Genomic DNA, 230883 nt, shown 5'->3' with positions numbered 1-230883 from the left:
TCAGGCTCTACAAGATCATTTTCTGCTTTGAATTTTTCTCCCATTGTTCTCCACAGTTCTCCCTTTCCTAGCCCCTTCTTAGTCAGCTTCAGAGAAGACTAATTTTATCAGATATTTATGAACATTCAGGCCCAAAGTTCGCAGACAGAGCTGTCTTTGGAGGTTGTAGGAAATTCTGTGGTATCACCTTTAAACTTTTGTGCATTTTCACTGCGGCGCTGCGCATGCAGACACATGATGTACATATTTATCTAACCCATTCTTATAATTTAGCTAGTGGTTTGTGCCATTATTATACCATGGGACTGCCTCCTGACAAACTTTTTCTATCTACACATTCCAGTCGGATGCCTTGACTCGAGCCTTCTGCTAGAGACTGAGGGAGACAGTTGGCGTAGGAGGTCTTTGCAGCGCTTGTAAAGTGGTCTCCATTATTTTGTTGAGTGAGAAGAAAATTCTCTGTCAGGACAGCAGGCTACCTACTGTGTGGGAAACCTTTCTTACGAGCTTTGTGTGATGGCTGGAGTTTGTGCTCCCCATTTGTTTCTTTGGCCCTAGCAAGGCTATGTTTTGTATATATATACATAACTACAGTTGAATATATAACGCCTTACAGCATTTCAGCATATTTTATAGGACAAAAGGAAACAGGCGTATTACTAGAATGAGACAATCCATACATTTTTCACGTAAACGTCAGAACTTCTCTCAGGCCTTTTTTGATGGGACATATCCTCGGGTGTCTTTTCAGATGTTAATGTTTCTAATGACACGGTTCCTCGGCCTGAAGTCACTATCTCAGTCGCAACTTTTAAGCATCCGTTATATGTACACACCACACAACTATTAGGACACTTTGAAGGACTTGACACTAACACTGTTATTGACAGCTGAATTCATTCAAATAACAGTAAAAAGCAATGGACTGGCTGGTCCTGGTGAAAAATAAAGACCTCGCTGAACAGGGTTAAGGAACATTGTTACTTCTTTGCAGATTTTTTTTTCATGCACCTTAAAGTAATAAAGTAATCAAAATTTCTCTTTAAGAAGATAGAGGGGAGGCTTTCTGATTTTTTTTTTCACCCTGTCTTGGCCCATCAACAACATGCTGATTAAACATTCCAGAGGAGATTTTTTTAAAATTAAACTTTATTTTAAAGTTGGATTTGATTTTGAAGATTTTTATGTGGGTCTTTGTTTGAATACAGCGTGAAGTTACCTAAATGCCACAGATTTTTACTATTATTTCAGATTTACTACTGTGCATCCGCTTGCTACTCTTAGTCATTATCACCTGAATTAAGTATTTTTGTTGTAATGTGTTTGGTTTCACCCTACTTCCTATGATGAATTGATCAGAAGGATATTGTGTGTTTAATGTCTCAAAGTGGTCTCTTGTATGCCTTGTAAAAGTGATGGTGGGGTAAATGCTGTAAAATTAGTATTTTGACAAGGTGATCGTTGAACATATAGTTGTTGTAATTGGTTTTGCACTGTTACATTGATATGCACTAACAGAAAAAAAAACATACCTCATTTTCTACGGAACACAAATTGTGCAAGAGTGCTATTGTTCTTTTGGGTACCTTAAAAAAAGTAAATAATGGCCAAAATAATAATTCTTAGTAGCAGTTGCTCTTAAGCCAGCTAAATAATACGAATTTGTAAAAGTATGAAAGGGCTGATTAAATGTTTTGGCTTAAAATGAAAGGATACATCTGTTACAAGGAGCCACTCTGTTTCCAGAAATGGCGGGATGTTGTGCAAAATGTAAAAATAGACAAAACATACAACTTTGCAGAGAGATATGGAAGCTTGTTTCAGCCACTGAAAAAGGAGCCATTCGTAGTTCATAATAATCTCACAATGTTGACTTACTTTTTCAGAAGTTTGAGTTTGTAACCCCAAATTGAGAAAATAACTTGAAATTTTGACTTGGCTTAGCTAAAATTGTTTGGGATTTTTTCAGTGGCAGCAACAAGCTTCCATAGAGAAACCCTGTTTTGAACTTAAATAGAAAAACAGGCAACATATCAAATATTAAAACTGGCGTTTTTTTGTTTTGTTTTTTTTACTTTTTCTTACATATGCACATTTTGAATATGATGCCAGGAACACATTTCAAATAAATCTAAAGTCGCATTTTCTTTTCACAATGCCATGTTTTCCCCCTTTTTGAGAGATTTTGATTGTGTAAGCATTCAAATTTAGTAGCCAGACTCTCTAAAAACAGAGCCATGCTGTTGTCACATCCCTTTCTTCCGTGTGAAACACGTTGGTCCAAAATCTGTAGATATTGTTCAGCATTAATGGGACCTTTGCAGATTAACAAATTGCTCGTGTTGCTCATGGGCCTCCGTATAATCACAGGTGCTGCTTTTTAAACAATCTGAACAGCCCCTGTCCTTTTTACTCTGGAGGACGTGGTGCCAGTGGTTTCCAGAAAGACCATTCAAACCCACGCACAGTTGTCTGCTTCGGCTCAGTCCACTATAAAATAGACCGTGGTGTTTATGGATCTTGCTGTACATGAGGTTTTTAACTTTGTGGATGCAGCATCACTGCTTGCAGAACTGTTTCAGACTCCACGCAGTGATTCCCACCATGATTATCCCTGTTTTTAAGGCAGTGCAGCCCCAGAGCCTAATGATCCTCACAGTCATTCAGTTCAGGTTTTTCCAGCCTTGTCATTTGTATTGAGAGATTTTGTCCAGATTCTCTGACTCTTGTATTGATGATGAAAATGATGAAATCACTAAATTCTGTGCAGTTATCAATAAGAGCATTTAGATGCCTATGTCCATTTTATTTATTTTTTCTTATTTGTTTGTTTGTTTTGGGGTTTTTTTTTATTGTGTTGCTGGCTTCAAATTCAAAATGAGCATTAAAAAGTTGCTTAGTTATAACATATGGCGCTTTTGTAGTATTTATAATTAAATGTATGGTTTAAATTAATTTAAAGTCTTCTTGTGGTTTAATTTATATTTTTCACAGCATCCAGATGTTTTTGGAAATCGGGCCATAGCACCTTCAATAGAACTTGCTGCAATTTGATATATTCGTAGTTAGCGGTACATCTACACCAGACTCAAGTATACCAATACAAAGGCTGGAGTTATCAGCTCGGCGCTGATATTCAATTCCACTGGTATCCAATTCCATCAGCAAAAAAATGGTGTAGGTTAACCCCTAACTATTTTTTTTCCCATCAAATCCATCATTTCATTACACAATGTTCTCAAAGAAAGGCAACAGGTCAAAAGTACATACAAATGTGAAAATGCTTCATCAGGCTTGAGTGTTTTCATTAATGTAGCAGAGGGAAATGTTCATTGTTGTTGTGTGACAGATAGATCCAGAGTGCTGAGCAATCTAAGGGAGATCTTTTCTTTATTGCAATATCAAAACTCCCAGATTTTACCCTGTGATGCATGTACAGTGTGGGCTGAAAAATAAAGAGGAGTAAAAGTTCATCATCGATTACCCCAAGAAATTTTTTTTCCACTGTCCGGCCTGTTTTGTTTATATTTCGCATAAAAGAAGCAAACAAAAAGGAAAGCGTTTGTGAATATGGGAGGTTACTCATTTGTGTTGATTTCAATGTTCATGTATTTACATAAATGACCAAATAATGTATGTAGCCTTTCACATTACAGTCACATATTGTATATGGTGATATATATATAAATATATATATATAACAAAATGCCTTATAGACGAGGGACATTCAACCTGATTAGAAGTTACCAGGAAAATAAAAAACTAAGATAAGTTGTTGGTTTGTTGTCATTGCTTTGAAGTCTTAATGTCTTTTGAGAAAAGTGGAAGTTGCACCATTTCATAGCCTGTATGTGTGAAAACTGGAACTGTGAGTTGGATCATTCCACGTAAAATTAATCCATTCTGGAAAAAAGTTCCAACCTGACCACCTGAGAATCAGTTAATACAGTTTCATTATCGTATGTATTGAAGCCGTGCAAAACTTCACCTTCACACTATAAAAAATATTTTGTAAGATTGACTTGGTTACTTTTTTTTCCAGGTGGGAGGAACTGGTTATATCTGTTTGCCTTACATATGAACAAGATGTATGAAGCATAAAAGTCCAAGGACACTGTACCAGTTGGTTAGACACTGCAGTGGAATATACACTCACCAACCACATCATTAGGTACACCTGTTCAACTGTTTTCTTTTTGAAAACACCTAATTAGCCAATCGTATGGCAGCAACTCATTAGAATTAATCATTGAGACATGGTCAAAATGACCTGCTGCAGTTCTACACACAACCATCGAAAATGCCCTTTTGTGTCAGAGGTAAGACAAGAAAAGGCCAGACTGCTCTGAGCTGACAGGAAGGCAAAGGAAATAACCACTAATTAAAACCAAGTTGCAGAAGGGCACCTCTGAACAGATGACCCCTCAAACCTTCTATCCGGTCTTCCTTCTCTCATCCCAACCGGTCGCAGCAGATGGCCCCGCCCCTCCCTGAGCCTGGTTCTGTCAGAGGTTTCTTCCTGTTAAATGGGAGTTTTTCCTTCCCACTGTTGCCAAAGTGCTTGCTCATAGGGGGTCATATGATTGTTGGGTTTCTTCTCTGTATGTATTACTGTAGGGTCTACCTTACAATATAAAGCACCTTGAGGCAACTGTTGTTGTGAAATAAAATTGAACTGAAATTGAATAAATGACTAAACTAAGTTTAGTTTACTGAGTAAGTCTAAGGTTCTTATGAAAGTTCTCTAAAACATATTTTTGTAAGCAATATATGGATTTTAGTAAAGTGTTTTATGTGTTGCTTTATAAACCAGTCAACTCTCAAGATATCCACCACTTCATAATCACTGTTCTTAAAAAAAAGTATGGGGGGGGGGGGGAACATTTACACACACACACACACACAGAAACTTGTATTTCATTTTAAACTTCCAACTGGCAAAGCACGTACACGCACTAGCTGAGAAATCTTCACTCCCACCGCATCAACAGTTTCACGCTGAGGCCCACAAGCAAACTGATCCTGGCATGACCGAAGACTCAGCACAAAGACATTTGGCTTCTCACTCCCCCCACCCCCCCTCCTGGTAGTTGAATCAGCTTCAACCAGTTACAACAGATGTGTAATTTAAATTTAAATCCAACTACATGCATGGCAGTCCGAGGTGTGCAGTATTGGTCCAGCTCTGAAAGAATTACGAAGCTTAACGAGCTTTTAAACAAAATTAAAAAAAAAAAAAAAAAAAAGCACTGAAATGACCGAACAAGACGAGACAGAGGCAAGATGTTGGTTTAGTCACAGTTGACACGAAGCTTACAGTCTACATACAGTATGATGTCCCCTTCAAAGGGCAGGTTTTACCCATCTTGTGCACTTTTTCAAATTCAAACTTTCTACACTGATACTTCCTGCTAGCATGAGAGAGTTCAATGATGGACACAGGATGTCTCTACAATACAAGTTTCACAAAAAGGGAAAAAAAAAAAAAAAAAAGCTGAAAAGCAAATGTTCAAATTTCACTGAAATAACAATGAGCAAACAACAACCATGTGTGCCCTTAAAAGCCTCGCTTACCTCCACTGAATGCCCTGCAGTTTGACCTGAAAGTCAAATTTGAGTTTAGACACACAGACCTGTCTGTGATTCAATTTGTGGCCTATGAGAGGTATTTAGCTACAATGCGGGCTCTTTTACAGTTTTATAATCATTTCTTTTACAAAAACAGGACATCCACAGCAAAAATGACTTTTCAAAAAAGATATTTCTTTTCGTCATCTGTGAAACTTCCAAATGAGTCAATTATCCCTTCATGTCGGGTTCTATAATACGCTAAAGACATATTACACAGGAAAATTGAGTGTGACGCTAGGCTACTGAAAATGTACAGAGAACACTCAATAAGAGAAGTCTTAACATCACTTGAAAACTTGTTACAAAGACTGTGCTGTACAATAAGGTTTCTAAATATTATTAAAACATGTGCACAGGGTTGTGTAATGGTAACAGCAAAACTGTCAGGAAAAAAACCCTACACTGGAGGTACACTTGTCTATACAAAATAAAATAGTGTCATCAACCTTTTGTGCACAAACGTGCCGCCAAAAGAAAAAAGAAAAAGAAAAAACAAAAAGTTGATATTCTAAAAATAAAGTTCAGAAAAGTCTTCAGATCTTCAGGAGCTTTCATGTTGCAGATTTGTGGCTGTGGTTAGAACTGCCGCGGCGTTCCTTTGAAGGTTTTGAATCCGCCCACAGTGCCACCACTGGGGATGGAGTTGTTGGTGATCTGTACAATTCGGCTCATTCCAGACGAAGAGTGACTGCAGAAAGACAAAAAGGTCATGTCTGAGAAGGATGGAAGGGCGGCACGCTACTCTGCTTTCTCAACACGTCTCCATTATGCAGCATACCTGGAAGGCGGCATCATGGCGCTCCGAGAGTCCCCCATCCTGCGATTATCGGAAAAGCCTCCACCCTGGGAGCTTGAGCCACCGTGCCACTCCTTCCTCATTCCCTGCTCCCTGCCGTGACGTTCCACTACGACCTGGCGACCCGAGCTGAAAGGCTGCAGAGGCAAAGGAAATGCTGAATGTGTTTGGGTCTCTCACACAGAGGAAAGCCAACTCAAAATGTAAAGGTTTTCCATCGTACAGGAGGATCAGGGAAAGACATCACTCCTTTTTCAGAAGATAAACTCACCTGATCACTCATCACCATGGGTCTTCTTTCATCTCGATCATTAAAGCTCCTTTCACGGTTGATGGAGTGGCCTCCTCTGAGAGCAGGACCTGGACCGACACCTGGGCCATCCCTGCCCGATCGCTCTGCACGCATGCGCATAGGCCCGCTGCTCAGCCCAGCAAGAGATTTCAAAGAGAGATTAGCTTTCCAAAACCATCAAGCAACTAATAATGCTTAATCTTCAAACAGGAGTTTTCCTTTACCGCATATCTCCCTTATTGGAGTTTATCCCGCCGTCATTCTTCCATCCATGCCCTCCATCCCTCGGTGCGCGATTGTGCGACATGCCCGGCATTGCGCCTCTTGCTCCCATAGGGCGATCGTGCATGGGAGCGGGGCGTCTGTCGTCTCTGTCCCGGCGGTCGGTGTCCCGAAGTTCAGCGCGTGGAGGTGGTGGCGGCTCAGCTCTGCGGACCGTTTCAAAGTTTTTGTGGTAGCGATCAAAGCCGGAGCCTTCTCTGTGAGGAGCAGGCCGACTCTTCTTCACCTCAGGCTCGCCGTCAAACCGGTTTCGTCTTGGAACACAAAGAGGACCAAAATGTAATTCACCGAAAGTGCAATAAAAGCTTTCTTTGGAGTCCATAAATGATTCCAACGAATGGCATCAACATTGTGATTAGTAAACTAATGTAGTTTAAACGTGTACCTGTCATACGTGTTGGGTGGTTGGCTGGCGGTCTCGGGGAAGCGGCCTCTCTCTCGGGGAGTGAAGTTTGTAAAGCGGTTCTGCTGCCTGTTGTAGTTTGAGCCTTGATTCAAACGGGCGTCAGGCTGTATCTTCTTGTTGCCGTTCCAATAGGAGTCGTCTCGTCGACTGAAACATCGAATACAGACACTGAGTCACGAGTGCGGGACGCCACTTGTCACTCTGCAATATAGATAACACTAGCTACCACTATAAACACAACATTACGTCACAGACTTTACATATTATGTAAATGACACTCGATAACAGCGCTCCCTCTCCTAATGAAAACCAAAAACTCTCAGATTATGGTTGTGCTGCGCACACACAGACCCAATGATGATCTTTTCTGTACCGAAGTCAAACTGAACAAAATGTTACTTTTGAGAAAACAGAAGAAAAAGCTGTTAAGCTCTTCGTCAGCTGCTCAGTTTCCATTTTAAAATAAATGTAACTCATGGGTAATGATTATCCACACTCGTCTTCACATTAAAACAGCTGAGACAAAACTACATGTACCCGTGTTCCACTTCACGGCCTCTCTTCAGGTTGTTTCTCTTTTCTTGCTCAAAGCGAAGCTGCTCCTGCTGCCTCCGCAGTTCCTCGCGCTCACGAGCCATGCGCTCCGCTTCCTTCCTCCTTTCCTGAAAAAAATAAATACAAATTTAAACAATTAAAAATATGGCTGCGGTTACAACATTACGTTAGATTTGATTTAGATTTAAAGACGTGATAAAGCCGCTCCCATCTTCCTCAGCTCACTCTTGCCTCAACAGGTTAGCCCCCTCTATCCCTTAAGTGCTAATGAAAAAGAAGCTAATTATGCTGTTGCTGGGCAGTTTTTTTGTTGAAGCAGCAGCAAACTTTCTCACAGCTATTGGAGTTTCCCATGCATTTGCCACCACATCTCATCTATTACAAGCTTCATATTACCAAAATGTTGACAGCAGCTTTCGAGTGCCAGCTGCTAATATCAGTCAGTGCATGCAAGGGTTAGTAGACGGCTACATCTGTGACCACCATTTCTAGCCACGCTAAATGACAGCTATAACATAAAAAGTTAGTCTGATACACGTTTCACGCTGTACCTGCTCTATACGAATTCTCTCCCTCTCAAGCCTCTCCCTTTCCAAGCGCTCCCGTTCCAGTTTTTGCCTCTCCATCTCCAGTCTCTGGCGCTCCCGGAGAAGGTTCTCCCGCTCTTCACGCTCCCGCAACAGGCGGATACGCTCACGCTCCCGACGTTCATGTTCTGCAATTTCACGGCGCCTGAAGACAAACAAGACATCCCTCGCCTTGAAACTCAAACATACAGCAGCCTCAGCATTTTATAAATCTACCAAGTGTAATAACTTGTGTGCGTACTTGCGCAACTCCACGGCTCTGCGGACACGCTCCATACGAGCCATCCTTTCACGCATCCTCTGCTCCTTCTGCTCCTTGATTTTCTCAAAAGGTAAGATGTCCCGCTCCTCCCCCTTTTTCATAAAAGGTCGCATTTTATCTTTCATCATCTCCAGCTAGTAGGGAAACAGAAATTCAAGCTTGAAAAAAAATAAGAACTAAAGCACATTAATCACAAACAAACAAAAAGTATAGAGAGAACTTCATACCTCCTCGGGAGGAATCAAACTTCTTGGCCGTCTTTGAAAGTTCATGTTAACAAAAGGCTGAAAAAGTATCAAACAGAGCACATTTGTATTCATCTGAAGACAAATACACATTTAAAATGTGGTTACAATTAAGCAGAAATAATTCTTACTTTGTCAAAATACTTTCCCCTTCTGAAAGGTCTCATTTTGCCAAAACTAGACTCTCCCTTGTTGTGATCTACCACCATCATCTTGCTTGGGCTCTTTGCCCCTGTTAAAAAAACAAAAAGCAAATTATGACCACAAAGCAGCTACGTTACACTCTCCAAATCAGAGATGAGAAGAGGGCTAAAACCTACGGCCATGCTTTCTGTCATCCTTCTTTGCACCTTCGTGTCCTGAACCAGATGAAACGGAGCTGGATTTTCCGCTTCTGGCATCTTGCTTCTTGGATACGTCTTTGTCCTTTTCAGAGAGTTTATCAACTTTCTTGTCTTCTTTTTTGTAGGACGCCTGTGGCCTAAATGAGAAAAGGACAGAAAGTTAAATAGGCTTTCATACAATTACCATTAGCACTTTTTTCCGCTTCCTCCTGTCACTTACTTGTTAGTCGCCTTCATCCCGGTGGAATTGCGCTTTTCATTTGCCTTCTCCTCTGCTTCTTTCTTTGAGGGCTCCTTTTTGAATGGATCATTTTTGGCCTAAAGAAAAAAAACAAAAAAAACAAGATTAATAAAAAACAAAAAGAGTGATACAGGACCAACGTTTTATTCTATGAAGAAATGAGACATAATGCATTCAACCAACCCTTTCAACATATATCTGCTGTCCATGAAGCTCTGTGCAGTCCAGGTGGGAGATGCAGCGTGCCACCTCTGTGCTGGACGACATCGTCACCAAGCCGTAACATTTCGAACCAGGACTGCGAGCGTTCGTAACCACCTTGGCACTTAAAACCTGTTGGAAATTTTTGTTTTCTCTATAAAATTCCAAGAATATTTTTTATGCTCAAAATAAGTAACGACAACTAAGTAACCACACACACAAAAAAGACGTTATCTACCTTGCCATATTTGCCAAAAAGGTTTTTCAGATCAGCTGCTTTGGTGTTTGAAGAAAGGCCGCTCACCCAAATGTTACGAGACGAGCTGGCAGTGTTGTTGCCGCTCACAGCTCCTAATAAACATGTTTTCCAAACAGCAGTAGTATCAGAAAAACCAAAACACCACTGAATTTTTTTTTTCCCTCTCTAAAAACATCCTTACCCTTTTCATCTTTTGCAGCTTTTCCATCTCTGTCTCTTGAAGAGCTAAAAAGCAAAAGGTTGAAACAACAAACAGGAAATGAATGACGGTAAATAACACCATGACGTAAGCTGACAGGCACACGGCTAGTGGAATAAAATAACTCGTAGTTCTGTTGAGGGGGAGAAAAAAAAAATCCTTTAGGCAAGACGTGGATCTGAACCAATGTCTCAAAGGCTTCATTGATTTTTCCAGTGGTGAGATGGGGTCAAGTTGTCAGCCAATTTATTCTCTGGACAAATGAAATCTTCGGAGGTTTGTTCAACTTCAGCGAATCATTTGGCCACAAAGGGGAAAAAACCGTCATCACAGAGACTAATGCTCTTTTACACTGCCTTGTGTAGAAACTGGAAAAGGCTTAAAAATTGCTGGAAAGGCCAAAGTAACAAAATAAGAGTCGTTCTCTCAGCTTGTGGGTAACTTCACATTTTAACCGACTTCAGAGAAATAAATCAATGCCGTAAATGGCAGGATTAGGTACATCAGTGAACATCTCCCTCATGGCAAAAAATTTTTTAAAAAATAAAAAAATATTTCTTGAGGCTACCCACAATGTTGCGTTCTTAGTGAGCTGGACTTGGTAGTAGTATCAAAGAACTGACATAGAAAGACAAACCTCTTTGCTTGACCTGATGCCCCAGTAGTGCAGGGGCCTTTCTTCCCAGAATCCTTCTCTTTATCACCCGTTTCAGCTTTCTTCGTGGCGTCTCGGCCGTCTTTCTTCATGGGCTCGCCACGGGATCCATCGTCCTTCTTACCATCTTTGTGGCCCTCCGACTCTTTCGCTTTCATGTCATCGTCTGGGCTCATCTCAGCAGAGGCCTCTGGCTCATCATTGCCCTTCTCTGCCTCTGGATCTGGAAGTTTCACATGTTTACCTGTTTCCAGGAGGTCGTCACCATCAACATCCAGAGTGATGGCATCTTCGTTTGGGATTGAGACGGATAGGTGATCCTCCTCGGCTTCTTTAGAGGAATTCATGGCTTCAGCATCCATCTCAGCCACTTCAGGCTCGACCTCTGGATCCTCATCCGCGTCTGGTTCAGCATCGGGATCGGCCTCGGGCTCAGCGTCCACCTCTGGCTCAGGCTCTGAATCAGCCTCAGCCGCCACAGCGTCTGTCTCGGGTTCAGCCTCAGAGTGAGCGAGGCTGTCCTCACAGGGTGGAGGCTTAGAATTTTCACGAATACCATCATCTGTATCAGTTACATCTGAGGGATTTAACAAGGATAAACATGGCAAAAACACAACTTTTAACATTTGACATGTCGCATGTTACTTGACCTATAAAGTAGAATAGAAAGCACATTTAGTGTTAATGGTCATCGAGGGCGTAGACACCACAGGAAGACACAAAACACACAATCTCCTTGGACATGTGGGAATATTTCCGTGCTTCTCATTTCTTGACACATGAAGTACTTCAGTATGAATTCAATTCCCGATACGTCCTACGACAAGTCATGGTCGCTCTTCAGAAAGTTCACATGTGGAGGAATGGCATCAGTTCATCTTTTGGGTTTTCTCCATTTAGGCAAAATACATTCCCGGTGGGTCAGTTCTTGAAAAGTCGTCTGAGTTTTAGGATATCTTCTTTATCATCCAGCATTTCTTGTATAATAAATGTCTTATCTTAGCAGGTTTTATATGGGGGGGATGTAAAAGTTAAAAAGTTATCATCAAATCCAACCCGCTGTAACGTGTCCATTCAGTCACACCCATGCAGTTAGAAAGAGTCCATCCCTTTGTGTACGACAGTCTATCCTTGCTGAACATGTTGTGGCATCTTCACTGCACACATCATGGGTGGGCTGCAGCCACCTGGGTACAAATGTATGAGGTTTCTTGCTGTTTCTTGACAAATGGCTTCTGTACGTGTACAACATGCTCACATGAATGTCGCAGTCCTTGAGTCAACCCATGTACCGACTTCATTCGCAGAGCGTTTCACCTGCCAAGACCTAACACGAGGTGCCCATTTCCTGTGGCGAATGGAGTGAACCATTCAGATCTACCCAACACACATTTTACAGGTCCTGTCCAATCATGCTGTCAATCACAGTGACAACAAGAAAGTGCAGTGATCCTCAAATCTTACAAGCTAGTGCTGCCTCCAATTCTCATTCATTCAGTGAATATATTCAATCTTCATTTCCTTAGGCGATGTAGGGAGACGAATGCCACTAAAAACAGAAATTCACTGAAGCAAACAACTGATTTCTTTTAAATATTTTGAGCAATCCAAGAAAACCGGGTACCCAGGCATCCTGTATCCAACGATTGACATGCGATGCAAAACAACAACAAAAAAACCTTGACTCGATCTTGAGAAATGTCTCAATTAATCATGTATTTGTTCCTCCTTTTATGTGTTGCAACCTAGATAGATGCAGTAGCTACCGGAAGCATGAAATACCACATGATATATGCATTGTACCTGGAGTTAGCTGTTGAAAAAAAGAAAAAAAGGGGGTGGGGAGGGATCCAAATGTTAGCATTGGGGATTGGTGTGCTATCATACATACCCTTTTCTGACTCATACTCTTCAGCCTCCTAGAAAACAAAAACACTCAGGTGAGTTGAGAAGGCTGTCAGTGTCAAGTACAACAACAAAAAGGGTTTGTGTCAATGTCTCAAACATCAACAGATGTGTTTATCACAGTCACCTTGGAAAAACTGTCATCTTCCACGGTGTTGTCCAAATCCGAATCCACTTTCTTTCCTAAAAGATTAAATTAAAACTCAACATGAAAACATTTAGAAAACATGAACTTGTTGAGGCCCCAGTCACACCGGTCGGTGACCATCTGGCAACCTCCAGGCATAAGTACAAATGTTAGCTGTTGAAAATGAAAAAAAGGGGCTGGGGAGGGATCCAAATGTTGTTTGAATGTGGCTACTGGCAGTCACTGTGAATTGACTGGTAAAGCCCCACTGAAGTAGGCCAAGAGGCTGGTCAGTCAATCTGCTAGAGACCAAAACAATCGCAGGGAGGTATTTGGTGCAGCACCGTCTTTGTGAATCTGACTGGGTAACAGCCAGCACCCACTCAACAAATGCACTTTCCTCTGACAGAGGATGCCAGGGTCTCGCTGACCACACCTGGGGCAACCTGACTCTTATAAGAAAGAAAGATTACCTTTAGCTTTTCCGCCTTTGCGAGTTGGTGTTTCAGCTGAGAGCTGGAGCTGAATGTTTTCTGGGTCGCCACCTTCATCCTCAATAGCCTTAAAGAACAATCAAGTTAGGATTACTAATTAATCAGTATGCAAATTAAATAATTAAACAGCTCCCTGATAACGACTGTGTTTAGACTGTTCCTTCCCATTCCATGCAAGGCCACCTGGGTTGGCTGGAAGACTGTTTACTTAGCCTGGTGGGGCGAAGGACACTGTCTCAACTGAACTCTGGACACACACACACACACATACACTGATATACACACACTCATCCCCCCTCCCTTTCCAAACGCCTTCGATGCTTGTGCCCTACCGGGGGAGATGGCAGTCGACTGGACCAGCGCAGACATGCTGCAGGACCGGATGCGCTGTCTACACCGGCTTTCTCTTACCCTTTACCCGCCCCTGTTGTCTTGTGTTTCTATGGTGTATTGATAGTCATGTGCTTTTTGTGCTGAGGTGTTTTTTCTGTTATCTAACTGTTCTCCCACTAGGAGCTCAGTCTGACCTCAGTCCTCCTCTTACCTCATGTTATGTATTTTCGTTGTTTTTTTCCTATCAGCCTACCTTCTGGCATGTCTCCCCAATATGATGTTTGTGTAAAGTTGGTCAGAAGGTTCCTTTGTAAGTGCGCATGCGCCATTAGCGTGCTGCCTGCTGTAACCCTAATTTCCTTCGGGATTAATAAAGTATTCTGATTCTGATTCTGAGACCGACTTTTAAATGTGAACATCAGACAGTATTGACGTTTAGCTAAAAATCTATTAAACAGGCTCCTCCGTCTGTTTAAAGCAACCACATGTTCGACTATATTAACTAAAACAAAACAAAAACAAACAAAAAACACTTTTATCCGTACCCTGGATGTGTCAGTAGTACTCATCGTGAAAACTCAATCGAAAACAAGCAAAACCAAAAACACAGAGCAGCCACTGCGCTCTTATTTAGATCCGGACTTACAATGAGCGCATGCGTATTTTAACAATAAAATCCACGCTTCCAGCACCTGGGATCAATCACGCGCAATCTGCTGCATCTGTTTGCGCTGAGATTAAGTGGTCCTCAAATGCGGCATCGAACCAGAGAGCCCTCGTCCGTCTGATGTTTCGAGGCGAAGGGGGAATAAACAGGCCTTTTGTTTGGGCACCCCCGCTAATTTAAGGCGAGCGCTAACATTTTTACATACTTCAACACAACCTCCCTTGGCTCCTGGTCCGAGCTACAAACACGAAATATTTCCCGACAGATATCTAGCTTTAATGCCTCCAAAACTCGGTCACTCTAGCAATTAAACTACGAGTGTTGTTCGCTAGAATCGATGGGAAATCTGTGACTACACGGGCTAGCATTAGCGTTAGCATCTGTGCACCGTGCAGCCAGGCTCGGTCATCGTTTCTGCACACATCAGCTCCGTCTGACTCACCTGTCTAAGTCGCGCGACAAGAACACTCTTCACACCAAAGGTGTCCAAATTTCTTCGCTTGAGCTCAGATTTAAGATCAACAACTCTTAATTCCGATATCTTCTTGCACTCGGTTGAAATGGCACCCGACGCCATTTTACCTCAAGATTACAGAATGGTTGCGCGCGCAGACACTTTCCCCCTGCGTCTTCTTCGTTGGTTTTCAGTAGTTATTGATTAAATGCTTCACCGTCATCTATTGTTAAGGCAAATACTTAATATTTTGGATAGTGATGTGCGATACCACTGATTTCCTTTCCGATCCGATACCAAGTAAAATTCAGGGTGGTATCTGCGATACTAATCCGATACCGATACTCTGTACAAAAACTTAATGTTTCATTGCATTTCATAATACAATATATAATTTTATTATGTAATTGTAATAATAACATAACCATATTGCTTCATAATGATTAGAGGACATCAGACAACTTGTTTTTATTGCTTAATAATGCAGAATAATCATATAGAAATAAAAAAAAAAACTGAAGTTGTGCGCTATTTGAGCATGTTGCCTGCCTGCAGCACTAAAGGACTCTGCGAGAGACGTCTGTGTCCCTGTCCTCCTCTTCAGTTCGCCTCAACATAAGCTCATCATATTCTGTGATGTGATTTACTCCGAGGTGTTTGACGAGGTCAGTGGTGTTGCCACAACACCTCACTGTCTTGCCACATATATCACAAACCGCGTCTGGGCTGTTTGTGGAGGTAAAACGCGTCCACATATGACTCTGTTTGCGCTCAGCCATTGTTGTGAGTGTGCAGGCCAGGGGCTATGAAAGGCGTAAGAGGAAGTAGTTCCTTCCAAATTAGACGATCCGAATGGTATAGTTTCTTTTCACTGCGTTCATTTTAATGGAAAAACTACAAATTTACCCCAGAGTACTAAAATATCGATATTATAATATGAGAATCGATTCTAGAACATAAATTGCTGGTATCGGAAGAATCGATATTTCAGTCTCGATCCGCACACCACTAATACTTGAGGGTGCATGGGAGTTTGCCCAACCAGTCTACATGTGTTTTGTGGACTTGGAGAAGGCATTTTTTTTTATTTCTATATGATTATTCTGCATTATTAAGCAATAAAAACAAGTTGTCTGATGTCCTCTAATCATTATGAAGCAATATGGTTATGTTATTATTACAATTATATAATAAAATTATATATTGTATTATGAAATGCAATGAAACATTAAGTTTTTGTACAGAGTATCGGTATCGGATTAGTATCGCCGATACCACCCTGAATTTTACTTGGTATCGGATCGGAAAGGAAATCAGTGGTATCGCACATCACTATCAAGTATCCTTGAGAGGATAAAGAGCTGGTCTTTCTATACTCGGTCACTGACTCTGTCATAAGATAAGAACTTTATTTATCCCGAGGGAAAGTATTTTGTCATACACATGCTCAATGCAGCAAGAGAGACAGAGGAATAAGATATATAATATATACAATAAGAACAATAAGAATAATAGTAGTAATATGTAGTAGGTAGGATAGTGCAAAATATATCAAATAACTCCAACGAAGTAACAATGTAAGTATATCCTGAAAAATAAATAACTTAACTATCAGTGCAGGTGACTCTAAAAAGTGACATAGTATTATGCAATTAAATAAAAGAGAGTAGCAGCATATGATGGGGAGATGAAACAAACATTCAATAAAATACTGTTGGGTGATACTGCACGGTCTGAATGGGAACAGAATAACATTGGTATTAATCCTCAGGAAAATCACCTACAGAGCGAGGAAGAGTTGTACAGTCTTATTGCCACTGGTATGAAGGATTTCCTGTGGCGGTCAGTTCTGCATTTCGGGGCGATTAGATTAGTCTTTTGCTGCATGTGCTCCAATGGTTCACCGTGGAGGCATGCGTGGGGTGGCAGGGGTTGTCCATAATACAAAGAAGCTTCTTTAGCATTCTCCTCTCAGACACCTCCTCCAGGTTCTCCAGTCTGACACCCAGGACAGAACCAGCCTTTTAAATCAGCTTGTTCAGCCTGTTGGCATCAGCTGTCTTCACCCCACTGCCCCAGCACACAGCTGCAAAGAACACAGCGCTTTCTACCACAGAGTGATAGAACATGGTCAGCATTTTCCTACCAACATTGAAGAACCTGAACCACCTCAGTAGGAAAAGCCAACTCTGCCCTTTTTTGAAGACAGCAGTTGTCGTGGTCCTGAGTCTGTGGACCCAGTGGTGGACTTTTAGGTTTTGATTATTATCTTGTGTTTTAGGTTCATTCTTGTTGGGAATTTCTTGTTCTCAGGTTTTGTTTCTGTTTTGTATTTCAAGCTCCTTTTGTTGTGTCTCTGTGCCTGCCCTGGTCCCACATCTTTGTGTTCCCTCCTTGTCGCCATGTCTTGTGTTAAGCTCATGTCTGTGCATACCTGTTGTATTTCCTGTTTTATTCTGAAGGTCTCCGTCTCATGTGAGTGTTCTAAGCTTTACGCCTGTGTCTCGTCAGCCCTGATTTCTCCCAGGTGTGTTCCCTTCCTGTCTCCCATCCTATGATTTCTCCTGTGTGTATTTAAGCCCTGTGTGTTCTCCTGCCTGTTGCTGATTTGTCTGTGATGTCTTCCCTGAGTCTCTGCCGTGGTCCTGCCTATGTTCCTTTGCATGTCACTCTGTGAGTTTTGGTTTCAATTTCATGTATTTAGGTTTTCCCAGTTTAGTTATTTCTTAGTTCCTCGCCATCTCCACCTTAAATAAACTCACTCCTCATACCAACCTCTGCCTGCACTTGGGTCCTCACTTTATCTACACACAGCCTGCCTCGCCAGCCGTGACAGCATTGGTGTTATTGCTCCAGTCCAGTTTACAGTCCATGTATACTCCCAGGTACTGGTAGTCCTGAACGATCTCCACATCAGCCCCTCTGATGGTGACAAGGGTAGGAGGAGGAGCATGCTTCTTGAAGTCCATGATCAGTTCCTTTGTCTTTGTGATGTTAAGCTCTAGATGGTTTAACTCATACCACTCAACAAAGCTGTCCACCACACTCCTGCACTCCTCCTGTCCATCCCTGATACAGCCCACAATGGCAGAGTCATCAGAGAATTTCTGCAGATGACATCACTAAGACTTGTACCTGAAGTCAGATGTGTAGAGGGTGAAGAGGAAGGGTGATAAGATAGTCCCCTGCGGCACCCCCGTGCTGCTCAGGATGTTATCAGAGCGGCAGCTCTTCAGCCGAACATGCTGTGGTCGACTTGTTAAATAGTCAGTGATCCAAGCTACCAGTGGGGCGTCCACCTGCATTTCCGTGAGCTTATTCCCCAGCAGTGATGGTCTGATCCTGTTAAAAGCACTAGAGAAGTCAAAGAACATGACCCTCACAGTGCTTCCAAAAATGTCCACCCCAGAATAAGCCTGGTCTAGCAGGTAGATGATGGCATCCTCCACGCCGATACGGGCTTGACAAGCAAACTGCAGGGGATCCAGCCAAGCAGACGCAGGTGTCTCAGGATGAATCTCTCTAGCATCTTCATGACATGTGAAGTCATTTTCCCTTTCCAGTTCACAATCACTCTTACCCCAGGTCAAGAATATGTATAAGAAAATTGGCCTAATTTAATATTATTTATAAACATACCTGTCCGATGATTAATTGCAAAGGTACATGGAGTCAGGACCTCAGAGCAGAAGCATACGGCATAATGTGTTGTACATTATTATATGCATTTTTCATCTATTGTATTTACAAACATCAAGGAGTCACAAACAAAGAAAGTCCACACCATGGCACATGTTTAAACAAGGAGTGTTAATTGATCAAAATTATTTATTAAACAAATAGACATGGCAATTTTTTCAGCCCCCCAAAAATACATGTTCAAAGCAACACAACGGCAGCCCAATATGAGACAGAATTGTGAACTCGACTCTGTAGAGTGGGCAATAATAATGAAGCAGTTGATTTTATTTTGTAGATTCTAGCTGCTCCTCATATGTTTGGCCACCAGATGTCACCAGAGAGGACTGTGTTGAAAAGCTTTGAGTAATGAACCGTTTTTTCAACACAAGCTTCAATGCTTCAGAAAGCTTTATCTGGCCATCACTAACAGAAAGTGAGCCTTTATTGACGGCGGAACAAAATAACCAACAGGTGGAACATGGAAAATGAGCCAAAACCTAAACTGAGAAAACAAAAAAACCCCCAAAAACATGTACCTGAAACTAGAACCACCTGGAAACGCAAGGAGACGGAGAGCAGAGATTACACATGGGATGACAAGCAGATAAAGGACAACACACCAGGTAACCGGGGCGGTGCCGGGGAGGCAAGGTGAGAACACAGCTGGTGGCGTTTGGACTGAGGACGGTCTGTTTCCCCCTTTTTAGTGACGAGAGAAGTTGGTTTTTGGAAAAGCTGAGACCGGCGCTGACCAGACTGCGGGTTGTTGCACAAAAAGAACCATAAATAAATGTGACATCTCTGAGCATAAAACAGTTCTACACCCTCCAAATACGGTCACTTCTGGTCTGACAATGTCGGGGCTTGTAATGGCCTGATGGACAGTACAGGATCTCCTCTCAGATGCAGCCAGGTGCTGGGGGTGCAGTCAAAACAGTAGTTGTGTTCTACTGGATTTAGGTCATGCGAGCGTTGGGGCCAGCCAGTGATATTATGATGATGATGATGATTATTATTCCTTCATCCTCCAGGAACTCTCTACATACTCTCACCACATGAGGCCGGGCACTAGGCTGAATCCAGGAGCCACTGCACCATCATAGTGTCTGATAATGTGATGTCATCCTGATACCTAGTCAGGGTGTACTTACCTAGCTTGTTGATGTTCCTTCACGGATATGCCTCCCTCAGACCGTCACTGACCAACCACCAAACCGGTCGTGATGAACGATGTTACAGGCAACATAGCGTTCTCCACGACTTCTCCAGTACCTTTCAGATCGGTCACATGTGCTCAGGATGAACTTGCTTTCATCTGTGAAATGAACAGAGCATCAGAAGTGGACCTGTGTAACAGGGTCATAAATCACATCTTGTTATAATTACACAAAATGTGTTCTAAACCCCCAAAACTGTTCCTTTTATACCTGACTTTTAGGACCTCCAAGCCTGTAGTTATGTTTATTATCAGTTAGAGCCCCTCCTCATTGTTCTTCTTCTTTGGTGCTACCCTATAAATACAGTGTACCCCTTTTGCCTCTCTTCTACAATTCCCCTGTGGGAGAGGTGGGTGTCATTTCTTTCCAACACTGTAAAACACACATATAATTCATATTTAGCCACCCTGATGTTTCTGATTGCAATTTTAGTTCAATTATTGTCATCATTATGCCTGTTTTTTGTTAGATGCTATAAATGTGTAGTATGTGTGTGCCATATGTGTGTTCTAGGGAACGTGAACACTAGCATGAATAGATAATTCTTGCTAGCTTGGAAGTTGTGGTGGGTTGAGCTAACCCTCTTCCCCACTGTTTGTATTTGGTCATAGGAGCTGGAGTGGGCAAGCTATTTGGAGGTCTTTCTTTCTTTTACCTTTTATCGTCAGGTATGTCCGATTTCGTGTTGTTGTTTTTTTAATCTTATGTCAAATATGTTACGTGTAAATTCATACTTTATGTTTAATGTAAAAAATAAATGCCAGCCCTTTTCTACAATCCCCTGTGGGAGAGGAGCTGGAATGGGCAAGCTATTTATTTGGAGGTCTTTCTTTCTTTTACCTTTTATCGTCAGACACAACGCAGAACCACACCGGTTACACCTGCCAATACTCGTATTCTATGGTAAATGCCAATCTGACTCTACAGTGCCAGGCAGTGAGCACAGGGCCCACTAGAGGACATCGGGGCCTCCAGCAACTCTCATGAAGTCTGTTTCTGTTTGTTTGATCAGACACATTCATACCAGTGGGCCCTTCAAGTGGATTTTGTAGTTCTGGCAGCACTCATTCTCTTCCTACATTCACAAAGGAGAAGATACCGGTTCTGCTGATGTGTTAAGGACCTTCTACAGCCCTGTTCAGCTCTCCTAGAGAAACTTTCTGTCTCCTGAAATATCCTCCATGCTCTTTACACTCTGCTGGGAGACACAGCAAAGCTTCTGGCAATAGCACTTATTGCTCTGCAGTACTGGAGGAGTTGGACTAACTGTACAGCCTCTGTAGGGTCTGACAGACGGATTTCCTGAAAGACCAAATTCCAGATATCGTCTGTTGCAGGCCATTATGTACAAACGTCATTCTGGCAGTATGTCAGCAGTTGTCAGCAAATCCCCTCTTGCGTCTGCTTGGAAAGCTTCTCATTTTGGCAGAGACTGCCATCAGAGTGAAAGTGTGGAATCAATGAACACTACCATTGGAAGCTGGAGCTAGAAAAGGACACTGGTTTTTCAGCAGGACTTGTAGAAACCACAGTAAGAGCACTGGACATGAATTCACGCATTGTGGATCTGTCATCAGTGCTGTGGCTTTGAAGTTGAGCAAAACTGATGGTAGAAGTTTCTTCTGAATTCTTCAATTCAGGATTCTGAGTGCAACCAATTTGAACTAGCTACCCAGAATACATTTCAGCGTAAGCTGTGGCTGCCTGTAAGTGAAATGATTAGTTTTTAAAAATACATATATAAAACCCAAACCATATAAACTGCATATAAACATATATACCATACCCACTTGTCTAGGAGGAGATTATATAATGAGGTACAGCTAAATGATTTGTAATCAGTGTATTGCATCTTTATTTACATTTGAACTGTCTGACTTTGTGAATACAGAATTGCATGCCTTCATATGTGACAAGAAAAGCAGATTATTGTCAAGAATCAGAATATGATTAAACTGTCAACCTAAATAAATATAAAGAGGTAGAATTAAATATCAAAATCCAGACAACAAACCAGTTTAAACTGGTTGTTGTTATGACTTCACTGCATGAAATCGTATTTTGCATCTGTGGGAACAAGAGCTGGCTATTTATTTACACAGTTCTTGCTGTGCAAAAGTTTTGCGAGATCCCGAGTTTGTTTTGCGAGATCTCACAAAACTTTTGCGAGATCCCGAGTTAGTTTTGCGAGATCTCGCAAAAGTCCCTCTTAATTTTTTTTCTCCCATGTCCCCTGCGGGGCTCCGTACATTAGGCCGACTAATGTGCCGCATGTGAACAAAACTTCCAATCATTTCATATTCACACATACCGGTGGTAGCCCAATTACAGAAAAGCTGCGACAGAACCAGGAGCCCACATGTCTGCAGATTCAGTCACAGGTATACCCAACATGACCTCAGGGGCCCTGTAACCAAGGGCCTGGATTATGGCGCCACATGGAATGTTTGTAGGACTAGTGGCAAACCAAAATGAATAAGTTTAACTTTAAACGGCTGTCGAGACTGATTTACAAGCATGATGTTATCAGGTTTGATGTCCGCATACATTATACCTATGCTCTTCAGAGCGGTAAGAGCTACAAACATCTGCTTTAAAATGACCCGAATCTCATAGAGAGCGAGTGGATGGCGGTACCTGTGACTAAAAAAAAAATCAAACTAATGTCTAGCATTTCCATTGAAATAAAGGCGCACTATTTGTACTCGAAGATTTCATAGTACTTTACCAAATTGCACCGATCCTTGTCCAGAGCACTCATCTTTTTTTTTTTTTTTTTTACAACCGCGGCCTCTTTCCAAGCCATCCTTTTGCATTCCCTTTTAGCAACCTTGACTGCAGGGGCGATTTTAGCCCATTTTTGGGGGTGCTTCAGCAAAATGAATCAAAGCACCCCCAAAGATTTCTTGCTGTTTTTGACAATATTTGCTGTTTGTGTGACACACTACTAAAATATAAAAAGCATACATAGGTTGAGACGTAACATTTTAACAATAACAGTATAGATACCCCCCCCCCCCCCCTCTCAAAATGGTTTGTTCCAGCTCTCCCCTGCTCTGGCTCTAGCGCCGTTGCTGCCAGAGCGATGGTGGCTGAGACGCAGCGGAGCGGAGGTATAAGTGCCTGGCTTAAAACAGGACATGTTAGCTGCATTTAACCCTAAGTTACTCTTTATATAGTTAGGTAGGAGTCACACCATGTTTCTTTTTGGCTGAAAAACATTACACCCAGGTAACCTGCAGTGTTGAAAACGTGTTTTCCAATGATGTTTGCTACCCTACGTACTCTGTAGTAAATTCAGCGACATTTGACCGTCCTGTTGCTCCCATTGAAATGTATAGATAGCAAGGAGACATTGAACAGATGTTGATTTTCCATCTGAACCATCAGAATCGTCAGGATTGAAATGTTAACACAAAACCAATGTTGAAACAACATTGAAATACTGATGAAACCTGACACTGACATTGAAATAACATTGATTCACTGTTGTTCTGTCATCGTTGATTGTTGATCTATTTATAGTTGACAAGGTGACAACAATCACGTTGAAAAACCAATGATTTATGGTTGAGCGGGAAATTGAAGCTGCCACCACTTGGACTATTCCATAGCACCCCTCTCAGTGGTACATCCCTCCAGGTAACCATTGTCTTGTACAGTAGAGCGGGACATTCGATTTACTCTCAGCGGAATTGACCGGAGAAGGCATCAGTTCATGCACTGCACTGGCCTGCACCACGATTAGTATAAGGTAAGAATGAATGAATTTTCTTCTATTCGTTATTTCCACGGTCGCATTTGAATAACAGTAAAAAAAAACTGGTTAATGTACAGTTTCGGACAAAATGTGGGAGCCCGAAATCGTGTCTATTACAATCCGGCAACAAGTAAATTGCACTGCGAACAAAGTCTATCAACAAAGAAAACATTTTCGTTTCATACTTTTCTGTTATATTCCCTTACAAAACTAGCGTTAACGCTTCGAGAGTTCCTTTGTTCTTGCCGTCGCCTCGGCGCTTGACCCAGACTTTCACTCTGTAGTTGCTTTTTAGCATAGTACTACAAAAAAATTGTAAATCTGTGATATATGATTGATAAACGTAAAGGTAACTGTATAAATGTGTTCAATGACTTTGTTACTTTTAATGATTGGTGAGCACCCGCTTCGATTCGCACTCAATTCAGACTTTATGTTGCACGCTCACCTAACTTTACGTTGCACGCTCACCTAACTTTACGTTGCACGCTCACCTAACTTTACGTTGCACGCTCACCTAACTTTACGTTGCACGCTCACCTACCTTGCGTTTGCACCTTTTGTCCACACGTAAACTGTGTTTTCATTAACTGAAAACTGAGGCTATGTCCACACGTACACGGGTATTTTTGAAAACTGAGATTTTCCGTTTTCGTTTTAAAAAATAATCCCGTCCACACGTAAAGGCAGAAATGAAGGAAAACGCTGCTAGGAACATGCCAAAGCCATTCACACATAATTCACGCACTGGTGATGGCAAGCTACATATACAAATATCAAATATATGTGAGTTAGAACAACTTATACTTGAATGCAGAATGTTACACCGTCACTTATGGATATATTAATTTTTTGCCTCTCACTGCTTAAGCCATTAATTTTTCTAGAATTGTTTTTTTTTTTTTTTAAACAGATGCGACCTCACAAAAGATATTAACTATGCTGTCAGACCTGACGAGAGCTGTGAACGAACTGCGTGATGAGGTCAGAGCCATCCGCAATACCGGCTGCAATGATTCGGTAGATGCTGGGGTACTGCCTCTGGATTTGCCCTTGCACAACATGGAGGACCTAAACAATGCAGAGGCAGCTCTTCAATCAATAGAGGCAAATAAGGCAATGGTAAGTATATAAAGTTTATGTACACTTTGTAACTATAAAGTGTAATAGCTGTGATTTAAATACATAACAACGGCCTGTTGATTAAACACACAAGCACTTGCATACACATTTAAGACATGAGACACGCTAATTCCATCTATTGAAATGTGTCTATAGGTGAGACGCCTTGCCTTGATTGGAGGGACCACACTGGAGGTGCGAGTCCGCCGTGTAATGGCTTATGCCATTACAAACGAGCTGGCCTCGTTACTAAACTGGGCAGGGAAAAAAACCAAGGACCAGACAAAGCAAAAAAGGGCATTTAAAGATACAGCGCTCTGCAAATGCATATTTGGTAAGTTTTACCGTTTTTTTGCTATATTACTTTGTCTTTCTTAATAACAAGACTTTCATGTCCGGTTAATCTGGAGATGGAGTCTTTGGTCTTTGGCTTGTTTAGTCCTCGGGTTGTAGTTTGTACAGCCCAAGGACCCCATGTTTATTTTGTTTTAAAGGATACACGGCACACTATGCTAAGACTTATCACTTTTTCCGCTCATAGCTCTTTGGGAATCAAATGCAGCAGTTTGCAGATTTACGCCTGGTGACTTTCATGTTTATCAGCCTAGGAGTTTACATACTTTCTCCCCGCTGAAGACAGTTACAGTGGGGCAAAAAAGTATTTATCATGTGCTATAACATGAGCTTATTCATGTGCTCTAATTCACTTTTTTTGTTTGTGTGTGTGTGTGTGTGTATTTTTGTCCTAGATGGTCTGACGCAGCAGTTAGGGGCAAACTCTATGTCCGAGTTTGTCTTTGCACAAGCAGTGCAGAAATGGCTCCGGTACGCCCCAGATCGTTTGGGTGGTGCAGGACGCACATCATGCATCCCCATCCCGAAGTAAAAAATTACAAATTTATGTTAAACATAAATGTAAATAGAAAACTGTGTTTTAATAAAGTATTTAGCAAACAAAACATATGCCTATTGACCTTTTTTTGTTTATTTTTTTTCTCTGTTACATCACATGCAATGCTTTCTTATTTTAGGATAATAATATTGACATGATACATCGTGAGACTTTTGTTTTTTATAAAGGGTGTCCAATTTGAGGAATAAGTACAATTATGTGTTTAGGTGGTTTAAGTATTGATGGAAACATGCAGTAGTTTAGTATTGGTTAAAATACCTATAAAGAGAGGTAGATTTCCAGTCATGATTTAACTGTTGTTTTAATAAAAAGCCACTGTGCGACAGAGGTGGAAAATCAACACCATAGCTCAACAGTGTTTCAATATCAGAATCTGACATTGTTTCAATGTCAACAGTATTAGAAAATACAACGTTGAATCAATGTCAGGTTTCAACATTGATTCAACATCAAAACCTGACGTTGTTTCAACATTAAAAACGGGTGCAAGAGTGACGTTAGGTCAACGTCACACTTCAATGTTGATTCAATGACACAGCCTGATATTGACTCAACAGTGTTTCAATGTTTCCTTGCTATCTGGGCAGCTATTTAAAATCTAAAACTTAAAATTGTCGTAGCCTACTGTTGTTACCACTGTCCTGTTTGAAATGGAATGAGAGAATCTGGTTATTTTGTCATTTGTGCCGATATTAAACCCAGGAGCCACATTCAGGTAAAAGTGTAATAACAAATGATCCGTCAATAAAGGATAATGTTGGATCAGTGTTTCAATATTTATATCTTTTATTAGATTTACATGTGGTTTGGTTATTTACCTTGTGGTGAAAACACACTGAGAGAGGACTTTTTTATTAGTGATCTTAATAATATATTTTTTTTCATATTAATGTAATTTTTCATCTAATTGAATACAATCTATTTGTGTATGATTGTCAGTCCAAAGAGGGAGAGAGGAAAGAGGGGAACGTGAAGAGAAAGTACAAGTTCAGGAAGAAGCAGGTAAGGAAACAGACAGGGAATAGTGACAGGCAAAACAGAAACTGTTTAACCGCTTGAGAGAGTTGACCAGCAAAAGTGATTTGCCAACTTCAAGGTGAGGCGACATAGGTTAAAATAAAAGAAAAAAATCTGCAGAGCCATAGTAGTATTGTCAATAAAGATCTTTTCATACATTGTACCATAGGCAAAGTTGCCTCAATTTTTATAATTTTTTAATCAATATTTTGTACATTTGTGCATTCAAGGACTCTATTTTTGGAGTGTATTTTCATATATCTGTATTGTATTATAATACACATTAAAAGTTAATCTCTGTCCAAAAAATGCACTTAGTTTACTTTTTACTCACTATGAGCATCATTCATTATTCTTCATTCTTCTTCTTCTTCTTTCTTGATGAATTTAAGAATCTTATGAATTATTATGGAAAGTTTGCAGACTTGCACAGAGATGGTAAAATTATGATGACTGATAACGGAGATGAAGACAACAGATGATGAGGACAGGGAGGAACAGGGGTTTAAATACACCAAGGAGACAGTCAGAGGGAACTTGGAACAACTGGAGACATTTAGGGATGCAGGGACTGACAGAGACAGGGAAGAAGACTCATCATGATGAGTAAAGTTTATCTTGCCTGGCTGGGCAGCTCTCTGAGTGCTCAGCACCCCCAAAGCTCTGATCCTAGAATTGCCCCTGCTTGACTGCTACCGTTTCAAATGTGTCCAATTTTACGCATTGCACCACTCGCCCAAAACTTCCTCCTCCTCCGAGCCTTTTTACTATGTATTTACATGTTTTACTAATGCTAAACGTTTTAGCAATAAACGTGGTAAAAAAATAAACAAACAAAGAACAAACAAACAAACATTAAAATCCCGATACAACAGCGACGTCCTCAGCTGCCTGTGATCTTTTTTCTTTTTAAAGTTTTACATCTGCAGGACTTGAAGTTATCTGTCACGGCTACACTGGCAGACTGTGGGAATGTGGGGAAAATAGAACCCAAAACGCAGGACTCTGTGCGATCAGTGCAGTGCATTTATTTACAGTGATGTAAATATTACACAATGAATCCCCGTGTGCGCCCGGTGTTCCCACTGTGCCGTGTCCGTGCTCTGTTTGTCCGTGCCTGCTGCCTTCTCATTTCCGTACTCCTACCGGGAAATAACAGAGGCAGCCGTTAGTACAAATAACTTCACTGTGGCAAGCTCCCACTCACAAACCGACTAGCTGGAGAACTGCAGGAAGTCTCACGCAACAATCCAGCGTCGAGGAGCTCTCAGCCACACTGCTATGTCCTTTGATGTTAAAGAGTGTCTATAAGTTCATGTTAAGCCAAAGGGTAAAACATGTTTGAAACGCTACGAGTTGTAAGATGGAACAGATTTCACAGTCGTCTGTGGCAACTAACAGTAATGTGGAGATTGGTGAGAATGCTGTCGTCCAAAGTAATACGTGTAAATACTCCCACCGCTGCTTCCTGGAGGGGTTTTGAGATTAAGGAATTGTACCACACTTGGTGTTTTCTGTAATTTAATTTGATTACTCTTAAATCTTTGTTTTACATTTCATTTGTTGATATCTAGTGTGGATGCGATTAAGCATTGTTCTTCTACTTTTAATCTTCCGTAAGTTCAATACTGTTCATGTTCAACTTAGAAAAACCATTCAACCACCATTAGATTCCTCTTCTTTTGGACACGCGTGCTTGTATTTTTTTCCCTCATTTTTAACTTTTAGGGCAGCGCGATGGTTAGCACTGTTGCTGCACAGCAAGAAGGTCCTGAGTTCAATTCCACCATCAGGCCTGTATGGAGTTCGCATGATGTTCTCCCTGTTTGCGTGGGTTCCTTCCGGGTACTCCAGCTTCCTCCCATGACTGTCTATTTGTAAAAATAGACAGCCAATGGTGAAAAGAAAGCACACTAATCAAAATATATGACATGTTAAACCAAGTACACCCCTCAATGATTTGATAACTGGTAGAAACACAATCAGCAATTTTCTTTTTGACTTCATCAGTCTCTTATATCATTGTGGAGGGATTGGGGCCCACTCTTCTTTTTGACATTTCTTCACTTTTCTGAGGTTTGCTGACACTTGTTCTTAAGGTCAGCTGTCTTAAATTTGCAGCACAGCATATCAGTCAGGTTCAGGTCTGGACTTTGATTGGTCATTGCGGCACATTGATTTTCTTTTTCTCCCATGCTGCTGTATATTTTCTGCTGTGCTTGGGATCACTGACATGTTGCATGACCTGATTTAGGCCAAGTTTTAGCTGCTGGACAGATGGCCTCACATTTGATTCTAGAAAACTCCGAAATGCAGAGCAGTTCATGTTTGAATTGATGGCTGCAGGTTGTCCAGGTCCTGTGGCTGCAAAACAAAACAAACCTTCACCCTATTGTGCTTGACAGCTGATATGAGGTGTTTCTGCTTATATGAGGTGTGTGACTTTCTCCAAATGTGGTGCCCTGTATTATGGCCATACAGCTCCACTTTGATCTCATTTGTCCAAAGGACATTGTTTCAGACGTCTCAAGGTTTGTCCAAATGCAACTTTTCAAACCTAACCCTTGCTGTCATGTCTTTTTAGAGAGAAGAAGCTTTCTCCTGGCAACACTTCCAAGCAAGCAGTCTTTAAAAAAAAAAATTGTTCTGTTATGAACTTTAATCATAACATCCTAAAAGAGTCTGACTTGTAACACTTGTTTATTTTAGCAGTTTTTCTGAGCATTGCATGGTCTGATCTTGGGGTGAGTTTACTCACAGGTCCTCTCCTGGGAAACCTCAGAGCTGTCTTTAATGTTATCCACCTGTGCATAATCGTTCTAACTGTAGAATGATGAATTTCAAATTGTTTTGAAATAGTCCTTTAACAACTGCTTCTCTACGATCTGATGAATTTTACTCCCAAGCATTGTGTTAACATAAGACACAGATCAGCAAAATGCCAAAATTTCTACTTTTATTGAGGCGCTCACACTTGCTGATGATCAGTTACACGAGTGCATTTGATTAGCAGAAACTGGCTGCTTTGTACTGTCTTAATTCCTATGAAAGCAGTGAGTATGGACTTAGTATTTTTCACACACACTGCTTCTACATGTTGGCTGAATTTTTCTTATATAAATAAAGGCACAATGTAATACGTCGTGTTTTTAAGGGAACTGAGGTTGTATTTGTCTATTTTTAGACTTGCAAAGCGGCAGATTAATTTTATTAAGTCCTGATAAAAAAAAAATACCGTAGAATCAAAGTGACTTCATTTTCATATTACTATGTCAGGATCTAGCTTGTTCCTGTTTTTCTTTTTATTTTACATCATTGGATGCATGTGGCGATATTAGTTTAGTTTAGTTTTTGTTTTTTGTAAAAGAATAGTACTTAATATTTAAAAAAATCTCGCATCTATGCTCATAAAAAATGTATGTCTACTAGTAGACACTAGTGGGCGTGCTAGTACTTGAAATAGAGGCTCGAATAACGCTACATAATCTTAAATTAACTCCGGCAATAGGATTAAACACCTATAACTACACCGGTGTTCTACTCTTTTCTTGTTGGCAGAAAAAAACAGAAAGAGAGACTCTCCCGTCTGGGTTGTAACGACCATTTTATATTGTTGTTATTATTATTTTTTAAGGCACACTTTTCAAGAGTAAAGAACCTGTCGTAAAGTGTCGTAAAAGTAGATGGCGGGGGTTCAGCGCCCCCATGCGGCATTACAGGCAATGACTGCATTGTAGAAGCGGCCAGCCAAGAGACGACCTGCTGGGTAAACAACAGTGGATGCCTCGGAAGGCAGGAATGGGAACTTCGTCGAGGGCAAACAGTGAGATTTTTTTATCTTGTCACATAGAGAAATAACACGGAGGTCGTATTGTCTCGTCCGAGTCGTCTGGGTTTCCATTTCGAGCCAAAATGGCTGATAATAATCGAGTATTTACTGAGTGAAGTGGAGCTAGCATTAGCTTAGCTCGTAGCCATCCGGGGCCCACTGCCTTCGATTTTGCTTCTCGGCACGGCTCGGGACTGTGTTGCCAGTTTCACAATCCCGGCCGCTACAGTCCTCCGGGTCGCGATTTCTGCGTGCTAGGCCTGCCTAGTTGCAGTTCGGGTAACACGTAGAAAACTACCTGTTTTCACTACTTGTCACTATTTCCTGCAGGATTCAACCCCGCATGTTGCAAAAAGGACGGTGACACATTTTGAAAAAAGGATTTGGACACAGGTACGTGTTGTCTTTGTTGTCTTCTGTCTGGGATATTTATCAGGCAACGGCTTGCTGTCCACTCTGGTTTCTCTCGATTCGTTATCGTAATATTGGTAGCTGATATTGTGGTGCGAGTGCTTTCCTAATAAAGCGACATTATCCAGCCTCAGTCACTTCGGCACCGTTTATGGGACATACAGAGAGAGAGAGACAGACAGACAGGCAAGCAGGCAGGCAGGCAGGCAGACAGCAGCTGGGCTTATTGTAATTGTTAAGCGTTGTAGAAAGTATGCTTAGCCCCCAGCTTCAGGCTCGATACTGCCAGCCTAAATAAATCTATGTATCTGTGTTTTTGCTTGCCTAATCAGTTGTTAGTGGTCAGAAAGCACTGTGGGTATCGTTAGAGCTCAGCAGTACTGAATCAGTCGTACATCTTGAATTGGTTTGCTGTTGCCATTTCTGATTGCACCCACCCCCATGTATTTTCTAGTATAGATAGGCACCAGTTAACGTGGTAGAACTACCCCTTTTCTTCGTGATCTTATCGCCTGCATTAGAAATCAGCAGTATTATGGTGCAGCTTTGAGCCTTTGGGATTTTTTTCCCCTTCAGGGCTGTCCTCTGAGGCCCCTGAATTCATGCTTGTCATTGCGCAGCTTTTACAGTGAGATCTGAAGCACTCTCACTTATGTGTTATATATATATATATATATATAAAAGCATATAAGACCATTGTTGCATGTGCTTTTTACAGTTATGCTAAATACTTAAGCAAATCACTCTCTGCTCGCATAAAACCCAGCATCCCCTTTGACAGAAGTTGCATCTTCAGGTCAAGTGACAGCCAGGGTGCTGTTGTGCAATATGCTGCTAATGGACGTCACTTGTGCATTTGGCTTTTCTCTGTCTCAGGAAATGCTCTATAACCTACAGGAGTTGCACAAATGTACATACCAAAGCAGTGCAGTGCATTTTACTCAGACAGTTCCAGGAGCATGTTGAACTGTGTAGTGTTTTTTTTTTTTTTTTTTTAAAATCCCTATTTTGTATCTTAAAAAGAAATGCTTATTTTTGCTATCAACTGACTTTGTGTCTGTCCTAAATGCATGCAGTGTTCTTCATGTTTGGTATTTTAGCTTTTAGCTCCATTTTTTCTAAAAGCAGATTGAAGCAGGAAATTGAAATCCAATTCATATTGTTGTGAATTGTGTGTTCCCAGCACACAATGTGGACAGGGACTAGCAAAGCACTGATTTCATATTTTTGTGTTGTGTTACATCACTTGTACTTCCAGATGGCTGCATTGACAGAGTTGGTACAATATGTTCCCAAATTATATTCTGAAATAGTAGCATCATGAATTTGTTTTCTGATTGCATCGGGTCAACAAGTACGACCAGCTTGTTGCTACATGCATACAGTGCAGACTATTTGACTTTGGGTTTACTGATGGTATAAAGCGCCCTAAATCAGAAAAAAGTTAGCCAGAAAAATACTGATCTGCTTTTTAAGAGATGATCAAATAGTTTGTTCGTGCTTGAAAATACCTTATACAGAACTAGACTGATTGTGTTAATGCCAATATTTGGGAAGTTTAAATTTCTCTATCAATATATTTGCAACTGTTGAGGTACATATAGTGTATTATAGCTTTACTGAAAAATGAACATGATAGGATTGCCGATTATTAACCCTTCAGTACCTAACCTATTGCAAAGTCACTGCTTGGCTCCATTCTGGTGCTACTCTACTGCATTTGCTGCAGTAATCTTTGAGCCTTAGCTGTTCTGATGGAACAACTATGTGATGTTGCTATTACCCCCAAACATATTTCTCTGCATTATAATCAGTAAAACGAAAGATTCTGATGCCAAAACATGAATGCTCATAAGGTATATTAAATAAGCCAGTATCCACTTATACATGGATATATAGGTCAGGCTAGGATCCCATGTTCTACAGTATGTAAACAGAATGTTTTCTGCCCTTTTTAATAGCAATTTTAAAGCCTTTTCTATTACAGATTTCTAATGTGTACCTTTGCAGTCCATATGTTTCCAAACACAAATCCAGGATTGCCAATAATGCCAAGCTATGCAATATATTTATTATGTAATATATTGCAAGAAAGTATTCTGCTTTACATCTACTGAATTCTGGATTTGATTTGATATTTATGATTGAATTAAAAGCAGTTTCCAGTTTCACTGATCACTAAATGGCATCGTGATTTTCTTGACAGTTTGGAAACAGAGCCCTATCGGTTTTTATACTCCATGTTGGTGCAAAGAGCACTGTTGACTGCTGTGTGCTTTTAGAATGTACACGTGGAGTCACGGAAATTGCTTTTTTTTGTTGTATGTGCAAAAATGGTTTAAATTTCACAAATGACTGGGTTTGTCGTTGTTCTGGGAGACTTCAAAACCACTGTGAAAAAATTTCCCGCGGCACCAGAGTGAAAAAGGCTCCTTCTCTTCACAGATACACGTTGGTGCACCCAAATATAACTCATATAGTCTCAGAGTCATGAAATAAACGCGAGAATTTGTCTCCCTTTCAGATTTTTTTTTTTTTTTTTGTCATGCTTTTCTTGGTATCCACAACAATGCAAACATATCAGGGCTGTTGACTCATCATTACTTTGAGTCAGCCTATGGGTATTTATTTACTGTCTTTAATCAGCAGCTTGGGGTCATTCTGTGTTAATTTGTATGAGAAAACAAAATGACCTGTTCAGTGAATAGATTGTCTTGTATTTAGACGGTGAGGTATTGTTTTAGATTACTGTTTCTTCATGTTGTTGATTGGCCAGTGAAATGTCAAAAATGTTTACCTTGAACAATTCAGTGCAGAATGAAAATAGAAGTATAATTGTCTTACAGTCTATTTAAAAAATGCTGCATTTGGTTAAGGATATTAAGAATGAAGACTTGTTCGTGCATTCATGCACTTCTCGGAGTCAGGAAGTCTAGCTCCGGCCTAGCTGTGTTCACCTGCTCTTGAGTTGGAATAAGGAAACACAGTTTAGTCCTGAAAGACGACATGATAAATCATTGCTAGGAGTGATTAAATAACTTGTTGACAGCTGTCTGCAGGTTTTATCCAGCTTATTATTAAAGTATTCAAATAAAAATATTCTCAGACTTTGTTTAGTTTTGTTTTTTAGTTTCAACATGAATGAGTGTTTACTTGAATTAAGAAATGATTATTTTTCTCCTTTTAAACACCATCAGTACAGAACAATCATCTACTATTTCTCTTTTATGCATCTTAGATTAAATGTATGTTTCTTACCTGTTTTTGCATCTAGTGTTTTTTGTTTGTCTGTTTGTTTGTTGTCGTTTTGTTTTTGTTGTAGGATAGGCTGCAGAGGCCATAACAGAGTCCATCAGTAGTTGATGCTTTTGGTTTTCCCTCTCCGTGTATTTTCTTCTGGATGTGTAAACAAACATTTACATTTACTTCAGTTTAAATGATGTCTGTAAGGCAGATTGTAGTCATGTTTGAAGAACACTGAAAAGCACATGATTGAATTGTCTTATTTAGTTAAGTTGGTCAATTGAAGCTGCCTGACTACTGAGGACTTTAAGTGTGTTTACTGTGTAACATAGACTATTAATACCTCATCCATCAGACCTACATTGAGCTGACAGTACTCATTCACATTTTGCTTATTTTATTTTCTGTTTCTTTGTTGACTGACCTGTGTTATTTAACTCTTACATTTTCCCCCTTTTCTAGGTTTGGTGACATGCAGTGGTGAGAAGCTTTGGAATTAATGCAAGTTCACTTGGTTTTTGCTCCTTGAGGTCAGACCTGCCACCATGAAGAGTGAGGTGCCGTCTGAGGCCGCCAACAGACAGGAGCATATGAAGGAGCAACTGGTGAATCCCGAACCCATGGAGGCATCCAAGAGCTTCCCTAACAACATGGAGGTGATTGGAAAAGCTGGCAGCGATTTTGAAACTCTTTGTGAGTCGAGGCATCGGCCCCTGAGAGACACAGGGACACATAGAGACTCAGAACGGAGCTTTCCCGGACGTAGAAAACGAAAAGGCCAACAGGCAGGCCCATCAGACTGCTCGCTCAAGGATGGCCACATCAGTGAGAGTTCACTGGCACCTCAGCGTCCCAGAGTAGAACTTTTACAGCAACCCAGCGAGGATGAGCATAATCACGAGTCCTCTTTTAGTGACTGTGCTTCGTCCCCTTCATCCAGCCTGCGATTCGGGGACTCAGACACTCTTAGCTCGGAGGACGAGGGGGAAGCAGGAGCAACAGGAGGCCAACATAAGGCCCCTGCCCTGACAGGAGGCGGAGCCACTGGAGTCGGCTTGCGCCCTGCTATGGGCCGAACTCGGGGCAGCCGCACTCATAACTGGGTGCGGTCTGATGCTGAGCCCGTGCTGCTGAAGCGGGCGTGCCTGAGCAGCCGACGGCCTCTACATAGGAAACGCTTTGTGAAAACGGCTCCTGGAGGAGGTCAGCGGACTCAGAAGCAAAAGGAGAGACTACTACAACAGAGAAAGAATCGTGAAATGTTTGCACGCAAGAAGTATGCTCTACACCACAGCACCAGTAGTTCCAGTGAGGAGCTCAGCGGCGACTTGTCCTCTGAATCTTCTACTGAAGCAGAGGATGAGATGTATGTAGATGTCAGCAGCACTAGCAGCCAGACCAACAGTGCTGCTGTGGCCTCAGGTAATCACTAACCCTTACTTTGTTATACATTTATCTCTGTGTTACATTACTTTGTAGGATTAGTTTTTAGTGCTTAATGAATTGACAAGTAAGGGAATAATTTATTTTCTCAGTAACCAGTCTGTAAAAGAAAGAGTAGATTGTTTGGACATGACATGGGGTAAGATGGGTTTTATATGTACCAGCAGGCAAAATTATACACCACAGCCTGGGCATTTATTTTTCCATTATGTAATGGGTTGTTTTCAGCTCTTTGAAGAAAAAATCACCACACTTGTAACATTATGATGGAAATTATTTCTCCTAAACATCACGGTCACCATGATCTCTAATGCTGCACAACCATCCAGCATGAATTAACATATTTTAATTGAAGTACGTTGATGCAATGTTAAATTAACATGCACTGAAAAGCGGAACAGAAAAAACAGAAATGGCTCGTGAGGTCAACATGTGTCGTACAGCTTTCACTGACTGCTTTTATTCACAATAAAGGTTGTTAGTGTGGTAGATTAAAAACAAAAAAATATATATATATCCAAATTACTGTAATATTCATACAGTAATGTGCAAAAGTATTGAGTCACTCCTTATTTGTTTATATTTTTCTTCCAAAGAGCCAGGATTCAATCAGTAATTATCCAGACTTTTAAACGGTCTCTTTGGACATTAACTGCTATTTTTTTTAATTCCCTTTCAATCAGGTCCTTGTACTTGATCATTTTCAGAGGAATACTTTCTTTTTTAGTCAAGAGATGGACGAGCACTGTCCACAAATAACAGTGCTATAGTTTTTGTACATGACATAGCTGTTTTCTACTTTGACTGTTCATTTAAAGGAACTATATTATTATTATTATTATTATATTATATTATTAAATAACAGACATCTTAGCAAAGGACCAATTTAAAATTGCATTTTTAGCAGCAGCCGGTCACAAAAGCAGATGATTTAGTTCCATTTGTTTAATCGAATCTATGACAAAAAGCTAAAAATAACAGTCTGGTAGGCATAAACATAAGTTTTTTGGCCAACAAGGTGATTGACAGAGAGTTATTAGCCAAAAACGTAGCTTCAATGGTGTGCAGAGTGTCGTTAAAAATTGGAGGAAACTAGGCAAAAGAAGAACTGACAGGCTTAAAATACTATCAAAGGAAGACGGAGAGTATCTGAAAGTCATGTCTCTAATAGGAAAGCATCTGATTGACAACAATTTAAATTTTCACCATGACAACGATCCTAAACACACTGCCAATTCAATAAAAGCATATTACATATAGTGGAACAATATGAGTCATTATCAAAGCACTGTGGGATCATCTTGATAGAGAACAGAACAAAAAATTTGAATGTCTTTCGAGAAGCCTAGAGAACTATTCCTTAATACTACTTAACAAAATTACAAGAAAACCTGGCTAACACAGTTCAGACTGTGTTTAAAAATGAAGGAGGTTGTACCAAACATTGACTTTCAAGATGTTAGAACTGTATAGTTCACCTATTACACCAATTGCACCAATTTCCCTTTTCCTGAGAAGACTGACTCAAGAGTAGCAGAGTACGGAATTTTTATAGACTTCCTGTTCCCTCACAGCACAATCAGGATCTAATTCTCTGGTGTAGAAGTTTAATGATGAAAAGTATCTCATTTGTTTCTGTAGTTGGAGCCGCTAGCTCTTTAGGTGTGCTGTTACAATTTTGGACTCCAGGTTTGGTTGGGTAGGGTCTCCTACTCCATAATTACTGCGGAATCACAGATGAACAATAGCATCGCTATTAGGGCGGGGTGACGTAGAAGTTTTAAGGTGCAACCATTAGAGCAGTCCTACCCATATATCGCACAGTGTGAAAAGAATCTCAGTAGTGCACAGGTGAGAGAAACACACATTTCCAGGATGAAGAGATTTTTGTATGTTTAATACAATTAATTAATCATAACTAACATAAATGGACAGATATCAGCTGAACAGCTAAAATGCTTTTGTGATGTTTTGGCTTTTTTTCCCTAACAGTTTAACCTTCGACCTATAGACCTGTGTCTGCTCTTTAATGTAACATTTGCACACTGTGTTTTTCACCAATTTAAACACTCGGGGTGAGAAAAAAAAAGGTTATGGCGACAAGACAGATGACTGTCTATCAAAATGCAGTCAGATTAGATCAGATTACGGTGTAATTTAAACATTAAATCATAAGTCATAAAGATCCTCTTTACTTTCATTTAATAATAATGATGGGTCAGTGTAGCTGTTATACACACACATTTACATGTTCAGAAGCATGCATGTGTCCGAACACATCTATCTTGCAAGGTTACATGCAGTGATTGACATGAAGCCATAGCGAGGTAGATTCAATTGTGAATATTATAATAATTATACCACTGAAATAATACAACAGTGTGTACTGCAATCTGAAAGCACAAATGGGAAAACCAGAGTGAAACTAACCACAGAGGTTCAAGTAGAAGCTACTGAAGTGCTGAGCTCCAAACACAGAACTACTTTACCGAGACCTTGCAGTAACGTCCAGCACAGTGTCAGGACACAGCCAAAGCCAGATTTATGGTCCCATATTTTCGTCCATTTTTGTAGCCTAGGTTTGGTGACATGCAGTGGTGAGCCAAAGTTGAGAAAGTCCTTAGTTGTTTTTAACACTATGTTTCACTGTATTACAAAGAACTTCTTTAAATAGTTTGACTTCTTTCAGGCTAAGCTGAAAACTAAACAAGAGTAGTCAGCATTCCAGATAATTTTTAAACTTCCCCCAGCGGGCAGTAGACCACCATAACGTATAGATGTGGGTCTGAAAAGCTCTGTGTACACCTATACATGACCCGCACAGTACCATGAGGGTCCTTAAGAGAAAGAGGCCTTCATCTGGCCTCCTATAAAGACGGACCACAGCTGCTTGGCTAGCCCCTGCTGTGAGCCTGTTGGAAAATCATGGCTTGGCACAGCATGGCTAAATGAGACTAACATGAGCAAAATGAAAACCCTATTAATTTCTGTTTTCTGAAGCTGGATCAGAGTCTACAGGTTTTCCTTTTACAGAAGGAGATTTTATTCTGGCTTACTAGCATGTCCCGTTAATATGAAAGGAAACTAAAAAAATTAAATGAACTTTATTATAGTTTTTGACTTGCATTACAGCATTTCATAAATGTGATGAATGTTGAAACATACATTAGAATTTGATGGCTGAATAATCAGAGCCCTACCTCAGAGAAATGCCAACTGCTGCCCTCTGTACCTGTTCAGGTTTATGAAGCCACTAAATTCAAACTATAACTTTGTGATTTGTTTCTCAGTGACTGTAAGAATGAAATCCTTTGAAAAGCTCCACCTCCGCCTTCGTTCATTGTTTCTTTCATGTAGCTGTTTAGCCCGAGCGATATTTCTGCTGCTGTGGCCCTAAGGGAGAATGGAAAGTTAGTTGTTGTGCCTTTGTGGTGGGAGACAGGTGGGAGAAAACTCAAACACTGTAGAGCAGCAGCCTTTGCATAGAAACAGTGAGTCTCTGAGGAAAAACAAGGCATTTGTTTACAGCAGGGAAAAGCAAGGAGGCAAGTGATGAAACCTTTCTTGTCCAGGGTTTGACGTAGGTGTGTGATGTAGAGAGGAAAGAGTTAAATCATACACGATGTATTAAAATGGGAAAACAATATCACAGCCAAATTTAATTTCAATTCAGTTTCAATGCAGTTTACACCTTAATTGAATTTCTTTAACAAAATCAAATAAAAATTCTGGTAAATTACTGGTTTAAACACAGATCAGACTCTTGGCCAAACTAAATTGCCTCAAGCATATTATGTGTCCTTACAGTGTTGTGTTTTTTTTTAAAAGGTATAGTAATACGAGGTGTTGTTTATCTTATTAAACATTGCACATATTGGCTACAGTTCCCAACCAACTTGTTGTTTTTGTGACTACATAAAGGCTTCACCTGAGTGCCAGGCAGCTAGACTTGCAGAAGGTGCTAAGCAGCAGTTCTCATGAGAGAGTAGGAATAGAAATCACACTGGGGAATTAGACTTCAGTAACATGGCAAGTCACTTGGTGATATGCACAAAGACACGGTTTAACTAAGCAAACAAAGTGCACAAATATACTCTAGCACTAAGTAAATTAAGCAAGCATTAATTTAAGTTATTTTAAAATCTCTTAACCAGCTTCCACAAGCTCTGTTCTACAAATCTTTCTGAATTTCATTCCTTAGAGATCATAAGGTGTTACAGTTTAAATGTGCTATACGCTGTAAGCCTGCCTTGGTATTTATGTGGAAGGCCAACCATGTTGGAGAGAACTTGTAAGTTTGACTGAAACACCCAATGCATGAGTCAGCAACTCTGACTTGCACTGAGATATTGTGATAATAATTAGAAACAGGCATGGGACTGTAAGCAGAAATAATCATGTCTCTGACTTATACTGTGTATTGTCGTCATCATTAGTGGAGACAAATTTATAGTTTCAAGTCTGGAGCTAACCCTAAAATAAATTCATGTTTGGGGACACTGCTGTCATTACCCTACCATGGCACCGGCACTGCCTCCATTTGCAGTGCTGAGAGGAATGATGCAGTTCTCTCCAACTAGTTTGCCATGACTAACCTGTTTGAGCAGTGCCTATGATGCACTGGGCTCCTTGAGTATAATGTGGGTGGCATTAATACATGCACCCACACAGGACCCCTTGAGTGTTATTAATTGACCACATACATTAGATATAAATCGTAAAATTAAATAAATACACATTTGTGGGTTTGCATAATGCTTATTGTATTTTTTAAAATGGATTACTTTACAAATAATGTAATAATATCTTCTGGTTTCCTTCTTTTGATGTGTCAGTGCAACCATTAACGCTTTGCAGACGCACCTTAGTGTTAAGGTCCCATGGTGTTAAGTGCAAGTAGAGATAGAGTGGGATCTGTTGCATTGATTACATTTCTCTTGTGCCCAGAGCTGCTGAACTGAGCAATTTCAGCACAAAGGTTTATTGGTTGGGTTATTTGTATGCTTTAAGCTAGTTATTTATATTTAACTTGATTCTGGTAAGCAGAAAACTGAGATTAATAAAAATTCGGACTATGACATGTTTATGCTGTTTGTTTTATTGTAGTTAGATGATATTTGCATTTATCAGATAGTATCTGGTCAGTTTATTAGAACTGGGGGGGAAATTGATACAATGGTATTGTCATATGGTGGTATTGTATCAATGCAGGGACACATGATATCTATATTTTCTTAAATACATTAAATTACTCTGGGGATACTATGAAAAAGAGGGCTCATCTCGTACATCCTGGGATAACATTAGGTGAGCAAACATACATTTTATTGACTCAACTGAAAAAACATCCAACATTGGACACACTTTGCTGTGAACTAGGAGTCAGCTTCATCAAGCTAGCTAAGGGCTCAGTCACATGAGTAAAAGTAGGACAGCAACATCCTTGCATCTACAAGAAAATCTGCCTGGTGATTGCATTGAATCTTTTAACATTCTGTGACCGATTGCAGCTTTTGATGTCTAAATGGTTGCACAGAGCTTGAGCGTGTTGATCGCAAGGTACAGATTGCATGATAGGAGGCAACCTTTCTGCAAGCAGTTGAACTCTGACCTGGACTGACTGCAATCACCATCAGAGAAAGTTGAAGGCTTGCACATAACTGTGATCTAATAATCAATATGTTAAAAATGTAAATAATAATGCATCATGAGTGAAATATTGTGATAATATTGTATTGTAGGGAGTCTGGAGTACTACACTAACTTTTGGTAATGGATTTATTCAGGTGCTCTGGACGAGGATGTCGTGGTGATTGAGGCGTCTCCAGCTCCCGCTCCTGCTGTCCCTGCAAGTGAGGAGATCAATGTGACCTCAACGGACAGTGAGGTAGAGATCGTCACAGTTGGAGATGGGTTCAGGTAGGCACCCCAGCTTTTTGAGTAATTAGTGAGAGTAAAATAAGATCTGAAATTAATTTGACCCTGATTCTATTTTGAATTCTTAAGGGTTTTAGGTGGATGCAGACTAAGCGTCTGAACTGTTAGTACAGTTTGCTTTTTTATCAGCAAACAAAAACTCAAGCCCAGTATTGTGAAAGTTGGGTTAGGACTTTTCTTAACTTGCAAAAATAGACTTTTACGCATGTGCTGTTAATGCTGTTTTTGTATACCAGTGCTATGCATTACGCTTTCACAACAATGCAAAGTGTCCACTTGGGTCAGTGTGGCAGATTAATGCGAGACTTTCTGCAGATACTAAAGTTTCTGGCAAAGCTACATCCTTAGCGTACCTTTTAGCAGACTAGGTAATAACTCCTCAACTTTGACACGAGCTACTGACATGACTACCTATGGGAGTGAATGATTCTGTTGATTGACATATGAGGGAATGGTAAATGCATTAGATGGGAGGCACCAATGCTAAGAGACTGGTTGGCAACTATCTGGCAATCCACAGGTTGCTGGAAAAAAATATGCATACCATGTGAATGCCTGCTGGTTAGTGGCAGATGCTAAAGCTTCATTCATGCAGTCCTAGAGATCTGCCAGTGACGCCCAGTAACCACTGGTCACCAGAGAAAATTGTTTCTTCTGTGACAATTGGCAAGAAGTCACTAGTGAAAACTGAAACTAGAAACTGATCACAAAGAGGTACACAGTGCTGCACTGAAAACCACCTTACTGTTGCTTTGGTCATTAGCAGGTTGCTGCACTCGACTGTAGTTTGCATGGAAGAAACAATCTTGTCTACAAACACCTGCAAACCCCTTCCAAGTGTTCGTGAAACTATGAGAAGTGCAACACAAACTGAAAAGAGACCATTTGTAGAAACTGCGCATTTTGAAACATGTTGTTTGTCACAATATGGTAAATCTTTTTTTTTTCTATTTTGCTTTGCATTTTTATCCAGTTTTAGCTCAGTGGGTCAATTTTAACTCATCAAGAGAAGAGCATCTTCCATTCAAACTAAGGGTGACCATTGCAGTCTGCTATTAACCAAATAAGATCTTTGGTGCAGTAGGGTCCTCTTTGCAACTGTTTTCACATAGTGACAGCCGGCAACTCACTTGCCATCCAGTTAGGAAATGCACATTTTTCTCTAGCATCTGGGGTGGGGTTACCAGGAGGGTAACAACTTATCTAGTTCTGTGTGATGTAGCCTAACCACTGTGAAATCTTTACCAGACATCAGCTGCAGAGCAAAGGGGAATTGCTTTGTATCAGGACATGGCTTTCCTCTTAAATTTACTGGAATAGCTAAGACACTGTTAGCTCCAGCTTCAGCACTTTGCTCGCTTAGACCTTTTATTTTAAGGGTTGATCTGTGATAATGTGCAGTAAGGATAGTTTAAAATGCCTTATAAGACTTAAACCAAGCGCTAGACAGCTGGTTTTGTTAGTGTGGGTGTAGCCATTTTGACAGAACTAGAAAAAGGAGTAAGTGCAGGTTGGTCATTGCTTGCTTAAAGAGAAGTTGTAGGATGGGGGTGTGTAGTGCTTTAGTTGATTTGTTTTGCTCATGGATTCCATAGCTCTGCTTACATTGAACAGAGAAACCAGTCCTAGTAGAGCTGCATGCCTACATGTTTATAGCTGTAAACCCACATCACCCTGAAGCCACCTACGCTGTGCCTCTGCCATTTAAATCTTTCTAGATATGTCAAGCACAATGTGAGGTCAACCAGATGCGTGACTAAAGGTTTATAGTTAAATATAGTTAACTTGTTACACCACGAATGATTTAAGTGGCAGGGACAAAAAAAAGTCACTTTGACATGCCGCTTTTTTATATGCTACTAAAATTGTAAAACTATATATAACCAATGTGAATAATGATCCCATATCACAGAATAATTCTAAAATTCATGTTTCATGTATACATGTATACATGTATACATCAGAACGTATTCCAGACTTGTTTTTTTAACATCACTAGAGGTTTATTATGTAAGCTTAAAACTACCATGGAGTAGATGTAGTGCTATATTGTGGCAAAGAATAACAACAATAACTAGCTGCTTCCACACTGAGTCCCTTATCCCGAGGATGGAGTCCAACTTTACCAACCTCTGGTGCGTACGGAGAAAGTTGTAGTCCTAGTTTTGCTCTGCAGCCTCTTGGGCTCAGCATTGCAGCACATGAACCAGTTCTGTACCTTTTTGTTGTTTAGAGTGGTTCTCCACAGCAGAACGACGGCATGCACAAGGCTGGTTGGACTGTGCACAACTGCGTAATAGACTTTCTGGAGAGACAGCTAAATGATATCAAGGACCGCCACAGCAGTGCCAGCTAACAGAATTACTCACTAATAAAGAAACTGCTAAAATGACATGCAGAATATACTTATCCTACTTTTGATATACCTGGGCATCTCACACAAGTAAAGTCCGTATTTAGGGAAACACTGTATACATTGCATAGCCTGATTGGTATCATGGCTGCCATATCACTGTATATAATGCTCAAGTCTTTTTGATATGGATGCTAGTTAGAGACAGACATTTGAGAGCAGTGTGTTTAGAGAAGTTGTATTCCACTACACCCACCTCCATTTTCCTCACCCAATGAATCTTTTCTCTCTCTTCTCATATAACTTCTTGTCTCCTCATGCAGGCGATTATGCAGCTCAGTTCACAAACCTCTCCCTCTGTGTTAACCTCCATCTGTCTCCTTTGGCTTTCTGTCTTTAACCATATTTTTCCTGTTCCTACCTTTCACATTAGTCTATCAGTAATATATGAAAAATAGTTCCTGGAAGTGAGTATACCCAGCCTGCAATGTCATGGCCTGTCTGCCTGTTTTCCTCACTTTCAAAGATGTCCTGTCTCATTAGAGAATGTAGAGATGAGCTCTGCTGTAAGGGGGATGGGCAGCAGCAGAGCAGAAGGGCGGAGAATCAAAGGCCAGGAGAATGAGCAGTGAAATCTTTGTTCACACTGCCAGTGGTCTAATTTATATGTTCACATGCAGTTTATATTAGTACAGGCACGATATTCAGAAGTATGAAAACCCACATACATATTGTATCGTGACTTTTTCTTGGTATTTTGGGTGATTGGCTGCTTCTGATGTGATTTATTTAATTGTGTGTGATGCATTTGCATGAAAACAACTTCTGTAGGCAGAAGAGTGGGTTTCCTAAGTCTCACTACACATAGATATACTTTTTATTCTGAAAATGGAGAGAAACAGTCTTAGAGCAGCCAAAACCAGTCAAAAAGACTGGAATGCAGTGTAAAAGCTGAAGATAACATAATAAATAGCCTGATAAGTAAAACCATACAGGGTTGGACAGCCTCTCTTCACTCCCAGCTTGTGCAAAATGTGGCACTCCAAATTCAGGTTTAAACCAACAGCAGCACTTTTGACATAAGTGGGGAAAAAACGCTAAAAAAATTAAGTAAAGTGTTTCCATTTTTAACCCACTGCCTCTCAGATTGGTCATTTGACTTGCTGTCAGTGTTCTCATCATGAATTTGAACGGCTGGCAGTTATTTATTCGTTCATGCAGTTGACTCGCCTGTAAAGCCGTGCGTCAGGAGAAAATTCCAGTGTTTTAGCAGTGCACTGTGGGCTGCGTTTGGCAGCTGGTTCACCCAGAGCACAGTGAGTTACAATAAACAAGGATTATGTAGCTGACATGGATCAATTTAAAAAAAAAAAAAAAAAGCCCTTGATGAGTCCCTGCCCTGATTCTGCTAATCAGCTCAGTATATGCATATTAGGGCAGTGAATATCACGAGACTCTCTGTGAGCGTTATGTGCGTGCTACATTTTTCTGCAGGATTCCTGAAAGTTTTCTACTCTGTGTTTAGAGTTGGAAGGCCTAAATTATGAATACACAGCCAATACTGCTGTCAGGGCAAAGCTTAATGCCTCACATTGTTTATTCTCTCTTACACAGTGCTGTTGGCCTTTTATGATCCCCTCCCAACCTTTAAACTCCCAACCTCCCAGCCTTAGCTGCCCATAGCATCAGTCCCAGCAGTTTACATTGCCGCAGTGCACAGAACCTCAGCTCCCTGGGGTTTGTGTCTCTCAACACTTTGGTTTGGCACAGCCTCGACATTGCCAAGCCACCCATTCCCACAGTGTTCATATTTACAATGTACTGTTTTGCTCTTTGCTGCCACACTCAAGGGGTCATAGTGGTAAACAGATATTTACAAAATAATCCCAGGGCTGCTTAATTAGGAGCCCATCCCTAGTGGCAAGCCCTGCTCCTTGGGATCAACCCTGAGCTGAGGATGCTGGCCAATTAGACCCCAGTACAACCACCATGTACACCCCTCCCCTCACCCCCACTCCCTCCACCCACAGATGCCACCCTCACTGCTGTGTGTTCAGTGGTGAGGAACAAGTGTTTGTTAGCAATGTGTGAAGTATGAAGTTTAATAAGCTTCCTCCTCTATTGTTGCATTGTGCAGTACGTCCCAGAGGAAGCTGATTTGGACGAGGACAGTATGAGCTAGTGGGAATCCCCCTCAGCACAAAGCGTTTGCTCTGTTACATTTAAGCAATGAAATCAAAGCCATCTCTTAATTAGTTTGTTTCTTAGTTAGCCAGTTCAAAACGTATTCATCTTTAAAGTATTAAAGTAAAACATGCAGGCACTAAAAGTGAAATGAGGAATAATAATGCTTTTTATTTACTAGTTAACTTTATACAGTGCAGTAAACACTTTTGCTTTTTAAATAACATTAGTTTTCATCAGTAACACTTCCATAGGTTTAAGGTATTTGGTAGTTTGGTTATTTCACCAGCTTTCAGGGCTTACCATGAGTGTTCATTGGACTCAAGTCTGTCTTAATATTTCTTCCGGTGATCCCAGAGTGGTAAATCCTATTATTATTTTTAAAATACAAAACAAAACCTCATTCGTGACAATGACTTAACAAGGTAAAAGGAAAAAAAGATTGCAGTATTTGCTCACTTCTTTCTTTGGTGTGAGTAAGTCCATTCTTCCTATTCTACTCAGTTGTTCTAGTTTCTATTTGGTTTTGTAATCTGCTCGGACAAGATCAGGGAAATACCCTTAGAAGTCACAAGTACGTCATTTGGCTAAAACAAAGAGAAAGATTTTGGGACGTTTACAGCAAAGGCCTCCAATTCATGTGATCTCTCTCTGTTTTCTCTGTGTTAAAAGGAAAACATGAGAAATAATTTAATTTCCCCAAAAGTTAGAAAATTAGTGTGTTCCAGTAGCCAAAACATACCAGATTAAAAAAGCTTCTAGGGTTAAAACTGATGTTCAAAATGGGACTCGGTTAAAACGCAAATGCAAAAAATGAAGAGCTGAATACCATAAAATCTAAATATGAGGATGCAGGTCTTTGCATTGTGTTCTGCATACATCCTGAGCTCAAACAGATGTTGTACAAAGTGTTCCGCAGTATGTCCAGGGTGACCATTATTCATTGCCACAGCGATTTGGATGAACTCTGCATGAGCCAATAGCAGATTCCAGTCAGTGTTTATTCAAACTGGATTCAAACAGCAATGATGAATTCCCTTGGCAACTAATATGGATGCATTCCAACAGTTAGCAGTTCAATATTCAGGCTGCAGAAAAGTTCCTTCATAGTAACGTGATGAGATTGCGCCACTTTTTCAGGAGGATACTCTGTATACAAAAGACTTCACACACTGATTTCTGGACTCTGCCTGTGTAAGCTTTTGGTTCTCACCATGCTTTATTTGGAGCCAGACTTGAACACATTAAGACTTAAGAGAGTGAGGTGCTAAGTTACGAGCTAATCATAGCTAGTATTGTTAGCAAGCTGTGTGCATAAACTCTGTGTTGGTATCACACAGACACATTTACCTGCTAGTTAGTGCCTGGTAAGCAGATTAAGGAAATACCAGATTTAACCAAAAACAGAGCCACTGACTCATTAAGATGGTTCTAACTCACTGTAAGCCATGCTACGTGTCAAATAATTCCATTTAAAAAATGCTTTTTCATAAAGTCACCAACACCACAAATGTGGCCCAGAGGTTCAGTTCAGTGATTTGAATTGGCCAGAGTGAAACATAGTAGACAACAAGTGGCCTCACCCCTAGATGCCATTTGCCACAAAGGGCAAATTTATCAATAGAGAGCAAATCTATTTTTGTACCAGACTGTAAACAAGTTTATTTAATGGCTGAAGCTCAGCGTTTTAACATCTGAGTCTCTGAGGATTGACTCATTTGTGAAGCCAGGCAGAAGTCAAGTTTTTGCCCCCAGTTTGCTCCTTAAAAAGGGTTAAAAAAAGGAAAAGGGTCAATCTAACAATGACTTAATCAGTAACATATTGATGTCTGATGTATATGTATCAATCAGTAGGAATCTCTGAGCTGGTCACATCAGAGTTACCGAGACTGTGCTGTTGCTTCCTTCCCTCTGCTGCTCTGTATTCCTGTTTTTAATCTCTCATTTAGCCACAGTGAAATTCCCTAGCTGCAGAGCTCCATGGCATCAAGCTTTACGGCACTCCCATTTAGTCTCTTGACTCTTGTCCCTTGAGGTCATGCCCTCCTCCCTCTGATCACCTAGATTTACAGTGCTGTGGAGGGAAATGTGGCTACTCCCTGGCCTCTCACTTGAGTCTCAGAGTCCATGGGGTAGAGCGACCGGAGCCTTGGAGAGAGAAAATTAAAAGAAAGATAAGAAAATGGGCTAAAGGTGGGGCAAGAGCAGCACAGCGTTTGACTTAATTCGAGGAAAACGAAAGGTGGTTGGAGACGATGGGAATATTTAGATGCAAGGCTGATTGCAGAACAAGTCTGCAGATTCTAAAAGTCAATTTTTTGTATTGTTTTTGTTTTTTGGGGTTTTTTTATTTAGCGACTAATTTACTAAGTAAATTATTAAAGTTTCAAACAAAACAATTAGTGCAGAACAAAAAAAGAATGCAAAACTACACAACCTAATGGATGATGTTAAATATTTTACAAAGACAGGAGACTAGTTTGTCAAGTGTGGCTTATCTTAGCAGCACCAGCTGTAATTCTTTCTCTGCAGGTCCACACACGTGTGCAGACTGTGGTTCTGTGTTGCTCTGGTGGTGATATGCCACTTTACGCCACCACAGGCTGCAGATCAAAGTATAACAGAACTGCGCTGGTTGCAGGGCTTGTCATTTGTTTTACTTTCCAGCATGCTCATTTACAGCTTACTGCCACAGAGTCATAGGGGCTGTTGCTAACTAGTGGTGGATGGTTGCTTAGCAGTTAAAAGGCATTGACCATTATTTATATTAGCAGAGTACTAACATTTAAACGTATCACTGACTAGTCACACACATCCCTAGCCTACCATGCACTGTTTTAGATGCTGCAGCAAAACAAGCCATTACACAAAGTCCTTCTGTCAGATCTGCTCACTTTTACTTCCTCATCCACTTTTGCAGCAGCAGCATCTGCTGGCCTGGAAATGAACTGGTCTGGCTCTTGTAAAGCAAATGCTTCAGTGAGCTGTGAGAATAGTCCCGGTGGTCCTGAACTCCAGCATGTTGTAACAGTCTCTTTTTCTTTCTCCCCTTTTTTCAATGTGTCTATTTTCTGCAGGTCACGCTCAGTGGGGGGTCTTGGCCGAATGTGGGGTAATAGTTGCTCCCAGAATCGCCTCCAGGAGCCACGTGGACGTCACAGGCTCTCCACTGTTATCCAACCGCTGCGGCAGAATGCTGGGGAGGTGGTGGACCTCACGGTTGATGAAGATGGTAACACAGAACTCGTTTCAACAAAGCCTGGTTAAAAGATTACTAAGCGATGTTTTAACTTGGGTCTTACTGACTCAGCTAATGTACTTTTCATGCAAGCTGTGCGAGAGTTGTAGTAACTTATTTGTCACAGTCTACAACTGTGAAAGATAAAACTAAGACTAAAATATATACAAGGAAAAAACATTTAAAATTAAACTTAAAAATACTCAAAAATACTGGATTTAATTGTCAAGTTGTTACAGAACTTTAATTTAAGCCACATGCACATCTCTGGAGTGTTTTAAATTTAGATATGAGATGTAAAGTAAGCAGACAAAGATCTAATGTTGAGTGGAACCAAAAGCAATATTTTACCAAAAAACGTACAATTAGTAACAGAATTGGCTAATTATTTATTAAATTGACTTAAATTTTAGTGTCATTCTAGTTCATACTCAGCTTTGTATGGTTCTGTGACAACATTAACCTAAACCAGTAAGGTTGCATTTCTTTTCAGTGTATTCGTATCTCGCACTTTATTTTCTGTTACATTGCTTTGTATTGGTATTTGTCTCTTAGCCTGGATGTCATTCTCTGTATCAGCCTGCGCCTGTGATGGGTAGCAAAATGGTGCCTCACGCAGTATTAGAGCATTTGCATTTCTTAGGAGAAAGAGGGGAAATTAATTTGTGAATATGAAAAGCAGATGGTATTTACACACTGGAATGCTAATAAGGTCTGCTCTTCTACTTGGCTGCTAAGCCTCTGCAGACACTATGGTATGGCAGACATTACCAGTGTGCACAAATACCACAGTGTCTCCTCCACACATAATCGTGCTTGGGAATCGATAAGAAATAAGCGATTCCGATTCCATAATCGATATCAGTTATTGATTCGATTCCTTATCGATTCTCATCAAGTTCTCTCTGGCTCTGCTTTGAGAGTGGCCAAGATTTCTAAGCAGCATATCAAAGACATTGCATTCCTAGAAATTAATAGCGTGCTGTGTGGTCAAATGTTGCACGCTGGAGGTGTTTCCCCTCTTTGTTGTGATCATTATTGGGCTCATTACTCAAAAAAGTAATTATTACCTATTACACAGAACACTTGTCTTAAACGTAATGCTGTACATTACTTAATGTCTTTATCCTTGGAGTAATTAATTATTACTACTATTCGTTAACATTACTTTCACATTTTTCTATAAAATGACCTGAAACAGACCGTCTGACAATTACCAGTTAACAATATAAACCTATAGGTTCCACACACCAACACGAATCCCTATCCTAATGAGGACACACATATGATATTTCTCTTATTATTTACACAAAGCCGACAGCACAAAATAAATCGCCACAGCAGCCCAACTCCTCATCTGCTTGTTACCTGTTAAAGTACACGGTCTGGCTGCTGGGCATTCACTCAGCTTTATCATCAGTCTGTGTTCTAGCTAACTTAGCATTAGCATACTGCCTGTGGAGTTGCTTGCAAAGAGCCAAAGTTCTGTTACAAGTCTAATTCATTTGTTTCTGTAATGGATGGATTTTGCACTTTGCGCTCTCATGCTTTTGTGTAATAAAAATAAAAGTAATGTCATAACCACACTGTAGACTGTGCCACTATCTTCGTCCTCCTGCAAACTGAAATCAGCTGATTGTAGCACAAGTGAAGTCGATAAAGGGGATTGATAGGCAAGCAGGCTAACACTTCCAAGGAACTGAACTTCCCGATTCCCACCCTACTTCTGATCAATAACTCAACTGACAAAAGTCAGCTGGTTTTTATTCTGGTGACATAATCTTTTCTGATTACCATTTGATTTTGTTTTTTTTTTTAATCCACAGATCTCTCAGTTGTGCCAACAACCTCTGGCGGGATTCAGCCTCAAACAGTCAGGTCGTCCTCATCATCATCATCATCCCATCAAGCCTCTACCTCAGAGCTCAATGATGCCCCAGGCCCTTCCACTAGCTGCCCAGGTTCAACACCTGAAAGTATGCACACACAGAGGCTAAGTGGCTCTGCTCGCACAGGTCCAGAGGGTAAGACAGGACACAGCATGTTGACATTGCTGCAGCAGGCAGTTTCTTTTCAACTGTTGTCTGGAGACATCTTGTGTTTAAAAAATCAATTCTTTTTAGTGGCCAATTTCTAATTAGTCTGTATTGTGTGGTCCTCTGTGATATTGTCTGCCCTGTAAAAGCATTTTTAAAAAGAAAAATAATTCTCATATATCTTTCTCTCATCAGATGACAACAGACCAGGTTTGTCAGGTACAACAGGAGAAAATGCAGGCGTGGCCATGCCTAGGCTCCCATCCTGTTGTCAGCAGCACTCACCATGCGGAGGCCCCTCCCCTGGTCACCTGCCCCTGAGCCACTCCCATCCAAGTTGCTTGCAGGCGTCGTCCCCTCAGCAGACCAGCAGCTCTCAGCACAGCCACAGCAACACTCAACACTTTCTCCATCATGCCCACCACCCAGCACCGCAGCCCCCAGGCACCATGCTTTTTCCGGAGCCGATATGCCCCGTGGTGCGACCCAGTGCTCTGCCCGCCCCCTGCGCCGGAGTCAGCAGCAGCAGCAACAGCAGTAGTAGCAGCAACGCAGCCCACTACCATGACCAAGTATGGCTGTTTGTACAATATTTATTGATTCATAGCTGTTAGCGAGGCAGTATAAGCATACGCTGATTCCACACAAACCAGGTTTTCGTGACCACTAAGGTTTATTTTCTTGCATGAAGAAATCCTGGCACCCCAGAGATATTTTAAGTGGAGCTAAGGGAAGATCAGAGCTAAGGAAAAAATAATTTATTAAGTTAAATATTTATCCAAATGTATATTGTCAGCAAAGAACTGCCCCAAATACTGAATCACCCTTATGTTGAAGAGCAATGATGTAGTCTGAGTAATGGGGAGTTACAGTAGTCAGGTTAGAGGCTTTTAGCTACCTTCATTGTTGCTTCATTCTTTGCCTCATTCCAGGCATTTATTGAGATTATCTGACAGGTGTTTGGAAACACAGAACAGCTGTACTCACTCTGTCATGAGGACTCGTTATATCCCTACAGTATCCATAACCTTCAGTAGAGTGCAGGGTGAATGAAGTGAGAGGATTTTTTGTTATTATTTTATTCCACGACAACTTCTGAGCCTGTTTTTGTCAAAGCTTCATGATGCATTTGGAATCAATCAGTGAATGTGATCATTAATGTTTTATTTACAGTGCTGCGAAAAACTACTTGCCCCCTTTCTGATTTGTTAGTCGTTTTGTTTCATTTTGCATATTTGTCTTGTGTCTGTTTTATGCTTCGGATCCTCAAACACATTTTAGTACTTCTCAAAAATAAGTCAATACAGAATTTTTGTTTATCATCATTTTATGTCCATAAAATGCTTTTCAGGTGTGACCCCGTGTAAAAAACGTATTGCCCCTCAACCCTAATAACTGGTTATGCCACCATTGGCAGCAAGAATTGCAATCAAGTATTTGTGATAACTGGAAGTGAGTGTTTCACATTGGTGTGAATTTTGGCCCGTTTGTTTTAATTCAGCCACGATGGAGAGTTTTCCAGCATGAACGGCCTGTTTAAGGTCACGCCAAAGCATCTCAAGAACATATGATTTACATTTACATCTCTCAGCCTGGAAAGGGTTACAGAGACATTTTTAAGGCTTTGCGACTCAAGTAAACTACAGTGAGGGTTCACTTGAGTCCATACGTGTAGAAAATTTGGAACAGTGGTGAACCTTCCCTGGAATCAACTAGAACTGCGGGCCTCACTTGTTTCAGTTAAGGTCAGAGTTCATGATTCAGCAATAAGAAGGAGAGTTGTTAAAAAATGGCATTTATGTGAGGATTCCAAGGCAAAACCACTGCTGACCAAAAACAACACACATAATAATGATCAGAAACACACCAGCAACTCCACCTCTGAATGGCTGAAGAAACAAAAACAAAATGAAGGTTTTGGAATGGCCCACTCAAAGAGTGGACGTAAATCTGATTCAGATGTTGTGGCGTGACCTTAAACAGACTGTTCATGCACGAAAACCCTCCAGTGTGGCCGAATTAAAACAATTCCAGCGGACCAAAGTTCCTTCACGGCGATCTGAAAGACTCTGTGCCAGTTGCTGCAAGCACTTTATGGCAATTGTTGCTGTTAAGAGTGGCACAACCAGTTATTAGATTTAGGGGGCAATTTCTTTTGCTACAAAATCACCATCTTATAAACTGCTTTTTGTATTTACTTGATTTGTCTTTGTCTTAAATGAAGTTTCATTGACATGTGTGACAAAAATGTGAAAAAAGAAGTCATTAAGGATTCAAACACTTCCTCACAGCACTGTAGTTAGAGACTGAGGGAGAAAAAACTAAGTAGAGGTTCCTGATGGGTTTTTTTTTTCACTCAGAAAGACGAGCTCAGTGTTCTGCAGATTTGGTCCCAATTCTTTCTGAAATGTCTGTCTTCCTTTCATAGCAAACTTTGCCAGTGGACCTGAGCAACAGCAGCGTTCGGAGCAGTGGAAACAGCGGGGCGAGTTTCCATGGCAGCACTTCAGCCTTTGACCCTTGCTGCCCAGGTTCCACCTCACGGCCCCCTGCTTATGTTTCCCAGCCCACCCCTGGGCCCAGTCAGCCAAGTGTGGTGGACTCATTCAACTCCCCTATGGTGGCTCAGCCCCAGCCGCAAACACAGCCCCAGCCCTGCAGACATTACATGCACCCAACTTGTGAGTACAACGCAGTATATTACATCAGACTTTTTAAACTTTTGAAAATGCATTTTGAATGTTTGCTGCCGCCTATGAAAACAGATTTGCAATGCAATAATACTAACCAATGCTCGCTCACAGACACTAGTGCTGGCTAACAGGTTAATGTGCTCAGTGCTGAGAAACTTAATTTGCTACTCAGAATTTTCCAGTATCTGGTTAGTCTGAAGCAATGCGATGAGGATTCTTGGTGGGGATGTCGTGAAAATTTAGAGTCACTGGTGCCTCTCCTTACCTTTCCCTTACTTGTCCACCCTCCCTGTTTCAGTGCAGTGTGGACAAATATTAACAAATTCAAATTCAAAACAGGAAACGGGCAAGGCCCCAAGAGGACCTATAATGGGTTTTTTCTTATTTTCTGTCATATATAATATTCTAAAATGTACTGTTAAAACAATCCTAATGCTATACCAGTCTTTTATAGTAAAGAGACAGAACCGTCAGTTCAGGGGTCGTTCTTATTCTCACCTATAGGTAGCTCTGGGTAGTGACTGAAAGAATGAGATATAAGATGTAAGCAGTGGAAATGATCTACTCCAAATTGTATGGATTTCTTTTTAGTGATAGGGTGAGGAGCTCAGATTAGAGCAGCTATTCCTCCACACAGAAAGGAGCCACTTGGTCCAGGTATTTGACCTTTCAAATGACGGAGGCCCGGGGGCAGACCAAGGAAATGCTAGAGAGATTTCATATCTCAGCTAACTTGGGAATGTCTTGGTCTCCACCCACACCACAAGAACTGGGGGAGGGCTGGGCTGAGGGAGGGCTGGGTGTCTCATCTTAGACTGCTGACCCTGCAATCTGGACCTGCTTGAGTGGCAGAAAGTGGATGGATAACTGGTGCTTGTATTAAACATAGCAAAAGTTTCGAATGGTGAGGTCAGCATGTGAACAAGTAAATCCCATGAGTCCAAGGCTCAGGCCTCACAATGTTTTAAATAGTTGACTTTAAAAAGGTTTTAGTCCCTTGGCTTGATAGGTCATAGACACGGGATGTCCTTTGCTGGTTGCGAGCGCAGTAGCTCCATAGCAACCTCGTATTCAAACTGATTTTGAGGGCGAGCCGATAAGAAAACTGTAGGGAGCTAAATATCTTGTTTTAGACAGATGAGAAGCTGAACCTTTCTGCCATACTGGGTATATATAATTTTATTTTAAAGTGATAATTTTCCATCAACTATTAGACTTGTGATTGGAGTAGGTTGGAAACGGAAGATATCTGCATTTATTTGTTCTTTTTTTTTTTTAAACACGAAGATCCTTGCATAATTTGACAGTCTTAACTTTTCCCCTTTATCTCTTGTCAAACCCAGATGGCCCTCTAACACGTTCACTGCATCATCAGTCCTCTTCCGCCTGTCCTCATTCCCATGGGAACCCCCAGCTTACACCTCAGACCCCAGCACAAGGTGAATTTCTCATTCCCCACACCTTTCATGCACCTCTGTCATCCCATCCGCCAGGCCACGCCGTGCCGCCCGCCCCTCCCCCGTCTCTGTCCACCCACCACCTCACTAATTCAAGTGCCCAGCTGGCCCAACATCTCCCTGCGGACCACCAGACCCTGCCGCACATGTATAGGATGGAGGTTCAGAGGCGCAGGATGATGCAGCACCCCACGTGAGTACCAGTGCAGGCTAAACTTACATAATTGATGGCTTTTCTTTGCTGAACATGTATTTTCCTGTCTTTCCAGACGAGCACACGAGCGTCCTCCTCCACACCCCCACAGAATGCACCCCAACTACGGCCATGGGCACCACATTCATGTGCCACAAACTATGTCTTCCCATCCTCGCCAGCCTGAGCAGAGAACAGCATGGTCAGTATCATCAGGAGTGTAATGTGTGTAATGTGTAAGTTTCATACTAGCTAATCCAGTGATTCCTAGATTTCATAACTACCAAAAAGAAAGCAAAGAAGAAACATGGAGACCCATCTCAGTGTCACAACTTATTTATTTTTTTTAGTCTTTCCTATCATGTCACAAACTGAAGTTATTTTTCTATGTTAAATAAACTGAATGCCCATGAAGTGAAGTACCCTTTAGAAACAGTATTATAGATATTTAATGTGACTGCACTTACATGATTATTTGGATTGATGTGGTTTGATGTAATAATGACTCACCGCCTTGTGTCAACAGGGAGCTCGGCATCGAAGCCGTAGCCCCGTTCCCTTCAGGGCACCTGCACTCCCACCTGCCACACTACCACCCTCCCCCAAGACTGCACCACTTCCCCATCCCCTTCATGGTGAGAAACCCTCAGCACACAGGCATCCATTAGCATACATGAAAATGAATCACTTTTATATGGAGTTTGGCTGCGATTAATGGAGTTTGCTCCTTATTTATAACATCAGTTATTTCAAGGATGGTTTAGTGAACCCATGAATAATTCATTAGCAATTAATAGTGGCTCATCAACCATTTCGAGTGCACACTCAACAAATCCAAAAAAATCCTCGATTCTCATCCTGCGCAAATATAGCCGACAGTTGTGATGTTATTATTATATTAAGGAATCTATCATCTGTGACCTTTATCATTACACATATGCAGTGCCTGCATTTTCAGAAGTTTTTAATTAATTACATTATTTTGTTGAAACTTGGCTTCCGTTTTAGAAATGGCAGCAGCACATGTTGGTTTTGTTTATTTTTAATAAAGCTAAGCTGACACAACACCCTTCATGGACCACATTACAGTGTGACTGACTGCATTCCTTGTATTTTAAGGCTAAACTTAATGAAACTTCCTCCCCTGCAGCACACTGGCATATCTGAAGTGACCTACCCGCACATTAGGTACATCTCATCTAGAATTACTGGCTTCGGAAGAAATTATGAGGTGAGTACTGTTTGTAAATGTATAAGCCTGAGGACAGTTGGGTCAAAACACGAGTACGAGTTACTGTTTCGTTCATCACGGTTGTCTGTTACTATAAATTTTAAAATGGCTTGACTCATCTCCGCATGACTCAGCATTATTGTGATCCTGTCATGGCGTCAGTGTTGGTTTGTTTTTATTGAAAATGCACGCTGGAATCGGATGAATGCTGCTGTCGCAGGAAAAAGAAGGGAGACGGTGTTTTAGTGGAAGTTTGTGCAAGGAAAGTTTTTAGCGTTTAATAAACAGTGCAGGGTTATTAAAGAGACAGATTAACCAAAATCAGATTCACTGAGGCCTGTTGCACATCTACATTTAGGTCCTTAAGTGTTGTAGTTTTGCCTCTTTACACCACCACAGTGGATTTTAAATCAAACGGCATCACAGTTTGTGATTGTCCCACATTTTCAGCATCTGAAAATTTGTTTTTTGATGAAATAACATAAATTTATATTCATTAGTTTTCAATTCCTGGATGAACTTGTGGACATCATCAAATGCCTTGTTGGTTAATTTGAGACAGTCTACCAGCCCTTTATTGCTGCCACCTTCAGTGTTTGTCAGGAGATAAGATGTACCACAATGTAAGGAGTGCTCTGACACGTTGATAAATATGTTTTTTTTTATCTGATTAGCTTGGTAGCATTTGTCTTAATCTGAGCAGAATGTGTTGCCCTGTACTTCACAATTCTGCTGCTTTTATCAGCAGTCACATCGTTGGTAACCCGGTTCCATTGGCAGCTATATTTGCCCGTGTCATAACATTGCCTCAGGTTTGACAGATGATGTAGTTTGATCGTTACCCATAGTACAAGTTAATTTTCGTTTGTTTCGTCTTGTCCATATATATTTATATATACACGTGTACACAAGGTTTTTTTCTCTCCCCAGAACTCTATAAGCAGTGTTTTCTGATCTGTTCTTCCTGTAACCAGTGGTTTGCACTTTGTTCCAAACCCTACATGTATTTATATTCATGAAAGCATCTGTTGATTATAGACGGTAATGCTATCTGTGATCTTTTGGGGTTGTTGAGGTGGTCAGAGAATTCATTCTATTTAAGACTGGACCACATTGGTGTAAGGAACTTTAGAAGTGACCAAACCAGCTGGTATAAAATTTGCTGTAATTCTTAAACTGTTCATCTAAAATGATCATAAAACCCCTCAGCTTAAAGGTTGAAGTCTACATATCAGTGGCATATTGATTGTTTGATTTTTAAAATCCAATCTTAGCAGCTAAATTACAAAAACCACTTCGTTGTGCAACAAATTATGGACCTCACTGCAGATTATTTTAGTCTGAGTTTTGCAGTGTTATCTAAAATGTTTCCCTCCTATTGAATATAAAAGGAACTCAATCCCAGTTGCCTTATTTGGCCTGAAACACCAAATAAGTACATTTGAAAAATTCACCAGTGGCGTCATGTCCACGCAATCATCACATGATTGCTCAGAAAATTCCACAAACGTTGGCATTTTTTCATATAGGAATTGTTTTCTTTCTGCTGAAGAAAACTGTACCCATCAACCACATCACCGCAAGAAAAAGGAGTGCATCTAACTTTGGCAGGTTCATACTTGTGACATCGGGGTAGGATGTAAAGATCAATAGCGTCTTCATAACTGTAGCTGTAACGCTCGTCTTCACAACGAGCTGTAACGTTAGCTCGGTACACGTCGTCTTTGGTGGTGAATGTGGTTTAATAGAAAGAAAATAGTTCCCGTTTTGAGCTTCTCACACTGCAACCCCAACTCACAGTCTCAAAATGGTGAATTGACCTCTGAGCTCGGTGTGGCCAAATGTTCATGAGCAACCTTTAACCTGAAAAAATTGCTCCCAGAACACGTGTCTGTCAGCCGTGACGTGAAAGCTTCTTCTCACAGAGCCGTCTGCCTCAGTGAGTTGAATTTATTTGCCAATTTTTGAATTTATTCAACAAGCCAACAAGCACAGTGAGTGGCTCAGTAGGTAACCACAGCTGTCCTGCTGACACTGCATAAACCATTGGCTTGATTTAGAAATATTAATCTGACTTTCGATGACTACTTGGAAACCCATTTAGTCAAAGGCTTTATCTGCTTAATTGATTAATCGAACAGCTGGTAAAGCCTCTCCATGAAGAAAAATGTCAGTTTGTACAGAAAATGTCAGCTTTTTCCCCCTCCAATCAGGACCTGCTGCATTTAGAGGAGAGACTGGGGACTGTGAACCGAGGAGCCTCTCAGGGAACCATAGAGAGGTGCACTTACCCACACAAGTACAAAAAGGTGAGGACCTGTCAGAGTGTGTGTGTTGTAATAAATATATAATGTGCTTACAGATTTTGAAGCTGCTGTCTATAGTTGTGAATGTATGCTGCAGTTGCCTCTGGGACAGAGTGCGCAGTGGTCTTTTGTGCTCATTTCAAACATCTGATGTTTTGCCAGCATTTAGAAAAACACTGTAGTGTCTTTTACCAGAGATTTGCAGCTGTGACGATATCTGTTGGGGCAAAGTTTCCGTAGAGGTTTCCAAATGTATCTAAATAAGCAATCTAACACCCTGCCACCCAATACAGAAGGTGTTGGAGAGAGACATTGACCAACAGTTAACCCCTGAAGCTTGGGCATCTATTGGGAAAAATATGCACGCAGACCCAGAATCGGTGAGAAATAATGAACAAATCAATTTGGAAACATGTCTCTGCTCACATGTACAGTAGATGTTAGTGTTAGTCTTGGGGGCCAGGGAATTCGGCTAATTACTTTGATTTGAATCATTTTGATTTGATTAAAAAACATTTTTCTGTTTCAGGACAAAATGACCATTCTCTCTGTCCCCAAATCTAATGTATTGTTGTAAACATAGTTACCTCTTTATCGGAAAAATATCACTTGTTTTTTTTTTTTTTAAATACAAACTTAATACATACTTCTAATCTTACTACAGTGTTTTAATTGAGTAGCTTGTGTTTGAATTCATAGGATTTTGTTTAACCATCTGTAATAGCAGTTGTTGATCGACACTGCTCATCAAAAACAAACGTTTCTCACAAACAGAGAAAGCTGCACGGTAAGCAAGACGAAGACGAGGGGGCAGATGAAGACACAGAGGAGAAATGCACCATCTGCCTGTCAATACTGGAGGAGGGGGAGGATGTCAGGTAAATGTCTCGCCTCCTGGGTGTTCGTCCCGCTCGCCGCGCTCGGTTTTGTGTGTTCAATTACGCTTTCAAGGGTGTGACGGAGACAGGTGGGATAGCAGGTGTAGTTTAGCCGTTTCACATTGTCTCATAGGATGTCAAAAAAAAAAAAAAAGACCCAGAGGCATTAAAGTAATCAGCAGAAAATCCCAAAGAGCCTTAAAATTACAAGCCTCATGGTGCTGCGTTTTGGCACTCACTCAAGTATTTCTTTTAAAGAGGATTTTCTGCCCCCTGTTGGTTTAAGAGAAACTGAAAAATTAAATGTTTTTCTGTTTTCTTTACCGTGCACTACAAATTGCGAATCCCTTAATTATTGTTACTCACTAACAACATTTAGTCTTTATTCTTACATTTAAACTGTGTTTTAAAATCAGTGTTTCCCTAATTGGAGAAAGCAGATGGCAGCTCTGTTTGTAAGGAATACAGATGAAAACTTAAATATATGAATTATACGATGGACTCAAGTGTTTAAAGGCACTTTTATCCGGTCAAATCAAAAACTTCCTCATTGACAGTGTCTGACATTGTAAAATATACTTAACTCTGTTTTTTGGAGCCTATCCCCAGCTGTCGTAGGTCGAGAGGCAGGGTGCGCCCTGGACAACTGTTACAGCTGTTAGCTCACTATTTCAGCCATTTCCTGACTTCTTTCAGCTGTTGTTGTATTTAAACCCATCTCTGCATTGAGGGTACCAGCATGCAGCAGTTTCATTCATTTGAGCTGTTTTTATGCAGCTTCTACAGAATACAACTTATTCACTTTTTGAGCCATTTTAATGTTAATTTAACCTTAATGACATTTTAATGTACCAATAACTCAGCTGTATGTTTGTATAGCTTATCCACTGGATTTTGTTGGGTTAGGGTAGCCCCGGCTGGGAGTCGGTGGTTTTGATACAGCTTGTATTTTACTCACAACAGTGGTTTAAGACTTAATGTGACAGAAAACAACAATTTCAGTCTTTGATTAACTAAAGATGTTGGGTTTTGAAAGCTTTGTTTTTGGGGCCTGTTGTTAGCTGTGGATTCGGTGCACTGGTGATCATTTAAAATAGCTGAACAGTAACATAGTGCTTAGCAAGTTTATTAATATCACCACTCAGTATAACATTTATGCCAAATAAACAGAACTGTAATTACCAAAATCATTATTTCTGTTTCTGTAATGGTTAATTCACTGATATTCACACCCTCTTTAATCAAAAAGATATTTTTAATAGGCTAAATTATAATTATTGTTGTTATCCATCAAGTTAAATTTTTACAAAATGAGAAAAAATGTTTTTAAAATGTGTTATTTACTTGCATCCTGAACAGAAAAAATATTTTAGTGGTTGAATGTTTATTTCTGACTTTCAGTTATTTGAGTATAAATGCATGAATTCAGAATAATATTAATATAGTTTATAGATTTAAACAGACAGATTTCCTGGCTTTTGCACGTGACCATAAACAAAGATTTTAGTAGACAAAGTAGTGCAATCGTTTCTGTTTTTGAAATAGGTTTCGCTGTTTTCATCGGATTTTTAAAAAAACCCCAAAACTATATTTTAATTAAGCTCATGATCAGGCAGTGCTGCTGTATCATGCATGTTAATATTCCATTCAATTTTATTTATACAGTGCCGAATCACAACAAGGCACTTTATATTTTAAGGTAGACCTTACAATAATACATACAGAGAAAAACCCAACAATCATATGGCCCCCTGTGAACAAGCACTTTGGCAACAGTGGGAAGGAAAAACTTCCTTTTAACAGGAAGAAACCTCCGGCAGAACCAGGCTCAGGGAGGGGCGACGGGTTGGGGAGAAGGAAGACAAGATAGGGAAAGGGAAAGCCTGCTTAATCTATTTCTTTGTCTCACGTCTCTCTCCTCTGTTTCCCCTCCAGACGCCTACCGTGTATGCACCTCTTCCATCAGCTGTGTGTGGATCAGTGGCTCCTCACCAATAAGAAGTGCCCCATCTGCAGAGTGGACATTGAGGCGCAGTTGTCTGCTGAGAGTTGATGCTGTTTTTTTTTTTTCCCCCTTTTTCTTTTCTAACAACCCTTTTGTTAAAAATTTATTTTGAGATCATATTAATTTCTCTTCAGTACTGCAGTCAACCAAAGATGGCATGAATTACCCCTGCAGCAGCTCTACTGCAAGGATATTAAAAAAAAAAAGACATCTGACAGAGAAAAAAATAAAAGCATTGAGCCTAGAGTGCCAGCTATCACATGTTACTACAACAGCTAGAATTCTCCATTAAGGGTTTAAGATTTTATTGTATTTATAAAGCTTTTATGTAGCTTTTTTGATCGTTTCCTCAAGTGTCATTTGCGTTCTGTTTCTCTGCATGTTTCCTCGCAATGCATTTCTTTGCACATATAACGTGGGCTCGAAACGGCCTAACAAGTTGCAGGTGAGGATAGCTGCTCTAGTAAAGATGCATTTCTGTAAACCCAATGCCTCGCTTTACTAGAATAGAATGTCAACCTCCAGTTAAGGAAAAAAAAAGAAAAACAACAAAAAACAAAACAAACATTGCAGGATTCATTTTACCAATCATTGTATCATTGATTAGTTTATGTTTAGAAGATGTGGATTGTTAGTGAGAGATGTTTTTTTTTTTTTTCCTTTCCTTTCTTTTCTTTTTTTTTTTAAGTAAATCAAGACATTCCTAACTAGGGAACTATGTTAACAGATCAGCTGCTGTATTAGTGCACACCCAGTATTTCTAGAGTGGAAATAAACTCAGATGTTCACCTCACTCCCAGAATATGCACACGCTTTGCTACGATTACACCACCCGCCCCTTCCCCCGTTTTCCAGCACCTTCATTTTGACTACAACACCGTTACCGCCACCATCCGATGTATTTTAGAGGACAAAGAAAAAAGAATGTCACCTCCCTCTCTTTGACTGTTCTTTCTAAACCGAACGATTGTCGGGATCTGCTGTGAATCTTTTCTTCATTCTGTTTGGGGTTCCTTCCTGCAGACGGGCCTGCGGACGCTAGGTTTATGTGAGGTGATCTCAGGTCGACGCACGACCCCGCAACCTGGGATCATTTTGTCAATTTGAAACTGGCAGTGGCGTTGATTTCCTGTGTGTATATGTGTGCGCGCGTGCGTGTGTGCTCAGAGGGAAATACACCGCTCAATCGGAGATGAATATTTACTGTTTATTCTCACACGTCGAACCATTTCACCCACCCTCCCTTTTTTGTCTCTCTGTAGTTGAGCAGCGGCGTCTGCTTTGGCCGCTGAGAAAAGAAAAGAAAAAAACACTAATGCTGTCGACTAACTCACTCGCATAGACTTGCACAAGAGAGAAAAGGGTAGGAGGACCGTAGTGAATATGACAGTGTGCTGAGGCCATGTATTTCCACTCTGACGAATAGTAAAAACGGAAAAATTACAATTTTGAATGGAGTGTTGAAATGCAGTACTTAAAGCAGGTAGCCATGCATTCATTGACTTAAAGGCACCAGGATCATATTCTGTGGGATTTCTATTAGTTTTAAAAAATGATATTAATAAACTTGGATAACTTAATTGTGTCGTTTCTTTGGCGTTTTTCTGATTCATCAGACATGCGAGTTTCTCACTGGCTTTCATAGTACATGCTTATCTGTCATTAAATTTGCATTGGCTTAAAGATCATGTAAAAGCTTAAATCTTTTATATTGGAGAAAAACCAACATAAAAGCACAAATTTACAGACCTGACTTCCCAAACTTCATCTTTGGGTTAAATAAATACACAAATGTACAAAAATCAGTCAGATATAGAAAATGATCACTATTACTACAGGCACATTTACTCTTTACTAATCTCATTATATATTAATCTGATGCGATAGATATAGATAGAATAGATGTGCAGTTTCCAAACTTTCCTAGTGCTTGACCTCCAGACGTTTTTGTGATATGTAATCTCAGAAAGCCTTAGATCGAGAACATGTAGATGATATCAAGTTTATTCTTTCTCGTTATTGTCATTATTTATTGTATTATTAAAAAGGACTTCTATTTTCAAATAATAAATTAATGTAAGATCATTTTAATCAATCATTTTTCTCTAATCAGTGCTGTTCTGGTTTTAATAAGTTGATATAAATAATTAGAAAGTCTGTTATGGACCAGGTGAGTGAGGTGATTCCATTTAGGAAATTGTTATTTTGTTAAAGCAAAAAGACAGAAGAAACTGAGCAAGTCTAGTCAGTTTTTCGAAATGGTCCATAGTTAAAATGAATGTGATTAAAAACTACTAGTGTCTAAAGAAGATAAACGCATTTATCACAACCGATAAAAGAAGACGTTTCTCAGATAACATAAATGTTAAAGGTCAACTATTCAAAATGTTGCAGTACCGATTGTAGCCACAAGGTGGAAATGAAACGCAGTCTTCCAGCAAAGCTGTGGCCCTGAGTGCAGCTGCACAGTGGAGGGTGTGACAGATCCTCCTCAATAAAAACAATGTAGAAGACATAAGTAGGAAATGTTCCTGCCAGCACAGATACATTTTTTTCTGTTTCAGCTGAGTAAAACTATTTCAAGGTAAAAGTCTCTTGTACCTGTAAAGCTGGGCTGAGAGACAATCTTTAGAAAACAGTCACAATTTAAACATAGATTTTGGTAAAAAATTACTGAACAGTTAAATCTGCAGCTTAGACATTTACTTTTAAAAAAGGCATACACATCACTACATTTACCCTCCAGGTCTTCATTAGGTACACCATTCAACTGCTCATTAATGCAAATATCTAATCACCAAACACACAGCAGCACCCAGTGCATTTAGGCATGTGGACAAGGCCAAGATGAGACCTGCTGACTTTCAAACTGAGCATCAGAATGAAAAATAAAAGTTATTTAAGTGACTTTGAATGTGGCGTGCATGTTGATGACAGACGGTCCAGGTCTGAGTACCAATTTCTAAAATTTACAGAAAATACCTTGTTGACACCAGAGAATGTCTCGATGACCAGACTGCTTTGTGCTGATAGAAAGGCATCATTAAGTGAAAACTAATCAAACTAATCCAAAGTATGAAGAAAAGTATCTATGAATGTAGAAACGTCTGACCTTAAGGAGTGGGTGTCACTCCTGTCAGCTAAGAACAGGAAACTCAGCCTTCAAATCGCACAGGTTCACCAAATATTTACAGAACTGAAGATTGGAAAAACATCTGCTGTGAGATTCTGATGGCAGGGTCAGAATTTGATGTAAACAACATGAAAGCCTCTTTGACAATAAAACAAACCAAAGCAGTTAAATATGCAGTATTACATGCTTTATTAAAGGACTGATCTACTGTTGTGTATTGCACAAGGATACTTTCCACCATCTGTTCAAACTATATTTCATGATGCAGAGGTTTTATGACAGAAGTCCCAGCAGTTGTCACTGACCAGAGTATAATGTGGTTATTTTATTTGGGAAAAAAAGGAATGTGTAAGTAATGAAAGCAGTGCAAAAAGATGTGCAGAAACAGTCGAGCACAAGTTAAATAGTTTGCAGCGCCACAGGGAAAAATGGCAACAAATTCACCTAAAAGCAAATCGGTGCACTTGACGAAACAAAAATCCGTTCACCGTGATCTGTGATAGTAACCACACCGAGCGGAACAGGAAATAAAGCAGATCTGTGAGCAACAAAGGCAGATGAAAACCAGCATGTTAAAATCCTTCAGAGAAAATACAAAACAAAAAAATATTTAATTTAAATTCTAACCAGCACCAGGCATCCTCCTACATATGAACACATATACAGAATCAGATCTAAAATGCCTGTTTTTAACATTTAATGTAAACAAATTAATTACCAAAGCGACTTATTGCTATCTTGGCAACTTGTCCTTCATCAACTTGACTTACTGGCTGTGGCATGAACGATGTCTGTGTCCAAGGTAGTACCGGTGCTAATAAAGTGCTAATAGACCGCAGACAGCATGCTCAGGTTACAGTATACATGGCCTCTACTGTTAGTCTAATATACTGGTGTGCTAGAAAAGCAAAGACATAGTGATTAACCACTTTACTACACTGCCCTTTGACTGGTTTGGGTATTGCTTTGGTATTTCTAATCATTAGAAATCACAGTGTGGCGATTTAATGAATATGTGTTCCTGGAAAGTAGTTACAGTTTTGCACCAAAAATAAATATTTCCTGGTAAAACAGCAGTCACTTCATTTTTGACACGGACACATCCACGTTTGCTTCGGCAATCAAACCTTCATCTAAAACAAGCTAAACAAAACAACGTGTTGAGAGTAAAAATCACAGCCTGGTCCCACAGATTTAGCAGATTTCATTCCAGCGCTTCAAAAATGTTTTGAGCTAAAAGTCCTCAGCAAGATATAAATGACAGTAAGGAGAACACAGAAGCTATAAATACAATAAATAGTTTTGTTCAGTACTCAGAGGGACTGTGAAGGGAAAAGAAATCAGACCCTGGGGTCAAACAGTCTTCTTTGTCTTTAGAGCCTCATTTCAAGCTCGATGATCTTTTAGTCTGCTGGTGTAACCGGGAGTTACATTCGTGTACTCTAAGGCAGTAAAGTGGAGGAAGTGTCTCATTGTGCTTCTCTCTCCAACTGTAAGCTTCTAAGCTCCGCCCCTTCCTCTGAGAAGGTCAGCTGGGATGAAGCGTTCTCTCCTCCGTGTGCTGTGAAACTTGCAGCTCCTAGATCTTGGTGACGTAGTTGTTGGGGAAAAGTCCCTGCTTCCCACGAAGGCGTCCTGTCCACCACCCGGACACATCTGGCCGACAAACACGACTAAATTAGCGTCTCATGAAAAATAGATGACAAATAAGCCCCTGAATGCCTTTTTCGCCCTGCGCTTACCCTCTTTGATGATGTCGATGACGTCGTCAGCGTTGAAGCTGAGCTCGTCTGTGTCCTGAGCATCGTAGGCGTACAAAGCTCTGCACTGGGGCACCTGGGGCTTGGGTTTGGGTGCAGGCTTGGGTCGTCCTCCTCCCGGCGGAGGCCTGCTGGCTGACGGTCTGTGGGCCCTGAGGTAACATCGAGAGAAACAAAGAGAGAAACGCGTTTGTGACTTTGTCTATGGTCGATCTCAGAATACGAGGGCATGCATAACCACCATCTCATTATACCATATACCAACCAGGAAACACCGATTTGAGGATTAAGATTTTTCATTTTCCAATCAACACTGTAATCAAACGGAAAGTGTTTTAAAGAGATAGCAGCAGTTCATAAATCAGACACAAGATGGCGATATGGTGCATGCCATCTCTATGCCTGCAACTGAACCTAAAATGTGTTTGTGAAGCCCTCAGGAGCACAGAGTGCTGATCCCAAGTCAGCAGCACCTTTTTTCTGCATACTGGCTGCATTCCATTACTTGCATATTGCTGTACCTGATTCTCTCGTCACCACGGCGCGAGTTAGTGTACGGGATGTATTTGGGAGCAAGTGAAAACCTCAAGGTTGATGTTAGAAGGATTTGAGCAAGTTTGAGAAGGACCAAATTGTGACTTGGTCAGAGCGCCTTCAAAACTGCAGCTCTTATGTGGAACAATGGCCGGCTCCTGTGGTCCGATCTAACAGACGAGCTACTGTAGCTCAAATTGGCCAGAAAGTTCAAGCTGGTTCTGATAGAAAGGAGTCAGAATAACCAGAACAGCCAGGTGCCCGTGCTGACTCCTGTCCACCAACAAAATGCCCAACAATGAACCGAACCATGGAGCAATATAGGAAGGTGGCCTGGTTTGATGAATCATGTTTTCTTTTACAACACGTGGATGGGCAGGTGTGTCCATTTTTACCTGGTAAAGACCAGGCATCAGGATGCACTATGGGAAGAAGGCAAGCTGGTGGAGGCAGCATGATGCTTTGGACAGTGTTCTGCTGGGAGACCGTGGGTCCTACCATCCATGTGGATGTTACTTTGACATGTAACACCTACATAAGTGTTGGTGCAGACCATGTACACTTTTTCATTGAAACTATTCCCTGATGGTTGTGGCCATCAGTGGGCTAGTGGAGTTCATGCCCTGGCAGGTCAGAGCTGTTTTGGTACCAACTCAATATTAGGTATAATTTTGCAGCTGATCGGTGTACACTGTAAATAAAAGAGGGATGCAGTCTCTATGGCGCCACCTGCTGGTCAGGCGGAGCAAATTCACCATCATCATCATCATTCAGGTGTTCTGACGTTCTGACCAAAGAGAGCTCGTACCCTGCTTTATCATAGTTTTTTTTTTTATCCTGTAGGGATAATCTATAACATGAGTTATATTGTAGATGTCTTATGTATCAACTTCAACAAAAAAACAAAAACAAATAATAAGTAAGGCCATAGATCAATGAGCTGTAGTGTTCACTGCAACCGGGCTTCTGTTTAAAACCAGAAAGGTCGCCCCCTGCTGGCCACGAAAAAGAACGCAGGTTTGAGGCACATCTCCAGTGGCTTCACTTTTTAGTGCCGTATGACACATCAGTCTTTTATACACTGAACTTTAAACAGGCAGTGAAGCAGCCTGTTTTATACATATGTAACTTATGCATTGACCCAATAAAATTATTTACTCCTGTGATATTAAAATTGAACCAATATTAAAATAAATCAATAAATCAATAAAAGCACAGAAGGATTCTTTCAACCTCCCAGAAATCTTGTTTACAAATGAAAAAAAAAATTTGAGAAAGAATTCCCACTTGATTGAAACAGAGCAGCAGCAGGAGCAGGAAATAAAAATAAAATAAAATCTTAGTTGCATACTACGACAGGAAGTCGAATTTTAATCATACAAGAGAATATGCATGAGCATTTCCTGCTGCTGCAAACTTTTGCACTCATGAAACACCAGTCAAAACACTGCAAACACTCCAACTCACATTCCTCCGTTTGAAGTGGGCGGTCTGCCTCCAGGACTACAAAAGAATAAATTATCCAAATTATGTCAAAATACAGAAACACAGCTATGTGTGAGAGTGTCTATAGTCATTTTAATACGACGTTTATAACTGTGTTCGTGACACGAGCCTGACTACTGTCTTATTTTATGAAACTGGGTTTGGACATTGGACATCTAAACACAGGAAAACTGTACGTTACACAACGCCAAATAATTACATGACTTCATACGTTTATTAACACAGAATCAATAGAAAAAAAAAGGACTTTTCCACCACATGAGTTTATCCGGGAAACAGGAACCTTTTGAGGAACTTAGGGTTTTAAACCAACAAAGAGCAAGAAAGAGTCAGAAGGAACCTTTAAATTCTTTGAGAAAAGTTCCTGGGACTAAAAGATCCACATAGTTTAAGGTGCAAGTGTAAATTCTCATCAAATGGGATTTCAAAGCTGAGCTAAAACAGTGCTGTGTCACATTAAGTTTAAGGACAACGAGCGACATTTGTTTTTAGCTGAAAATCAAAAAGATGAGTTGATAAACTGCTGATTTCTTTCAGCTGAGCTCTGTGAAACATCACGTTAGTCATACAATTAAGATTCAGCCAACAGGTGTCAGAGATAAAAGCTAGCTTTGCTTGACTGCTGACTTGCTGGTGACTCTTTCAACGTACAAATCAGCTGTGACATTTTTATTTCAAAGCTGGGAGACGACAACATTAACCAAGCAAAGTGTAGACGCTAAAGAACAGGTGTAACTTACAGCAGTATGAGGAGTTCAGGCACAATTTAAACTAATTAAAAGCTTGAAGCGGTGATGGGAAAGTCCTTGTTTTGTGTGGGTGAGTTAGTCTGTCTGTTCCTGCCTGGACTGTTTGGCTACAGTGTGTGCCGGTTTCTCACCCTGCTGCTCCTTGATCGGGGACTCTCAGACAGTCTAAGTTCGGCTGCTGGCGACTGCCGCCTCGCTCCTTCACCTGGTTGATGTTGCTGGGCAGGACCGGGTGCGCTGAGTTGTGGGACGATGGATGCCTCTTGCTGTGATGCTGTGAATTTCTCTGATTGGTGACATGGTTGGTGTTTTTTATGCCACCGTTCTGGTGTGAAACTGCAGAAAGAAAAGCTTTGTTGTCATGTGAGCTGTGAGAGAGATGATTCACTCGGGACAGGTGACCAGCGAGCTGCTCGGACGCTGTACCTGGAGGTCCCGGTGCAGCTCGTGATGGGGTGTGCTGGTGGCTTCTGGACATGTTTGAGCGACTCTGAGTGAAGCTCTTCCTGGTTGGGCCTAAAGGGGAGAGATATTCAGATATTAACTAACCAGCAGCTTTGTAATTTAGATAAACAAAACTAAAACACAGTTGGATCCATAATTTGTTGGATAAAAAGATCATTTTTGCAGTTTTGCCTCTGCTCACAACCACAGTGGATTTGGATCTAACAATAATTGGAGGGACAACTTCTTTCTCAGTAACACAAAAAGGCATGAAATGGCTCCACAAACAAACAACCTCTCAAAGAAGGAAACGCAGCATTTGGTGGATTACGGCTCACTGTGAGAGCAGGTAACCTTTCCACAGGTTCGTTCATACTCACGTGTATTCTTGGGAAGCCCGGGTCCGATGCTGACCTGCAGAGATTTGCTCGAAGGCTTCAGGACAGGCATGTCTCCCTGACCTTGGACAAATGTGACCTGCCTGGAGCCGCCGCCACTCAAGAAGCCCCAGTTCTCCTTCTTCAACTTCATCTCCAGTCTGAGAAACACGACAGACATTTTTATATCATCGGACTTTGTTTTTGTCTTGTTTGTCCTTTTGGCTTCTATGTTTACTATTGAAGTGTTTACTTACGTGTTACTGAACTTAAGCGGTAGCTTCCTCTGGGTTTTCTCCTCAAACCTTTGAGCAAGCAAGCTGATGAACTCGGTCTTAAAAATGCACTCCAGCAGGCTGTCGTACTCCTGCTCGTGCAGTATCAAGACGTCGTCCTGCATTGTGCTGAAAGGACGAACAAAGCAAGGGAAACTTTAAGTGTTATAACAGATCAAATCTCCCCGTTTTTCCGTTTTCTGTGAAACTTTGACAGAAGCCAAGATCACGAGTCAGAATCAGCTTTCACATTTGCATCAAGAGCCTCACAAAGCGGCTCACATCTGAGGAGGGACGACAGCTTGAGCCCGTAACCCGCACAAGGATACTTTGTTCCTCCCAGAGAAGTCGGGTTTTTCTCTGATGAGCTTTTTACAACTCCTGCTTTCGCTCATTGCACCACCTGGTCTGTATTACCCCGCTGACTCAAAAGCCACATGTTACTCCAGCAGCTCCACCTCTGAAACGAGCTATGCTGCGTTCCCATGAACGACAAAGCTACGATAAGTCTCTCAGCTCCTTTTTCCCCCGCACTTTCACAATAAACTGATCAACGTTCTTTCCCCACTATAGCATTTTTGAGTAATTTAGCAACGTTTTGGAGATGTGGACTAAACTGGTTTCAGTCAGACCTGAAAACACTAACATATACAAGCAGCTTAAATATACTCCACATGTTTTCCGCGTCCCTTGTGTGACATTTACAGCAACATGGGAACTTCTTTGATTACAAATCCAGACTGTGACTTTGAAGTGGATTCATGGCTTTCTGCAGTGCAGTGTCCACAGAATCAGATGTTGTCTTGTTTTGGAAACAGTCAAATATCTGCTGGTATGTACCTCTGCTCATAGAAACGTGTGATTCAGAACATCAGCTTTGAGATAACGGAGAGGAGTGCAGAGCAGGGGCTGAAGTTTGAAAATCAACAATATTAGCGTGCACTTTACTTCTGATTAAAGTAGCAGAAAAATACACTGGAAAAAAAAGCTTCACCACCTGGAGGGATTGATGCAGCGATTGATATGTTTCGGCTGGGAAAAGGTTACTTAATCCTAAAGTCTCATAAGCGTGAAAAAAGCTGTTTCATTGGAGTCAAATTGCTGGCCTGTAACGAGGAAAGAAAACTACTAAGGTGATTGGCGAAACTACGAAAACTGAGTCCTGGACGGGTAGTAGGGAACCATCATCTCTGATAAATGTGGTCGGGGGGGAAAAAAATCCTGAATAATCGAGATCGGAGAGAAATCACATAATTAAAAATATATAAAATCTACAGTAGAACTCACAGCTATGTTTAAAAGTGAAGGTTGGAGCATTTCCACAAATATAGCAAGAAGAGAACAGCTGTGTAGCCTTAATAAAAACACACTTATCAGTTTCAATTTGCCAGGGAGCATAAAGATTAGAGTCTGAAGCAATGGAAATGTGCTCTGATGAGACCGACTGTGATCCAGGAGTGATCGGCACGAGAAGAAAGGCGGATGAAGTGCAAGCGTGTGGGTGCAGGGTTATGATCTGGAATTACTTCAGCTGGTCAGGTCTAGGTTAGGCAACATCATGTGCTCAAAAAGACATGAGTTCAGCTGACTATCTGAATACACTCAATAACCAGAGTCCGGAGTTCTCGACCTCTTTGAGAACCTTTGGGATACGATGGAGACGACTTTACGCAGCAGTCGGACTCTCATCAGCATCATCAGTGCAAGATCTTCGAAAAAAAAGAATGCAACTATAGATGGAAATAATTGTTGCGACACTGAAACGATGCCACGGCGATCGCGCGCTGTGATCAAAGCTAAACGGGGTCGAATGAAGTGTGTGGCTTTTCTTGTGGCTGTGCAGTGTAAATTCTGAAATACACCAAAATAAAAATGCTGCTGTAGGTAGATTTTCTAGAGAGCAGGATGTGGTGTAGCAGCAGGACGTAGCAGTTAGAGTTGACTTATGTAAACAGAATAAGCTCCAAATTTGTTTTTATGGATGCCATTTGTGTGGCACATGTTATTAATTCTATTAATTATTAGACAGTATAATGACTTCTGTTCCTGCTTTGAGCTACAATAAACCTGCATTAAAGTTATGTGATGGAAAATAAAGTACCCCTTCATCCACTTTCTTCCACTTATCCACTCCTAGCTGCTATAGGGCGAAGTAGACCCCGGACAAGTCACCAGTCTGTCACACAGCTAACACACAGAGAGGCAGATAACTAGTCGCACCTATGGGCAATTTAGAATCACCAGTTAGCTTAATGCCACTAACTGCATGTCTTTGGACTGTAGGAAAAGGCAAAGTACCCACACAGACATGGGAAGAACATGCAAAGTCGACCCAGACAGTGGAAATGAATCCAGGATGGCACCAATATTCTCCTTAATGTGAGTAAAAATAAAAATACTAAAGAAATTAAGTTTGCTGCTATTTTAAATTGAAAGATAGACTGGAATATACAATTGTAAAGGCTTAAATTTGCCACTTAACCATGTGGAAATGTGTTAGGTAAGAAGCCGAATAAAATGATAACACATCCATTTTCTTAACCCCTTCACCAGTTCAGGGTTGCAGATCATGAACTCGTCTTTGGTCTCGTCATTAGCGGAGCCGTGCCCGTCGGGTGGCAGAAGAAAGCCTGCTGATTGAATTTACGAAAACATAAAAATAATATTGAACTTTCTGCCTGACTGATAATGAAAGACTGGACTAAAGGTCTCATCTTTGTGCCGTGTTGGCCTGAAGTTTGGAAATATCTGCTCTAGCATCATTCTCTCAGGAGAAAACCTTTCTCTCTGAGTTTTGTGGAGGAGTTAGAAGTTGTAAGCTCTCTGGACCTGGAAAAGGCAATACTATAATTTCTTTTGAATGATGTTACTCAGATGTGAAGGAAGCATTTTGCACCTCAGAGACACCGCTAAGATCTTGTCCACATCGATCTGCCTCTTCAGCACCTCTGTCACCTGCCCTTTCTCTGGCCCCTGTTTCACCTTCTCTCTTCCAATCAGATACACAGATTTTGGTGTCAGGATCAAATCTCTCTTAATTGCCTATTTGAAGAAGGAAAACACAATGTTACTATTTTGCCAGTTGTTGGAAAACCAGACTGAAAATTTAATTGAACCAACCTTGAAGCGACGGTCGTATTTTGTGACTTTGTCCGCAAAATCGATCTTTTCTCTCTTTCCAAGAAACTGCCGGAGCTCAGGCCGGTCATCCATACCGAGGTAGTCACCTACGAAGTTTCTGTTGAGGCTGTGTCGCCGCCTCTCTTTTCGGTTCAGCAGCAGATCGGAAGCTGAATGAAGCCAGACAAAGAGGATAAGAGCGGGAGCGCCAGGCAGGTAGATACTTCCGGCAGTAAGTCGCTCCCTCACTCACCTTCTTCCCTCATCTGAACATACTTCTTGCGGGCCACATATTTCCTCCAGGCTTTCTGGATGGTCCGGGCGTAGCCGTCAAACTTGCGCTCCCTCGTCTCTTCCAGCAGAAACAGCTGTAAAGACAAAGAGCGAGACTCAGGATGACACATGCCGAGTTCAGCTCACTGCACAAACCCAAACACAGACACACCTACATGAACTCAGTGGGAGGAATGCATACAGAACATACCTGAGTACAGTTAAATAGACAAACCGAGCTGTCGGCTCGTCATTTTTATTACAGTGCAGAAGTGAAGTGCTGGTGTCTGACAACAAGACCCGTGTCATGCCAAAAAGTGATTTCCAATGTTCCTGTGTGTTTTTCATGTGTGATATATTTGCTTATATTGGTAAATAGTCAACAGGATTTATGAAAGTCATATATATATATATATATATATATATATATATATATATATATATATATATATATATATATATATATATATATATATATATATATATATATATATATATATATATATATATATATATATATATATATATATATATATAAAATAAAGAAATCACCTGTTTTGCCAGCATCTTTATGACGATCCAGTCCTGTTTGTTTGTTGTTTAAAATATCTGTATAGAACTATTATGTTATGTTTCTTGCAATTTTTGCTGCCCTCTTGGTCAAATCTCTCCAGAAAAATACATTTTTAATGCCAACGACACATTTTACCCAGCTAAATAAAGGATATATAAAAGTCACTTTGCCAGAACAAACAGATTTCAGCTTTAACCTTATGACAGGACGTTTTCTGGCTCTAAATGGCTGGATATCATTCATGAGAGATATATTTGATGGATTATAGGCCAACAAGTCATTTGCACCTGTTTAAATAGCAGCAGTCATTTTTTGGCAGACGACAAACAGCCACAGCTTGTTTGGATTGTTGTAATGAAATTGTTTGGCAGTTGAATCAACAGAGTGATGCCCTGCAAAGCTGCAGAGCTGACGGTGAACATGTTTAAACTAAAAATATCTATAAACGTCCAGTGTGAACAGGATTCTGATCTTTGCTTCGAGATGGACTCAAAGACATTAACACTTACCCTTTAAAGTAGAAAAACTTAGAATTTAATTACAATAATCCTTAAAATTACAAGTGTTTGTGGTCCTCGCTAGCACTTATGAGCAGACTCATCTTGTCACCGGGATATGTCATTTCCCGATGGGCGTCGGGACACGCAATCACACTCTCTGCCCTCTCCCTGCCAGACTAAACATCCTGCCCGGTGCTGCAATAGGCTTGGCATCGACAGAGCCGGCCACAGGAACAAACCGCAAGCAAGACCGAAACACAACACAGCAGATCAAACTTCACCCAGAAAGGCTGCAAGCAGAAAAATACACTGAGTCACAGAAACAGTGACACCACAAAATCACAGAGGCTGTGAGAGTGATTGCACTTCCCGGCTGACAACACCAGGAGCAAACAGCAGGTGGTGTTTTGGTTAATATTAGTGGAAGCGAGAAGGAAATGGTGGCAAACTTCCTAATGTCTTTATTACACAAACATCTGGCTGACTTTTCAAATCGAAGCAGTGCTGAAACAAACAACTGTATTTACTATAAATAAATAAATAAATATATTTAGAGTATGGTTAATTAATTACACGTGTACTCACTTACTTTAATTTTTCATAATTTTTTTAATTTTTCATATTTATTTCCTATCTTATTCATAGCCTTTTCCTTTTTTGTTTTCTTTAGGTCACGAGCAGTTGTCCAAGCATTTCACTACATATCGTACTGTGTATGACTGTGTACGTGACAAATAAAATTTGAATTTGAATTTGAATTTTAGGCAGCACGGTGGCACAGTGGTTAGCACTGTTGCCGCACAGCAAGAAGGTCCTGAGTTCAATTCCACCATCAGGCCGGGGTCTTTCTGTGTGGAGTTTGCATGTTCTCCCCGTGTTTGCGTGGGTTCTCTCCGGGTACTCCGGCTTCCTCCCACCGTCCAAAGACATGCAGCTTGTGGGGATAGGTTAATTGGATAATCCAAATTGCCACTAGGTGTGAATGTGCGAGTGAATGTGAGTGTGAATGGTTGTCTGTCCCTGTGTGTTGGCCCTGCGACAGACTGGCGACCTGTCCAGGGTGTACCCCGCCTCTCGCCCTATGACAGCTGGGATAGGCTCCAGCGCCCCCCGCGACCCCGAAAAGGATAAGCGAATGGATGGATGGATGGATGAATTTGAATTTGTAAAGGCCCTATACAAATACTAGGGAATGGATTATAACAGTAGAAAGTACCAGATAAACAGTACCGAGCAAAAATCTTGAGCTACCTCTCATTTGTTGATATTTTGTTACTAAGTGGGCTTAAGTGACCCTTCCCCAGGCTTTCTAAAGGTCTTTTAGAGTTTTTCTTTGTACATTACCTGCTTTTTCACTCATTTTCATTCCAGTCTTTACCCTGACCATTTTCAAAGAAATATTTTTAACACTAAACACTGACCTTTGAGTCAGTCAAGGCTAAAAAAGCACAGAGGTTTGCGGATGAACCAGTGCTGTGTCTACAAATAACAGAGAACTTAGGAAAAAAAAACAATTTTAAGTTGTATCTTTAGGCACTTTGTTTCTATCAGCCTGTCACAAAAACACAATCTGCTCCCATTTCTTTAGTTGAATCTACAGTAAACCCAGCGATTAAAACAGTTTGACACAAAAAAAAAAAAGTATCTTTGGTTCCTAAAGAGCTGTTAGCTAAAAACCTGGCATATCTCAGCAGTCAGTGTTATAAAATCTGAGGAAACTGGACAAGCTGAGATTGAAAGAATTAGTGAAAAACATAAAAACAAAAACCCAAATCATTCTTATATAAAGGTGCAAATCATCATCAATATATGCAGAAGAGGTACAACAGTGAGTGTCTCTAAAACGCGATGGAGGCTCTTTCATGGTTCGGGGCTGCATTTCAGCCAGTGGTGTTGGAGATCTTGTCAAATTATAGAATTATTAATGCAGAAAGTATCATCAAATCCACCATGATGACAGATGATAGAAGAAAGAGAAGACAGAGAGAGGACATTACAAAAAGAAAGAAGTCACGGGTTATTCCAAAGCTGAAGGGGGCCTAATGGCAAAAAGCTTTTTACCCTTCAGCTCTACGCCTCGATTTTGAAACAGCCAGGAGGACAACACACGATGATCTCAGGCTGCAAAATGGCTCATATGGGCTCAACATACCTGCTATGTTACTTGTGCTAAACCACAATGTGCTTTAAACGCAATCAGAAAAACCTTAAAAGTCAATTTAAAAGGGTGAAGCTAGGAGTGGGGTGATGTGATGCCATCTGCCAAAAAAGCAGCAGGTATCTGAGATGGATCTTATTTGGAAGACTACACAACTTTTCTAATGTGTGGTTTGAAAATTAGCCCAAGTTTGTGGCCCAACATTTGTATGTAAGGGGTTTAGGACACTTTCAGTGGCTTTGATGATTAAACACTATTATGAAGCAGGAAACAGAAGAACAGCTGTGAGTGCTGTATAAAAAAGTTTTTTTAATAACTCTTTAGGTGAGCTGTCTGTCATAGTCACTCAGCTCTGCTTACAAAGGACCTCTGATGGACAGTAAGCCACGAGCAAATCCGTCATCACAGAGGGGCTGAAACTCCTCCAACATCTGGCCTGGCGTCAAACAAACGTTACTTATTACAGCCGACAGAAAAACGCTTCAGTCACGCAGCTCATTAGCTTGTGTCAGTGTCTTATCATGCACAGAGACTTGTTTTGAGAAGCCTGGCAGCTCATTTCAGCGGTCCGCCCCATGTGATATTTGCGCTTCATAAACACACCTCAGTGGCTCTCAGTGTGGTGGCGTGGGGGGATGGGGGCTCCTGGCAGTGAGCGGCTGCAGTAAATAAGTAAAGGCATTCAGGATCCGCTGTAAGGCCTGAATCGAGACTAAGATGTCTGTGTTTAAAGCTACTAAACATACATCTGTGGGCGTGCATGCTTACCCTTGTGTGACGTGTACAAATGTTAATGAGTGAAAGCGCAGGGCTGCACACAAGTGCTGCTTTCATAAGAATCGTGAGGGGGAATTAAAGAAGTTTGGGTGGAAAAAATAGGAGCCTTTACGATGTCACCCCAAACTCTGCAACCACAGCCTGCGCTCGTGTTTTCATTTCAGAGCGGCGGTGACTCAGTGCTGACGTGGTGCAAGGGTCGGGTTCAGTCTCCTCCCCTGTGACGAGGGTTAGAGCGTGATTTGGGGCTCTGATGTCCTTTTATGGTGTTCAGTGCAAAAACTGATGACTTGAGGCTTTTTGCAGCCTGCTGATGACGCTCTGACAAGAGATGTGAGCTGCTACAAACTATCTGTAGTTTTTACTTTGTGCTTTACACTCCTGGAAAGCTTCCTGAAAGAGACCCTGCATTATAAATGGACAAACGCACAAAGAGAAGATGCGACAGTCCGAAAGAGACGCAGCGGTGAAACGTACCGACTCGGGGGCTTTGATGAAGATCTTGGTGCGGCCGAGCTGGAACTGATCCTGGTCCATGTTGACAGACCGTAAGAGATGAAGGACGCCTTGTTTCTCGTCTCCCCGCCATGTTGGCCAGGATTCTTTGGTCAGGATGGCGTACCTGTCGAAGTTGAGTGGCGATAAGCAGCAGAAGTTGTGTGACTTCGGTTTGAAGCACAGGACACAAGCAGTAGAGAGAATGAAACGTATCTTTCATAGCCTAGTCAGACAGTGCACCTTGAACCACGGCGAAAAAGAAAAAGCTTGATACCTGTTGAGGAACTTCCTGAAGACCCTGCGGTAGGCGTAGCCAGCACGCCTCACTCTGATGTTTTCCTTCAGACCCAGATACTCCACCTGGTGCTTCACCCTAAAGACAGAAAAACCTCATTCAGTATCAGATAAACCACAAATTGATGAAACTTGTTCATTTTTCATACTTTTGTGTTTGTACACATCATTTAGTGATGTGTACAAACACTAATCAATAACAGCCGATTCCTTTTTCTCTAACCTCTAAGGAATCAACTATAAGTCTTTTCATATCACGTGAAGCTTCCACTCATACTAGAGGAAGGGACAATCGGAGGTTATTGTATGCAAATGAGTTGCTTTCCTAACTTTTTCCTCAAACAAAGTAGTCAAACTTCCTGTGAAAACAGCGGTTCCGGTGCTAATTAACGATCCACCCTCACAACAGGAAGGCGGTAGGCTCCGAACAATACACCATCAGACTGTATGTGAACATGTAGTACCCAAAACCTGAGCACAGGGACAAAAGTGTAGGAAACTGAAACAAAGGGATACAGAACGGGGAATGCCTGAAACATGTCTCACATGTCTTCAGAGGGACAAAAAGACCCCAAAAAGACAAAAGCGCAAAGAAATTTAGTGAAGATAGAAAAAGAAATTGGATAACGATCTCATGTGCTATAATACATACTTAAATAAGAGAAAAATGTAATAAAATTAGCCATAAATAACGTAACACAGCATTTTGGTGATGGTGCATATTGCAAACAGGGTAGTTTTCTATTAGATTTAAACATTTGATAGGACTGTGGATCAGTTTTAACAAACACAAAACCCAGACGTTTGTTTTTAATGTATCACTTTCTGTGCTTTATTTCTTTCATTGTGGTTATAAATGTCATTAATCTGTTTTTTTGTCCTTGATAATGTGTTCGTGCTCCATTTTTAATGGTCTTCGCTTTGTATTTTAGTCAGTTTTCTGTTATTTCATCTTATTTTTAAATCTATTTGTTAATTTTCTATTGTGTTTTCTACAAGACAGCTTGAGGTGGACCTATTATGCTTTTACTTTTTTCCCCTGATATAATAATACAGCACTATGGTTGTATCTGATATGAGCACAACTCAAATATGAGGTCAGACTGCTTTAAAGGCTCAGTTTTAGACAGTTTTTTCCACTCTTAACTCTGCAGGACTAAAAAAAAGGTTTTTTAGAGGAAATTTTAGAGGAAATGAGCATTTTAGATCAACTTCAAGTGTTTCATAGAAATATTAATAGCATATTTTGGTGTCCACAGGACATGCTGTCATGGGTCTGTTTAGCGAGATGAGGTTTTTCATACTTGTTCAGTCTTTTTCTAATTGTACTTTCATTTTCACCAACAAAATGGCAAAACTGCTTTTATAGAAGCGCTCACACTTGCTGATGATCAGTTAATCGAGTGCATTCGATTATCTTAGGGTATACTAAGGGTATACTTAGTTTTTTCCAACAAGCTATTTTTATTTGGGTTCATACATGTTCTTGTAAACATCACTTTTTCATGGTTATCATAAAACTTGCCACTGATTGGCTGCTCCTGCTCAGACCGCCCTCAGGATCGGTCGTGTACACTCGAGTGCTGCCCTCATGTTTTGGCTCTGTAAGCCGTCTAATGAATGTGTCTTAATCTTTAACTTTTCAGGACAACAAGGAGTGGGTGCTAGTGATTCAGTCACTCACCGACTTTCCTCCCAGTCTCTGGGCTTCTTGGTCTCATTTGGTTTGATGCAGCGGATGTAGTGCGGCGTGCATTTCATCAGTGTGCTCACCAGATCGTTGGCTTGTTTCTGAAGGATGGAATTAGAGCAAACATCAAAAAAAGGAAAGATAATGATGAGGCTGGCGCGTCTGTGACTAAATTACTGGCTCTTTGCTGACTGGGAATGCTGAAGGACATCCCACTGAACAGCAAACACGCACATTATCTCAGCAAAGGTCTTTTCCACAGTGACCCTGATAAACAGAAGGCACAGCTGCACTCACACACCTTTATTTTGCTGCCTGCAGTTGTGGGTCGACCCTTCTTGTCAGCATTGAGGTTTTCCGGAAATAGTGCTCTGATGAAGCTACTGTTGGAGGACAGAAAGTGAGAGATTAGGTCAAAAAAAGAAAAGAAAAAAGCTCTTATTATTCTCATATCAACAAAAACAAACAGCTTTAGGGCTAAAAATCACACCAAGGCTTCCAGACAGTGAAAAAAACAAAACAAACAAAAAACGTAGTTAATGATTAAAGAACCGAGGACCCTTGATGAAGGTCACTGATTTAAATTCCTGAACCATTTAGTAAGTTTGAGCTGGGGGTGGCTGGGAAAGCAAAAAAAAACAAAAACGTGAGTGTGTGTCCACACTGTGCTGTATTTGTACAAACAGCTTTCTCTGCAGCAAATCCCCACAAGGCCTCTTCTGTAGAGGCCGAGTGAATAGTTTTACTTGAGGAATTCCTTCAAAGAATAAAATAAATAATTTCTTTTGACTGATACTGGGTCTGGAAAAGGAGAAACAGAGAAGAACATTAAAATAAGACAGAGTATCAATCCCACTTCTTCCAGTATTTTTTTCTCCCGTCTTTCTGTAACTAAAGGGGGATTTTTCAGTGAAGTGCTGCTTGTTGACAGTGTGAAATGACTCATGAGGGAAAGGGCTGCTAAAGCTAGTTTTTCACTTCACGGTAGAGATTTAGGTAGTAGATACAGAGTGACATTGTTAAAGAAACTACCTTTGTTTTTAAATTCATATATTTGAAAGTGAATTCATACATTGCTTACATTCTCCCAAATATATATACATAAACACAGGATTTAGACACTGTAAACTTGTGCTGCTTCACCAGTATAACAAATAATTTGGATTTCAGGTGGAAACCCCAGAGCATGAGAAATGAAGCCAGCATGGAAGTGTAAAAACTGAGTCTCCATAAACTTCCATGTTAAAATGATGCAAACATTTTTGGTATTTATAGCTGCTTTACTCAATCTAAACAATTTTTTAAAATAAATTTTATGACTTGATGTGATGTTTGTACTAAAAGACTCTCCAAGAAGTACAGTTTGTGCCTCTAATTGTTGGTGAAATGAAATCGTAGCATTTTATTTTTAGAATTTGTTACTTAGCACTAATCTGTGTGTGTGCAGACTGTGGTCACAGCTGCTAACAGGGCTTCATAACATTCAGCACTTCACCTTGTAGTGTAAAATATAATTACTTCTGGCTCTAAAAACAACCATAGCAACACCTGAAATCCTACAATAGGTCGAAACTTCAAAACACGACTTGACAAGCTGATGAGTGACATCACAGTGACTACATCCATCTTTAATATACAGTATATGGTCCTGATCGAGGTTCAGCATTAACTTTAAATGCATCACAACACCAGGATGTGTACAAGGGGTAGTTGAAGCATGTAGCTCCACATGTTCGTATCCATATATCTATTTAATTAAAAATGTTATTTAATTTAAATGTATTTATTTGTATTTTATTTTATTTTATTTTTTAAAAACTGGATACTCTTCCTGACACAATCCCAGAGGAACTTGTCTCTCCTCCTGGGATCAAACCAGAGTTCCTTCACTCGTTAGGTGGTTACGTAAATGTCTGCGCTGTGAAGCCACCAGGATTTCTTGCTGCTGGTCAGAATGTGGCAGATATTTGTGAACTTTCCACATCTTCAGGTTCTTCTCAGCTTGAGACATGCGACCGTCAAGATTCAAACATTTCCAAAGTACCTTTTTACTTTGTTGAGCACCATTTAAACTATGCACACACACACACACACACACACACACACACACACACACACACACACACACACACACGGTGGAGTAACAATAAAGGAACAGTGTGCGTGTTTTAGCTTCGGGAAGTCATTGTCATTTATGGTCCCTTATGAAAATCATAAGATAATAATTTATATTTCCTCCTCACTCCTTTTTAAAGCCCTGCCTAGTTAATAATGTCGTTTATTTAACTTACTGCTGATGTCTTGTTTTTTTATTATGTTGTCAAGTTCCAATTTATTTAATGAGCTTTTTCAAAGGCTTGTTTAGATACTATGATGCAGGTAAAACTCGATCTTAAATTGACGCACACTTCTGGCTAACATTTGATTAGTGTATGATTTCAAAATGCTGTTTCATGTTGGTGTAAATCCCACACCCTTTCTGGTTTTCCCCCACATTGGGATTTGTTTGATTTTAAACTTCTGACTCCGTGCTTGGACACAGAAGAAAGGATCAACAGTACAAATAGATTCAAAGACTTCTAATACTGTCCAGCTGACAATACTGGTCAGTCCTTTCTTCTCCGTTTGGACCTGCTGCTTGGAGGAATGGGTGTGCTTCCTTCCGCCTCATTGTGTGACTGTGTACGACTCTTTATCTTTGCATGTCGTGTCAAATGCATCAACGCATCTTCTAGCATGTGTCCTAAAGGGATTTTGGTATAACCTCCTTTCGCGCCTTACAAGGAGACCTGCAGGGGTTGCGCAGACAACACAGGCTGTTTACACAGATGGCCACTTCGACACACACAAAAAAAGCCCAAGAAAGCATAACACAGGGGGAACAGACACAACCCCACAAACAACCTGCACTTGCAAGGGCAGATTGAGTAGACCCCGAAAACCGCATTATGGGACAGCAAGCAGATGCGATTGAGGGTAGAGGGCACGGCATAACCCCACCCTGCACACTTTTGCTACATCCCACCAGTTTCCAGATGCACTGCTACGTCTGAAGCTCTTATTCAGCTGGTTTCAATTATAAACATATGATCACAAAGACGACTCCCTTTAAGCGAGCGCCGTAGAAATGCTCGCCACATGTCGGTGCAATGTGCAAAAAGGATTTACTTACATTTCACTGCTCTGCATCAACTCGATGAGGTCGGTAAAGAGGACGTCTCGGTTCCTCTCACAGAAACCTTCCGCGTCGTAGGACACCTGGAGGAGAGACACACAGAAGGATTTCTCAGGAGTCATCTTTATCAAAAGAGGAGAAAACTGAACTCTATGAAACCTTGAGCAAAATGGAAGATGACCCCTGTGTGAAAATAAAAAAGTGTAACTCATATTGTGGCCTAAATAAATGCCCTGAAGTTTATGGGAGAGAAACAAAAACAAAACATGAAGGGTTTCAGGGTCCGAGCTTTACACGTTCCAGGATTAGCATCCTTATAAACCCAGCAGTGGTTTAAGTGTGTAAATTAAACTCCATTATTTCTCCTGTAATGTAGGCTGAGACGGGAGGAATGTTCTGAGCACAGGCATGGGAGCCTCTCGAGCCTTAATGGCACGGCTCATTAAGCTTACGGCATGTGTGCCAGGCTGAGGCCACCACACATCTGGAGAATGACACGAGGCGACCTCTACTCAGACCACCGAAAACCTAAAATAATCCACAAGAAGACTTCTAGTGAGCTGTAATGCTCGGCTCGATGAGCAGGTTTAATACGGGGAGGTAAATTCCTCCACAGACAGACAATGGAGAATGGCAGAGATGGTGCACAAAGCTACTTTAGAAGTGGAAACCTTCTGAGGACAAAATGACGACACAGATGGAGGAACCAGCTGCGTATAACTAGTATTTATGACAGATCATACAAGCACGGAGGAACAGCTCCAACTCCATTAAAAAAATGCCATTTTTTATGGTGTTGGACTTGTTGGTCTCCTACAGCCGAAGACTACATGCAGAAAATATTCTTTCAAAGTTGACGTCAGGGACGAAGACAAGTGCACAGAGATGCTTGACTGTATATATACACACACTATGTCGCGGTGTACATTACCGTTTTATGTCTGCAAAAAGCTGAATGGCTTCCCGCTCAAAATGTAGATGACTGCCGTTTGAAGCCAGTTGTCAGGGAAAGCAAACAAACAGATCAAAGTGAAACTGACCTTGCCAGCATAGTGGTGGATGATGAAGCCCTGATTCCAGCTGTTGAAGTGTTCATGGGTGTTGATCTGGACTCGGAGCTTCTGCAGCATCGTCTGGTCAGCCCCCTCGCCCACGGCATGCATGGTGGCGCAAACATCATCCAGGATGCTCATGATGCCAGGAGGATTCTGGGGATCACGGTAAACTTTAGGTTCTTGATCTGTTATAGCTTGAAGATCTTTTTTTACCTTTTTCTGTCTGATCTGCAGCACATGTATACACAACTGTGGTCTTATATGTAGATCTGAAAGGACTCTGCACCAATTTCAATCAAGTGGCACGAAAAATTTGAGCGGTGGAACATAGGAAACCACACAAAGCTTCGATTTCAAGGCTGAAACAAATTACTACGGCTTGGTATTTATCAAACACACAAAAGACATTTTACACATTTTAAAATGAAAACAGCAGAGCTCATTTAAAACAGCATGTCCTAAAGACTACTCTCACAGTGGTTGTTCCCATTTTTTTTTCATTATGCCCGAGGCTGATCATCGGCCTTCAGACCGGATCTCGGCAACAGCCTCTCAGACTCGGAGAGCAGTTTTAAAAGGACACGCGTAAATTTGTCAGCACATTAGCCAAAGAACTAAACTGTCAGCCACTGATGCAGATCCCCGGCTCCTCTCAGATGGAGCCTTGTGTTAAAACCCTTGTTGTGGATTTCATGGATTAGACTTCTCAGTAGGACATATAAATCAAATTAAGAGGCATGTCGGTGCGTTTGAGGGTATTAAGCTGCGAGTCATGGCAACAGAGCAGAAACTTGGCAGTAAGTTGGGCAACTCAGTTTACAATACTAGTAAACAAGATTAACAAATGATCACACCCTGGTTTATTGTGGTTTATATTTTTTTAGCCTCTAAAAAGATATCTGTTTGTGGAGGAGTCCATTGATGTCAATTATGTTTTTAGAGTGATCGATTTAATTTTTCTTCTCCTCTACTATACAGGTCCAATGTTTGATCTAATCTCCATACCATTTTACTTTACAAAGTAATCTGTTACTTTCTTGATGATAAAAGCCTAGAGGGTGGATATTTAAATCAACCTCCCCCCCCAAAATAAATTCACCATCACATAGGCAGCATTTTTTTTAAATAACTGAGGTCCTACGAAGATTTTCTGTCATGTTTGTGGTGAATGAAAATGAAAGGCTTTTTTTTCTATATTAAAGAGAAAGAAATGTGTATATTGTGTATGAGCAACAAACGTCCTATTCAGAGTTTATTCACTTTGCTCTCGATGAGATCGCACACAATCTTGTTGTTGAAGTATTCTATAGGAGTCCACTTGATGCCCTCCTGCACATACTCCTCCTGCAAGACATGGAAAAAAAGTTCAGCATTAGAGAATAAAGCATCTGTGGAAAAAAACAAAAATAGAGTGAGGGGGGGGGGAAGAAGAGAAGAGTGTGGAGGAACATTACCTGCTCCGCCTTTAGAGTCAGCTCGATGAATATCTGCTGGAGCTTCTCATTCACAAAGTTGATGCAGAACTGCTCGAACCCATTTTTCTGAAGAAGACAACAGGGTGAATAAAATCTGTATAGCCTAAATGAGCTGCATGTCCAGTGGGGTGCGGATATCCTCTAAGCTCAATGGGCTTTGTTTGGACGGGGAGTGATGTACTGACTGCCTGATGTTAAAGGAAGGGGAGCATTGTGCATTTCGCAGCACATACAATGGACCTTCAGCCTGAACTTTAGGCTACAGAGGTCTGCAGCTTCCTTTCTAAAAACCTGCAGTCACCAGAATGCAGCTGACCTTTTCTTATATTGTGCATACAAAAAACTCTTTAACCTGAAAAAACAGCCAAACCTGGATCAGATTAGATGTCGTTTAGCTATCAGAGATAGAGTCACGGTCACCATAGCAACGTCGATAAAAGGGCTAAAGAGCTGTTTGTAAACCACAAATGTCCAGTCTCATTAAACAAAGTAAACAATGACGTAATCAGATTAAAAAAGCATGCTGAAGACTGCTGCCTCAATTAGGAGATGGGACCTAATCCACATACTTTTTACATTAACCTCATCCTCATCCTTTGTGTTAAATCTGTTTAAATGCTCATTGCTAATAGCAGTTAATCTCATTTTCACATTGCTGCATTCCTGCAGCCATGTGTCAGCCTGAGACATGTCCAAAAAACACTTACTTGGAAAATTTCAAATCCATAAATGTCCAACACGCCAACATTTAACTCCTGATGATCCTTCACCATGGCTTTGTTGATGGACTGAAATTAAAAGATTAAAAGTTGTTATTACCAAAATATAACCGGCTTCAGCACTTTGCATTTACTCTCGCAAAGCACTGTATGCATGTAATCATACCTCGACCAGAAAGTCAAACACACGTGAATGCAGGGCTTTGGAGAGGGCGTCACGCGTGTAACACGCCTGCTCCACGTTCAGCGTCACGTCGATGGACTCCACCGCGCTTCCCCACTTGCTGTCCATCTTTCGACTCGTCAGTTTCTCCTTCAGACGGATGTGGTCAATCCCCAGTAGAAATGCAGGAAAGGCTAAAACTATTATAGGAAAGGAGGGAAAAGAAAGCAGTTGTGACTTTATGGGTGTTATTCTATACAAATATATATTTCATAAGGACTATGATGATTTGGCTATTTAAGAATTTATCATTGCAGAGCTGAAACTATTTTCCAGCTCCTAAAATAAGATGAGATTATATTTTGCTTTTGTCGTTTGTAATCTTTAATTAAATATCTCTTGAGTTATGGAGAATAGTTTGGGGGAAAGACTGGGATGTAGATCAAAGGGAAAGAGCAATTAGCATGTCTTTTTAACGATAGGTTTTCTGACATTTTATAGTTTTAATCCTTAATCAAGAAAACAAGCAGCTGATTAAATGAAAATGATCATAACCACTGTATTTGCTTGACAGTCTTTTGTTATAATATTCTGCTACTGCACTGCTATGATGAGCTGAGAAAAGCAGCATGTAAGGATTGGATCCTTCTCTGAAGTAACTACGAGACACTTCTGTGAAAACCAGCATGCAAATCAATACACAGCACTGGACTCTTCGAAAGGTGCAACCTTTGCATTAGCACAGAAAACACTGAAATCCAGGGTTCAAATAAATCTGCCTTTTTCATGAGCTTCGTACTGCAGCTGAGTGTAGCGTAAAATATAAAAATAGCTGCTACTGAACTCTTCAATAAAAAGTGTGGCACACACCACAGATCAAGCCCCGACCTGGCGCTGATATTGTCCCCTGAGAGCCCCTCCCTGCCTTATTACAGTGACTCACTTCCCCTAAAAGGAAATAGCTCTCAGGCCTGCAGACTCGCTGCGTCTGAGAATGCATCAGACCACTCTAGAAGCCCCCCCTTTTGAGACGTTAGGGTGTGACTGACCATACGCCCGATTAAACCGTGAGGAAAAGTCGTCCTTTGTGTTTGGTAATAAAGGTAATGGCTGCATATGACGGCTGGCGGTGTGGACACATTCTGTGAACTTTGGAAACAATGTAACTCTAATGTAACTCTGTGTTTTCCTGCAGATTTGTTAGTCAAAGCAGCAGTGCATAATGTAGATGTCAGTGCAGACGTTTTCAAAGCTTGCAGCTTCACTCCAGTAAGACATGAACAGTCCTGTGACAGCTCACTTCATTTCCTCAATATCAACTCTTGGATATTTGCATGTTAAATTTGAGCCGTGGGAGTTTTTTAGTCATTGTGGGAGACTGGCCACCTGTTCAGGGTGTACCCTGCCTCTCGCCCCATGGCAGCTGGGACAGACTTCTGTGACAATGAATTGAAGTGATGGATGGAGTTCTTCAGTCCAAAAAGGCATTACTAATTTTTGAACTGAATTAATGTCAACATATTAATGGTGAAAAGAGATGATACCCTCATGTCTTTAAAACTAGCACAGCTCAGAAAAAAAAAAAAGGACCAAATGCTGGGTGATTTGGCAGTGGCAGTGTCCGTCATCTATTTACAGTCTGCCTACTTTCATCTTTATACTTTTAGTTTTAGTAGTTAATATTGAAGTGGCGTGTGCAGTTTTATATTAGGAGCAGTAATACAACAGCACACTGCAGTTAAAGCACACAGGAAAGGAGCAGGAAAGGCTTAGATTATGAAATGCTGCTGTTACGTCTGCCCTGAACAAACCAGCGCTTTGTAGACTGGCAACTGCACTCTCCCCTGCATCATACAGACGCAGCATGAGGAGAAAAAGAAAAGAGGAAGGGAGAAGGGGGACAGACAAAAAAAAGCATTTTTCCAAGTAATTTTAGTCTCTGACGAAATACGTCCAGACCTTCAATAATAGCATTTTATATTCTGGTGATCTTGCATGGCCTGAAGTACTCCAGACAGCTGGCTGCAGCCCTGCATTAACACAATAAAACTTTAGGGAGTAAAAGTGGTGAAAAAGAAACACCCTCCAAAACCAGAGAAGGGCAGGTCAGGACAAGAACCCAGCGAAAAAACAAAGATTTACCACTACTCAGACTCAGGCCTTAGCGCTCTGTTTCCTTTTGGTGACAAAAATCTTTAGTGACTGGTGATCAGCTCATTGTGCAAGACCACTTACACTCTTCGCTCTCCACAGCAGCGTAGTTCCCCGATTCCTTGAAGCTGATATTTCCCAGGTGCAGGACTCCGGCTACAATCTGAAGCACCATGGAGCGGTCCTCTGGTGCAATGCCAATCACATCCATGGCTTTCTGGGGAAGTAAAAGGGGAAAAAAATAGCATGCTAAATCAGGACCACAGTGGGGGTTTACTCACTCCTGCGGTACCTAGCTCATGTTCTCTAATTACTCCTGTTGTGGTCTCGCTGGTAAACAAAAACAGAAGGAGATCATTGAAAAAAAAAAAGGAAAAAAGAAAACAAGAGAGGAGTGCTATTGAGAGACTGTGAGCCACATGAACACTGGTATGAGATTCACAGACAAACACAACACCACTGACTCCCAAGCAGACAGAAAGAGTCTGACCGTACCATTGTCTCCTGGAAGTCGCTCTTGTCGTTGATGTCGTCCACTTTGTAGGAGCCAGACTGATTGAGGTAACTGTAGTAATCCAGGCTTGTGATTCCCAGGCTATTCTTCTGCTCCGAGGTGGCTCCTTCTATCAACTGTTGAGCAGAAATTAAGTCTCTAACTGTGTGTACAAAATATATAACGCACAGTTTAAAGAAAGCTGTACTGGCTTCTGAAAACTAGACATGTCTATACATTGGAACGGATAACAGCCCAACTACAACAAAAAGGGCCAACCTTTGAGAAAAATTATAAAATATCTTGACAGGACACTAAAGCCTTAACACTGTTACATCTGTGTTTAGGTATGTAAGTATAGGTATGTATGTATATGTATATGTGTGTTTTTCCTTTTAAATTAAGTTTTCGAATTACCCTCACCATTATATACTGCAGATTTGGTCTCAGATCATGTTGTTGCTGTGAATTGCCTTGCTATTTTTGGCAATAAAAGTTCAAAAAAAGAAAAAAAAGAAAGCTGTACTATCGAAAAATGAGAACCTCTGGCCATGCACGACAAAAACAGACTGCTTTTCTAACCCAAACTGTCCTGAAATCACCTCGCAGGCCCTTTTCTCAGGTCACATGTGTTCCTTTCCATATTACAAAAAAGAAAAAAGGCCTCACCTGGTAGAATATATGGAAACTCCTTTCTCCAGGATTCCTCATGACAACACGTGACTTTTCCAGAAGGAAGTTGGAGATTTTCCCGCCGTCTGGTTCACCGCCGGAGCTGAACTGGATCTCAAAGTATTTCCCCTGATGGATCAAAGCATTTTTTTTTGTATTGCAGCCAACTGTAATAAAGCTTAAAAGGCAGCGTATACGGTCTGAAAATACTGGCACCTAGCTGTTCTAAGGCTACTAGCAGTGTGTGTGTGCGTGCGTGTGTGTGTCAGCTTAAATAGAAATATGATCCAGCTTTTTGTCTTACTCTCAACTCCAGACTAGCCTGTATGCAATGTCTCATTATTCAAAGAAAGCACTTCAAATGTAGTGACCTTACACAATTAGTGCCAAACTATTTTTGCTCTTTTAAATTTGAAGCTAAGAATATCTTTTATGGCATCTGCTCTTTATGAATTTAACTAACAGACTCGGTTGAAAAATTTCGGGGGAGTTGCACTTTCTATGTGAAGCTTATTTTTCATTGGTTAAGTTTCTTAGTGAGCCTCAGCGCTTCTGCGTGTGTGTCTTTCTGTGCAGTGCGTCGTCGCAGCACTTCTGGTTAACCGGGACACACACGAGGTTTGATGCCTCATGAAATAAAACAGAAAACAGAAGGCAAGCTGTTACTGTAAATCTCAAAGGTCTCGAAGGTATGCCACGAAAAAAAAGTTGAGGACTCAGCTTGTTCCACGGCAGCTGCGTCCCTGTCTGTGACTACGAGTGGGAATTTCACTTTAAATTTGATTACACTGTATGTTAAAGGGGGGGAGAGAAGCAGCCTTACAAATCTGCTGGAGTTGTTGTTCCTCAAAGTTTTGGCGTTGCCGAAGGCCTCTAGCAGCGGGTTGGACTGCAGGATGATGTCTTTGACGTGCTGCGAGGAGACAGATTCAGTGAGCTGATGCTACATCACAAACAGATGAGGCAGCAGGTAGAGAAACCACACACTTCACACCCCGACTCTCTGAAAGTTTCCACTAAGATAGCAGCATGGCGCACACATGCACATCTACAGACAGACACACAAAATCTGGAGGGCATTATCCTCGCTATGAGCCATGTGTGTGTCAGAAACACATGAGTTTTAAATCAGTACAGCAGACAGAGATATTCCCCACTTCCAGTATTGTTCACAGAGGCTGAGTGGTATTTCTTGGAAATTTTCTTTTATCAGTCCTGTACTAAAGAAAAACATCCTTCGCTGACACACATTCTTATATGAGTTTAGCCTTTTAACTACGCTGAAGTTCTTCTTGCACTGATGTTTTATTCCAGCATGATTCAGTTTATTTTGAAAAGTCTCAACAGGATCTTGAGCTTTATTGTGAAAGGTTTATGTGGAACATAAACAAGCGTTCACGCGATGGTGTTACCGTCGTTGTTGCTAACGACAACGCATAAAACGGGAGCTTGTCCGTCTGTAGTGTGGTTATATTAAATATAAGAGAAAGAGAGACCTTTAAGAAATTAATATAGCCACTACAGTGACCATCTAAACGATGAAAAAATATTGCTGTAAACAGTTTATTTTGCGACACCACGGAACAAACGATAGCTAAAATGAAACGATAGACGTTTTTATATCGTCATCCGATATATATCGTTATATCGAACAGCCCTAATTAGATATGTAGAAGCTTTGAGAAATGTATGTTGCTAAAACAGCTGAACTGACACAGTGATATTATCTTAAGGCATGAAGTACAGTTAACATTATCATAGTTATATAATAAAGCTGTCTTGGTTGATTTAGTGTAAGCAGTCTATCGTTGAATTTAAAGGTAGAAAAGCCAAATGGCTGCTCTCTGGGCCTAAGTGGTTAAGCCCGAAAATTATTTCTGATTGTTTTCTTGGTGGAAGCAGCTCTGAGTGGATTAATTATAAAACTCCCACTGCCATCACGGTGCAGGAATTTCCTCATCAAACTTCAGATCTTTATCGCGCTTAGAAACTGGACATCTGCTGTTTTTTTTGTTTTTCTTTTTTTATTTGAGGGGGGTTGGGGGGTGCCAGATGGCACGAGGGGGCTGGTGTATAAGAGTCTGCTGACGGGCTCACAATAGGACACAAAGGATGAGGATGACAAGACAAAGACTGGAGCAAAGCGTGAAAGACAATGCAGGAATGAGACAGCAACAGGTGGTTTGACTGCACACGTGTGCAGTTAGTATCACAAATCATTCTGGTTTAACTTAGTTATCGTTCACATGTGCACTTAAGCATTTCAAATATGCATTCCTCATTTACAAACTGCCGAGAAGGACAAAAGGCATCTCCTCTCACCTGCACTCTAGGTCCACCGCCTGACACTCTGGAGATGTAGCCCATGATATATTTGGCTGCCACAGTCTTCCCTGCTCCGCTTTCGCCGCTGAAAAGCAGATAAAGACTTCATCACATGCTTTCTCAAACACAAGCCAAATTCAGATACACCTGATAGCCTGCGGCACACGCTCACTGAGACATTGTTTTCTGTCTCACACAAGCACAGTTTTTATTCACTCAGTGACTAAAAAACACCCGCCCCAAAACTGTTTTTTGGTTTTGATTTTTGTTCACCTATTATGGGTTTTAAATGAATTTTCCTTGTTCCCGTTTGTTCTGGTGGCTTATCAGTCTAAAGCTTATGTCATACCCCACCTGCATGTGATCTGATATTTAACAATAAGCCTGCTTAGGAACAGCTCGGCCTGTGCATTAAATAGTTTCCTGTATACGTCCCAGTGCAGACTTTTGTCTCTTCTCTAAGAATAAACACATATTTTACATCCATATTTGAAAACAGAATCTGGTACATGGTTTGTTTACATGTGTTTGTTTTGGTTGGACACACTACAATAAACAGGATAATTTGGACTACTAAACATGGTAAACTTTGTCCAGACAGCCAGTATTTGGACAGTTACAACATTTTTATCCTTTAGAGTTTCTATTTTAGCGGCATCAACCTGGAATACAAGATTCCAGATTGCAAGTTCAGTCCTCAGCTTTCATTTGGAGTACATTTAAATCAATATAGAAAAAAAAATCACTATGTAGCAAATGTACCCAGATTTAAACACATAGTACCCAAAGCTGAGGGGTAAAAAGCAATTGGACACAGTACTTTTGTCCCAAATGTAAACCTACTTAAATTAAAGAGACTTGCAACGTATCTTACTCTATGTTAAAGTGAATAAAGAGTCTGAAAAAAAAAAGTGTAACTGTTTAAACACGTGTCATTTGAATTGCACAAACTCTTCATTCAGACAAAAATCCAGATCAAAACTGGTTGAGAATATGTTTGTGTGTGTGTGAGACACGTTTCGTGCAAATTTCCACCTCAGAAAGTAAAACTGAATCTCTTAAATAAGCAGTCACAGCTAGACAGCTACATTTACCGCCTTGCACGTGCAGGCGGATGAACGCTGCAGTAATAACGACATTTATCCCGTTTTGTTTACATAGCTTTCCTTCGTATCTTTTCCCTCAGCCTACTCTTGTCTTTTTCCTCTCCTTGCCTTTCACTGTGCCGGGGTCATACTTATTTTGACCTATGTGGTTTGGCAGTGGATGATGGCTGGGTCTGTTTTTTCTTTCTGTGCCTTAAAGTAGAGTCAGGATGGTACAGCCGCTGTGAGAAACACAGCTGCAGACTGTTTGAGACTGCCAAAGGAAGTCATGGGAGCTGCTCTATTACACAGTCTCAGTATAGCTGCACACATCCTACTATATACACCTCCCAGCCTGTACCAGATGCTAAAGTTTTGCCTGGACTTCCTCGCTGTGCAGTTTGGAATCAAGTAGGAAACTGATCGTTTAGTTATATGCATCTGAGAGCATAGTTTCTCCTCCTGCAATCGACCCTCTAAAGAGGTATTTCCAGCACAAGCTGCAGTGAGACTTTGAGGCCCATTTAAACCCCCAAAGGGGCAGGTCTCATTGTTGTGGCGTTTGAATGCTGAAGACATTTCTGACTTCTGCAGCGATTTATTACCCAAACAAGGACATGAGTTACACAATGCAGTGCAGAGGGAGGGAGCGTTAAGCATTATCTTTCATAAATTATTACTGACTTGAGCTATGTGAAGGATGTTCAGTCAACAGTCTAGTTTTGGCAGTTTTGAATCCAACAAGGTGTTCGCTGCATTCCCACAGAACTCGCTGAGACACATGTACAGTCTGTTTGACAAGATTTTCCTGTGATAATGTCAGTGCATTGTTTTTTTGTATGTTTTTACATTGTTTGTATACATCACCTCCTATGACTTTTGCCTGCATACTAAACATCTGTTTTAGTTACTGATACTAAGGAGTAGGAGGGCAGAGGGACCGTTGCTACTTTAAGACCCACGTTCTCTTCAAGTCATAGCTCACAGGACCCCTGTTTCAGTCGCTGACCTCTACTTTAAGATATTTGGTGAAATTAAGCAAATTTTTACAATTTTACATTTTAATTAGCGTGTCTTTATCTTTGTTGTATAGGCTACCCTAAAGTTTTTCCTATGACACCATGTTCTTTGTAAGAAAGTGCAGGAAATATACCGCTAGAATTTGACTACCTGAGACTTTGAGCGATCACACGAGGACATTCATTTTCATGCGTCTCCACATACAGCTGCAGAAATATCTAAAAGCCTAACATAAATGCATTTTCACAGTGCAGGCCACACCCAATGACTACGTGCATATTTTAAGCATTAAAATGATCCCGACAATCTCTCACCACACATTGTCCTTCTCAAACTGATCTAATTATAACAGCAACCTGCTCTGTTGACACCGATGAAAAGACACAATCATGCGTGGAAAGGATCCCACGCACAATCATTAAAAAAAGAAAGAGCAGATTCCTGGTAAAAAGCCAGCCGAGCAATGAATACGCCTGCTTTCTCTCAGACTGGGTTTAAGAAGCTGTTGTTCACTCGTCATGTGACTGAAATTTAAGATGGCTTCAAAGAACAAAATCAAGCAAAACTGCCTAGAAATTGTGAAATCGTGTATTTCTGAAATATCTGTATATCTGTATTTAGAGCACATGTAAAGGAACTGGTCCTCGATAAAAAACAAAAAGTATCATAAAAGAGAAATAAACACTTTGTTAAATCCAAATCGTCACATATTCAAATGCTGTTACAATATCAGAGAAATAAAAGAAATGCTCAGCCGCTCTTTTTCTGCATTAACCTCATTTCTGATTCTTAATATAATATTTTTTTAAAAACTGCTAACACAGGTGGGTGCTGACCACGCTGCACGGTTAGCAGTTCACAGCAGCCTTTGTTTGCTGAGACCTGGTTCATCATAAAACCACTTCCATGCTTTTGTTTGCTGATTTAGTCAATCACAAAATCCACCTCGGTGCCTTTATGTGGAAAACTGAACGAGCAACTGCTGGCTGTCCAAACAACAGCCGAAAGTGCTGAAGCAGGGCTCATTCATCATGAGGTAAGCACTATAGCAACCACGCTGCTCAGATGAGTGGGCCATAGCATAAAAACCCCCTAATGACACCACATTTTTCTCAGCTTTGTAGGTCAGAAACATTCATCGGGAAACTCAAACAGGCTGCGAAAGCATCTAAAACCCTCTAAATCTAGGGACCGTGCAGGTGTCCTCTTTTCTTTTTTTAAAAACAGGAAGCTTTTCAAAAATAGCTGCTATAGCGGCTGCTTTGTTTCCATCTCACATCCTGAGGATTTAGCAGCCAGATCAAGCTGTAAAATCATTGTTTTCCTATTTGAGGACTGGCACATTTTATTATTTTCTCTTTAATTTGTAATTCACTGAAGCTGAAAACAGTATGATGGAAAAACACCACACAAACACTGACTCAGCTCTACTGAATGATGTGGTCAGACCTGTTAGGTCTGTCCTCTCGCCCGTCTATTATCATGACCTGCAGAGCAGTTCAGTGTTGTGATCTCACAGATCACATTGCACAGATTATCGTCTCCAGCTTTTGTCTCATTTTGTCACATCCTGGACATTTGACACGCTAATATAAAGTGCTGAAGGTTACAAAAATATCAGTTGAAACCAATAAACTGGGCAACTATAGTATCTTAATAAGATATGGATAAGGTCATATTTTGGTTGATTTATGATCTTTTTAATTATTTTAGATTAAAGCAAATCTACTGTTTTTTTTAAAAGCACCGAGATCAGTCCCCAATGTACAGTACAGTTTATCAGGCTCTATTTTGAATGGATAATTTAAATAAAAATGCAGCTTTTCTGGTTCTGAAAATAATTTCCTTGTCACATGCCGTTAACTAATGATCACTATAGAAGGCAGAGAAAGAATGGCCGGAATTTCAAAGTCTTACCTAATGATGACACACTGGTTCTCACGGTCTATCATCATGTTTCTGTACATGTTATCTGCCAGAGCGTAGATGTGAGGAGGATTCTCATACTGAGCCTGAGAGAGGATAAAAGATTAAATTAGTGGTTAGACAAGTGAATATACATTTAAATACAACGAGGGTTTCTGTAGACAAAAACATGGATGCCATGGGCTCCCCAGTGTCACCCATTGTAGCCAACCTTTACATGGAGGAAGTGGAAAGTAAAGCTCTTGCCTCTTTCAAAGGGACAGCACCTAGCCTGGATGTGACAAACTTGACCCTGACAGAGGCAGTTATTTATGAAATAAACATTATGTTGGATTCAGTATTACTGGGTGATATATTCTTTCAATTTTAAAAATGGGAAGTGTAAATTCTGACAAAATGCACACAGTATCGTGTTGCTGTACATGTTCAGTAGATCAGTGGTTCTCCACCACAGCTACAAATACTCCAAATTAGCTCAACTATTCTAAAGAAACGTGCAGAAAATTTAAAGACAAATGATTTAAACAGACACATAAGCAATAAATAAATAAAAAAAAAATATAAAAAAATATACAAATAAATAAAATATGGAGACAGCTGAAATAGCCTGTATAAAATTATGCAGTCATGACTTGTTTAAGTAAAATTTTAGCTCGCAGTCAAACAGTCAAAACTCTTCCAACTGTATGCTAAAGATATGAACAGTAAAGAAGAGCTGCTAGCTGAGAATAATAATAAATGATGAAATTTTTGGCAAAAATATCAGAAAAAAAAAAAAGATGCAAAATCTACCTGGAACGTTAATAATAAATTACACGAATAGTGTAGTTAGCAGTTAAAGTGGAAGTTACTAACATGGCTCCATAATTGTTTTTAGTGCAATAAACAGCTGAACCTGTTAGCAAAATAATCGGGTCAAAATATCATGAAATGAATGGATCTAATCAAAAAAAAAAAAAAAAAAGAGTAGTAGCAAAAATTAGGACATAAATACTTTAATACTGAGCTGAAGGGATGTCAGATAAAAAAGTTTGGACACCACTGCTCAGGGGTAGGCTTACTCATTTTATATTTTATTATTTTGTTATATTTCATATTCATTTTATTAATATAAAAAGTATTAAACAGTTAATTCACCATTAACTCGTAGTATAGTAACATCTGCTGAGAACTACAGTGCCCTGACGGTTAAGGAAACCTAGTGAAATTTTAAACGAACTTTTATGCATAATAAAGTTATTATGTAATCAGAGACAGGCTGACCTATAAAATCCACAAAAACCATAAAAAAAATATTACTATAATACAATTACACACTGCTGTCATTTTTGTCTGTGATGCTAGAACAAAATAGCGACCTTTTGCCAAGACAGTTGCACTTGGTCCCTTTTGTGATTATTTCAAACAACTTGTGAACAAATATGAACTTTTCCCCGATAATTTGAGCTGGCTAACCGTGCAAATATAAACCCCGTGCACTTGTGTGCAAATGTGATCTGAATTTGGCATGTGTGATGCTTTCACAGTCTGTTAGAATTTTTAAAGCTTTTCAGTGTGCTCCTGGCTTGAGAATTCGAGTTCGCTGTCAATGGGCTGGCCAAGAGAGAGGAGGCAGACTCGAACAGGATGTTCTGTGATGGTGCTGCCAAGCTGCTCCAGCGGTTGAGTCAAGTTTGTGACAGCAGCATCTGCTCGCTGGAAAGTTTTCACAGCATCTAACCCAGTACATTTAAAACCTTTGTCTTTCAGACCGTTACCAGCCTAAACCAGCCTGACACTTCAATAACATCAGAGACCCAGAAAAAAAGCTTATTTCCTTAAGATGATGCTGGATCTACTTACTGCGCCTTGATACATCTCAATTTCTTTATCCCCAAAATATGGCATCTGCTTGAAGGGGTTGACAGATATGAGCACGGGACCGATGTACGTCTGGTGAGATCGTGAGTTAAAGAGATTAAAGAGTGGGAGCAAAACAGTGGTACCAAATTACAATTACCTCTCACAAAGAGAAAACTGTGTCGAAAAGAAAGCACTTAATCTCCAATTGCCATGACGTCAACAGAGATGGCAACAGTGCAGCAGTGTGGCGTATTTGGCGATCAGGCCTGAGCCTAAATAAGTATGCAGTGCTTACAAATGACAGAGAATAGACCGACCATGTAACACTGTGAGGTTTTATGCCTTGAAGCCAAAATGCAGCTCAAGGCAAATAAAGCAGCTATTGTGGGTGGCCCATAGTGACCCACAGCCTTGGCAGGGAGACCTCACAGTTACAGATATTTACTGAGCAAAATCAAAGGAGAGACTCAGAGCTGTCGAACCTGAAACTGCCTGCATTTGGTAAACTTGGTAATGCCGAGCGACAGTGAGGGTTTATGTTTATGTAATGAGCCATTAGGAGCGGCCTTTCAAGGCACTCATTCATTCATCTCGTTTCACGTCGTGAATACGCGCGCGTGTGTGTGGCCACAGCTGCACTTTAAACTTAAACCCAGCATTTGTGTGATGCAGTGTATGAAAATGATAGCTCTCAAGAAGATCATTTTAAATCCGTAACACAATCAAATTCAGCTGTTTAAAAGATAGCAGCTATGCTCTCACCACCACCACCCCCTCACAGTGAAAGGCCTGGTGAAAGAGCAGGAGTTAGAGATACAAAGACGCCCTTTCCTCCCCGCTCACCTTCCAACACTGACCTATTACTCATTGCTAATATGTCACAGCGAATGACCAGTCAGCTATTCTGGGTATAGCAGGAAAGAGAAGGGCTCCGCTATTCCTCACTGGGGTGTGAACTGTGAGCGTGAGCAAAGGATACAAAGATGTAGTCATCCATGTATCTCTTCTTGAGATTGTCCACGATGGCGTCCTCATTGATCTTGCTGAGCAGCACCATGTCATCCACGCCGCTGTGTTTGACATTGTGGCTCTGCCAGTGGTACCGGTAGTGCCCCCGGCTCCCCTGAAACAAAACACACACAATGTCCAACTGTTAGGTCACTGAAAAAGACAGAATGAGATCATGCATAGAGTCTGACGTCACGGATGCGCAGACACACTGCTACTTTTCAACACACTCGTCATAACCACACCACTCAGGCAATCAAACGAAAGTGGAACACGGTCATTATCACTCAAATAAAAAACACAGAAAAATAAATATTACACACATTTCCTGACCTGAGAAACATGTTTACATGAAAACAGTGCGAGGTCAGATTCCCAAGAGCGCTTGTTGCCAAAGATGCTCTAAACATTTATCCAGCATCCTAAAACTCTGGCTTCTCTCTACATCCCTGTTTTTCTTTTTAGTCGAGTGAGTCTCCGGAGAACTGAGGTCATTCATCATGTGCTATGAGTCAGTATTGTCTGGCTACTGTGGACGAGGGTCACAATGTGCTGTGAGGGGTGAGTCTCTTTCTCCTGGATGGAGAACCACTCAAAGACACGGACAGCATCCAGAACATTAGTCAACACACAAGTTAACTCTTGACTTCCTCTCTCTTTAGGGAGGAAATGTGGGGAGAGGAAGCAGAAGAGCAAGGCTTCAAACAATACTGCCAAGAGAAAGAAATCATTAGGGGCTTTTGGACCACGGGAGCTTTTTTGGTAATTTTAGAATGTGGCGGCAGAACCACGCCGATCATCTTTTTTAGCTTGTAGAATAGAAACTTTCTCCTAGAGCTGTGTGTGGTGTGGTGTAGATGCATAGCATGACACACTGATTGGTCAAATGCAGCTTTGGTGCTCATCACTAAAATAAAAAGCAGCTGTGTGAACATCAGCTCTTAAAGTTAGTCTTAAAGAAAGGAAGCAGCAGTGAAGTCCAGGCTTTACTGAGTCTACATGCGATGGAAGAAATCGAACACAATTTCGACTCATTGGAGCGAGATATTATTTAGGCTACTTGTCGCCAGTCGATTTCATCTTCCTGTTAGACATCTAGCACACAAAAAGTCATGGAAAATAAAGATGCTGGAGATGAGAGAAGATTAGAAAGTAATCAACTACAAAACTGGTGGGGAATGGTGCAAACAAAACCAGACTGCATGACTTCGTTTTGTCTTTGTCCCCTCACTTCAGTTCTGGTGAGTCAAATTCAGCAGTTAGTCTTTTATCTTTGTACTATTTTGCAGATATTTGCACAGTCTAAGTAATCCTTATCACGTTTGTCGATAACGGTGAACTCCATTCTAGCCATTAGCAGCCAAAATGCTAACGCTTAGTCCTCAAAATACAGAATTCAAAACGAGTGGTTTCAGCCTGTGGTTTCAGAGTCTTCAGATAGTGCACGCTAACAGACACTTACTAAAGGACACACATATTAATCCCAGTTCTTTTATTCTTTCGGTGATGATACTTTCTGTGTCAGAAGTGTATGGTTGATTTGTTGTCTTGAGTACATAATATGCCTCTATATTTTCCGTGGATAAGTGAGGTTCGATTAAAGGCAGTCTTATTGTGGCATATTGTTAAAAATAAGTGAAGCAACAACAACAAAACTATGAATACAATAACTGTTGCTCAACTGTGGTTTCCAAGGACAAAGATGAAGTTTAGCAAGGCCGTCAATTATTTTCTCAACTCTGTACCAGCATCAGGGCTGAACTTTAAACCTCAACTTCATTCTGGTTTCTTGGGTTTAGAGGTCGCGGAGTCCTGCTTATTCCAGTGTTACACAACACGTTAAAACTGTAAGCCTGGATTTCCACCGAATGCTATAATCTTTCCTGCACATAGAGACTCTAGTACACGCTAGATGTGAATAAAAGTCAAGCACTAAAGTTGCTTTTACAGCAGGAAAAGGGAAAGAAACAAAAACAGCAAAGGGAAAAAGCCACAACGTAACACTACAGTACAAAATTAACCGTGGAAAGTCATTGTGCTTTCACTTATTAACTCTAAATTACCATGTCCAAGGAAGAGGAGAGCCAGAAGCATTTAATATCCTCCACAGTCTCTTTACAGCAGCGAGATTAAAACCACTTTACAGACTCAGTCATAGCATGGGAGATGGTGAGGAATGTTTACGGCTTTTCAGCTTAATTCAGCGGGTATTTTCCATTAGGTGGGAAGCAGCAAATTGCTGTTTGATTACTTCTCGACATCATACGGATTAACAGGCCTCACAACTTTTAGGTGTGGCTGAGAGAGATGCCGACTTCTTTCATTGTCAGCAGTGTCAGGATGATGCCACTCTTTTGGTGAAGTGAATTTGCTTCTCTATCTGTAAATTACAAAACTGTACAAAAAGAAATATTTAAAATGTATATCTGGAAAAACCACCTAAAGGGAAAAATCTTCCATTTTCTGGATGAGCAGCCTTTTAAAAGGTGTTGTTTACACACACAAAAAATGTCAGAGGAAGGGTGTAGAATTGCAATATAAATAGGAGAACAGCAGTATTACTGTGTACAGTAAAATGACAGCATATAACAGTGAGGCTGATCCTTCTAAATGCATTGTGTTCATCTCGAGGTTCCTTTGTCCTTAATAGACCTCAGTAAAGACACAAAGTGTTATTCGTTATTGTTGATGGATGAACTCGGATGATCTTCTTATTTCAGGAAATTACCATCGCACACTCTGACATTCTTATTTAGGTTAGCACCTTTTGTCCATCAGGAATGCCAATGTTAAGAGACAGCGCTGGCTCAACTGCAAAGAGAAAATAAGTGAACATGATATCTTTTATTTCTCTCTGCTATGTGTGGAATGAAAGTCTGCCGACTCAAGAAGGGAGAGGTAATAAGCTGGAAACGTAGGAGGCAAGAGTCACATATTCTTGGGTCTTGTCTAATGAGGGAAGCATACTAAGTAAATATTCATACTCGCAGCAGCGACTGAGGGAGTAGCTGCACACGTACAGACATCAGGGAGACGCCTGAAAGAATCACACTCTTCTGCTGCTGAGCAGCTCCGGAGCAGCTGACTGTGCCGACTGTAACAGCGATGATTGGCTGGAGCGTGACTTTGAACCAAAAACGCTTATTTTATACTTTTAATTAAAGACACTTTTCCACTAATTTAAATCCAGACACTTAAAAGTTATGAAGCAGATGTTTCTCTACAGTTAGTGTAGTGTTGCACGCAGCCGCTAGTTTTATTAAATTGAGTCCCTGCACATGAACCAGACTGTAAACAAACAAACAAACAAAAAAAAAACCTTTTGCAGGTTGCTAAGTGCAGCACCTTAAATGAGGAGGCTGTTTAGCATTTACTGTATTTCAGACTGGAGCTCCCAGAGAAAACCTGGGAGCTCTTGGAGAACATGCGAACTCCACACAGTTGACTGGGTTTGAATCCAGGACTGTCTTGCTAATAGGCAAAGGTGTTAACCACTGAGCCACTCTGCTGCCATCCTGTTAATAAGGTGAAGAGCACAATAAATAAGAGAACAGTGTAACAGTAAATAACTGTGACTCAGGACCTAATTACATGAATTGTGGATACATGACCTTTTATTTGTTCCACAACAAAGCTGTCCATCTCAAAGCACTAATTACTCAACTAATTTAATTTAATATGAGGCCACAGCACCATTAATGTCTAATCAATTACCTTTTATGGTAAATAATATTGAGCATACTTTCTCAGGTTTTACAGGTTTTATGGTATGAAATCGCTTTGGCTCAGTTTACAGGAAATCTTACTACTGTTACCGTAGTCTGTGGTGATGGAGTAAGACATACACACACACACACAGGGGACATCTGGCATAATGTGGAGTCTATAGTGGCCATAACGACATCATCACCATGCAACCGGAGACTTCCCTCTGAGCACAGCTATACACAGAAGGAGCTCACACATGGCAAGATCTATATAAATGCAAATATATATAATATATAATATTGTGACAACAACTTCCCCTAAAAAATATTAATGGGCAGAAAAGACAGTGGATTCCTTTTCTCTCGTCAAATCTGAAAACAGAACCAGACCTTTTCCCAGAAGTTACTACAAAGGAATTTCAACACCGCTCCTGATCCATAAGCCCAGGCTTTCCCTCCATGCAAATACCATCACCATATATGGAAAGTGTGTGAGCAGCTCTGACTCGGGATACAGGAAATGGCTGGGTTTGATTCACTATCATAAGCGGCACTTTCCCTCTTATTTCTCCCTTCTATGCCATTTTCCTCCTTCTTCCACATCAGAGTCTGAAACAGTGAGTCCACCGTGTGTTAGGGCTAGGTTTCTCCTCTGCCCTCTGAGACAGATCTGGATAAAAGCCATGAGAATGAATTCCTCGCTTCTAAAATAAGAAGCAGCTAAAGCCATTGAACACTGAGCAGCAAAAGTCTGGAGAAATCACACAACTTTCATAGAAGCACATGGCTGAGGAATCCTCTGTGAAGCTGATCGCTAGCAGTACGAGTACAGAGAAAAGGTCTCGATACAGGACAACATCCTGTTTCGCATCATGAAAAACTGAAGGATATTTTAGCTAAAGCTGCTGTAATTAAATTTATCCTAAGAACAGCAGTACAAGACAAGCTAATACTGGTCACGTACTAAAGGAGACTGCAAGAAAGCATTTCAGTTGATATGACTTAAGACTTTTGGCCTGGATCAGACCGTCTGAAGCGAGACCCTACATCTGATAAGCCCTCAGATATCAGATTAGTTGTGCTGCCATTCCAAGTCGGAGCTTTGTTTAAATATATTGTTCCTAGCGCTGATTTCATGAAGTCTATTTTAAGAAATTACACACACGCAGCAATTAACTTACAACACCACATATTTGGGTCGATGACATAAAAACTAAATGGAGCCTGTGAGTTAGATCAGCCGGGCAACTCGAGCCGCACTGCATCACACACACGTAACACGACCCACTCTCCTCACGTCGCACAGCAAACACAACCTCCTAATTTGTTTATTTTTCTATTTAAGCAGCAAAATTTCCCATCTTTCCCTCTGACGTGTCGATGATTCGCTACCTGCAGTTTCAGCCCCCTCCACAACCACAGCCTCCACCTGTTAGTGCCTGGGAGATGTTTAGTCATTACTCCCCAGTTTAGATTTGGGGGTGTGATAAGATAAACTCTATCTGATGGTTACTTCAGGACTATCAGGACTGGTCAGTTGTGTAAATCAGACAAATGACATAAAACCAAGAACAAAGACCTAAATAATTACACAACGTAAACACACAAATTGACAATAATGCTGGACAAATCCAAACAGATTTAAAAGGTTGGCCCCTGCCAGTACATGAGCTTTAACCTCCAGCCTTCAGCTTCCCTAAATAAGTTAGTTTTTTTTTTTTTTCATTGCTTACTGAAATTACATAAAGTTACTAAAGCTGTCTGGAAAACAGGTCCTCGTTCTCATCTTTATCACCCTGGTTTCGCTCTTCCAAACAGAGCCATATGGTAGCCATTGCAGCAAAAGGCATGTCACTGTTTGCTGTTAACGATCTCAAGGAAGTCTGATCTCTCTGCAGGTGAGCTGTAAAGAATATTGCTTGCCCTGACCAAAAAGTAAACACAGGATATTTAGTCACTCTTTTCCTCTAGTACTACTTCAGCTAAGCTGCTACAATCACCGTCTCCTCAGTAACGCCAAAGCAAGTCAGGGAATCGCTCCAACACACATTTATGTTAGTGGGTTGATTTTGACCGATTTTCTTTTTTCCCCCTCTTGAACGCTTGTTGTGATCCAAAACATTTCAAACAGTGCTTAAGGGGTTACCACTCTCTAAGCTGAATTCCCACCTGGTCTCTGCTGCTTACGCTTGTACTTTGTGTGAGATTAGTCACTGCATGTAATTGGGCCAGATGCAGACGAAACCGCTGACTAAGATAGCTGGCCTTTCCATGGTGGAGGAAAAAGATAAACAATGATGAGAGATGGAGGAGGAGCTCAGCAGAAGAAGCAAAGAGAGTGGAGTCAGAGGAGCAGTGACCCAGTCTGAGCTTCTCAGCGAGGGGATGCTCATTCAGGTCTAAGTAAGCTCTGTACACACACATGCAAACACACAGAAGCAATGCTGAAAACTACAGTTAAAAGCTGGAGTCTGATTAAAGAGCTCATTCACAGTTTAACACACAGAGGAGGTCTTCCTCTAAACTAAAGCAGTTAAAGTTAAAACTGGTCTAAAAATTAGTTTTTTTGTTTGCACTGGGAAACACAGACAAGCCTTTTTTTAAACACAGTTTTCAGATAATAGATCAGATTTAAGTTGCACGTCAGGTTTTTGAGATGTTTTGATGTTTACACACTTTAAAAAAAAAAAAAAAAAAAAAAGAAGCTTTTTCCCACCAAAATATTTTCATACATTTATTCTGAAAACTAACCAGAAGACAGTGGTCAAAAATGTTTGAGCTCTTGCTGGCTTGTACCGCACATCCGTGTCTCTTTGCTTGGACCAGCAGTAGTCGCCCATCATGTATGGAAATTTTCCCTGATAACAGTTTTCCATCACTTGTATATCTCGATGAAATCTTTCTCCATGATCATCGCAAACACCGCCCAGACAAGACGGGAATGTAAAAAATGCATCTTCAGTGACATTCTGGCACGCATTAGCTGATATGCTTTCAGCATGTTATCCACAAGCTCAGCAATATTCTTTGCTCCGTGACTGCCAAGGACAACCTGCACGAATGCTTCCCGTGCTGCTGATTCAGACAGGCTTCAGTTTACTTTCAAGCTCACTGTCGAGCATCACTTCACAGATTTCAGGATCAACAAAAACACCTTCCTTCACATTTTTCATGACCATTATTACTTAAAAACAACAAACAAACAAAAGGGGACGTGCTAGATCCCAGTAGCGAAATGCTTGCTGACCAGTTTAACCTCCTAAAAATATATTTTTAGAACTATGAAGGTAAAATTCAATCTTGCATCACTGCAAAACCACATATTGTAGCACTGCAACAACATGCAGTCACATTTGGCTCGACACAAAAAAGGATGACGAAAGGAGGCAATCTGTCACAACACCTCCATACAGACCGAGAGGAAATATGACTTCTGATCATACTGAGAAATATATAGCCTCCAAACTCACATATTTAACACCAGCAGCAGACAGCGATCTTTAACTTTAACGTCTTTTTCCAGCCAGGTATTTCCAGTAAAATGTAAATCAGAAATGTACTAAAAATAGCACAACAAATACTAAATATAAATATTAGGATACTAAAAATAGAGTCGTGCAGAGTGTGTAGGAACAGCTTCTTGTGAATATAGGTGTATTGTACTGGGAATGACATGCTTTTCCATCTGACAGTCATGGATCACAGACTGGATTTGACTGTTCCTCACCTGGAAAGGAGGAAAAGAAAACACCAGTTTCCACTCTACACCTGCTGAAACCAGCTGCTCCACATATTAGCAGCTCCATATTTTTGTCTGTAGAAGATTGTTGAGCAGAGACTGTGGGTTCTCTTGACATCTTTCCACTTCACAACTTCAAGGATGACAGCGGTCACTTGGATGTAACTGGGACACCATCATAAATAATGCAAACAACAAGCCTGCCCGGAGTTTCCATGCTTAGACTTCTCACACTGTTGTTATGGATCTGAGCTTCTACAAAGGAATAATAAAAGGAATCTATTCTTCGGTGAGGATTTGGAAACATGAGCACCGACTGGCTGCGATGACGTTAATATGCTATGCCTGCAGGGCTGGGCTGAATGCTGCCCCTCCCATATAAAGACGGTATAATGATCATGAGTGAATGGATACTTTAAACATTAGTCTCCTAAACGGATGACAATAGCAATAAGGTTGCTAATAAAAACACAACATCAAAGACAATGTGGTTCAGGGTGGAAGTCTGCTGAAGAGGCATGTCACTACGTGCTGCGTTTTCCTTTTTAAAGCAGTTTCAGTTAAACATAAACAAACTATCTGCAGTGGAAACCAATTCATAGCCATGCCAGTGCCACAATAGGGCCTCAAATCAGTGAAATCCAAACTACAGTCAAGCTAAACTGAGCACACAAAAATACATGTTACAACCCATCCCAGCTTTCCGCGTTACCTTCTGCTCCAACTAATTATTCAAAGCTGTCTCCTCTTCTTAGAAGGTAAGAGTCAGTCTGGCATTGAGGGAAGAAACCTTAAAGTTGTTTGTTACGGTAATTTGCCAAAAATGGCTTTGTTTTTGATTACATAATAATAATAATAATAATAATAATAATAATAATAATAATAATAATAATAATAACAACGAATCCAGCGTTTCATAGTGCACTGTGAACAGAAAAATCCTTTAAGAAGCTACAGTTGCAACTGACATTATCAAACGACTGCCAGGAAAGAAGGAAATTAGTAAAGCCAAGGTCACTGAGATCAGTTCCAGATGAATCAGAGCAGTTGGACTTTAGAGGTACTGCTTCTGCTTTTTTGTGTCTATTAAAAATCTGAACTTGAAATAGACTTCAGCTGCTGGAAAACTTAAGTTGTAAAAAACAAACAAAAACAAAACTAAACCAACCAAACACAGCATTACCTTAATTAATTTACTGCAGCCCAAAACTGTACTTGATACAGTGTTGCAATAAAATGAGTAGCTGGACTATTTGAAGCAACTCTGCATTAGGAAAGAATAAGATTTAAAATTAATTAATTAATCATCCCTGTGCTTTCATGCTGAAATAAACACGATTTGTCTCCTACAGTTTCGGAAGTGTCATGCATGTAAATTATGAATGTGATTTTAATGATGCTGACTCCATAAAAGTGAACTCATGGAGAAGACAACTAATGACTCGTAGGTTTAACTCAGGCTTGTTTAGTTCAGAAAGTTACTGCGCTGCTTCCCAGTTTATGATTAACAGAACGCTGGACTGCAGTGGTTCGTAATACCTGCTGCGTTTGACTAAATTTTGCTGCTGACTGAAACAAGGTATAAGGAAGTCTGGACCCTAGTAAATTGCCTTTTCAAAATAAAACACTAAAAACTGCCATGACTGGGTTGTGTTTGGGGGGTTAGATTGATGCACGACTCATGAGAAATGACAGCTGATTGGTTTATGGTACGACAACAGAAAAGGATGTGCAGCAGGGCCAGAGGGACCGAGTAAATAACTTTTCCTCTTGTGCCATTTCAATTTGAGGCAAAGCTTTGCAAGCTACTTTGCAGCCCACCTTCAATCCAGTCCCACCGTTTCCTGCTGTATCCAACTTCCATGCTTCTTTCGATTATAACAGCCCTGACTGAACTAGTGTTTATAAATGATCAGTCAGTGGGTGATTCCACAGTGACTCAGGCCTGCCACAGGATATGTGCCAGAAAAGACAGCTAATTCAAACCAGCTAATTCTGACTTTGTTTCCAGTCAGTTTGTTTATGTCTATTATAGAAAAGCTGACAAGCCTTGTATTAAAAGCTTGTACTAAGTTCTTGTTCCTCCTTGATCACTGTCTACAGCTGTGTGATTTTTTCCCATATATCTTAATCCACAAATAGAGAACCTGCTCCATCTTACCCAGTGCACTTTTCCTATCAGCTGTTCAAAGATGAATGAAAGATTATGACAGCGGACGAGAGGTGGGGTCGCCAGTCGATTGCAGGGCTAAGACATACCCACACCTACCGATCAAGCATTTCTTTGGACTGATAGGAAACCAAAGGAAGGTTACAAGGTCCCCTTTTAATTAACTGTGTGGGTTTCTTTAACTTTTTTTTTCAAATCAATCGATTAATAAATGCAGAAATTTCAGGTTGTGTCTGGTTTCGACTCACGTCCGTATTCCTTGTTGTTATTAGCTTAACTATTAGCCAGCAGCAACAAAAGCAAACTCACTAACAATAACTAATGTGTCAGAGGGAGTATCAAGCTTCTTGAAAAACACAAAAACACATACATTTTCATTTTCTGTGCCAGCACAGTTTCATTGTGAGCAAATCGGGCTAAACAGTAACTAACAAGCCAAATTTCCTACAGCAGCATCAAGACAAATGAAGGGTGGAGTTAAAGGCGATTTGGTGGCTGAGTGCTGGCTGGCATGGGATGATGGGAGCTTAAGAGCACTTGCATGAGTCTGACCTTGTTCCTGGTTTGCGATGAGGTAAGCCATACATGCAAATAGGCAGGTATAATAGGACACTGCTTCGTTCAGGGTAAAAGAACAAGGAGAATAAACAAACATCTAGCACGAAGCATGCCTACAGGATAATGCTGACACAGTAAGAGCATTTATAAGGAAGTTAATTTATCCTTTACTCTATGAACAGATTACCTGCAAAATGGAAGAGAGGCTGGTTGTGTTACTGAGCTGGAAAGAAGGATCTAAGCCAGATAAACTACAGCTTTTCCATTGGACACCAAAGACAACTGATACATGAGAAAGCCATTGCTTCCATTTGAAACTCAAACTGAAATAAACAGCTAAGCTTAAAAGTTCAGAATTCATGACAAATGCCCTGTGAGGCTTATTGCACACAGCGCTGCAGCGAGCTAAATCCTTAGGCCTAACATTGTCAAAATGCTGATCGATGCAGGTGCAGTTTGTTAGTTAAGTTTGTTAATATGCTAACATCTGCTAAATAAAAAAAGTCTTTAGTTAGAGCTGAATATCATTGTTTATGAAATGTATGATCCATCAGACACATTTGACCTAAAAGTAATTGAGAGATTTTTAAAAAGTCATCAAATTATTCCTGATATTTCAGTCTGGTATAAAGTGATTGGCCAGCCCAATGACACTGACCGACAAGCTCCACTGACATGAGCTAATAAAAATGCAATGATAATATGTGATGACTCAATAAAAATATTTCAGCTGTTTAATTACAAGTCACACTGAAAAGAGTTACTATCAATCTCAGAGAAACTGTGCCACTGAACGCTCGCTCTGGGGCATGACCTTTGGCGATCAGCTGAAGCAGCTGAATCCTCTCTGCATCACTGAAAGCACTGTGGCTGAGGACTGAAGCCGAACTACAGCAGAGCAGGCAGAGATTTAAGTGTTTTAAAAACCAGGCCAGAGCCAAATTGTGCAGTTACTGGGGAATTTCGGATGAAGGGAACACAATAAATAAACACAGAGACAAAAAAAACACTGCTTAACTGTTCCCCACCTAACCACTTCCACTGAATCATGCTTCATAGTTACAAAAATACCCAATGTCCCATCACTATATCACTTACTATGAAGTCACGACTATTAAAATATGCTTCTTTTGTGAAAGGTCACTCATCAAACCTTTTCTGTGGAAATAATTCTCAGCCTCCACTCGTGTTGTGTGGACGTCTGAAGTCCCTCCTTTTTTCCCCTAAATCAAAACCAAAAGTCTCATCCTGCCTTTGTTGTGTGTCCTAAACATTTTTTATAGCATCCATACTGCAATAAAGAAATAAAGATTATTATAACAGCCAAGGTCCCAGTGATCCAGCCACATTCTGTGCAGGAAGTCCAGCAATTTCATGTTTGGGAAATCATCTTCATTTGACTCCAACTTTAGCTTTAGTAAAGATATTTTGTCCAAATGAGAAGATGTAATAAAATATCATATCATCACAGAATGTGTTCACGACCAACAAATCCAAAGAAAGGGATAAAAAATAGTCCATCTGATTGCAATCATTTATAATAATAAACAGTAGCAGTAATGGAAATGCTTAATTTCTTATCAAAAAAAGAGACTCTGCAGTTGCAGAGTGAAGTAAAACCAGATTTGACACTTGGGCAAAATAGAAGAAAGCTCAAAAACTTTTTGGTAGTTGACAACTTGTGTTTACAATGTGTTTGACACATTTATAAGCGATTTATAAGCTTCTCGTGTCCTCACTGATTTACAGCAAGTGCAACAGTAGAATGAGTCAGCACTCATGGGGTCCATCAGGCCAAACAGCAAAGTGGGGAAAACTTGGCTCCGTAACAAAGACGTATGGAACCGATTGAGGAGTGTGTGTGCACACTGCACTGCAGCGACAAGACTAACGAGTTCCCCAGGTCCACAGAACGGGTGTTCATCCTGTTTTCAGGGACAGGGCTTGAATTCCAGAGCAAGTCTCTAAAGCAGTGATGGGTTTGAAAATGGAGCACCAGCTCTGAGATGAAGTATGCACCTCCCTGCTGGAGAGACTAATGCAAACCAGCTGCTCTCATGCCGACTTGCTATTCAGCATCTGGCAGAGAAGGAACCACTGAGCGATGCTGGTGTCTGCTATTCTAGACAGATACAGTGACAGACTATTTTCTCTGCACGAACTGATACTCTTCTTAACCTCTTGTAAAAAGCTTTAGCAAGAGTGTGTGAGTGTCAACAATGTCTACAAAAGCTGAGTTAAATGCTGCAGGATTACATATGTTGTGCTGACTGGATATTATCTCAACCAAACCGACAGGTTTTAATGCATCACCTAGGAATCGAAGAATGCAAACAGCTTTCAGGTCTACCTGTTTTAAATGGACAAAGCATGTTTACAGTCTGAGGTACTGTACAGACACGTGGAAGAGGTTCCTAAGTTGAATGGTGGGTACGTTTTTCAGTTGCCTTTCAGGATATTTCTATATACAAGCCACAAAAAAAATATTGCAACCCCCCTTCATATAAACATTATGTCTCCAACATCAATGATGCAGCCATATCATTAAGTGGAAATGTGCTAAAAGTCTGTATCAGCTGTTTTATTAAGAGGACAGGGTTGAGGAAATGTTTCCAAATATGCAAAACATACAATATCTCCCATAACTTCTCTTTAGGTGTGTTTTCTGCCGACCTGGCATTTAGAAACCAGGAAAAACCTGCCTCTCTGTGATGCAGCGATACAAAGTAAGGTGCACACAGTACACACTCCACCTGACACATTGTCCTCCAAGGCTAACCGGTTTTCTAACAAAAGAGACTGAACCTAATTTATCAGTGCTTTCTGACTACTTTCACCACAGGCAGTAAAAACTATAAGTCTGCCTGAAACAGCCAAGGTTGCCGCTTCTTATCATAGGATATGTTACACTCGTCAGGGATCAAAGATTAATAAAGCACCGATTGTGGTTTAAAAGATTTTTCTGTTAAAAGCCTCCAGTGAAGCAATCTGTGAGCTATATTTATGGACATGTGAGTTATCAGTTCGAATTTCGTTAATATTACTTAAGAAAACTTTCAATTAATATTTAAAATAAACACGTTTAACACCCGAGACAACTTTTATAAGCAGACTAGAAAAAGGAACCGCCGCTCCGTGGCAAATATTTGGATTATGATGACTATATTAAACAAATAGTGCCCTACTATCTCAGCCAGTGTAAACACCGCTTACCATCCTCTGTCCTCACAACAGTCGCAGTCTTCGATGTCGTATTCCCTGCGATCCAGTGTCTGAGCGAACCTCGGGGAAGTTCACGCTGTTTAAAACAAGGTCTGACTTGTTTAACCTAAAACCAAGCGACCAAATCCAAAATATACACAAGTTATTCCCGGTAAACTCCAGACAGCATGGATGCGGCTCCTTAGCGGTGCCCTCCGTCCATTGTTGTTCAGTCAGATGTGAGTCCTCCACTGACAGAAGCACAGCAGTCCTCAGACAACGAGCCGGATGGTCAATTTACGGAGGAGCAGTGCCCAAACAGCCCGACTCTAAACACAACACGGGAAACTCGGTCCAATCAAAGCGCGAGTGTTGTTAAATATTCATTAGCTCCTGGAGGGAGGGCAACTGGGCATGCGCAAGTTTGTCGTTCCCTAACAACAGACTCAAACATAAGAGGACGACTAATAAACATGAGCTGTCTTCAAAGAGAGAGCCAACAGCAAGGCAGATGGTACTATGATCCAGCGCAGGGGCGTAGCTTATAATGTCAGTGGGGTCTTAGCTTTTAGGAAAAGTGGCAAAGGAAAACTCATACAGGCTAAAGGTCGTGTTTTCAGATTACAGTACTCACTGAATGTTATAATACACTATTTCACGATCATTTCTACAAGTCTGCAGCTAGTAGAGACCTTATTCTAAACATTTTATATCCTGCATAGATGCAACAGGGTCTTGTGTGTGTGTGTTCCTGTCTAGCTATCTTTGTGAGGACCGAAATCTGCATTCTACTATACTTATGAGAACCAACAGGACCTTTGTCTGTGTCCTCACAAGTTTGAAGGCCTTTTTGAGGCTCAAAATGTGGTTTTAGGGTCAGGGTTATAATTAGGTTGTGGTTAGGGTTAGGGTAAGGGGCTGGGGAAACCATTATGTCAATGAAGGTCCTCACTAAGATAGCTGAACGGGGTTTTGTGTGTGTGTGTGTGTGTGTGTGTGTGTGTGTGTGTGTGTGTGTGTGTGTGTGTTTTAACCCATTACAATAGATTACCTACATGACCAAAGTATTGCTGCAGAGCAAATCTATAAATGACCTCAAAACTGAAATACTTAACTACACTGAATAACCTGACAAGTGTCTAAACATCATGTTATGTACAGAGGTTTGTAATGTAACACCATGAAACATGCAGAAGCTGGTATAAGTTAAAGAGCAACATTAAAACACTCTTTCTCTTTGTATTGCATGTGAAATAATAGTTTGAACTTCACACACAAATTTGGGGATGTCGGTCACACCATCTTCATAATGTTTGGACGCATGAGACTATAAACTAAGAGATACAAACACTTTAACATTATGTAAAGAGCACAACTTACGGATTTCAACATATGAAGTTTTCATTTATTAAAAATCTTATCAGTGTTTGATTCAAATTACCAAATACAAATGTATAAACCAGGTGATAAGAACATCTATCTTAGTTATTTTAACGGGACAGTAATATTAATTCTTAAACCTAATCATGAGTAATTGTCTAACATGCTGATGAAGAAAAATACTGTCAGCTTTATTCAGCAACTTTTAAGATCCACTACCAAATTAGGTATAGAGTCAGTGTGTAGGCCAGTAATTTAAAACATAGTTACAAAGACATGGTGTCACAGTCTAACAGCATGATGCAGAAAGGACCTCTAATCTATTGATTTGCATTTATGACAGCATATAAATCCTTTTCAAAAAGCATGGAGGGGAAGAGATGGATCAAAAGTCCAAAATGACAAGAGTTTTAAGCTTGCTGGTTTTCACTAAATAAAGGATTCCATTTTGACATTTTAATGGGGCAGTGTGTCCTGGGAAATACAAGTTTCAGTCTGCGTTCAATCTAGTAAATACAAAACATAAAAAAATACTTAGTAATCAGTCTAAATGACATAAACAGTAACATTAACTTATTTTTAGAAACTCATTTCCACTTCTGCCTGTTTACCCTTTTTTTTTTTTAATTTGGTTGCTCCCAAATTTAGTTCTGTTTTATCAGCAGACAAATAAAAATGCAGCTCAAAGGCCTTTTAGAAAATCCCTGTTAAGATTTTTGGGTGGCACTGGTATCCAGTTCTCACAACCAGTCTCCAGTCAGACTGAGGCTTGCCTTGGAATAATGTTGGGCGGTCAGGCAAGCCTCTGGGTGTAACCAGTGTAGCAGGGTGCCTCTGTATGCATAGACATATACTGTGTGTGTGTGTTTGTGTGTGTGTGTGCTTATTTGAATGGAACAAAATAAATAAATAAATAAATAAATAAGAGATAAATTATTACAAAACGAAAAAGAAAAAAGTTTTCTACCATCTCTGATTCTTGCGATGCATTAAAAGATGAATCACATCATGATTTGAGTCAGTCTTGGTATTTTATCACCACCGTGTGGTCACTTAGGGAGATGGCAGCAATTATTACAGAAACAGAACAAACTCAAAACCTTTTTATTCTCAGGAGCTTACAATTAACTACTGTTTGTAGTAGTAGTAAAAGTAGTAGTAGTAGTAGTTGTTGGTGTGTGTGTGTGTGTGTGTGTGTGTGTGTGTGTGTGTGTGTGTGTGTGTGTGTGTGTGTGTGTGAAAACCCAATTCATTGTGAACAGTTTCATGGCTTCATCACCTGTAGTTGTGGGTTTTTAATTACGAACTTATTTCAACGAGAAAACATTTCTGGATCTTATTCAATGTACAGCTCTTTTTTTGTTTTGCTTTTTGAGTTTAAAGACATTTAGTTTGGGAAGTGGTAGTATACAATACAGTACAAAACAATAACTTCTTTATTAATAATCTAAATGACATAATAAAAGTGCTATGAATGCATTTCTGTTATAAGCTTTGAGTATCATGCTAAATAAAGTTAAGCAGTTGCGTTGAAAAAAACAAAAACAAAGAGGAAAAACTAGGGCACGGTCGGTCGCCTAAGTTCTCTCTGTGTCTCATGGGAGTTGTAGTCCATAAGTGGTGCACTTGATGAACGCAAAAATAATTGTTGTTTAAAACTTTAACATGACAGGTTTATACGTGTTTACTATCGCACACAGTAGCAAATATCCATTTAGCAGAGGATAAAGCCAGAGTACCTTCCTGTCGCCTTCCAGCTTTTCGGAAACTTTAATGAAAGACGATCTCGGAGTGGAGTGGAGCCCGGAAGCAGGGCGGGACCTCTGCTCTGTATAAACATGGCCGTTAAATCCTTTACAGCGTCAGGTACTGCGTTTGGCTGAATTAGTTAGACTTTGAGGAAGTCGGTAAGGTTAACTAAAACTGTAACAGGTGTAAAGAAAATGTAGACACGCAGCCAGTGCGTCTTATCTTTTTTTTCCCTTAGTTTTTTTTTCTGTGCATGGGAGCGATATTTATAAACTTGATATAGTACTTTAAGCTAGCTAGCTAACACCGAGCTAACGCCGACGTCTCAGCGTCAACTTCTGTCAACTTTGTTCTGCCAGCCAGCCTCATCTGCTACTTGACTACTTCACAAAATGAAGGACTGCCGTCGCTTGCCCACAGTGTCTCAATGAATGTTTTACACACGGATATCTTGGATTTGCTCAGCTAAGGGCTGACCTAGAAACTTTCTCCAAGATTTTCCCTTGGATAGTTTTTATTATATTATTTTTAATATTACTGGCAGCAGGATATCGTTTGCCAGGCGTCCGTTTGGGAACGTAAATTACATAAACAATGTTTCCTGCCAAAGTCACGAAACCGACCTTCAAGTGTTATCTCCCTCCTGCTCAGGTATGTACGGGCTCATGATCGATAATGGTACAGCATATTTTGGTTAGCGCAGTAATTGCCTGGGTTGATTAACACTTTGTTAACTTGCTGTTCTACGTGTTTGCGCATTGTCAGATAAGTAACACATGAATTGCACATTAAGCATCCATGCCAGCGGAGGTATCTTCTTTCTGCAGCACCATCGTACCATAAAATAGGGAAGCACTTCACCACATTGCTTTTGCTTTACGGTTATATATGTCAAGTGAAAAGTCACAAGGTGGCACAAGCAAAGGAAAAAAAGCCCCCCACCCATTTCTCGTATAAATTCGAGAAATGAAACCTTTAACAAACATACAGCTAATGTGCCACCATTTTGAAAAAGAGAAATAATTACCCAGCGGTTGGGCGTCTCATGTTTTGCCTACAGGTGTATGCAGCTCTAGACAGAGGGTAAGTGTTTGCTTACAGTCGCTGGCGGAGCAACCCAAATAAAACCAGTGCTTGTCTGAGAAAGGCCAACACAAACATTGTACAAGGGTTTTAAAGTGTTTTGTATCTGTGTGACTTAAAAAAAAGTCGTTGTTTTCAAGTACATAATAAGGATGGCTGTGCTCTTTTGATTACCGAGCTGGTGATGATAGTGTTTTTGTGTATCTTGATTATTTAAAACTGGGCATTTCACATTTTGGGTGAGGCTAGAAGTGATGCACTTAACAATAAAACTTCAGCAGGATGGCAGTTCTTCATCAAGTTGTACTGAGTTGTTGTTGTGGGGTGTGTGTGTTTTGTTTTTTTTTGTTTGTTTTTTAAAGTAAGGTTTTGATCATTTAAAAAAAAAAAAAACTTTTTAAATTTTGCTTTGTCAAGCATTTAAGCGCAGGGATCACCAAATGTTAGTTTTAAAATAAAACCATAATTGTGTATAATATGAGTATAAGCAGTAACATGTAGAAATTTTAGCCCAACGTGTAAAAGTAATTCCTGCAGCTGAAACTTAGTGTTTTAACCTCACATCCATTTACTCAATCTCAAAGAGTAGAGTTTTACTTTAAGCACACAGCCGTCCCGATACTAACAGACTGTCACAGCATCACAGGAAAGTTTTTAATAAGCATTTGCTGACAGCTGTACATGCTTGGTACCTAATTTTGTAAGCAGCAAAAATTAGGCAATGGTATTGTTACCTGGGGCATGTTGATGGTGTTTATGCAACAGTAATTTGCCAAAACAGCAACAGGATGTTCAGCTTGAATGCTAGGAGAGCACAGATTAATTTAAACTATGATTTGCGGGGTTCGGACATTGTAATAACACATTTGACCGGCAGGTTTTACTCTCTTACAGTGTAAAGATGCATAATTTTAATTGTTTATTAACTAATTAACTGTAGAGCTGGTAAATGACTAACTAAGATGTGGTGTATGTGTGTGTCTGTCTCCAGACTGATGTGAAGAATACAGTTGAAAAACCTCTTAAAAAGTTGGAGGCAAAGTTGCTTTCAGGTAAGTTTTTTTTTTTTTTTTTTCTGCATTAGAATAGTTGTCACTAAAATTTGTTTGATCACAGAGAAGTTAGTTTTCATGTTTACACGGTGTCTCATATTTTGCATTCATGAGTTGTGTGCTGTGTATAATCTGTGAATGAGCAGTTTTTCATTAACTAAAATGTTTTGTGCTTGGTTACAGAGGTTTACTGCTTTAAGCAGAGAGCAGGCAGAATTATCTAATAGTTATGCCTGATTATTTTTCTTAGTGACTTCAGAAATGTGAAATAGTTGGTCCAAAATGAATGAAAAATGAATGGTTTTGTTTCAATAGATGCAGATGAAAGAGACATTTTATCAAAAGCAGCTATTCTATTTCAGTTCACAGTACAAATTGATACCTTGGGTGTCTGTGAGAACTGAGCATAAGGTTCATGAAATGGAGAACTAGAATGAATGTTTCTGCTTTTTATTTTTTGTTTTATTCTAGTAAACTATTTGCAACACAGGGTCGGTGGTGCATTTCCTTGGACGGCTATCTAGTGTCAAAGTCTCAATACTTGACTATTAAAGTTTGTACAATGCCCACCGCAGACTGACTTACTGGTAATGGCTCCAGGCAGTTTTTTTTTGCACATAGACTGTATATAAAAGACTGCCCCTCTTCTGGGTCTGAAAAGGGAAGGCGTTGTAGAAATGTCCTAAACTTGCAACCTGGTTGCTAGGAAACAAGATGACATACTACATGTGCAATGAAAGTTTTAATGAAGTCTTACTGTGCTTGTTCTTGTTTTTATCACAAGTGGGTCATTTTAGCCTTTTGGCACGTGGTTGATAGGCGATACGATTGTATCATAACATCTAGTCAACTGCACTGCAGCAGGTGCTCTGGCAGAAATTCCTCTTCATAACTATTTATAAACGTCACCCGAATGGTGTTTTGTCCTCTGTCAACATTTTTTTGTTAACAGGAAACAACAGCCTTTAAACTTAGAAGCTAAAGTGGATTCAGCTTAGGAATCTCAACCGTTCAAGATGTGCCTACTGATGCAAATATTATCATTACAATGGCAGACTGTAGTTGTATCATTAACTGAAACAGCAGGAAAGCCTTTAGTTTAGTAGTTTCAGTATTATCTGGGAGCTTGTGAGCCTTGTGGAAATGGCTTGTGATGCTCTTTGTATAATATACTGTAAACTGAGCCTAATTTTGGTTGCAAGTTTTACTGTTTTGTTTTTTTTAATGAAGTTCTTCAGAGCTACTGTTTTTCATTTTCAGTCATGTGACATGTAAAATTGTAGTTTAATAAAGTGTAGGCTAATTTAGGTCACAAGTAAGATGACAGATTTAACTAACCTGATGTACTAGTTAGGAGGTAAGTGTGGTATTGCCTGAAGGCTGTTGGTTATTTCCCTTTTTGAATTGTGAGCAAGACAGACTAACAGGTTACATGATTAGCTTCCCTATTTTTAACTGTGCATTCTCAGTTGACTCCTCTGAGGCAGGGCTTTGAATTCGCCTCTAAAGAACTCCACCCTCTGTAACAGTTCTCATCTTTTTAAAATTTGCAGACCAACCTTTTATAGCCGGATTCACGTGAAGGTACAAAGTCTGCATTGCTCATGTAAATGGTGTATGAAAAACGCTGACCCATTTAGATATGGGAGAACTGAGGGTTACCGTCTCACTTGTTTTTTGCAAACATTTAAGAGGTGTGTGGAGAGAATTGGCTTTTAGCGCCAGCTTTTTAAATTGTTTAGTATTTGCTTTAGAAGCACATCCTTTTGCAGTCATACATGAGAAACGTGATCAGATATGCAAGAGTGATCTCAGTATCTTGTTGGCTCAACTAATGTACTTTCTAAGGAAAGTACCCCAATGCTTGCTGTGTTTTTGTTTTTTTTTTTAGTTTTTTTTTTTTTTTTTTAATCATCGTTTGTAAAAACGTAAAGAAAATTGAAACGATGGAGACATCCTTTTGAGTATGAAGACATTTGCCCCTCCAAAATCCAGCGGTGGAGGGCCTGAGTTAACTCGAGTTCCATCAGTCATTGGGTCTAACCCTGATCTAAAACGTTAGTTTCTCATAAAGCATAATAATGTTAAGTATTTCTTTCTTGTACTCTTCCTTCCAGTATTATGAAGTACAATTAACCTTGTTAGACTGGGTGGACTTGCTTTTTAAATCTGATGTGACATCATTGTTAAAGCATGCAAAGACTTGTAAAAACGCAGATACTTTATTAAAGTCTTTACTTAGTAAGAAGTTAATAGCATTATTATAGCATTACTGCTGTCTACTTATTAGTTTGCGGTAAAGTTTGTGGGATTATTTTTAATTGATGTGTATCAGCATGCATTGGTGTACTTTGCAAGCTGTGACTATTTTTCTTCAGCACTGTCAGCAAAACCCAGATCTGAGCTACTGCTTCACCATCCATCTTAACATATCAAGTAGCAGTAGATGGGGAAAGTAGCTGCAAGAAATTGTAATGATTTTTATTTATACAAGAGCTATCATGCACGCACAGGCAAAAGAAAATGCACTCTCTGGATATTGTTTATAATTTACAATATATCACATGAGTACGGCTGTGAATAGAGTTTTCAGGTACTCGTCTTGATTAAAGTCCATGTTTTTATGACTCACCTGTGTCTGCGTATACTTCAAAGTCAGCATTGTTTGACTTGTGATATGATTGTTTCATTTTCCCTCTTCTCTAATTTATCTAGGTCAGCTTAAGTATTCAGGCTTCTTTGCTTTCCTTTGTCCTCCTCTGATGGCCATTCATAATTTAACTTAAAGGTTGTGTGGAAATTTTTTTTGCAGTGTTAATCTTTCCCAGTATAAGAAGCATAGAAAATGATTGTGTAATTAAAATTTTAAGCAAGGTCTGCATGTATAATTATAAGTTCAAGAGATGGTATATGCAATTATGGAGTATGCATTTTGTCCAGAAAAGTATTCTGTCAGAATTTACTGTTTATGAATGTATGTAAATATAAAGCATAAATAAAACAGTTTGATGCTGTATTGCAACATGATACCTTTCTAAATTGATGTCAGTATAGTGGAAATACACAAGCTGTTTTTTGGACTTCCTTTGAGTTTCCAATTTTTGTTTTCTACTTGTTTCTTTGAATTGCAGCAATAACCTTTGGATTTACACTGGTCTTTTTGCTCATTTATTTGTCACTAGGTGAGATAGTAGTTAATGAGGTGAACTTTGTGAGGAAATGTATCAGCACTGAAAACAACCAAGAAGGCCTTTGGGGGAAGCTGATATGTACCAACTTTAAGGTGTCCTTCATTCCTCAGGACACTTCACCAAAGCAGGTATTTGAGTGGATTTCTTAGTAGCAGTTAAGCTATTTAGAGGAAAAATAGTGTGAAAATTCATTTTTGAGGTTCTTAAGAGTACCTAATGTTCGTTTGTCTTTTGTTTTTTGTTTTTTAAGGGGGGGGGGGGCAAATTTCAATTATATATTTGGATGTGATATATGTTAGTATCGCCAGCACCATGCTGCAGAATAGATTGAATACTGTTACTTTACAGCCTTCTTTCAAAGAGGAAGGAAAACTCGTGTACTTTCCTGCTCTACATTGTCAGTGATATCGCACAAGAAGTGAGAGAACAGACGTCATTTCCACCTATGTGGCAGATTGGCGACTTGATAAGAAAATGGAACTTGATCATTGCTTAGTCTGGGAAAGTTAACTCAATATATCAAACAGCCTTTTAAGACCGTTTTCAGTTAGTTTTGGGGGCTAATACATTTTCTGCAACACATCAAACCTACTTTTTTGTTTTTCTCCTTTCACTACAGAAGTCCACGTTGTCCCACCTGCTGCTCGGAGAGCATGACATCCCCCTGACCTGTCTGGAGCAAGTAGTAACAGGTATCTCATTACAATTCCAAATTTTAGGGAAAGAATTTTAAGGAAAAGCTTTGATATTCCTTTTTTTTTTTTTTTTTTTTTTTTTTTTTTCATTTCTTTTCTTAATGTTTGTGAGGAAAATATTCTTGGAATTCCTTGAGCCCAAATGAAATGTCTTGAAATCCCATTAGAGCACAGAATGTGAAATTTATTAATGATGTTAGGCCATCATTTTGTGCATTTGGCAACTGTGTGGTCACAAACACAGAAGCTTTGCCCACTCATTGTATAGGAGCACCTAGTGTCATTCCCTTTTTCCTGGTCAGTGATCTGATAGCAAATGATCTCATGGCTAATGCAGTGTTTAGCAACAATGCTACCCAGCTTAGGATTAGCTTTGTTTATATATCTCACTGCAGTCCATTGCTGACACTGTGAGGGTGTCTGTCCAGAACAAGGTTTATTGTGTTATGAGGGTTTGTTTTACCCAGCTTGTTTTTGAGCTGTATGACCTCGGCATCTAAGGACACTATCACTGTGGGACAAGAGCAAATATAAGGGCATCGGGAATAAAATAAGACCTTAATGCTGGTTCACTTATAAAATCAAATACTGGTATAAAATTAACTGCAGACATGCACTGTGATAGATGTGACAAAATGCTGTCAGCAGCACCGATGGTACAACAACACAGCGTCCCAGCACTACCCACAGGGCAGCCAAATAAAAATATCTGAATAAAATACAAATCTGAGCAGTTAAAAAGAAAGAGATGCATATATTTAATGAAATCTGGTCTTTTGTCATTATTTAATCTGAATATTGTGTCAAATCATTGTGATTTGCTCGACCCTGTTCCTCTTGTCATTATGCCATCAGTGTCATCATGCGGCAATATAAAGTAGTGACTTTAATAAGTTAGGTTGCTGAGGAAAGTAGTTCAAACGGCTTACATGGTGCTGTTGTATTATAGGAGAATGAGTACTATTAGAATCCAACTAAAGTTAGCATGCCCAGCTAATCAGGCTAAATTGTTTTAACCATGTTTGTTAGGTTCTTCATAAGAATCTAGTGAAATAAGCACAGTAGAACTCCATAACAATTAATTAAATCAAAGAGGCAGCAACAGAGACAGGAGAGAATGGGGCCAAAGTTTACCAAGTATCAAGTGGTGTCCTTCATTAGCAGTACACTCCACAGAATAGTAAATTTTTGGAAATTCAGTCATCAAAAATTTGTTTACTTTTTAAGTTTTGTGTTTATTCCTTTCAGTGAATGATACAAAGGGAAAGAAGAAAGTATTGGGCTCCAACCAGAAGCTGAAGTTCAACCCCACTGAGCTCATACTGTACTGCAAAGACTTGCGCATGATACGGTTCTGTTTTGAAGAAGCTGGACCTGAAAGTGCCAGAAAGGTCAGTGAAACCGAAACATCTGCATGCTTTGAGTCAGAATGCCCATTTAAGCTGTTTAGGAGACTTTACTGGGTACATAATGCTAGTTTAGACCCCACACTGACATGTGACCCAAAAGTTTGATATAGTGGATTGAGGTCTGGGGACTACGTGGGCCTTTTGTCTGCAGAAAGGGCATGTTTTATTGTGGGTACATCGTGGTCAACATTAGGACTTGGCTAGGATGTGGCATCTAAATGAAGCTTGGTTGATGCTGTGGGGCCTGAATGGTGTCAAGAGAAATGTCTCCCTCATCATTACACCCCTACCCTCAACTGGGATTGTTCATACAATGCAGGGTTGAATCACACATATTAAAAAAAAAAAAAAAAAAATTCTGATTGTACTATCTGTCACAGAGACTCATTGGACCAGGTACCAGGTTTTGTTTGAAAGGATTTTAGACCCCCCCCCCCAGTATTATTTTCATGAAGAGTGATGGACATGGGGATCTTGGGAATTTTGGCAATTGTAACATGGTTAAACATTTAAAGAGTTAATAAGCATTTGAACAGGGTACCTAATGAGACACTCTTAGTATTTATTTTCTCAGAGCAAACAGGAAATTGTGGGTGGATATTTGAAGTGCTAATAAATTATATACAGTAACCAAACAGGATATTGAAACTACTATTAAACTATGATAATACTGAACAACTGTGCATCATATCAGTGATATGTTGGTAGTGACGGTAGCAGCATTAAGAAAATGAGCAATGGCTACCTCATTTCCCACATTCACCATTTTCACCAAAGTTTACTGCAAGTAAAACTTTGACTTGTCACATTAATGTAGGTGTCAGATTTAAACAGTTGTTCTTTAATCATAGCCTTTAATCTTTAATCATAGTTCTTTAATCATTCTTTAATCAAGCCTATAAATGTATGCCTTGTATCTGAATAACTATTTAGAAATAACCTTTTGGTTTTCTAGTCTTCGATTTAAATGTTGGTTATTGTTGACCAAACGTTTTCTTTCCCATACTGACTACATACCCACATTGAGTTTCAAGTTATGACCACATCCTCTGTGACAGCAATATTTATATTAGACCAGGTTTTCTGTGTTTCTTTGTCAGCCTCCGTTAGAATAGGAACTTCTCAATTAGCATATTTGCTGAAGGTACAATACGAAAGGACCCTGAGAACAATACTCAGTCAAAGCAGAGGAAGCAGAATTTGATCCTGATTGTAGGAACGACTGGCAGTGTAACTCTGACTCATCTCCTGCACAGAGAACAGATGGTTCATTATTGATGCCCAGCTCATTTAGTAGAGCTACAGTTTGGTAGGCACCAAGTAGGCCCAGAAGCACAGTTGTGGAAATATACATGTTCTGTTTAAGGTTGATTATGTATAGAGCACTAAAATTAAAAATGTCTCCCCTCCTGCACTCCTTGTGAGCTTATTTATGGACACCATGTATGTAATTACAGCGTAAAACAGGACTCGGTTCTTTTTCTGACATATGGAATTATGCCAGCCTATAATGGCCCATTTTGCCATAGGAAATTACAGAGTGTGGAGCAGCCTTTGTATCCGCACACACACACACACGAGGACAGACGCACGCACTTGTTCTGTGCCCTCTAGTATCATTCACAGCTTTAGCTCTGAATGACTTGCTTTGTATGACTAAAGTTGAGCCTCACAGAGATTCAGCTCTGAACTCAGAGCACTAGAATGTGTGTTAGACATTTTCTACCCCAGGGTTGACTGCTTGTGTTGCTATTATTTAAAAAAACATGCCTCTGAGTTAATGTTAGCACTTGGATAAACCTGGACTGGGAAGTTATGATGAAACCTAATCTGCCTTGACAATATTTATTATACCTCTCACTTCTACTTCTTTTGTACTGCATATCCCATAGTACTTAGTAGTTCTCTTTTTTAATTATAGGTTTGCCTGGCTATTGCCCACTACTCTCATCCAGCTGATCTTCAACTGCTGTTTGGCTTTGAGTATCAAGGACGGCGATACCATGAATCTAAAGGTAACGCCTGTGGATTGCTATAGTTCTTTCACTGTTTGTAAAAGACCTGCCATATTATTTGAAAGTGATAAATGTTTTAATTCCATGTATAAATAAGTGTATATGTTTTTTGTTTTGTTTTTCTCTCAGAGGAACGAGTCAATGGTTCCACCCCGAGAGGATTACAGACCCCCATTTTTGACCGTTCCTCTGATTGGGATCGGGAAATCAAGAGAACGAATGCTTCAGAGTGGAGAGTGTGCTCCATCAACCAGAGTTATACCGTCTCATCAAGGTTTTTATTTCATGCATTCAGTCCTACTTGTTACAAACTTCTTTTAAAATCATTTTTTTGATGACATGTGACATAATGTGCCTTTTCCACACTATATTGAGGTACCTGACAAGAAAAACAAAAACTAACATGTCAGTCTGGTTTTGACAAAACAGTCTATTCATCTCAGTTCAGCAGCATTATCGCCAGAGATGGTTTCAAAGCATAGACAGTATATGGTCGTAGCCAGAGTGATATTGCCCTTTAGTAAGCCTGGAGAAGAGCGTCTTCACTGTTGTCATCTTGGTAGTTTTGTAATAGGACATGACGACAAAGGAGTGGCTCTGACTTGCACTGGCTAAAAACTTAGTTTACATGTCCTGAGACTGGAAAATCCTCCCTTTTGACTCTGTGATTTTTCAAAATGAACTTCATGTTTTATTCAGTATAACTGGAGACTAGCCATTGAGTTGTCAAGAAAGTTTTCAAGATCACAGAGGAAGGGAGCCAAATTCTGTTTTCAGTCAACTATTATAAAATCTAGTCTTTTAACCAAAGGAGTCGCCCCCTGGTGTTCATTACAGAGGATCAATTATTCACCAAGACAAACACACAACATGGGCCTGAAATAATCCAAAGCGATAGCAAAACAGTTCCAGTCCTTACAAGCTTTCACATTTATACTATACTACTTGAGAAATTTAATAGACCACCTGTCATAAAACCAAGAAAAATAATTTATTTAAAAGTAAGAATGACATTGTTGTTTATTTGGCAATTGACAGACTGAAGTCCCATTTTTATACCCAGATTTAAGCCAGCACGCTGGACTTCTCTGCAGAGTCATCAAGTGTAATATTCAACCACTAAAACTAATTTTTCTTTTCAGAAATATGGGTAAATAATTGTAATTTGTCATCTAAAAAGTGCTTCACCTTTTTCTGCTTCTTTATAAAACTGTAAATGACATAATTCAAGTATATAACAATAATTGTAGTTTAACATTAAAAATATGATTTTAATAAAAGGGCTTGCACATATCGGTTGATTAGAAACATAAACAAATATTTTGAGATGTTGTTTTTTTCCAATACTATTAATTTAGGGCATCTGTGCCATATACCTTTATTAGATGGTGGTCTAATAAATTTGTTAACCACTTATACCTTTTATTATTATTTTTTTTTTTCACTCTGTTTTGGGTTAGTGTCTTAGTTGTTATTTACTTAATCCGCTTTAAATGAAGTCTTGTGTTTGTTTCATGTGTTAACACCAGTCTCTCTCTCTCTTTTTTTTCTTTTTCTTTTTTCTTTTCTAGTCTTCCAGAGCACATTGTAGTCCCGTCATCTCTGACAGATCAAGATCTGATGCAGTATGCATCATCATTCACTGATCGTCGCATCCCTGTGAGCATCTACACTCTAACAGAGCGCACGTTTATCGGAAGTCTCCAATAAACGTTATGCTTCCAAATATAATTTCCATTTAGGTCATTATTTAACCTGCAGTGTTTTTTTTTTCAGACAAAGCGCAGGCCCACCAATGGAGTTATCCCACTTATTGTTTAATTTAACTGATCAGAGCCTCACTATTACTTTGTTGCTGATCAGTGACTGTTTAATTAATGTCTGTTTTTTGCAGATGTGGTGCTGGAGTCACTCCAATGGGAGTGCTCTTGTCCGGATGGCCAGCTTAACTGATCCATTACAGCTAAAGAAGACTGAGCAGAAGTAAGACTATTCAGATTCAGAACCTAAATTGAAAATGATTTTTTTTTTTTTTTTTTAATAACTCTAGCAGATTTTCAGCTCTCAGTCCATTAAGAAAGTGCTACTTTAGGAGAAGGAAATACAAGTCTGAACATTCAGTTTCTGCTCAGGTTTTTGATATTTAAATTGTTTACATTAGTCAAGTGTGCATCTTGTCATCACTGTCTGTGGTGTTGTGTTGTAGAATCTTTGCCGCTATCACAAAAAGCCACCCACAGCGCAATGAACCGTTTAGATCGGATCTGGACAAGAGTCTGCCTTCTATCCTGGACATCCAGAGCGCATTTGTTAAACTGAGGCAGATATGTATCCTAGGTGAGCTCCACTGCAGCTTATAAAAGCAGTGTAATTCAATGCTCTGCTGAAAAAATGCAGGAGACTTAATGGCATTGGCGTGTACAGTTTTATACATATAAACGTACTAATGTTTTTTTATTGTGCAGATCCGTTTGAGGAGTCTGAGGAGAGGTGGCTTTCAACCATTGAAAACTCTCGATGGCTTGAATATGTCAGGTATGTAAACAAGCTGACAGTGCATGACTGTGCATTGTAAACTCAAGAGGGTCATATAAAATTTTAAAGGGACAAATTTAAAGTGCGCCATAAGGCTGCATGTTTGTAGAGTCACAGTTAAATCTAGAATATAGGATTAAAAGGTGCTTTTTAAAATGATTTCTTTACACTTTCATGTTTGCACAGGATTATTTAGATGCAGAAAAGACTAAAGGTATGATAACGGTTGACAATAAATATCAATGCAGTTAACATGTTTGTTTCTTTTGTGACCAAAGGGCCTTTTTAAAACACTCTGCTGAGATGGTCTATCACTTAGAGGGAGGGAATTCCTCTGTCATTCTTCAAGGTAAACTCTTTTTGAGCCTTATTTTGTAGCCTTCACTCCTGCATGTGGAGTTATGTTTTTCGATCATTTATTATATTACAGCTAAGTTTTTCTTAAAATGTACAATAATATGCATTTAATGTATCAGTGCCACATAAGAGTCTGTGACTTATTACTCCTTTGTTCTGCACCTGCACAGAAGAGGAAGACCGAGACCTAAACTGTGTAGTATCCGCATTGATGCAGCTCATGTTGGACCCTCGCTATCGCAGCCTCATTGGCTTTCAGAGTTTGGTGCAGAAGGAGTGGGTGATGGCTGGCCATCGCTTCTTGGACAGATGCAACCACTTGAAGAAAAATGACAAAGAGGAGGTACTTGATTAATGTAATTTAAATTAATCCAACTATTCAAGAGATGTGACTTGACACCCCTGCTTCCTGCATCTGTTTTTTTTTTTTTTGTTTGTTTGTTTTATGGGTAAAGTCCCCACTGTTCCTGTTGTTCCTGGACTGCGTGTGGCAGATTATGAACCAGTACCCAGCAGCATTTGAGTTCACAGAGACCTATCTGACAGTACTGAGTGACAGCATGTGGATCCCACTGTTCAGTACTTTCCTGTTCAGTTCATCCAAGCAGCGTGCCCAGCACTTGATGGTGAGGGATAGATTAATGTTTATGTATGCACTTGATCTGGATAAATGTAATCATCAGTGGAAATGCCATAATGAGCAGTAAATGCAACTGTGTGTATGTTTGTGAGAGAGGTCTGTCTGTGGAAAAAATAAATAAATGAAGAGGAATAATGAATTGGAAATGAATAGAAAAGAAGGAAAGCATAACTTGAGGATGTGTCACTGAATGCTTCAGACTGTAATTTCCTTCTGTGCGTGCCAGATAATTGACAGGAAAGAGTACAACAAAAAGAGAGGATAACATTTGACTTGTGGTCAAGACAAAAGCAAGTTGTGGACCTTTCTTTTCTTTTTTCTCCTTCTTACTTTCATGTATTGAAACTGTTCCGCTTTGGAAGCTGCTTTTTATAGAGTATAGTAGTTCTTATTACGTACAGAGTCACAGGGTAACATTGTCTTTACTCTGCAGGACTTTGCCAAGCACAAAGCCATCCCTCAAGGAGAAGACCAGGTTGTGTATTTCCCTCCAGTTTGGGAGTGGTCACAGCAGTTCTCAACTAAAGATCAAACCCTCTTTAACAACCCCATGTATGTAGGCAAAGGAGCTGCCTGTGTTCAGAACGGTGAAGTGAAAACCTTCAAACGCAAGGTACGCAAAGCACTGAGGTTCACCAGTTTTCAGGATTCGAATTAGCACATTTACATGTGCATGGTCTCTCTCTCTCTCTCTCTCTCTCTCTCTCTTCTTTTTTTTTTTTTTTTTTTTAACTGTCGTTAAGAGGTTGACATCTTAAGATTTTTAAAGTGGCAATTTTCTGACAGTCAGATTGTAATTACAGAATTCCTGTCATTTGAAGGGAAAGTTTCACAGAACTCAAAGAATGCAAATACAGTAGTCTCTCTTCCACTTATCTCTTATTTATAGAAGTCAAAGGACATGTAGGTAAATTTGTATCGAGTCACCTTTGTCCTCTGAAATATCTGTAGTAAATGTACAGAAGGTGGATTATTAAACAGAAAATAAACATTTTAAATTGTCATTTTTAGAGTCTTTGCAGTACAGCCTGTCACAGAGAGAGTCAAAATAGTCTAATTCTCAGTGTTTCCTCTTTTTGTAGCAGAAAGCCTACAGTTCCACATTACGAGGGACGCCCACAAATCTGCGTAATGGGGTAAAGGGTGGGGAGGAGTCCCTGACCCGACGAAGCTCTCTAGCTAACGAGTTGAAGTCTGAGCTGACACCAGTGAAAGACTTAAGTCCATCTGAGCGCTTCTTCAAGGACTGGTTCTCTCGACCCGCTGACCTGCAGGGCCTGCTGATTCCCTTGCTCATGCCCTCTCATATGGCTTTTTGGAAGCTCTTCTTTCTCCGTTGGGTTCCTGAAGCCTGCATCTCCAAAGGAGGCCCAGTCACCACCTACCACAAGCTCTCCCAGCTGGTTGATGAAATTGAGATACTGCAGAGCCAACTCAGGCAATATAAGGGAACCAGTCCAGGCAACACACCACTCACCAGCTCAGGTGGAAACCCTACAGACCAACGGAGGATGTATTTTCAAGCCAGTTCTCCTGATGACCCCTCTACACCTCCAGAATGCCTTACATCTTCCTTTCCTTTCACCCCAACGGGCAACCTTTCCCGCCGCACTGTCCAAGGGACTCCCATTAGCAAATTTCTGAATGGTGCAAGGATCTGGCTCTCAACAGAGACTCTTGCTAATGACACCGTCTGAGGACGTAGGACTCACTTTTTTGAGCCTAGTACAGGTTTTTCTAACAACTAATCATCTTATTTTCTCTTACCTCTTTCTTAAATACCAAGAACTAAACTTAGAATTAGAAATATATGCCATTTTGGACTTATACTGAATTATTTATAAGCTAGAACTTGCGCCATTGATGCTGCATCCAAATCTGAGGTAATTTCTAGAGTAATGTCTGTAGCACTGAAAAATACAGTTGAGGAATTCAGTCTTGTAAGCACATCATTATTGGCCTTACCATGAGCTCTTGTATGACTGTGAAAGATCATAACTTTTAAGATGGATGTATTTTTATTTTTTGTCATCCATCTACTTAAAGAGTGCTTTTTAATACACCTTTTCTGACATTTACCTCTGATTTACTGTATGTTTTAAAGCAATAATGGAATGAGGTATATTTGTGATAGTGCTATGAGTTAAATTGTTATTTCTTTGAATTCTTATTGGTCAATAAGACGTCTCACTGAAATGGAGTAATGTTATATGAACTTTAAAGAAAAATTGCCCATTTAGTGTTGCAGCAGCAATGATGCTTTTCACTGAACACTGACTTCCAAGTAGTCAAGTTGCTTGTGCCTTCATGGAGATTTAATTGAAGATTATTTTTTTTTAATTTATATTTCAGAAAGAGGAACAGAAAATAATACTGCTAACATGTATTATGCGTCAAAAAAAGATCTGCCTTGGTTGAATGTAATGGTTTTTTTGTTTTGTTTTTCCTCTTGCACAAACTTACTGCTGTTTGCTACAAGTGCCCATATTTTAAGGGTTGTTTTTGTTTTCGGGTTTTTGCGATTGGTAGCAAATGGTGTGATTTCAGGGTCTAACTGTAGATTAACTCTATTTTTTTTTTTTTTTTTGAAGCAGCAATAAGGACCTGTATTTTTAGTCTGCGGGGAAATGGAGCTGTGAGGACTTCAATCTGTGGTAGATATTTCCTCTTTTCTTACGAAGCAGCTTTATTAAACTTAGAGGCCTTCTGGTAAGGCACCAAGGAGAAATTCTTCAGAATAATAGTAGCTGAATGGTAATTTTTTTTTTCTTTCTTCAAAGTAAAGGGATGGACAGATGCTATGACTCAATCCAGTCCCTAGTTTGGTAAATGATGAATCAGATATCAGGCACGGAGTCCAAGCATTCAGAGAGCATGACACAGTTTCAGGGCAGCACATTAGCAAGAAGTCATCTGGTTACTGCAAAGCCTCATAAATGCATGTGCCTGTAATTTTGACTTTGCAGGGTTCAGTTGTAGAGAATGAAAAGTTTAAAAGTATGAACTGCACACACTGTTCAGCATACTGTATCCTTCCTCATTTCTCTTGATACATTTACTCTGCAGAGACTAATGGCAGCATTCGAAAACAAGAACTGAAGATGTAGTGCTAAACATGCCCCGCTGTTCTTTGTGCAACTGTGTGCTGTCTTGGCAAGTTTGGGGAAAATGTCATCATCAATGGCATCAGTAAAAGATCACTGTGTAATTCCTCTTTAAAATGTTAAAATGCCGTTTATTGTCAAACCCTTTGTCATTCGCAGTGGTCCTGCGATGCTGGATTGATCAGTTTCCAGTGATATGAGGGTTTTATTCTGCAATAACTAGTTCAGGTGTTTCTGTAGTGTATAATGTGAGTGCAAAACTGCTCTCCCAACTGCTATTAATTGCACAGTTTACTCAGTATATAGGATAGATTTGTTAAATATAATTTTTGGCAAATATTATAAATATTGTATATGCTTGAAAATTTCCAATTAATATTTTTGATTAATGGTACTAAATAACTTTTATCCTTGATTTAGTCTCTATATTTTATGAAGAGATATTTATATGCTGTGTTATTTTTCCACTAATTCACAATGTTGCACTCTGCTGTAAGTGTATGATGACCGTGCTTCTTCTGTGGCACCGTTTGATATCGATTAACAGCAGATGTATTTATTCAGATATGCAAATGTTCTCTAAGAGGGATGGAGCAGCTGCTGGACGTCCTCTGTGCCTTTTTTTTGTTTGTTTTGTTTGTTTTTTGGGAAGATTGACCATTTTTGTAACTTTGTTCTAAATCTGTCGGCTTATCTTAGTTTTCTAAAACCTGTTGATTTGTACCAATTGTGTAAATTTAGTTAAATTTGGAGGTACTGCACTGAAGCTTTTTTTTTTCATAACAGAAAATACAGCTCAAATATGTACTAGTAACCAATCATTACATAAGTTTGCAAATGAAACTGTGTTCTGGCTTTTCTATGACATGTTCATGACAATAATATGTCTTTATCACAGCTAATTTGAAAGTATTTGTTGTGGCATGAAAATTACCAAGTTGATATTCATGGGGAAAAAATCCATTAATGCAAAATGAGGAAAACAAACCATTCCCCCCCCCCCCCCCCCCCAACAAACACCTGCTGGTTACCAATGGACACAAAAACTTTGAGTCCTCAAGTAGAATAAAAAAGAGCTGCCTAAGAGCCAGCGCATTTACCATCCTCGGTATGGTGTCATTAGTTATACATGGATTTTAAAGACTTTATCTTAGTAGGATACATTCATAGATTTGTTATAAACCCTTTTAACATTATTTGTTTATTTTATTTATTTATTTATTTATTTATTTATTTATTTAGGACAGTGCATGTTAATGAACATAAATGTAAAAAAAAAAAATTACATGAATGTAAACATACCAGATTATAGCCAAGGGCTAATTTCCATCTGTTGTCCTTAAGCATAAAAATAGACATAATAATTCATAAAAATTCATCATTCATTCATAATACATTGTTGATCAACAGATAGCAGAGGTCAAACACATTAGGTTGTCAAATAACATTATTTTATGTAGCACTAATTACACTACACTTAATAGCATGTTGACATGGAGGCATTACATTTTTGTGTACTTCCATAACAATGAAACTAGTGTGTGAAATGGCACAGCTGGAATACAAAAGGAGAAACTATATCTGAGATTGAGACCAAGCCTTTTAAGGAGGCTGCACTTCAGCTTAAGTGTCTCTCTTTAATCTTGGCTGAGGTTTTCCTGCAAGAGCATAACTCTGATTACCCAGAGTGCCCTTTGACAGTGGCTCAGAATAAAATTGCTGATTACAACAGGTGAGGTGCAGTAGTGGTTAGTTTAGTGTCACTAATGCTGCTGTTACGCAGCTCCAGAACTTTTCTCAGATGGGTTTTTTTTTGTTCAGTAATGTTGTCTGGACCCGGAGTTGTGGTAGGAGATAGTCAGAGAACTTATAATCATCATGGAATTTCTTAGAGAATATCTGCAAAACCAAACTTGTTGATAGAAGTATAACCTGGCGAATAGCTGGTTTGACTGATGATTCTGAGCCTTATTTTTTTTATCTAAAGGAGACCACTGAAGTTAATTTGGAAAAAGCTTGGAAAACAAATCCCAAATGCATGCCTTGGAACCTTTTAGATGATTGCAGAGTAATGAGAATTGCTTTTAGATGGACATCAGTCAACCACACTACAAAACCAAAACAATGGATAACCAATGGATCTTATGAGATACCCTCATTGACTACTAAAAAAACAAAATTTGCAGGATAAGAAGCAAAAAAAAGTCAACATTGTTGTCAGTTTTGCATGATGTGCAGGATCAAAGGGGCCCTGAAGTAGCACTGTTGTTACTGATTTCATTGTTACAGGCTGTCGGCTGATTGTTGAAACATTACACAAACTTCTAAGATGAGCTTAGGCTAGTGTGTTACAAAGTTTCTTTTTTTGAAAATACAAATTTACTTGCTTTTATAGAGCATACATTCTTTCAGTTCATAGAAGTAAAAACACTGGTATAACTACCAGCATCAACAAGAGTTCTGCTCCACTGTATCATCTCACTGACAGATGCCACGGTAAGTCAGCTGTGTGCAATGTAAGGGAACTGGAAATATCACCGCTTGCGTGTGAGCTTTACCTTTGAAGAAATGTCTGAAAAACATATTTCTTCTTAGAGTCTGTAAAGGCCTTGTGCTGGGGCTGGCACCTTTCAGATGTTTCCAGCCAATGTGGACACACCTGCATATTTTTACTCTACAGTCACATGCCTTTTGTTTAACTCAAAGGTGGATTATCAACAAGGCAACACTTTCTGGTTTTCAGAACCTCCATGTTCGCTGTTTGTCAGTTCAGAGAATTTGCTCTTTTCATGTAAAAGCAAAGCCTTTGTTCATATTTTTTTTTCAGTCAAATCAGCATCTGCAGAGGAGATGACACAAAAAAAAAACTGCAGATCGTCATTTCAGGACAACAGGATTATGTACTGCTACTGTTTTTGAAATGAAACGGCTATTTTACTGCATCAAATGATTAAAGGTACCAAAACAAACGTATGAAGCATAAGCATTTAACTATTAATATACATAGGCTATAAAAATGACTAAAATTAATGGAGGGTTTCTGATGCTACAGAAAATATGAAGTTACTACCCAATTGTAAATTCTATTTGGTGCATGTCTTCAGCTCCCCCTGCTGTGTGACACTTCGTATTGTACATTTAATTAATTTATACCGAGGTTATTAGAGTTCACGACACCCAAATTAAATAGTAAGTGGGTATGAAAAAAACTGAAAATCCCAAAAACTAGACGTTACAAAAACATGTATTTATATAAATGACTGAAATAAGACACACCAGCATGCAGGAAATGTATTTAGTTTTTCTCAATTTGATCACATCTGTGAAAAATGGCTGGAATTGATTCACATGTTTACTGAGATTGGGATGTCTATATGACTGTAGATAAAATAGTATATTGTATACTATACCTGTTTTGACCCTGTCATATTGTACCCCTTATAATATAACAATATAACTTCAGTCATATCTCTGTAAAAACTAAAGCTAAGGCAGACACTGATCAAAACAAAGCAATAGCAAACAAAATGAAATGAAAATAACTGATACTAATATCTATATGTGCAATAAAGTGAATGAACGCCATGTTTTTTGGCTTTGATGTGTTGTGTTATTGCTGTTATTTTGAAAAAACTGGAAAAAATCTGCCAGAAAAGCAATTGTGAGTATCTGTTCGCGCAGCATTAAAAGTAATATTATATTTTTCATGTGCAAGTAGGATAAAAACTTCGTTCTGCTGGTAGTAGTGCACGCCTAATCTAAGGGAGTAAACGTAGTGACGTCATTGTTGAGCGCCTCTGCTGGCCTTCGAAATGGGCTCGACTCCTGAGCCTTGATTACTTCAATTGTCCCCTCCGAATATCAACTTTTTAATAAAGAAACTCCTGTTCGCGATGACATTTGGAGGTATGTGTGCAGGTCGAGACGAAGCACGGGCGTTTATTAGAGGCTCCCCGCGCGCTGCCATCGTAGTTATGAGCTGATGTGAGTCGAGCAGGGCTGGAGTCAGTTCATTTAGCTTTAGCCGTGGGGCTAACTAGCCTGAACCTCTGGGCTGATGCACAGTGATAAATTATAGCGATAGGCGTCGTGGCCTCGTATAACATTAGCTACCATTTAAACTCGTCGGCTACGCTTGGTGTTGCACTGCGAAGTGTCACACTGTCACTTCTTTCTCCTTAAAAGTAGGAATTCTAGTAGCTAGCTAACTTTAGCTAAGTCAGCTAACGGTAAACAAATTTCCCTGGAGTGTAGCGATAACAGGAAGAAAACTCTTGACTTGTTACAGCATTAGTTGAAGAGATGTTTCTAGATGAAAATTCACATTGTTTCCCGTATAGTCATGCTGAAAGAAGTCTGGATTCTGGACTTTGATTTATTTATTTATTTTTAAATATAAGCTTTTTCAAATTAAGTGTGTGCTAAATTAGCAAATGTGCCTTTTAGGAGCTGTCCAAAAAAATCTGTCAGCATGTTTTAATCTCTTTAGAATGGGGTTGTGTTTGTATAGTAAACAAGCTGATATGCATTGCAACAGTTATATTTCCAACTTTATTACTACTCAAGTAGACATGGAACAGCTTGAATGTTTACTGGAGGGGGGCAGGGAGTGTGTGAATTGGATGTATTGCACTTAATTGCAGTGGTTTTATTGTATTAAAATGTGACTGTAAAAAGTAGTTAATATAAAAAAATGCTAAATTTTTGAAAATGGGGCATTAAATTACATTTTGTCTGTGTGTAATAAACAGTAATGAGTATTCATGTATTAGTACTATGTATGTATATATATGTCAAGCAGCTTAAGGGTTTGTTTTCCCAGTCAAATGGTTTATTTTTGCTTCTACAGATAGACATGATCAAAGATGATTAACAAAATTCTGCTCTTAGATCAGCATAGCTGTACCTTTCAAAGTGGACTAATTTTTGCCCATTTCTAGCTCCATATTTTCTTTTACGATTCTACTACAGTAACTTTGAATAATTCAAAGTTATGCTAACTGAACTTGTCAAACAGAGATAAGAGCAGAAAAATCTGTTTGAAATCAAGAGTTTTGGGTAGTCTGAAGCCTGAGATTTTTTTTGGTTGTACTCAAACTGATCCTTTTCTTTCACCTGAGATCAAGTACAATTACGCATACATTCAAAAACAGGCTCAAAAACTTTTTATTCAGACATTGTTTTATCATATTTTGCCGTTTTTACTTCCTGAATGCATTGCAAACCTATACTGGGATTTTATTTATTTATTTTTTGTCTTCTGTGTTGAGCACATTGAGTTTGCATATAATAAATGTGCTATATAAATAAAATTGCCATTGCCACAGCAAATACCCTAACCTGGTTGTGTTTAATATGCACATTGTGACTTTACTAGTATATATGAATGACCAAAAAAAGGAAACCATAAGAGGTTTGCTTTAGTGCTTTCTTTCTGTGGTTGAGGGTAAACTAACACAACTTGTGGCCGACCATAAAGCCTAAAAATCAAAGTTTTAAGCACTGATGCAATGAGACAGTATTATGTGTCTTATTTTATTGTATTTTTCTTTTCAGGTAGTTTGGTAGATGAGGTGAACCAGGTGATTTCAGAACTGGTTCCTGTGCGGGCTGACTGGCTTGCAAGTTTCAGTTCCTGTGCAGTACAATAAAGCTACTGGCTTTGTCTGAGGATAGCAATGAAACCAGCTCAGGAGCGTAATCAGGAGTGCCTGCCTCCTAAGAAAAGGGATCTCCCAATAAGTAACAGCAGCAGTGGAGCTGGAGGGACAGTGGGAGGTGGGGTTCCAGTCGGAGGGGCTAACAGCGGAGCTGGCAGTGCTGCTGGTGGTATTGCAGAAGAGGAAGTGGTTTCCATCCAGAATTGTGGAGCCAGCAGTGAAACTCAGGGAGGGACCCCCTCTGGAGAGTGGCTGCGAGCTCAGCCAGGGCTTCATTATGGAGTGGATAATTCTGACAGCATACCGGCAGTGCCCGTTGACCAGTACAGTATGCTCTACAAAGTGGCCCTTCCATCTGCTACCTACTCACCTACCAGTTTACACCCAGTGTTAAGCCACATTTCTCCAGCCTATACTGTACACTCTCCCCTCCTGCAGCATCATCCTGGCATTCCCTATTCCCCTCTTGGTTATGCACAGATCCCTCATTCTTCTCTCCAGTTTGTCAGTTCCCCTTATGCAGCAGTACCTTACGCGCTCCCCCCTGGTTTTGTCCCAGGATCATTAATCTCTCCCTCAGGGACCATCCCGCAGCCCCATGCTGTGTCCCACCTTGTTCCCTACCCATCTGTCATACAAGAAGGTGTTGTTTCTCCACCTCCTCAGGCCCAGGTGGCTGCTCATACCTTTGCCAAAGTTGCAGCTTCCAGTGGTGTCCCACTGATGCTGCCCTCAGAGCAAGCTGCCCAGCAGCACCTTGGTACTGTTGGAGTCCTGCCTGCAACAGAGCTTAGCTCCCGAGGGATGCCCATCTTCTGCCACCCTCAGGGAGCAAGGGGTGCCACTGCTGTCAGAGACTACCACAGTTCCCAGCAGGAGAATGAATTGGAGGTGAATGGAGGGGACAAAGAGCAGGGAGCCAGAGAGGTTGTACCAGACTCGGTCTACACTGCCAGAAATGCACGTCTACCACAGGTTGCATCCAGCTCAGCATCACAGGAGCACAGCCAAGACAAAGTCCTGCAGAACCGAAGACTGGAAGAGAGAAGTTCTCCTGGTCAGCGCAGCACTCCGGACAGTGACCTGGAGGTGAGACACACTGATGGCTTTCTAACGTACCCTCTAACAGTGAAATGGTGATTTAATGCCTCTTTACAAGTTAATGCACAAAGAATAAACCAAAGTTAACAGTTAAATAAGAAGAGCCAGGAGTGATATAAGACGGTGTGTGACATTGTTCCATGTTACAGCTTAAGTTTTGTGTTTTACATGTACACTGAAGGGAAGCGTCACCTGATGCAAAGAAAATCTCACATTTGAACATGGCAAGCAGAGCATGACCAATAGAGAACACTTGAAGGGTCTAGAAATGATGTCCATGCAGATCAAACCATTTTACAGCCTTTCTGTAAAAGAAGTCAGAGGGAGCTCTATGGTGTCTTGTCTTTTCTGACACCAGTTAAAAAAATAATAATTTTGTGGTTGTTGTCTGGCCTGAAATCTCTTGTTGGAGAGGTTGAAGATTTAGGAACTCAATAATTAAAAGCCACTCATATTTTACACATTTGGTTTCTTCAGGCTGCTGTGAGGAAGCGTACCAAAAGCCATTTTTAAGTTGTTCTGTGAAATTAAGTTGTTCAAATAACTACTCATTTATTTATTCAACTCTCAGGTGCAGCAGGTGGTTGGGCGTTTGGTTTCCTCTAACCAAAGTGGTATCGGAGCACGGAAAGAGGTCTCCTTTGCTCCCTTGAACCTCTCTCAGGGTGGCCACAGAGCCAGAGATGTCCACGGAGAGAGTCCAGGTGTAATTTCCAGCCGAACGGCGTATGCGGCGCAGAACGCGAGTTACAGTGATCACAGAGTCACCGCCCTCCAGCAGCAAGCAGGACAGCCAGGCCACGCTGTCATGCTTGCCAATGGGCAACCGGTACTTATTCCCTTGGAGTGTCATCCGCATCAGCAACCACAACAACACTACCCGGGACAGGCTAATGATGCCTCAGCCAGCCATGCCTCTACCACACTGGCCTCCCCTAGCCCAAGCTTTAAAGCCTCTGATTCTTCAGCCAGAGTGTGCCTCTCTGAAAGGGTGGAGCCAATCACAGCTCAGCAGCAGCCTCTCCCGCAGCCTCCAGTCCAGCCTACAGCAGATGCGACTCAGGCCTTAACTTCAAGCCTTGCTCCCGCACCGGCTTCTTGCAACCCATCGCACTTCATGAAGGGGGCAATTATTCAGCTGGCTACTGGGGAGCTGAAGCGTGTGGAGGACCTGCAGACTCAGGATTTTGTGCGTAGCGCCGAAGTGAGCGGAGGGCTTAAAATCGACTCAAGCTTGGTGATGGACATCCGCGCCAGCCAGCAGAGACCCGGCCTGGTTTCACTTCATTTTACTGTGGGGGAGCAGCAGAGCAAAGTGACCATCGACGTGCCCCCGGAGCACCCCTTCTTTGTCTTTGGCCAGGGATGGTCATCTTGCAGCCCCGAACGCACGGCCCAGCTCTACGGCTTGGCCTGCCATCATCTACAAGTTGGTGACATGTGTGTGTCCATCACCCTGCAGCAGCAGCAGCAGCCACCGCTTCCTCCACAACAACAGAAGCAACCACAGCACCATCATTCACAAACGCAACAACAACAGAACCTGTCCAGGACTATAAGCAAAGCCAATGCTATATCAGGACCTGGTCACCAGCTAATGGGGCCTCCAGCCCCTCAGCAGTCACGGCCACCATCTCATTTCAGGTTGGACCGCATTCACAGAGAAAGACAGAAGGATGGAGAGAAAGATTTGGCCGATAAAGAGGAAGCCACACAGCTCGGGGCTGTAGGCCGCACTGAGTCGCCCATCAGACCAAGTAGGACCTCAGGAGAGCATCCAAGGAGCCAGAGCAGTTACCACTTGCACACAGAAGGCTCTGCTTTTGCAGAGGCAGGGATGGGAGCAATGCAGGCTGCAGTAGGTGCCTCACAGAGACGCTGGTCCTCGCCTGGCCTCCGAAGATACAGTATGAAGGGAGACGAAGGGCCACGCCCTCAGATAATCAGCTCCAGCCACACAAGGCCTTCTTTCATCCCACAGGAGGTCAAACTGTCCATTGAGGGGCGCTCTAATGCAGGGAAGTAGCATCACATTTGGTAGCAACTATAGATGAGACTGCCACAAGTAAGAATGAGTCTGACAAGGAGAGAAAGAGGGAAAAAAAGAGTGTGAATGTATCCTCAGAATGTTTGAGATTTTGCACACCTAAAATATACAAAAAAATGACCAGATCCTTGTCTGTCTGGTGAGAAGTTTGATTTTGTTCGAATGCCACTCAGCCAAAAGATGCAGACCTTTCGGTCTCTAGCCAGCTGAGTTCATGGCGACGGGGCGGGGGGGGCATGAAAAGTGGAGCAGAAAGTATGTAGCTGAAGAAATGCCTACCATAGAGTCCTTATACGCTGCATTTCTCTTCCTCCCTCCCTCCTCCGTCTCCACTTCCTCTTAACCATACTTGGAGGTTTCCATTGCATTCAAATCACTCTAGCTTCCTTTTTGACCAGACCGTCTCTTCAGAAGAACACAGACTACAGAAAAATAATATACGTGTATCGCAGTGAAACTACCAACCCTGCAAGTCGTGATCTATTAAAAAGATCACCGCCAGGGATCTTTAATCTGCTTCACTGCTAAGATCCTATTTCTATGAAAAGCACCCCCCCCCCCCCCCCCCCCCAAAATAAATAAATAAAAAATAGAGTAGAATTGCAGACATCAGCAGCTCCTTTGGTGATGTTGGCACTGTTGATGCTTTCATCAGTGTATGTTACATTATGCTTCTCCTGCAGGAGTCTGAAACCTCTGCTGTCAGCAGAGATACTCTCTCCCCTCTCTCGTTTCTGCAAAGATCTCGTCTCAGGCCAAGTGTGGCATGTCCCACTTGTCTTACACTGAAATAGCGATAAATCAATCAGCTTGTTTGTTCAGCAATCAATTTCTCCTTCTCCAAAAGCCATTCACCATCATACTCTCAGATTTAGGTTGATGGCCCCAACGTAGATTTACAGAAATAATAAGCGATGTCACGCATTCCACTATTAACTTTCCCCCATGTAGGGAATCATTTTACTTCTCTCCTCACTTCCTCATCACCCAAACTGGTCGAGACAGATGGCCACGCCCCTCAGCTGGGTATTGTCAGGCTTCTTCTCGCTACTGTCACCAAGTCCTTGCTCATAGGAATTTGTTGCATGACCTTTTACATTAGTTAAATGATTTAATTTCCCTTCCAAAGTCATGGCCTCCTCTCCTCACTTTACCTCAGAGCTTTCACAACCAGACTGGGGAATTTAGTTTTCTCTTGTGAACTTTGTAATTAAGGAGGAGGCACCGCCTGGTCATCACTAAAGCCACCTGTGGGAATGAGCCAGCAAGTTGTTTCCCTTTTTGCTTCGCTGGCTGCACTGCCACCTACAGCCCAGGAGTCCGGAGTTGGAGGGTGTAGTAGTTTTTTGTGTATATGAGTGGGGCCGTGATGTTCTAAACTTGACTTGCTCAGTAACCAGATTAAAGCAATAGTTATTTTTATGCTATGTGGCTTTACTGATCCGTATTGCCCTCTCCCAGGAACTTCTTGTGGGGTGTGGTAAATCTCGATAAATGTGCAGTGTGAGATCTCACCCTCTCATCCCTTGACTCTTAAAGGCGATGCACTCTTTTTAATGCTCATTTTCATTAATTTAGCAATCCTGCACAAACAAAGCCTTTGGAAACTTTCTCAAGAAGTCATTGTCCAAACATGGATTTTTCACTTCACTGATATTTTTTAATTTTTTTTTAATGGATTTACTGAAGTGCACATCCAAGAGATGCCCGGCTCTAATGAAATCACAATCATCATCAACTTCTTTTTTTTACCTTTTAAAGTGTACGTTTTGCATTGATACTAGGCTGTCTTTATTCCAGTGGTTCCTAAGATTGTCTTGTGTTGCACATAGCAGATGTCACATTTATTTCATACTGACCTTTAAATAGGAATCACAGTACAGTAGTTTATTTTTTTAATGAAGGGAATAGGTTTAAAGTATTGTTGTTGGGGTTTTGTGGCGAGAGGAAAAAAAACTGACTTGCGTTTCTAAATCTGTTTACAAATTAGCCGACATAAATGCTGCAGTTTCTTCCTTTTGTCTTTCTTACAGGAGAAAAAAAAAAAGAATCAAAAAAGGGTGTAATTAAAAATAAGTGCAATTAGACCATACATAAAATCGTAGTCAGACGACATTCCTCACTCAGACATTCCCATCAAAAAGTACTTCTTTTGCCATAGATATCTGGACTTACCTTTGGCAACTTACTTAGGAATATTTCATGTATCTTTTAAATTCGACGTGCTCTGACAGCAGCATCAGTTGTGTGGTTGTTATTGTCATGTGTGCTGTTATGGACTAGTTTGTTTGTGAGGTCCAGACACTGTTGTGTGTTTCCCTTATATCCTCGTGATTCACTGAACTTCTATCAGCAGATAGAAGGGGTCATGAGATTGAGCCTGAGCAGTTTTAAAGGATGGGTTCACATTTTTCTTTCTCTCACGCACACATATTACTTATTCCTCCTATCCATTCTTGCTTGTATAAAGATTCCCTCTCAAAGCTACAGCGGTCTTTCAATGCAGTGTTGTGGAATAGTAATATTGGGCTTCAGGAGTCATATGGCAAAGTCGCACATTAAAATAACTTTTAGACGTTTAAAATGTAACAGTCGTGCCATATCTATAAAAATAATACTTTAGTTTATTGCGTGTGCAGTTTCTTTCCAAAAAGTATTAACAATTGTAGGGATGTGGAAAACAAAATCTGTAACTATAACTGTTAGACAGTTATTTGATATTTTCAAGTGTGTATTAATAATATGTCAGTATTTCTTTTCTTTCTTTAAAAAAAAAAAAATCATGGTTATCCTAACACCCGCATATCATGCTTGTTGGAGATACACATTGTGATTTGTGAAAGTCAGACTCCTGAAGACGCCAAGTTGTGGAGAATGATGAAAGAGTGAGACTGTGGGTGCACGCGGTAGAGATGAGCGTCTTCTAAAGAGTGCTCGGGCTCAGCCTTTAGAGACAGGGTGAGGAGTTTGGTTTTTTAGAAAGGGCACAGAGTAGAGCTGCTACTCATCGACGCTGAAAGGACGAAGTTCAGGTTGTTCGGACATGTGGTCAAGATGTCTCCTGCATTCTTGGTAAGGTCCAGGTGTGTCCTACTCGGAAAACCCTTACTGTCCTTCCAGAAGAGCTGGCCATGGAGAGCCAAGTCTGGATGTCTCTGTTTCGCCTGCTGCCCTCACATCCCACTTAAATGTCAGTGTAGGCCTGAAATGAACCTTTTTACAGCCGGTGTGGACAGGAGGAAAGATTTCAACTAATAACTGTCAAACTTGATATGGACAGGTTAGTCAAACTAGCAAACATGTGAACCCAGACTTTTTTTTTTTTTTATATCTGATCATCTGATTGGAGTTTTCCATCCTGTAAGCAATATACACAATACCTGAAAACATTTCACGTAGTCTTCTCTATGCAGTAACCTCAGTATTGTACCCTTCATTGTCTTAACTCTGAAGCAGCGGGGCAGGTCGGCGGATGCAGTCGTTCCACGCTGATTTTTGCTTTAAATTACTCTTCTAATAGGAATCTAAGCAGTGTTTTGCTTTACCACTTTGTATTTTATGCTCAGTGATTCTCATCGATGTTTATTGTCCTGCGACGCCACACACTTTGCCAAATAGCAATGCATTCGTCCTGCATTACCATGGCGCGATTGCTGCTTCTGCATTATGTGTAAGGTCAGGATTCAATTGACGACATTTAAATGGTGCGAGCAGTGCCACCTGTGACTTTTTTCTTTTCCCCCTCTGCTTTTGGGAAGTATCCACTCAAATAAAGATGTCTAATGATCCACATCACTGATCGTCTGTTGCTGTAAGTAATTGCACTAAATGTCCTCCTTTACAGTGTTTGAAATCTGTTGGTAGTTTGAAGAGTTTCAAAATGTAAAGCACACAAAAAAATCACGGAGAAATCACAGGTTGTGCGTTTCTGTAGATAGCTGTATTTTTTGTATAGATAGCTTCGATGATGCTTGTCGTTAATGCCTTAAATTCTGCTTTGTACAATATGTGAAATTGAAACGATGCTCCAGGTAGGCTCAGCGTCCCAGTTTCAGGTTGAATAAGAGTGAATCAGAAATGACAAACATTCATATTTAGATGTCTCAAAGGTTGACTGTGGGCTTTCTTTGGGACATGAACTCTGCAACGTTTTGGTTTGGTTTCATTTTTCTTTTTAAACACATTTCTTATTCCGTTTTTAATAGATTCTTTAGGCTCATATTTAACATTCAGATCCTTTATTTTTTTTTTTCCAGTATGTGGGAATGGAAAGGAGGCTTTTCTCTGCACTTTTTTTGTACACAAGACAGCAAAAGGAGGGCAATCTATTAATTCCTCACATGCATAGACAGATGCACAGTTGTTTTTATTGTTGTTGCACAGAATTTGTAGGGTTTTTTTTTTCTTTCCTCCTTAGAAATTAATGGGTGGTGTTTGGTGTTTTGTGCTCTGACAGTCTGAACAGCAGAGGCGGGTTTGGATAAGTGAGAAAGGCTGCATAAAGCCAAAACTTTTCTATCGGTGGTAATGTGACTATTTTTTTTTCTCTTCAATGTTTTGTGGCGTTGCTCGATGGGATTTCTATGTGAACTACTTCCTGTTGATCCAGTATTGCAAAGGTGAATTTAGGACGGTTTTGGTGCCGCTGATGTCGAATTAAATCAGGAGAAATGAGAACGGTTAAAAGTTTTAAAAAGTCTGTGTATTTTCAGATATGACTTTGTACTATTTTTTTTTTCCTTCTGCACACGGTGACACTGCTATTTATGTGACGCATAACTAAAAACAAAACAAAAAACAGCATCTTTTTAAATGCCTAAATCTGCAAAAATATATGCAATTATGTAAATGTAACATTCAATCCTCAAGTATAATCCAGGTTGTATGAACTTTGTATAGTGAGTTTTAATATCGTATGGCCGTACCAATATGTATTGATCTTAATCAGAAGCCTTAGAGTTGTCGACCCAAAGTGCTCCCTTAGAATATCCTACACCTACCTGACTTTAACAAAGCATTACTATCTCTATTTTGTTGCGTTTTTATTTGTATCCTTTTTGAATAAAATAGATTTGTACTGTATATTTGTACCTCTCTGTGAACTACTTAGAGCGGTTTTTTTGTTTGTTTGTTTTGATTTGTTTTGCTGTTTTAATTCTATGTACTTTAAGGACACAAAGATATTGTATTTTTATTGTTACAGCTAACTTGGAGACATTGCATTTATCATGTTTGTTAAGTAAACACAATATAATATATATATATATAAATATATATACAAATATAAATATAAACAATTATCCAACTTGTGTGCTGTGATTCTTAGTCCTGTTGTGCATTTATTATTTTAGAGAAACTGGTGGCTTCAGTTTCTTTATTGTAGGTTCTATACACCTACAATAGTATATAAAAGATCTTCTCAGGATTATACGGTATATAATATATATATATATAGTCCTTTTGGTGAAAAAATGCTTTTAATTATAGTTGTGGTCAGAGGTTTACACGCACTCATCCCATCATGGCCATGAATGTTATGGTAACTCGTGGCTTTTTTTTTTTTAAACTGTTCTTTTTTCAGAGCATACAGCTTTCATGACCAGCTTTAAGAAGTGGGTGCACACTGGTTCTACACAAGCTACACCCACTTTAGAGGGAGGTTATTTTATCTACTTTATATTTTGCTGCTTGTGAATAACCCATTTTACAAGTTGATTGTCACATCTTGACCTGTAATGTATAGCTGGTAAATATAGTAGTATACAATAAGAGCTGCTGAACAAAAGTGCTCATGTCACATTGTTACACAGTGTTAGCTTAGTTTTATATGTGTTATAAGCCAAATTGTATAAAATGTATCAATTTACTTTCAGTAAATGGAAACATTCAGAAGATACACGTCTGTACACAGCTGTCCAAAGTAAAATGCACACAGGTAACCCTATTATGTAATCTAGTTATTTGGGATTTGAGCGCATTTGGTACTTGCACTGGTTACCTCACATAGTATATCACAATAGGTCCTGAAATTTGTTTCTCCTTTTATTATGTCTGTTATTTTGCAGGACATTTCTTGTTTGTGTTTCATCATTTCCTGATGGTCTTGGGGAGTATATCATAGCTGGCTATTTTGATGTCGGTGTCAACTACTACCCTGTCCACCATAATGTTTATGAATTTCAGTCTAAGCGTGCATGGTGCCCACTAAAGTCCTGAGTTGTTATGAGGATACGTGCGTAGACCTACATTTTTTAAGTTTGGCACTCAGTGATGATCTCACTCTGTGCTTAAAGTTTAAGCTATTAACCTTTACAACTATTAGCACTTACAGACAATTTAGAATTGCCAATTAACCCAGTGTATCTAAAAATAGGGGTCAGGTTCTCCTGGGAGGACAAAGCCACTTCAGCTAAAACAATGAATGACCAGGGTGGTAATGCAGCGAGTTTAAGTTGAACTAATGATTCATGTATAAACACAATTTGCAGGTGAGATTGTGCTTTTACTTTAGTTTGATTCTTGAAACCTAAATGCTTCCCCTTGTTAATGATTAATGAAGACAATGGGCTGCAGGGGCTCAAGGTTTGGAAACAACAGAACTGATCTTATGCAGTGCTTTGTAGGAAAAAAAAAAACAATGCAAAAAATGTAAACAATGCTGCAAACCAACATTATAATAAATTCAATGTTTATTTCCACATTCTTATCCAGGTTTCGTCACGGTCTGTACATCTGTTATTCCAGTAACAGAGGATGGCGTCCCCCAAAGTGCCATCCAGTCAGAATGCATTGATATCACAACTAGCATGTTGTCATTAGCAGTTTAGCTCATTCATTTGGCCTTGATCAGAAAGACTTCTTTTGTAAACATGGACATTGAGAGAAAATCCTGATAGAATATAGAAAGGCCAACATCTTGAAACATTTTTCGATTAAACTGTAAAAAACAGGCAGGCATAAACAAACAGAACACAAGCTCATGTTGAACCATTCTAGGACGAGTGCAGTTTCAGGACATGCAGTGTTTTTACCTAATCCACACTGAGAGAGCGCTGCTGCCAAAGAACAGCGCCACGTCAGAGTCCACAGAACTTCCTTTCAACTAGTAAGTGAAGTTGTAGGACAAACAGGGTCACAGCAATTTCAAAGAGCAACCTCTGAGAATACCCAGTATTCATATTCTGAGAGAGAGAGACGACACCTGAAGCCTTTGTTGAGAACACTGATCTGCCCTTGGTAGAGTGTATAATGAGAAGGATGGCAGTGAAACCCTGTTGCTTTTTGTGCTGAACTAGGAAGAGGAAACATCTCTCAAAAAAAGACAAAAATGTCTCTACTAAAAGTCCCAAAACTGCCTAAAACTGTTCTGTTTGCATGACAGGTCTACAAATGATTCTTATGGGCTGGGGTGCCGTATCCAGGCCCTGAGCCCTCTGAGTTAAACTGCCTGAGTAGCTGAACTGTTTGCTTTGAAGTCTGTTTAAAATTGAGGTCGCATTCTGCATAGTTTCAGTGAAAAGTGAATTAATTTCCTTTAATAAATAACATCTGTTGCATAGAGGTTTGATGCACTCCTAGAAAAAAGCCTCTGAGGATAAAACCAAAACTCCCTTTAATTTTTTGGTCTTTTGTTTTTTCTTCATTAAACCTGCTGGAACTAACAGCCAGGTGGGTTGCGGCTTGTCTAGGAGTGACTCAAACAGAACCGCTGCTCGTTCTTCTTTAAAGAGTACTTCTGAAACTGCTCATTTGACACTGTTAAATGTTTCCATCTGGATAAGCAAAGACAAGAAGTGGAGGTAACAGGCAGGAAATTAAACAAGGGTTATCCAACCATGGCCTCTAATTTTAACATTTTGTAAATCAACAAAACACCTCAAAACACTTTTACAAGAAAAAAAAAAACAGATATATATATATATATATTCACATCATATTGCATAAATATGTGCTGGAATGAGGTTAATGAATCTCCTGGTATGGGCTGTATGTGCCGTGAAGTTAGCCCCAGTGCTCAGTAACAGATGAAGGAAACAAACAAAAAAAGTGTTTAGAACAATTTCCACTTGTCATGTGACTCCATAAAAGTGACTTGCAGATATAAAACATAATTTAAGTGGTACTGTTTACACATCTTGAAGGTACTGCAGCCTTACAATACATGTGGATGCTACACAAATTGCACAAAGCAGAGGTTGCATTATCTGTGTACGATTTCCCGTATGACGGTAAAAACCCACCATGTCGGAACCCGCTCATGAGGAAAACAAATGCATCTTTTAGGGCAGAATTCAAGTAATGCGACAAATTCTGAGGTCAACGGGTAACATGTTGTGTACTGTTTCTTTGCAACCACTTACAGGAATAGAATATTCCTCAATGCAATGAGCCCAAACATATAAGAGGTAACTAATGTATTTTACAGTACAATAACAGCAGCACAGACTTTATGACTTTACTTTTTTGTTGTTTTTTAAGAGCCAGAGAAAACCTCTGTAAAAGAAAGTCAAAATATAAATGACATTGGCAAAAATGTTCGGAGTGTAAAGACGCGAGAGTCGTATCTTGGCAAAGAGAATATACAAAGGTGGACTGCATTGAGATGTAAAACTCAGAAATAAGAGGAATGTAGCTCAACACTGAACACGTTCAATAGGACATTCATTCAAACTTTATGTCAGAATCTATAACGCCTCTTGTTTTTAAAATCACTTGTGAATGTGTGTGTCCTATTAAAGTGCCTGAATGATCAATACAAACATAACAATGTAAAGAAAACAAACAAAAAATGACCTGCATCCTCGGTAGTAGTGTACAGTACATATAGAGCTTTGGAAGCTTGGAGTTGGAACGCAGTAAGCCACAGGACAGAGGGCGCGTCCACGGCGCCAGCTGAGGTAGTAGTTTGACTGAACACGAACTTCCCAGGGACCCATGGTAGCAGCTTGAAGAGAGGTGTAGCTACCTGGAAATCAGAGTCACTGGGCTGGCGGAGTGGACCAGAAAGGAGAGGGGACTGTGGCTACAAAGTCCCCTCTCCTGTCACTGAAGGTCCATGTGCAAATGATTTTTTTTTTTTGTCCCCTCAAAGGAAGTGTAACTGCTCCTATGAGTATGAACTGTGTTAAATCTGCTAGTCCACTGACGCAACAGATAAAATCTCTTTACAACATGCTCTTATGTCATCATCCATACAATAAGAAACATTCTCATCCCTGTTCCCAAGGTTTTCTAGGCTGTTTAAAAAAAGACGTTGAAGAAGTTTTTGTTGTATTTAACAAAGCAGCTTGTGTGCGAAGCTGTTCGACGCAGATCGAGCTGAGAGGAAACCAGCTAGGAATGGTTCTCTGTGAACAGGCAGCCTGATGGCGCAGTGCAGAGGTTAATGATGCTGCGAGAAGCCAACTGGATTCTGCCCTCACCCGATTGGCCTGGACCCACTAGGGCAGCTTCATGAATAGACCATTATCAATGGAGGGGACAGGCATAGGGCAGGGAAACTGGAAGAGACTCATGTCTGCTGTGAGGGCAGCCATGGCTGCAGGATCATGCTCTATCTGTGTCCTCAGAGCAGGGTCAATCTTGTCCAGCCGTCGTTTGATCCTCTTTGCCTCCCTCTCGCGGATCAGCCTGGCCTGCCTCTTCTCTGGTGTCTCGTTGGCCCTCTTTAATCGCATGGCCTCCCTGTCCCTCTGCAGCCTGCGTGCCCGCTGCTCCTCCGTTTCCTGCATCCTCTGCATGCGCTTGGCCTCGCGGTCCCGCAGCCGCCTCAGCTCCCTCTCTTCTTCTGTCTCACACGCCCGCTTGTTCTTCTTTGCCGTGCGCTCACGCTCCAGACGCTGCAGTCGGGCCTCCAAGGGCTCGTTCTTCCGACGCAGAGCCCATTTTCGCATCGGTGACTGGGCCGCCACTAGCTGCTGATAAGCCACGCAGCTGTTGCACACCAGCAGCACTCCGGCAGGATACACTGGCATAGGGCTCAGGATATCAGGGATAGGAGGAAGGCCTGAAGAGGAGGAGTTGAGTGCATCAGGGATTGAGGCGAGGGATGGCCCTTCAGAGAGGAGACTATCGGGCAGTGAGGGAAATGCGGGTCCCTGGTCTGTGCACGGTCCTGATCCTGGCCCAGGGCCATGACATGGTCTGGGGCCTTGACACTGGCTTGAGATATGACCCTGCCCTTGGCAAGAACGTTGGGCTTGACATAGGTTGGGATTGGGGTTAGTTGCTTGACACGGGCAAGGACCCTGACACGAACTGGGACTAGGGCCCAGTCCATGGCAAGAGTCAGTGCAGGGGCCCGGGCTGCTCATGGGGCTGCTCGAGAGGGACTGGGACATGGAACTGGTGTCCCTTCCCCCAGTAAAATCCATCCTAGTTGTGTCGAGGACTTCTTTAAGCTTCTCCCTACGACAGGAAACATGAATCAGGTAAACATCCTTTTTTTTTTTTTTTTTTTTTTTTTAAGTGGTCTGGACTCTTCCAGAGAAGCATTAGATCCCTGATAGAAAGCTTGCTCCTGTCTAAATCTTTAATGTGGGGATCATAGAGCCTTTCACTTGAGGTCTCCTAGACGAGATTTGTTTCCTGTTAAAAATAAACGTATTCATTTTATACTGCGTCTAAGTAAAATGCTTTTAGCTCTCTCACCGTCACTATAAACTAACTTTCATCTGAGTTTTGAACAGCTGGTGGGGTTTCTGTGCACACAGCCACAGCGTGCCTGAGATCACGATATCTGTGATATACTCTCTCGCTTACGTTACACAGAGACAAGAGCAGGAGGAAAAAAAAACACTAAACTATCTGAAACTAAGTGTTCAGAGCAGTCTGAAATCCGAGATTTCACCCCGCAGGGATTTTTTTCCACCAGCCTGCAACAAAGGCTTCATACATCAGACTGACAGGCATTGTTTTTGCCTTGAATTTTTGTTAGCCTGGCTCGTATGGTCACATATTTTAGGCAACAGTAAAATTTAGCTTCTGTCAAGCTGCGATGAGTTACATGACTTGAAACCACTTTGCTGCAATGGGAAGAGATGACTGATTCCATGTTAGTCGTTTCCCAAACTTTTTTGCTTCAGAGAGGAATAAGGGCCATGCGTCAAATGAACTCTGGCTAGCTCTCTGGAGAGAAGTTTAACAGGCTGTTAACAGCCTCAGAGGAGGTGACTGTTCAGAAAACACTGGTTGCCAGATGCTGGTTATGTTACTTTATTGTAGCTGGCTGGAACAACATGAAACAGCTTTTCCACGTACATCTAAGATACACCTTTTTTTGTCTCTCTTTAGAATAACAAGTATTTATGTTTTATTTTTCCAAACTTAGCAGCAAATGCTTCTGCCAACTGTAATGCTTCATGACTTTTCTCTTCTCTCCTTTTCATCACTTCACACTGCTTCTCCTTCTACAATGCGTCCTGACCTTGTCAGTGCTGTTTAAATTAGAAATGTAATGGTAGTTGCTAAGCAACACGCAAGTTTATTTCCATTAAATCTGTCATTGCAGTACTAATTTTATTCATCCCTCATGCTCTGCATTCTGTCTAATCCCACACTTGGAAAACCATTGCTCTTTCTCATTCTATTATAATGTATTAAAGAGAAAATGTGACTTCTTTTTACTCAATTTATATTTTCAAAGGTTCGACAAAAGAAAAGGTTGTCTTTAAAAAAAAGAAAGAAAAAAAGTAGCATGCAGTTTTTTAAATTTCTACATTACACTCCTGCCAGAATCAATTTTTAGATACTAGAAAAATTAAAAGGCCTCATTTTAAATAGCTCATCCTTCTGAATCAGTGGTGTCTTTTCACCTTGTCATAAAGGGACCACATATGAGATATTGTTTTAAAATTTTTTAAGATAAATGACATAATTAAATAATAAGCACTAAATAAACACAGAAACTTCAGGACCCAGTTAGTATAATTTTATCACAACATCTATATTCAATCTGCATTTAAGACCTGAGATGAGAGCTACAGCAGAGATGAGCTCAACCTGTTAAAGTTGTTGGTGTCTGTGAAGCGTGCACCACAGACAGCGCAGTTGGAGAGGCGGTCCTCAGAGTGGATGAGAAGATGGCGTCCAAGTGAGCCGGGCGAACTCAGGGCTCGCCCACACACTGGGCACACATAGCTCTTGGTGTTGCTCATCATAGTCGTGTGCTGTTACAAGACAGCAAACAGAGATGAGAAAAGCAGCAAACTTAAAAGATATAATAACTTTGTATTGCAGGCGATTATCAGTTTGCAATATGTTTGCAAAAGAAAAAAATAACAAAGGAAATATACATTTAAAATATTATGAACTTGAAAAGTAAAATTATAATATTTAAATTCATGTCTGCAACAGTTATAATTGATGCTGTGGTTGTTATGCATGGTAGTATAAATGCAAACAGCATACAGAGTTTAAAAAACAAAACTATGCAGCTATATGACAAAGTAGACAGATTGCAGAGCAGATAGGCTGCTGCCACACGGCTTTGAAAATTGCATTTCTTTTTTTGGTTCTGTACTAGATCGGGGCAGGTGAGACGATGTTATTCTCACCTGGTAGACATGGGAGATGAGCTTATCTGGGCTGCTGAAATCCAGCGGGCAGAGAGGACAAACAAAGTTGTTGCTGTGCTCTCCCCCTTCCTCGCTCTCCTGAGGAAAGTCAAGAACCATTTAAACTCGTTTCAGAAGCACATTAACACTACATTCAAATGATTTTACACCTACATCTTACAGTTGTAAATCACAAATCTGAATTCTGAGTTATTTATTAAATTAAGATTTCCAATTTGTATGATGGCAGTTAAAACGTAAAAGAGGCCTTGTTTTGGTCTGAAGCATTTTCACAAGTGGATGAAGATGTGTTGAGTGTATGACTGAGCAAAATTCCTACAAGTCCCGGTGACTCACTGACAGTGACATCACACTGTGTGCTGAGACAGATGTGACTCACAGAACATTTTCAAACAGAAGGTGCAGGCAGAAAACATATTGGTTGGACCTGGGGGTGTTTAATAACTCAAAGGGCACTTTTGAATAAAAATATTGGGCCAGACCTCTTCATCTTTGAATCCAGGTGTTCTCGAACCATTGCACAGGTCTAAAAAAATCAAACAGCCATATGGTCTGCCTTTACAAACATTTGTGAAAAAATGGTTTGCTCTCTGAATTCATGTGTGTTGCTGTAAAATGACGCCAGCGTTGCGAGGACAAGTCCGTTCATGAAATTTCTTCCCTCACAAACAGTCACGATCAGCTGTAAGCTGTATTATTGCAAAGTGGAAGCTTTTAGGAACCACAGCAACTCATCTGTGAATGTGACAGATCATGTAAAGTTACAGAGCAGTGCATAAAATTCACCAACGCTCTGCTGATTCAGTAACTGCATGTGGTTTCATGGCATGGGTTTCCATGGCTCCTGTAGATGTACTAAGTAGGTAGCCCACTACTCCCCCCACACTTTTACTATATTAGTGATGTCTTTTAACTGATTATTTATCATTTTCACTTTTATCTTTTCAAAGTAATAAAACAAAAATGTCAAAAGTTTATTATGTTAATTGTTATTTTGCATACAAATAGAAAGATTTTGGTGAAATATCACTACTTCCTTTCCGGTTATCTCAGGAGAAATATCTGCAATATTCTCTAGCACAGCACATTAGCTTTAAATTCACAGATGCATGAACCTAATTAAACATCATAAAACTGGAGCAGATGACAGGGTGGGCATCTAGATGCAAATTACGGTTCACATTGACTTGTTTTTCATGCACGACTGATGGATGAGAGTTGATAAATTCTTCTCACGCCTACCAACTCGTTTATAAACCACATATTTCATAATCAAACAGATGCAGGGCAGATACTTGTCTTCATTTTTTTTTTTAATCTCTGTCGTGTTTTGTTTGTGTGTTTATTCCACACCACAACGTTACCAGTATGGTCTCTTCTAGTGTAATGCATAAGTTGTGTTCAAACCAATTGATGATGTGCCAAGAAGTTGTTTTCAAAGACGTACACAGTGAGAAATAGATAAAATTATTTTTCCAGTTATGAGAACCTTACCACAACCTTTGTGCGTGTTCCTTTTTTGTATTTGTTAGAATGAAATAAACATTATTGCCATTCAAAGCACCATCATAACAAACACTGGAGTGAAGGTGTCTAAATTAGCAGCCCTCTCACCTCTTTGACTCCTGCTCCTTGTAGGAGACACTGCGTTCTCTTGGTGGTCATGTGGTCGTCAGCAGAGGTGTTGGAGGACGAGTCTTCGCCGTGGTTTTCTGGGTCACTATCGCTGTCTTCTATGGAGGCAAACACAGCCCTATCAATACGGACAGACAACAAAACACAGGGCAGGGCTTATTCTCACTAACACCCCTCATTCCAAGGACATTCCTACAGAGTCCAACAGTCCTTCCCTGACCCTTCCCTCCATCCTGTACCTGAGAAGCTATCCTGCCCTTGGACTTCCTGGGAGTTGTTGCTGCAGCATTCACTGTCCTCTGTGAATTCGTCTCTGCCATCCATGTTAATAGTGTGCTGGAGTCCTGTGATGGTTGAAGTGTGGAATGGCCCTGGAGATAAAAAGACAGTAGAAGGACCGTCGGTAAGATTCTTGAAAAGTTGACTTTCTCACTTGTGGTACATGTAGAAAAAGCCAACAAGCTCTTTCAAACTAGGCTTCAAGACAAGACTGGAGTTGACCTTCTCATAGTCTTGAGACACAACCATAAGACCCATCATGCCAGTATTAACAACATGTTGGAAATGGACACCAACAGAAACTGTACTACAGGCTAAATCAGCACTCCATCCTTCTAAGATTGGGAGCTACATTCAGCAAAGGAGAGTAGGAGTGGGCCTGTTTCCAGATAGACCCTTGTGGAACAAAGGAAAATGGCGAAAGCTGGTAGTTTTAGAACTCCAGTGGCAGGAGGCGGCTGCAAGATTTGCTAATCTTAGAAGCCCAACAGCAAAAGTGGATGAAGTGGGAAATATTGAATAAAGGGACAATCAACTGGAAACGCACTCAGGCACATCATGACTTTAATTAAAGTGAGCCTTTGTCAAGGCAGGTATACTTAGAGACACAACCAGGTGCTGAAGTCTCTGTCTATCAATGCCAAAAGAGCAGCACCACTGCCACTTTAAGAACAATGACAAAAATACCCTCCATCACTGACCAGGAAGACTTTTGAAGGAGGTTGTTACTAGAAAATGTTCTTTGATACAGGTCAACAGCTTATAATCCCATCAGAAATAGTTGCTTCTGCCCAAAGACCAGATCTGGTACTTTGGTCCACCACTCTCTGTATTGTCTACTTTATAGAACTAAAAGTACCATGGGAAAAAGCTGTGACACACTCAGCTGAAATCAGATGCAGAGCATTGAGGCTGGATAGCAACAGTTTAGCATTCCACAGTTAAACTTATTAAACACTTGGAGATGCACAGCCAAACCCTATGCCACCACCTTCAAGGTGATTCCAGGGATTGCTTAGCGCTGCAGTCAATGGCTGTGGATGAGGAGGAAAGACCCCAGCTGTGCGCCAAGATGTTAGGGACAAACACCCAGATCTGATTCGCCTGTGGTGGACCTGCCCCGGTACAGGGTGTACAGGGAGTGCAGAATTATTAGGCAAATGAGTATTTTGTCCACATCATCCTCTTCATGCATGTTGTCTTACTCCAAGCTGTATAGGCTCGAAAGCCTACTGCCAATTAAGCATATTAGGTGATGTGCATCTCTGTAATGAGAAGGGGTGTGGTCTAATGACATCAACACCCTATATCAGGTGTGCATAATTATTAGGCAACGTCCTTTCCTTTGGCAAAATGGGTCAAAAGAAGGACTTGACAGGCTCAGAAAAGTCAAAAATGGTGAGATATCTTGCAGAGGGATGCAGCAGTCTCAAAATTGCAAAGCTTCTGAAGCGTGATCATCGAACAGTCAAGCGTTTCATTCAAAATAGTCAACAGGGTCGCAAGAAGCGTGTGGAAAAACCAAGGCGCAAAATAACTGCCCATGAACTGAGAAAAGTCAAGCGTGCAGCTGCCAAGATGCCACTTGCCACCAGTTTGGCCAAATTTCAGAGCTGCAACATCACTGGAGTGCCCAAAAGCACAAGGTGTGCAATACTCGGAGACATGGCCAAGGTAAGAAAGGCTGAAAGACGACCACCACTGAACAAGACACACAAGCTGAAACGTCAAGACTGGGCCAAGAAATATCTCAAGACTGGTTTTTCTAAGGTTTTATGGACTGATGAAATGAGAGTGAGTCTTGATGGGCCCGTGGCTGGATTGGTAAAGGGCAGAGAGCTCCAGTCCGACTCAGATGCCAGCAAGGTGGAGGTGGAGTACTGATTTGGGCTGGTATCATCAAAGATGAGCTTGTGGGGCCTTTTCGGGTTGAGGATGGAGTCAAGCTCAACTCCCAGTCCTACTGCCAGTTCCTGGAAGACACCTTCTTCAAGCAGTGGTACAGGAAGAAGTCTGCATCCTTCAAGAAAAACATGATTTTCATGCAGGACAATGCTCCATCACACGCGTCCAAGTACTCCACAGCGTGGCTGGCAAGAAAGGGTATAAATGAAGAAAAACTAATGACATGGCCACCTTGTTCACCTGATCTGAACCCCATTGAGAACCTGTGGTCCATCATCAAATGTGAGATTTACAAGGAGGGAAAACAGTACACCTCTCTGAACAGTGTCTGGGAGGCTGTGGTTGCTGCTGCACGCAATGTTGATGGTGAACAGATCAAAACACTGACAGAATCCATGGATGGCAGGCTTTTGAGTGTCCTTGCAAAGAAAGGTGGTTATATTGGTCGCTGATTTGTTTTTGTTTTGTTTTTGAATGTCAGAAATGTATATTTGTGAATGTGGAGATGTTATATTGGTTTCACTGGTAAAAATAAATGATTGAAATGGGTATATATTTGTTTTTTGTTAAGTTGCCTAATAATTATGCACAGTAATAGTCACCTGCACACACAGATATCCCCCTAAAATAGCTAAAACTAAAAACAAACTAAAAACTACCAAAAACATTCAGCTTTGATATTAATGAGTTTTTTGGGTTCATTGAGAACATGGTTGTTGTTCAATAATAAAATAATTCCTCAAAAATACAACTTGCCTAATAATTCTGCACTCCCTGTATTGTAAGCAAAAAGTCACAACACCTAAAGATGCTGAGAAATACAAATGAGGATGTGTCCCTAACATATCCTGGACATTGATAGAACAATAATCTTATACAGAGGACAACTACTACCATCTGGTTCTATGCGTCAAAATCTTGGGCCATAATAGTGTGCCTTAATAGTACTGCAGGTATACTTTTTGTGCAGTTAAATATTAAAAAGCCATGACTGACAGTCACTGGCCTTCAGCCTGACTGCAGCTGTTGTTGGAAGGAGTTAAAAATGCCAACATGTTGCCAAGGAAGCTAAAGAGGCACCTGGAATCCTGACATAACTTCAGAGAGAAATCTCCACTTCAGCAGATGCTGGATCAGAACCAGGGACAACAAGACTGCCTGTTGGATTGTGTATGACAGAATCTGATGAGTTTAGTGCAGCCTATAGTGAAGCACAAAAAGAACTGAAGGCTTTTTGCTCAAAAATATCTTCATCTGACTGCACAATCAGAAGAACTGATGATATTCCAAATGAGGCTTCTTTTATAGGTATACCTTGAAATTTTGTCCTGCCTTGGGCACAAAAAGAAAACGATTCTGAGCAACTGTCTCTACCCATACATTGTACCCGGCATATGAAAGCTTTATCTCCATAGCAACTTCATTACAGCATCCGCTACTGTAGTGTATCACAAGAAGGTATAAATCTTTAAATCTTTTAATAGAAGTGGTTTCACCTATCGCTGAAGTTCCATGGTTTGATCACACTTAATGTGGATCACGCCATCCAATTACAATTAAAAAATCTTGAGATTATTGCAGAAATATAACACGCTAATGAAAACAAAACCTATAATCAGAGCAAAACTGATAGAAAGCTGTCCCAGAGAGTAAATTATTGAAACCATTCTACCTTTTTCTTAGCACTCTGGGGGCGCGATCAGCTTGAGAAGAACTTCTTAGCAGATTCATCTGGTTTTATATGACCTATACAACAAGCAGCAGGATTCATACAAAAGCAGCGAGACAAGCCCAGTTGCATATATGCATGCACATTTACTTCATTTGCATCCCAACCCCCACTATTTTTACACACATATACAATCACAGATACATGCTAGCTGTTCCGACAGCCATGCTGCAGTCCCACGGGGGTAGCAGCCTGCACTGTTATCCTCCAGCTAACTGCCTAGCTGCTCCGTTTCTCTCTCTCTCCTTCAGTACCACCCACACACTGAACAGCCTGGCTCGCCCTCTGTCCTCCCAGCTTATATATGGAGCTCTGTCTACTTCTATATCTTTACCATCAGCTCCGAGGGGGAGGATAAAGCTTTGCACCATGACAGCCCATATGTAGCTCATTTCACTTGCCGCGATGCCACACTTTATTGTACACAGCGGCTCTTTTTGGCTGCAGGATGCGATGCAATCCCTTCACTTTTCTTCTTATTACACTGGACTCCGCAAACGCTCATTCAACTGCCAGCACTGCTCCTTTGGATGCAGTCTTGGTGAAAACTCCTCTGGCATTCACACATAGGAACATCACCACTTGAGATAGCGAAAATTAATGATAGCTTAAAATCCAATTTTCTTCCCTTGTGTGCTCCCTCTCCATTTACACAGATCAGAAGATGGGAGAGAGAGATCCTGACTTCAGTTACCTGAGACTGGCAGAAGTAATTACAGCATTCATCACAATCCTGAGGTACTGTGCACGGTGCACAGACACACACTTTCTCTTTTATTGTGTGTGTGAGCAAGACAGAAGTATAATCTTAAAGCTAGTCATTTGGCTACTTGTGAGAAGTTGGTATGTGAACACAGTTTGGGCACTTTTCCCACAGAAATCCAAGCATTCGTTAGAGTGGGTCCGAGTATTGAACTGTGAACTACTACAACAGGCTGGCTTCTCGGCACATAGCCAATGATTGATGTGTGAGAGATACCCATCCCCCCACCGCTACGGTTCTGTCTGTACATCTGTCTCTCCTTGCTCCCCCCCGCCGCCACCATCACCACTACCCACCCTCCTCGCTCCCTCAGTCTCTAGCACTGCGATGTTATCTCTGAGTCTGTGTGTCTGTAGGCAGGAGGTGACGCAGTGTCTGACTGAATCCAGACAAAGAGACAAACTCATCAGCCAAGAGACACACACAAGAGGGAGAGGGCTGGTTGGGGGGGGGGGCAGGCCGGGGGTGGTAGGGTGACGGAGGGGTAGCGCGCAAAACAAAACAGACAAAAGACAGAATGCCAAAACTCTACTCAAACACAGAGCAATGGGGGTCCTGTTGAATTCAAAGGCCCCTCCTTCTCCTTTTCAGCAGCCATCCCCTCCAAAAATGCACACATGCAGACACACAACACTGTCTGAATCTGCAGAAGTACTGGGCCCCCCCCCTCTTACGTCCACAGACTTTCTGGAGAACAAGGACGGTGGGCCAGACATCGGATCAGTTCTCACCACGAATAACCTACATGTTTAGATTAGGATTTTGCTTCAACTACAAGACTGACAAACACCTTGTAGCCACACGAGACTCAAAGTTGGATTCATAACAGCCCCCCCACCTGAGAACTCAATTTCATAGTTGGATCAACAATACATATATAATGTGAAATATTCTGAAATAACACCTTATTTGTTATAATTAATACTAATAAAGGTTTTCAGAACTTCTACATTTAGGTACAGAAAAATTATGAAACCAAAGCCTCACATATACTGTTACACAAATATACTGTACTTCCCTGACAGGCATCCACTTGACACCACGAGGGTATGCACCACCACCTCCAAACAAAATACTTTTATGTAATGCATAAAAATCTTGAGTATTGTTGTACATCAAACTTAACAGCTAGACAGACACCGCTGTTGTATCATTGTCTGGAATTCCCTGTGTGTGTGTTTGTGTGTGTGTGTGTGCGTACTACTGAGTGTGTGCATTTGTGTGTGTGTGTGAGCATGTGCATGTGTGTCAGCCCGCCTGCCTGTCAGACTGTCTCCCTGCCTGTCTGGTCTGTCAGTCTGTCTGGTCTGACCCACTCAAAGGGGACAGCTCTTTGAATGCAATTCATACCTCACAAGAAAAGACAGGTAAAACAAATCATGGTGAGGAAGAATGAAAGTTGGTGTGCAAAAGGTGTCCTTCTGCACTCACAAGAATTAAAAAAAACAAACAACATATTATACAACAGTCTTGGGGCCTCCTGAGGCCTTTCGCTCACTCTCAAAGGTGTTTCAGAGCAACAAATGAGCTCATTAGCTCACAGGGATGACTGCGGTCTGCAGCAAGTGTGAGATGCATTTCTCCAGAAGTTTAAACAAACTCTTTAGAAAGGAGGGTCGCAGCATACTTCAGTAGATTACACTGGGCAATCCCCTTCAGTGGACAAAAACTAGCTTAAGATAAGAGGTCAGCAGGGTAAGCACTGACAAGAGCATCCTGGTAGAAGATGAGTCACCAACAAAATATCTACATTAGAGGGTCTCCCAAGAGCTCCTGAGATCTGCTTCAATAAATTTATCTGTGCTTTATAAAAATATGACACTATTTTAAAATAGAATTTGGTCAACAAATGTCAGTAATCCAGTCAGTATGCATTACACTGTAAGCGACCAGTAAGCCCAAGGTCCCTTCTTTAAATGGAAGAAATTACTATTTAGCTAAAAAATTATTTAACAGATGAGCAGCAAACCATCACATATAAACAACAGAAACCAGATGTTTGTTTATTCAGATGACTGCTTACCATTAAAATAAAATCTTAATTAAAATCTGGGATGGAAAACTAAGATGTTGAACAGAATTAGAAAGTAAGCATGAAAAGTGTTTGTGTAGTAGAAAAATATTAGACGTATCATTCAATAAGGGAAGAAAGGGGAAATAACAGAAACACTCTTGCATACAACACAAGGGAAGTCTTTCTGCTTGTGTGCTCAGTAATGCTCTCCTGCAACCTTGTCCTAAATCTGAGCTGTCAGAGAAAACTGAATCAAGTGCACGCATAGCTACTGTTTGTACAAGCTGAAACCTCTGTCCCTTCTGTTCATGGTTTAGTCATAGGTGGGGGGGTTTTTGTTTTGTTTTTTTAAATGCCTCATACTTTTTTTTTTTTTTAAAAGAGCAGATAACTGACAAAAATAACATCTCAAAATTGAAACCAGAAACATGGTTAGGCCATAGCCTTGATACCTAAATTAACTGAAAGATTCTTTCACACAACATTTCTAGTCAATATAAGCTTGTCGGCCTTAAAGGAGAGATATTTATAAAAAATATTTTAAGCCTGTAATCAGCACCAACAAGTAATAAGCTCCACTATTAAAATACAAGTGATAGTGGCTACTTAAATTATTTTTAAAAATGTACCAGGAGTGTGCTCTTTCACATATTATGTAACACATTCAGTTATTTGTCATTACATGCTGCAATAGTGTAGCTTGCATTGTTATAAGCTTGTGTACCTGTATGTGTGTGAGTACTTTGGCAGGTGTTTGTCTGTCTGTGGGTAGCTTGTTGTTGTGATTTGGCACTGTATAAATAAAATTGAACTGAAGTGAAAGACAGTGCCAACAACAGTACTAATCACACACACACAAAACTTTACAGATGAGATCTAAATGAGGCTGAGTTTGAGATTGTGTGTGGTGCGGCGAGTATTTGCATTAAAGTGTAGTAATGCCTTCTGATCACCAGACAAGGTTTTTCCTGGCTCAAAATTGGCCTTTTGGGGATGACGCCACATACAGGTAAGGTGAGAGTATTGGGTATCTTACATATCTTAGTTATTTTTAAACAACTGATAAATGAAAAAGCGAGTCGGGTTAAAGACTAAATTTAACCCTACATAAAAACTGACTGATAGTTTTATCACTGTGCGAGTGGTTTTTCTGTGGTGTGGTAAACACTAAAATTATGCTGGAAAAACCTTGCAAGATGGTCACTATTGATTTTCTAGTCTGTTGAGTGCATCTGACCTGAGCTTGCTCTCACTGCATTTATTGCCCATTTTATGCCCGTTTCTTTTGTTTTCATATACCTGTAAATAATAACTGTGGTCAAGTGGGACCGCACTAAGATTGGATCAAAGTGGCTGCATCACCCGTCAACACGCTGGCATTAAGTATGCATGGTTATTACTGCATTATTACCAAGCATGATAGAGTAGCTATTATTGGTTTCTACTTGTGATTCTGTGTGTGTCATCATGGTAAAATGTACCATAGAGATACCTCAAACTGAATTTCGAAAATGCTGACAGTTGTTTGTATATGTGTCTGTGGGCAAATTTTTCCAGTGCAGTAATGTCACAAAAGCTGTAAGGCGCTGACACAAAACATTACATATCTGTATTCTTCAGCGAAATAACGGTTAAGTCAGAAGATGGGTGTGGTCCAACTCATGAGTGCTGAATACTTAGTACTAATGAGTCTAAATGTCAGTATTCTGGCATGTGTCACAACTTGTGTGATCCCACTGCAAGATGGTCTCTAGTTATAGGGCTCATGGGCTGGATCACACAAGTTTACCAGCTTGGCATCAACTACAAACCTGCCACATTTCATGGCTTTATCTGTTATTTTGGCAAAACCTGTTCCCAAATATACACATTTTGGCACATTCCAAAAAGGTTTTTACCTTCAATACAAAGAAAAGTCACCAGGACTGTAATATTTAAAAACCCCCAAAAAAACCCAGTAGTCTTGGTAAATGGGGGTTGATTTACTCAAACTTAAAATACATGTTTGTTTATCAAATAATCAAAGAATTCTGATAAGGAAGTTACCACTCTTTGCATTGGCTCTATGTGGACCAATCACACTTACAGCCACCTCACAAAATCCAACTTCCACCCATGAAAAAACAAACAAACCCAAAACTCAATGCATGCACAAAAGCACCTGCCAAAATACTCAAAACTAATTCTGTGGTAGTTCCTGCAACAGTAGGTGTCCTGGGACTGCATTTTTAAACTATGATACACATGCATATCTTTTTGGACAATCTTCATAGAGTTAAAATACTCCCTAACCCCTTACCCTCACATTAACCATCACAATTAAAGTGCTAACCCTAACCTACCTCTACCTCAAAAAATAAATAAATAAAAACAAAAAACAACTTTTGAACCCCAAACTGCCTTTTGCCTAATTCCTGGTTCTTTAAAAGCTGTCTGGCAACACAAATATCATTAGTTACGATGTTTATATCCTACAAATATAGATAAAACAAACAAACAAACACACACACGGAGAGAGAGAAAACTCACAATGCTTGCCTCGCAGCGTGATCATGTCAACCGACCCAAGTATACACGGATAGCGCAAGTGTCATCAATAAAACTCGTGAAATAGTAAGAGAGACAATACCTGAAATACCTACAGTTAACTTTGAAGGGGTTGGTCTGTTTTCGCCTGGACATATTACTGCCCAAACCGGTTGGAAAAATTGAAAAAAAGAAAAGAAAAAAAGAATATCCTAACCCCGGACGGTCCAAGTATGTTCAGAGGGAGCAGATGATGAAGAAAATAATAATATAAAAAAATCAAATCGTTTAGATCAGAAACTGGGTCGTTTTCGGAGATTAAAAAATAAAAAAAACGGGCACATTTAAGAGTCACATTCTTGCGGTCTTTTTTGTTGTTGTCTTTTTTAAAAGCCCCTTCTTCAGCCGATTATCGGGTTAAGACGATGTCCAAGCCCGGACAGAGAGACTCCGAGCAGCTCCGAGCTGCTCCGATCCCGATCCGCTGGCACCCGCGCACAACTGCAGCGCAGCACGAGCTCAGCTGATATCTAAACGTAAAAGGAATGAAGCTAACGTCGAACAGCATTGTGGGATGTGTAGGGACGCAGGGGAGTTCAAGTGAAAGATACTATGCTGCATTCAGGTCGTGTGGGAGAAAAAAACCCGACCATGTTCAAATATCAATTTAAAGTAAGTAAATTTCTGTGGGCGGTTTTGACGAAGCAATGATTCCTATTTAACTTCATAAGCTCTGTAACTATAACCTGACAATGACACCTCAACTAATAACTAATAAATATCCATCCAAGGACTACTCAGCACATCACATCCCCAATAAACACTATCATAAGAACTCACCCACGCATCTGAAATCTACCGAAAATAAATGAATAAATAGATAGATAAATAAAACATAAAAACAAACCCATAATCTGAAAGGACCTTGAAGGATTAATGTGTCAAATCATATTCTTAGGTTAAATTATTGTTCTAATCATATTCTTGTATTATGAATATTGTTATTAAATAGAAAGGGGAAATTAATGTTCAAGCAATTATTTTGCACTTACACATTTGATAAGTCAGTTACACTTTTGAGTTCATGTTGCCATTAGACAAAGAGTACAAACACAACATACAACGGGATGCTGCATCCTGTCACAGTGACAAAGTAAACTTTTTTTCCTGCTGTATGGCCAAATGAAGAAACTGACAACATACAGAAGCCTTCTAGAGTGATTCTGGACAACCAAATTTAAAAAAGAAAAGTACAGTATGCAACAAATAAATAGCACATCTTTAGATTTACAACAAACAAAAAACTAAACTGAAAACTGCAACGACTCAGTTCTGTTTAGTACAGATATACACTCAGTATTTCTGTAACTTACATTATACAATATAAGTCTTTTGTTTTACACAATGAAATTATGTGAGAGCGGCAGTCCAGGGAGTGTGCTAGGGCCTCATAGGAGAATGAGGCCCTAGCACACTAATTTAGGATCACCAGTTAATCTAACCCCATGCATGTCTTTGACCTGTGGGAGGAAGTTAAGAGTTTTCGGAGAGTGAACCCACCATACAGATGTGGAAAGAACATCCAGAAAGGCCTCAGACTGAATTTAAACCAAGAAGCTTCTTGCTGTGAGGCGACAGTGCTATTTCAAATAATTAAAAAAAATACATGAACATTTACTTTTTATTATGCATATATTTTTTATTCTAAAATGCACAGAGATGCCTCCACTGATTGGACACTGACAAAGCTGAGAGTATTTTTCTGTTACAAAAGCCTTACTATTTCTGAGCCTCTCGCACAGTTTGTGATACCTTTGTGCTCCCTTTAGCCATAATAGGAAGAAAAAGTAGTGCTACAATTGATCATGACACTTGTAATTTCATTTTCAACTCTCTTTCTAACTGCATATCCTACAGTCAACACTAGATGTCGCTACAAACCGTTGGACTGTCAATGTCACAACATTGCATGTAGTCGTCATCACTGACTGCCACGAGTAAACTGACCGCAGCACCACATTGACCGGGTGAAAATGTACTCTTCCGCACGCTCGAGCAAAAATATGCCATCTCAACAAAATAATCTCGTCTGGTCATGAAATCGCCTTTGTGAGGCAAGTGGCAGATGACACACATTCAGACGCAAACGGCACGTCACGTTATGCACTGTTATTTAGATATCCAGTCAGTGAGTACAACGGGATAACATCAGCTAGCTGGCTAATGATAACAAGCCTAACGTTAGCCCATTATAGTTACTGTGAGAACGATGGAAGCGAACAAGCCACACAGCAATTAGTAAATGATAAGAAAGGGTTGAGTACAGTCACCTACCTACATCTCCCATCATAATGAAGACATAATTCAACTATTACCCATGTTGTCCAGTGAACATATGAGGCAGGAGTCTCGAGTAAGGGGCACAGACTGTGATTAAGTCCTCCCGTACAGCTAACGTTACTGTACGCTGATGATAAACATGAGCTCTTCTTTCGCGAACCCCTTGCGATCTGTCAGTGTAACCCTCCGCCTGCGGTAGATGTGCTGAGGCTGGAGTAGCCACCATTTTGCATGTCTAGTGTGTTCCTCCCTCCATTGCTAATAGAGACGATTCCAGTCATTTTCTGGCATCATTACGGCTAGTAAGTACATCCTAGCAACAATATGTCGGCATAAATTTGGGGAAATGGCTTTGCCTGTGAGTAGTTGTCCGCGGTTTGACTGTATTTACGTTGACAACTGTCACTGTGGCGCTGCATAGGAAGTCGCAGCCCTTAGTGCACCGGGGCTGTGCTAAGTTAGCTAGCATGTTTAGCATAGTTATAGTCTTGCTGCATTAGGGATGTGTAGCTCAGCAGTATGCTGTGTCCACTAAATCAAAGTCATCAAGGCAACGCGCAGTGACAATGTATTATTTCCTGTCTTTCTAACTAGCGGGCACAAGTTGCATTTAATTCAGAGAGTATTCGGTTAAGGTAATGAAGAAGCAAGCTAATGGTCAGGTGGCTACGTTAGCTTGATAATCCAAATGCCTCAAGAAGGCCTAAACTGCATTATGTCCTGATCAATCGGCGATCAGAGCCAGGTGTAATGGCCTGCCTCTGATTGTATACAGCTGATGATGTAAACTTTAATGTAATACAGCGCCAGCTAAGATGAAGCTACTCCTGTAGTGTCATCATGATATCTTGCCCTTTTAAGATGCTACTAAATTAGCTAGTTGTTAGCTGGCTCTTCAGAGGTGTGATTTGCGTTTTCTAAGTCATATTAAACATGTGACACTTCACGGCGTGGTTATTAATACAGTTAGACTTTCCTAATATGTAACCAACTGTAAGCGTTTAATCCATAAGTTAGCGTTTAATTGAAATACCAAGGAAGCTAACGATAGCTAGCTTGGTGTTCTGAGGACGTGGACTTGGGTTTTTGTCCAGTTTCGTGAGATGGTTAGTGTTGACAAGCTGTTAAATGAGAAGGAAATACCTAGACACGCGCTTTTTTGTTTTTATAACTGCGTTATCAACGTCCGAGTTTAATTCATTTTCCAGGATCACTTTACATGTAAGTGTTAAGGAAGTCAGGTGCAAGTAGGAAGTGAGCAAATGAGGTGACGTACAGTATGGGTGATTTCTCTACGGGTTTTGACAGGAGCTGTAAATTACGCCTCCACAAGCTTAGGTCGAAGTAAGCTCTTCAGGTCCACTGTTTGTGGCACCGACACACAAAACCAGTCTTGATAAACTACAAGCCAAGTGTATTGCAACGCCTTTGACGCGCAGTTTACTTTATCTGTATGCTTGACGTGGGCTTTCGAGGGATTCCGGACCAACTGTACTGATACGTTTGAAGGCCTAATGAAAATCAACCTGTTAAATGTATAATTTTACTTTCCTCACAGTCAAGTCACACGCAGTACTGTAGATTCCAGCCATATTCAGTTCCTACTGGCTTCACTTTATAAAACTAAATATGCAGTATGTTGTCCTGCATTACCTTTTCTGTTCACATGTATTGTCTGTTATATGGGGTAGATTATTATTATTGTTATTAGCTGTAGTTAGGTGAGAGTTAATGATAAAAAGTCATATTTAGTTGTAGCAAAGGAATAGCCAGGATGCATTATTATAGAACGGCGCATAATGTTGTGCTTGAAACATGCAGTTATGACCTTAATTAAAAACATTTAACCTTTACCTCTAATGGCAGTGATTCCATGCATAAAATGTACTCGAGCAGGTGCATTATAAGCAGGGTTAGCGTGCATTAATCACACAGCACTGAAACAACTTAACATGATCACTGTGTCTGCATATCAGTGCCCCACACAATGTGAAATCAGATAGCTCCAGGCTTTGCCTCAGGGCTATTTAAGATCTTTTGGTTTGGTTTCCAGTTTAGGATTCATTTTGACTCCACATCAATGTCATTTGGCCAACCTAAGTACTGAGTGAGTTAGCACTGTCTCTGTATCTTGTTTGGACAGAAACTGATTAGTCTTTATGGTTTTACCCTAAGTAAATAGCCGCACAAACTTAGTGATAAATAAGGTACTGTAAATGCCATTTGTTATTTTGTCTTTTTTCCTCCTCATTTTAGCATTGGGGTTGTTGCACATTTTGCCTCTGATTAGTTTTGAGCAGGAAAAGCTTACCAAAGACCCGTTCTAAGCAGGGCTAGTTTCCAGCAGGCTTTGTCAATTTGCAGGCTGACAAAGCTAAATTAAGAAGTGCTTAGCTTAACTGACTCCAACTGATGGTGAAGGCACACACAGACCTTTGTAGATCTCCTGTGTACCTTCAGAGTCTCTGAACTTAAAGTTGATCTCATTATTGGCTCTTTGATGGCTCTTTTGATCCTCAGTCAAAAAAAAGCAATTTCTCTATTTTCAGTGTTGTCTTCAGCAGGTTAAGATTTTTTAAGTGGTAGAAGAAAGGCGTGGTAGCTGCAACAGTAAAATGACTATTTGCAGTTGCACATAGATGTAGAAATCGGCAGGCTTTTTGATCTGTCTGATCTCTGCATGTTTGCTAAGAGAGGAAAACAAAATCTGGAAAACCATAAAGGTCTGGAGTGAGTACATGTAAAACACCCGACAGAATATTTTGACTATTACGAGTGCTTCTTCCCCATACACAAGTACGGTACTCAACATTTGAATGTGCACATAGGAACCAAGGTGTAAATGTAATCCATGTCAAAGCTGATACTCACGTTTGAACTTCAGTGTTTAGTTATTTGTAGCTCTGTAAAGCCGAGCATCTATAGTTGGTTATAAAAGAAGCAGTAGAATAGTCTGTGTTGGTATTATTTAATTTAGAACGTCTTGATGTCTAGCTGAATGGTGAGAGGAAGAAAAAAAACAAAAACCCTATGCAGTCTGCCAAAGTTTGCCAGTCACAGCTCTGTATATGGTTCTTTTTGGAGCTGTCTGACCTTTTTGTCTACTTTAAATGTGCAGTTCTTTAAAAAAGGGAAAAAAGACAGCATAAATGGATGTTACATCATGCTTTCTATTTCTACCCATACAGTGCTTGTGGCATTTAGGAATATAATCTAAAACCACAAAAAAAAAAAAAAAAAAGTGGTTCTTTGTGTCTCGACAGGGTGACTGCTCCCTGTGGTAAATGGGAAGTGTTACGTGCTTTTTAACCTGTTGCTGGTTGTCAGGCTCTTTGAAAACAGATTTGGGTTAGCTCTTCTATGAATGTTTCAGTGTATGCAAAACATGTCAGCAGATGCATGCGATAACTCATAGTGTTAGGCTTTTATATGGTCTGAGGAGTGTAAAAATGTCCAAAGCAATCTGGATGCAGTATAACAGCTGTTCTTCTTGTATATAAATATTATCAGGGTTTATCCTAGCTCGAAATGGGCCTTTGAGGGGTTGTTGCCTTACAAAATAGAAGTTGCTCCATTTTCTTGTTATTTCTGGTTATTTGGTAAAGGAAAAAACAAAGTGTTGTTTAGTGAATTAAGCCTCCCGAAACTCATTTAAGGCCAAAAACCTTTGATAAGAACAGAAACAATTTTACAAAATTTGGTCTTTGTAGTGAGGAACAATAAAGTGAACTAAAAGCTGTCGCTCGACAAGTGTTGAACAAGCTTGCTTCCCCACCGCAGTTTCACATTCATCTGTGGATGAGAAGGCAAACTACACTGTTCATCTGAAGGCAATGTCAGTAATTTGCAATTAAAATTGATATTTTGTTTGTAGAAGAATGTGCTGCTGTTTTGCAACTGCAAGAATGTGAAACTGTAATTTAATCAGCTCTCAGCAGTGGCTGGATTTACGTTCTTTAATGTGTACACATTTGATTATGAGCACAGCAAGAGTCGGGGAGCCATGATTAATGGAGCCCAACACTGGGTCCATTCAGTGCAGGTAATTTAAACGGTGTTAAGATGAACAGTAAGTCTCTGGCTTTATTAAAGTGTGGCCTTGCCTGACCACCCTTCCTATTCTTCTTTGATCAAAGTGAATTCTTAGATTGTCCACAAGCCACCACCTTACTCAGCAAAGGATGTTCTCATTCCTCGTGTGTGTGTGTGTGTGTGTGTGTGTGTGTGTGTGTGTGTGTGTGTGTGTGTGTGTGTGTGTGTGTGTGTGTGTGTGTGTGTGTGTGTGTGTGTGTGTGTGTGTGTGTGTGTGTGTGTGTGTGTGTCCTTATTTCCTTCAGACTGGCATAATTTCAGAGGATTTCCTTTGATCCCACAAGTGTTAGCGTTAATAACGAAATGTTAAGGAGTTTTTTCCGCCCCTCTTTATTCATTCAGATGAAAAAAATCTAGCTTCTGCTGAATACTGGCCAATGTAATCAGGTATATTGTAGACAGATGTAAAGTTTGTATTTGGTTACATAAAAGCCTGTTCTAAACAGTCAGAGATTGTACATTTCTTGTTACACTGACAACATATGATTTCCATAAGACATGACAGAGCTGTTGTGGATAAATCAGAGGCTTGATTTCATTATGTGTTCGTGTAATGATTTAATAGAGCCACACGGTTGATCTGTTTTTCTTGTTTCATACAGTGTCACTTATGGTTCATTAAGATGTTTGAGGAGGACAAAAGTCAAAAACTCAAAAGCAAATATTTATCGTGACAGCAGTAATTGCCTCTGAGGGATAAATTCTCTCTTGACTACAAAATGAATAAAAAAATATGTTAAATTACTGTGTGTCACTGTTTTATAAAACTTCTTTTTTTCCTGCTAGTATGAGATTGTTTAAGAAACAAAAATATAATCATTTTTGTTTTGTGAATGTTATTAAAATCCTTGTGCTTATCAAGATCGGCTATTTCCAAAGTCAAGAGTGCTGTGGCCCACTTAAAAACCAGCCGATCTCAAATCTTCAAAAACAAGCGAAAGGGTGTTGGCTGTAAATTGGTAATGCTAACCAGTCATATGCAGGCCAATGTGTGACAAACCTACCACTTGGACACAAACTTAAGTGCAACTTAAATTAATTCACTTACTTATACTGCAGTCCACCTGCAGTGCCTTCACAGCCTAGCAGCGGTCCCTGGTCCACACTTTGGGAATCGCTGATCTAGACAATAAAACCAAGGAAAGCCTGTGACTTCTAACCATCTTTTTACTGTATGCTACTCGGTTAAGGTCGTAGACATTATTTTATAAAGCACTAATGGATGCAGTCGCACATTTAGAGGACTGACAGGCTCATTAAACTTGCTGTTCTCACCTTCTGCAACAGCGGTGCACACCAAAAGTGACGTCATCTGCTGGCGCGAACCGTCCTTTTGTGTTTTGGCCGGTCATGCACCTCTGTTTCTGTAGCTTCAGGGTTGAAAACACGAATTTACGATCATGTGGGTTTTTTGTTTGTTTGTTTGTTTGTTTTTTTTAGTATAATATTGTATCTGTACAGAAGTTTGTTTACAGATTATACTGAGGGAAATGTTGTATCAGTTTGAATGAGGCTTTCAAAGAGACCGTGAGGAAAATGAGTTTGTCTTGAAAAAAACTTTGGAGCAAAAGAAGGAAAAACTCAGATTTCTTTTTTCCAGATTTTGACAACTTCTCCTGAACCAGTGCTGATGTGAAGGTTATGTCTGAAAAACAGGAGTGGTGCCTCAGTGCATGCCTCTGGCAACACGTATTGTATGTGGAATATTGCATTACTCATGCCCTCAGTGCTGGTATAAATTGTATGGAACTGTGGCGAAGTCACTGTTTGTGTGCAACACAACCAATACGTGAGATTGTTCCTGAAAAATGTTGTGGATCTGCTAGGCCATCAGCTCTTTGCTCTGGTTCATATGTCAGAGTGCATTATGTTCCCACTTCAGCACTGCATAGCTGGAGTTGGATAGAGTTATGGCTTTGCTCATCAAGTAATTACCATCATTTCTGTTGCAGTAGCAGCTTAATTATGTCCTGCATCCTACTACATAAAAGCTTTCCATTAGATGGGAGACAAAATGTACCTATTGCTCAGTAAAACACCACAATTAATAACTTTCCAGTTTATTTGACAGTTAAAATTAAGGTGGATGTTAGAAATGTGTGGTCATTAGTTAAATTACCTGAATAAACCTAGTTAAAAACTTGGTTTTTAACTTAAATATTCTCTAAAATGTTATTGTGTTAAATTCAATTTGGCTGAGCATATTTTGCAAGCCTCCCGTCTGCTCCAACAACCTGACATTTGCTGGGCTGCATATTAAATAAATTTAACTGACTTTGCTCTCAGTCTCTGTGCTGTAGTAATCATTAAACCCCGGTCATTTAAGATAATTTACTCACTGGTACAGACCGGAATAGCTCTCTCCTAACATGTTAAAAAAATCTCAGACCCTGCCAACGAAACGGTGTTCTGTGCTTGTATAAAATGAAAGTAGACTTGATAAAGTATGGATAATATCCGGGTGAGTTTCCTCTAGAGGATGGCAAAAGCTTCCCCGAGGTTTGTTGCATTGGCTCACAGCTTTCTTGTAATATTCATATTAGTGCTAGATTTGCCTCATCGAAGAGTTCATTTAACATGCAGTTTGCAATTCATGTTTTCATCTTTGTAGCTCTTGGATCTGTTTTGGTAAAGTGTAGTTTCGGGTAATTGGTAGATGCAAACACATAAAAGTTGATTTTCAAGCAAGCATGTGCCTTCATAAATATTTAAACATCTTTCTGTAGCTTGTGTTTGCTTAGAAGCTTCTGTGTGCAAGGATTGAATTTCACCATTTCTTCTTTGCCTTTGCACTTTTATTTTTTTTTAAAAGATCTAAACAAAAGAGACAGTTTCCACCTAAAGTCAAATCTTACACAACATGGATTTTTTTAAATTAGTCTGTTTTACTGGAAAACTGACAAATACTTTTTATTCCTAAAAACATAAAATCCTTTTGTTATTCTTGCTACCCAAGTAAAATTTATGATTGTAGTTTCAGCGAACATTTTAGGAAGTGAAGTCTAGACTGTTGATTGGTACCTGTAAAACCTACATTTCTGCCTACATGCACAGCAGCTAAAACCCTTTCTTGGTTTCTAGTATACGTTGTCATATTTTAGGTAAAAAAAGTGACATACCATGCTGCAGACTGGAGAGTTCTATATTTGTCTTAAATTTCAGAATTGTAGCTTTTCTCCATTAGTGAAGTCTGTCCTGATGCCAACTGGTTTCCTTTCTTTGTGTTTTCCAGAGAATGCCAGCTCCGATCAGACTGCGGGAGCTGATCCGGACTATCCGGACAGCACGGACCCAGGCAGAGGAGCGTGAGATGATCCAGAAAGAGTGTGCTGCTATCCGCTCGTCCTTTAGAGAGGAAGACAATACGTACCGTTGCAGAAATGTCGCAAAGTTGCTTTATATGCACATGTTGGGCTACCCAGCGCACTTTGGACAGGTATGTTTGGTTATGTTGGGGGGGGGGGCAGTATGTATACAAAGGAGTTTTAAGTTTGCACCTCTGAATAGTTTGATGATGCGGTTTTTTTCCTTTTAGTTGGAGTGTCTGAAGCTGATTGCATCCCAGAAGTTCACTGACAAACGAATAGGTTATTTGGGAGCTATGCTGCTTTTGGACGAGAGGCAGGATGTCCATCTCCTAATGACAAATTGCATTAAGAAGTAAGTGGAGGCTACACCGGGTTAAGACACGCACACTTAAATTTAAAAAAAAAAAAAAAATTTTTAGTCCAGTACTTAAAATATGAGTTTATGGTCCCCTGAACACAGTTGAAAACCTTCTTCATCGACTTCTTCATAGTCTTCATAAGATTGTGAAGTATTCATATGCTCCTCTCTGGTATAGCATATAAAGTGACTCTTTGTTTCCGTGACTTATTTGACTCTCTTCTCCCACACCAGTGATTTGAATCACAGCACACAGTATGTCCAGGGCCTGGCGTTGTGTACTTTAGGCTGCATGGGTTCTTCAGAAATGTGTCGTGACCTGGCAGGAGAGGTCGAGAAGCTGCTTAAAACGTCCAACTCCTACTTAAGGAAAAAGGTGAGCTTTACTCTTGTCATGTTTTAATTATCTACTACTACTACTTTATTAATGTGTTGGGGGTGAAAGGTAGGTATGTGTGCTGAGCACTTAACACCACACCCAACACTTAAAAAAAAAAGGAGAGATTGTGTGAACGGCTTCAGCATATCTTATTTAAATATTTGTATATTTGTCTACAGGCGGCATTGTGCGCCGTACATGTCATCAGGAAGGTCCCAGAACTCATGGAAATGTTCCTTCCAGCAACAAAAAACCTGCTGAGCGAGAAGAACCACGGTAAGTGTAAATGGTTTGTCGGGATGCAGTTGCTGGCTCATGGGGAAATGCGGTTGTCCTGCACAAAAACGGAGTGTGTCCTCTTTCCTGCCACTCATATTGGTCTGTTCATAACAGCTGGGCAGCTGATGCCCTTTCTCTGTCGTCCTTTGCAGAGGGTGGTGGAATTAATGAGTCTGTCAGATACTCCAGGGGCTTGTGTGTTATAGCATACAGAGGATATATCAAAGGAAAAGTTGTTTTGGCTTTTTTTGTTGTTGTTGTTGTTTTTCTAACCCTTGTGTTGTCCTCGGGTCAAAAATGACCCGTAGGTGTATGGCAAACAAGTGTATGGGAATCCCGAGGACAGATAAAATAAGTTGTTCTTAACATTTTGTGGCAGTGCAGTAATGTTTGCTTCTCATTATGCAGTTGTATTTTTATTTTATAAGTTACTGCTCTGTATTGCAAGATAGATTTCTACATACACAAAGCAATGTCAGGTATTGGTACTGTGGACTTTCCTATGCAACCACAATCATGCATATCGTTAACAGACCATGTGTCTGAATGTTGCCAGCACCCAGTCAAATCGATAATGTGACCAAGTTTCTAACTTTCAACATTTATTTTTATAATGTGACATATTTACAACTGTGTGGCTTGAAAACACAGCTGCCACTGCTTTCCACTGATGTCCTTAAGATTAGTTTTCAGCCTTGTAGCAATAATATAAGGTCACAAGGGAATGATTAGCCTGTTGGATATATTCAAGTCAGAGGCATGGTGCTGTCACCTGTTACAGTTACCATATATGGCATATTTTTCCTGACTTGAGTCTCTGTGTGACTGCTCACTGTCCATCAAAGTGTTTAAATACTGATTTGTTTTGTTTTTTGTAGTAACAAATGGGTGATTCATAGAGCAAAACAACTCACGCTAGCATTTTCCTTGAAAGTGGTGTCATCCTGTCATCGTTTGGTCCCCCAGGTGTTCTCCATACATCAGTTGTCCTCCTCACTGAGATGTGTGAAAGAAGTCCTGACATGCTGGCCCACTTCAGAAAGGTACAGATTATTTTTTAAAGGACCTTAAAGAAGTTACTTATGCACTTGTCTTAAGGCCTACGTCACATTTCATTCTTCCTTTGCCTACACTTTTTCTTTTGTTGTAGCTAAGCTAGATAAGCATTTTAACTGTTTGAGAGGTTTCCTCGACATTCAGAGTATGTCTTAGTCTTTTTATCTCCTACCACTGTCTTTTCCTCTTGTATTTCAACTGCTACCAACTGTACCTTTCCCTCTCTAGGTGTAACAAAACTATGCCAGAGACCTCACTCCTCATGCTCATGATCTGAACATTATTTTTAAGCTCTCTGAAAGTGAATGATTTCCAGTTTTCCCCTCCCTAACATCTACCTCATATTTTTTCTGTCATTTGTCTTTGTTACAATTCCTGCATTGTGTTAGAATGAGAAGGTAAGAGTACATTCTGATCTCATAGCTGGTGCATGCTGTAAATAGTAATCACTCCTCACAGTCACCTCAAATGTAATCAGATTTGTGTTCAGTAATGTCATGTTGTGTTTTAATTTAGAAATCTTTTAATTTCTTTAACTTGTACGGTGATCATTACTGTCGGTGTTTTTGAATCTTATAAAGAGTTCTTGGTCCATTTGTCAGATACATTTCTCACTATTGTTTTGAATGTTTTTGAATTTTTTTTGCCAAATAAGCCACTCATTTGATCAGTGTCTATTTAGAGGCAGTCAGGTTGGTGTGTTTCCACGTAATTGCCACGGGTGTTGTCACCAGTGAACAATGTTTTCACTAAATATCACTGTGAAAAGGCTTGGAAGCTTATTTTGTGACATCAGTAACTTTCTTAGCTATTTTTGACTTTTGAGAAAGAGTTTGGCAAAAGTTGCACTGGGATGTCATGTTAAGGACAAACTCAGTCTTCTATTTAAAATTTCCTTTTAATATCCTACTCTGATTTGGATTTGCTTTTTTTCTTGTCGTACCTTCTGCAAAAAAAGATCTTGTCAAGTGAAATGGCCTGGAAAGCTTGATGTAGCAAAGCAGCATGAAAATAAAATTGGAAAGCAAAAAGTTCTTCTGTCATCTCAGAACTGTTAACTGTTATTTACATGCTGCAAGCTTCTCACCTTAATTTTTAAGAATATACAACAACTGGGCTTGCATGCACTGTACTGCTAAACAAATTTTTGTCTATATAACTTCTGTTCCTTAAAGGATACGAATGAGGTAAAACACACAAAGTATGGGATATCACACCGCCACATGTCCTGGCTGAAGATACCTTTATTCACGGCAGATCAGTGATACCAAACTGTCATCACAGTCAGCCCTCAGTTCTTATGCTCTTCACCTTACTAAGAACACCAAGTCAGGAGAGCCAGCTACTGCTAGTTAACTTTGCTGTCTGCCGACTTGAAGTTGGCTTAACCGCCTCTGTTGGTTTTGGCTATCACTGTACAGTTGGTGTTGTAAGCTGCCCGTGTAGTGCTAATTTCGAGTTTCCCTGTGAAGCAGTTTTTTGCCTCTTGCACAAATTTTAGTTCTTCCTGCACATCAATTTAAGTTCTGGCTTCCCTCCAGTGAAACACAAAAGTAAATGTATCCCATCCCTATTACACTAATAGGCATGGTTGAAAATGGTACCCAGTTTTCTGATTTAGTGCTGTGTAAGATGCCAAACTATTTCCCAAACTGTCATGCTTTGATGGCCAGTTGTTTTTTGTTTGTTTTTAAAGCCCTGAAAAACTGAAACTATGTAGGATAGATGATATTAATGTGATGGGAAGTTTCCTGCTTTAATGCACTTTATGTTAGAATTGATTTAAACTAGTGCTACTACTCTTTGCTTAGCCATGCTCAAAATCATAGCAGTGTGTATGCAGAGTTTCTTTTTCTCTCGAAGCCAGATGTTCTAACCCAATACATTTGTACAGTCAAGTTTTTGATTTCACAATCTCAATTAGTCACACACGTTTTAACCATATTGCTCTGCATCAATAAACAAGAATCCCAACCCCTTTTGCATTGCATAAGAACTTGCTGCTTTAACTGAGAAATCGTTAACTTCAAACATTAATAGTAGTGTTACACACATTAATGATTGAAAGAATCATATTTCAGAGAGTTTAACAAAATATTGTGACACCTCTTCTCGTTTTTGTTTTTTGTAGCTTGTTCCACAGTTGGTGAGAATCCTGAAGAACCTAATAATGTCTGGATACTCTCCTGAGCATGATGTGTCAGGCATAAGTGACCCTTTCCTGCAGGTAAATCTCACTTTTTTCATTATACAATTACCCGGTACAACAGTTAACCATCATTAGAATTTAGACTCACTGCACTCTTTATTAGGTACACCTGGCTAGTATCAGGTTGGAGCTCTTTTGACTTCAGAACTGTCTTAATTCTTCATTGGACATATTCAACAACGTGAGTGTGGTCATAAAGGGACAGGCGTGGCCAGCAAAAATGAGGGAATCCTGTTAGGATTCCCTCCCCTGGTGTTTTGTTTTTTTTTGTGTTTGTGTTTGTTTTTGTTTTTGTTTTTTTGTTTGTCTTTGTCTTGCTTCTGTAGCCCATCTGCTTCAAGGTTTGACATATTCAGAGGTCATTGGTGTACTTGGTATCTGAAACAAGTGGTTATTTGAATTACTGTTGCCTGACATGTCTGGCCATTCTCCTCTGAACTCTGGTATCAGCAAGACGTTTTTACCTAGAGAATTGTAGCTCACTGGATTTTCAGTTTTAAAAAAATCTTTCTCTGTAAATCCTTGGGAAGTTTGTGTGGGGAAATCTGAGTAGAGCAGTTGCTAAAATACTCTGCCTGGCTGGCACCAGCAAGCAGGTTTATAGTTATTTCTTCCTCATTCTCACACTTGGTATGAATTTCAGCAGGTTGTCTTGACCACAGATGCATTGAGTTGCTGCCAATGATTGGCTGTTGAGAGAAAATGGCAGCAAGCAAGGAGCGGCTTGTGAGTAACAATAAAGTAAATCACATTTGACAGGACTGCTGCTTCTTCTTTTTCTTAGGTGCGGATATTGAGACTACTGCGAATTTTAGGCAAGGGTGATGACGACTCCAGTGAAGCAATGAATGACATTCTTGCGCAGGTTGGAATTGGAAAAAATATTGCTTAGATTTAAGTCCTCACATATTAAGTGTTGTTCTGACAAATCCACGGTCTGTATACTTGCAGGTTGCTACAAACACAGAGACAAGTAAAAATGTAGGCAATGCAATCCTGTACGAGACTGTACTGACTATAATGGACATCAAGTCTGAAAGTGGACTGAGGGTGAGTTCATTTTAGGAAAAGGTTATGAGAATCTTTTTGAAAATTTTAACTCATCTGAATGCTTGTTTCTTTCTTACAGGTCTTGGCCATTAACATATTAGGTCGCTTCCTTCTTAACAATGACAAAAATATAAGGTAAATAAATTGCCTGGAGTATTTCACCTTGAAGCCATCGATTTTATCTAAAGTTTGATTAAAACCTGTCGACATTTCTTTAATCAACTTCAGATATGTGGCATTGACATCTCTACTAAAGACCGTACAAACGGACCACAATGCAGTGCAGAGACATCGGAGCACCATTGTGGATTGTTTAAAAGACCTGGACGTGTCCATCAAGAGGTGATTCACGGTGCTACACATAACTTAACATGTCATGCTGTTTTGGGGGTTTTTTGCCTTTTTTTTTTTCTGACCCTCGTCTGTTTTTCATTACTGTGTAGACGTGCAATGGAACTGAGCTTTGCGCTTGTGAACGGCAACAACATTAGAGGCATGATGAAAGAGCTGCTCTACTTCCTGGACTCCTGTGACCCTGAATTCAAAGCAGACTGTGCATCAGGAGTGTTTCTAGCTGCTGAGAAGTATGACACTGATACAGACTTCACCACACTTTACAAGTTTAGCCACTGCTACTTTGTTGAAGTGTAAAACACATGCTGGCTGACCTTGTCATGTTCAAGGTTGTTAAAGTTTTCTGGGTTTCACTTTCTCTTTTTTTGTGTGTGTTTTCTGTACTTTAAGCATGAAAGGTTCTGGTTTGGTACTACTTGGTACAAGTTAAATGTATCTATATGAATTAGAAAATCTAGTATATATCTTTCTTTTTATGGCCAGCACAGAAATGCTGTATGATGATACAATGAGTGATCCATCGTCTGACAGACTTTGTTGACACCTTTATTCTCTGACAGCATTTATCTCCTAGCAGTCGACGCTCTTCTGAATTTAATACATTTACATTTTTAGTCCATTGCTGGGCCTAATGGGTGTATTGTTTATCTTACAGATATGCTCCTTCAAAAAGATGGCACATAGACACCATTATGAGAGTCCTGACAACCGTAAGTAAAATACACAAAACTCTAATCCCTAAAAAGTCCTTTGATTGTTGTTTAGTTCACTAGTAGTTTGTTCGCGTTTCTCATTGATGTTTCTGCTCATCCTTCCAGGCAGGGAGCTACGTGCGAGACGACTCCGTTCCTAACCTCATCCAGCTCATCACAAACAGCGTGGAGATGCACGCCTACACAGTACAGAGACTTTACAAAGCTCTGCTGGATGACATCTCACAGGTTCGTCTCCGTGTTTGTAGCAACCTGCAAGTTCTCGCAGCATTTCTTGTTTGGGTCATGCTTAGATTTGTGATGTCTCCATATTTTTTATTTATTAATTTTTTTGTAGCATACATTAATAGAATGTATTACATAACAAAACTTTGGTATTTCAAACTAGTGTGAGAGGGTGATTTCTATTTCTGTGTTGTGTAGCAACCTCTAGTGCAGGTAGCATCCTGGTGCATAGGAGAGTATGGGGACCTGCTTGTGTCTGGGCAGTGTGAAGAGGAGGAGCCAATCCAGGTACACAAACATCTCAAGAGCATATACAAAAACAAGATTTAAGATGATATAACCTGCTCATGAGATTTTCTGTTTTCCTCTTTTCTTTTTGAACAAAGGTGACTGAGGATGAGGTTCTGGACGTGCTGGAAGGCCTCCTGGTGTCCAACCTGTCCACACCTGTGACCCGGGGTTACGCCCTTACAGCTATCATGAAGCTGTCTACTCGCTTCACTAGTGTAAAGTGAGTAATGGCTTTTTAAACTTACAGTGGCTAAGTCTTTCTTTTGACTTACTGTCACATGATCTTAAGATGGTTACATGTGTTATTCAGTGCAGCATTTCCTTTGAGACAGTTTGAAGGGGTTTTCAGTGGGCCCTAAATATATGAGTGTTTATTATTGGTAATAAGAAATAACAAGACATAGCGTCATAATACATAAAGCACTTGTGTCTCACTTTTTAAGCTCGAGTGTGTTTGAAAAACAATCCATGTTTTGAAAATAATAATAAAATGAAGTAAGAAATAAAGTTTGTGTAATAACCAGCTCTACCTTCACTTTTTGTTTCAGTCGAATCAAGAAGGTGGTCTCGATATATGGCAGTAGCATCGATGTGGAGCTTCAGCAGAGAGCTGTGGAGTACAATGCGCTTTTCAAGAAATACGACCATATGAGGTGAAACTACTTTACTAGGAAATTACTCATATCTGTGACGGGCACATTGTAGCACTGAGTAGATTTAAGGGCGGGGAAAGAAAAGGGAAAAAAAAAAAGCTCAAGTGGTTGAGTTTGGTCTGTCTTTTGTCCTTGTTTGTTCCCTGACAATAGGCCAGCTCTCTTAGAGCGAATGCCCATTATGGAGAAAACTGCTTCTAATGGCCCCACAGAGATTGTACAGACTAATGGGGAGGCTGAGCCGTCTGTTGTGGAAGCAAAACATCCACCACCCGTCACCCAGCCAACCAACCAGGTAAGAACTGTTTTCAGCCTTTATATTATCACGAAAAACACACGTCTGTAGTCAAATGAACAATTAACAGGATAGATATATTTGTCTTAAGTTTCTTTAAGAAACCATATTTTTATTGAATTTAGAACCAGCTTCATTTAAGTCTGTTGATGAGTATTTTATTTTTGTAGTATCATTAAAAATGGTATACATGTACTTATCATGTTAATGTCTTGTCCCCATTCCACAGGCTAATGATTTATTAGACTTGCTGGGTGGTAACGATGTGGTGCCGGTAATTCAGACCACGGTGCCCACTAAGCCAGCTTCAGCAGGAGGAGAGCTGCTTGATCTACTGGGTGACCTCTCACTTAGTGGTAGAGTACTCTGTTTACACATTTATTACACCTTTTATTTATTTATTTTTTTAAGAGCCTGCTATAAAACTTGAGTTTGACTTTTTGCTTAATGAACTAGAAATTGCACTTGCAGTGATTACAGCAGTACTTGAAAAGTAAAGCAGATACCCAAAATGTTGGACCATGTATATCAGCATTCTCACTTGCCACTTTTATTCCAGCTATGTTTCTAAAGTTATGATTTTTCTGTGATTGTGTGACTGGATAATAATAATAATCATGTTAATTCTGAACACAACACATGCTCAGTAATGCTGCAATGCCCCCTTAAACCCCTTGAAAATGACACATCAGTAATCTCTGCATATCATCATTCTGTGTCCATGTCCTCTTAAACCCTCGTATGTTGCTTCCTCCTTCCCAGGCGGTCCAGCCCCTGCTCCTGCAACCTCAGTGCCCTCTTCCCAACCCGCTTTCCTCTTGGATGGCCTCACCTCACCGCCCCTCTTTAATGACATTGCAGCTGCAGGTGAGAGTATGTTTCTCACCTTGACCATCCACTGCCACATATACACAATTTTATGACACAATCCTTACATAATACAGCACTTGGTCATTTTTTTTTTTCTGGACTTACCCAACCTGTGAAGCGTTAGTACTGTAACATCTACATTTTTTAATCATCTGCTCCTCTCTGTATAGGTATCCCTCCTATGACGGCGTACAACAAGAATGGCCTGAAAATAGACTTTACATTTGAGAGAGCTAACCCCAACCCCAACATCGCGGTTATCACTATCCACGCATCCAACTCGACAGAAGCAGACATGACTGATTTTGTTTTTCAGGCTGCAGTACCAAAGGTGAGCAGCCCAACACGGGTATTATGTGACGAAAGTGTAGTTAATTCCTAATCACGACAGTGTTCGTTTTCATTTAGCTCCATTATGTAAATGGGTTTCCACTGACATTAGGCTTATTCAGTAACTCACAGTGCCAATAATGTGCTTGTTCTGTAGGCTGAACCTGCATGAATGTTGTAAATATTGGATCTGTAAGCTGGAAACACTGAGCAGTCAGTGCTAGTGGGAATTAATTATTAATAGACTTGCAGTGTCTTTGGTATGCTGTTTTTCTCTGTTATCCGCAGTACTCTCAACTAGTTGTGTTTAATTATTATTTAATGCAGGAATGCTTATTTTTTTCAGATCACATGACACATTGCTGTTAGTACTTTAGTTAATATTTATGTTGTGGTAACTGTTGCTGTTACTGGATCTTTAGTAACTGCCCTGTGGTCTCTTGTTTACCTGATTTATCTTCAAACTTCTCAACTCTTCAAATAGTATTTTTCCATAGTAATGGGCTTTTAAAACAATACTGTTAGTTTCATGGGGAAATGTACAGTTTTTATATTCTAATGTTGACGTTCCTATGAGTGTAATTTAAGTGAAGTCTCACTATGCGCTCTTGTTTTTGTAGTCTTAAAGTAATATCCGGTTATGTTGATTTAAATAAAACCAGGGTTTCTGCCCGCATACTGCAAAGGGGGGGCCTAGTGGGTGTAAGTTGACCACCCACCTTGCATATGTGCCATGGAATATTTTACAGTCATTTTATCTAATGAATAAATTTGATAAAGTGGTGATGAGTGGCTTCGAGTGACCATCGATCAGTTGCTGTCTAGTGTCCGTATTTTAAGCTGCTCTTATGACCCCAATTCTTCTGTGGTATCATTAAATTTTCATCTAACTCGCCGTCCCCTCTCTGTTTGTCAGACATTCCAGCTGCAGCTCCTTTCCCCTAGCAGTAATGTCGTCCCAACACTTAACCAGGGAACTGTCACACAGGTCATCAGAGTACTCAACCCACAGAAGGTGAGTTTCTTTTTCTCAGATTGTAATGAATACATATTTGTTTTTGTTTTTTCTTTTTGTCCTCATGAGGAGTTTCCTTTTTTATAAATCCATCCACCCCTCCCAAATTTCAGCAACAACTACGAATGAGGATCAAGCTGACGTACACCCACAAAGGCTCAGCTGTGCAAGACCTGGCTGAGGTTAATAACTTCCCCCCTCAGTCCTGGCAGTGATGAGCTGCTCCTGTTGCTCTCAAAAGCCCCAAGCAAGGGAACTATGAAAACGATTTTCCTTTCACCTCCCACCTTTCTTCCAACGGCCCCCCGTGACATCAGTGCAGACAGCTGCCCTCAAGTTGCATGGGGAGCAGCAAAGCATTGAATACAGGAGAAAAATGCAGATGTTACGAAGACCCTATTGACTATTGACATCACACGAATAATTGGGTAAACATATCAATCAATGAACTTTTCTTATTTGTTTTTCTTAATTGGTTTCCTGATCTCTTTGATTAGTATGTTTCTCTCACACACACCCTTTGCCCGGCACCGACATCACCCACAAAAGCACACATGCACACCATTCACGGTGGTACACTTTACTTCTCTAGTCACTGTAGAAGAAAAGTGTTGCCCACTAATAAGCACTGCAGTAACCATAGTTTTATTTGGACTTGCAGGTGGAAACCCTGCTCCCTTGATACTTATGATTGGCTTTGCATTTGGGTGTTTTACCTATGAACCTTCAATCCTACAAAGGCAGCAGGAAAAAAAAAAAGCTTTGAAAGGTCTATTCAGTGCAGTCACACACTTGTTGGGTAACCTCGTTTTTGATCCGCCACATCATGAGTGATATAACTTGTCAGAGTTGTATTCATTTTGAATTACATTAATTTGCTTAAAGCATGTTTGAGCATCGTTAGGATCACAATCACACCTGGACTTCGTCTTTTCCGACTCTGACTGTAGGCCTCTTTATCCTATGTTTCTATAGGGAATCGTCTGCGTTAGTTTGTCACATTAAGAACAAACAGATCCAAGATGCTCACTTTGATCACCTGTGGCTAATTTCATAGAACCTACTCAGCTCTTATCTCATCTGTAGTAAAGCAGCAGCTTTTAGATCAACGTAAAACATTCAACTGTTCATTGCTTTGCTTCGTCTGAGGGTGTTCATTCGTTAGAGTGGATATAATCCAGGCCTAAAAATTGATCTGATAATAAGTTTGTGTTTTTAAACTCTTCCTGCATCTGTGTCCCGAGTCTAGATGAGTTACATTTCAGATTTATTTACCCTGGTTGAACGTGGTCACCATGCACATACATGTAAATTAAGCTTGTTATGAATGTAGTTACATGCACTGAATGCTTTTATTTCCCCTTAATTCTTTTTTTTTCATGTCTTCTTTGATGGGGATGCTCATCTTACTGGCACTATTTGTGTGAAAGTCTGTTTATCTCTGCAGTAATTTGACTTAATTTATGCCTGATATCAAAGTGATGTGCCTTTCTGACTTAGCTAGATAAAAGCCCCTGAATTTATTGAGTTCTGTATGAGCTTTGTTTGTAAGTCTGCTTGTGTGATGGTCCTGTTTTCAATCTGAGGGGGTAAATGGTCCCGGTGGATTAGAATGGGTATGTCACTTGATTTGATTTAGCCTTTTCACTGCTTAGTCTAATGACGAGTTAAAAATCAGTCACCCCCAAATCAGTCTCATGAGCTCACGAGGATGTCAGCAGTAATGTTTTTCTAGTTTTGACACATATGTATTTTAATCTTCTTGGTTGTTTCTTTACAGTGTGGCAGATTTTTTCCCCCCCCCCCCATTAAAATACCTGATGGATGATGATGACTAAACAAACAAAAACAAAGATAATGGCAGCTAATAGATGTAAACTTTTCTTAAGCTGGCATCGAGGTTTCAGGTGTTTTTTGCAAACTATTAATGTACAAATATCACTACAACGCCCCCTTTTAAGTCAACAAAAATTAAAATGTGACTTTGAATCACATACTGGGACAGGTTCTTCTTTGGTGACTGTTTGTTTGATGATTGGAGTATGATTTCTTTGCTCTCGTCCTCTCCAAATCAGAATTCTGACCATGCTGTTGGGGACGGTAACCTTAATACCTCACAATGCTCTTTCTTTCTGTTAACCTTCAGTGGCAGTAGATTGACATCTTGCTTAGTCACGAGTTAGAATCCAGGGGGAGCATCTGCATGAGAGAAACTAACAGTAGTTTGTGCATCTCATTACTTAACCTTAGCAGCCCTGTGACGATGCTGTGCTGATATCTTCATCAGGCTGTGTAATTATTTTCACTATGCTTCACTGTCTTCTAACTTCTGTGACCAAATCAGAGAGACTATTAGCTTTGGAAATATTTTTGAGCTATGATATGTGTATATGGAGAAAATAATTTCAGTTTAACTTTTTTCCTTCTTTTCTGTTGTTGACAAATGCTATATTGGCTTTTTTTCTGTACATATTGAGGGCTTTTACAATTTTTGTCTCTTGTACTATCTTTCATCCTTTTTTTTTAGATGCCATTTTCTAAAAGAAAATTCCAATTATTCACAATGTATATTGTCTAAATAGATCTAGTCAACATTAGTCTATTAAGACTTCCCTGTATCATCACTCATTCATTGTAAAAGGTATTTGATCTGCTGCCTGTACATTGTATATAGTTGTAAAACGAACGCTGATCAGATTAAATAAAACCCACATGAAGACTTAAAAAGATTAGCTAGAAAGTATAATTGTATGCATATATGTACAAAAAGAATCTTAAGAAGGATGCAATTGACATGCTGATGATTTACTATTTGTCATGCTTCATTCATGATGTCGTCTTTTCTTTTACGATGATACTTTGAGTCATTGGGCCACATGATGGGGTTCCTTTTTTTTTTTTTGGATGTTGGGGGAAAAAAGGGTTAAATCTGTCCTAACAGATGTTGTATGGGTGATGTACTACTGAGAAACCTAAGCACAGTGCTGCACAGAGGCAGCAGCAGAAATGGCACCCTGCTCCATCTGCTTCTCTGCCCCTCAAACACCTCATGTACCCGTGGCTTCCTGTGGAAGAGCAGCGGCTTATTTACCAAGAAGCTGCTCTTCCTTCTGGCCTTATGTGCACTCTTTGACAATTCACCTCTATTAAACGCTTTTCAATCTGCAAATTGTTTTGTGAAATGAAGCCCCCCCCTCTTTCTTCATTATTCTGGTGTGTGATCTCTCTTAGCTGCCTGGTTGTCTTTTTGTTTTTGCATCTTCCCAAACAGTCAAGGCCCTTATCAGTGCCACACAAAGGGGTTTTTCAGCTCACCACGATGGATATTTTGTGCGCTCGCTGTATTCAGAACAACACAGTGCTTTCTTTTGGGTCCTTTTTTTAGTCCATTATAGCATGGCACAACTTTCAGTAAACGCTTTGTGATCTCCAATATACCAGTTAAAGAGAAAACGATCTGGGTCCTTGCTATTCTAAACCAGACTTTAAGTGGCTGTAAATCAAGGCAGGACATGATGAACAGCAGTGGGTGGATTCTTTTTGTCTGAGTCTTTATAATTTTGTTTTTAATCCATTTCTGCTGTTGAAGAACTAAAACAAAACTGGGGCAGAGGGGAAAAAGCCTGTGTAGCTGGCTAATAACCACAAGGGGGAGCTGTGCAAAATGGAAGGCTGAAGGGATGGGAAAGGAAGTTTGATACTCCTACTGTTCCTGAATGTTTTTGTGTTGTTTGTATTGTCTTACTCAACCAGTATGTACCCTTGTCCGTCACATTAGATGGTTTATTTTGATGATTCAGTCATTCATGCTGTTTAAAACCTACAAATGGAAATGAACCCAACATAAGTGCTTTGGACACTGTAACTGTAAAAGGAAGAGAAGAAATGGAATCAAGTACTCATCAGAGGTGTGTGTGTGTGTGTGTGTGTGTGTGTGTGTGTGTGTGTGTGTGTGTGAGAGAGAGAGAGAGAGAGAGAGAAAGAGTCATGCCCGAGAGGATGTGATGGTGTGCGACATGTCTTCTGTCTACATAGGACATGATTTGTGGCTGCAATTGCTTTCAGCTTCTGAGCTGCATGTGAAAACCAGTGTAAATAACACCATTTCTACTCTCGATCTAAGACTCTTTTTGAAGTGCTAGAAAAGTTCCAATTATACAAATCTGTCACACCACCTTCATGGGTCAGTACTAACATGTACAATAAGGAGTTGTTGAAATAGTGCTCACATTGCTCTCGATGTTTTTAAAGCATCTGTTATTTGGTTTATTGATTATTGCTTTTTTTGTTCGTTTTGTTTTTTGGATTTTTTTTTTTTTTTGTTGTTGTTGGGGTGAATTCAGTGTGCAAAGGGCTTGGGAAAGCGTCTGAATTGCCACCACGTTCATGAACTTCCCCTGTTGAATTAAAAAAATTAAAAAATAAATAAAAATGCATCTGCTGTATTTTGAAAACCAAATCTGTACACGCACACACCCGAACTCCTGACCTGCCCTGACTGAAAACAAAACTGTATCTGATTAGTTGGGGGAGGGTGAAGGCATGAGGTTCACTTTTGACTCGTATGAACTGTTATCACAGTTCTGTGGCTTCAAGGTGAGTGTGAATGTCAGACTGAAAATATAAAAGGATGACTAAAGATGAAGAGTTGTAAACTATTAAATGGGATATTTTCAATTTATGCTGTGTATTGTCTTTGGGTTGGAGAAAATGATCAAGCGAATAAAAAGTCAAAAATCTACACGAGCTACGGTAGTTTTCTTTTGTGCTTTGGGGTCTTGTGTGTAAGAGTCTACTGAAAAGAAATGCTGGGCTTAAATTATTCATTTAATATTTATACCAAGGATGGATCACTTCTAATTGTTTTATGTCCTGTTTATCAAATGTTGAAAACTGGGATAAGAAATGAGTTTATTGCTATTATAATCACCTAGATTTTAAAAATGTTTTGTGCTGTTAATATCGACTCAAAGTATGAGTGGATCTGTGAGTGCTATGTATCTGTTTTTAATCGGCATTTAATAACCATGACTGGACCTGGGATAAAATTAAACTGACCTTTATGATATAGAGGGGAGATTTAAGAAAGCGCCAAAAGGTATGTTTCTAATGTTTCAGGATCCTGGCATTTGTGCCTTATTGTGAGGGAGTTCTACAAAATGAAAAGTAAATTGTAAGGCATTCAGAATTGAAGTTCTAGATTAGTCAGCATATAACACTTGGATTTGTGGCCCCTTGAGTAAATTGCTTACTCAAACCCTCTGGCCAAAATGAAGTGTCTACTGCACAGTTTCTAAATGATTGCAATCAAGTGAAATGATCATAAAGGTGTCAAAGAGCAATCTAAAAAGGTATGGGAGTCATTTATCTATCATCATTTCTTAGGTTCATATAGTAAGACAAGAAGATCAGGTTATTTGCTTTAGAAATGACTTTAACTGTTAAAAAAAAAATAATAAAAATGTGTCTGAAGAGAAGCCTTGTTTTGTTTTCAGAAATTTTCTCCTTGTTGACTGGGTACTTTTCACTCACGATTTAGTCACGTGAAAGGGTTTTCACAGGACTCCAGGCTGCCTAATGAAAATCTAAATGCACAGTTACTCCCTCCATAGGAATTAAGAGTGTAAGTAGCAGGCAGGTGCTGCTAGCATTTGATCAGTGTGATCTGGAACATTCAGGTGTGTGACGATGCTACAGTCTTGCCAGGAATGTGTATCACTTCAAATTCACTCGAAAGTCAGACTCTGTGATGCTCAGGGAAATTGTAAAACAAAAACAAACAAAAAAAACCCCAAGACCAGCATCTCAGACTCTACCTGCCTCAGTCAGCATGATAAATGATGAAGTCCAGGACAGTAGTTCATCACAGAAGAGAAAGCCTCTTCTCTTTAAGCAGGGCATGACGCCACACTTTAGATTTGCAAAGTTGCATCTGAACAAAAGTGTGTGGTTATAATGCACAGTGCAGTGTTTGGTGAAAAACAGATGCAACATATCAGCACAAACACCTCTCATCAAATATCAAGCACGGCGGTGGAGGGATGATGATCCGGGCATGTTCTGTAGTTGCAGGACCCGGGTAACCTGCTGACAGAGATTTAGTCAATTCCTCTCAATGCCACAGTATTCTAGAGTCAACTACAAGGCTATCCGTCTGGCGGCCAAAGCTTTGCTAAAACTGGGTCATGCAACATGGCAGCACAGCAGTGAATGTACAGCAGAAGGGCTGAAAAAGAAAAGAATCAAGGTGTTGCAATGATCCAGTAAAGTTCAGACCTCAATAAGATTAAAATGCTGTGACTGGAGCTTAACGCTGTGCAAAAATGAATGCCAGCAAACGTTAACGATGTGCTGTGGATATTCAGGAAACCTCAATAGCTATGTGTGATAAGGTTCAATCTAAACCCACCCATCCATCAAATCAACCTTTTCCACTTACCCAATTCAGGGTCGCGGGGGAGATGCAGGATATCCCAGCAGTCACAGAGCGACAGGCCGGTCACACCCAAAGTCACGCGCAAAAACCGTAATGTTTGTGACACAGCTCAGAACAACTGCTTTTAAACACAGACTGTAAACCCATCACGAGACACTACAAAAACATGAACCCATGTCTGACACACCCAACAGATAAATGCATTTTTAAACATTTTCTCCCTATTTACTTAACGATAATGAAAAAAAAAGTTTTATCCACAGACTAATAAGAGCCTTTCTTTCTCCCCTCTCATTGAATAGGTGCAGCAGAGGGTTAACGCTTAATGACACGCCCTGCAAACACCTCTCGTGTTTTTATGACTGCATCAAGTGGGAAAACTTGCCTCATCATTATTATGAAGCATCCCCTTCAGAAAGGCCTATTGGCTGCTGAATAATAAATACCCTGAGCCCGCCCATTTCATGTTTATTGATCAGCTCTCCGGGGCCTATCTGACAGCAGTCAGATGAGTCGGGATATGGCGTCGCTGCACCGACACAGGATGAATTTTCACCTCTCCGTGGGAATTTACAAGTCGCGCGCCGGGACATCGCTTGCTTTTTGTTGCCGTTAAAAGGGATCACACATGGCGATGGAGGACGAGGACAATAACGCGGAGGTCGCTGCGACCAACGTCCGAACGGGCATCAAGAGAGGAGGTGATGTCGGAGATAACGGGGCTTGCATAGACAGGCAGCCGGACACGGTGGTCCACCAGGCGGGGCTGAACCAGACTGCGGGTCGCGGCAGCCGCAGTGGTCCCGGAGCTCACGCTGCGACGGGGATCCGAGTGCTAAAGGCAGGTCATAACCAGAGGGAGCAGCCGGGGGGGATTTAAAGTGATCGACAACTGTCATGTCAAGGTGGTTACATCGCAGTAGGTGCTCGGAACAGGGCAAAGTGCATCCACGGATACGCGCGCATCCTTCCCAGCAGTGTTATGTAAATGCTGTGATATCGCGTCTAATTGATAATTGATCCGAGGCAGTCAGGAATGCACCGGAGCCGGTAACAGCGGCAGACCACACACTACAGGCACTCATAGCTCGCATATACCCAGGCCCGCTGCTGAACAGTTTTCTTAGAAATTTTTAGGGGAAGACATGATGAGTAATGACACGCAAGTCCCCAAAGCAAGAGACACGCGCGTACATACAGAGAACCTCAGCTCTGGTATTTCATTTAGACTGTGAGTATTAAACGTTTATTATATTTAAAAGAGGTATTTGAGGATTTGCAATGAAATAGGTAATAAGTATTAAACACCTTGATGTTTGCACCCAGAGCATTAGTTTCTACCTGCCTGTCAGCATCAATACAGAAAGGTGAGTAAGTGAATTCTTTTCACAGTTATAGGTCTCAGATATAGATTAAAGTAGAGGTACTTCCTTCTGAGTCCGGACAGCTTGTTCAGTCACATTCCCACAGTGACACACATCCATACTGGGGAGGTGCCCAGGACATCTGTAGTCCAGTGGGGTGATTCCACAGCTTCATCAGACACACCTTCACAGCTGCGGACAAAGAAGACATCTGCACTTTACTTTCTCTGTGACCTCTTCGTTTAAATCAACCGTTCGCCTGATCACAGCCTTAGCTCTCTAACCTCTGGAGCAATGCTGCTCCAGGTATGATCCATTGTGTGGATGTTTATTCTTGACCTTGAGAATAGAGGCTTATATAGGATGCGACTTTGTTACCGTAAAGAAAGAGTCTAAGAAAAGAAACAAATTAAGCCGTCTGTTGGGCATTAAATGAGAGGATTTGCCAAGTAATTCATCAGATTAATCAAGATAAAATTACCGTTATTTTAACAGGAAATCAGTCATTAAATCAGTTATTGAGTAACAGTACCAAATACTGAGAAACTGTGGCCAATGCTGTTCAAAAACCCTACCAAAAACGATCAGTTATCACACTTTTTACTCTCAGGCTTATCGAACATGGAAGCCAGTGCAGGCTGAAGATGACATCATTTAAAAACAACAGCAATGATACCTGTTTGTCACCAGAACGGATGCTCTCCAGACCTTTGATATGTTTCTTTGTACTGATTAGATCTAAATGCATCCCACGTGATAAACTCCAGCCTCACCAAGAACTGCTGTTACTGATATTTTATCGTTCAGGAGAGGATTATTCTTCATTGATGTCTGTTTAAGAGTAACATTAGGCTACTCCACATCCGGCTAATGTCATCACGGGCGATTAGTGAAAATAATGGTGCTGTGGTTTCTCTTCAGCAGTCACACCGTCCACCCTCAATGCGAACGAATAAACTTTAATGGTTGACTTTAGTTTAGGGAAGAGCGAACATTTCTATGAAGATTATCCAATTGGTAACTACCAGTGCAAATTGATTTGTGGCGGGATTAAACCCCCAGCACGTCTGGGAGAGTGTGTAGTTCATCTTGAACCACTCTCTGTTTCCTCAGATGCCCTTTGGCTTTCATGCTATGTTTTTGATTACAATCTGTGTGTGAGAAAGACTAATATTCTGTGTTTTTCTGTGTTAGCAGCGCAACATGAAGCGGAACGGGAGTCGAAGCTGCATGACGAGAAAAACCAGGTTTGGATCACGAGAGCGGGACTGGCTGAAAGGGGACACCCAGCGGGGCTGTGTGTGTCTGTATGGGGGAACAGTAGACCCTCAGCCACCTGCCTCTGGCACACAGGCCTCCTCCACCCCTCAGACAGACCTGCAGTTGGTGCTCTGCTCCACCAGTACCACAGTGGAGGAGCTGTGCGCTCAGAAGAAAGGACACGCACTTTACGTTCAACTGCACGGAGACCTAGTGAGGTAAATTTACATCATGTCGAATCATGGTGACAAAGTTGCATTCAGCAACTGCAGAGTAAAGAGAGTTCAGTCCACATCAGCTACTCAAGATGGGGCCAACACATGCATCAGGCATCCAACAGCTTCATTAAATAAATACCAATTAATCATGTTAAGAAAATAAGAGACAAATCAAAGCACAAGAAGAATTATGCAAATATAAGCACGTGAAATGGGAGCTTGCTAAAAATGTATAATACAATCTCATCCTCAGTTAATGCAAAGAAGGTAAACACACCACTGAGCACTTGCTGCAGTTGCCCTATCATCCCGCACTCCCACAGCTCCCCACCAAGGATACGCTCAGGGAACATGTCTCTACGCCTCTCACCACTGTACAAGACATGCGTAGACCGAAATAGTAATTGATGATCTGTGAAAGGATGAAAAGCTGGTTCACTAGTCCGTGACCAGGAAGAATTCAGTTCCTTGTTTGCTTCCCTTGGAAAACCTACGTGAAGACATAAAGGAGCCTAAAACGAGAGCTCAGCTGTACAGCTTAAGCCTGAATGAGTTATGGCTCATTCTGTCTGAGCGCTTCTGTCTGTTCAATTTTTTTAAATGAATAAGAAAGAGCAAAATCTTATAAAAAATGTGGGGAACCAGCAAAGTGCCAACAGATGCATTTAGAGCAAAGAGTTGTGAATGATTGTGTTAGTAAGCAATAACTGGTGGGAGATGGTGCCACAGATGTGCTGCAGAGATTATGCTGGAAACATGACTGGAGGTCGGTAATCACCTCACATGCTGTTAGCCAATAGTAGCATATGAAACAATGTCTTTATATCTTTGCTGACTGAGAGCTGCAGGCACTGGAGACGGATGCAGAGTGGTAATAAATGAAAGGCTTTTGGTAAGCCTGTGGATGGGCCCTGTTGGTTCAGTTTATACTCCAGCAGTAAAGCAGTCTGGTCTGCCAGTGAGTATGACTGAGTGGATTTAAATGTAATATTAAAGTCTTCAACTTCCAAAAAGAAAAGAAAAGAAAAACAGGATAATGGCGAGTTAGGAGAACTGCATAAATAATTTAAAAAAACATAAATTGTACAAACTGGCAGCACATACGGTAAAGACAAGTTAAATGTATTATGTGCATATGAACTCCAGTAATGTTTGTCCTCAAACGGTCCTTTAGTAATATATTTTCTCATCCCTATTTTATGACCTTTTGGATGAACCTTCTGTGCATAAAAAGGCTTCATTACTTTGATAATAGATGCATTCGTTCTATAAATGGTTATGTGAAGCATACGACGCAGCTGTGAGCTATGCGGCTTTTCCTGTTGATTTTCTTTTTAGAGCATGTAGTTACGTGCTGCTTACAGGAAGGCACGTTCGGGGCTCTTTCCTGCTTGCATTTTCAGTTCAACAAACTCCCTTTACAGATAAATTTACTGAGGCAGTAGAGTTGATGGAGGACTTTCATCCTGTTGTTCATCCCCTTTTGGACCACTTATGTCTGTCAGTGTCACAGTGCAAACAGGGTGAGCGAAGCAGTCTAGTGTTCTTTTTCCCAGCAAGAGGCTTTTCCATCCATGAGAGTTTCCAGGACAGATGGGATATGCAATCCCTTCAACATGTTCTGGGTATAACCGGAGTTTCCAGAACATTTCCAAAGAGATGATCCCACACATCTTAACTGGCTTATTTCCAGTAAGTTAGTAGCTGCATACCAAAGACCTCCTTTATCAGTGAGCTCACTCAGAAATGTAAAATAAGCTGGATCTAGTAGCTCAACTCAGTCCTGAGGATAAGTGATACAGGGCCATTATCTTGAAGTTAAAATCTTGATTAATCGAAAGGCTTCCTGATCAAGGGAAATGGTAAAAACTGTCCTAATCTAGCAGCAGAAGAAGGCAGAAGGAAATTTTTGGTAATACTGCCCTGCAATAGCTAAACAGCCCTTTGGTGGAGTGGTTAGCACTGTTGCCACACAGCCAGAAGGTTTTCTGTCACTCTCTGTAAGGTCTGTGGTGGTCTTGCAACCGGTCTATTGTGTAAATGGACTGGTTCTTATCTTGCACTCTTCTACTCGAGCACTCAATATGTCTCACCCATTCATACAAGCACTTTCTTCTACCTAAGTTCTTTCTATCTAACATTCAAGTTGACACATTTGACTGATTTTTATTTCAAACAAAACACAGTTCAAGAATAGCAACTAATTAATATGTTTGCACATTTCGGTTTATTCCTTTTTGTGCTAACGACTAATTTTTTGTTGCTGGTGTTTATAGTTAAAACTGAAGGCTTGATCAGTTATTTTAGTTTTATTTTTAGGCAGCCACATAAACGTACATGAAAAAAGATACCAACTTATAATGTAAAATATCGAAAGATGAAGCAATACAAGGCTTTTTTTAGTTTTTAAAAACGCACGTGTATCCGTACCATTGTGTTTTTAGGAGGCCCAGTTAACTTCTCATATATCTATGAAATACTGGGTATGTCTGCACTAAATCAAGAACCCACCATGATAGTTGGCTGCATAACTTTCCACGAGGACAGATGAACCCGCTGGGCACCATTTGACAGAGATTCAGCTTCTTGCTGCACTGGCCAAAGTGGGAAGATTTGTGAATAAATGAGGCATATCAGTGTGAAGTGTGAATGGTCAATAGGGACTGCCACTCATCATCACTCTGCCTGCTGGAAGCTGCCTAAATCCTGCTTTTAGATGTTGATGTCACAGCTGTCTAAAATCAACCAAGATGATTCTGCAAATCTTCCAGGCGGAGTGAGGTAAAGTCATGTCCTCAGGCATGGGTACTGTGCTCTAGCTGTTGTTAAGAATCTTTTGAAATTCAAGCACTTTTCTGTCTCGTTTATTCTAAATGTTAGTATTTAATCACATTTCTTCCCCCCTGTAAGTCTTCCTGTTGACAGATACTGAAAAAGATCTGTGTTTAGCTCTTTATGAGCTGGCAGATTGACCCGTCTTAAAAAAATAAAACAGTTTTCAGAAGTGAGAGACTAAGTGATCATAAATTAACTCTAAGCTTTTGTTTTAGATTGAAAGTGAAAGCTGGATTTGCAGCTGCTATTGTGCTTTCGGGGCTTCCTTCACTCAGCTCGACAGTGGGCATTTATGTGAAAGGTTGCTTCTATTAGTATTCATCCTGTTAGGCTTCAGTGACTAACAGAGAGCTGAGAGATTTACAGATGAATTCAAACTCATGGTTTAAGAGTGAAATATCTAATATCATTTTCATTCATTTCAACAAACTTACCGTAATGTCGAAATAAAAACCCCTAATGGCTATGTTTTAATGATAAGAAAGATACTAAAGGTGCCTCTTCTCGGAAATTCATTTTTAAATATTTGTGCAGACCTAAAGCATTGCTGCAGCAGATGGTGTACCCATGACACTGCGTGATTTTGCAAGAATGCATCTTCTTTTTTAGTTTGTGTTAAAACAAGAAACAAAATCCTAACTGTGGTGCTGACTCTGGCAGGAGTGCTTTTTTAGCTTGGTCTGGTGCCCCGTTTAACCCGGATCGTGGCATTTGTTGGCGGGAAGCTTTTACTTTTATAATCTGTTTCATCTGAGATTCTGTGAGGTGTATTTTATAATTGTTGCTGTCGCTGTCACACCTCTTCATCTTCTTGCCTTCGGTCCCGCAGGAGGCTGGATCCCTCTGAGCGTCCGCTCCAGATGGTGTATGACTACTTGGCGTCAATGGGCTATGCAGACCCTGTACGAGTGCAGCAAGAAGCCGCCAACTCAGACCTCAGCTGTTTGATCCGTTTCTACAGTGGTGAGTACTCATCAGCGGCGGCAATCAGCCCTTGGTTTCACTTTCTGCTGCTGCTGACTGGAATCTGGCATGTGCTTCGAGTTTTCCTCTGCACACAGACCTGAGGGCACAGAAACATTCTTAGAACGCTCCAAAATGGTTTCGCCACATCCTCTGGCGAGTGTGTACGATTGGATTAAGTGAGAGAGGTTGTTTTAGGGCTCTCTGAGTTTGTTGCTTCTGAAGCTGCCTCCAGTCTTCAGTACAGTCTAAGATAAACACGTCAGTCATGGCCTCATGATGGATTACTGACCATCATTCATCCTGTGGTGTTGTATGCTTCATTGACCTGAGGTCTGGAGTGACTAAGTGTCCCTGTGTCTTTGTGATTAATGCGGCACCAGAATGGATGCGACTCTGGAGAAACCAGTGACGAATTTGTGAACGCATCTAAGCGCTGCTCACCTAAAACCTCTCTCAGTCTTCCCGTTTGAAGGCTGCTCTATTAATACTCATACAGTAGTTGCAGTTAGGGATTTTCCTTTTAGCATAAATGGTGATTGGTGTGCTATAATGAGTTTCAACCAGCGGATGTTCCCGCTGAGTCAGTGGAACTTAAGCTTGGGCTTTGAACTGCTCACGTATCCAGAGAAAGAGCAAGACTGGGTAAACCACAGTGTCTAAAGGGTTCACATGCACTTCCTCCCACATCAGGCACATAGCTCTCCTCAGAGTGAAGTGCAGGACTGCTGTAGTGACTGAAATACACTCTACAGACAAACGTAATCTGCTCTGTATGGAAGTTCTGCGGTTGATGAGTGACAGATGAGGAAAGTTAAACAAATCAAACTCACCATGAAGTCTTAGCAACAGATATAATTAGTTTGTGATGCATGTGAAACAGAACGGTGACGCCCAGTTTTCTTTTATCCTAAAAATGTTTAGAACACCATTAATAATTATTGTGATGCTTTTAACGGTTTCGATGCCCCGTGGAAAAAAATCGATATTTTGAGTCCTAGACCTTTTATTGTATATAGTTTCAGTTTGATAATCAGCCCTCAGATCAGGATATTTAAGCTGTACATTTTTTTTCTTTTGCTAGCTTCTTTTTAAATGATGTTGGGTTTTTTTTTAGCTGACGGATCTTAAGATCACTCTGGCCTGAGTCTTATTGGTAGTCCTCATGTGTCCAGTGGCCCACTGTTGTTTTCTTCTTGTCAACATGAGAACTGGTCAGATCTTGGCTACTATCAGCAATCAGGCCACACTGGGTAGAGTCTAGCCAGGCCCCTTGGAGACTTCCTGCCTCCTTTTGTCGACTCATGGGAAAAGAGAACCAGGGACAAGACATGACTGGTTTTCAGGCTCGTTTAATGCCCAGTACAGGCCAAGAGGACAACTTGATTTGGCCGTGAAATACCTGCTAAACTGCTAAAGTGACAGCTGGTAATAAAGCTTTGAGTTTGTTGTGGGGACACAAATGATGTCAGCAAATGACAGATATCTATAAAATGGGCAAGTCACCTCTTGTGTTCACGTACAGGTTTCTTATGAAGAATTAAAATAACTTAAGTAGCAAGCTTTACCGTTGCATTTAATTCTTTGGCTGGTAACAGAGAACCCTGTCTTTTTATTTTAACTCACAGCACAGGTGCAGAGATTTAATCAGACCAACTCATCTTTTCTAATTTACGTAATTTAAAATTAACCACTTTTTTCACCAATTTTTCAACTAGCTAAAAAGTCAGCTTTTTAAAATGTTAAACTTTTAAGTAACTTTTTGTTTTAGTGCTGTAGCATTTTTATTGTGAAGCGCTTTGTGATCTAGAAAAGTGTAAATAAAATGTTTTTCTTTTTTACTTTAAATTCTTTTAACTTCAGGAAACTCCACTGCAGTTAAGTGAGTGAACACATGAAATTTCACTCAATTCATTAGAGTTTTGTTCTAAAAGGCAAAACTTGCATACTTCCCATGATGCATTGCTAGAAAGTTCAAACTCTTCAGGGATTCTGCCTTTTTTTGTAAGAAAGACATGATGGAAAGTTGCCGTATACCTTTTAATATGTTCACATTATGTTACAGTCACACTAGGGAAAACATTGGTTGGAGCAAACGGTTACTTCGAAGGCGAGACCAGTCACAGTTGCTGTGACTTTGCTGTGTCAAGATGGCAATAAAGACAAGCGACAAGGCAATCAGACAGGAATGATGACGTGTCTGAGTTGTACTCATTGATTGGCTCAGACTGTTGCAATGTGTTGCGAGTAGGTCTGCATTTATGAAGTACACAGCAATTATTTGCCAGCCTTTGCCAGTCAAGGCAGTCAGTCTGAGTCAGACCATGTCTGTCTGGAGATTGGTTGCCTCTCTCAGCTGTCTTGCAATCGAAAGGGGTTGTGCAAAGGTTGAGTGTACTACGCCCTCAAGCATTGGGCAACCCCTTTTGAATACCTGGTGTTTGCAACTACTTGTCATCCAGCAAATGCTTAAAAGATTAATACAGCTATGATTTTTAGCTACTTGCACAGAGGGTGCTATCTTGTTTATCCTCTAGTGCGACGAGAGTAAAAATTATTTTTGTCCATTGTGAAAGCGGTTCTGTCTGTTACGGGGTTTAGGATTGAAATGCATTGAATTCAGCCCCCATCCCCATAGACTTGGCTTATACAGCAGTTTATGTAACTGTCACTGGGAGCAGCGTCACTGGTCGTCTCTGTACTGACTCTGCAGGTTTAAACTGAGAAAAGTAAATCAAGTCTGGAACAGTGTGCAGGTTCAATTCAATGGCTTAATGTAACTTAACTTAATAATTTCTTCTTTTTTTCTTTTTCTTCTTCTTTTGGCTGCTCCGTTAAGGGCTCACTACAGCAGATCACCTGCCTCCATCTCACCCAATGCCAAGCATCCTCCTCTGTGACACCAGCCGTCTGCATGTCCTTCCTAACCACACCCATGATTTTATGTGCTCTTCTTCTTTTTCCTTCTGCATGGCAGCTCCATTTTCAGCATCCTTCATCCAGTATATCCACTATCCCTTATTTGCACATGTCCAATCAATCTCAGACTTTGCCTCTCTGACTTTGTCTCCAAGCTGCTCGACCTGATCTGTTCCTCTGACCTACTCATTTCTAATCTTGTCCATTTTGCTCACTCCAAATTAAAAATCTTAACACTCACTACGGCCTTGTAAAACATCTCTTTCAACCTTGCTGCTATCCTTCTGTCAAAAATCACCCCTGATGCTTATCTCCACCCACACCACCCTGCCATGACTCCCCCAACGTGCACTGTCTGTTGCTTTGAATGGTTGACCGCATTTATATTTCTCATTTCTCCTTGCATCCTTACTGTAACTAGCTTTGCAATGTCTCAACTCATGAGGACTTTAACTTATCAAATCAAGCCGAGAGCAACTTACTCACATTTTTAAGGCAGTATGCACAAAACTCAAGTTAAGACAAAAAGTAAAAAAAACCTCAAACAAACCAAACAACAACAAAAAAAAAAGTTACAGCGTCGATGGCCTTGTGTGTCTTCCTCCAGGTGTCTGTTTGCCTAACAACCGTTGTTGTGGTAACGATCTGACTAAGCAGATGAGTGAAACTGTGATCCATCAGTAAAGACTACAGCTGCTACAAGACCACCTAATGTGGTACACTGAGCGTGCCAGCTGTATGCTCTGCACAGTCTGCATTACTGGACCTTACTGGCTCTGAATCTGAGAGCGTTTGTAATGGAAACTCCCCCAAAACCACGTTTATTAAAGATTGTCTCACCATGCAGATCGCTTTGGTTTTATGAGCCCAGGATCATCATCACAAACCAGGGGAGGTGGGCTTTTGTTTATAATGTTCACAGTATTGAAATGGCACAGTAAAGACCTCAGCAGCACATCTTTCCACAGAAGCCTCGAATAATCCACATATGACCTTCTTAATGATTCCTGAAAACTGATAAAAGAAAAGATGCTCTGTTAAGTTTCGCTGAACTGCCCTTGTAAAATTGTTTCTATGAGCTTGCTCTTTTTTTGATATTAGTTATGTCTTCAGGCTTGTTCAGATCATTCAAAAGAATCTGTGGGACAGTGTGAGAAGTATTCATCTCAGACTGTCTCACAGGCATACAAACGGTGGATCATGGTTACGAGAATGCCGACTTTCTATAATAAGACAGTGGTGCGAATACATGTGCGTTTCTACCTACGCACTGCCACGTGAGTTTCATTTCTAACCACAGGGCTTTACAGCCTGATTTTCTTTTTTCTCAAGCCACCAAAGAGGTTCAAAGTGCAATGCAGCAGGTAATTTATTAAACTTTACTCTCCTCTTATATGTTCAGGAAACTCATCTGGGACCTTCTTTCTCCACACCCACTGTACACACACACACACACATACACGCACACCCTTCAGCTGTGTTGCATGGATGAAATTAAAACAAACATGGACAGGGGAGTAAACTTTTCTAAATACTGACTTAATAAAAAACACTTCTAGTGAAAACAACCGCAGAGACCTGAGGGCCAGCGGATCTTTGTGTCAGCCTGTGCAGCTGCAGCGCAGATGAAGCTGGCTGTAAGCTCTGGCGTTCATGCCCCGGGCTGTGTTCCACCTCTGTCTGCGTGATCTTTTACGTCTTTGAGAAAGGCGGCTTGTAGCTGCTGTCCACAGTTCACGTAAGGCCCGCTGTCAGGATCAGACCTGAGGGAAATAAATCTGCTTCAATGGGAAATTAATCAGAGTCAGCTCACCTTATAAGTTGTTGGTTTGACTAATGCTGACTTTCTGATGGAATTTAAACCCAAATTAAGTTTGTGGACATCCTGAACTGGTGTGTGAAGGTTTGAGACATTTTGCGGTGTGAAAGAAGGGAATAAATTGTTTGCCCTGACAAAAATAAGAGAAACAGTCGGACTGAGGCTTAAGAAAAAATTTAATTCTGTTCAGATCCAAGTTTGCACAGACTTGCCCCGAGCGACAAAGCTCTTGCCAGCTCCTCATAAACATGCTGTTTCTGAGATGAAGTTCTGGTCCTCCCAAGATTTTCTCTTTCCCATTTTAAACCTGCAGACGTCCGTCATCCTAGACTCATGGCGAGTTTTTAAGAGAGACGGCTTACTGAGGGAGAAACACCAGTTTAATCTTCTGTTTTAAAGTCATCTGTATTCAAAGGCGGCATTCAGCTGCGTGTCTTCCACTGGTTTTCTGCACAGTTGCTCTATTTGATGTCAGGAGTTAAACTCTTGCTCAAAGTTTAACGAACAGTTATTTTAAATTGAGATAAACACAGACCACCTAGAGGAGGTATCTGTGTGGTGGGCTGAATTAGAATTTTCTGCCAAAAAGAGCTTGCTGTTCTGAGTCAAATCAGACCGTGTTTCCGCCTCCACTGACCCCCTACTGCATGCTAATGCAATCTATGCGATCTTGAGCAAGACAAAAAAGCTCTGGGATACAGGGAGTATTGTATTCGGCGGTTGCCTTGAAATGATCCAACATGTGGACAAAAACTGATTTTAAAACAATAGAAAGAACCAAGATGAGGAACCTACACACTAAAACTCCTGGTAGAGTTTTTCTCCTTGGAAAGAACAGACACTTTTGCCTGGTTTGGACCCTTGTCCTTTCTTCAGTGATGAATCATCTACAGGCTACTTTGTTCTTTAATCATTAGGCCTACAAAACATTAGAGAACAGTATAAATGTTCATCAGTTTCCTAGAACCAATAATAATACCAGCTCATAAGTATGTAGATATTCCAGTTTTATTCTCTTTTAAGGATCTGCACTCTGTGTGTTTCCAATCGTCTGCTGTCCAGTTTTGTTGAGCCTGTGTGAACTGAGAACTGCTGCTTCCTGGATATTTTCTGTTGTTCAGACCATTCTCTGTAAAAGAGATGGTTGTGTGGGAAAATCCAAGTAGATTAGCAGTTTCTGAAATACTCAGAGCAGCGCGTCTGGCACCAACAACCATGCCATGTTCAAAGTTACTTAAATTACCTTTCTTCCCCATTCTGATGCTAAGTTTGGACTTCACAGGTCGTGTTGATCATGTCTGCAGGTGTAAATCCACTGCATTGCTGTTTAGAGATTTTTAATGAGCAGTTGAAAAGGTGTACCTAATTAAGTGGCTTGTAAGTGCATACTGGCTTCAGTTTTCCCCAAATAGCTCTCTGGATCTTTCTAGACTTCCTCCCTTGTTTCCATATATATTCTTTTAATAATCAAATCACCTTCTATATTATACATTCGTGTCTCTCACTTCCCCTTTTGTTCCTTTCTGTTTGTCACCTCATTCCTTTGTCTATCTATCCATTTTTATTTTTCAGTGGAAAATTAATTTGACTCTTTACTCATCGGGCTTGGCATACTGTGATATAAACGTATTCCTTAAAGAATTTAGAGTTAGTGTTAATGTTGTGCGTATTGGCAACTTTTCTATATTGGATCTGAAGTGAGATATCACTAAATTTGCTGTGCGAAGGTCTCAGCCACACTTCTGAGAAATCACACATTCCACTCTCTGGTCTGTCACTTGTCCCTGAGGTTTGGCAGCCTCCCACCCGGAGGACGTTTGACACCGGTTGATGATTAGTTTGAAGGCAGCTGTCTGCAGCCCTGCTCCTTGAGAAAACAGTGTTGCGCAACATGTTACGACCGTGTCATCCACCCCCTCTGGAGCCACGGGGAAACGGTCAGCATTTTTGTCGTGAGAGGGATGGGATTGATTTGGAGGGAGACATCATAAGGGCTTACATACTCACACTTTGATTTTGAACAACCTGTTTCCTTAGCAACTGATCGCCCCGCAGACCTTTGGGGATAGCATGTGTGTTTCTTTTATTTTAGAAGTTGGCTCTTTATGGCTAGGAGATGTTTTATATTGCGTTTGGACAGTGCCGTGACTTTGTATGCCTGGACACCTGCACGTTCGCACCATGAATGCACACATTTGTATTCATAATTTGGGCGCTTTTCTCATTGATAACTCCCACAGTTAACTAATTTAATCAAGGCACTTTGATTTTCCTTTGTAAGCCCAATGTGCTCTTGCAGCGAGCAAGCACGATGATTCTCACACAGATCCACAGATAATTATAATTCTTTCTCAGATGATTAGTGTTACTGAGAAAAATTTGATTTGGGAAAAAAATGTGATGATACACAAGAAAATGGTGAGGGGGTGACAATATTATCAGGGATGAAACCACATTTTCCTGGTTTTAGGGCTGTTTTGGAATTCTGTCTTTTACTAGAGACGGGCGTATGTGTTACCATCCTGCATGCGGTGCTCTTATAAAGGTTTGCCATGAAATTACCACAAATGGGCCTTAACAAAGCCGGATATAGAGCGTGGTTGTTTCTGGTGATGTGCTGCGAAGGCTGTGAGGGCATCCTGTCGGTCTGTGTCAGTTTGTATCGAGCTGATTTGTGCACTGCAGAGGGATGATGTTTTTCTTAATTGCGAGTTTTAATCTGAAGCTCTGGGAACACAGAGTAACTAAAGCAGAGCGTGACTCGACAGTTTCCTGCCACAGGCGGCAAGAAAAAGCACTTATCTACAGTCCAGCTGTTTTTCCCCCTTTTAGATACCTCCATTGTACCCGTCATCGACCCCGTGAGGTTTTTGTGTCTCTAATTTTCTCTCTGAGTGAGGGACACCCAAGGATCAGGAGCTGCTATTGATCTGCCAGCGAGCCAATTTGTTGTCAGAAGCACTTGGCTTGTTCATTATCAGTTTTCCTTGGCGAAGAAAAACATGAGGGGGCTCTCATTTCGTTTAGATGCCCTTGTGAAGCGGAAGGGGAGGTGGAGAATGAAAACAAGTTAGACGTGAAGCGAGAGCGAGAGAGAGCGAAAGCAGATTGCCAACGAGAGCCTCCGAGTGGGAGGCAGCATAAGTTGGTTCGAGGAAAATTTAACAACAGAGGACAGGAGGCTGAGGCAGTGTCTCCTCTGTGCTTGTTTGACCTGCTATTAACCTGAGTGTACTTGGCAGAGACGGCAGCACTGCTGTCTGATGTATCCTTCAGCAATGGCCAGCTAAGACTACCTGTAGTGCAACTTGGCATAATTAAACTGAGCAGAGTGGAGTTAAATGTGACAAAACCCTGACTCATTCATCAATATGACTGATGCCTCTTATATGTTGGGTTGGCAGCAGGGAGTAGAGAGAAACCTTTCCAACTGAGCTGAACAGAAGAGCTCTAATATGGCTTTAATTTAATAGATGCTTAATAATGGAGTTTAAAGTTTAAACTCTCTTCTGATTAGTGGAAGAACAAATGAATTATTTTTCAGTAAGAGCTACCCAGATGTACAAATAGCATATGAGATAACAGGGCAGTGTCCTAAGCACTGATGTAAGACCATTTCTTGGAATAGCTATACTGTGGAGCTGACTAACGGACAGGTGATATCATAATGACCTTCGAGTACTTATGTGACTTCATTTTCTGGAACCTTTGTCTAATGCGTAACTGCAAAACATTTGCAATTAATTAGCTCAATTTGCTTATCTCAGCAGTGGCTTTGGGTTTATTTGCATTAGATCGATTGCTGCAGATTTGCACTAACATCTGTGCGTGGGCTTTCTCTCCCAGAGCGTCCAGTGAATGCGGACCAGCAGGAGCGGACCTTGCTGAAAGGCGTGTTCAGCGTCAGGAAGGGCAAGACTCAGCTGCACAAGTGGGCCGAGCGGCAGGTCATTCTCTGTGGCACCTGTTTGATCGTGGCCTCTGTGAAAGACAGCCTCACCGGGAAGATGCACATCCTGCCCCTGGTGGGGGGAAAGGTGAGAGTTCAGGGTTTAGAGCTTTGACAGCCTGAAAGGGTGGTAAGCTTTCACTTTCTCCAGGGCGGAGGACATGCTCCAAGCTGTGCCATAACACTCTTCAACAACACAGCTGGGTTGGTCGTCTGGATAAAGTTAAAAAGATGACATGCCTGCAGAACCGTGTCATGAAAAGTTCTCAGCCAACAGAGAATGCAAGATCCTCTTACTCAAAGATTAGCAAAGCTGCACACTAAAGCGCAAAATACATAAAAAATCGGTGTGTTTGTGTTTGAGCTGATAAAACTTCAGTGGCACACTCTGTATCTCCACGTGAAACCATAGACTGTATATAAAAGATGGAAATCATCGGTTGGCAGCTTGGTGGTTTGAAACTGCAAATGTAGAGCGAGTGGTGGCTCGGCTCGAAAAACCGAAGGACACTGCACACTTTTCAGTCACACACCTGCTACTGTGTATTCCTTCTGAACTTTTAATAATGTCTTTGTTACGGACGCTAAGACCCTAAACTCACCAGAAAAAAAAAGTTTTTCCTGAGGTTGGCATCAAGTGAGCAAAAAAGGGTCATTTTCCTATAAGCCTCTACACAACCAGGCATAATTTGGAAATCTTAGTATCTCCCCCTGTTGGCCATTAGAAGGAATGCAGGATTTAAAGGACTTCCACATTGGCAAGTTTTAGATCTTGAATGAATTCTCTACTAGCATAGCAGAATCAGTGTTGCTCTTGGAGTTGCATTGTGGCTAATGTGTATCCCAGGTTTTCTTTTTATTTTCTTTTTCCAGTTGTGCTGAATGAGTCCACTAGTGTCACAGAAATACAGAGTTAAATGCTTTTGCGCTATCGCTGCAGTCTTTGTGGCCTCCAGCTAATGTTTTATCCAAGTTGACCAGATTTAAACATGTTATCTAAGGTTTTTTTTGGAAATGTCAAAATCAGAATCACTGAATGTAGCAGACAAAAACACACTAAAAGAAACAAACACAAAATCACCACAAATTAAATATGTCTGTTCAGTGTTCCTGATCTCATCTCTGTGTTGTCTTTGTGTCGAGGTGGAGGAGGTGAAGCGGAGGCAGCACTGTCTGATGTTCAGCTCAGCCGGGTCTCAGGCCCAGACATACTTTGTCAACTTTGACACACTTGCAGACTATCAGCGATGGCACCGGCAGGCGTCAAAGGTAAGTCAAAGGCGAGCGCGTCTCACTATCTGTACATTAAACATTCACTAGCTGGGACCACATCCTCACTTTAGGTTTGACGGCATTTCTAGTAGGTAATGGCAGATGGCGTGAACATGAATTGAGGCTGCGGTTTGGGGAAGACCTCAGATGGGACTGGCGGGCCTTGCAGAGGAGAGGGAGGGTGGGAAAATGAGAACAAATGGGGAAAGGGGGGGGGGGGGGGTCATATGTAGATATATAGAACCAGAAGGGGCGTGTGTGGAGGTGGTCCCACTCTTGAAATACAGATTAATTATCTCCTGTGTTTTTTTTTAAAACTTAAATCAGAATGTCTGTGAGTCAGATGATGTGAAATGAATGTATTTTTGTATTTGTGTGATATACAATAAATCTATGGGCCTTTCAGAGACTTCTAAGAGCTCTTCAAAAAGAAAATCATTGTCTCTGCACTGCGCAGATTGCTTTGTCTCTAATATCCTAATTAATGTCTGTTGTGCTGCGGCTCCTTCTTGGAGCTGAACAGCCTCTGTGAGAGCCTCCACAGAGGCTGAGCCAACATACAATTAGCCATGGAAGGAGAAAGCCAACAGAAATAAAGAAAATCCAATTAGCTGCAGATTCATGCTAAGTCCAAGATCTCTTTCTTTCACGGTGGTATGGATTACTGGGTTAGACGAGCCTGTTAGCGAACTGTATTTTAGCTGAGTATTAGACTAGAGGTTTCTATGGAGACTGCAGTTGATGGCCGATGAAGGTTTTTGGTGGATTTGGGCCGACGTTTATGCTACATCGCTTAAATCAGAAGCCTGTGTACGAGGCTAACGGTCAGGGAGTGCATTTTTGCTTTCTTAATTAGCACTTCTGGATATCTTGGAAGTCAGACTGTAAAAAAAAAAAAGCATTTGCATTTTACAACAATCACATTAACAATGAAAATTCAGTGTTTGTCAGATGTTAATTGCTGCAAAAGAAACTCACATCATCTTAGGCACTTCGATTGTTGAGCGTTTAGCTATTTGAAGAACATTTCTTTATATTTTGGTTCCAAAGAGACAGACTTTCTTCTAATTTTTTACAAATCGTCTTAAGCAATAGCCCTCCAGGCTTTATGTATGTATGTATATATATCAAATAAAATATCAAAACTGATAACATAGCAGCTAAAATGCAGTTTTAGTCACTCAAAAGTAATGTCCAAGTCTGTGGAGATTTTAATCAAGTCCAGCCTGACTGGACTAGATATTTCTCAAGAAATGGCTTTTACTTTTATAGATGCCATTAACACATTTTACAGAATCTCAATGAAATATTAAACTGTGATGTTGTAACTCAAGCTGTGATCGGCTGTGCTAGTGGCCCAAGTGCTCCAGTTTCTCAGCTTTGCAGGAAACTTTGTGTCACGTTGATTAAGGACTGAACTACCCATCATACCTAAACTGACATATCTTTGCTGTGTTTCATCGTTTCAGTGTTGAATTACAAAGCAAATAATTCAAAACAGCAAAATCTGTCCCGACCTTCCAATTTGATCTCAGAGTGTCGCATCACTGATTTTTTTTTTTTTTTTGAAGGAACAGAGGGCATCTGTCCTGTGAGTTGTTTTGTGGGAGAAGAGCAGTTTCGTCTTTATCAGCCAGTGACGTGATGCCATGCTTGACTGAGCAGCCATCCCATTTTCTGCGTAGCTGCACAGTGTGCAGCTCTGGAGCTAATGGGGGAGATGATTGTCAGAGTAGACTGACTTAGCACTGCTACATAGCCTGGACTGATGGCCAGCATGTAAACTATAGTCTCCCAGGTCTGTGAGGGGAAAAAAAAATCCAGTGACAAACAGCAGTAAAATCCCAACTCTAGATGCAATCACACCCTCCCTGGTGCTTAAAATTTATGTGGAGAAAGTTTCACAACAGCACTGCAAACTGGACAGGATCACAAGGCGTCAGCAACTCTATAAAATCACTGTCATGTAAGCAGGTAGAATGTAGGAGTCAGCAAATGGAACTAAACTCAAAATCAGAGCTTCGTTGCAAAAAAGGCAAATACAAAACTAAACAATAACAGGACATAATGAGAACTGACAGGCAGAAGATTTCACCTACAATGAGGGAGAAGCAAACAATGTGTACAGAGGAGGGTGATTCAGAGAAGTGGACGCACATGGGAACATAGCTGAACTGAATCATAACTAACGAGACAGGGAAGGCAAACCTGAACCGTCTCTCACGCAGGACTGGTGACTATCAAAATAAAACAGGAAGAAACACACACTAAGACTCAGACTAGGACACATAATCAGGCATTAACAGTAAGGGATAAACACGGGGACAGGACAAGTATTAATTAGACAAGACAGGGAATGCAGACAAAACGCAGTGAGATCAGACAGACACGGGAATGTGACCGGGGAGACAGAAAGGATAACAAAACACAGAGACATGACTGGGACAGACAGGGCATGAAAGGGGCACTCACATAATGAAGAAATAGAAATAACAAACTCGGATGCACTAGAGAATGCAAATTTCAGGGCTAACTATTACAAAACTTGAATATAAACAATTCATAAATTTAAAGGAACGGGTAAAGAATCAAGAACAAACTCAAACCTCACACACACACGCATGACGATCAGTTTCCTGAAAAAAAGAAAAGAAAAGAAAGACAACCATGATGATGGTAAGCTTAAAGACAGGGCTGTTATATAGACAGCATAAGCCAGAGGTGTCAATTGTAAGGCCTTGGCACCAGTATCTGAATTGCTTTGGAAAATGTCTCCCAGACCTCCCCATGGACATTTATATTACACCAACTAAGTAAGAGATAAGTAATGGAAAAGATTTAAATGACAGAAAAGTTGTTGTTTTTTTCTCTTTTTTAAATTTGTTTGTTTTTATTACAGTGTGTCCAAAGTTAGAAAGAAAAAAACAGAAACTGACATTTTTTGCTAAGTTTTACCTACAGGACAGTCTCGGCATCGAGCTCCCAGAACTTTTCTGTAATTATTCACAATTATTTCTTATAGTTAAAGCCCAAACAGTCATGCTGACAGATTACTTTCTTCATTTACTAGCGCAGTGTCTTCCTATTGTGTAGAAAAACGACATGCTGTTGTAATTACGTGACTTTTTTAATACTAAGATAACCCTAGGATTAAATTTGCAGTTAAACATCTGTACAGTGACAGAACGGGGAGTTTCACTGGTCTGTGGGCTGTGTTTGCCCCGTGATATAAAGACATTTTGACATCCAATGCATAAGCTGTACCTAACATACTGCAAATCATCATGCTTTTGGTTAATAAGATGAGACTTTAACTGGTTATTCTGTTACTGTTTTAACTGTTGCTTTCCTAGAAACTTCTTGTACTGGAATGTGGGAAACTATCTGAGTTAATTCTTGATGAGGCAGCTCGGTAGTGCCGATACGGAAGTCAGTGGAACTCAGTTTTTGTCATATATCATAAAGCTGAGCACAACTCACTACTTGACCCTTGACTTTTAAATAGACGACAAACACGTAGCTAATATGTTGTTCTAAAATGAATCATCAGATGTGAGCTCGTAGCTCTCATTTTTAGAAATGTTGCCTGACAGTTGTAGCTGTGGTTGCACCATGTCATGCTTATTTTAATGTAAAAATATTCGACATAGCCAAGTTTGCATGTAAGAGTGATGCTTTAGGTACATGAATTGTAACTCGGTGTTAACTCAGTCTGCTTGTGTCTGCATGCGTGTTTAGGTGGTGTCTCAGACGGTAAGCCTAGTGGACTTGTCCTGCTACAGTCTGGAAGCAGTGCCTGAATATCTGTTTTACAGTCAGGACATTACCCATCTCAACTTGCGACACAACTTCATGAGCCTGCAGGGACCTGGAGGCCTGCTCAACCTCCCCAGGTAACCACATGAAATCAAATGAAACATCTTTGCAAGAAAGAGATGGTATTACATCGTCCTGTGGCTGGAGAGCACGCTATCATATCCGTATGGTGCTAAGTATCTGTCTCGCTGAACTATGCCTTGGCCACTGCATTGAATCCCCAGTGCTTGTTATTTTGATGGCCGGGGCTTTGGAAAGCTTTTATCAGTAAAACCTTTTAAACTTGACAGTCGCCGTCCCTTCGTTACTTTTTAGGATGGAAATTAGTTATTTAATAATATCACAAAATATTTTGTTGTTTGTTCACTAATTATGTGCTTTATTAGATAGTCTCTTTAAAATTTTAATAATAATTCATTGATTACTATGTTTTTCACTCTAGTTATTTTCCAGTTAGTCTGCTGTTTCAGTGTTACTGTGAGCATATGTTGCACATCTCTTTGTTATCACACATTTAATGATCCCCACTCATTTATGTCATATCTGTGGCTCCGTATGTGTGGCTTTCATTACATAGGGCATGAATTTAGGTGTATGTCCTTGCTCCTTGGAGCTGAGCCTGTTTAAACAAGCTGAGGTCATTAGCACATTGCTATAAATTGTGACTCAACCCACTTTAGTTTCTGTTGAATGCCTGGTTGAATGGGTGTTAGTGTACTGAATGCATGCTGTTATAAAAAGATTCTTTTCTGCAGCTTACTAAGAAGACTGGTTTCTCTTTCACTGCTCTTCTTGATGTTGTCTTTAGAATAAAGTTGGTGAGCAATTGTGGTGGACAGGCTGACAGATGAGGTCAGGCAGGAGTCTCTGAGGACTATGATGTTCGCAGACGTAACTACAGAGAGCAGGTGGAAGAGAGCCCGGAGAGGTGGAGTTAAGCTCTGAAGAGAAGAGGAATGAAAGTCAATAGACACAAGACAGAATACATGTGTGAGAGAGATGGGGTCAAAGATACAAAGCTATGGACAGTACAGAAGAGAGGAAAAGAAGTAACTGCAGGCAGGGTGGAGTGGGTGGAGACGAGCGTCAGATGTGATTAGTGACAGAAGGATAGTAGCAAGAGTGAAAAGGATGATGTACAACGCCGTAGTGACACCTGCTGTGATATACAGTTTAGAAGCTGTTGCACAGATGGAGGTGGAGTTGAAGATGGCAGAGATTGGAAACGAATTAATCAGAGGGAAAGCTTAGGTTGAAAAGTTTCAAGATGGAGTTAAAGAGTCAATCCTGAGATTGTTTGGACATGTGCAGAGGATGGATAGTGGATACACTGGACAAAGGAAACTGAAGATGGAGCTGCCAGGCAGGAGGAAAAGCAGAAGAGCACAGAGGAAGTTCATGAATGTAGTGAAGAAGGACATTCAGAGGGTTGGTGTGATAGGAGAGGACGCTAGGGATAAGGTGAGATAGCGCTAGACGATCTGCTGTAGCAAGCCTTAAAGGCGGCAGCCGAAAGAAGAAGGAGAAGAATATTACATGTGAATAATGTTGTGACTCATGACAACACTCCCAGCATCTGGGGTGCAAAATGGGAGGTGAAAATTAGTAATCAAGATAGAATTTCTAGTTGTGACCACAGGGTGTGATTATATGTTTTAATCAACAAATGCACATGAAGAGAGAAATGAAAATCACATTTATGTGTTGTATGCAAAGCAGGCCTGGCCACTCTAAACTGAGATATCAACTGTTAATATCAGGGAAGTGATAGGAGCGATTTAAATACATATATGTGTGTGTGTGTATTTAAATCACTCCTATCAGTTATGAATACTGTTCTTTGTTGCCTGAAACAGGCATAACATGGTGAAGCCTGAAGCAGCATTACAAAATATTACAGAACTCCTACCGTGCAGCACACGTCCAACAATGTTCACCAGACTATTGAGAAGTGCTGTTCAGCCTCTGCTGGAGGGTGGACAACATGGATTTAAACTATTTTTACTGCTCTTTCACCACAGTGTGCTGAACCAGTCATCCACTGAAGGCAACAACGATGACAAAAAGCAGAACCACAAATAAACATTTACCTCTCGTACTTTAACTTGCATGATTTGATCGCTGTTTTGTTCCAGACATAAAGCCCATCTGTGTTCTTTTTTTATATCGACCAGTTTAAACTTTTTTGAGAGCAGTATGTCTGTGATACATGACAGTGGTGAATTCAAACACAGTTTGATGGCCTTGATGGTGTTCATTCCTGATATACTTTTTTTTTTTTTTTTGCAAATGCAGAGCCCGTAGACTTCACATTCAGTTTTTTCTTTTGTCAGGTTTTCTCAGCTGAAGAGCCTGAACTTATCTCATAACCGTCTGGGTGTGTTCCCCGAGTGTGTGTGCGAGATCCTCACCCTAACTGAACTCAACCTCTCCTGTAACAGTCTCCACGCCATCCCTCTACAGATAGGCAACCTTCAAAGGTTTGGCACACGTCAATTGCACACAGTGCGTACATTGCATAGGTACACTTTGTTGAGATATCAGTTGATAGCAGCACAGACAAAAGATGTTAGAAATGTCAGTTAGATGCCAGAGTTGCAAAATAAATAAAAGGCGCATTAAATTATATTTTTCGAAAAGGATGCAATAATTATTTTTTGCCAGTCGCCATTGTGGTTTGTACTTTTAATCCACTATACACATAATGAGGGAATAAGGGAGTTGAAAAGGACAGAACATTTTGTTATGCACTCTGATAAAATAAAGCTAAATCATGCAGCATTTCCTAGGTCGCTGTGCAATAGATAATGGCTACAAATACAAATTGTTGTGAGCAGATATTTTGTCCGCTCTCTAAAGTAAAAGAAAGCAAAGGACTGTTTTGTCCCTTTCTTTCTCTTAGCCTGCAGACGCTGTCTTTGGATGGAAACCACCTCAGCTCCCTGCCTGATGAGATGGGTGGCCTGTTTCAGCTCAACAGCCTGGGGCTTTCCTTTAACAGCTTCTCTCACGTCCCTGCTGTGCTGGAGAGATTGAGTGTAGTTGACAAGCTGGCTATGGCTGGGAACAGAGTGGAGAGTCTGGATTTGTGCACTCTGGTCAGAATGAGCCACCTGAAAAACATTGACCTCCGGTAAGAGGCCAGTGAGGAACAAACAGCTCTCAGCATCTGCGCTTCCCTTTGACTCATTCCACTCTGTCATATCCTTCTCTGCTTGGTCTTCTGCTCAGCCATATGTTATTGAATAGAATAATGCTGGATCAGGATATAATATTTAAAAGGATCCTACTAATGACTGTCATTCTTTCAGTGCCTACAAAGAGAGGTGGCAGGTGGAGAATAATTCTGTGCTGCCAATTAGCTACAAGTTCCTCTTTTGTCTCTTTCTCCATTAAATGTCCTGAACTTCAGCCAGGGCTGCATTCACCTAAGCCTTACCTATTTCTTTAACAAATGTTCATAGATGACACATTTCCTCTGAATAAATGCAGTGTCCAATTTAACACCAGGGAGCTGTCCAGAATTGTACTTTTCACTGCACTGCAGCACTAAACGTTTTTAGACGTGCAGTGCCCTGAAGAAAATATTTGCTCCCTCCCTGATTTCTTAGTTGTTTTGCATACGTGTCATATTTCATTAATACACAAATTAACCTGAGTAAATGCAAAATGTAGTTTTTAAATTAAGATTTTCGTTATTAGGGGAAACAAGCCAAACAAACCTACTCGACCTTATGTCAAACATTAATTGCCCCCTAAACCTAATAACTGGTTGTGCCACTCTTGGCAGCAAGAACTGCAGCCAAGCATTTGCAGTAGGTGGCAATTAATCTTTCATATTGCTGTACAGGAATTTTGGTCCGCTCTTCTTTGCAGAATTGTTTTAATTCAGCCACACTGAAGGCTTTTTGATCACAGCCGGCCTTTTTACGGTCCTGTAAAAGCATCTCAATCACATTTAAATGATCTCAAACAGACTTTGACTAGACCACTCCACCAATCCTTGATTTTCTTTCTTTTTTTGAGTCATTCAGAGTTAGAGTTGCAACCACCACCATGTTTCACTGTTGGTATGATGTTCTTTTTTATAAAATGCTGTTGTGGCATGGTGGTTAATCTAGTAGGGTAGATAGGATAGAGGAGGACAAACACACAGATTAGAGTACCTGTAACTGTTGCAGAACATGATCAAAGCTGCCTGGGTTATCGCAAAAAAATTCCCTGGTGCCTGATATCACGCTCAGAGAAAAGGCAAAGGAGCAACCTGGATCGGCAGGGAGAGAGAGGGAGAGAGACAGAGAGTGTTGGAGCAGGGAGAGTAACCCATCTGGTTACACTGTGAGAAGTTTTATGCCAAATGTAACGGGACTCAAACCTTCCAAAAAGTTCCACTTTTCTCTCATTAGTCCACAGAATATTTTCCCAACGTCTTGGGGATCATCAAGATGTTTTTTGACAAATGTGAGACCAAAGACCGAATCTTTGTGTAGTTTTTAGGTGGCAGTTTTGCCCAGTCCCTTTCTTATTGTTTAAGCGTGGACTCTGACCTTAACCGAAGCAAGTGCCACCTGCAGTTCTGTAGATGGCTCTTTCGTGACCACCTGGATGGGTCGTCGATATGCAAATTTTGGTAGGCCGGCCACTCCTGAAAAGGTTTATCTCTCTTTCAAGTTTTCTCTATTTGTGGATAATCGCTCTTACTGTGGTTCACTGGAATCCCAAACCCTTAAAAATGGCTTTAAAGCACATTCCAGACTGATAAATGTCACTGACTTGTATCTAAGCTGTATTTTTACATCATGGTATGATATGTTGCTTTTTAAGGTGTTTTAGGCTACTACTTCTCAGACAGGAAGTCTGAAATCAAGAAATCACTCTATTGAAGAAAAATCTTTTGAAAAAATCATGTTAATCACACTTAATTCATGATTCAGTGCTTGTTAGTTTTCACAGAGGGTGAGGTAGGTTTGGATAGTTTTTTCCCCTTAATATCTGAAATCTTAATTCAAAAACTGCACTTTGTATTTACTTGCGTTATGTTTATCTGATATTACAATTTGTTTGATGATCTGAAACATGTAGGTGTGGCAAATATTAAAAAACTAAGCAATAAGGAAGGGGGGGGTACTTTTCATGACACTGTACCTGTACTGTGAATGTGAGAACGCAAATCATCAACATAGTTGGATCTGACATTAAGTGGCCTTTAACCTGCCAGCTCCCTATCACATGGCTGACTGAGCCTGCGCGAGGCTAGCACAGGAAATTGTCCAATAAATTTAAGCGAGTGAGTGGGTGTCATGTGTCCTACCTCCTGCGTGCTCTATCCTGGAAGCGCAGTTCATTTCCAGCAGGATGCATTTGAAGTAAACTATCTCCTGCTGTGTGATATACTGTAGTATGTGAGTAAGGGAAAATATGTCTGTGAAGGTTCTCAGTCATCCAGGTCATCGTAGTCTTTGCAAGCTCTTTTGACTGAGTAAGGGAAACTTCTGACAGTGTCCTGAATTGATTATCCTGACATTGTTCCACTCTGTATATGCCAGCCTCTAAGCAGTTCACAAATAAACAATATGTCATATGGAGGGACGGCAAAGAGAGGACCTGACTGCAAGATGCAGAGCCTGACGAGGCAGAAAACAAAATGAGCCTTTATTGACCAAAATCAAAAACATGAAAACACAAAGTCCAGAGGAATAAAAAAATAAATAAAAAGAATATGGAAAGATATAAGGCACAAGAGACTGACAAAGGGCAAAGAGAAAAACACAACTATATGAAAACAGAGGGATGATTATACAAGGCAGCACAGTGAGAAAGAACTCTGCACCGTACAAGTGGGGTGTCTTGCTCAAGGGGACCTCCATGGCTGGTAAACTGGGATAAAAAAACATGCTAATTTTTCTTGTGGTGCGAAGATTAAGCTGGCAACCATTCCTCCAACCACAGCAAGATAATTTCTCAACCTTGTGAGTTAAGTTGTGGTGTGCAGGCTATATTTATAAGGACCAAGGTGCAGCTGTGGTGAATTTATGCTGGCAGCTCTCATGAAAGATGGATGAGCTACTAAAGAGCATGTATCTGAGTACAGTGATGTACCGTGCACTCCTGAAATCAGAATGTATTTCCTTTTCGTTTCACTATGTGAGGAAGGTGTTTTTAAACGTATTACTGGCATCAAAGGTTGTGATATGATATTTTAAAAGATAAACTGATTTGGGACAGCCCTAAAAATCATGCCGCTTGCATACAAAATCCTTTTTTCTGTGCTCTGTTCTCTCTGTTAAATATAGGCTGAATGGATTGCGGTGGGTGAAAAGTGAGAATCTAGAGGTAGTGAGCCAGGTGACCCAGCTGGACTTGCGGGACAACTGCTTAGAATCGCTAGACCTCGGCTCTGTGTGCAACCTGGAGACTCTGCACTGCCAACGCAACCAGCTGGGGACACTCACACTCAGCGGTTTCACACTGCGCATGCTTCATGCCAGCAGCAACCGTGAGTCAAATAGAGCGTCAAGTAGCTGCTATTAATGCATCACTGGCTATTTGTCTGTATGTTCCTGCCCTTCCCTCCACTGTTACATGCATCATGTAAGTGCACGTAGGAATGGTCCAGATGTTTGGTTGATGATTGCTGCCTTTATCTGCCTACAGGCCTTACAACAGTCAACATCTATCCAGTCCCTAACCAGCTGACGCACATGGACCTATCACAGTGAGTTCTGGCTGGGAATAAGAAGTGGCTACAGAGACGCTGATGTCTAAAAATAGTATCTTTGTCTTTGTGCTCATTAATCTAGTTCTGCTCAGTGTTTATGTGGTTGTAAATCAACATGAATACTGAAATAGATCATTATCACCCAACAACCTCCAAACATATTCTGTGTACTTATATAACTGTTAAAGGATTTGGAGTTACAATATTTATGGAAAATTTATGGGACTTGGAGGAAATGTAATCATCGCTTTGGTTTATTTTTTATCATGTCGGCAAAGGCAGCTGAAGCCCCTTTGCAGCATATTCTCATCCTTTCAGCTGTTAGAGTCACTTTGCCTGTAGGGATTAAATAATAGCTGGACAGATAAATGAGTAAAAGATGCGCAAATCTGAGAAATCTCTTTTAAGGTCACGAACCTTTCAAACTTTGAAATAGGCCAGTGGTTAAATAAGCTGTCTTGTGTTTTTGCCAGTGTGAGAAACATCTGCACAATTTCTTTCTACCAAACATCTATCCCCAACTGCACGCGCTAATTGTTTTTGTTAAAGTACAGATCATTTGCAGGGCTAAATAGCCCTGGAGAATATCGGTTTGGCCTGACCAACTGCTCAGTTCGTGTGTGTGTTTCTGTGTGTGTGTGTGTGTTGAGACAGGAACCTCTTGGAGTATCTTCCAGACTGGGTGTGTGACTGCAGAAAAATTGAGATGCTGGACATTACACGTAACCTCCTGTCGGAGCTTCCTTCCAGGTTATGAACCTTTTTTAAACATTTTTGCACAAATTGAATTTATTCCGCCTGTCGTTTAATAAACAGCTGCCTAAAATCCTTAATAATGAGATATGATTTTAAACATTCTTTCTAACTACTCGCATGAATGCCAGCTGGTGCAGATAAAGACCATTTTTTACAGTAGTGAAAATGTGGTGTGAGGTTTTCTTGTGTCTGTGTGTTTTGGCTGCAACATTAAAACGTGGCCATCTTATAGTGCCTGGCTCAGAGTACCCTCATTCACTGCCAGGGTCTAGTATTTGTATCAGACAACAGTGAATGAATCAGAAAAGACTTTTGAAAACTGGATGCTGCTCCCCTGTCTTTTGTACGCACTCATAACTTTGTTGCTGGTATCTGGGGGAAAAGCGATTGTGCTAGTTTGTATGGGCAGGTAAACTGTAGGTCAGTAGGTCACTGATAGATTGGTGAGGGCTACCCACCACCCGCAAAGTTTCATAAGTGCTTTTTCTTTTCCTGATCTTGCTCTGTGATGTGTCTTCTGGCCTCCAGCAGACTGCTTAACAGCTTGAGTTTGAGGAAGCTGCTGACGGGATACAATCGCTTGCAAAGAGTGCCTGAACTCCTTGACCATGTCCCTCTGGAAGCCCTGGACCTCCAGCACAACATGCTAGCTGAGCTTCCAGAGAGTCTGTTTCTGAAGGCCTTAAAGTAAGTCTGAATCGCTGTACTCTCTCCTTCTTTTTTCAGTGGCCTTTTTGACTTTTTCGTGTTATCATTTGTGTCCTTTATCAGCTGGCTCGCCTGCTTCGAAACTTTTATTGGCAGTGACTTCCCTGTTGTGTTGCAGTGGACAGTCATTGTACTACAGCTCATTGTTTTGGGAATGAAGTGGAGATTATAGGAAGAGATTGTGGTCAAGATCAGTGGAGCATTCCACACCATAACTGGAGATTCATTTTCTCTCCTGTTTCCTGTGTGGTAAATCTTTTAACACCCATTAGCAGTTCAAATGGTCTAATGCACTTTACTGTCTCTATTGCCGAGATGTAATGGGAGTGACTACTTTGTGCATTATGTGTTTCCTGAGAGCGATGTTAGGAGGGTTATTTTTATTCCAAATAAAATAGGTTACAGAATACTAGCTACCCATCTGAAAAATGCAATGTAATGTAACCGTTTATTCAAAACATGTACTGTAATGTAACTTATTAAATTTAATGATCTTTTTTTATTACTTAGCTACTTACTTATTACTTACTTAATTTTTGATACCATGGTGTAGTGGCTAACATATTTGACTTACACAAAAAAGATCCCTGTTATGGGACCAGAGCCTCAGGGGATCACAAACTACTGGACTCCTGGTACTGGTCCCAAGCCTGGATTAATGGGAGGGGTGTGTTTTGAAGGGCATCCAGTGTAAAATCTGTAACAGATCAAACTGACGATCTGCTGTGGCCGTCCCTTGGGAAATAAAGGAGAAGATGGCCTAATCTTTCTTTATTGCTTTATTAAATGTTATGAACTGGGCAATAAAGAAATTGCTCTGTAGGCTGTAGGTGTTTCTTCAGGTTTGGTAGAATGACAGAAATTTGATTGCTGGTAAACAAACTTTAGCGTATAAAGTTATGTTTTTATCCCTTAGCCATAAATGACCGATGGGGTATTGTCACCACCCTCCCGGGCAGGCGGTGCGGACACCCAAGTTTGTCCATGCCATAACTCGAGAACGAGGCGACTTAGAATTTTGAAATTCATGCCATAGGTGTGTCTGCTTAAAATGTCACACAAGTTCAGGTAAACTTTCTGAAATTACCAAGGATTTTCTAATTTATAGCATAATAATCGACTAGGAGGCTGACAGGTAGCACTGGCAGCCTCCAGTATTTTATTTTTGTAAAAGTTCAGAATGAAAGCAGCACTGAAAATTGAAGAGAGGTAGTGCAAATTCAAATCAGAGAGCTAAGCAAAAACGATAACAAAGTAACAGAGGTGGCCCAAATGTATAGAACAACTCCTTGTAAGCCATCGTACCTTTTATGGGTTTTTTCTCCAACTACTTAGTGACCCAGAATATCCAGAAATACGCAACCAGGTCAAAAAGAGTCACATTTTAGCTTATCCATCCCATTTGTTGTACTCTGAGCACGTGCTCATTAAGAAGGTAAAGGGTTTTGATGCAGTAGTCTCCAGATCCAAGACGATTTTCTCCTATGGAGACAACCTTAACCTCACGGATGTTACTCATTTGTAATTAAAAGCATTTTAAACAGTGTATATAGTTTAATTAGGTTTCTCAGTAACTAACTGAACACAACTCCATTTAATTTTTTATTTAACTATGTTAAACATAAAAAAAGCCAGACCTCCAAATAAGCTGTAAACTTTATCGTGGTGTGTATGAGCTGGAGAGCTGTCAGTGCACGCCAGTAATGTCTGAGGCTGGTTTATAACAACAGCGTGATGAGATTCACTCCTCACTGGGTCAGAGGGACAAGTTTTATTACTTTACAGTACATGATAAACACAGAAAATGACTTGACACCAATTACATAACAACCACTGGAGCTCATATTACTGGCCCACTTTAATGCGCAGGGTCAATGAAATGCAAATCAATGCTCCACCCGCAAGAATAAATTAGAAGAAGGCTTTTTATGTTAGAAAATATGGAAGCTCCTAAAATCTCTATAATTCTTTAAATGCAGATTTCAGACGCCTCAGTCGTCTTCATTTCGCTGCAGAAGCTGAGGCCACCTGGAATATTATTTAATTTGCAGTTAAACATGTTTCATCGCAAACAGGGTGAAAATGTGTCGTAATCAAATTCAATTTGCACCCGGCCTCCCAAACACCAGCATACTGAGCTCGCTTCACTTTCACTGAAATATACTCTGTCAAGTATATTCAATATGAGAATCATGCGATGTTACTGATACCGTTTATCAGCCATCAACAGTCTTCAAAACCTTTTAGCTTGAACATCAGCTGCGGTAAACGGGATTTGAATGGGTGGGTGCGTTCCTCAGATGCACTGCTGATTACTTGAGCTGTTGTGTTAATTGTTTTTCTGTTTGTCTTCTCTTACAGCCTGAAATACTTAAACGTGTCAGCCAATGCCTTGGAAAGCATTCCGCCGAGCAGCCAATCAGAGGAAAGCCTCAGCACACTCCAGGAGCTCTACCTGACGGAGAACAACCTGAGCGAGAATTGTGGCGCTCTGCTGATCGGACACCAGAACCTGCGGATCCTCCACATTGCCTACAACCAGTTACTCTCATTCCCTGCCAGGTGAGTTCTCCTGCCTTCTGTGTGTCTTAACTATTAGTTTAAACCAAGGTGCAAATTGAACCCTTTTAAGCACCCACAAAATACTTTATGAGGATCAACAAAATGTGTGGTGCTTCTTTAGGGTTACTGTGCAGTTAAAGAAGTTATTATTAAGAATAATTACTGAAGCATTACTTGCATTATAAATTCAATGTAAGTTTTTCCCGTTTCAGCCCAGCTGTTATTGTTTCATGTTTGTGTCTTTAGTAAGCTAAGTAAGCTGGAACTGCTGGAGGAGCTAAATTTAAGCGGCAACAATCTAAAAACAATACCCTCCACTGTGTCCAGCTGTAAGAGACTGCACACCCTCATAGCACACTCGAACCACATCAGCGTCTTTCCAGAGATCCTCAACCTCCCTGAGATCAAGGTCAGGCCCGTTGCAGTTTTCTTTGTGTCACATGATCAACTTTAAGCGTGTTTCGGCTCACCTGGTTTTGCATCTCTTTAGCTTGTCGATCTAAGCTGCAATGAGCTCACTGAGATCCAGCTGCCCGATTCCCTGCCTGCCACTTTACAAGAGCTGGACCTGACAGGCAACAGCAGCCTGATGCTGGAACACAAAACCCTCAATCTCTTCAGGTGAGGCGCAGCACCCAATACTGAACTTCTTGTCACATAGGGGCACACAATAAAGGTGTACAGTGCACTCTAGTGTATTTCTTTTTTTCTCTTTTATTTTTAGCCACATCACCACCCTGAAATTAGACCAGAAATCTACCACAACAGCAGGAGACTCTCTGAGCGCCTCCAGTCCTTGGAAGCATGGCTACTCTGAAATGAGCGGGCAAAGGAACAAGTGTGTACAGATCTTCTCTGTTTTGTGTTTTTCTTCTATAACTGTGTTATAGGGTTGTCTTTTTTTTTTAATATCAATTTTATCATTACCTGTTGCTGGAATCATTTATTTTTAACAATAATTCATATAGTGTTGGCTTATAATTTATTTACCTTTCATACAGTGAAACTATAACACTGTTGCCTCAGCCCATCTTAAGAGTTTGGGCCCAGCCAAGCAACAGCACAGTTTCTTGATCTTAAAATATGCACATCTGTTTCTTTCCACTGTTGAGTTTCACATTGTTTTTGTGTGGATGCAGTTTTCATCGATTCCTTGTTTTCACTGCACTGCCATAAGCCCACGCAGTGCAATTTTCTAATGCAGTGGCAACTGAAGGCCGCTGGTTAATTTCTCAGTCTCTACATTGAACATAATGTCTTCTCATTTAAATGCACAGTTTAAATATTTTACACTTTGTTTTTATTCTCAGTACTTGATCATTTCTTAGACCGCCTGTCATATTTAAGAAACACATAGTGACAGATTAACTTTTACACAAACAATAAATAATGTTGGTAATTACAAACACTGTTCATTCATTGCCATAGATTTATCAGTGGTGTTGTGATAAATATGCTGAGCGCTGTACATTTTACACAGCGTGGCGAAGTTTTGTGGATGGATGTGCTAAATCTATTATTGTGCGTCTTTTGTTGGGGACAGGTTGTGTGTGTCTGTGCTGGCTGTAGACCACTTCAGAGACAGCGTGGAAGCATGCTATGGTATCTTTGACGGAGACCGCAACGAGGAAGTGCCTCGCCTGTTGCAGTGCACTATGGGAGACGTGCTGTGCGAGGAGCTGCAGCACTCTAGTGTTGACAGTGTGTATATGTGCAACACTTTCCTCACCTCACACAGGTAACATGTTGTTCTGTGTAACTGTTTTTCATTATCAATACCTGGCTTTTACTTGCATTCACTGACTGTAAGAGTTTGTTTTTGTCGTTTGCCGATTGGTGGGGGCGCAGGAAACTTGGTATGGCCGGTCAGAAGCTGGGTGCATCTGGCCTGCTGTGTTACATCCACCATGAGACTTCAGATCCAGGAGCATCCTTTAGCCTTACTGTGGCCAATGTGGGTACCTGCCAAGCCGTGCTGTGCCGAAATGGACAACCTGTACCTCTCTCTAAGGTTTACAGTTTGGAGAACTGCACTGAGGAAATGGAGCGGGTTAAAGTCAGTAAAGCCATTATTACAGAGGTAATGCCTATGTTGGTTTTCAGCTGTTAAATGGGAGCAATTGCACATAGCCTCTAATCTAGTGTTAATATGCTCTGTCATATTCCACTGTGTAAACATTATGAGGCTATACGCTCTGCTGCAGTTCTAATGGCGCTTCTGTTTTGTAGGATAACAAAGTGAGTGGAGTGACATGCTGCTCTCGCCTGTTGGGCTGCTCTTATCTGTCTCCCTGGGTGCTTCCAAAGCCCTGGGTGCACACTGAGCCGCTTTGTTCCCAGGATGAGTTCTTGATCCTGGGGAATCGAGCCCTGTTTGAGCGAGTTTCCTACCAGGAGGCTGTTTGCACCGTGCAGGCTGTCCGGGATCCCCGTGCTGCTGCTAAGAAGTTGTGTTCACTTGCCCAAAGTTACGGTTGCAAGGACAACATCGGCGCTGTCGTGGTGTCCCTGCACATTGGTGAGGACAGCTGCACATGTGAGCCGCCGGTCACCACCACCGAGCCACGGGGCCCTGCTCCTGCTCCTGTTCCTGCGCCTGTGATCCCGGGCCCTAGCGACCCAGCCACCAACCTCTCCTCCAGCAGTGGCATTGTCACTGAGTTCAGCAGTGAGACATCAGCTTCAGAGATCGGCAGCGAAGCGGGGTCCACCGCTTCAGATGAACACCCGTCCTCTGGCACTGTGACCCGCCCAGAGAGACGCTGTAGCCTACACCCCGCTACCACACTGTGCGGCATCATGGTGCCAGGCTCAGGTGGGACCGGACCCCACCCAGGTCTATTCCAGCAGCAGCCGTCCAGCACCACATTCTCAAGTAACCAGTCGGACAATGGCTTGGACAGTGATGATGAAGCTCCACTCGAGGGTGTCATCTCCAATGGCAGCAAATTAGAAGTGGAAGTAGACATTCACTGTTGTGCTTTTCAGCTGCGGTCGGGGCTCCATGAGAGCTCCAAAGACTTGGACTTTGAAAAACGAGGCTTTGACCATCCCGGTGGTAAAATGCGCAGACAGAACAGCGTGGTGGTTTCTGCTACAAACGGCTGCTTGCTTGCTGTATGTGGGAGAGAGATTGCTGACCTTAAGAAATCTCCCTCCACATCCAGCCTGTTTGGGAAGAAGTTGTCCAATGGTTCTGTGGTAGCCCCTGAAGACAGTCACAACCTAATTGAGGTTGCCCTAGAGGCTCCCAAGAAAAAGTCTGGCTATTTCACAGCTCCAGCACAGCAGGACCCAGAGGACCAGCTGATTGTGCCTCCTAGTCTGGAGCAGGAAGTCAGGGAGCAGCTACGAGGCCAGAGCCCTCTAGTCTCAGGCCCCTCTGCACCAACCACACCCTCCTCCTTAAAAGATCCGGTGTGGGATCATCCACACCCCCCAGCATTTCCATCCAGCCTGGTTCCAGGTCCAGGCCCGACTCCTATCCTACAACAGGAGGTTTATGATACCGCCCTCTAAGGGGGAGGATTTCTGTGATTGTGCCATTCTGGGACAGAAGAGTTTTCTCATACACGAGGGAAAGTCCAGTGAAAGTTGCCATTCAGATACTTTGTGAGAACGAGACAAACCTGTGGCATCTTAATGGTCACTAAATAATGCCTTTTAACGTGAGGTCAAAAAAAGGGTACGGTCTGAGTATCTGAGAGAACAAAGGCAAAAAAAAAAAAAGATTTCAGTTTGTAACAGAACATTGTGAAACAGAAAGCTGGCTGTATTAGACAAAGAACAAGCCTGACCTGAAATTGGATACCTCGAGTGTTTGAACTCGTCAGTAGCATTTCCCTTTACTTGGAAAGCAAAGCAATCTGGAGGGTGTGCAAGAGATCATGTCAGATCTTTTCTCCAGGAGCTCCGTTGTCTCTCAGATCCTGGAGGGAAGTACTATGACGGAAACATGAAAAAGTGCCTACTACAGAAGACACAGCCTAGAGCTCCCTACATCCTGGCTGTGTTTCAGAGACGTGAGTTTGATAGTTGAATTTGCAGGATGGATAGTGTCTCTAAGAGACCGGGACTGGCACAGCTTCGGCTCTCCTCCTCCTCCTCCACCTGTGGCTTACGAAGGAAATCAGAGAGTCTAAATGCTTATAATACACACAGATCTGAAAACAACACAACTGCATTTTCATTGTGTCTGTTTTTTATCGTTAGCATTTCCACACCATATATAAAGAATTGTCTATCACTCCTACATAGTAAAGTACAAACTCACATCTAGCGGGTGGCCGATGTGATGTGCTTACACTGCTGACATTAAGACTGAATATTTTTTCTATGTAGAGCAATGCAATATCAAAGTCATTTAGTTCTAAAGCAAGAGGCAATTAGTAGAGGTTAACAACTGTTACTGCAGTATATTCTGTGACAGTGCATTATAGAATGAGCTCCTTAAAACATTCATAGGAAGATAAAAGATTCATTTGAATTTAGTCAGTTTTATGGTCACTGGATAGTGGACTGGACAAATGAGCTAAGACACAAAACTGAAGTATTACATAATATTGTAAGGCCAAGAGATATAAAATCAGGATTTGTACTGCATGTGTGAAAATATCCCCTCTGGTACTTACATTTTAGTATATCTGAATTTTGGAGGCTGCTTCTGCTTCTGCTTTTTAAAATTTGACACCATCAGTCCATCCTGTCCCTTGAGGCAGATTTCATTATTGATGTTTTTACTTTGCAAAATGTTTTAAATCTTACCTCTATAATGCACTACACATACATCCAGGTGAGGTTTGGCGTGTGGTGTTTAGACCCTTAAGAGAACTGAAACCCTATTCTCTTGCATTTTTTTCAGTCATCTATTATACACCATAGATATGTGTGCAACTGACAAAAACAAAATGCAGGAAGGACTGCCTTATCACTGTGTTATCTGAAAAACTACATTAAAAGCATTGGCATATCATTTAATTAGCTTTCTCGGTAGAATAAATTGACTTGGTGAAGGAACAAGTTACAGCACCTGTATGTTTTACTAAAAACATAAAAACATTGAGATTTGCTGCCTGTGTATTGATGACATATCACAAAAGGAAGAGCTTGATGTAGCTTTTTACTTGGGCACATTTATGTCCACACGCCTTTGTAATCATATGGCTACTTTAGTTGCGGCTACACACAGTTAATGTACAAATATTATGAGTGTCGCAGCAGTAAAAGGTGCCCAAATAAGAATGCACTATTTCAGTCCCTTCCATTAAGAATAAGTACAACCACTGGACACTTTGTTAGGTACACCTATTCAGCTGTTCATTAACAAAAATATCTAACTAGCCAATCACATGGCAGCAACTCAAAGCATTTAGATGTGTCGACCTCATCAAGACGACCTGCTTAAGTTTAAAGCGAGCATCAGAATCGGGGAAGAAAGGTCATTTCAGTGACTTTAAATGCAGTGTTGCTGTTGGTGCCAGACGGGATGGTACGAATATTCCAGAAACTGCTGATTTGAGATTTTCCCAGACAGCCACCTTTAAAGTTTATAGAGAATGGTCTGAAAAAGAGAAAATATCCAGTGAGTGGCAGTTCTCTGTGGAAAAATTCCTTGTTGATGTCAGAGGTTAGGCGAGAATGGGCAGACTTCTTTGAGCTTATAGGTAAACAGCAGTACCCCAAATAACCACAGATTACAACCAACATATGAAGAAGAGCACCTCTGACTGCATGACACATTGAACCTTTAAGAAGATCCACCTTGGGTGACATTACTGTGAGCTAAGAACAAGTTGTGTTAGCTCCCCAAACATGCACAACAAAAGAAGGGAAAACGTTGCCTTGTTTGATGAGTCTTGATTTCTGTGGCAACATTCAAGTGGGAGTGTCAGAATTTGATGTAAATGGCATGAAAGGATGGGTTCATCCTACCTCGCATAAACAGTTAAGTCTACTGCTGGTGGTGTAAGGGTGTGGGAGGTATTATTTCTTCATAGTTAATACCCATGGAGATTTGTTTAAACACCACAGTCTACCTGAGTCTTGTTGCTGACCATGTCCAACCCTTTATGAGTACATTGTACGAATCTTCTGATGGCTGCTTTCAGAAAGATAACGTCAATTCCTTCAAACTGGTTTCTTGAACATGTCAATGAGTTACTTTACTCAAATGGCCTCCACAGTCACCAGATCTCAATCTAATGGAGCAGCTTTGGGATGTGGTGAACAGGAGGTTCACATCATGTGCGCTTGACAAATCTGCAGCTACTGTATGATGCTATCATGCTAACGTGGAGCAAGATCTCTGAGGAATGTTTCAAGCACCTTGCTGAGTCTATGCTATGAAGAATTAAGGCAGTTCTGAATGCAAAAGGGGGTCTAACTCAATGCTTCAGCAGTGCACATCATTCATGTTTTTTAAATATATAGTCAACTCTATTGTCATATATATGACAGAAAAAATACATTATTGTTTAAACTGTCAGTTATATGTTCTGCAGCCTTGGAAACCTCACATTGTCCAGTCCTGAACCTCCCCGCATTGTGCCAAAAGAGGAAGCAACTCTGCAGAGCTGCTGTGGCTAAGAGAAGGCCAAAGTTGGGTAATTGCTCTTGTCAGTGATTACTACAATAGATTTTTATTTTTTCTGGTTGCCACTACATGTTGGAAGGAACTACACAGCCGTTGTACATTCAGACCTTTCAGTGTTCTCTTTTAGCCTTAATGTAACACTACTCAGTATTTTGAAGCGAGGAGCTTTTTGTTTCTTTCCGTTGATGTTCTGTCTGTGAATGAGGTCTTTGGCTCCATGTGAACGAGTGAGAAGTCAGTGATGATGCCTTAAATGCTGTGTGGGTATGAATTCCTCCTTGTTTTATCTCCTGAAAAGAATATACACTGTCAAAAGCACCTTGTACATAGAATATAATAGTAATATCCAGAGTTATGTATATTTAATTTTATTATATAATTTTTTTTTAGCATAGTGTTCTGAGGTTATTGTGGCTTCCCTCAGCCAAGTGCATCATCTTTTGTCTATGACGACACTGACAATAAAGTTAATTTACAATATTTTTAAGTCTTATTAACATCACAAAGATATTTTTTTCATTCAAAGTATTTTTGTTTGTCACCACTTAGAGTTTTGTTACTATCTTAACTTATATTTAAATATTTTAAATTAACACCACAAAACTACATAAACTAACACTATCTTCCTGCATTGCTTTTACTCTGTGTAAATATAAGTTAATGAAAATCAGGACATACAGTTATTATCCACATGTAGGAGTCTGAGATCATATTTAGATGCATCGGTACTGTCCGTATTCTGCTTTTTCAGAATTCAAGAACTAATTTTAACTCCCAAATGCTTTTTTTAAAAATATCTAAAATTACAAATAGCAAATCCAGTTTTGTGATAAAGATAATCATTTTATTCCTGTCACTTTATTGATCAGTCCTTGCTGGGTCTGACATGCCAAACACATTGGACTCTGTGGTTCTGTCTGTGCCTAGACCTCCACAATTGGAGCCCACACATAGTGCCACACATCTGGATTACTGGCAGTGGAACACTGACGGGCACTGCAGGTGTAAATGCCACGTGGAGAGCTAAGCTAGCCTATGATTGTGAATGTTACTGATACATATCTGAAATGTTAATGAAGTCTGGAGAGGAGAAACTGAACTTTCTATAAGGTTTCATATCCCACAGTGGTAAAATCCCTTGTAAAATATGCAAAGTGTACATATATACCTGTATATCAGAGCGTCAATTTCCCATCACCTTTAACTATACGACTCATGTTTCAATATGTCTGATAATGAATATTGGCTGGTGTGTGTGTATAATGTTTGTGGAGGTTGTGTTTGTAATTTGCATTGTGTTGCTTTTTTTTATGTCCCTTTGGCACTTTGGCAGTGTGGTTTTATGAGTTTGCCCCCAGCTGCCATGTCAGGCTGGGACTGTACTGCATTGCTATATTTAGTGCTCTTTAAACTAACTGGCTCCTTTTGCTTTATAACATTTGTACCGTTGTTGTACATTCATGCGTTCAGTCTGTCTTTTGGTTGATACCATGTATTCACCCTCTGTCCGGTATAATATACTCACAAAATAGAAGTACATTTGGATAATGATCCATCGGTAATCAGTGTGCATGTACATAAGCAGATTGTATGCACAGAGGGAAGATGGAGGGGTACATTGCATTGGCTTAAAATATTCCCTTTAATTCTTTAGTGGAAGGGGCTCGCGAGCTCAATACTCATGCAGTTAAATGCATTTGTACACAAAGTAGAGGGTAAGTGCATTTGTTAGGCTGCAATTTCAGTGTTTTTATTTTAACCTTCTTCTTTTGTTAACTATTCGGTATAATTTCTCTTTGCACATCATAACAAGCTCCCTGTGCATCTGTGTTGCAAAATGTCTGTGTTTGTGTGTAGATAAAAGCTTTAGCGCACACGTGCTGTAAGTGTATGCATGTCTGTGTGAAACAATGGATCGACTGTAATTCTGTGTGAATATGGTGAATGAAACCGATCAGAGATGCTCCATTTGTTTAAAATGTGACCAAAGTAGCCATTGTTTAATCTCACTATTCCTTTATGCATATTGTTTTCAAGAAATGCTTGAATATTTCTTTTCCTGAATGCCAAGAAAGTGATGTTTATTTTTGTACTTTTTTTTTCATGCAAATTAATATTTCCCTTTTTTGCTACAGAATTTAAAGTCATTGGGCTTATAAAGAAATCTGTCACCCATTATGGTACTATTGATGGTACTATAACTGTAT

General features: G+C 40.5%; 8 protein-coding genes across 28 annotated transcripts; 5 read left to right on the top strand and 3 right to left on the bottom strand.

Moving 5' to 3' along the window:
• Positions 1 to 5272: 5272 nt before the first annotated feature.
• Positions 5273 to 15100, bottom strand: sltm (SAFB-like, transcription modulator). Of its 2 annotated transcripts, none has more exons than XM_026168857.1 (20): positions 14924 to 15100; positions 13461 to 13548; positions 12988 to 13043; positions 12847 to 12874; positions 10938 to 11532; positions 10283 to 10326; positions 10081 to 10193; positions 9825 to 9974; positions 9621 to 9718; positions 9407 to 9537; positions 9188 to 9288; positions 9039 to 9095; positions 8791 to 8945; positions 8514 to 8694; positions 7945 to 8069; positions 7387 to 7554; positions 6944 to 7255; positions 6699 to 6846; positions 6410 to 6564; positions 5273 to 6319 (listed from the first exon to the last, which is right to left on the bottom strand). In XM_026168857.1, the coding sequence occupies exons 1-20, from the start codon at positions 15056 to 15058 to the stop codon at positions 6208 to 6210; spliced, it is 2952 nt and encodes a 983-aa protein (XP_026024642.1). In that variant the 5' UTR covers positions 15059 to 15100; the 3' UTR covers positions 5273 to 6207. The 2 variants fall into 2 exon arrangements, with proteins under 2 accessions (XP_026024642.1, XP_026024633.1); XM_026168848.1 differs by having other exon boundaries at positions 9377 to 9537; positions 14924 to 15099.
• A 7821-nt stretch (positions 15101 to 22921) lies between these two features.
• On the top strand, positions 22922 to 63662 carry rnf111 (ring finger protein 111). Of its 7 annotated transcripts, none has more exons than XM_026168809.1 (16): positions 30363 to 30468; positions 30805 to 30867; positions 34659 to 35550; positions 41358 to 41490; positions 49123 to 49277; positions 51110 to 51307; positions 51515 to 51891; positions 53748 to 54000; positions 55356 to 55662; positions 55739 to 55864; positions 56189 to 56297; positions 56813 to 56893; positions 59107 to 59202; positions 59493 to 59579; positions 59974 to 60077; positions 62013 to 63662. In XM_026168809.1, exons 3-16 carry the CDS (start codon positions 34674 to 34676, stop codon positions 62128 to 62130), a joined length of 3021 nt encoding a protein of 1006 aa, XP_026024594.1. In that variant the 5' UTR covers positions 30363 to 30468; positions 30805 to 30867; positions 34659 to 34673; the 3' UTR covers positions 62131 to 63662. The 7 variants fall into 7 exon arrangements, with proteins under 7 accessions (XP_026024586.1, XP_026024594.1, XP_026024611.1 ...); XM_026168826.1 differs by having other exon boundaries at positions 34591 to 35550; positions 55506 to 55662; XM_026168778.1 differs by having other exon boundaries at positions 34591 to 35550.
• Positions 63663 to 65387: 1725 nt separating this feature from the next.
• myo1ea (myosin IEa) lies at positions 65388 to 113623 on the bottom strand. Of its 2 annotated transcripts, XM_026168753.1 has the most exons (29): positions 113241 to 113623; positions 99825 to 99968; positions 98846 to 98935; positions 96995 to 97089; positions 92970 to 93057; positions 91471 to 91560; positions 90645 to 90776; positions 89978 to 90112; positions 89567 to 89699; positions 87335 to 87531; positions 87157 to 87237; positions 86429 to 86515; positions 86235 to 86318; positions 84960 to 85127; positions 83917 to 84002; positions 81046 to 81127; positions 80739 to 80845; positions 79035 to 79133; positions 78740 to 78884; positions 74234 to 74348; positions 73981 to 74150; positions 73757 to 73902; positions 70843 to 70989; positions 70589 to 70746; positions 70191 to 70280; positions 69896 to 70100; positions 68977 to 69012; positions 66958 to 67127; positions 65388 to 66871 (listed from the first exon to the last, which is right to left on the bottom strand). In XM_026168753.1, the coding sequence occupies exons 1-29, from the start codon at positions 113241 to 113243 to the stop codon at positions 66795 to 66797; spliced, it is 3360 nt and encodes a 1119-aa protein (XP_026024538.1). In that variant the 5' UTR covers positions 113244 to 113623; the 3' UTR covers positions 65388 to 66794. The 2 variants fall into 2 exon arrangements, with proteins under 2 accessions (XP_026024538.1, XP_026024548.1); XM_026168763.1 differs by lacking the exon at positions 68977 to 69012 and having other exon boundaries at positions 113241 to 113622.
• A 2787-nt stretch (positions 113624 to 116410) lies between these two features.
• On the top strand, positions 116411 to 133281 carry mtmr10 (myotubularin related protein 10). Of its 2 annotated transcripts, none has more exons than XM_026168746.1 (16): positions 116411 to 117008; positions 118432 to 118492; positions 121675 to 121811; positions 122303 to 122375; positions 123627 to 123769; positions 125709 to 125802; positions 125932 to 126076; positions 127374 to 127461; positions 127697 to 127785; positions 128009 to 128139; positions 128268 to 128337; positions 128616 to 128686; positions 128865 to 129037; positions 129150 to 129320; positions 129768 to 129947; positions 130420 to 133281. In XM_026168746.1, the coding sequence occupies exons 1-16, from the start codon at positions 116952 to 116954 to the stop codon at positions 131029 to 131031; spliced, it is 2295 nt and encodes a 764-aa protein (XP_026024531.1). In that variant the 5' UTR covers positions 116411 to 116951; the 3' UTR covers positions 131032 to 133281. The 2 variants fall into 2 exon arrangements, with proteins under 2 accessions (XP_026024531.1, XP_026024523.1); XM_026168738.1 differs by having other exon boundaries at positions 116412 to 117008; positions 130417 to 133281.
• A 2932-nt stretch (positions 133282 to 136213) lies between these two features.
• atxn1l (ataxin 1-like) lies at positions 136214 to 146521 on the top strand. The gene is made up of 3 exons (XM_026168623.1): positions 136214 to 136344; positions 137995 to 139187; positions 139771 to 146521. The coding sequence occupies exons 2-3, from the start codon at positions 138117 to 138119 to the stop codon at positions 141223 to 141225; spliced, it is 2526 nt and encodes an 841-aa protein (XP_026024408.1). The 5' UTR covers positions 136214 to 136344; positions 137995 to 138116; the 3' UTR covers positions 141226 to 146521.
• Positions 146522 to 147917: 1396 nt separating this feature from the next.
• On the bottom strand, positions 147918 to 167200 carry znf821 (zinc finger protein 821). 7 transcript variants are annotated; one of them, XM_026168689.1, is made up of 6 exons: positions 167007 to 167200; positions 155696 to 155827; positions 155436 to 155554; positions 153801 to 153899; positions 153247 to 153413; positions 147918 to 151653 (listed from the first exon to the last, which is right to left on the bottom strand). In XM_026168689.1, exons 1-6 carry the CDS (start codon positions 167020 to 167022, stop codon positions 150687 to 150689), a joined length of 1500 nt encoding a protein of 499 aa, XP_026024474.1. In that variant the 5' UTR covers positions 167023 to 167200; the 3' UTR covers positions 147918 to 150686. The 7 variants fall into 7 exon arrangements, with proteins under 7 accessions (XP_026024474.1, XP_026024483.1, XP_026024465.1 ...); XM_026168698.1 differs by having other exon boundaries at positions 167048 to 167199; XM_026168680.1 differs by lacking the exon at positions 167007 to 167200 and adding an exon at positions 164789 to 165597 and having other exon boundaries at positions 155436 to 155551.
• Positions 167201 to 167234: 34 nt separating this feature from the next.
• On the top strand, positions 167235 to 187658 carry ap1g1 (adaptor related protein complex 1 subunit gamma 1). 3 transcript variants are annotated; one of them, XM_026168659.1, is made up of 24 exons: positions 167235 to 167314; positions 174337 to 174540; positions 174640 to 174764; positions 175005 to 175146; positions 175329 to 175425; positions 176395 to 176471; positions 176874 to 176882; positions 178616 to 178711; positions 179478 to 179558; positions 179645 to 179743; positions 179823 to 179878; positions 179972 to 180085; positions 180187 to 180327; positions 180753 to 180807; positions 180916 to 181038; positions 181234 to 181323; positions 181422 to 181546; positions 181875 to 181979; positions 182133 to 182274; positions 182504 to 182630; positions 183037 to 183141; positions 183315 to 183475; positions 184391 to 184489; positions 184603 to 187658. In XM_026168659.1, exons 2-24 carry the CDS (start codon positions 174340 to 174342, stop codon positions 184702 to 184704), a joined length of 2472 nt encoding a protein of 823 aa, XP_026024444.1. In that variant the 5' UTR covers positions 167235 to 167314; positions 174337 to 174339; the 3' UTR covers positions 184705 to 187658. The 3 variants fall into 3 exon arrangements, with proteins under 3 accessions (XP_026024444.1, XP_026024422.1, XP_026024433.1); XM_026168637.1 differs by lacking the exon at positions 167235 to 167314 and adding an exon at positions 167354 to 167370; XM_026168648.1 differs by lacking the exons at positions 167235 to 167314; positions 176874 to 176882 and adding an exon at positions 167354 to 167370.
• Positions 187659 to 191414: 3756 nt separating this feature from the next.
• On the top strand, positions 191415 to 228257 carry phlpp2 (PH domain and leucine rich repeat protein phosphatase 2). Of its 4 annotated transcripts, none has more exons than XM_026168571.1 (19): positions 191415 to 191766; positions 193487 to 193767; positions 197432 to 197565; positions 206150 to 206340; positions 207396 to 207521; positions 211263 to 211417; positions 213674 to 213820; positions 214243 to 214473; positions 217634 to 217836; positions 217995 to 218055; positions 218713 to 218808; positions 219346 to 219501; positions 221884 to 222084; positions 222331 to 222493; positions 222575 to 222705; positions 222809 to 222922; positions 223628 to 223822; positions 223933 to 224164; positions 224314 to 228257. In XM_026168571.1, the coding sequence occupies exons 1-19, from the start codon at positions 191554 to 191556 to the stop codon at positions 225601 to 225603; spliced, it is 4320 nt and encodes a 1439-aa protein (XP_026024356.1). In that variant the 5' UTR covers positions 191415 to 191553; the 3' UTR covers positions 225604 to 228257. The 4 variants fall into 4 exon arrangements, with proteins under 4 accessions (XP_026024356.1, XP_026024367.1, XP_026024347.1 ...); XM_026168582.1 differs by having other exon boundaries at positions 193484 to 193767; positions 222412 to 222493; XM_026168562.1 differs by having other exon boundaries at positions 193484 to 193767.
• The last annotated feature ends 2626 nt before the right edge of the window (positions 228258 to 230883 follow it).

Source organism: Astatotilapia calliptera, chromosome 1 (assembly GCF_900246225.1).
Source record: "Astatotilapia calliptera chromosome 1, fAstCal1.2, whole genome shotgun sequence".
NCBI lineage: Eukaryota > Metazoa > Chordata > Actinopteri > Cichliformes > Cichlidae > Astatotilapia > Astatotilapia calliptera.
This window is presented reverse-complemented; position numbering and strand designations above follow the sequence as displayed.

What these genes read in the sequence shown, in the direction of transcription:
- sltm (XM_026168848.1), bottom strand. Translation starts at nt 15,058, where the DNA reads ATGGCGTCGGGTGCCATTTCAACCGAGTGCAAGAAGATATCGGAATTA. An exon ending in GGGGAAAGTATTTTGACAAA is followed by an intron (nt 9,096 to 9,187) that starts GTAAGAATTATT and finishes ATACTTTTTCAG; the next exon opens with CCTTTTGTTAACATGAACTT. An exon ending in TCCAATAAGGGAGATATGCG is followed by an intron (nt 6,847 to 6,943) that starts GTAAAGGAAAAC and finishes TGGGCTGAGCAG; the next exon opens with CGGGCCTATGCGCATGCGTG.
- rnf111 (XM_026168801.1), top strand. Translation starts at nt 34,674, where the DNA reads ATGAAGAGTGAGGTGCCGTCTGAGGCCGCCAACAGACAGGAGCATATG. An exon ending in CCTCACGGTTGATGAAGATG is followed by an intron (nt 49,278 to 51,109) that starts GTAACACAGAAC and finishes TTTAATCCACAG; the next exon opens with ATCTCTCAGTTGTGCCAACA. An exon ending in ACCCACACAAGTACAAAAAG is followed by an intron (nt 59,203 to 59,492) that starts GTGAGGACCTGT and finishes CACCCAATACAG; the next exon opens with AAGGTGTTGGAGAGAGACAT.
- myo1ea (XM_026168753.1), bottom strand. An exon ending in TCCACCACTATGCTGGCAAG is followed by an intron (nt 84,003 to 84,959) that starts GTCAGTTTCACT and finishes TCTCTCCTCCAG; the next exon opens with GTGTCCTACGACGCGGAAGG. An exon ending in TTGATGCAGAGCAGTGAAAT is followed by an intron (nt 81,128 to 83,916) that starts GTAAGTAAATCC and finishes GTCCTCCAACAG; the next exon opens with TAGCTTCATCAGAGCACTAT.
- mtmr10 (XM_026168738.1), top strand. Translation starts at nt 116,952, where the DNA reads ATGTTTCCTGCCAAAGTCACGAAACCGACCTTCAAGTGTTATCTCCCT. An exon ending in GCGATACCATGAATCTAAAG is followed by an intron (nt 125,803 to 125,931) that starts GTAACGCCTGTG and finishes TTTTTCTCTCAG; the next exon opens with AGGAACGAGTCAATGGTTCC. An exon ending in CTAAAGAAGACTGAGCAGAA is followed by an intron (nt 127,786 to 128,008) that starts GTAAGACTATTC and finishes GTTGTGTTGTAG; the next exon opens with AATCTTTGCCGCTATCACAA.
- atxn1l (XM_026168623.1), top strand. Translation starts at nt 138,117, where the DNA reads ATGAAACCAGCTCAGGAGCGTAATCAGGAGTGCCTGCCTCCTAAGAAA. An exon ending in CTCCGGACAGTGACCTGGAG is followed by an intron (nt 139,188 to 139,770) that starts GTGAGACACACT and finishes TTCAACTCTCAG; the next exon opens with GTGCAGCAGGTGGTTGGGCG.
- znf821 (XM_026168672.1), bottom strand. Translation starts at nt 164,828, where the DNA reads ATGTCCAGGCGAAAACAGACCAACCCCTTCAAAGTTAACT. An exon ending in AAGGAGCAGGAGTCAAAGAG is followed by an intron (nt 153,900 to 155,435) that starts GTGAGAGGGCTG and finishes GACTTTCCTCAG; the next exon opens with GAGAGCGAGGAAGGGGGAGA. An exon ending in GACACCAACAACTTTAACAG is followed by an intron (nt 151,654 to 153,246) that starts GTTGAGCTCATC and finishes TTCCTGTCGTAG; the next exon opens with GGAGAAGCTTAAAGAAGTCC.
- ap1g1 (XM_026168637.1), top strand. An exon ending in TAATGACATTGCAGCTGCAG is followed by an intron (nt 183,142 to 183,314) that starts GTGAGAGTATGT and finishes CTCTCTGTATAG; the next exon opens with GTATCCCTCCTATGACGGCG. An exon ending in GAGTACTCAACCCACAGAAG is followed by an intron (nt 184,490 to 184,602) that starts GTGAGTTTCTTT and finishes CCCAAATTTCAG; the next exon opens with CAACAACTACGAATGAGGAT.
- phlpp2 (XM_026168562.1), top strand. Translation starts at nt 191,554, where the DNA reads ATGGCGATGGAGGACGAGGACAATAACGCGGAGGTCGCTGCGACCAAC. An exon ending in TTTGATCCGTTTCTACAGTG is followed by an intron (nt 197,566 to 206,149) that starts GTGAGTACTCAT and finishes TTTCTCTCCCAG; the next exon opens with AGCGTCCAGTGAATGCGGAC. An exon ending in AAAACCCTCAATCTCTTCAG is followed by an intron (nt 222,706 to 222,808) that starts GTGAGGCGCAGC and finishes TTTTATTTTTAG; the next exon opens with CCACATCACCACCCTGAAAT.